At 39.3% G+C, this 288,358-nt stretch overlaps 1 protein-coding gene across 1 annotated transcript; it reads left to right on the forward strand.

The window, feature by feature from the left end:
• The first annotated feature begins 20,686 nt into the window (after positions 1-20,686).
• LOC134395376 (teneurin-2-like) lies at positions 20,687-207,126 on the forward strand. Its single transcript, XM_063121539.1, has 4 exons — positions 20,687-20,762; positions 121,536-121,840; positions 205,833-206,108; positions 207,038-207,126. The coding sequence occupies exons 2-4, from the start codon at positions 121,615-121,617 to the stop codon at positions 207,124-207,126; spliced, it is 591 nt and encodes a 196-aa protein (XP_062977609.1). The 5' UTR covers positions 20,687-20,762; positions 121,536-121,614.
• The last annotated feature ends 81,232 nt before the right edge of the window (positions 207,127-288,358 follow it).

The following is a 288,358-nucleotide window of genomic DNA, read 5'->3' on the forward strand; positions in this document are numbered from 1 at the left end:
AACAAATCCCTCTTCACATCTGTCACCTTACTCTAGCAAGTGCAAGCCCCTCCTGTCAAGGACAGCTATGCATTCACAGAGCTTGGCTTCCTGGATCATGCAACCAGCAGGTGCTCTGAAGAAAGATGGTTTCAGAGCCTAGGAGATCCAGACACGCTCAAATAAGTCAAGCCAAGCTAACTATGCTGGGACAGAACAATTCTGGGACAAGACAATACTTTGCAAATGACCAGACCTACCAGTCATAAACAAAACACACACACAACTATCTCATTGACATAGCAATAACTAGTGAGAAAAATGTTGCAGAAGAGGAAAAGAGAGAGAGAAATATACACCACTGGCTATGGAAATTAAAGAACTGTGGCAGCAAGAAAAAGTTACAATTATACTGTTAGTCACATCAGTCACCAGCATCACATCAATTTTTTTTAATCTTTTTTTTTTTTTTACAGAAAACCTTCAGAAATAAGACCTATTAAAATACATCCACACCAACATTGAGAAAGCAGTCATACTTAAAACATGTTCGTTAGTCAGGGAATTTCTGAATCAGTAAAAGACAACATGACTTGGCAAAGCCCATCATGTTCATCTAGAAAAAAACCACCATGAGCAAGAAAAGAGAGATAATGTCAACCCTGTTAATTTTTTAAAAGATTTTTTTTAAAAGAAGAATGAACAATTATCAGCAAGTATTTCAAACAAATTGGAGAGGAAGGTCTATGGGTCAAATAGATTATTTTAAAAAAACCACAAATTACTATCTTCTAGCACTAGCTAGAGACTCACTTTTTCCTTTGCACTACAAAGCAAGTAGGCACAACTAACTCAAGCAAGTGAGCCAAACCACATGCCAAAGAGGAAGGATAACAATAACTATTGCTGTTGAGAAATAATTTCCTCAGTAGAACTCTAATGGAAATACCTTAATGGGAGACTTGCCAGTTAGATACTGTTGCAAGGTAGTTGTACAGCCGAGGCCATGCATATTTACTCAGAATTAAGTCCCAAAGAGTTCAATAAGATTTAAGGCCCTTAAATACAAATCTTCAGTTTCAAAGCTTACATTCATTTCCAATTTCACTCAGTTTCAGGCTTCAGAAATGCTTTTTTCTAATGCTTTTAAAATTAGTTGTAAACAAATCTATCATGTTTTTCTTAAATCTTTAAACCCTCTGCAAAAAACAAAAACCCTGTGGATTCTAACAAGACTTATACATTCAAAAATACTTAAGAGTCTTTCAGGTGAACCTTGAATTTCCTGAAGGGGGATAAGAGGTAAACTGCCCGCTGACTGCTCCCACCCCAACACAGAGACACAGAGACACACAGAAGAACACACAATCAGAGCAGGCTAGGAAGTTGGACACTTAGCATTAAGTCTCCATGTGTCCTGGGGTAGAGAGACATGAAGAGCAAATCAAACATAAACACACACATACCACATGACTTAATGCACTAGCCTTCCCCAGCCCATCTTGGCTGGCAATGATGAGAGTTGTAGTCCAACTCATCTTGAAGGCACTGGGTTTGGGACTACATAATACACAGTTGGAGTAATTGAACCCCCTGCCCGGATTATTTTACCTTTTAGGAAGGCAGTGAACACATTTTTCTTTCTCCCTCACTCATCTCTCTCTGGTTCGTCCCCTAATTTTCTCCCCTTTCCTGTGTCTGTGTGTCCCCTAAATTGTACCTATTATAAAATCAGAAAATAGTGTTTTTTAAAAAAGTTGCCACTGATCCCACCAGTTGATTTAAAGCAGCATTCCCCAACCTGGGACCCTCCAGATGTTTTGGATTACAGCTCTCATCATCCCGGATTTCCATGCTTGCTCAGTCTGATGGAAGTTGTAATCCAACACATCTGGGCAGCATCAGGTTTGGTGGGGGCTAGATGGATGGAGAGAAAGAGAGAGAGAAGGGGGAAATGGGGTGTCAGAAAGAGAAAGAGAGTTCTGTCCCTGACTTGGCACCTTGGCAGGGAGGAAAAGAGAAGGAGAGAGAGAGAGAATGAAGGGGTGTCAGAAGGAGAGAGGGGGAGAAAGGATCAATGGGGGATGGAGGGATATATAGAGAGAAGATAAAATGGGTGGCAGAGAGAGGGGAGACAAAGGAAGTTAGAAAGAGAGAGGGGGAGACAGATTGGGAGAGGGAGAGAGTGAGGCAGCAGCAGCCCCAACCGACTTTTGCAGTGCCAAAAGGTTTTTCGCCCTTTCCACCAAGGCAAAAGACTCAAAGGAAAAGGGGATAGGGGAGGAATAGAGAGTGAGCGAGAACATCCTCTGCTACAGACGGACGTGGGGCCTCATTTACCTCCGTCAGGCTCCTCGTCTGCAGCCACAAGAGCAGCTGGAGCAAGAAAGGGCTGCTCTTGGTCTCCTAGCCGCCACCGCTGTTGAATTCCTGAGCCAGCTCCAGGAATCAACAAGCACTCGAGCGGGGGTTGGGCTGTCACTGCCCGCATCTTCCTCCTGGTTTGTTTGCGCCCCATCCCAGGCTGCGCTGTGGAGGGGATGAAGCCTGGGCCCGGCCGACTCCAGCCCTGCGCGCGGCTTCAGACCCGGGCAGCACGGCTGAAGATGGGTTGGAGGATGGATGGCTGCGCCCACGCCGCTAACCCCAACTTCCTCCCCCCACCCCGATGGGTCCTTCTACTTGGCCTGCATGATGGTGGAGGCCAAGTAGAAGGCCCCATTGAGGCAGGGAGGGGCAGGGATGCACTCCTGGAAGTCCAGGAGCGTGTCCCTTTAGCTCCCTCCCCACCCCGATGGGTTCTTCTACTCGGCCTGCACCATGGTGAAGGCCAAGTAGAAGGACCCATCAAGGCAGGGAGGGGCACCGGCCAAGCAAAGTCCCGGATATGCAACACGAGGCGACAGGCGGGGCTGGAGGCTTCCTCCAGCCCCTCCCATCGCCTTGCATCGCTAAGAGGCTTTGCTTGGCCCGAATGTGTGATGCGAGGCGATGGGCGAGGCTGGAGGCCAGGCCTTTCCCGGTAAATTGGGGGGCAGTCCTGGTTGCCCTGGAGATCCCCGTTTTTCTGGAGGTCTCCAGGGTTTTCCAGGTCATCTGGTCACCCTACACAGAACGCATTACAGTAGTCAAGTCTGGATGCATAACTGATGCCTGGTCCACTTTCCTAGATCGTATCATAATTATTATTTTTTTTACCAAAACAGTGCAATAACTTTTGAGAAATAACTATTGTATTTGGCTCACTATTACCATGAAAGTAAAGCTTTTTATATTGCCCACTTTCTGCAGAAATAGGTAACTGCAAATGCACCATATCAGGATTATGAACATTTGATATCTTTCCTCCCAGTTGGCTCTACAACAAACGAAAAATGTGATAAATTAATTTTAAACATTTGGTTTTCTTCCATGAAAAATCGTGTGATTTATTAGTTCATTTAAAACCCATTAAACATTTTCTCACTTTGATTAAATGGTTCCATTTTAAAGGTTAATCAATGTCAATTTTAAAATATATATTTAATCCTTAAAGGTGTACTGCTCCCCCCCCATTAATTTGAAACTCTTCTGAATCAAACAGAGAATTTGTATGCAACCCAACTGTTATTTGGGCAGCTAATGAGTGGATACCTAACTCACTAGGTTATTCAAAATAATGGTCAAACAAGTTCAAACTTATCAAAACAAATACAAATATCTTTTAAATGTTTTACTTACAGTGTTTAAATGAACATTCTTCATTTTACTGTAGTTGGGGTTCTATTTTATGGCCCGAGCTCTTTTATTTGCAAATTTCAGAGAGATAGTGGTGTTTCTGTTGTGGCAAAAACAAGTGGTGGCATTTTAAAGATTGCGGGTGAAATCCAGTGTTGCAGCTGCTTGTGCAATAGAGCTTTCCTTTTCTCTCTTCTCCTCTATAGCCCCCCAACCTTTCAGAGTCATTTCTGACAGCATATGAGCTTGCAGTGCAGAAGGGGAAATGACCCTCTCCCTGTTCAACTGACAGAAAGCCATTTCATTGATGGAAGGGACTAACTGGCTACAACCCTAACAAATTTAGGACACAACCTTATGCATGTTTAGACAGAAAAAAAGCCCTATAATTCTTAGCATTCTTCAGCCACCCAGGGTTAGGGGATTCTGTAAAGCAGATTTTGGGGGTTATGCATGGGGCTGCAGGGAGGAGAAGAGCAAAGAGGACATCAATTGGGAAAGCAGAAGTCTTGTTGCACAATATTGGAGTTAACTTCAGGAGTAATGTGAAAAGAGGGTTATTATTTATTAGTAATGGGAAAGAAAATTGTTTCAGTTCTTTTTTTGCCCAGAATTTATACAATTCACACCTAGAACCAAATGTGGACTCAAATGAAATATGCAGTTGGAGGATCATACATTTCAGGGATAGCAGTGTGATTTAGACAACAAAAATGCATTCAAAAATTAATACATCAGTTAAATGTGCACCTTTAAAAATGTGCAAACACACACCTTTTAGTCAGTGTGTGAAAAATGCATACAACTGAAAAATCTGCATTAAAAAGTCATACATTTTTTTCTAAAAATGTACATTGAAGCATACATAAATTTCTGTGCAGAAAAATAAAGCTCACAACCCAATGCAGAGTCAACTCTGAATGCAGTTTGCAATGGAAATTGGAGACCCTCAATGAATTTGGGTTTTGGTGATTCACTCATCCCCCATGTGTACCCTCCTGTTGTCCCAATTCACCTGGAACAATATTTAGAATTCTGACTACACACTCCACCACACACTCCATCACTCTGAGAAAGCTGCAAAACTCCACTGATAGTGCACAAGGTTTGCAAATCTACAAACCACAATCATTTTATGGGCCCTTAAGTAGATTGATGGAATACGGATGGCATACAGATTCATAAACACCTACTTTTCTGGAAAGCCTGATCAAAGCAGAAGAAACTTCTTCCAAAAGAAGCGGAAGAAACTTTTTAAATGGAAGAAACTTCTTCCAAAATATTCTGATTTTATTATAATTGCTTAAATTATTCAGAGCATCTCCTGGTTTTGCAGTTCCTAGAATTATCAGTAGAAGAAAGAAAGAACCATTTAACTTGTCTTAGTATTTTAGATGCTGAGTACTGTACAGCTCTACCCACAGGGAACAGGCAGGAAATTAAGAGTGGACATGTAGCTGTTCAAATGAGGAAAAACACCTGGGTTTATCATTCTGTCAGCCAATAGACTTTTCCGAGAACACAAAGTCCAGATAATATTTATAAAGCAGATTAGAAATAATCCTATTGTGACCTTCCTAGGATGACCTGCTGTTTTGTTGCCTTTTGGAAGGGCCATTTCATATGCCTAATGTGACATTTATAAACTAACATTGCTTCTTTGTAACTTCAACTCATGAGTAGGAAATACATACCATGAGTAAAACACATTTTGAAAATAATGCAGTTAAATGATATTTTGAAATCTAACCCTGTATAACAATATGCTCAGTCATTCTATAGCTAACAGAAGCAAAGCAAATAGCAATTTTATTTTAATTTCTTTCAGATTAATTTAATCAGACCTCATTTATAATTATTTGGCTACAATTCCCTTGTTTACCAAGTAATTATCATTCTAAAAATCTGTTTGGGTTAACATTAGGCCTTCTTTCCCATCTAAGGATATCATAACATCAATGGAATATATATCAGCCAGTTCTTACAAGTGAAATTAATTAAAAATAAGTCTTTATTATTCTCTGTAGATGGTAAACTACAATGAAATTGAAATGAGTTGTTTAAAAATAAAGTATCAAGCAAAGCAGGAAATATATCTTCAAATATGGAGGATAAAGTTAAAACCTGCTTAGTTCTGCTTGGTTTTACAAAGTTTTAACTGAAATCTGAAATGTTTTCTGAAATTACAGGAATTAGGACTGTGAAACATGAGTGATTTTAGCTACTATCCATGTCCTGACACTCACATTTTAAGCAATATGATGAAAACATAAAAGTGTCCTTCAACAGTGACTTGAGGACTATGGGTATGGCGCATGTCAAAGTTCTAATGGAATAAACATTTTTGCAAGCTACTGTGATATGAAGAGCCCATATCCTGCCTCAACTACACAGCACATATGCTCTTTTAGCCCCCTTCTCCACACTAGGAAGTACTGCAATCTCCCTACATGGTGATTAAGGGTGTAGGGTGTAGTAGTAAGGGGATATACTAAGAGAATTTGGTTACAACTTTTAAAAAATTCCTAACACATTTCAAACATCTTCTCAGGGAGAATTGTTCTGCAGTTTTACTTATAGAAAAATCTACATTTTTATAGTGTGGCTGGCAAGACAAAAAAATGATCGTAAGTACAATCTGCAATTACTGCTTTGCTGTACCACCTCCAAATCTATGAAAAAATGTTAACTCTCTCCCCACGCTCCAATAATAAACATATTGCATTTTGAGTACCAAAGAGATCCATTATTCCTGAAACAAAAGTATACATTGTCTATGATGATGCATAAAATGTACAGAATAAATGAATGACGTCTGAACATTCTTCAGCTGTATACAAACATCTGCTATTTGCATGATCATTATGAAAGGTGTCTGCAGTAAATTAGTATTTATAACTAGTGCAATCAAATAAAAAATACATATTTCAAAAAACACTGCTTCATTAAAAGATAATGAACCATATCTTTTAAAGAGTAGAATAATTCATTCTAATGTCTTAAAGTAGTGTACACAATTTCAGTGGCTTAAAGTGTCAATAGGTAAGTATGAAAACTGAAAAGTCTGCAGAATTACACTAAGAATAGATGTAGTGAAGGAGAATGTCTTGTTAGGCAGGGATAAACTGCTGTCTGCATTCTAGAAGATTTCAGTAGGTCTAGTTCTGAATATATTTTCAGGATAGCCACTAGACAAATGTCATGGATTTTTTTCTCCCCTGATTTCCCCCCAGGCATTTCATTATTTATGAAATCACAGCTTTTCAATGCTATTTAGGCTGCAATTCTATACACACTTAGCTGAGAGTACATTCCATTGAACCTAATAGGGTGTACTTCTGAGTAGACCTGCATAGGAGCACACTGTAAATATCTTTAGGGATGTACAGATTTTATTAAATCCATTCGATCTATGTTTCACAGATTGTCAGTCATCTTTTGTTTCATTGCTGTCTCATTGACAGAAACAGATTTTAATTTTTTTTCATTCCACTTGCTCTAATGCATATTAATGCTAATTCCCGTTATTCCGAGTGAACATTAGCACCAATGTACATTAGCACTTATCCCAATGTACACTTGCATTCATGCACTTTACTACAAGTGCAAAATTCGCAGAAATCCCCCTTAAAAGAAAAGAAAAATGTCTGCAAGGAATCCAAATGACTCAAAAAAGCTGGCCTACTATGCAATCCATAGATTGGATTCATATAAATCTGAACTCATTTGAATCCGTTGCAGATTTTTCCAGCATCCCTATCTTTAACACAGCTCTTTTTATAATGAAGTTTGTGTAATGTGCATTTTGACATGAAAGATCTCTTGGATAAGGTAATCCTCACAGAGAGATGTCTGCAGTCAAAATTGAATCTACCCACTTGTAAATGTTACTTGACCAATTTCTCTGAGCATAGTATTAGAATGTAGCCTGATAATAGTGGCCTCAACTATATTTAGTTAGAAGGTATATATATTTGCAAAGTAATATTTTCGAATGAATAGGGTTTGGGATATATGGGATACATATCCCATATATCCCAGAACTCCATGGAGCTCTCCACACAACACAGCGGTTGTGCAGGAACTCTCCTCTGCACAGCATACATATTCTGCGTGGAGTGTTTTCTAAAAAAAAAATCACCATGGGGTGGAGTTTTCCCTCCAGACAACACATTTCCCAACAGTTGTGTAAAAACTCCACTGTGGAGTTCTAAAATCACCATTCAGAAATGTGTTGTCTGAACTAATAAGTCTTTATTATTCTCTGCAAACAGTGAGATATAGTAAAATTGAAATGAGTTGTTTAAAAATAGATATCAACGCAGAAAATACGCCTTCAAATATGGAGGTTAAAGTCAAAAACTGCTCATTTCTGCTTAGTTTTAAAAGTCTGCCTAAAATCCACCACTGGGAAAATTATCTCAGTGTATTCATTTATATGTGAAAAGGACAGAAATTAAAACTCAGTTATTTCAAAACAGTAAATATGAGAGGGGATCCATATCAGGAAATCTTTAAGCATTTTTGGTTGCATCAGGTTTAAGCTGTATCAACTGTGCTGGCAGAAATGGACTTCCCTGCCCTATCCTTCCCAGGGCAGTCCCTCCAGCCCCCTGAAAATGCAACACAATGAACCTGTTCAGATGACACTTGAGGGTTCTGTGGTTAGCTTAACCATGCTTCTCTGTGGTTAGCACTAACCACAAGCCATATGCACCATTAACCCTGTCCGGTTCCCGGTTTCTTTAACCACACGCTAACCACAAAGCAGTTAGATGAGCGCCTGAGTCCTCCGAATGCTCTGCCCCATATCCCATCAGTCCTTGTGCTAAGAAAGCTGGCAGTCATGCAATTTAGGCCACTCTATACTGCTAGCTCTATAATTTTGGCCCCTTAACCACAGGTGTATGTCAGATGACATCTTAAGTATACTGGCCAAGCCAATCAAGCTTGTGAAGCACTTTTTACTGTATTTTTAAATGTGTAATGTATTGTATATTATAAGTACTCTATAGTCTTGATTGTTTATTTCATCTTATTTTACTATAAATTTTTGTTGAAATCCATCACCTTAACCTCTTTGGTGTTCTAGTATACTGTTTATGGTTAAGGCCAACACCTGTTTTTTGTGCAAGATGACATCTTAAGCTTAAGTTAATGATGCTAACCCTGCTGCAGAACAAGGTTAGTGAAGCCAACCACAACGTGGTTAGCAGGGGCACCAGGTTAAGGAAAATGCATGTCAGCATGGTTAATGGTGTCATCTGAATGGGGACAGAGTGTTACTAAACCCTGATGAATGGGGTGAGCTGTGGAAAGGATCACCCCAAATCCAGTGAGGAGACCTTCCATGAGTGGAGCCCTTCCTCTCTCAGAACGTTATTTATTTATTTATTTATTTAAGCATTTTTATCCCGCCCTTCAGCCAAAGGTCTCCTGGATCCAAGCTCTTGCCTGCATGACTATGGCAAGATTGATGCTTTTAACCCAAAGTGCATAATATGGTATAAAATAAATACTGGCTAAAATACAAAAAACAGACTTTTTTAAATTAATTTTTTTAAGTAAACATTGTACTTTCATTTATAGAAGCTTTGCTTCTCTTGCTTGTGACAATATTATTTTTTTAAATCAACTATGTGGGCACAATGAATAGAACTAAGAATAATTACATACTTGTATAACAGCCAAAAATATATTGTTTGGGGAGAATAAGAAATAATATATAATCTAAAATCAGTATAGAAAAGCACAAAGGAAGTAATAAGAAGTTGTGACTGCATATTTAATGAGAGGAACATTTCACATTATTACTATGTATTAAGCCTATCTAAAATAGAAGAATCTTCGCAGCAAAAGCAAAACATTCCAAACTCCCCCACCTACCCACCCCTGCAAGGCAAGAGCAATGGAAGCCAGTCACCGTTTTCCTTATTCTTGCCTTTTGTGGGAGTAGGGACGTTGTGTAAAACTGGGTTGAATAGACCTCCATTTCTTGCAGGGCCATTTCTCCCCCATGAAAATGGGAGACCATTAAGGGACTTTGAAGGGCCAGCAAAATATTCTAGGAATTTGCAGGGTGTGTGTCTTATTTTCTCTTATATAAAAAAAGTTATTGCCATTTCATGCAGTAGCTTTGTAGCATTTGGGGGTATTTCCTAAAACACGGGGTCCTCTATTCTGTGCTAATTGTGAAAGCCCTGTAATATGGTTTTCTGTGTGTGCCACACTCAGTAACAGCCAATTCTTACTGCCTATCACAGTGGTTCTCAACCTTCCTAATGCCGCGACCCTTTAATACAGTTCCTCATGTTGTGGTGACCCCCAACCATAAAATTATTTTCGTTCTTCTCTACATGATCCATTGTCATGGGATGGTTTGCTAATGAAAATAATACATAACAATAGCTTTAATAATACAAAAGATGATACATGACATAGTTCAGTCAATACAGTTTCCTAAGACCATCGGAAATATGTATTTTCCGATGGTCTTAGGCGACCCCTGTGAAAGGGTCATTCGACCCCAAAGGGGTCCCGACCCACAGGTTGAGAACCGCTGGCCTATCAGATGATGAGAAGAAAAAAATGTGACAGGTACCAGGAATAATAGAGATAGTGTGATCAAGTGTGGAGATTTTTTTTGAGACACATGCTTTTGTTTTTAATGTTGTTGTTTTATTTGCTTCCTTTGTAATAGTTTTGAGCATGCTAGAAAATATAGGCTGAATTAAGTTAGGACAAACATTGCATCAGAAAGCCAAGGATATGTCTCGAACCATCAGATGTTGGGGATAAATAAACATGTGTTAGTCGTAGATCAGAATCTCACCTTCATACACAACATTATTATTCTTGGTTAATGGTAAACTTGGCTTCATTACCTAATGACCATTACTGACTGATCAAAGTCCAAATATAATTATCCAAACTGGGTCATGGAATTATGTTCCAGTTTTGGCCCTTTTGTAACTTTTCTGCACCTCTGTAAAGTCTGAACTTTTAATCAACTCTGGAACCAAATGTATAAGAACCTGGTGTGCTGTTTAACATTACATACAATGAAGTGAGCATATATAGGGGAAGAAGAATGTTTACTTTTTATATAATTTCAACCCTAATGTTGAGTTTCTGTTGTGAACCAATTGTAGATTTATAGATGTATAGGCACATGTGCATATAAGTATTTGTATTTGAAATTTTATGGCAGATGTATGTTGTCCTAGGAGAATATGTTATAGTAAGAGAGACATCTTTAGATTTATAATTATGACTGAGTGATGGAACTAGCAGATGGCATTCAACTTGAAAATAAGAACTGTGCCAAAATAGGAACACTATATACATTTAAATAAATAATGCATCATTGCAGAAAATTAAATGTTAAAGGGAAAAAAATCACATTGACAGATAAACAGCCAAGAATCACTTATCCATACTTAATATGAGTCTTTTGGTTAACTTTTCCTCTATAATATGCACATCATGTTAGTAGAAGTGAGTCAAAACAGGGAATGTTTTACACAAAAGCTTTCACTCACTATTTAAAATACCACACTTTTTCACAGGGTTGGGTTATGAACAAGATACAATGAGTTCAGCCATTATATAAGAACAGGAAAAGGCCATTTTTATAGCCACCCTGCTGCTCCACCAGGGCCATTGTCTTCTAACACTGAATGGAACCTGCTAATAGGATAACATATACTGAGAAAGATGTCATCTATCTATTCTATTAGCAAAGAATATAGATGCAATGTAGATGCAATGCCTTATACTGAGTCAAATCATTGGTCCATCAAACCCAATATTGTTGACACTGTCTGGCAGCTGCTCTCCAGGGTTTCAGGCAGAAGTTTTCCAGCTCTACCTGTAGATGCTAGGGATTGAACCTGGGAGCTTCTGCATGCAAAGCATGTGCTCTACCACTGAGCCATGGCCCCTTACTGTACGCTATTCCTGAAGGCAGCCAAGTAATGCTTCCTCCTTGCCCCTGCTGGCTGGACTGCAATGGTTTATTTGCTCACTCTGGTATCACAGTGAATCAATACCAAGAACACTGACCAAAAAAAAACCAAAGGTGCATTTCAACTTTTTTTTCTCACCAAGGGCATTTTGCAACTTCATCAAACCCTTACTTTACGCCCAAAATTTATATAGTAAAAAAAATCATCCCAGTTTTAATCATTATAGGCCTCTAGGATTTGGGATGAAGGATAAAGACTCAAGGTCTGAGTTGGTGGAGCAGTATTTTTGTATTCATATTGTATTTGTTAAGCTGAACAAACCCATCTACAAAGATGTCAAGCAATTAATACATCCCCCTCCCTCAATAATACTTTAAAAATTATGACGTGTGAATTTATTATTTTAATTAAAAAGAAATTGAGCTTGGAGAACACTCCAACCTGTTAATTGATTTTTTTAAATGATTGTTTAAATTATGTACAGCCAAATAGCTTTCAGATTTCCATTTTAATCTGCAGTAATATTGTTATCTTGTAATACAGTACTAACATATGATTATATCTGCCATTAATGCAGTTAACAGTAGATGACAAATTTTATTTGTATATTTTAAGCTTAATTCTCCCCAGATATGCTGCTATGAATCTGGAGTAACTGAAACAAAGATGGTAGCACTGCACTGGTGTAAAGTGGCTATAATTAAAAAGCATCAACCCCTGCGTGTGTGTTGATGTAACAAATTATACTACAGGATATTTACATGCTACCTCCTGCAGGGAGCAGCTGGATTCCATTTTTATATTTCCTATTGAATGCAGAACTACCTTGCCATTTATAAATTAAGGATCTGAGCAGTGTAGTATTCACTGTATATGTGAGAACAGCAGCACAAACCACATTTCTTCCAGAACTCAATTATTTATTTTCATAATTCTCTGGGGGAACTCAGGGCAGAAAAACTTGGATTGGGGTGGGGGGAAACAAGTGCAATTTATCAAGAATTGTTAATGGTTCATCTAGGCCCAGGATTGTCCTGGCCCATGAGGAGATTATGGAGGCCAAACCAGTTTTATAGGCTATAAAAGTGAATGTGTTTCACTTTTAAAGTACTAACTTTACATTGTAGTTTACTGTGTAGATCCATTTCAATCTGGTTTCAGGCCTAGTTATGGAACAGAAACTGCTTTGGTGGATGATCTATGGTGGGAGCTGAACATGGGGAGTATGTCCCTTTTAGTTCTGCTGGACCTTTGGGCAACATTTTGATAACTTCAACCATGATATCTTTCTGAGGCATCTGTGATGTTGGCCAGGAAGCTCTGTTGTACAGTGGTTCCGGTTGTTTTTGAAGGGGTGATCTTTGAAGTGCCCCTCAGGGTTCCATCTTATCTCCCATGCTATTTAACATATACATGAAACTTCTGGGAGAGAATGTCCAGAGTTTTGGAGGTAGTGGCCACCAGTATGCTGATGACACCCAGGCAGGATCTACACTACTGCTTATAATGGTTTATAAGGGTTAGGACAACTGTTCAGGCCCAGGACACATTACATATACCATTTTCATACCGTTTTAAAAGTGTTTATTATTATTATTATTATTATTATTATTATTATTATTATTATTATTTATTTATATAGCACCATCAATGTACATGGTGCTGTACAGAGTAAAACAGTAAATAGCAAGGCCCTGCCGCATATCCTGCTTGGTGTAGATCGGTCCCTAATTCTCTCCTTCCCATTTAAATCCAAATTAACTGTTCTGTTTCTAGATCGGTGCCTGATGTTGGTAATGGACTAGATTATGGCAAACAAATTGAAGCTTAAACCAGGCAAGTGATTTTGATCAGTTGAAAGGTAGATCAGGGACATTTTGGATGTACTCGAACTCGGCCCTGAACCTGGATGCCCAGGTTTCGACAGTGGCAAGGAGTCCATTTGCACAGCTGAGGCTAGTACACCAACTGTGCCCATTCCTGGAGACATCCGATCTGACTATGGCCAAGCATGCTTCATTATCTCCCCTATGTACTCTATGTGGGGTTGCCTTCAAAAACCATTCAGAAACATCAGCTGGTCAAGAATGCTGAGCTGGACTGTTGAACTGACTTGGTTACAGGGAACTTATCCTGTAAGTGGGCCTGATGGGTTAATTCTATTTTTTCTGTAATTGTTATGCTTTTATTGTGTTTTAATGTATCATTTTAATCAATTTTAATTGGCTCTGTAAGCTGTCTTGAGTGCCATTTTTGGTAATAAAATAAAGCCAGTGAATGGTGCATTTTGAAAAACAAAACAGAACAAAACAAAAACCCACAACCCAGCTAAAGAAAAGGCTAGCAGATTTGTAGGAACCATAGTACAAAGGAAGCTATTCTTAAAATAGCCACTTAATTCAAGAAGGCCTTTGGCATGTAAGTGGGCTGGTTGAGTTGGATGCTGTTTTAAATTCTTTATCCCCCCTGCAATTGTTATGTTTTTATTGTATTTTAATGTATTGTTTTAATCCATTTTAATTGTATCAGCTGGCTTGAGTGCCATTCTTTGATAGAAAGGAAGGGTACAAATAAATAAATAAATAAATAAATAAATAAAATGTCTGTCTACATGCAAAGAGAAGAAAACACACTTATCTAGAAAGCACTAAGTACTAAAGGCCCATGTTAAAACACACGACATTGGAACTGTTCACACAACACTCCAGCCCACTGTGGGTTATTTAATCGACAGTGAGGCTGTAGTGTGTATGGGGTGCATATGGATGCCTTGTTGCATATGCAACTCCTGCTGTTGCCTTGTGCGAAGATGGCAAGCATGGATTATGCAAGTGTTAAACAGCCTTCGCATAACTCATTGTTAGGAATGTATGGATTGTGCAAAATCTGTTCTGTCTGTTATTTGTGGATTGGCTGTCATCCGCCCATAGACAGAATCTGTCTTTTTCAGTTTCTAAATTTGCCCAAATTTTTACATGCACAAATTCTTCCATAGCCCTTTGGTGAAATGGGGTTGAAATAGGGTGACTATATGAAAGGGAGGACAGGGCTCCTGTATCTTTAACAGTTGCATAGAAAAGGGAATTTCAGCAGGTGTCATTTGTATATATGGAGAACCTGGTGAAATTTCCTCTTCATCACAACAGTTAAAGGTGCAGGAGCTATACTAGAGTGCCCAGATTTAAAAGAGGGCAGGGCACCTGCAGCTTTAACTGTTGTGATGAAGAGGAAATTTCACCAGGTTCTTCATATATACAAATGACACCTGCTGAAATTCCCTTTTCAATACAACTGTTAAAGGTACAGGAGCCTGTCCTCCTTTTCATAGGGTCACTCTAGATGAAATGCATAGGGAACTATGCATATCAACTCGCCCCTAAATGTAACACACCTAACAACACACCTTCAGATCTCTTTCCCCAAGTCAAGATCCACTCTGCCAAATTTACCACAGCAATAGGTGTGGAAAAGAGACTTCCTTACTTCTGGCTTCCAGTATGTACCAATTTATGACTACATAGGAGGATGGTCCCACCTTTCCTTGTCATCAATTAAACAATCTCTTCCTGGCTCAGGTGCAGTATGAAATAAAACATAATATATGCAGAGAGAAATGGAAGTAGGTGTAGTAACTTGAATATGTAGTAGTTTGTAATTATTGGGTCAAAGAGTTCTAATCATGTAAGTACTTATATGTGCATTTATTAGCTTTTCCTATTATTACTGTTTCCTTCCAACCTCTAAGTATGGAAGATCCATTTCCTTAAACCTTTTTCAATTAAATTTGAAATTAAAACACAATTTATGGCACCTCTGGATATTCTTGAGTAAGGTTATATAAGAGCTCCATATTTTTTTGGCTTCATGTAGTTTTACCTTACAGCTACTGTGTGTTCTGTAAAGGTATTTGACCATTTTCTATTTTATGAAGAGTAAAAGATCTAAAATATAATTGTGCCTTTCTTTCCTGGGCAATAAATCTAATCGCTATTTGTTAAAATCGTTCTGTTGCAAATGGCAGCAAAAATAAAACTGAATGAACATAAAATTAACCTTTAACAGTGGAAAATCATGTATTTATTAATTTTATTTATTTAACCAACTTCTATACAACTTCACATCCCAGGATTTCCTCACAGTTTACATAAAAACACATGCAATACAATATCAAAACAGTATAAATTAATAAATACCTTTAAAACAATACAATAAAAGTAGTAAAACTGCAGGGTGTGAGCTTACCTGGGAGTAGGTCCTATACTTCTGAGTAGGTGTGCATATGGATTGTACTGTTTTTTATCTATAGGTGTTTCAAGTGACTTTTAAAAACATTAATAAGTTATTAGGGGCATACTTTGTGGTGGGTTGGGTTACTGTTTACCATGATACTGAGAACAGGTTTGTTTATTTGTTTTGCCCTTTGAGCATGGCAGGCAAAGTTTACCATGATTGATTTTTGGATAATCTGTTAATCCATGCTAACACCCAACACTTAACTGCCTTTATTTGAAAAATGAGTGTTGGTCTATTATATTCTAACAGGAGTAAAACAGCAGCTGGTTTCAGACAACACGATAATCAACAGTTTCTTAATTAGGCAACCATCCGTTACTTTGCTTATCGTGTCGCTCTGGTGGGCAACACACAATGGACACACAACTCACAATACACTACTTTGTTAATTTAACCAACCGAGGAAAAACAATGGGCTGCACCATTGCTTATCAGGAGACCCATTGCTTAACATGTCATGTGGTGGACTCCGTTGCCTAATTTCATGTGTTGAGTGCACTATTTCAGAATCCCATAGAGTCCTCCAGTAGAAGCAGCAGAAAGCACCCTGAATGCTCTGCTCTAGACACCGAGACTCCATTCCAAAGTCTGCCTAGCTACTGATGATGGCCACCTCCCCATCCTGCCCTTACCGAATTCTGAAAGGAGGCACTCCCTGAGGCTGTGGCTCTATGGACACCTGCCAGCGCTTGACCCCAGAAATACATGAACATTCCCCTCACAAATGCTTCAGAGCATCAGTGCCCGGCATGGATCCACACACCATAGGCTGCTTCAAGCCCCTGTTGTGGGGTTACAGCCACCCCAACTGCTTTTCGCCCCTTCCATCTCCCAAGACAAATCCTCTTGCCCTTGGAGAGAGAAGCAACTTTTGGCCCGTTCATGCCTCCTCCACCCACTTCAGCCCCTGCCCCCCCACACCTTCGATGCCCGTTGATAACTGCATAGCCACTCAACCAGTTGCCCTGGCGTTGACATGACAACCCACCTACCCACCCTTCCCCATCTCCTCCTGCCCCTGTGCCAGCCTCCACTTCCCCAAGCCTCGCACAAAGCCCAGCCAAAGGGCACACGCGGGCACCGCAGAGCCCACATAATCCTCTGGATGTGCCACCTGCAAATGTTGTGTGAAACTTTCCAAACAATGCATAACATTCTCATGGCCATGCATTTCTCCTGGTCTATCAGGGCAAGTTCCCACAACTATCTCCAGCTCCCAAACCTGTACTCCTCTACTAGCATGCAGGAGGGCTACACATAGGTGATCCCTGTAGCTCCTCACAAACGCCCAAGGCTGACGCTCTTGCCCCCATGGATCCCAGCACATCTCTGACAGCCAGACTGAGGGAAATGGGACTGGCATCACTTCCTGAGTGAGAGGGCCATCCCCTTCTAATGCTTCCCTTTCGGCAGCGAGGTGCAGTGCTCTGAGAAGTCCTAAGCTTATCGGGTGACTTAGTTGTGCCTTAGCGGTTGTCTTTGCCCACCATGAAAGCACCCTACCTTCCTGACTAATACTGCAACCCTTTCCAATGCCCAAATGGCCATGTATTATTATTATTATTATTATTATTATTATTATTATTATTATTATTATTATTTATTTATATAGCACCATCAATGTACATGGTGCTGTACAGAGTAAAACAGTAAATAGCAAGACCCTGCCGCATAGGCTTACATTCTAATAAAATCATAATAAAACAATAAGGAGGGGAAGAGAATGCACCAAACAGGCACAGGGTAGGGTAAAACTAACAGTATAAAGTCAGAGCAAATCAAGTTTTAAAAGCTTTAGGAAAAAGAAAGGTTTTTAGCTGAGCTTTAAAAGCTGCGATTGAACTTGTAGTTCTCAAATGTTCTGGAAGAGCGTTCCAGGCGTAAGGGGCAGCGGAAGAAAATGGACGAAGCCGAGCAAGGGAAGTAGACACCCTTGGGCAGGTGAGAAACATGGCATCAGAGGAGCGAAGAGCACGAGCAGGGCAATAGTGTGAGATGAGAGAGGAGAGATAGGAAGGAGCTAGACAGTGAAAAGATTTGTAGGTCAACAGGAGAAGTTTATATTGGATTCTGAAGTGAATTGGAAACCAATGAAGAGATTTCAAAAGTGGAGTAACATGGTCAGAGCGGCGAGCCAAGAAGATGATCTTAGCAGCAGAGTGGTGAACAGAAACCAATGGACTGATGTGAGAAGAAGGAAGGCCAGTGAGAAGAAGGTTGCAGTAGTCCAACCGAGAAATAACCAATGCATGAACAAGAGTCTTGGCAGAAGAGACAGACAAAAATGATCGAATCCTGGCAATATTATACAGGAAAAAACGACAGGATTTAGCTACTGTCTCAATATGAAGAATAAAGGCGAGCGAGGAACCAAATATAAAGCCAAGACTACGAGCTTCCTTGACTGGAATAAGCGTAACATTATTGACAGTAAGAGAGAATGGGAGGTGAGGAGAAGGTTTAGGAGGAAAAACAAGCAATTCATTCTTTGCCATATTAAGTTTCAAATGACGATGAAGCAACCAAGCTGAGATATCTGAAAAACATGCCGAGATACGATCGTGAACATCAGGAGAAAGATCCGGAGATGACAGATATAATTGTGTATCATTGGCATACAGATGATATTGGAGGCCATGAGATTGAATAAGCTTGCCCAAGGGCAACATGTATAAGGAAAACAACAATGGGCCAAGCACCGAGCCTTGCGGAACCCCTACTGAAAGGGGAAAGGAGGAAGACAAGCTGCCATTAGCCAACACGCTGAAAGAGCGACCCGCTAGATAGGAGGCAAACCAGTTATAGACAGAGCCACAAAATCCGAGGTCATGAAGGGAATCAAAAGAAGATCGTGATCAACCGTGTCAAAGGCTGCAGTTAGATCGAGGAGAATAAGAATGGAATAAAGGCCTTTAGACTTAGCAATAAGAAGATCATTGTTAATCTTAGTAAGGGCTGTTTCAGTGGAATGCAGAGGACGGAATCCAGATTGAAAAGGATCCAGAGCAGAGTTACTAGAAAGAAAATCAAGACAACGAGAGTAGACCACACGCTCCAGGATCTTTGAAATAAAAGGCAACAAAGAGACAGGTCGGTAGTTAGACAGAGATAGCCTATCAAGAGTAGGTTTCTTGAGAATAGGAGAGACTGTAGCATGTTTAAAAGCAGAAGGAAATGAACCAGAGGACAGAGAAAAATTAATAATATAAAGCAAGGAAGGGAGGATAGCAGGGATAAGATTAATAAAGACGTGAGAAGGAATCAGATCACGAGAACAAGTGGAAGGCTTCGAAAAGCGCAGTATTGTAGACTGTTCATCAGCTGAGGAAATGCAGAGAAATTTGCAAGAGGAACTGGCAGATGAGGAACAGGAACTGAAAGAGGAGCAGAGCTGGCCAGATCAGAGCGAATAGTTTGGCTACTGCTTCTAAAAGTGCCTGTGTGAAGGGAACGGGTGCCATGGGCTCATGCTGGAGAAGTGGTGACTCAGAGAGGACTAGCCGAGGCTCGGCAAGTGATGAAGGGGGCTGAGGGGGGGTCTGCAGTGCCCGTGTGTGGCCTTTAGCTGGGCTTTGCATGAGACTTGGGGAAATGGAGGCTGGTGGAGATGAGGAAGGGTGGCCAGGCAGATGGGTGGGCTGTCGTGGCATTACCAAGGTGACTTGGCTGAACGGCTATGCAACGATCAAGGGGCATTGAGGGTGTGGGGAGCCAGTGACCAGTGGGCAAAGTGGATGGGGGGGAGGCATGACTGGGGAAAGGGGCATATTTCGTATGTATGGGGACTTGGCTGAAGTTTGCTGCTGTGTTTGGAGATGGAGAGGATGGCCCAAAGCCACTGAGGAGTCAATGGGGTGTGAGAGGCGTGTTTTCCAGTTGTGACGATGTCAGTGGCCATGGATTTTGGCCTGTGGTGTGTGCTGGGATAGCATTAGGAGGCCGGAGGGAGGGAGGGAAAAGGGGTAGGCGGACTGTCAGTCACGTGTGCATTGACTATTAATGTACTCGATGAGAGCCTCAGCCGCGCAACACAATTTTTTATTTATTTATTTATTTATTTATTTATCACATTTAAAATAACGCACTCTCAGGTGGCTATTCTGCCCTCCATTGACTAAACTGTTGTCCGAATCTGACCAGCATTTCTGTGATCACTTTACTCCCTGCCATGTTATGTATCATGGCTGACTGATCACATGGCTGTTCTTCCAGGCACAAAAAGTTTCCATCCCAGCATTTCTCATTAATTAAGATCATAATGTTAATCTCTATCTGTTAAGTCTTGCATTATTTTTCACTTCCATGATAGACTCAGCAACCTACACAGAAAAGAATATCCTGCATATAACTTCATTCACATAAACATTTTCAAAGTAGCACCATATTCAAATTAAATGTGTGTTGCAGGTAAGTAGTTGCCATCACAATAAGTTCCCTCTTAAAATTTGGAGAAAAATTGGAGCACCTTCCCTCCTAAGGTTTGAACACATTTGCAGAGGCTGGAGGTTTTGTTTTTCTTTGTTTGTTTTGCGTTTGTGTGTGTGACTACAGACGACATAAAGAAACCCTATTTATTTATTTATTTATTTATTTATTTATTTAAAATGCATGTTATTTTTATTAAGATGAATAAGTAGGATAGATGGATAGATATTTGGCTGTTTGTACCTTACACACTACTCTCTTTTTTTGGCAGTTTCGTGTTGCTTTTCGTTGGCTAATAAGTCTGGACTCTTTGCCACTTTGTACTGAACAGACAACATTTGCAAGGCTTGCAAAGAAGTGTGCTGGATATATATCATTCTGGTAAGTGGCATCAGCTCTGTGTACAACTTTGCCTCAAAACTTCTTCATATTGCTTCTGCACGAACTTATAGAATTTGTCTTCCCAGTTAGCTGCAGAGCATTCCTTAAAAAAAAATCCAACTTTTTCCTGTACAAAAATATAACTTAATGACAGTCCATTTGAACTTGATGTTTTGCTGCAAAAAAAAATAGTTCTAATTTCTGCCTGCCAGGATTTAGATGCTTATATTTGTCAATCACGAAAGGATATTCTTGCATCGTAAAAATGGGTGTTTTCTGGAACATGATATTAGCTGCTGCTGGTACTGTTAAAGGGCAATTTCTCCTTAAAGCATTTATTTAGAATACTAGAGCAGTCAACTAACTATTGGTTTAACTGAATATTGCTAATGTTGTAAATTTCCATATAATAATGAAATGTCCTTTCCAAACAAAGATAAACAGGGGGAATGAGTTATTTGTCCTTTGCAACTGGCAACTAGAATGTTTTCAACATAATTTAATTATACTGTACATACTTCAGACAATCTATTACTTATAGTTCCACTCTTAATGTACTGTGCCCAGAAGAGAAATGCAGGGCTTAAAAACATCTCAAAAGGGGACAGTCATCACAGCTTTCCAGCTGACTGTATGAAAAAGGGACCACACACGCTAAAACCAAATTAAAATGAAGTAAATCATGTAGGTGCTGCTTCCTTCTGTGTTTATTATTGTTTCTGAATACTAATTTTGATCTCTGTTTGATAAAAAACTTATATAAGCCATGGCAAAGAGACAACATTTCTAAAGATGGTAAATTAAAGTTATGGCAGAATCAGAAGTAACTGCCATTGATTCAGTGGGACTTATTCCTAAATCAGTAACGTATAAGGTTATGGCCTTAGCTATGAATCCAACAAGAAGGAAGGCAGCTCTTTATTTAGTATTGAGCAATGACCTGGATCTGGCTCAATATGTAAGTGTCTGTATACTACTTGGGAACAATGACCTCAATGCACCAAATACATGATATATCTGAGATGAAAATTGCCTAGAAATCCCAACTAGGGCCGTAGCTAGACCTAAGATTTATCCCAGGATTGTCCTGGGGTCAAACCTGTTCATCTAAGGCCATAGCTAGACCTAAGGTTTATCCCTGGATCATCCAGGGGTCAAACCTGTTCATCTAGGTGACACACAGGGCATCCAGCACTCAGGCAGGGACGAACCCGGGATGATCCTGGGATAAACCTTAGGTCTAGCTATTGCCACAGTCACATTTAATTTCAGAAGAGGAAATTTCTTTTTTAAAAAAAAAAAGAGGATTAGATAAATGGAAAATTGATGGCAAGAGTCAGGATGACCCAATTCCTTCAGAAAGCATGGAGATAATTTAAAACCAATATAACAGAGGTTTCAAAGAATGTGCTGGATACTAAAAAGTCTTTAAATATGTCCAGTAGGGTGCCATCATGGTTAATGAGTTAAGGAAGTAACAAGAGACAGAATGTTCTTCTAAAAATTCAATCCTTGCCCAAATGAAGAAAATGAAAAGAGTTAGCATTTTCACTGAACACTGAAGTCTCTGGAAGGAAATTGTTCTTGTCTCTTGTTCCTCACTGTAAACTAAAGACATCATGAAAACATATACTATGGATATAGCTAGTTGAGCCTGTAATAAAAGCTGTTGTTTATGTTGTTGGCTGGTGGTTTTCTGTACTGGCTCTGTTGTGGCAAGGGCTTAGTGTCACTGGGCATTGCTGAAGCCTGGATTACAGAGTGTCCAGTATGGATTGTGTTTTCACCAATGGCTTGGGAAAGACATGTTTCCTAAGAAATAGGACAGCATCACAGAGAGCTCTGAGTGGGACTGGAAGCCATATAACTTTGTCCAAGTAGTTACTGAATATGTTCCCATCCAGACACATGTACAAAACTTGTGCACGTTCTAACAAGACACAAATTCTTATGAAGGGAACATTTAATATTTGATGAATAGAATCTCTATGACTAAGAAGGCAATTCCCAACCAAGAGATATTCAGACAATATTAAGGGGATAACACCCCTTCTCACATTCATTGCATTTTACAATGATGTTTAAATGCATGAGCTGATTTGGGGGAAATTAGCTGAGCAATACATTTGCAATGAAAATACAGAAACAAACATTACACCAATCATGAATGTTCCAGCCTTTAATGAGAATTGTGCTTTGAGGGGGAAATTAGTTGTGTTCTAAGGGAAGCCACTCTTTGGGCTTAAAAGCGAGGCTGTGGATATGAACGAACTGCTTAGTTTGCAAGGGGAAGAGTAGGTTGGGTTGATAGAGCAAGAAGAAGTCAACTATGGTCCTGATCCAAATCAGCTCCGCATGTGCTTACACTAAAGACAGTAAGCCAGTCAGACATAGCTCTGGTTAGTGGAACATTTACTTTGTCCCTAAAGACTCTCTTCTTCTGAGGATGAGGGGTCGGGGACCTGGACCATGATAGTTGGGTTAGGAGCCTTGGTCACAAAAAGGTTCAGGAATGCACAGCTGCTTTCCCCAGAGTATGGGAGCTTACTGAGCTTGCCACTAGGCCATGAAACATTACAATCATTTTGTTTAACATTTGCATAGGTCTCTGTATGACCACTTACTGGTTCCAGGACTTTGACTAAAATTAATGTTACAAGTATACTCTGCATATACAGATCCTTTTTTGTTTGTATTCTGAGCTGAAGAAGTATACTTTCAGAGCTGTCATTTTTGCTTTTTATTTGATACAGGCATTAAAGTGGATTTTCATATTTGCAAATGAGGAAATGTGAAACTCATTAACATTACTACATGTTTCAAAAATAATTTTTAGATCTTTTGCAGTGCTGCTGGCTTTTATCTTGGTTACTACTTTGGTTTTATTCTGTTTTAAACTTTTATATTATGTTTTACTATGTTATTGTGTTTTATGGTTTTAAGTATTGTCTGGTAAACCTCTCATTTAGTAATGGGCAGTGTAGAAATGTAATAAATAATTAAATGAATAATACTATATATGTATGCTATCCACAATAACTATTCCAAGGATCACACCAGGAGGTAATATATTACAACTGTGTTAAAACAAAAACAATTAAGAACTGATTTTTAAAAATATGTTTGCCATCATCAGATTTTGAACTTAAGGTTTAGGTATTAGTAATCCAAAAATATATAAATATATTATATAATTTTCTAACCAACAATCTGAATTTCTTGAATGTGGGTGAAGATCTTAGTGGAGATTTGTTGTGCTTACTACCATTAACAAAGATTTACTGTACTTTCTCACAAAGTTTATATGATACTTTAGCACAATTAGGTGATTATTATTTTGTTGTTGTTTGGTAATATCAATTTCTTCCTTATTGTTTGAATATATAACTTAATATTATTGGAATGCCAAATGATTGTGTTATATCTTAGAGACCACTGCATTATAACACCAAGTAAAAGCTATTCGAGCTATTTCTGTCTTCAAAGAAAACTATCGTGCAGACTTTTTCCTCTTGCCTCCTGCGACCCCAACTTTTAGCTCTTTAAGGTTAGAAGAGACTGCCATCATGTGTACTAATGCTTTAAGATAGGGCACTGTAAGTGCAGCTGCTATTGAACTATGCCAATACAATGCAGCATAATGGTGGCTGAATGTATAGCTGTCTACAGAGCAAGACAACCGTGTAGTTTATGCTAAAGAGTTCTTTAGGGTTGAGTACAATATATAACTCACGCACAGTCTTCATAGAGTTACACCTAAGGATTATCCCAGGATAATGGAGGGATCGTCCCCGCCTGCTCCCGGGATCATCCCCTGTGTGTCATTTGCATGCACAGGGATGATCCTGGGATGATCCCTGGAAAAAAGGCAGGTGTAGAAATGGCCTAAGTCTGTTGTGGGTTGACAAGTTGGCAGAAAAATTAGAGCAGGATCTCATCCTCTGGCACTATAACAGTTTTTGGTAGTGAGTTTTCCTTTTCCTCACTTGTAAAAAAAACCCCTTTAATAAATTTATGGCTGCTTTAAACCAACTTGAATAACGACTATCTGTTTTCAAAAAACCCTCCCATACATATGAATTGTTATGGTGCATGAATATTTTTGAACTGAAGAATGTTATGTTTCTCTATACCAGGAGTGATCAACACACGGCCCACAGGCTGCATGCAGCACCTGCTGCCCCCTTTTGTACCACCAAAAGAAGAGCTACATTTGTCTTGAAGCTAAATTTGACCCTTTTAGCACTGAGTAGCCCTTACAGAGCACTAAAAAGGTCAAACTTAACTTGAGACTAAGCTAAATTTAACTCTTTTAGTGCTGCAGAGTGCTACGTGGTGGTTTGCATTTTTAATTTTTTTTTTGGTGCACTCCATAGACTGTGTGGTGCCCCAAAAATTATTCAGCACCCCACAGACAGCAAAAAAAAATGCTCCTGGATCTTCCAAAGTTGTCCACCTCTGCTCTATACTCATCTCAACCATATTTTTCTATTTTCAGAGAATAAGCCTTTCTGGAACACAATTGGGGGAATTACCTGGTCCTGAAGAATACCTTTCCTCTTTGGCCCTGGCATGTGTTACCAAATACACAGAGGCCAGAGTGTTGCTTGGAAAATGAAGTTATTAACCTTTGACTCCTTTATAAGTTCATCATGTTTGGGGAATATTTTATGTTCATTCAGCTAACTGCTGAGGGGCTACTTGAAGGCCCCTGCTCTCCCTCCCTATGGTTCTTTAACTTTTAACCAGACTTGGAGTGGACACTTCTTCAAACAGAGGGCACCTTCGAATAGAGGACTGTCCTCTGCCAGCTCTCCAAAATAGAAGTGAGAGCTCTGTAAGTAAGGACATCTGGCCATCCTACTCCAAAGTGGTCTGCTTTGATTCATCAGGACAAGATGCAAAGCCCTAATCACAACTTCCACCTCTTAATGGTTTAAGTCGTTACCATGTGTGTTACATTGAATGCTGAAAATCTGGTGAATGTTGACATTCACATAGAAATGCTTACGGTCCCAGAGGTTTTCAGGAATGTTTAGAAATTATATATCCAATTTTCAGGCCTTTATCACTGCATGTTAACTACCTGTGAGCTTTTGAACAGTCACAAATTATGACATTTGCTAAATTTGAGACATTCGGTATTACATATATACAAATAACAGTCACTATATGCCCTAGAGAGTACTGATATATATATATATATATATATATATATATATTACTATTAGTAAAAAAGTGTTACTGTTGAGTGATAGTTCTGGTTCCTGACTTGGAGCTGAGCAGAAGCAGGGAAGAGCAGCTGGCCCAGCTCAAGTAGGAGCTATAAAAGTAAGCCAGATTCCCAGGGAGCGAGCGAACAGGAAGAGCAAACAGGAGTTTGACAGGGGGAGTTCGGCAGGGAAGGCCAAAGGGGAGGCCTCTTAAAAAATAAATAAATAAATAAATAAAAATAAAATAAAAAAAGAGGTGGGAAAAACAAAGAAAAGCATAAAGAGAAAAAAACCCCACAAAACCCCACAAAACCACCACCAAAAACAAAAAAAAACCCAAAAGATCTTACTTTCCCTTAAAACATACTCATATAGTTGTGTACCTTCAGAGAGGACACAACAAAGCAAAGGCAATTCTACTATAATCAAAAAGGAAAAAAACCAAAGCAGAAATCGACAATATGGATGGAAAGGAGTCCCTAGAGGTGGTGACCTGCAAAGGGTGTGCAATGTTCGTGTTTCTGCCTGAGCTCAACATGGCGTATACCTGCAACAAGTGCAAACTGGTGGCACTTTTGGAAGAAAAAGTGAGAGGACTTGAGCGGCAAGTGTCCACCCTCCAAGGAATAAGAGAAGTCGAGGAGTTCTTAGACCGAACGGTGGAACTGCAACAGCAACAAGAAGCACATGAGATTGAAGAGCAACAGCCAGCTGAAGCAGAAGTGGAGTATGCTGAGGGGAGGAAAGCCAATGAAGAGGAAACTCCCTGGAAAAGAGTGACAGTTAGGAGCGGAGGAATTAGAGGGTGTTCTGCACCGGTGGAGCCATTGGAGTTAAGCAACCGCTTTCAGCTTCTGGAGAATGAGACTGAAGGACAGTTTGCAGAGGAGGAAGTACAGGAGATACCATGCAACATTGACCAAGAGGCAGAAGGTAGGTCAACCAAGAAGAAGAGAAGAGTAGTTGTTGTGGGAGACTCCCTGCTGCGTGGGATTGAAACCCAAGTATGTCATGAAGACCCATGGACTCGCCAGGTGTGCTGTCTCCCTGGAGCACAGATTAGAGATGTGACTGAAGGGTTACCGAAGCTCATAAAGCCCACGAACACATACCCTTTCTTCTCATCCATGTGGGAACAAATGATGTCGCCAAGCAGAGCTACGAAGAAATAATTTCAGACTTTGAAGTTCTGGGAAGGAAATTGAAGAACTTTGGGGCCCAGGTAGTTTTCTCATCCATCCTCCCGGTTCTTGGAAGAGGATTAGAAAGGGAAAGAAAAATACTCCGGATGAACGACTGGCTTCGAAGGTGGTGCCGTCGTGAGAGTTTTGGATTCTGGGACCACGGGCTACGCTACTTGGAACATGGACTGCTGGCAAGGGATGGGTTGCACCTCACAAGGGCTGGAAAGAATGAGTTCAGCCACACCATGAAGAACTTGATCAGGAGGGCTTTAAACTGAATCTTACGGGGGTGGGAGACTTAAATTTTGAGGCAACAATGCACCACAGTACAGAGAACAGCTCCAACAGTGTCCCAAAATAGTGTCTGCAACAAGGTAGGAACAAAGCCAGACTATAAAACACATGGTCTTCGATGTCTATATACTAATGCCCAGAGCATGGGAAACAAACAGAATGAACTTGAACTCTTATTACATGAAGGCAAATACGACTTGATAGGTATAACTGAAACTTGGTGGGATGACTCCCATGACTGGAATATAGCAATTGAAGGATATAACTTGTTCAAAAAGAACAGAAGAAATAGAAAGGGAGGTGGAGTTGCACTATATGTTAAAAATACCTATCCCTGCACAGAAATACAGGTGGATGAGACTGGGAGCCCCGTCGAGAGCGTCTGGATTAAAATAAATGGGGCTAGGAATAAAAAGAATATGATAATCGGAGTCTACTACCGACCACCCAATCAAGGAGAAGACGAGGACGAAACTTTTGAGAAACAAATTGCCAGTGTTTCAAGGAAGTGTGATGTAGTAGTGATGGGGGACTTCAATTACCCTGATATCTGTTGGGAGACCATTACTGCCAAAAGCGGCCCTTCCAAGAAATTCCTGACATGTATGGGTGATAACTTTCTCCTACAGAAAGTGGTGGAAGGAACTAGAGGATCGGCAATCCTTGACTTGATATTGACCAATAGGGATGACTTAGTGGATAAAGTGGTAGTTACGGGACCTCTGGGGGAAAGTGACCACGTCATACTTGAATTCTTGATTATGAAGGAGACAAAAGTCGAGCGTAGCCATACACGTACTCTGGATTTTAGGAAAGCTGATTTTAATAAACTCAGAACTATAATAAGTAAGGTCCCGTGGCAAGGGAGCCTAATGAGAAAAGGAGTGCAGGATTGGTGGGAGTATTTAAAAAATGAAATTTTAAAGGCACAGTTACAAACAATTCCAACAAGGAGAAAAGATAGAAGACAACAGAGGAAACCAATGTGGTTCCACAAAAAGCTTAGAGATGACCTGAAAACAAAAAGGGATACATATAGGAAGTGGAAGGAAGGCCAGGCTACAAAAGAAGAGTACAGACAAGTGGCGCAGAAGTGCCGAAATGGCGTCAGGAAGGCTAAAGCTAGAATGAGCTGAGATTAGCGAGGGATGCTAAAAGCAATAAAAAGGCTTTCTTCAGATACATGAGTAGTAAAAGACAGAGGAAAGAAATGGTGGTTCAACTGATTAATGAGGATGGCAAATTGATAACAGATGACAAAGAAAAGGCTGAAGTGCTCAATTCCTACTTTGCCTCAGTCTTCTCCCAAAAGCGGGTCTATGATCCCCCTGGAAAAAGTGAAGCAGAAGTTGAGGGGGCAGGATTGCAGTTTGAGATTGATAAACAAATGGTCAAAGAACACCTAATTTCCTTGAATGAGTTTAAATCTCCAGGGCCAGATGAACTGCATCCAGGAGTAATGAAGGAGCTAGCAGAAGAACTCTCAGAACCTTTGTCTATTATCTTTGCAAAATCATGGAAGACGGGTGAGGTGCCGGACTACTGGAGGAGGGCTAACGTTGTCCCTATCTTCAAAAAGGGCAAAAAGGAGGAACCTGGGAACTACAGACCAGTCAGTCTGACATCCATCCCTGGGAAAATTCTGGAGCAGATTATAAAGAAGTCAATCTGTAAACACCTTGAAATCAATGCAGTGATTACTAGGAGCCAACATGGATTTGTCAGGAACAAATCCTGTCAGACTAATTTGATCTCATTTTTTGATAGGATAACCTCCCTTGTGGACTGTGGGAATGCTGTGGACGTCATATATCTTGACTTCAGCAAAGCTTTTGACAAAGTACCACATGACATTCTGATTAACAAACTAGCTAAAAGTGGGCTAGATGGAACAACTGTTAGGTGTATCCACAGTTGGCTACAGAATCGGACTCAAAGAGTACTTTTCAATGGAGCCTTCTCAAACCGGGGAGAGGCAACGAGTGGGGTGCCGCAGGGCTCAGTCCTGGGCCCAGTGCTCTTCAACATTTTTATTAATGATTTGGACGAGGAGGTGCCGGGAACGCTGATCAAATTTGCAGATGACACAAAATTGGGTGGGATAGCTAATACCCTGGAAGACAGAAACAAACTTCAAAGTGATCTTGATAGGCTGGAGTGCTGGGCTAGAAACAACAGAATGAAATTTAATAGGGATAAATGCCAAGTTCTACATTTAGGGAATAGAAACCAAATGCACAGTTACAAGATGGGGGACACTTGGCTCAGCAATACTACAAACGAGAAGGATCTTGGAATTGTTGTAGATCATAAGCTGAATATGAGCCAACAGTGCGATATGGCTGCAAGAAAGGCCAATGCTATTTTGGGCTACATTAATAGAAGTATAGCTTCCAAATCACATGAGTTACTGGTTCCTCTATATTCGGCCTTGGTTAGGCCTCATCTAGAGTATTGTGTCCAGTTCTGGGCTCCACAATTCAAGAAGGACGCAGACAAGCTGGAGCGTGTTCAGAAGAGGGCAACCAGGATGATCAGAGGTCTGAAAACAAAGCCCTATGAAGAGAGACTGAAAGAACTGGGCATGTTTAGCCTGGAGAAGAGAAGATTGAGGAAAGACATGATAGCACTCTTCAAATATTTAAAAGGTTGTCACACAAAGGAGGGCCAGGATCTCTTCTCGATCCTCCCAGAGTGCAGGACACGGAATAACGGGCTCAAGTTAAAGGAAGCCAGATTCCGGCTGGACATCAGGAAAAACTTCCTGACTGTTAGAGCAGTGCGACGGTGGAATCAGTTACCTAGGGAGGTTGTGGGCTCTCCCACACTAGAGTCATTCAAGAGGCAGCTGGACAACCATCTGTCAGGGATGCTTTAGGGTGGATTCCTGCATTGAGCAGGGGGTTGGACTCGATGGCCTTGTAGGCACTTTCCAACTCTGCTATTCTATTATTCTATGATATACCTTGTGCCTATAATTCTGTTCTGAGTAATACAGAGTTCTCTTAAGGTGCTGAATATGTCACCTCCAAATATATCAGTGGAGGAACTGAAGAGTGAAGAAATCGCTTTGTGTACAAATACTGAAATTACAGTAAATATATGAAACATAATGATTCATAAGATGGTTTTTGTCCCAGGCTTTTCTGCTTTTAGTGTTAAAGGAGGAAAGGTTGCACAAACTGTATCTCAAGATTCCCATCCTTAGAGTCATGTAGCTTTCATTTTAAATATGTGGTATGCCTCCCGAGTATAGGGGTGGGTAGGTGTGGATGGGTGGGTGGGTGGCAGAAGGAGTCATTATTGGCAATACTAACATTGTTTTCAGATGAATCAAGATCAGTATTACAGGCAATAGACAATTTAATTACGTTCAATTTATTGACTATATTTTATTTAGTGTTATTAATGTATGAAGAGTTAACAAGATCACTTTTATTAATTTCAGTGCCTTGTATTGTCTAGCATATATATTTGGCTTTAAGTAAACAAATGTGAGCTCTTTAGGATTGTGAATGAAAATAAATTGAAAACCTTAAAGAGCTATGCACAAAACTGAGAGTAAATAACTCTCAACTAAATTATTTCAGAATGAAAACAGTTAACAACAGTGGAGATTCACAACAAAATTATTGCACTGAGCAGGGGGTTGGACTCAATGGCCTTATAGGGCCCTTACAACTCTACTATTCTATGATTCTATGAAATAGTGTTTGTATATGTTTATAGGTAGCTGCCCATCTCTGCTCTTTGCCTGAGGTGGGAGAATCAAGATACAGGTCGTGTTGACTGTCATGAGCTATAAAAACAGCAACACTGAATATGCAGTCCCACCCATCCACACCTTAAAGTTAAGTCATTTGTAGGCACAACCAGTATAAACTCATCAGCATAATGTGAATTAGGATTTTGCCTCCCTGCGTGATTTTGGGGAGAGAGAAGTCTTTATGATTAGCACTTAGCTTATGAAACATGGTCAGCTTCTTCTCACTACAAGTATTTTCAGGTATTCTCAATATTAAAGCTGATAAGCAAATAAGTATTAGCTGTAGTGCTCTACAAATAAACATTGTAAACTACAGGGTTTATCATAAAAAGCCTGTAATATAAAGGATACTTCTGTCTTTGTGTCTAAAATAAATAGTTAATCCAAAATCAAATGTTTTTCTCCCTTTTGAATATAGGATTTGGTTTATTTCAATAGTGTGTTTTTTATTCTGTCTCCTTAGTAACAGAGGCATCTGTTTACATTCTCTTAGTCATTAAATCCAAAGTAAGTAGCTGCTTCAAAATAATTTTTATAAAATGGGTTTCTCTGAATTGGCTAATTCCTAATAGTTACTAGGAAATATTTCAGTGATAATGAGGCTAGAAGTCTTTGGTATAAGTACTGATGGTAATGTATATGCCCCTAGTTACTCTATGCTAGCTAGCAAACATATATCCAGCACCACAAATGAGTTATTGTGCATTTTACTATGTGACACAAATAGAACAGTAATCGTTACTGCTTCTGATTTATTTCAGACATTTGTTCGGTTTCCACAGATTGCTAATGATTCTTTATACAAAAACCACCCCATAGCTGTAAAATAATCAACTTCTAAGATGGATGCATATAAGAGGATTCAACCCTCTATGCTTCTGTTGTTAATGTGTCACTCTGCAAACTCGTGAATGACCCACATTCTGCAGTACACAAGTTAAAGAGATCTTTTATTTTGCAGTGTGGTGTGTCCCAACTGATTCTGTTGACGAAGGCATACCACACTTGCAAACACAGACAGTTCAGTAGAAATAGATTTATTTAAGAAAACAAATACAAATTTAACAATAAAGAGAGATCAGCAGGGCAAGCCCCACCATTAGGTAGAGTGAGGCAGCTGCCTTATGCTGCTGATTTTTAGTGTCATAAAAGAAAAGGGAAATGTTAGTTGATTAATTTATTATTTCAGTTTTACTGCCAGTTTTACTGACATTGCATGTGACAATATAATTTTGCTTGCTGTAGGTATTATGCACCTTGACTTGAGGGAAGCTGCAATTTGTTGTTCCAGCCCAGGCAGCAACATTTCTTAAGCCAGCCCTGGAAATCAGGGGAATGGCAGGCATGCAGGTACAAGTGTGAATCAGCTAAAACAAATGGAAAGGATGTTGCTTAAACACAAGTGCACAGAACAAAGCCCTATTATTTTTATTATTTTTATTTATTTATTTATATAGCACCATCATTGTACATGGTGCTGTACAGAGTAAAACAGTAAATAGCAAGACTCTGCCGCATAGGCTTACAATCTAATAAAATCATAGTAAAACAATAAGGAGGGGAAGAGACTGCAAACAGGCACAGGGTAGGGTAAGCAGGCACACGGTAGGGTAAAACTAACAGTATAAAGTCTGCACAACATTCTGATCAGGAAAACCAGGGACAGGACAGTAGGGATGGGTGAATGTGTTGGTTTCACTTTCTCCCATCTTCAAACTTTTTGAATCTCAAGTACTTTCTCTTAGATATGAACTTTGTGAATTAAGCACTTGATGTTGTGCAGACTTCTACTGTTACTTTCTACTGTTAGTTTTTCCCTACCCTGTGCCTGCTTACCCTTCCCTGTACCTGTTGGCATTCTCTTCCCCTCCTTATTGTTTTACTATGATTTTATTAGATTGTAAGCCTATGCGGCAGAGTCTTGCTATTTACTGTTTTACTCTGTACAGCACCATGTACATTGATGGTGCTATATAAATAAATAATAATAATAATAATAATAAGCAGTGAAGGGACTACTGATATGAGCAGTGACTGGAGCAGCAGACTCCTCCTCCTGGAAATGGAAAAAAATGGCCCTGGTTGCCAGTATTTTAGAAGTGGGTGAAAAATTGTTTATTCGTTTATGGCATTTAGATATTGTTGAATATAATAAAATCTCTCAGTGGTTCACAATATGAGAAAAGAGAAAGGGTAGAAAGCTTTTAGTGAGTATTGGCAATCATTCTGTCTCCTCACCAGGCCACACTGGCCTTTTAGTGGTCTGGGGCTGTGATGAGAAAGTTTCCCATTCTTCTACAGGGTTGACATGTGTAGACATTCTGGGCATATAGAAAAAATAGCCCGGGGATTCCTTAGAGCACAAGGTCTCATAAGATCTCATGAGTAGTTGTGGAGCTCTTGCAAGGTCTTTGACTGGTTACTCTTTCACTGTGAAAAATACTACGGAGGAAGAGCAGCTGGCGGGGTTCTCTAAAGCACCCCACTGGAGGCAGTGGTTGGCTCTCCTGGATGGGGGAGGGGGAGGAATGACACAAATGGCCATTTCTCTGACTCTCCCGCCTCACCTTGCTTTTCGGTTGGGCAGGCCCTGCATGGTTGTCAAGGTGGAAAAGAAGGCTTACTTTGCCGCCTCTATCATGTCATCAAATAACCATCCAGCTTAGCTCTTCTGAGTAGTACTAGAGACCTGAGAGGCTTAATGTGACTAGTTTTCCAAACATTTTGAGGACATACTCAAACATACTCACTGTTGTGCTGCCATGAATATTACAATGTTTTCAGTGTCTGTTGAGTATTTGTGCATTGTTTCATCCTGTTTGTATGATCAGTTTCAGTTTCTGAAGCCTAAGGTAGACAAGACAGTCCCTCCTTTTGTGTGCAGTTTACTGAGTTCATCTCTTGGTGTAACTATGAATCCCTACTTGCTTTTAAAGTCCTCATAACACTCATCCCCTTATTTATTACATTTCTATCCCAGATTTCTTCCATCATGGAACTCAAGTGGTACATGTGATCCCCAGGGGGGCTTCCTCCAAGCACTGACCAGACCCAGATCTGCTTAGTTTCAGCAAGGTGGTTGCCTCATGTCACTTCAGACAATGCCCTGGAACCTTGTATTATTTCAGTCCTAGAAAGGGTGTTCGTCTTTCTCTCTGGTGCCAGAAGTCCAGCTCATCACTGCACTTTACCTTAGTGGGGGAAGAGCCAACAGAGATGGCAAAACCAGTTGTCCTCTTACCAGTTATATTCCCTGGCTGCCTGTTGAGCTGGTTGCCATCCAATTATAAGTTGCTGACAGGCATCACTGCTGTAACAGTGCTGGAGAAGCTTGGGAGAGGATTTGGGGACTCCATGGAACTCCATATACCTGGTTAAGGAGTTGGTGTCTACAGATGTGTTGTCTGATTTGATTGTGATTTGGGAAAGGTCCTATGTAAAATGATAAAGATCCATGAGAACCCATGCCTTGGATCTATGTTTTTGCATCTTGGTGTGCTGGGAAGAGCAGGATCCATGATATTTATATTTCAGTCCAAGGAGTCATAAATTTTCTGCATTTTGGTGATGGTTTGTGGGGAGATCTCATATAAAACCCATGAAAATGCAAGAGAATCCATTTATTAAGTGGGGTTTTGAACTTGTGTTTTGGTTCTGTTGTTAATCTGGTGGTATTTTGTACTGTAATGCTTCAGTATTCTTGGTGACATTGCAAGGGAGGACAAGAGAAAACCAGAAATCATCTACAATTAGCAGCCCAGCCTTCCAGTTTTGACGAGCATCAACTGCTCATCAGGAAAGCGGTGGAAACTGAAGTAAGGCAAGGGGAGTTTACCTATCACTGAAAGAAATGAGAAATTCATAAGGTATTACAATACCTTTGTGTGTATTGAAGTGGTTCTGCATATCCGATTTTATTTTGTGCTTTGTTATATTATCAGTTTTATAATATCTAGTAGATTGCGTGTATTTAAACAATGTTTATGGAATATTAATTTCAATTTGAAAACCACATGAGATAACAATTTACATAAAGATACCCCTCAACAGCAACAGTTTGCACAACGTGTTTATAGCAAATATTTCTACCACTTCTCCATCCTTGAAAGTAGCTATTTTTTGGATAGCTATTTAAACAAGGATGGCATTATCACAAAAGGTGTGCAACCAATTGGAATAAAAGAATGCAAGACATTGAGCCATATATTAAAAGGAAATGCAAGCAGCATTTCAAAGAGCATCCCTTCTCCTTTTATTTAAGATGGCATTGTTCTCTGTATTTCGGTTTAGTAAAATAAGTGAACATCAGGGATCTGCAAATGATTGTTGACTTTTGCTTGCTTGCTGAAAGTGTGATGGCTTTAGAGATGATCACATATTCAGTTCCTCAGCTAGGTCCCTGTAGTCCCAACTGCATGGCATGTAAAATATTAGTATGCAGTAGGAAAGAAATGGCTTCTTTGAATCTATCCCAAGTTCAATTAGCTCATATAAAAATATCAAGGTAGCACTTGACATGAAGATAGGCATTAAAGGTTGTACCATATGTTAAAGGTTTTATTGTTGAACAGTGTAGAGCAATCAAGCAATATTTTTCTAGTTAGTCTTCTACTTAGTAAATGAAAAACAGTGATGAGAGAAATTTATGACTAGGTGAAAAAATCTGTAATCTTTCTCTAGTGAATAATTGTATAATTGTATAATATAGTTTTATAAAGCTCAATGTCTTTCTCTATCATTTTTACACACCACAGATTATGTAGTACTAGGATTATTGGAGCTTTTACCAACCTGGTACTCTCCAAATATTTTGGACTACAACTCCCAGCATCCCTTACCATTGGCCATGCTGCCAGGGAGTTGTAGTCCAAAACCTTTGGAAGATTCCAGATTGTGGATTACTGAATTATTGAACAAGAATACTGGTATCTACACTGAGCAGTCTTTTGCTTCCCTTGATTTCAGTGCAGACAGTTTCATAACTTTTTTGTGAACCGCCCAGAGAGCTTCGGCTATTGGGCGGTATAAAAATGTAATAAATAAATAAATAAATAAATAACTTCCCCCTTGATGGTTTTTCCTAGCCCTTGACTAGGAAATTCATTGGGGAAAAGCCCGGAACATATGTTCAACTCCATTGTGCTTTCATTTGAAAACAAAGTGGGAAGAAATAAGTCCCAATCACTATATTCAAATAGTATTATATCCATAAAGTACTTTAAAAGTTATTTTCCCATACATATCATATGTCTGTCTACTGTCTGCTGCCCTGTATCTATCTGGTATTTTAACAAAATTATAATAAAATATTTCTTACACATAACCTACTGTTTTATAGCATCCACTGTATTCAACAGCATAGAAAAGAATGTTAAAAACAAACCTTTTTCATAAACCAAAGGAAATAGGATGTTTGACAACATGCATTTGTCTGCAAAATGCAATACAATATCTGATGAAATATGCTTTGTCAATAAAATAAATTGCCAAAGAAAATGTAATCCTTACTGAAAATGCATTTTGTTCTTAGACTGAAATAAGCTCCCTTTGCAAAGTACATTTTGTTGTTAGAATTATTTTGAATTTGCAGTCTGTCAAAAATTATAGATAAAATATATCTGTATATTTTGTCACAGACTGCATATACACTTTATTTTATTGTAAAAAATATTTTCCATTATTTAATTAAAAGTGCAGTCAAAATATGAAGATACCTTGACTTTTGTAATCTAAAAAGGCATCACACATTTTAAAGCTGAAAAAACATCCAATATGTCTGTAATTTTGAGACAGTTGACCTCTTAGAGAGCAATTCTAGCCCCTTGATCTTGCCTAATGGAGTGGGTTAGAATTTAATGAAGGTACCCCTCTACTGGCCTCTTCCACTGGGGAGACTGCTAGTGTGCTCATGGAGAGTTCTGTCAGTGGAAATCTTCCACTGGTGGTAGCATGCATAGGCTTTCAACATGAACTGTTTAGGGGAAAGTTGGAGCTGGCTTTGACTCCACTGGATCCAAACCACTCCATTGTCTTGAGAAGGGCCCAAAAATAGCATAGCTAGTTTTTCTCACATTTTTTTCAATAAGAGAAAATTTAAAACTGAAGAGATCTACCAGGCAAACAAGCCCAGCAAAACTACCTTCCTCTGCTCTGGTCAATGTGAACTTTGGAGGTGGCAGAGCTTTGAAGGTGGTAGTAGAATTGCCATGTCATTCTCTTCCCCCCAACCAATTTCAGTTAGGATTGCTCTGTTATTATGAACTAAGAGCATTAATAATATTTGTTAATTAAATATAGTGTAATGATCTCAATTAACTTCCTACTTTTAACATTCTATGACCTGGTTCACATTATCAAAATAAGCCACTATGGCTTATTTAAGCAGGCATGCTATGTGCCCTGATGTAATGGCTTATTTAAATCATGGTGTGTGCTGGGTGCATGTGGGGTGAGATTTCCAAAATCACTGCTCAGGTCCAGCTTCTCATGCCATCTGAACCTGGGTGGCATGGTTTATTTATTTATTACATTTTTATACCGCCCAATAGCCGAAGCTCTCTGGGCAGTTCACAGCTCTCTGGTTTGTTGCAGGGGGAAATAATCCTTCTACTTACCCTACAATAGCTCATGGGTTATTAGAGCACTCATTCCCCCTCCAACAAGCCATGCCACCCAGGTTCAGATGACACGACAAGCTATGGAAATCACGCCCTGCGTGCAGCTGGCTTAAAATAGGGTGGCTACTATTCTTAGGCACTTCCCGGGAGCCTGTGTACTGCTATGTCTCTACAATTGATTTTGTATCAGCCTGCCTTTCCTGCAATCAGCCAGGCCAAAATTTATTTTTTTCTCAGATTCAGTACGTTTCTGAGAACAAATTAACCTAATTAGTCCATTGCCATGACCTAAGTGTAGAATTGTTACCTTGGAAGTTACCAGTCTAACTATGTCAAAATTGTTTTTTCCTTACTACTATGAAGAATAGAAGTACTGGTGAAGACCAGTTATCATATCCAGCCAAATCTGGAGGAATGGCTCCTAAGAGATTAATATTTTCACAGTATTTCACTTCTTGGCAACATTAATAAATCTCTCATTTAATAAAGCAGTTTCTTATTTGTATAAAGCACAACTGTAAAGATATGTTCTTTTGAAAAAAAAAGTAGTCCTTCAGTGAGTACAATAATGAACGGACAGTTTTGATTTTGTAATAAAATATCATAGAAATTAGGACTCTGGAGATAATATGGAAAGGCTTAATGTAACAGAATGATTATCATAATATAGGACTTCAGGTCCTCAGGTAATATCTATATTTGAGATCACTCTGACAGTGGAGTCACATGTGACCTTTTTCTCAAAAGAGATCATCTCCAAATAGAAAAAAATAGAGTAAACCAATTGGACATTGGACGCATATAGCAGGTACCACATCATTTTATTGTAGCCTCACATACACACCAAAAAACTCCTCATATCATCCTTCATACAGAATTGTATTTTTCACAGTATGTCACCACTTTTCTTGTAAAAGTAATGCATGGAGATTATCTTAGTGAAAAAATGTCATCAATGAAAGGGCCCTCAGGCTCTGAAGTAAGACTGCCAATGATTTTCATGCCTTAATGCGTAACATACTCTTTCAGTATTTGTCATTCATGCATGAAGATGCCCACAGCAAATCAACCCTCTCTAGAAAATAATGTATGCTTTTTCAGTCTTTATTAATTTCTTAACCTAATTAATGTAATATTTTCATTTCTGGTCTTCTGTTTCTCACCTAAAATCTGTGATCTCTATTATGTATTTTGTTCATTTTGATAGTTATGTTACTTCTTTGTATCATTTCCTTCACAAGCTCCCAGTTTCAACTTGTATTCCTTTTAAGAGTAGGTGGTTTCTCAATAGCTTGGCTCCTCCTTTTGTTTCTTCTATTTTTCCCCCATTATGGCCAATTTCGTTGATCATCTCTCTCCTAATAGTGTCCAGGAATAGTAGAATATTTCCTATATCAGTAATCTTTCAAAGATAGGTTTGTTGCAAATGAGGAATGCAGTATTATATAAAAATAAAACTTTTATTGCCTCAAACAAACATAGCTTCTAACTAACTTTTCTCCAGCCCTGACTGACTCCTGAGAGTGCTGAGTCACTGACTGCTGTGTCACCTCCTGATTGGGCGAGTATTCCTTCAATCAAAGTCTGTGTCCCTGACTTCCTCTTCCATCTAACTTCCTGTGTGTCTCACTTAGTTCTACCTATTGATACATCTTTCCTTTTTTTATTTTAACCAACAATACATTACAACTCCCATGTTGTATCCCTTAGGCATAGGGACCATACGGGTGAGCTTACCTGCTCAGCCTGCCACTTGCCCCTAGACTACCAGGCAATAACTTGTACACCACTCCGAAATTTTTTCAATGAGGAGCGGTATATAAATATTCTAAATAAATAAATAAATAAATAAATAAATAAATAAGTATCCCTTTTTTCATTTCTCTCTAGATAATGAAATTCTCTCATTTGGTGGGTGGGTTCAAGAAGTCTTCAGGCCAAACCTTTTCAGAGAGAGGGATGCTTACTATGGTAGCAGATTTCCACTCTGGGGTGGAACCATGGCAACAGCTGCTAGAACTCTGTTCCTGTTGCGTCTCATTAATCTGCCAGCAGAACCACCGGCTTTTAAACTGTCTAAGGAAAGAAAAGAACCAAGAAGAAGCCTCCAACTTAGTAAACACCACCTCCACCAGCATTTTATACCCCTGAATTATTCCTGAAACCATCTCTAAAGTCTCCCTCCCAAATTGGCCACCTGAGAAGAAAAAGTTGGAGAGGAAATTTGGGTGGGTGGTTTTTCTACAGCCATAGACCCATTGGTGGGGCCAATGCCATTAGTAACTGACATGACAAACAGGCAGAGGCACTTTCTCCAAGGTTTTGGCCAAATACAAAGAAAAAAAGATGATCATTTTGCAGGGCTTATCAGTCATAGACCATATCTTACCTTACAGTGGGCATCTGCCTGCTCTATATTAGTATCTTTCACTTTTTGTACAACTCATAAACTATTTAAATACTATCAAGAAATAACACAACACAATGGTAAGTTAATTTGGTTGAGCTATAGAAACACAAATCAAAGTAGCCTGAATAGAAAGAATACAACCGTTAGAACTGTTGCACAAATTCTTGCCAAGAGTTCATTTGCAGCTACAATACAGTACTTCTCAAGCTTCTGGCTCTTGTACGAAGTCTGGTGCACAAGGAAGAATAGTCTTGGATTTTGTTTCACTGCTCTTGAGCAACAGCTAGCATGAGGTGTAAAGCAGCCCTTCTCTTGGTGGAAGATATTTGCTTGCAGAAGGGCACTTTGGTGTGTGTTTTATGTTTTAAATTTGGCATATTGTTTTTAATCTTTGTAAACCTCCCAGAGAGCTTTGGCTATGGGGCTATATAGAAATCATCATCATCATCATCATCATCATCATCATCATCATCATCACTTGGTCTGTTTTGTGGGAATGCCCAAGGAAATACATAGGGGGGGAATCAACTTTGGAAGGAAAAGGCTCCATGGTATAGATCTTGCCCTTTTAAAAAATTGAGGGGTCAGATCTGAGCCATTACCTCTAAAATCTAATATCCTTCAGACAGCACGTAGCCATTACTTTTATACTAACTGAGGATGCAAATTTGTCTTTATTTTAGGGAAAGAGTTTGATTGCAGTTGAACCTCCAAAGTGATCATTGGAGGCTCTGATCAGCTTGGGATCATGAAAAGTGCATCCCTACTAGGGCTGTGCTCTGCCCCAATTCAGATTGCGAATCCAGGGCGGAGCGACCCGATCCACCTCCGCCAAAGGCGGATTCGAATCGGGTCGGGGAGCTACGGATCGAGGCGAACCGGTTTGCCTCCATCTGGAACTCTAAATGCAGGTAAATGGGGGGAGGGGGGCTCACTGGGCACCAGGGCTGCTGCCACAGTCCATGCAGTGATGGCGGCGGAGCCATGTAAGGGGGGAGGGGGGCTTACCTGTGTCCGTCGCAGTCTTCAACTGAGGGCAAGTCCTGCTTCCGCTTTGAGGCCTGGGCCTCAGTTGAAGCCTGTGCTGGACCGTGACAGAGGCAGGTAAGTGGGGGGGAGAGCGGGCATACCTGGATCCCCCGCCGCTGCAGTCCATAAGGGGGAGGGGGTAAGGGGAGCCAGGTAAGGGGGAGGGGGGCTTACCTGCCTCTGTCGCGGTCCAGCACAGGCTTCAACTGAGGGCCAGGCCTCAACCCGGAAGAGCAGGCTGCAGTCTGCTATTCCAGTTTGAGGCCTGGCCCTCAGTTAAAGTCTGTGCCGGACCACGATGGAGGCAGGTAAGAGGGGGGAGGGGCTCACTTGGTGGCACCGCAGTCCATGCGACGACGAAGCCAGGTAAGGGGGAGGGGGTAAAATCTCTTTCTGCCCATCCGGATCTCGCTCCGCAGGGTGGAGTGGGGGAAGGTCGGATCAATCCAAAGTGGATCGGCCCAATCAAAAAGTTGCAGATTGGGACACGAAGCGGTTTGGGGGGTCCATGCACAGCCCTAATCTTTTTATTTTTTTTTTGAATTTTTTTTTATTTTTTGATTACATAATACAATTACCACATAAGAGAATAAAATAAACAAACATACATCGCTTATAATTCCAAATTATACTTATCTAGTTTCCATAATCACATAACATAACATAAATGCTCCCCACCACCTTCCGGGATCTATTCTTGCTTCCAGAATCTCATAGTTTCTTCCGGTGGTGATTTTCCACCCCCCTTAGAGAATACATATTCTAGGAACTGTTTCCAAATTCCCTCAAATTCGTTTACATTTGTTATACCTTTTCTTAACCTTATATTACATGTCAATTTGTTGTTCATAGCTATGTCCCAAATTTCCTTATACCACTCTTCTATATGATAATTTCCCTGCACCTTCCAGTTCCTAGCTATAATTAACCTTGCTGCTGTCAACAAATTAGTTATTAGTTCTTTAATCTCTTTATTACACTTTAAAGTACCATATAGTGATAGCAATGCTACCATAGGTGTCTCTTCCAACTCTATTCCCACAATTTTTTTTATTTCAATATACACCATTTTCCACAATTTTTGCACACATTCGCATTCCCACCACATATGTAAATACGTTCCTTTCCCTCCACAACCTCTCCAACAATTTGCTGAATTCGTCTTATTTATTCTATTTAATCTCACCGGGGTCAGATACCACCTCCAAACAATTTTGTAATAATTTTCTTTTATTCTCACAGACATATTTCTCAACACTCTTTGTCGCCATATTCCCTCCCAACTCTGCTGCCCTATTTGCACTCTCAAATCAGTTTCCCATACCATCTTCCCCATTCCCCCTATCTCTCCCTTTTCAGCCAATATTCTATAAATTTCACTTGTTAAACCTTTTATCCTCTTATTTTCTCCTATCTCAATTTCTTTCCTAAAAATCAAATCTTCAAATTTTGTCATTTTGCTACACTCCCCATTATCTCTTACCCATTTTTTTGTCCATTGCTCTAACTGCCGACAATTTAACCAATTTAAATTCTCCCCCTTAAATACCTCTTCTATTTCCCTTCCTCTTTTCGTCTCTCATTATTTTTTTCTCTATTAAAATTTTGTTCAATCTCTCTTTTAAATTCCCTGGAAAATTCCTTAACATTATCACCGGTGTTAACGGAGATATTTTCGAAAATAACTCCTTCTTATATAGTCGCCAGATTTCCCAATGCTTTTTCAATAGCGGGTTTCCTATTTCTTCTCCGCTTTTTTTACTATCTTCTCTAAAAATATATTTTTCAATTGCCACTCTTTATCTTTTTTTGCTCCATCCTCCAACCAATCTAGTTCCCCTACTCCTATAATTCCTTCTACTATGTGTCTTAACCTATTGGCTGTATAATATGCCTTTATATTGGGGATTCCCAATCCTCCTTTCTTCTGTGCTAAGTACCACCATTTTTTGTTTATTCTCGCTTTCCTGCCTCCATTACAATAATTATTTACCATATTCTGCCAACTTTTTATCTCTTTTTCTGATATTCTAATTGGTAACATTCTAAATACAAAATTAAGCTTAGATAAAATTTTCATTTTAACTAAAGCTATTCTGCACAGCCCTAATCTTACCCCTTCGAGAGGCCAGTGTTTTAGCTCACATCGGGACTTCTGCCTGGAAGTACTATACTATATCGCATGCAGTAGGGGCTGCACATGGACTTAGGCTAGCAGGGCTGGCCACACGTACACAGACTCTATTTGACACTACATGCTGTCCCCAGTAGCAGTTACATGAACTTAACTAAGACAAAGTAAGGAATATTTAGGCAGGAATGAAAGCCCATTCCCACTTGTACAACAAAATCCCAGCTAGGATGAATCTATTTTGAATTCACGTTTAATTAAAAAAAGTTATCCATTCCCACTCATACACACACAGTATGTCCAAATATCATGAGACTCTCCATTTATTTTTTATTTGTTCATTGTACGTAAACTTATACAATGAAATCTCAAGGAAAGACATCCTGAAGACATATAAAGTAAATTAAATTCTTCTCCATATTTTCAAGAAGGAATTGGGTACCATGAGCTTAGAACAGAAACATCCCCTATGGAGTTCATTAAAAAAAATCTGATAGGGTTTTACAGCTGAAGGAAAATACGAAAGAAAAGCTAGAAGCCATAAATAAATATTAGTGTCTTAAATTAAGGACCAAGTGAGAATTAGGCTATTGATAATTTGAACAAAAGAGACTGCCTTGGATGGATTCTAAAAGCAATTTATATGCAGTTTATTAAACCCAAATAGATTTCATACAAACTCCATTGTTTCTACAAACATGGTTTTGAAGTAAGAATTATGAATGTACTTTGAAGTCACTAATTTGTGGACCCTTTTACTAGGAAATAACACATTATCACCTGGATGAGGAACCTGGTACAGTCCATTTGTTTTCATGCAATGGAAGTGCCATTTATAAAACCATTAAAACATAACCTTGAAATTAACATGATGAACCTACAAGGAATAATTAGACAGACAAAAAGAAATGGACTTATACAAGTGGAGAGCTTCTTCATATGCAAGCTTCAAAAATACCTGCTAATGAATAATTACTTTAATGAGACTGTGAGATTGCATTAACTCATATTAATGTGGTTTAATTGCTGGATGCCAGTGACAAAAGTTCATTCTAATATTAGATAGGTATGCTAAATAGGGATTTGGTAAGCCAGCTCCTGTTTTCCAGTATAGTTTTCCAGTATAGTTTTCCAGTATAGTTCTAACCCCTCAGCTCAAATTCTGGCACAATCATGATATATCATTGATGACAATGAAAGACTGACACAAGTGAAGGTGACTGTCCAGTGTATTCCTCATTGTTTATTGTATTTGTTTTGTTTTGAATTTTGTGCTGAAGCCTACTAACATTAATGAAAAGTAACATTTAGAACCTAACAAAAGGCAATTTGATTAAACAACTATCAAATGATAAACCAATAAATAATAAAATAAAACAATCAAAGAATAAACAAATGACTTAAAACACCTGCCACAATCAGCAGCGTGAAGACACTATCGCCCAAAGGCCTGACTAAACAAAAAAGTTTGTGCCTGCCAGTGGAAGGCCAACAGAGAAGGGGTTGTTCTAGAATTCCCTAAGGATGGGAATTCTAGAACCTGAGTGCAGCCACTGAGAAGTCCTTTTTTATAGGGCTTTGCACAGCCTTGGATTTGAACCCCAAATCCAAAGTGGGTCAGTGTGATTCGGACCCTTCCAAACTGGATCAGAGGTGGTTCAGGTGAAGGCCAAGGCCCGAAGGTGAAGCCAATTGGCTCCAAAGCTTCAGGCTGCCTCAGCACTTCAAAGCCGGCGCCCCACCAGTATCCTTACCTGCTGCCTCCATCACCACCACCATCTTGGTTCTGGCGGCTTCTACTGCTGCCGGACACATAAGACGGGAAGTAGGCTATGCAGCCTACTTTGGGTCTTATGTGTCGTGGCAGTGGAAGCCAACAGACACAAGGTCGGCAGCGGCAGACGGTGGAGGCAGCAGGTAAGGGGGGAGGGGGGCTTACCTGGTGTCTCCGCCACTGCCGCCGTCCTAGCGTCCAGCGACATCAAACAGCGGAGACACCAGGTAAATGGGGAAGGGGAGACTTTTCTGGGCTGCACAGCCGGCACCCAGAAAAGTCCGAGTCACCTCGGAGGGCCCAAATTTTGCCTCGGCTTCGGTGATGAGGTGGGTCTGGCAACCTCCAAAGCACCCCCGAGCTGAACCAGCGCTGCTTCGGGGGCTCCAAACTGGCTTCTGAGACAGATCGGGGGGTGACTGCACAGCCCTACTTTTTTACATCCCCACAAAATGCACTATCAGTGCTGGTAGAATGTAAAGCAGGACTCTTCCCAAAGGTTTTAATACACAGGCAGGAACATTTTGGAGAAGACAGCCTTTCAGATAACCCTGTCCCAAATAATCAGGTGAAGGGCTTTAAAGCCATTATGAATTCTAACTGGCAGTGAAGTGGCCACCAGTCAAGCTGTCCCAGTAACTTTCCTGAGTTAGTAGATTGTCCATTTCCTTCTTCATTCCCCTTCTTCCACTGCACAGAATCTAATTTCATGTTTTGACAGCCATCCCTGAATTTCTGAGTCTGACAGAAAAGTGGGTCAGATGTTCTGGAAGTGTACAAAATAGAGAGTAATTAATTGTAATGATATATTTTGGCTTTTGCTAACAGCTGGAGTATTTCCATCTTTCAGTACACACTGAACAGGAGAATACAGAATCCAAGTGGAATCAAATACTCTTTGATATTATTGATTACTTTCAAGCCATGGCTATTTAGCATTTGGCTTGCTTCAATAATTGCTTATCTGTTGTATGCATATAAACTAAATACATTAGTAGCTAATGGATCATCATTTAAGAAAATAAATCATTTTGGTGCTTCTTAAAGTACTAAATTTAGAAAAATCAAGTCATAAGCTTTTATCTCTAGAGCGTATTTTATCAATCACAGGTTGAATGACTATGAATATCATCTTCTGCATAGTTTCATTAAAGGTCTTAATTTAACTAAAACTAAACTCACCAGTTTGTAATCTCATAATAGAACTCAGTGGAGGCTGGTGGCCAATATGACTGGAGGAGCTGAGGGCAGATCAGCAGAGCCAGAGCTAAGGGGTCACTGGAGGTGGAGCCAAAGGGTTATCAGGATAAGCTTTTTTAAAAAAGTGGTTCACTGAGCTATAGTTCCTTGCTGCTCGGTGTGCCTATGTATAAAATGGGTTTCTTCCTTAAGGCTATCCCATAAATGGCTTTTTCTGCATTGTTTTTTCTACAGAAATTAGATAGGGGGCTTTGAATTGCATTAAAATGTTGACTTTTGTTTGGCCTCCATTTGAGTTTCCTTTACTAATGCATCTCATAGAATCATAGAATAGTAGAGTTGGAAGGGGCCTAAAGGCCATCGAGTCCAATGTGTCCACAATGGGACACATTGTGAAGATATGGTTTTAAAAATCTTTTGTTTACTTTCAGTTGAGCAACATAATGCCCTGGGAAGGACATGTACTTTTGGCTAAATTTCTCCTGTTTGCTGTTTAAATTCTAGTATAGTTAAAGTGACCAGATACAAAAGAGAGCAGGGCTCTTGCAGCTTTAACTGACACCTGCTGAAATTCCCTTTTCTATACAACTGTTAAAGATACAGGAGCCCTGTCCTCTTTTCCAAATGGTCACCCTAGTTTTAGGAAAATACAGATGGGGCTGTGAAATTGATTGTAGCAGCAGTGCAATTTATTCAGGGTTGGAATGGGTTGTTGTGATATATATGTAGTTTAAAATTTATATATTTGCTCTCTGATGCTGACAAATTTGTGACAGACAGAGTTGCGAGATTCGTTGCCCAAAAGTTGAAAAGAAGATTCATAGAGGTCAATATGGTGAACTGTAATGATGAAATTTAACATGAAGTTCTGATGTATCAGTAGTATTAACTTTTATAATTTATGGACCTTTTAATGCAAATTCTTAGTGTCTCTTATTTTAATTCTTTGTATTAAAACTAACTTTTACATATTCTTGGACACCTTTTAATGAAAACCTTTTTAGTATCTTTTTGTATTTTACTTCTTTGTATTGTAAAGTTTTTGTGTGCTTACCTGTATTGCTGGGGTATGCATTTGTAAAGTTGATATGACCATGATGGTTGAAACAACAAATAAACATTGTAGTTTAAAGAAAGCCTGCCATTTTTAGCTCTTGCAGGAGGACCAAGTGAAATTTCTCCCCAACTCTCTCTTAGTGTTGGCCTTGGAGCTTAGACAGTGCACCATGCAGCTCCACAGTGTTTTTTCATGTACTGAAAAAAGAAACCTCTTGTGAAAGTACATGACACTATTGTGCATTGTCTTTAGAGCAGAGCCTAGTATTTTATATTTTTAAATTTTGTATATTTGTTTTTAATGTTCACTGTTTTTAACTTTTGTAAACCGCCCAGAGAGCTTCGGCTATGGGGCCGTATATAAATGTTAATAATAATAATAACAGTAATAATAATAATAATAATAATAATAATAATAATTCTTGCTGCTTTCTGTTCTTTAACCACTTACTAATCCATAAGAGGACCTCTCCTCTTATTCCATGACTGCTAAATTTGCTCAGGACTCTTTGGTGAGGGACTGTATCAAAACCCTTTTGGAAGTTCCAAGTTCCTGTCTACATTTCTATTGACATTTTCAAAGAACTCTAAAAGTTTAGTGAGATAGGACTTCCCTTTGTGGAAACCATGTTGATTCTTTTTCAGGAGGACTTGTCTACTAATTTTGTCTTTAATAATGTTTTCAACCAATTTACCTGGAACTGAAATTAAACTAAACGGCCTGTAATTTCCTGGACCTAACCCCCCGGCCTCCTGGACTTCTTTTTATGCAAAAATCTTATTAGAATTTGGCTTTCAAAAGCTGCACAAAAACTTGCATGCTGTTATGAAATTCCTCAAAGTTCACAAGAAATTTGGGGATTTAGTGTTCTTAAAGGGAAATGGATATCCAATGGATAGTAGGGTGACCATATGAAAAGGAGGACAGGGCTTCTATATAGAAAAGGGAATTTCAGCAGGTGTCATTCCCTCTTCATCACAACAGTTAAAGCTGAAGGAATTATAATAGAATGACCAGATACAAAAGAGGGCAGGGCTCCTGCAGCTTTAACTGTTGTGTTGAAGAGGGTGCTGCATGCATACAAATGACACCTGCTGAAATTCCTTTTTCTATTCAGCTGTTAAAGATACAAGAGCCCTGTCCTCCTTTTCATATGGCCACCCTAATTAAAATAACTTGAAATAGGAAATTGTTCTGTCTTAAAGGCCAGATTCAGATGCAATTCAGATGGTTTTCCATTATGACAAGCCATATTGGTCCTCACTGTTTGTGCACTTCTTTCATGTGCCAAAGAATTCCAATTTTATACAAATCATATTTCCCTGTGACATTTGAAATTTGCAAAGTGGTGCAGAATGGGGAGGGAGGAGATTCCATGGAATTGAGTCCTGGGGCTGAATTCAGATGTCCTGCAGACTGCATCCAATCTACAGACCAGGGGATTCCCACCTCTGCTTTAAACTAACAACCATTCTGAAACTCAGACATAATTTAATAATCATGCTTAATTTAAAATCAGAAGTGGATGTTTTCAGCCCACTACTACATGAGGAGCATGGAGGGGGAGTGTGTGAGCCTGAGTCACATGCATGTAAAGGGAACCATCATTTCCTGTTACATCTGAACCCAGCCAAAGTAGCAATGGAATAGTAAGCATAAAACATAAACTGTAACTGATGTATTATGACTTTCCATGAACTTTTGACAGCACATGGTTATGAGAGAAAAAATAACCTTAACAGTAATTTTCCCATGTGAGAACAACTTGGGGAACATTTGGAAGGGGGAGGGGAAGCAACAGTTCTTGGTATTTCTGTTGATTACAAGCAACCGTATTTGTGGGATTTTTACTCTGAAACTTTTTATTTGCTCCGGTATCAGACAGAATACATATGTTTGGATAATATCAAGAGGATGCCTTTAACAAAGTTGATATATCCTCCTCTGGAGGTATATCAGAGCGATTGTGATGTTGTATAGCATCCATGCAAAGAGGTGTTTAAAAAAGTTTTTTTTAAAGATAAAAACACAGTTGAAAGTTATCAACAGAACTATCAGGAACTATTGCCCCACTGCCCCACCCCACGCCAAGTGTTCCAGTGCTCTTCTTAGATTCTGGGGAAACCACTGTAAATATTAATTTTTAAATCTTGTATACATTTTTGTTGTCAAAACTCCAGAGAAGGAGGAAAATGCAAAGTGCATACCAATGTCTATGGTTTGGACTCTTTATTCATTCATTTATTTTACATTTATATACTACCTTTCTTCCAAAGGATGATGTTCAAGATGGCTAATAATAAAATACAGATAAAAAACAAAATTTTAATTGAAATATAAAAATGAATTAAAACACATTAAATAAACAGCACCCAACCAATTAAAGCACCTTTCAGAAACAAACATCCTTATATGCCAAAGGCCTGCCCGAATAAAAGTGTTTTTGCCTGCTGGCAGAAGGAGATGTCCAACTTAACCTCCATCATCATGGAGTTTCATAGACTAGGAGTACATAAGTTTACTAATGAACTGTTCTCTATGCCACCAAATTCCCCACGAATCTATTTATGATAATAAAAAAAGAGGGAGAAAATCTATGATCACCTAGAAGTAGTTATTCAATATTATTGACTGTTCCCACAGTGGCCAACAAATGTGTGTGGAAAGCCTATGAGCAGGAGCAGGACATGAGCATACTAGTTTCTGTAGAACCCATATGGGGAAGTGCTATTATGCTCATGTCCTACATGTGCACTTCCTAGAAGCATCTGGTTGGCTACTGTGGGAAAAGAATGTAGATAGTCTTATAAGTTATGTTAATGTCTTATAATTTTGTTGTGTATTTTAAATGATTATGGTTTGTTTGCCCCCACATGTATATATTAAACTTCGTAAGGCCGCCTTGAGGCCCAGCATTGGGCAAAAGGCGGAATAATAATAATAATAATAATAATAATAATAATAATAATAATAAGTCTTTTGTCTGTTCCAGCAGGACTCTACTTTATATTACTATTACACACACACACACACACACACACACATGATTAAAACTACATATGATTAAAAGTGACTAAAACTACATAAAACATATGCACATAAACAAGTTTTATAGAAAATAAAAATAAAGCAAAATATAAATAATTGAATTTAATATATTCTCGATTTATTTTGATTCAAATCAGTAACATCATCCCTGGATCAAATAAATCTCTTTTATCAATAACATTTAATAGAAACCATCGTATCAAAATTGACAATATATCAAATGTAATAAATGATATAATGATAAAGTACTTGCTGAAAAATATAAAAGGTAATTTCTCAAAGCTCCCTGCTTAAAGCAAGATCCCTTTTCATATCAAGAGTGACCTTGATAGCCATATGTTCTCTCTTTATATATTCTAGATGAATAGCTCTGTGAGTCTATAACAATGAGAATATTTCAGAAGGAAATACAATACAATACCTTAGTAAAGACATAATACTAGGTAACTAAATTACTGGGAACATATGGTTCCTTATTTAATACTTGCAAGGCTGTGGTTAGGAAAATCAAACCTCTGATTTAATTGGGATCATATATATGAAGGATTTTACTGAATTCTGGGGAATGATGTGTGGAAATAAAATATCTTTTAGAATTAGATAATGAGGTTTGGATTGATAAGCATGCTACATGTTAGGATGTGGGGTATGATATTTATATACACATGCACACACAGACACAAACACAGAGAGGCAATTTTGTTTTAAGAGATATCTTATATCCTCATTTACACTTGTTCCGTTCAAATGTCCAATTCACTGCTTTGGTCATCAAAATAATTCTGATTTCAGAAATCTGAGCCCTACATAGCTTTAGCTAAGGGTGGTGATAGAAGTTAATGAGGTATAATAAAAAACAAAAAAAGTATAAAAACATTTTCAACATACATGTCTATATCACAGAATATAGGTAGTACAAAGTTTGCATAGACTACTGTTGGATAAGGCTTGATTTCTAGGGAAGTACAGATAGATTTTATTTATTTATTTATTTATTTACAGCATTTATATATGGCTCCACATCTACACAGATTCCAGAGTGGTGAACAAAACAAACAAAAAAGATAAAAGAACTAAAACACCATGTTAAATATTGTTATTTAAAAAAAAACAGCACACCAATAAAAACGTGACTGGTTAGTCAAGGAAGGCTTCCTGGAATAAAAATGTTTTCAGGAGGTACTGGAAACAACACAGTGTTGGTGCCTGTCTGACTTCCAGAGACAAGACATTCTATAGAAAGGGGGCCACCACACTGAAAGCTGTTCTCCGGGTGGACTCTAATCGGGCTATAGGTTCATGGGGAACCACCAGGAGCATGTCTTCTGATGACCTCAGTGGTGGTTGATATAGGAGAAGGTGCTCTCTCAGGTATCCTGGTCCCAAGTTGTTTAGGACTTTATATATTAGTACCAAATCAGGCATTACTATAAATTCATTGCCCTATTCAGAAGACACCTTAAACCACGGCTTTAACCACGGTGGTTAACCCAGAAAGCCAGGCCATGTTCAGAAGACACCTTAAACCATGGCATTAACCACAATGTATTTAAAAAATGAAATTTTAAAGGCATAGTTACAAACAATTCCAACAGGGAGAAAAGATAGAAGACAACAGAGGAAACCAATGTGGCTCCACAAAAAGCTTAGAGATGACCTGAAAACAAAAAGGGATACATATAGGAAGTGGAAGGAAGGCCAGGCTACAAAAGAAGAGTACAGACAAGTGGCGCAGAAGTGCCGAAATGGCGTCAGGAAGGCTAAAGCTGTGAATGAGCTGAGATTAGCGAGGGATGCTAAAAGCAATAAAAAGGCTTTCTTCAGATATGTGAGTAGTAAAAGACAGAGGAAAGAAATGGTGGTTCAACTGCTTAATGAGGATGGCAAATTGATAACAGACGACAAAGAAAAGGCTGAAGTGCTCAATTCCTACTTTGCCTCGGTCTTCTCCCAAAAGCGGGTCTATGATCCCCCTGGAAAAAGTGAAGCAGAAGTTGAGGGGGCAGGATTGCAGTTTGAGATTGATAAACAAATGGTCAAAGAACACCTAATTTCCTTGAATGAGTTTAAATCTCCAGGGCCTGATGAACTGCATCCTAGAGTAATGAAGGAGCTAGCAGAAGAACTCTCAGAACCTTTGTCTATTATCTTTGCAAAATCATGGAAGACAGGTGAGGTGCCGGACGACTGGAGGAGGGCTAACGTTGCCCTATCTTCAAAAAGGGCAAAAAGGAGGAACCTGGAAACTACAGAGCAGTCAGTCTGACATCCATCCCTGGGAAAATTCTGGAGCAGATTATAAAGAAGTCAATCTGTGAACACCTTGAAATCAATGCAGTGATTACTAGAAGCCAACATGGATTTGTCAGGAACAAATCCTGTCAGACTAATTTGATCTCATTTTTTGATAGGATAACCTCCCTCGTGGACTGTGGGAATGCTGTGGACGTCATATATCTTGACTTCAGCAAAGCTTTTGACAAAGTACCACATGACATTCTGATTAACAAACTAGCTAAAAGTGGGCTAGATGGAACAACTATTAGGTGGATTCACAGTTGGCTACAGAATCGGACTCAAAGAGTACTTATCAATGGAACCTTCTCAAACCGGGGAGAGGCAACAAGTGGGGTGCCGCAGGGCTCAGTCCTGGGCCCAGTGCTCTTCAACATTTTTATTAATGATTTGGACGAGGAGGTGCAGGGAACGCTGATCAAATTTGCAGATGACACAAAATTGGGTGGGATAGCTAATACTCTGGAAGACAGAAACAAACTTCAAAGTGATCTTGATAGGCTGGAGTGCTGGGCTGAAAACAACAGAATGAATTTAATAGGGATAAATGCCAAGTTCTACATTTAGGGAATAGAAACCAAATGCACAGTTACAAGATGGGGGACACTTGGCTCAGCAGTACTACAAACGAGAAAGATCTTGGAATTGTTGTAGATCGCAAGCTGAATATGAGCCAACAGTGCAATATGGCTGGAAGAAAGGCAAATGCTATTTTGGGCTGCATTAATAGAAGTATAGCTTCCAAATCACGTGAGGTACTGGTTCCTCTCTATTCGGCCCTGGTTAGGCCTCATCTAGAGTATTGTGTCCAGTTCTGGGCTCCACAATTCAAGAAAGAAGCAGACAAGCTGGAGCGTGTTCAGAAGAGGATGATCAGGGGTCTAGAAACAAAGCCCTATGAAGAGAGACTGAAAGAACTGGGCATGTTTATCCTGGAGAAGAGAAGATTGAGGGGAGACATGATAGCACTCTTCAAATACTTCAAAGGTTGTCACACAGAGGAGGGCCAGGATCTCTTCTCGATCCTCCCAGAGTGCAGGACACAGAATAACGGGCTCAAGTTAAAGGAAGCCAGATTCCAGCTGGACATCAGGAAAAACTTCCTGACTGTTAGAGCAGTGCGACGGTGGAATCAGTTACCTAGGGAGGTTGTGGGCTCTCCCACACTAGAGGCATTCAAGAGGCAGCTGGACAACCATCTGTCAGGGATGCTTTAGGGTGGATTCCTGCACTGAGCAGGGGGTTGGACTCGATGGCCTTGTAGGCCCCTTCCAACTCTGCTATTCTATGTTTCTATGATTCTATGAGTGACTAAGCCTTGTCACTGTGGTTAAAGCCATGATTTTAGATGTCTTCTGAACATCGCCTGGATTTCTGGCTTAACCACCATGGTTAAAGCCATGGTTCAAGGTATCTTCTGAGTGGGGCCAGTGTCTAGCAACAGGGGCCTTTTCTTCACCTAAAGGTTATCCCAGGAAAATGGAGCGATCATCCCTGCCTGTTTGCGGGATCCCTGTGACGTTACACCCCACAAGTCAGTTCCCTAATACATGTCTAGCATTAGTAAGTCTGGTGTGTTTAGAATGTTGACCTGAGTGGGTGGAGTTACAATGTCTTGGGAGGGGAAGGAGTGATATATAAGGGAATGACTAATGGGATTGAGAAGAGACTTCTAGGTACTCTTAGAGTCTTTAGCCTTTAGTGCTTGAGCTTTCTGTGTGTTAGCTCTTGGTGTGTAGATTACTAGGGTTCTAGAGAGTTTGAGGTTCAGTATAGAGAGTGGTGTCTTTTGAGTGGGGTGTGCAGATAAATAGTTTGTGTAAAAAACAATACTGATAATAAAATTCAAGAGTGAATGTGTGTGTGACAGGAAAGTGTGTATGTGAAAGGATTGGATGAGAGGTTTCAAAAAGGGTTTTAGTTGTTTTATTGTGAAACAAAGCTTGTGAACTTTTAAAATAAATTTTAATTATTTTGTTTTAACTACCACAAAAATCCCACGTGTCTGTTTGGCATTTATCATCTGAAGTTTATTCATTTAACACCCACTCTGACAATAATTCACCTCAGCACATGTAATTCACAGTGCATTATTTTATTATTGAAATCTTTCTCCATTTAACCCCTTTCTCCACATAGTTTGGAGAAAGGCGGTGTTTGTCCCTTGCCTCAGGCGTATCAAGCGGTGGTGCTTGTCTTAAGCAGGGAGTGTCTGCAGCCGGGCCTGTTGTTCAGAACCTGTGTTGTGGCAATCCCCTGTGTGGCATTTGGATGCACAGGGATAATCCCGGGATATAGGGCTTGTGTAGACATGACATATGTCTTTTTTCATTTTTACTTTAGAGTAGGCAGGATCCTAGTGGGGGGCAGGGGGGCTCTTAAAATCTGGATTAGGACCCCTGTGTCTACTCTAGAGTAAAAATGAAAATGATTTTGCTGCTAAATACACATTTAAGGTAATATCTGTTTGGTTCTACATAACAGGAAGAAGCGTTCCATCCTAGCCTTGTCCTGAATAACATTTTTTGTGCATGGATTTTATTAAATTCATAATTATTATTTTTTTAAAAACCCTCATTCCTATGTTGACCGAAATTAAAAATTGAAGTTGTTGCACATCCCTCTTCATAATATCAAGAGCATCACCCAATGCTGTTAACTGCCCATAGGGAAACTAAGAAATAAAATGAGGAAATGCTTCATCCCTGTAGCAATTTGAAGATTCTTTGGTTTAAGATATGAAGCAACTGTCTACAGAATGTGTGTGTGTGTGTGTGTGTTACTCAGAAACATCTGAGATAGCTGCAAGCATAGGTATAGGAATCTATTGGTAGACCTAAAGGACAGCTGTTCCATAGAGTTAAGTGTTGTCTTTTGTAATTAAAATGTCTGCTCAAGTTGCTCCTCCTGGTGAATAGCTTTCTGTATGCTAGTCTAGAATGTGAACTTCTTGAACTTTCCTCATATAACTGCAATCTGTTTTCCTATTTTTCTGGTGAGCTTTTGGTACAAAGGTTGTTTCCAGGGTTGCTTACTGTATGAACTTTATTTTCTGATATTGAAAGTAGAGTGTTGACTATTTCTGTTTAGCTGCCTTCACTGATTTCCACCTATTTTGTAGTGAATGGTATGACACACTTCAGATAGATTTTAAAGCACTTCAAACTCATACAATTGTAGAATAGGTAATAATCTTTTTCACTCTCATTGTCACTCTTTGACTCTGCAAAGATAAAGGGTGGTGAGGTACAATGCCGGGTTCATTAACAACATGGTGAATTCTGGCACAGATATAGACATTGCTTTAAATGTCTTTAGAATAAATGTGGTTATGGAGCCAGATATTTAGTTCTTTCAAGTTGCTGTATGCAGTGCTTGAAGTGTGTGCGTGTGCATGCATGTGTGTTGAAGGGAAGGGAGATACAGGAATTGTTTAAAATTACTCAAGTCTCAGTTTAGCTTGTGGTTCCTCCACCAGTTTTATAACCATATAAATATTTGCTAACAATTAGTACATTGACATAATTACTGTAACTTATCGATCATAACCATTAAAAGAGTAGAATTACTATAAAGTTAAAACCGTTAATGGATGTGTCCTATATTAGGCATGGCATGCCTTCAAAAGAAGTTTCCAGATAAAGCTAATTTCTTTTTTCTGACCTTGCTCAATCAGAGCTGTGTTTGAAAATGAGAGTGGCAGCAGGAAGCCAATACAGACTCAGGCAGGCACTAGACAACTTCCTTTTCCTCCAAGGCCTTTGGGCTTCTCACGTCTGTTATTGGAAGAAGAGGAAGCTGTCTTGGCAAATATTTGCCTCTGCAGTGCCTGTGTTTTCCATTTTCACAAAGAGCTCTCACATGGGTCAAGTGACTTTTGCAATTGATGTTACCCTACTTGTTTAGCATCTTGGGATGGTTTTACATGGATTGAAATGTTGTGAGATGGTTTGAGATTCTCCTGAAAAAGAGTGGAATGACATTCTACTCCATCCCACCCCACTTTGAGCATATATGTAGATTTATTGCACCGAACCTGACTTGCTATCTATTAGCTGGGGTAATTATACTGATTTCCTTTCCTTCAATTACTAAAGTTTTCCAGACATTTGAACTCACTGATATAGTTTTGCAGATGAGTCTTGAAGCTGATGTAAGGAAGTTGGACTTATGCTATCCAGTGATACACTTCTATGAATAAAAAGCCATAGTATGGAACCTGGTAAAATTAAAATATTTTCGTTGAAGCTGGGTGGGGAAGGAGTGTTCTAGCATTTGCATTCTCTTTTTTGCTGTACTAGCTGTAGAATACCAGCTTTGAAATAAAAGCAGAATATATAAAGCGGATATAATCAAGGGTAGAATTTCAGAATGAAAACTCAGATATTACATTTTTATTTTAAAGGCTGAAATCCAAATATGGGGAACTGAATTCTGTAACATGCTTGAAAATTGTGACTTTAATTGCAGTTGTGTTGCCCCCAAAATAATAATATGTATGGTAGAATCTTTATTGCAATGCATTCTATGTGGAGCTGCCCTTAAGGCTGCTCCAGAAGCTGGAGCTAGTGCAGAACGCAGCAGCTTGGCTGTTGTTAGGAGTTCCTCCCTTTTCAGCATGTAACTCCTTTGCTGAGAGAACTGCACTGACTGCTTGTTGGCTACCGGGCCAGGTTTAAGGTTCTTTTACTAGTGTACAAAGCCCTAAACAACTTGGGGCCAGGATACCTGAGAGAGTGCCTTCTCCCTTACTAACTTGCCTCGTCACTGAGGTCATTAGAGGGCATGTTCCTGGTAGTTCCACATGTACCTATGGACAGATTGGAGTCTACCAGGAGAAGAGCCTTTAGTGTGGTGGGACTACCTGCCCCTGGAGGTCAGACAGGGGCCAACACTATGCTACTTCCAGCGCTTCCTGAAAACAATTCTTTTTAAGAAAGCATTTCTCAGCTGACTAGCTACCATTTTTTATTGGTTCTTCCTTTTAAATTGATCAATTTTAATTTGCTGTTCTAATCCTAATCATCATCATCATCTTAATCTTTTTACTGTTTAATTCCTATGTTCACCACTCTGGAATCTATTTAAACATTGTATATAAATAAATATGTTAAGGACTGGACTAGTATTGTTTTAACTCTCTTATTTTCTGTCTCTTTACAATCTCAAGTCAGACCCTAAACATAATTTATTTATTAAATATAACTCTATGTCCACAAATGTTAGGGGGAAAACATAAGCTATGAGATTATTCTTGTTCAGCTACACATAAAATATTTTGTGAAAATGCAGTGGTTTTTTTTTATTCCCTTCTTATTAAAATTGCTTTTGAAAGAGACATCCTGCTTATGAGATTAAATCCATGGACTGAACATACGGTAACATTTTTTATTCAAATAACTTAATCTTCTAAAGGAAATGAAGTATCTGAGCTTATTCATTAGTAAATAAATGAATTCATCATCTTTATATTCATCATCAATCACCATTCAGTTGTGTCCACTTTTGCTAAGATTGTCTTAATAAAACTACCCCCTTCATTTATTAGAGAGACTTCGGCTACAACTCTATACCCATTTACCCTATCAATAAGGATGGATGAATCTGTCAGTTTCACTTCTCCCACAGTCATGTGCCTGTTTTATCCCTAACCCTTATATTTACAGGTTTTTTTTGGGGGGGGGGGTACTGATTAGTTGTGCTATTTAGCAGCACAGAAACTTTAAGGTATGAATAGTGGGCAGCCCAGAAGGTGCCCTGTATTTTAGAATGGAGGCTAAGAACAATGTTCCACGTACAGTGAGCAGCTAAATATTTTTTGCTAATTGCCATTGAAATCTGTGTAAAAAGTCCTGATCCTACTGGTAGAACTCTGTACTGTGAGCAATATTAATATGATTTTGGGGTTTGATTAAAAAAAAGCATTTCCTTGAAATGCTTCTCAGTCTTGCTCAAATTTGGCTGGAAATGGAATAACATGTCCTTTTCAGGTAGAACATGACTTTTCCCATTCTTTTAATTAGTTAAGCTAATAAGCATTTTGAATACTTTGTTGTTGTCATTTTATAAAGATTTCTATAAGGAAAAATAGCAATTTAGGAAAATGATTCACTAAGCCTGCCATTTGTTTTGAGTTTCCTATAACATGAAGATGATCGCAATCTGCTATATCATGCTGTTAAAATGATGCATAAGCCCTACTAGCATTCTCAAATGATGGAGTATTATTGCAGCCTCTTAAATGTTGGGCACTGAGATAATTTGGCTGGTGTTGAGGGAAGAATGTACCATAACCCCTGTGGCTCAGCTTTCATTGAATAAATATAGCATGCTGCTTCTTTTGTTCTCCATGTGTGTGAAAAAGCAATTAATGTGCCCAAAAAGAAATATCACAAAATGTTTACTATTTTTCTGTAAAAATCTACATTAAGTCTGTTTTTTAAAGTTATTTGCACCATGTTGCAGGCTGTTATCTCCAAAACACCAAATGTTCTTTCTACCATATCCCTTACTGAAAGGTAGAATAATTATTCTATTAGTGTCTTTTACTGCTAATAGTAGTATGGTATCCAGAGATGCTTATAGAAAACATGTTCTTTTATCCTTTCTAGTCAAGAAATAATTACTGCATACACCATGAGGAGCATCTGCACAGACCATTCTGCTTTAAGTAATATATCGAGTATTGGATTGTGCGCTCTGCATTCCAGGAGTGAATCTACAATCTAGCAAGGGGGAGGTTAAAAAAGAAAACAACCTCTTTCTCTTATTGAATCAAATACCTATGACAGGCTGAGTGGGAAGTTTAGCACAGTCTCCTGGGCTGTGTTAGACACCACACCACAACTGTATCCTGGAGCTACATTCTGATGTTTTTACCTAACCATTATTGGATCAAGAGACTTTGTATCATGGAATGCAGAACATTCTTCCTTGGGCTGATTTAAACCTCCCTGCACTTGTATCCTGAAGGTCTCTGATCCACTGTAGGATTCATTCTTTTCAGAGATCTCTGATCCACTGTAGGATTTTTTTCAGAGAACTTGGTGCAATTATCCATTATTCAAACTCGATGAGGAAAAATCTGTTCTGAAGAGGGGTAGGTTAAAAAAAATCTCTCCCAGAATTGATCTTCTGGATGTGATAGAGTTCTACTGTGCCATGCCATACTAGAGCTGGAAGCCTACCTGAGTTCTGCTGTTCTACTTTGCCATACTAGAGCTGGAAGCCTACCTGTGCTGTCTAAGATAATATGCTCATAAGGCAAAGCAGGCTGTAATGTAGCCTCACCAGCTGCTCTACAACTATGGGACTATCTCCCATTTAAGACTTAACAAATTTAAGCCTGAGGTTTTTGATAAAGGAATAGTAAAAACATTTGGTTTGGGTTGATTTTACTGACCAAGTTAGCTGCAAGTGTTTGGAGGTGTTTAGATTGATGTTTTAATAAATGTGGGCTTTTCTACTTCAGTCTCATTGGAACTTCTTGCGCATGTGCAGCAAGAAACATTCCTTCTATTTCTTCCTTTTTGTCCCTTGGCCCTGAAAAACACACACCTCAATACATGCATGCTGAGCCACATTCTTAGTGGTAAACATTCTGACTAGATTGAAGTCTTCCACTGTTGCCTCTTGTGCATTTATAAGCATCCCACCCCCACCCCCTGAAAAGCATTGAGGTTGCTTATTCAAATCTGGAAACTTGTACTTGGATCATCTTATTTTATTTATTTATTTTATTACATTTATATACCGCCCCATAGCCGAAGCTCTCTGGACAGTTTACAGAAGTTAAAAACAGTGAACGTTAACAACAAGTATACAACATTTAAAACCATCAAGAACATAAAAACAACAATATCCTTTTAAAAACAACGATTCTGGGGTCAATTAAAACAAAAAACAAACTCAGCATATGTTGTTAACTGCCCTGGAAAAGAGAAAAGACTTGACCTGGTGCCAAAAAGATAACAATGTTGGCGCCAGGTGAACCTCATCGGGAGATCATTCCATAATTGGGGGGCCACCACTGAAAAGGCTTGTTGCCATCCTCCGAGCTTCCCTTGGAGTAGGCACTCGGAGGAGGACCTTAGTTGTTGAGTGCAGTATACAGGTAGGTTCATGTCAGGAGAGGTGTTCCGTCAGGTATTGTGATCCCAAGCTTATAACCTTTTATTTATGGAGTATCTAAACTTTTATTTTAGTATCAATTAATCTGAATAAACAGGAGGACAATTTGATTTAACCTTACTGAAAGTAGGTTAGCATGTCATTTATAACTTCAGATGTGTGTGATCAAAGTTACAATTTGCTCCTAGTAGCCTAAAGTTGAAAGATATGGGATGTGAGAGAGAAATTAGGATAGAAATATATTATTGGCTGTGACAATGTGTTAGCAAAGTTCTGATAAGCGTCATTACAAATGTATTAAAAGACTGAACCAGTATTTTGGTCTTTGCACACTTCCTGTACTAGACACGTGAGTAGAGAAATGAATGCTGTGCTTGCTGCTCACAAGGGAGAAAGAGATTATCTCAGAAGAATCTGCACAGTAACCAAAGTTGCTACTGGAAATGACAGCTAGTGCAACAGGAAGCTAGCACTTTGTACAACAACTGGAAACTAGCCCAAACTAGTATTTCCAGAACAAAACATGTCAGTGGAATTCAGGGAAGCGAGCTCAGCTGACCTGTTCCATCTTGCAGACGCTAGCTTGAGCTCATTTGAAGGGTTGCTGCAGCAAGCACTAGTTTCCCATTATGCTAGTGGTCATTCTCACTAGTGCAACCTGATGAGCACTGGGTACTGCCTTAAGCCAATGCAAAAGGGTTGTGTTTCTGTTTTTACATGTAGTGATCTGTGTAACTTGTAACATTTGTGTAATACACTCAGACTAAGATCCTGATGGTTAAAGCCTTTTAAATATAAGGTACCATTTTATATTTTTGCTGTATGTATAATGTCATAATTTGTATTCAGGCAAGTATGATGATTCTTAATACTCCAGCATTCTGTGTTAATGGAACTGTTTTGCAGACTCTTGTACTATTGATGCTGCGATAATTTGCCAATCTGTTACAGTAGAAAAAATGTTAAATAGTAATGGCAGTGGCTCTATTTACTTCATGCAGCAAAAAATGAAATGTCCTTGATACTGCTATTATTCCTCCTACATTCTGGTTTGAAAGGGTCTAGTTCAGCAAACAAACAGAGAGAACGCATGGTTCACAGGTGGAATAAATAAAAATAAAATGATGCCTTTTTTATTATTGATGAGCACAGCAACCAATGTGCCTTTACTGTTTTACAGTCTAACAGCTTATGATTTTTACTCTTCGCTTGTAGCATACAAACTGTTCCATTTTCTGCTTTACAATATCTTGAAAATGTGAAAGAGGTATACACAAGATATTGAAGTTAAGATGAAACAAAACTGTATAAACACTTAGTTTAATCATTTGTAATTAAAAATAGAACTGAAATTATGACTCTAAACGTATATTGACTGTGATTATTATTATTTGAATTTTAAAAATCAGATATTCATCTAAGCATATAAGTATTAGAAATTTTATTATAAGTCTGAAAGACATTATATATCCAGCTCTAAATCCCATACTTTTAAGCAAGTATCACGTTATTTAATACGTTTCAACTTCAACTATTTATTTTAAAGGAAATGAATTTTTTGGTCTTAGTTCCATCGATGGATAATCAGTGCAATTTACAGCCTTGTTTCAATTGTCTGTTTTGAAGTAAGTCTTGAAACATTATAGATAATAGTATTTCACAGTAGAAGATCACAGAACCACTAATTTTACAGAGAAACAATACTCTTGTACATGCAGCTATAGATGCACTAGCCACTTTAGCATTACCTTTTTAAGTGTACACTCAAAGTATTTGTGTATACTTAAAACTATAAACTGAATGCAACAAGTGCATGTTTGCAGCTACAGATATCATACAGATTCAGTTGCAAGTGGAGAAGGAAGCATGGAATAAAGACACGGACACCAGAGTTTGGGATAAACTAGGGCCTCTTTATTTAACAATAAGGATATTCAATCCCTCCTGGATCTGCATGTGAAAAGTGTGGGAGTCAGTATGTCCTTACCTCTCATAAGCCAGGAGTTGGGTAAGCCAGCCCTTCTTATATGACACTTTGAGAATGTGGGGAGACCACCCCACGTCATCCCCTCTCAAAGCCGTAGAACTCTGAGTAGATGAGGCAGGAGGATCTCCAAAGGCATACCATATCCTGACACGAGAGCAGTAAAACTCGTGAGGAGCAGGAGCTCCAGACATGCGCCAGAGTGGTCACCATCCCTATTCTGCTATATGAAATTCCTGCACATTCCACCAACAAATCAACCTGTTTATCCATCCACCTAATGAAATCTCCAGTATGAAGTAGGCAAAAACCTGCCCACCAACAATGGGAAGCAAAAAATCCTACTCAGCCCTCCCCCCAAAGGGAGTGACTGGCTAAGTCCCATACTAGAAAAAGGGATGGAGGGTGGGAGCCAGAAAAAACAGAGAGGCTGAGAGTGGTGCAGGACCGGCCTTTATAGGATTGGCCCAGCCTCTGCCTCACGTGGCCCATGTGTGCCTGCACGTGAGGCCTTTGTTCCCCTCCTCCCCACCGCAACTGCCGATTCCCCCGCTCATGCTGTACTGGTTGAGTGGGGGTAATGGGGTTGCGAGTAGAGAAGGAAGCATGGAATAAAGACACAGACACCAGAGTTTGGGATAAACTAGGGCCTCTCTAACAATAAGGGATATTCAACCCCTCCTGGATCTGCATGTGAAAAGTACGGGAATCTATATGTCCTTACCTCAGCCAACTTGCCTGGCATTATGGGCGAGCCACTCTCGTAAGCCAGGAGTCGGGTAAACCCGGCCCCTCTGTTATATGACACTTACAGATTCAATTGTTATAGGTCCCTGGTTGGCTGCAGCTACCTGTCAAATGTACTTTTGATGGCAAACCCACATTTGCCATCTTGTAATATGTGAAACAGCCCTTAGAATTCCTTTATTAAATGGAGAGATAACTCTTTCTGTATTAACAAAGATATCACAAAAGCAAAATAATGCATTTGGAGTGTCAGGAATACAAATGTTTCTTTCGCTGTAGGAAAGTTTATGCCCTTTGCCTCTCTTACAGCTTGTTATATTTAATTCTTTAAATTATATCCCTTGTACTGCTATATGCACAGTTGCTCTATCTACACTGCTTGCTTTCTTGTCATATTAGAAGCTAAAGATATTTTAAGAAGAACAAACCATTCATAAACACAACTACAGCTGTGACCTGGGGCTTTACTAGACCTGCCGGTATAAGCCGGCAGGGAGGCGGGGTGACGGCGCGCTGACGTTAGCGCGTGTGCCCGGGGCTTCCAGACGCCGGACACGCAGGGACCTCGCAATCCCTGCAGCGTCCGCCATTTTTTTTTTCAGTTTAAAGGGGCCATGTGCGGCCCAAAGACTGCGTAGAAGGTAAGGGGTTTATTTTTAATTTATCCCCCCCACCCGCTGCTGATCCCTCCCCATAGGCCCCAGCCTGCTCGCTCGTCCTCCCCGCATCCGCCATCCCCGATCCAGTCCCCGATCTTCTCCCCCCTCCCTCGGCAGCCCCATCCCCGATCTTTGCCCCCCCCTCTCTCGGCAGCCCCATCCCCAATCTTTGCCCCCTCCCTTGCCATCGTCGATGTCCGGCTTCCCCCCCTTTCTCCTGGTGGGTCCGGCCTTCCCCCTGCCCCTCTCCCCCACCTTGGGATCTCCCCCGGCCGATGGGCACAGCGCTCAGCGCTGTGGCCAGTCCGCAGCTTTCTGCGGCTACTCGCGAGTAAATGAGTAGCCACAAAAAGCCACGGAAGTAGCTAGACGTTTCGCAGCTCCGGCCTGAGGCCGGGGCTGCGAAAAAGGAGCGCCATAAACGACTTTGCTTATGGCGCGTTAGGGGAGGCTTCATCTGGACGCACAGCAGGGAAACCGGCCCACAAAGCGCGCTAAGGCCTCATCTATCAAGGCCCCTGCTCTCCCACCACACATGCACCAATAATTGTGTCAGATGGAAACTTCAGGCATAACCCATCCCCCCCAAAAAAACACATGAAAAGAAATTAGTGGGATATTTGTGGTGAATGGGTAAACATGCACAAAAATGCAACTGAATTAGTATTCTTTTAGAAATCATTGACAACTTGGAATGAAAGGTAGAAGAAAAAGCTGAGGATGTTGCAAGACTCCTTTGAAAGTACATCTGGGATCACTGGAGAAAGTGTAGGGTTAGTGTAGTCCCTGTTAAATTTTTTATTTATTTATTTATTTATTTATTTATTTATTTATTACATTTTTATACCGCCCAATAGCCGAAGCTCTCTGAAATGAAGGAAGCTAAATTTATTACGTTGGGGCAGCTTATGAAATAAAGAAGGTGTCAGGGATTTCTTTCATTCTTGAGGGCTACATTCCTTGGAGGTCATCTAGAAACCTAGGAATCTGCCTTGTACTAAAGCAGACCACTGATCCATCTAGCCCAGTATTGTCAACACTGGCTGGCAGCAACTCCCAAAGATTTCAGGCAGGAGCTACCTGGAGATGCCGGGGATTGAACCTGGACATCCAGCATACAAAGCATGTGCTTTACCACTGAGACTTAGCCGTCATGCTGTCGGAGTCCACAAGTTGGTGGTGAATGAGGAAGCATGCTGGGGAAAGGTGGCAAGAAATGGATGGGGCCACCCTTTCTTCTATCTTTTTTCTGACACTTTCTATATCTACTGTATATCTCTAACTTACTCTCTCTAATCAGATATCTGGTTCTTGGATTGCCTACCCAACAGTTTTTGGGGGGCTTTACCTTTGGCTGGGCAAGTGGGACTCGTTCTGTTTTTCTGATTGGCTGAAGTCCCACATGTTGCTAAGCAGATTCTGGTCTGTCTCACTTTTGCTCACTGTCAGGGATAGAAGGCATGGCTGTGAGGTCTTGTAGTTTAGTTAAGATTTAATTAGAAGTAGTCTGGTGTTACAATCTGTGTGAATTGATCTCTGTCAGTGTTCTCACCGCAGTGTTGCAGGAGTGCCTACTCCCCACAAGCCACCAGCTTTCCTCGGCTTTGGCAGAGCAGCTGTCTGTGAGAAATTGATAGAGAAAGTGTGGGGGTTTGCAGAAGGGTCACCCTGATTGAAGTGTCATCTTGGTGGACTTAACAGTGTCACCCTGTTTGTACAGGGGCATTGCTGAAGACCAAAATCCCTTGTCTGTCAAGTGATCTGGAAGAGGCCTACGCCTCCCTTTTTTAGCTGGTTCAAAGGTGAGGAGCCTTTGCTAGGAACATCTGCTCTGCATTCCCGGAAAATCTTCCTGTATGGATCCATCATCGTCTGAGACTCTGGGGGCACTCTGCACCTGCTCCCCCTAAGTGGAACTTTGGATTTCTAAGAATTTGCCATGAAAAGTCCCATAAGGCTTTTTATAGACTTGGGGCTCTTCCACACGTCGTACTGAAAGCGCTTCCATCCGCCCCCAGTGCACCCTGAAAACGATCGTGTAGCTTGCCTGTAAAAGAGACGAGGAAGAGGCGTCGTTGCCGGCGCCACCGCCACCCACCTCCCTCCTCGCCCGCCAGGATGGAGAGCTCGGCAGAAGAAGGCGGGGCTTCCACCGAGCTCTCCGTCCCGGCGGGCGAGGAGGGAGGTGGGTGGCGGTGGCGCCGGCAACGACGCCTCTTCCTCGTCTCTTTTACAGGCAAGCTACACGATCGTTTTCAGGGTGCACTGGGGGCGGATGGAAGCGCTTTCAGTACGACGTGTGGAAGAGCCCCTGAACTCTTGTTTGCTGTGGGTTGTGTGTCTTTGCTTGCTGTCAGCTTAGTGTACCAGCAGACTGGGTTTGAGCATTAACTATTGGACTTTCTTTCCTCTGCCTGGACTCACATGGTGAGGAGTTGCCCGTATGAAAGCAGTGCCATGGAACTCCTTGTGTTTGAGGGGTTTCCTTTCCCCGTGATCTTGTTTAAGCCTTGACCATGTTGCCTTTGAGTTACCAGCGTATGATTCTAGCTCTCTTTAGGCAGTTTGTTATTCCTTTCAAGAATTTGCTCCTTTGATTGCCTGAGGCGTCATTTCAGGAATCATCCCCCTCCCTCGTCCAGGTTTAGAACCCATGTAAGGATAAAGAAGTCTAACTGATTTGGGTGTCCTGTGTCAGTTTGCCAGAATGTGTGCTTGCCATGAGGGACAGAAAACCCTGACATTCAATTTACAGAGAGAGGGAGAGAGAACAGAGAGAGAGAGAGAGAGAGAGAGAGAGAGCACGAGGAACTCTCCTGCTATAAAGGGTGGACTGTGCAAGTTTTTGTAGCATTGCTAGGTACTGCAAATCAAAACTTGCTAGTTTGGATATAATGAGTTCAAATAACTTGGATATATTGCATTATTTGCAAACTATTATAAATAAATGTTTTAAAAAACCTAAAGCAAAAAATACACACTTTTTAAAAGAAATGCTGTTAAATATGTTTTCTGCATGTACATGATTCAAGGGTAGATTGTGAAGCTTAATTTCAGATTTCTTAAGCTTTGGGCAGTTTGTGTTGTGAATATAAAAGGTGCACGATTATTCTTGATGTGTCCAGAATTTTGATCTTTTCCATTTTGTATACCTTTCCTCAAAGACTGTGCTATTCTTTATATGTGTTTTTCACCCCTGAGAACAAATGTTTCAGTGTTCTTTTTTCTATTATAAAAAAGATCAATGGCAGCAGCCTGACACTCATGAGCAATCTTATTATAGCAAACTACTGTTCACACCCGATACAGGAAAACAATTTGGTAAAGAAATAGATTTGAGTTTCAAGCTGCAGAGGATTACTACAAACCATGGAAAGAACACAATTTCATAAAATAATTGCAATTGTGTTGCCACTTACATTTTAGAGAAATTTAGATGTTTCTTGTTTGCTTTATGTGTGTGTGTATACATTTATATGAATATGGGGTGGGTGGGTTTGTATGTTTATGTGCACAGACAAGGGCTCCTCAGGTCTCTCTTCAAACTACACCTCCTTGTGCCCCTGAAAAGTTATCTCTCCCCAAATGCATGACACACTTGGAAACAGTATCGATTCCGTTCAGCACAAGTAGCTGCATTTGAAATGCACTTGTCTGGAATGAGCTGTAGATGTTGATCCAAAGGAACCAAGAAATCAAAGACAACATACAAGCTGGGAATCAGAACATAGGATGCAACTGGGCATTGAAGCAGAGGGCAAGGCTGGAAACAGAACATCAAGGAAACATCAAAGACTATCAGTTGGATATGAGGGCCAGTCCAGAAGTCAGGAAAGAAGGGTGAAGCCAGAAGGCACAACCAAAGAATAAGCCAGAAGGCAGGACTGAGCGGGAAGCCAGAATACACACAGTAATGCACCTGACCTCAGGAAGACCTTGTTGCTCAGGCAAGGCTTAGATCCCATAGGAGGCTTGTTTCTAGTCCTTCCTGTTCAGGGGGACCCAGTGGCCAGCTAGGGTAGATGGGGCCAGTGCAGGTACTAGGGTACACACATGTTTAGGCAGCTACTCCACACTTTTGTGACTCACTTATATACACCCAGGCGACATTTATGATCTTCAGAGGAGGCCCTGCTTGTCATCTCAACATGGAAAGAATGTCGCCATGAAGAAGCTTGATGGCAGGCCTTCTCTGTAGCAGCACCCACCCTCTGGAAAACCCTCCCTTCGCCTTTCTGGGAGGCGGAAAATGTAATAACTTTTAAACACCTACTAAAAACATATCTTTTTAAACAAGCCTTCCCTGGACTGTAATTTATTCTGGTTTTAGGTGATTTAAAAGTTTCAATCTGGATTTTATGGTTTTAGTTGTAAACTGCCCAGAGAGCTTAGGCTGTTGGGCAGTATAAATTTGTAATAAATAAATAAATAAATAAATAAATAATAAAGCAGAACTGCACACAGACCTGAAGGTTGAGCCATGGCAGCTCCTGATAGAAGAAAGGCTCCTCTATGCTAAAGATCTTGGGAGCATGCATGGAAATCTTTATATCCAGGATTTATATCTATCCATCTGTTGAGAGCGACAACCGCAATGACCCTCTATTGTAATTAGTTTGTGACTCTTAGTTCTTACTATGTACAGTATGTTGTTGGACCTTGTGACATTGAGGGCATGCCCATTAGTGCTTGCTTACTATTTGACTCAGCCCCACTATATCAAAATATGAGAACAAGAAAAAATAATCCCTTTTTGTCCTGTTGTGATTTTGACAAAGAGCCTGCAGAGCATGATGGGACAAAACAGTAAGGTAGGCCAGTAGTTGCAGCACCAATAAAGAGCCCAAGTGAACAACTTGCTCTGATAAAATAAAAGAGTGGGCTGAAGAGTAAAATCATTGTCCCAGGCTCCTCCCTTTTTTCAAGAAATGGAAGGCCTAGTGCTAGCACTCTCACTCCGTTCGGATACTTCTCTCTAGGCGCATTGTCTATGTTAATGTGTCGACATGAGGTTGCAGGTTCCTGGCGTGGATGGGGCCTGTTCCCCAGGGGGTGCAGGCTCCAAGGCAGTTGACTACAGAGGTCCCAACTCAGTGTGCCTGTCTCAGGAGTCCTTGATCCAATGAGCTCAAGCCGTGGCCTAGTCATTAGACTGTGGCCTGAGTTAGTTTCTATAGTATCTCTACCCCTGCCACTGATCTGACAGATTTGGCCATACCTCAGAATTGAAGGGCAAGACTGCTGCTCAAGCTAGGGGTTCTGTCAGTTCATGGCAATGACAGTTTTAAAATCATCACCATCGCATATTCAGAATGGGTTGGGACAGCCACAGAACCTTATCTTGTAAACATGCCCTACTTTTCAATTAAAAAAGAAATCTAATTCAGTGTGGAAGGATTATTGAAGAAGTGGTTTCCTGTCAGTTATTTTCATCTAAAGTGTTGTGCCTTGGGTGTTTTATCTGTATAGGACCAATACCACACTGTGCAGGACCAATACCCAGATGGTGACCTTGGTCCCTGTAACTGATTGTTAACAGGCAGCTGTTACGTTTTATCTACCAAAATGCAATGCCTGATATTGAATCCAGGCACTGCGTTTTTTTTGGAAAATAATATTGTAGCCATCCAGCACCTATCAGAGCTGAGCAATTACTTCTCTCCCATCACCAGAACTCTGGTACTGCTGGGCAGCCCATATGGGGGAGAATGTGAGTGACTGGTAGCTCCATGGCAACAGTGTCACCATTAAGAGCTACATGTGGTGGCAGGAGTTAGTGGCAAGCACTGGTTAAAGGCCCAATGGTGATAGGGACCAAGGAAGGCTAGGCATCTGGTGGTCCCTGGAAAGTGCCAGAATATGCAGTGTAGTAGATGCAGTGATAGATAGGTCAAGGGGTACCACACCTCATGGCAGGGGCAGTGGTGGTAACACCTGCCCCACTGCACCTCTCCTGTTGGCAAGTGTGACACACTCACTGTCACATTTGCCTGAGCAAAAAGACTGGGAAGCAATCCCAGGACAATGTTCCTCCATCCTGCACAAATGGATTGGGGTAAAGAATATAAAATCATGCTCCTGTGCAAGTGCAGGAAAGCCAGATCATCCATAATGTGTGCAGTATAAGAACAGTCATCCACATCAAGTACCTGGCTTGGGAAAACCAGCAGAAACATATGCAGGCACTTCCAGAAGGAAACGGGCAGGCAGGAGCAAGAGGACTAGAGGATCTCCTCAGTGGGCTTTAGGGAGCTTTTAATGCCTCATCCTAAGCAGTAGCACAAGTAGCCTTAGTTTTATGTTTCCTTTCTCCGTTTTGCTCTGTCTGCTTTTTTCTTTCTTTCTTTCCCTTTCTCTTCTTTCCTCCCCTCCCCGTCCCTTTCCATTGCTTTCTGATCCCCATTTTCTTCTATGATTTCTTTCAATTTTTTTCATCCTCCATTTTCTCTCCCCTCCTCTTTTCTCCTTCACCCCTCCCCTCTCCCTCCCCTCTTGCTGCTTTCTTTCTTGCTCCAGGAGTTTTTTCCCCTCTCCCATCCCGCCTCCCCAAAACAGTTCCTCAAATGTGTTAATGGGAACAGTAAGGTCAGGGACTGTCTACTTATTTATTATAATTTCAGAAATTTCCAAAACTGTATTTTTCTTTTTTGGCTGCCATTTTTAAACATCTAATGTAATAGCTTGGGACAAGGTTGTTGGGTTTGTTTCTTTTTAATAATTCATTTGTAGCTGATTGCTTTGGCTGGATTTTTTTTTCCTTTTGAAAATTAGTTTGTGTTTTCTTGGTGCCAGTTGTATTTTTGGGTTGATTTTTCTTTTCTTTTCTGGTATTACTCTACTTTTTCGAGAAGGGTCTTAAGGTTCATGTGCTTTAATACCCTGTTTCTGGGGTATGGTTTCCTAGTTGCTATTGATTTGTTTTTGTGTTACTCTGAGAATATTATTAATATTATTGTTATCATTATTGTTATTATCATGGTCGTGTCCTTGGTAGCCATGATCTAGAAGTTCCTGTTTCTGTTTCCTCTCTGTGTAGTATGGCTTGTTGGATGATATGGATTAAAAATTCTGGTTCTGTGTGTGTTACTCTATGGATTTATTCACACACACACACACACACACACACACACACTGCTGTTCAGACATGATTTTAGTTAAGTGCCTTTGGTTCCTCTTTCTTTGAAATCAGCTCCTGCTGTGGAACAAAAAGGCTGAAACATGGCTCTGTTGTGGGGATCAGATCCAAGCTCTCCTTTGCAATCACACTGTCTGCCTATTGGCCTCAATATGCCTCTATGTGAAATGGGTTTCTGCTTAGGTCTTCTTTTCCTTTGATTTTAACTTTGGAGAAGTAGCCTGGTGTTCTTTTCCCTTTCAGTCAGCCAGCCATCATAACATTCCTCGGGAACCAGGCATCCTCCGTTGTGACCTACTTAGCTCCATTTCTGCTGACCTACCCTCTGCTCCACCCAGCTACCATTGCTGGCTTCTCATGCTGAACCTGCATGCCTGGCTTTTTGCTGGGAGCCAAAGTCAGAATATTAGCACCAATAACTGTTAAGACCAACCACTAATGATACTGTAATATAGCATTTTCTGGATGAATTGTCTGCAGTAAATTCAGTTTAAAGTAAGTTGTGACAATTTATAGAAGAATTTTTAAATGGATTTATATTACAGTACACTCAGGAGAATTCTTCTTCACTCCCAGCTTAAGAAAAAGGATACCTTTTAAATAAGGCATTAATTAGCAGATAGTTAATTTAAGACAAAATACTGAGCTTAATGTTTTGTGAATGGAAATTAGAGTGTCCCATGCTGATTGAGCGTCTCTTTTTATGCTCATAAATTTTACCCATAGCTCAAGCTGTGTCATTTTTGATACCAACTAATTACATTCAATCTAACTAGATAGACAGCTAAAGTAAATCAGCAGGACAGAGTTAAATTAGCTCTGTCCACCCATAGTATGCTTGTTAGGAAGTCATGAATATCATACTATCACCTTTGTATTAGTTTGTACATGGCAGTAGTTTCTTTTAAAAGCATATGAACTAAGGGTTGTAAATTACTTCACAACGTTTTCAGGGCTCTTGTTTTGCCAAAGTGGTAAATTATTTTGCAGCTTAACGCTTAACTGAAAGTCATGTTAATGTTCTAATAAATATATTGGCTTAAAACTGTACAACAGTGTTCTTTTATCATGATTTCTTTGGGAATATTTGCTCAAGTGATGAAAGGCAAAGTTTAAACCAATAAGTATAAAAGAACAAATGTGTGCATCTCTTGAAAGGGTTTTCCCTGTCACAAAAACCCACTACCTGCTCAGCTGGAATTGCTTGGGTGGAAGGCGGCCGCTGCCAGTGATGAGGAGCAGAATTAAGGCACCTCACGTGCCTAGGCACGTGTGCCTTGGAGACAAGGGTGGGGCAGAGGCTTTAAAGAACAGCTCCAAAAAACGCACAGCCTCTTTTGTCTCAGCTCCCACCCTACCTCCCTTAATCTAGTATGAGATTAGCCAGTCGTTCCCTTTGGAGGGAAGGCTGAGTAGGAATTTTTCCTCCCATTAGAGATGGGTTGGTTTTTGCCTACTCCATACTGGAAGTACTAAGAGTTGAGGATGGATAAACAAGTTGATTGGTTACAGGGATGTGCGGAAATTGGCAATATATTAGAATAGGGATGGTGAGCACTCTGGCACCTTTTGGTGATTGGCATATCCGGAGGACCTGCTCCTAAGGAACTGTGAGGCTCCTGTGTCAGGATATGGTTTGCCTTTGGAGACGCCCCTGCCTCACCTACTCTAAACTGTGAGGCACAGGGAGGGGGTGATGTGGGGCATTCTCCCCACACTTGCAGAACATCATATAAGAAAGGGGACGGGTTTTACCTGACTCCTGGCTTTAGAGAGTGCTAACCCATGAAGCCAGGAAAGTGGCCTGAGGAAGGACCCATTGATTCCTGCACTTTCACATGCCTTTGACATTTAGGCTTATCTATAGCTGAAGGGTTTGGGTTGTTGTTGTTGTTGTTGTTGTTGTTGTTGTTGTTGTTTAAAAAAAGGTGCCCTTTATGTTTTTTTACTGTTGGACTACTGTTGTGTTTTCAGTTGTGTTTTTTAATCTATTTGTTTTCATGTTACATTTTAGTTAAGAGTCTATTTTTATTCTGAATTTTCTTATTTTTTCTTATTTACTTTATAAGTAAAGTAAATAAATAAATGAATTAATAAATTACTGCTGTGCAAGGTTGTGTACATTCCAAAAACTACAACAGGGCATACGATTGGACTATTCTCAAACATATCCAGATTATTCTTATATTCAGGGCACAATCCTATGCATGTTTAGACAGAAAAAGTTTCTACAGTTCCATGGCTAAAGGGATCCTGACAGTTGCAGGACTTCTTTCTGTCTAAACATGCTTAGGATTGTGTCCTAAGTGTGTTTGACTTCATTGAGCCTTTAATAAGGCTATTGTGGATTGCAGTCAAATACACTGATTCTAAACATTACTATTTGTATTTGTAGTATCTTCCTGTAATGTCCTGATTTGTCATCTATTTTAAGTATGGGCTACTTTGAATGGGACAGTACTTGTGGAGAGCCAAATCTCTTTCCTTTGAACTGGGTAGATGCGTGGCTGGATGAACATGGATTAGCATACAAAGTAGAAATGTGCCTATGGTAGCATTTATTTATTTATTTATTTATTACATTTTAATACTGCCCAATAGCCAAAGCGCTCTGGGTGGTTCACAAAAATTAAAACCATAATAAAACAACCAACAGTTTAAAAACACAAATACAAAATACAGTATAAAAAGCACAACCAGGATAAAACCATGCAGCAGAAATTGATATAAGAGTAAAACACAGAATTAGAACAGTAAAATTTAAATTTAAGTTAAAATTAAGTGTTAAAATACTGAGAGAATAAAAAGGTCTTCAGTTGGCGACGAAAGGAGTACAGTGTAGGCGCCAGGCAGACCTCTCTGGGGAGCTCATTCCACAGCGGAGAAAGCCCTCCTCCTAGTAGCCACCTGCCTCACTTTCTTTGGCAGGGGCTCACGGAGAAGGGCCCCCATGGATGATCTTACGGTCCGGGCAGGTACATATGGGAGGAGACGTTCCTTCAAATAACCTGACCCCAAACGGTTTAGGGCTTTGAATGTTAATACCAGCACTTTGAATTGGGCCCAGACCTGGACTGGCAGCCAATGAAGTTGTAAAAGGACTGGCATAATGTGGTCTTGCCGGCCAGCATTACAGACACAAATATCCTGTGATCGCATTAGGGATGGGAGAGAAATTCAATTTTAATGCAAGATTTCCTCATTTGCATTCAACTTTGGGTATTGGGCAGTATAGAAATAAATAAATAAATTGCACTTTCAAATAAATATGCAAACCTAAACTCAGTTATCTTTTCAGATGTGTAATGGATTTCTTCAATTAAAAATACATTAAAATATGTGTATTTGGGGAAAGTAAACACAAAAATGTTAGTGAGAATTACATTAAAAATTGCATATTAGGGAAATTACTTGAACCAAAAGTGCATGTATGGGGAGAAATGTGCCCAGCAGTTTTCATGCAAACTTTTTTAAAAAGATCCTTAAACATCAGGACAAACCAAATTTAAGATTGGAAAAGTAAAAAACTGAGACAAACCAAAAATTGGCCTATTTGTCCATCCCTAGTTAGCACTCCTACTTTGGACAAGGAGGGCTACTAGCTAGTTGGAAGCAGCACGTAAATGTGTTAGATTTTAGGTTATCCAGTATCAAATCCCTGTGCAAAGTAAGGATGCAAGTACTAGGGTATACACTCACTTCCTATGGAAAGTTATGATTGCCAGGTCAAAAGCACTGCATTAAAGATTTACATGATGCTTCTGACCTTGCTGACTGATCCTTACGCTCCCTGCAGTAGTGCAGAGATCTTGGGAACACAATCTAATTCACATGCTTCCTTGTAATTTTGCCCCCTGTGCTACTCATGAAGTGATAGGAGTGGTTGATAGTTGTGCCAGTCAGTCTCAAGAAAGAGCTTGCAGGGCCAGGAAGCCTCCCTCAAGGGGCTGAAATCTGCCATAATGCCAGTAAATCCCTATTATAATACTAGCACTCTTGAACAAGAATACAGAACAACAATACGTTTATTGCTCAGTCCACAGATCATTGCAACACATACAAACTTGACATGTTGCTATACTACATATGATAAAAATTACATATGGCTAAAAAATACAGAGCTATCAAATATGTAACATGTATTACTGAAAGGATAGTAAGATGGAGCAGAGCGGACATACAGAAACCTTTAATTGCTTCTCAATGACATTTCATTTATATCTCTGAATCTTTATAACAACAAGAATACACAGTAATTTTTGTTTTGTTTTTAACATAAGCTTTTCTTTTCTTTTTCGCAATTTATTACAAAACATTTTCATTTATCTGAATGGCTGTAATATTTGTATGTAAATAAGCAAACAAATGCATTCCTCTCACTGTACCAATATACACCAGAATTCATGCATAAACGTTTGGAGCCTATGATTTATGCCTGTTTCTCTAAGTAAGTATACATACTGTGTCAAGCAGAAATCTGCATCTTGCCAACAGAGTGGTTTAGTAGTCCACATTGTATTATTTTGACATTACTCCAAATATCTTCCTCTGCCAAACTCTGTACAATTTCTTCTGTGTGGATGCACCTTAAGTTTGTTCTTAAAGGTTTATAATGTTGAACACTGTGCACTGAAAATCTACAAATCCTGAAGCATTTTTATGAAATGAGGGAGGGACATAATGACTGAAATCAACAATTGTATTGCATTTCAGTACAGTTACTGAGATATATAACTTTTGTAAACCACCCAGAGAACTTCAGCTATGGGGTGGTATATTCTCAGACTAAAAGCTGCTTAGCTTCAGCAAGTTGGTTGCATCTTATGCCTTCATACCATGACCTAGGAAAACTCTGTTCTTTGTTATTTTCCTTCTAATTCAGTCTCTTGCTTACTTCGTGCCAAATTGCATCGTTGCAACCTACTGTTATTTCTCTCTGTATCACAGTATCATTCCTTCAATGCAAATATATCTTGAAATGTTTCCTGTTTTTTTAATTTTAAAAACTAATGAAAAACAAGAAAAAATATTTCTTAATGGCTCATCTCATATTGTTCTTCTGATTCTTTTTCTTTCTTTTTATAGTACCACATTCCCACTGGGACAGTATAGAGTGTTAACACAGAAAACCAAGTTAAACCAGAATGTCCTGTAGAGATTCACTATCACAAAGGCTAATGCTGCTTTATCGATCCCTTCCATACTGTCTCCCACAATTGTGTTAAGCCTGTGGCAAGTTCAATCTCTATACAACCAGATCAGGAGATATAAGTTAGCATCTAAGATGAATGCTGCCTTGAAAAACAGGATGAAAAGATTTCCCCGCTAGAAATAGGGTATGTTGGCATCTTTGTTGTATATGCTATAAACATAGGAGGGAACTACAAAGCAGAAAATCGTGTTGATTTTAATAGTTGTCTTTTAGTCTCAAAGATCTGGAAGTCGGTATTATGCCTGATTCAATTTCAGGGAAACTTCCATAGCTCTTTTGATTGTAGACAGGTCCCCGTTGCCTTTTAAGAAAACATAATGTTTTCTGAAAGTTTTGAGGGTTTACTTACTTGTTTAATGCTCTACCTTATTGGTGATGGGCACAAAGAAAATTGATATCTCATAAATTAAAGCAGAGGTAGACAGAAGTCAAGCATAAGAAGCATAGCGCTGCATCTGACCAAAGCTCTATCCAGTGTTCTGTTTACACAGCGGTCAACTGGATGCTTGTGGGAAGCCTACAAGCAGGACTTGAACACAACAGTGCCCTCCCACTCAAGTTATTTAGAGGCATACTGCCTCTGAAACTGAAGTTTAAAATACAATACAAAATTATAAGTCAGTAGGGGGAGAAAACAAAACGAACAAATAAGGGGACAGGCCCTCACTTTGGTGTCGCCCCCTTCAGAGGTGACCCCGCTGGTGGCGGACCCGCCCCCAAAGGAGCCTGCCTCTTAAGCTCCCAGTCCCAAAAAGATGTTGCAGCTGGGGATGAGATGGTTCTGTGCTGGAAGCCTGAGTCTGCTAGGAGGCAGTTGGAAGGTTCCACAGACTAGGCAAACCCCCAAGGCAGGACAACAGCCTTGACCTCATTGCCCAATTTTACCCCTTTTAAAACCATTTCCCAATGGAAAAGAGGCCAGGGCTTCTACACTTTAATCATTGTATAGAAGATGAAATTTCAGCAACTATACCTTGTCTGCTCAGTAATTAAATGTCCTTCTTTTCATCTGGCCACCTAGTTCCATGCCCCATATTTCTGTGCTTCCTCTCCTAGGGCCAAAACAGACATTACTTTAAATGTGTGTCTAGCAGCTATGTACGTCATCAGATGAGCATTGCATTGCACGCCTATTACTGGCTACTCAGTTTTTCACAGGTCCCTTTGATTCCACCATCCACCTCCCATGTGTCTCCCACTTCTTCTGGCCTTCTTTCTATCACAAAATAGGCCCTGGTAAATCTGACTTTTGGGGTGGGGGAGTGAATCTTACCACTATTTCCTGCTGTGAGCACAGAAAAAACTCACCCACTGAATGAGCTACGTAATCTTTGTTTACTCCCCTTTTCTTCAGCATCTGAAAAAAGAGAAAGCTGCTCATCACAGAAGCATGATTCAAAGTGACAGGAGGGAAACGCGCTTCCCCCCCCCCCGTCTGAAGAAGCTCTATGTCTTATTTTAGGTTTACTCTAGAGTAGGTGCAAAGCCCCCAATCCAGACTGGGTCTTGATTCCACCCCTACACCTACTCTAGAGTAAAAAAAATATATGAAAAGAAGACTTAGCTTCTAGACACACGTGTAAATTAATGTCTGTTTTGCCCTTATTCTCCAAGATTTTTGGGTAGTTCCTCATATTTTCCACTGGACTGCAGTACTTCTTCCACTTATGCCCAGTGGGAAATATCTCTCTCACCACAGCTGTCACCTGTATTCCAGGGCTTGTGTGGAAATACTGATAACCACAGAAAGCTAAAGATTGTCACCAAAGTGTATCTTCATATTGGTTATCTTTCTGCTAGAAAAACAAAAACAAGGACTGGAATAAAACAGACTCCATGGCCAGATCTACACCAAGCAAGATACAAGACTCTGAAAGCGGTTTGAAAATAGTATGTGGAATGTGTCATGGGCCCCAACAGGTGTCAATGCCCTGGTCTTGAAAAGTTGCACTATATTCCCCCCAAAAGGAAGCATCAAAATCTGTTTGATGTAAATCCCTTCCATCCCCCCTTCCTTCCTTAATTCACATTAAGTGATACTATTTATATCTGTTTAGCTGTACAATTAAAGGACCAGTGTGCAATGTCTATATAATTAAAGAAGTAAAAACACTGAAATGTTTCAGGAAAGGTTGCTGTCAGTCTCAAAAGAAGCAAGAAGGGCTGGAAACCTCATTAGCTGTCTGTCATATGAAATTTTAAACTGTCTTGGCCACTTGTGGTCATTAAAAAGTCCCATGGCACAGTTTATAGGAGAAAATATATTTCAGCCTAGTGTCATGGCCAAATTCCAATTTATGTAATTAAATTCTGACTAAATATCACCTGTAGTGCCTAATTTTTTTTATCTTCTTGCCTTTGAAACACCAAGTAGAAGTGTCTTTGCTACTAAAAGTTGCACTTTTTTACATCTACTCTTGTTATAGTCTTGTGTTTGAGATTGAGATTTCTAAAATGTAGGGATACTTAAGGTATCTTTAATCAACCACTTCTATTATGAGCTATTTTAAATAAGAAGTAGTGAATAGTGATGTTACTGAACAATATATATTCCAATGTACTTTATTGTGCATCATTCAAAATATCTTTATGAATTTATTTGCTGTATTTACTGCATCGTGTCAGTTTCAATTTTATGCAATAACATTAACTTTTACTTAAATTATCCATTTTAATTTTTCTTCTATTTCCTTCATTACTAAGTTTCATTAACTCAGTTCTATGGCCTAAACATGCTCTGCATGGCCATAGGATACTGAGGATTTTCACCCTGAGACATTAGACAGAGCTATGACCTCAGAGGTGAAAATCCCCACCCAGATCTTTACTCCACTGCCCACACAGCTGCTACAGAATGCTCCACAGTGACTACTCTTCAGAGGTCAGTGTCATGACCTCAGATGAGGGTGGGGAGAGAAAACAGACAGGCTGGTGGGTAAGGAGGAAAGGCCAGGTTACACTGTATCCTGTGGCCTCTTCAGCCTCAGGCTCATCAACCCAATTCCACTAGATGGGCTCAGTGGAAAAAAATTAAAAGGAGGATGGAGAAGCAAAACTCACCTCTATTGCTCCTCCCACCCTCCCAACAGCAGCCAGGCAGGGCATAGAAATTCCAGAAGCCTCCAAGGTTGGAAGCTTCCCCTTATCAGGTAGTAACCCAATAGGGTTGCACTCTAGGACCATGGCTAGACAAGGGGGTAAACGGGCGACGATCTCACAATTTTATGATCGTGAGATCATCACCCTTGTTTACACATGGCGCGTGACATCGCAGCCACCATTTTGTTTTTGTTTTTATCAGAGAGGCAGCGCATTGCAAAATGTTTTTTTTTTTTAAATAATAATTTCCCCACTCCCTGTGCCCAGCTCTCAGCGGTTACTCACGAGGAGCCGTGACAAACCATGACAGTGGGCCACACTTTTCACTGTCTCGGCATCATCCCGAGACCATGGAAAAACTGCGAAAAAGGGGTAGGGTGATATCCCGGGGAAAGGATCATCTCTCCCTGCTCCTAGGATCCTCTGTGCATCATGTGGATACACAGGGACGATCCCAGGATGATCCCCGGGATATTGCCCCATCTAGCTATGCCCTAGGTTGCTTTCAAAGTTTACATGCATTAAAGGGAGAATAATATAAGTTGTCAATGAAATTTTTGTGTTTGTTTCAAAATTTATCAAATGTTATGTTTGTAGCAATGCAGTTTTCTTGTCTGATTTTTAAAACCTTGTTAACACTTCCCTTTTCACACACACCCCTCTAGATGTCAATGCAAATTCGTTTTGGCAGAATTCATTCACTTTGTCTGGACCAAATGACAAGTTTTCCTTTTGTTTGCAATTATATGAGTCTCTTGAACTTAATTCAAGTTCTGTTTTACTGATAAAGATCTCCAAACACTATGCCACTTTTTTATTCCTAGTTAAGCAAAAACTTTAGGGAACTTATTATTTTTCTATAGCTATCAGATTTTGTTTCAGTTTCAAGTTGTATGAAAAGTGCTTTGAAGCATAAAAAAACACAACGGACAGTAACCAATGGGATGCGGCCACTAACATAAATTATGTTGTACTAATGGCTGCAGTGACAGAGGCCTTGTGGGTTGGTGGTTCCCAGGTACAAGAATTGGGGGGTTTGCCTGTTCTGGATGGGGTTGCACTCCCTCCGAAGGAGCAGGTCCATAGTTTGGGGGTGCTCCTGGACTCATCTCTGTCACTGGAGGCCCAGGTGAACTCATTGGCTCGGAGTGCCCATTATCAACTTTGGTTGGTACTCCAACTATGCCCGCTCCTAGATAGAGATAGCCTTGTCATGGTCATTCATGCACTGGTAACCTCACAATTAGACTACTGTGTAACATGCTCTATGTGGGGCTACTTATGTGTGTGGTTAGGAAGCTGCAGCTAGTGCAAAACACAGCAGCTAGGGTTCTCACAGGGGCACCTAGCTCTGCTCATATAAAACCTGTATTAAAAGAACTGCACTGATTGCCTGTTAGCTACCGAGCCACATACAAAGTTATGTTGTTATCCTACAAAGCCCTAAACAACTTGGGACCAGGAGACCTAGCAGACCACCTTCTCTTATATACACCCAGATGACAACTACAATCCTCAGAGGAGGACTTAGTGGCCATTCCAAAACAAACAGAATGCTGTCATGCAGAACCTCAGCAGTGGGCCTTCTCTGTGGCAGCACCCACCCTCTGGAGGACTCTCCCTCGTGCGTTTCGGGAGGAAGAAAACAATATCTTTTAAATGTCTCCTGAAGGCATAGCTTTTTAAACAGGCTTTCCCTGGTCTTTAATCAGTTACCTAGGGAGGTTGTGCCACACTAGAGGCATTCAAGAGGCAGCTGGACAAGCATCTGTCGGGGATGCTTTAGGGTGGATTCCTGCATTGAGCAGGGGGTTGGACTCGATGGCCTTATAGGCCCCTTCCAACTCTACTATTCTATGATTCTATGATTCTAATGTTGATGGTTTTATATTGCCTTTTAAACTTTAAATGTTTTAAATTTATACTTGTATTTTATGGTTTTTAATTGTACACTGCCCAGAGATCTTCAGCTGATGGGCAGTATAAGTAAGTGAGCTGGTTTACCGATGACCCCAGAAAACTGGCACATCAGTTTATTTTATTAGAATTGCACTAGATTAACTTAATCTATGTATGTTAGCAGTTGCACTCATTGAATACTGGTCAATATAAATTCTAAATGTTGTACTATAGTAATAAGGGATATATATATATATATATATATATATATATATATATACACACACACACACACACACACACACACACACACACACACACACAAAGTGGTCTCAAATACTTTTTCAGTGTAGTTTTGGTGTCATACTTGTTCGATTATCCAAAATCTTCATTTCCCAAGTGAAAATTATCCTAATCACAATATAATTACTTTTTTGTGGAAATGTATTGTACTTTATTGTATGTACAAATACATGTTCCTCTCTTTCTAAAGTCCTTCATTCAACAATACTGCATTGATTGCAGTAGGATTTGACTCAGCTGAGTTGAGAATTTGACCTTCAGCTTTTGTTCAGCTGTGGAACAACTGGATTACTTCAGGCCAGGCTATAACAGCTGTGTAGAGAATCACAATATCTCCATTGCTATTCAAGAATCAAACCAGAGCAGTTATTCCCTTGCTTTCATGGGCATTAAAACTGATCCTCAGTTAAATAAAAATAGATTTTCCCTATCCTCCTCTTTCATCAATGGCAAACAATGAAATCATGAGTGAAGACTTTTTAATACAGGATTTGGAAGCCTATTTGATATCAAAGTCAGTGCTGAAGCTTCATTGTAGTGCAGTGCCATTCAGGGATAGTTCAGGACACCTCAGTGCCAGTGCTCTTATTCTGTTGTCAAATTTTGGACAGTTTGATGAATGGCTTTAAGTGACTTTTGGAGGATTATTTTCAGGAAATGCTGTACAATATTAATATCCTATAAACTGGATATCCTATCTCTAACTAATACTTTATCTAAATTTCTTTCTTAACCAGAAGTGATCCATCACCACTTTCAGGCATGGGACAATTATGGTTCAAGTATTTAGTAGTTTAATAATTCAAAATGTTTAATGTAATAGTTTCTAATTGCACCAGCCTCATAACCCATTTCAGTCTAGTGTAATTTAATTGTCATATCTGAATTGATCCCCTGTAAAGTAACAGTTGCAGGATGTTATAGAATGCTAGCCACACCAAAGCTGATTGGCTAGAAGGTTCTGACTGGAGCAAACATAAGGAGCTGTTGAGAGGCATCTAGAGAGTTAGTCTGAGAGTGTCACCAGGGGAAAGTGCCAATGGAAGGGTAAGTTATTGGTATCTTCTGAAGAAGAGAGCAACTAGACTAGGAAGCCAAACTGGAAGCAGGCAAGGCAGCAGAGAAAAAGAGCCAACAAATATTCAAGGATGACTCCATATGCAGCCTTCAGGAAGAGCTGAGACCTGGGTAACAGCTCATGGAGGTCTGAAGTCAGAGCACCTAGCGGACTATATTGAATCATAGAATCATAGAATAGCAGAGTTGGACGGGGCCTACAAGGCCATCGAGTCCAACCCCCTGCTCAATGCAGGAATCCACCCTAAAGCATCCCTGACAGATTGTTGTCCAGCTGCCTCTTGAATGACTCTAGTGTGGGAGAGCCCACAACATCCCTAGGTAACTGATTCCATTGTCGTACTGCTCTAACAGTCAGGAAGTTTTTCCTGATGTCCAGCTGGAATCTGGCTTCCTTTAACTTGAGCCCATTATTCCGTGTCCTGCACTCTGGGAGACTGAGAAGAGATCCTGGCCCTCCTCTGTGTGACAACCTTTGAAGTATTTGAAGAGTGCTATCATGTCTCCCCTCAATCTTCTCTTCTCCAGGCTAAACATGCCCAGTTCTTTCAGTCTCTCTTCATAGGGCTTTGTTTCTAGACCCCTGATCATCCTGGTTGTCCTCCTCTAAACATGCTCCAGCTTGTCTGCGTCCTTCTTGTATTGTGGAGCCCTGAACTGGACGCAATACTCTAGATACAGGCCTAACCAGGGCCGAACAGAGAGGAACCAGTACGTCACGTGATTTGGAAGCTATACTTCTATTAATGCAGCCCAAAATAGCATTGGCCTTTCTTGCAGCCATATCACATCATTGGCTCATATTCAGCTTGCGATCTACAACAATTCCAAGATCCTTCTCGTTTTTAGTATTGCTGAGTTGAATATCCCCCATCTTGTAACTGTGCATTTGGTTTCTATTTCCTAAATGTGGAACTTGGCATTTATCCCTATTAAATTTCATTCTGTTGTTTTCAGCCCAGCACTCCAGCCTATCAAGATCACTTTGAAGTTTGTTTCTGTCTTCCAGGGTATTAGCTATCCCACCCAATTTTGTGTCATCTGCAAATTTGATCAGCGTTCCCTGCACCTCCTTGTCCAAATCATTAATAAAAATGTTGAAGAGCACTGGGCCCAGGACTGAGCCCTGCAGTACCCCACTCGTTGCCTCTCCCCAGTTTGAGAAGGTTCCATTTATAAGTACTCTTTGAGTCCGATTCTGTAGCCAACTGTGAATCCACCTAATAGTTGTTCCATCTAGCCCACTTTTAGCTAGTTTGTTAATCAGAATATCATGGGGCACTTTGTCAAAAGCTTTGCTGAAGTCAAGATATATGACGTCCACAGCATTCCCACAGTCCACAAGGGAGGTTATCCTATCAAAAAATGAGATCAAATTAGTCTGACAGGATTTGTTCCTGACAAATCCATGTTGGCTTCTAGTAATCACTGCATTGATTTCAAGGTGTTTACAGATTGACTTCTTTATGATCTGCTCCAGAATTTTCCCAGGGATGGATGTCAGTCTATAGTTCCCAGGTTCCTCCTTTTTGACCTTTTTGAAGACAGGGACAACGTTAGCCCTCCTCCAGTCATCTGGCACCTCACCCGTCTTCCATGAAGACCTCTAGGGAAGTCTGTTAAATTGCATTAAAGAATTCGGGTGGTAATCAACCTTACCAGAAGGAGGACTACATATCAAGCCCTCAGTAACAGGCCTGTGATTTAACTAGGGTGGAGCTTGACAAGGGAATTGGCATTATTTAGTGACCCAGAGGGATCACTAAATATTCACCCAGAGAGTGGCACATGATAAGGTGATTGTGGCATCAGAAGCAAACTCCAATTTATTTCTGTAGTCATAATGATTTAAGTAAGCTTATAATGTGGAACTGCACATTCTCAAAGTATTTTCTTCTTTGTCATTGTGTTGCTCCAACATATCAATGGATATTGTTGTTTTTATACTTCTGGTGGTTTTAATTTTGTATATCTGGTTTTAATGTTCATTGTTTTGAACTTTTGTAAACCGCCCAGGGAGCTTCGGCTATGGGGCAGTATATAAATGAAATATAAATATCAGGAATGTCAAAGTGGCTGGAGCTGAAAGGAAACTATAGTTGTCTGAAGTAATACACATGGCTATCTAAAGGATGAGCCTATAAGACCATTAAGTCTAGAGTCTAAAATTCCCTAGCTGCACCACTGGGTTAGGTTAGAAACTATAGCTTCCATAGCCTGTTACCAGTAACAACATAAAAGTCTTGTTTTAAAGTAACAGTCACCTTAAATTAATAAGCTTTCTTGTTTTATTTCTTTTAAATAAAGCATTTAATATCTTTCATATCTCATATCTTTGTTTACTATACTTACATCTCTTAATATTTTTGTCTCATGCCTAATAACTTTAGTTAATAGGGGTATATTAAATAAAGTGGTATAGATCTATGGTGACAGTGGAAGTGAATTGTGGGAAAACCATCACGGGGTTTCTCCACATATTGGTGTAACTGATAGTGGGATTGCCCTAGTGTATAGAGTCCTGTGTGGTGTCTTCCACGTGCCCATTCCCCACCCATCCAAGATGGCTTGGAGGGGGAGCTTTTGCGAGAGGGAAAGGAGCCAGATGAGAGACTCGTACACATGCACGGCGTAGAGCCTTGTGCGGGACAGAGCCAAGGTTATAAAAGGCTCATCCCACGCAGCTCTCAGCCTCTTCGTTTCTGGCCCCAACCCAACCCCTATCAACTAGTATGGGAACAGCCAGTCACCTACTTTGTAGGGAGTGCTGAGAAGGAATTTCCCCTGTCATTTAGTAATGCACAGGTTTTCACCTACTCCGTACTAGATTTAATTTTTAAAAGTGGAGGAACAATAGGTCAATTGGTGAGTGGCAGGGTTGTGCAGGAATTACATGAGGTCAGAATAGGGATGGTGAGTACTCTGGCACCTTTATGGTGATCAGCAATCCAGAGGTCCTGCTCTTCTGGGGTTCTGCAGCTTTTCTGTTAGGATATGGTTTACCTTTGGGGACCTTCTTGTCTCATCTACTCAGAGCTGTGCAGCCCTGAGTGGGGATGGTGCGGGTTAGTCTCAACAAACGCTCAAGTGTAGTTGGGAAAAGGGGCCAGGTCACCCGACCCCTGTGTTCAACTGAGTGGCTCGTCCTGATTGGCAGGCTAGTTGCCTGAAGACAAACAAGCTAGATTCCCACACGTTAACACACAGATCCATGGAGGGGTGAATTTCCTTGTTTAAATAAAGAGGCCCTAGTTTATCCCAAGCTCTGGTGTCTGTGTTTTATTTCTGAGGCTTCCTTCTCCACTTGCAATGTGGTAGCAGGAGCAATAAGTTGCCACAGTGAAAGGTGATCTTCTAAATTTGGTGACTATAGTGATAGCATTGCCCTACAATAGAGGACACCACCAGATGTTCCTCCACATAGTATAACAAAAGGTTCATTGAAAGAAATCAGTTGCTACAGATTCGTTTCTTTTAGAAAATGCCCTACTACTTGATTTACTTCTCTTGCCCTAGTCAACTAAAGCTACAAATGTAGTGTAACAAAGTATGTTATACCAACATTCTTTAGGGATGCTATGCTGTCCTTTGATGAAGATATGCTGGCACAAATATTTAGGAATCCAGTAAGTCAATTCTGGTGGTAATGATGTACTCCAGCTTTACTTTACACATATTGTTCTTGTGCCACATTTTGTGCTATGCAACAGATGAACTTAAGGGCTATACATGTTGTTCATGCTTGCTTCTGCAGAGTCATTTGAGGATAAAACTGTATAATACCAAGAAGATTAATCTGCTATCCTTCTTTAATTGCAGTTAAGACCTACAATTTTATGTGATTCTGAATTTATTATTTCAACAATCTTTTTCCCCCCTTCATGCTATCATTTCCTACCATTAATAATTGTCATTTGGCTTCTTGCAATAACGATATTTCTTAAAAGATGTGTGTATTTGATTATAAAGGTACATAATACTATGAGGGCAATTTAGTTACTGTGTTTCCTGAAGTGCACCCGTTGGCCATATTGTCGGCAGAATTGCCCGCTCAAAGTTTTATAAGATTAAACAAAAGTAAAATATAGCTTATGTACCAATGGGTTGTTACATAGCATATATGTGTTTTGTTAGCAACAAAAACTAACAAGTTTAGATCTGGAGGATTATGAAGAGTGATTATTGCTGTTGTTGTTACAGAATTATGGATAATTTCCAGTTGCTGTGAATTTGCCTGCTTTTATTTGGGTTATCTACTCAGTACATATTCAAATTGTTCTTTACTTGCGCATCCTTAAATTGTTTTCTAGTTGGGATTCTGTTTGCAAAGAAGGATCACTCTTGTTTTAAATTCTGTTTTATTTGCACAAATTTCCACCCAATAAAATGATTCTGTTCTAAAGGCTTGTTAAAAGAAAAAATGGAAAAGAGGGGTGCACCTTGAGGGAATTGTCATTACATTTTGTCTGTAGGAATGTAAGCAGATCATTTCTTTCAGTTGTGCTGCTGCATTTCCTTTTGATTTCTAGTAGCTCTAGAGATCTATTTTTAATGTTACTTGTAATAAATCAATGGTAAAATAGGAAGCAAAAAAATCTTCATGACAAGTGCTTGCTGGCTGGAACATGTCATGTCTGATATTCCTCTATTTTCCTATTGGTGCAGAAAGGAATTTCAGAAATAGATGGAAACCTTTTCAGATAGCTCTGTCTATAAGAGCCAATCCAGATAATACAAAGGAGGAGTGAATGGAACAGTATGAGTAACTTGCACATCTGTACTCCCAGCTGCCACTGTAATGTAAAAAGTAACATCTCACCATTAGACTATTATTTATTATTTATTTACAGTATTTATATACTGCTCCCCATCCAGTGATTTCAGAGCAGTGAACAAATAGAATAAAAGAATAAAAACACAATTAAAAAAATATTTAAAAATCATTTTTAAAAGAACAAAATTCAGATAAAACCATGCCTGGTCATTCAGGGAAATTTTCACGGAACAACTATGATCTATGAGTCCTTTCTTAGCATGTTACAACAGAATTAGAGATTGCAGAATTAATTGGTTTGTAGTATTTCTGAATTCTTCTCTCTTGTAGTGTCGGAATTAGCACTGAGAGATGCATTGCCCTTGTAGTTTTCTCACATTGTATCTCTACCTCACTCCTTAGAAAACAGATCAAAAAGAGGAAGGACTTGTGGTTAAAGCATACTTTGTAAAATATATACTCAGCAGTTCATAATTGTAAGCGTGGCCATAGGGCTAGTCATATTCAGACCAATACTGAAATATTTCACATATGGTTAAATTTGTCAGTGTCCTCAATGTACTGTTGCCTCTTTATTTCTAACAGATCTGAGCTGAAAGTTGCAGTTTTTGGTAAGCATATTTGGCACTGCCAAAAACGCTTCCCCTTGCATACATTTTGACACTCCCTGTGAAAAGTTTGTGATGCCACTTTCCCTCAGTGGCATAACATGTCCAAATCTGATCTGAATACATAGGATTGAGAAATTCACTATAGCCCTTTTCATATGTTATGGAAGAGTTAAAAGATCACATTGTGTGGTGGGGATAGTTGGGGGTATGATCCCTTATTATTTATTTATCCCTTATTATTTACTGTTGTTTTTATACTGTTTTTATGTTTTTTTAATTTTTGTATACTTTTAATGTTTACTATTTTTAATTGTTGTAAACTGCCCAGAGAGCTTCGTCTGTGGGGCGGTATATAAATGTAATAAAATAAATAAATAAATTATTTATTACTTAAAACATTTGTATCCCGCCCTATATCATTAGGATCTCAGGGCGGTGTACAGATAAAAGCATACAGTAGAAAACAATAAATAAATATACACAGCTAAAAACAAATTGAACCATGAACAAAGTTAAAACAATATATAATTTAAAAGCAGTAAAAACAATTAAATCAGTTAAAACAATGTGCCATCTTAGTGAATTTAACCATTAAAGGCTTTGTTAAAAAGCCATGGTAGAATCACTTGTATGACTAATCTAGGAAGCAGCAACAGCCAGGAGGAGCAATGTTGCCAGATAGGATGGCAAAATGTGAGCATTTGTACACTTTAGTCCACCAAAAACAATAATACTAGTTTCTACCCCGCCACCCCAAAATACTAAAGAATATTCAGTGTACAGACAGAGTACTTTGTTTCTAGTGTAGCTAAAATGATCAAACCATAATGTCATATATTAACACCATTAATCCTGTCCACCTCCACTAAAATCAGTGTTTTGTGTGGGACTGGTCTCTATCACAACTGCTTGATGTAGTCAGTCAAAGTTACTGATTGCAATGCAGAAATTCAATTTGCTGGCATATTGTTCCACTATTTTTTAAAAAAGCAGAGACTGTAAATAACTTTCTACATGCCAACTAAACTTATTTTCCTTAATATTTTCTTTATATCTGGCTGAAATGCTCCAATTGTTTCTGTTTGCCATGCTTCAATTCCAGTCAGAAATCTTACTATTTACATCAGGCAATATTACATAATACAAGTTTGTGACATCTCTATTTTTTTCAGACTGAGGCCAAATCCTATGGGCATGGGACCTTTTTGCTCATGGTGCAATCCACTCTGCCTGGGGACTGGGGGGAATGATGTCATTTGCCCTAGATAAATGTTTTCTACATGTAGAAATTATCAGAATAGTCTGGGATTACAACACAGGGAGGTGTCTCTTAAGCTACTGTAGTAATGTACACAGGCGTGTGTGTGTGTGTGTGTGTGTGTGTGTGTGTGTGTGTGTGTGACACATGTGTGAAGAAGCTCAGCTTACAATGGGCTTGTTTCCAATGAGACATATGTTGGATTGCACTGTTAAGATACTAATGATATAGGCTACTGATCAATCCACAATTGTTTTATTTAATGCCCCATTTAAATTAATGGACAGTAAATACAATATCATCTGCTGCCTTTCTTGCTCAGATTTCTCATTTCACTGTTAAGATGTTAGTAAAAGAGTTTTAACAATTTTACCACATATCTTGTATTCAGAAAGACTTCTAATCCTGAATTTGCTTCTTTGTTTGAAATCAGAGATATATTGATTAGCTGTGAGACTGCATGTAACTCACTGGTGGCTGAGGAGGGTATATACACTATGGAATTAGGACAGTTAAACACTGGAATCGATCAGCTCACTCTGCTGCCCTGCTGCAGTACCAAGCAGTTTCTCTAAGCTATTAATTTTATTATTAGCACACCTAGAGACACAGTTTCCCTCAGGGAAAAGCAATTCAGTGTTGTGTGCTACAAAGACTAGTGGCATATGATCAATGAGGTAGCTGGGGCTGCAAGCTTCTCTGGATTCCCCTTCATTTGAATTCAGGGTGGATAAAGGAATGTTGCTTTGATAATGCAAACTTGGAATTTCCGCTCTCACTTCTTCATTTCATCATTTTTCTTTACAATCAGTCCCATTTCAGAAGGAACTTTACTACTCTGAAGCTGCAATCCTAAACAAAGTTAGGGTGCAATGCTAGGCAAGTTTAGGCAGACAAAAAGGCCTACAACTCACAGCCATGCTGGGTGGAGCATGCTGGGAGTTGTAAGCTTTCTTCCATCTGAACTTGCATAGAATTGTGCTTTTATTGGAGTAAGTGCTATAAAATACACTTGAACTTATTTCATAGCATCTATTACTGTAATGTCGGTATGCTATGGCAGTGTTCATACATCATGGTAAACAATCAATTCTGGATTAATAAACCATGATGTGCATATGGCCTGATTGTTCTTGCTTTGCATGAACAGGCAAACAAACCAGGAATAATTAAGCATAGCTTTCTATTACATCAGAACCAAAAATGACTAATTGGTTCCAAACAAGCCAGGATTTGTAAGGCAACTTAAACCCGTAGTTTGTTTGTGTTATTACAAATTAGAGAAGAACAGAAGAGAAGAGCCAGATGAAAAGAGATCAGGGCTCTTGCCCATTTAATACTTCTTTAGACAATGAAATTTCATCAAATGTAACTATTGGTTGCATCTTCTAAAATTCCTTCAATGCAAGTGTTAGAGATGGAGCAGCCCTGTTCTCTTTTGCATTTGGCTCCCTTACCCTTTCCTGTTTCTTTCAGACCTGGGAAGCCACTGTCTCCAGGTACCTGTTTTCCTCTTGCTGCTGATTCTCATGAGGAAAGCATGAAAAAAGAAAATAAAAAAGTTGTTGTTATTGCGATTCTCATTGGATTAGGCAGAAAGAGCTCTTTGTTCATGCAAATCATCAGAGCAGCAGGGTAGGCAGGAGAGAGAGAAACCAAGTCATCTTCTTTCAGTTAGAGATAACATTTGTTGTTAGTTGTGCTAATGGTCAACCACCCCTGAGGCTGTTAAAATGCATTTAACTTTTCAAGGTGGTTAGCACAATCACTGAATAAAGTGGAGTGTGCAGTGATGGCTACACTTTGCTGCTAGTATTACAGAACTCTCTCTCTCTTTGTTTAGTTTGTGTTTGTTTTAATTTAGAACACAAGCACACAAAATTGGGTGGGAGGGAGAAATTTGCAGGTAACTGCATGTTTAATTAGTACACATGTATGCATTGAAAATACATGTATATAAACCTTTGTACCACATTATGGGATAAGAGCAGTAATGGCTGATGAGGCAAGAAATTGCTGGAGAGCTTGGTAGCTTTCTCCACTGTACAACCAGCTGAGCCGTAATAAGTGCTCCATTTTTTGTTCTCTCGTGTTTCATGCTAGCTACTCTCATTCACTTGCAACTGCATTCTAGTCACATTTATTCAAAAGTAAGTCCACTGGTGGTCTCTTGAGCCACTGCCAACCTTTTTATTTATTTCTGTTTTATTACCCACTCTACCAACACCCCCCTGCTCATGGCTAGAAGATTAAGTCATTTTGTTGTTGTTGTTGTTGTTATTATTTGTTTTGACTATTCTTTGAAGAAAGTGTTGTGTGTGCTTTTTTCATCAAAACCCCTTTTGGTTTTGTATATAGTACATATGATGGGTGTTGGAGTGAAGGGAGTGGAAACATGATGGGCATCTTTCAGAGAGGAATTAAACAACTATGTACCTTGAATTCTTCCCACTCCCTTTCTCCCCTGGAACCTGTTTGTTTGTTTTTAATTTCCTGATCAGTTGTTTCTAATGTTCTGTCATTTGTGTATGGGGAAAATTATCAGCTGTATGACCACTTTCCCTAACCATCTGTTGGGGCTAGGGGATTTGGTTTTAGCACTTTTGAAGGTAAAATTAATTTGTAATCATTCAACATAAGAATAATAGTGGACAAACTGTTTTATATGTTTATAAACCAATTTATCCAAAGTTTTTTAAGGTCTGTTTAAAAATATAAAAAGTATCACCCTGAAATGAGTATCGGTTTTATAGTGGGGTAGATTCTGATGGTAGAAAGCTGATTTCATAGGCTGTTTCTAATTCACTTTCTAAGAAACCTTGGAGAAATGCCCTTGTTTCAAAACTCAGTGGAGAGCGGGACAGCCAGAGTTCCCAGGATCTGAAACCTAGAATCTGATTTCAGTACTACAGTAGACTCCTAGCATGAGTGAAATAATATAGAAAGGGTGTCTGAGCATTTGTGTCTACGGCTCCATCACACCAGCAATTTATTGCACGTTTCCACTGCCTGGTATGCAGTTTTGCAGCCCGGTACCCACATGATGTTGTCCATGACCTGCACTCATTTTGGCTATTATCCTCCATGTTTTATTTCTTTTTCGAGCACAGAAAGTCTGGATTATGTTCCCTCCCTGCGAAATAAATGCTCTCCTCCCTCCCATGTATTTCTGTGGTTGCGCTCTATTGACCATCCCGTTCTTTGTTGGGTGTGTGTGTGTCTAAGGGTGGTCTAGCTTACAAAAGAGGAGGGTGGTGTGATTCTCCACTCAACTGTGAAGGGGGAGGGAGAGAAGTCCCATTTAACTCTATGTTCTTACTCCTGAGTAGGCATAAGCAGGAGTACATTTTCACATTAAAAGAAATGTGGATGCCCTCTCCTTGGCTGCATCTCCCTCATTTTTTAAAATAAAGAGATCAAAATTGGCACAGTGATAGCTCTTACGGAGGGCTTTCATCATGCCAAGTTTGAATCATATTGATTCATCCCTTGATTTTTTAATGAATTTTATAATTTCCACCCTTAAACCCATTTTCCTGGTAGTTCGCAAGTGTGAAGGATCAATCTTACATGCCTTTGAAGCTGTGCATCTTCAAGTTTGTAAACTTCAGATCTGCTGGTTCCCTTACTCAAGAGTAAATCCCACTGATTTCAACTGCATTTACATCCATTTCATACTAAAATCCCATGCATGCCTACCTTTGAGTAAACCCCACTTTAGTAAGTCTGTCTCTGTTCAGTGGGGTTTACTCAAAGGTAAGCATGCATGGGATTTTAGTATGAAATGGATGTAAATGCAGTTGAAATCAATGGGACTTACACAACTCTGCAACCCTCTTATTTATTTTTTTATTTTATTATTACATTTTTATACCGCCCAATAGCCGAAGCTCTCTGGGCGGTTCACAAAAATTAAAACCATAATAAAACAACCCACAGGTTAAAAGCACAAATACAAAATACAGCATAAAAAGCACAACCAGGATAAACCTAATCCTAACCCTCTCCAGTGTGAGGTGTCCAACTGCCACCAACCAATGAACTGTAGGGTGAGGTACAAAGGAGATCTGAGAGTACATCTCAATGGAACAACAGTGATATGCTCGTGCACAGGAGAGGAGAGGTGAAGTGTAAAGATGAATGAAACATAAAAACGCAAAGGTGTAAGTGATCAGGCTTTCACATGTTATGGAAACGAAGGCGGATAATTTGAGGGCAAACATGTAGGTGTGATGGAGCCCTACAAGTGAGACACAAGCAAAACAAAATTAAAAAACAATGTTAGTTCTGAGAAAATTTACAATGTTAGTTCTGAGCAAAATGGGGAGGGGGGAAACTAGCTGGACCTCTTAATCTGTGTGAAATATTGTGCTTATCCTTTCAGTAAACATAATAAAGACCTGGGTAGCATACTGAGAGTCAGTGGCCTGTGGTTAAGAAATGATCAGCCCAAGACCGCAGAAAAGCGGGCTCAATGGGTAGGGCCATATCCTGGGGAAAGGGAGGGATCATCCCTCCCTGCTCCTGGGATCCCCTGCGTGTCATGTGGATGCACAGGGAGATCCCAGGGATTGCCCTGGGATATGGCCCCGTCTAGCTACGGCCTTAGATTTTCCAAAGGATTCCTCTCTTGAAAGATTCCACTACTTTAGACTGACTGGAAGAGATCTAAGGCCTAGACGAGGGGAGTAAAAGGGTGACGATATCACGATTTTATGATTGTGAGATCGTTGCCCTCATTTACACACAGTGCATGACATCATGGCTGCCATTTTGTTTTTGTTTTTATCAGAAAGGGAGCGTTCATGCACAAAAGGTGAATTATTATTTTTAAATTAATTTCCCTGTTTACCCCACCCCATCCCTCCCTGCTCCCGGGATCCCCTGTGCATCATGTGGATGCACAGGGACGGTCCCGGGACGATCCCTGGGATATCACCCCATCTAGCTATGGCCTAAGTTTAGTTTCTATCCAAAGAGCAGTGACAGATATTCCTTTTTACAGAACATGTATGTGTGATTGCAATTAAGCCCATGTTGTTTAGTAAGCCAAGAGGTTTTGTTCCCTCAAGCAAAGGTGATCCTGCACCCACCCACCCAAGCACACACCAGCCCATATATAGAAGTTATCCAGTAGTGAAAGAGGTGCACCTGAACTATTTAAGACAGGGGTGGGCAGACTTCAAGCTTGCAGAAGCTACATTATTGCCTATAATACTGGCTACCTATTACCTACTGAGACACATATAAAAGGTTATGTTCCTATCATATAAAGTCCTAAACAACTTGGGACCAGGATACCTAGCAGACTACCTTCCTTATTCTCAGGCGACCTTTAAGATCAGCAGAAGAGGTCTTGCTGGTTACTCTGAAATGGACAGGGTTATTAAATACCCAGGTGGCGGGGCTTCTCTGTACCATTTGGAAAACCCTCCCTTGTGTGTTTCAGGATGTGGCATCTTTTAAATGTCTCCTGAAGACTCACTTATTCACCGAGGCTTTCCCTGGCCTGCAAGTTAATTAATTAGGCCACTCCATTTTACTGCTCCTTTATTATAGTTTAATGCTGTGTTTTAATACTGTGTTTTAATGTTGTGAACCACTGTGAGATTCTATTATATTAATTGGAATATAAATGTTATAAATAAATAAATAAATAAATAAATAAATAAATAGTTATTTCCTAGAACCCTGAGTCCAAGCACTACAACCAAGTGAAAATAGTACCTTAGAAAGAGGGTAGTATTAGAATAGGGCAACTCAGCCAAGGAATTCAGCTAACAACACTTTAAGCTCGCAGCACTTTAACACAACAATCCATTTGTAGTTTCCCTTCAAGCGTTTTTTCTTCTTCATTTCAGCAGCCTAATTTGGGAGGAAAAGCTGTTGCTTAGAGTCAGAATTTTGATTATCTACTACAAATTATCCAAAAGTCTGCTAGTTGGTGTGATCTAAACCCATCCCTGGCTTAGAAAATGAAGGACAGACTGCATTGCATTCAGAGGCCTGTCCTCTGACACCTTGCTACTGGTCCCCACTTTATTTTTATTTTATTTACAGTATTTCCCAGCATCTACTGTCTGAGGCATCCCCCTCACTCTGCCTAATGGTAGGGTTGGTACCCTTCAGGACAAATTGTAGTGATTAATAACCTTGTGTGCAAGTTGTTGTGACATAATATTGTGAAATAAAACTGAGCTGTAAATTTTACTTGTTGTAGTCTGGATTCTTTTCCTGATTACAAGGGCTCTTTAACTCTTACACTGACCTATATCAGAGCTTACATAATGGGAGTTTTCAGACAATCACTGGAGAAAAAGAAACTCTCATTGCTTTGCCCCAACGTGTGCTGTGCATGTGACTGCGAGTTGCATAATTACCCATGATGCAGTGCATGTTGCTGTGTCACCTGAACCTGGTGCAATGTGCGGCAGGGATGGCATCTTACCCATGGCATAGCCCCTACTACAAGCCATAGTTTGTGGTAAAAAGCCACCCCTGTCACACACCTCACCGGGTTTGGATGATACAGGAACCCACAATGCTTCTCGGGTAATTATGCAAATCACAAGGGCAAGGGGGAGAAGCTTCAACAGCTTCTTTTACCCCCATGATCACCCTGCTCAAGTAACTACTGATGGATAAATGTAGTAAACGATGCAGGTGGAGCAAAGGCTAGTCATGTGGATTATGTTTGCTCAGTCTACTAATCTGAAATAAAAAGTTCCTTTAAAACCAGCTCTGACATGTTTTCAGCTATTAGTAATCTGTGTTTTGATGCTAAAATTCAATGCAGGTGTGAGATACAAAATGTGTGTACTGAGAAACAAGGCAGCCTACATTTTCCTATTTAAGCAACTGGAATATACTGTGAGTAGTAACAATAAAAATATAAAAGAACAACAAAATTTAAAAAATAATTTAATCTGTTGAGCCTTGACAGCCAATATGGTATAGTGGCTAAGGTGTTGGACTGGGAGTCGGGAGATCCGAGTTCTAGTACCCACTCAGTCATGGAAATCTACTGGATGACTTTGGGCCCAACCCACCTCACAGGGTTGTTGTTGTGAAGATAAAATGGAGAGGAGGTTTATGTACGCTGCCTTGGGTTCCTTGAAGGAAAAAAGGCAGTCTATAAATTATATATATATATATATGGATGGCATGGCATGGCATGGCAAATTCCTCTAAATCAGGCTTGCAGATTCCTTTAAGACACCTGTATGATTTACATAAAGAAAGTGAAGAACACTGGCTATAAAGTACTTTACAGTGGTATTATGACTGTGAGCTGTTTTTTCAGACATAATAGCACCATAACAGAAGGCTACTGGCCAGAAAGATCATCATACTCTTACTTTAGCTCTATTCCCTTCTCTCCCACAACTGGCTTACTTGCCTCATGCCAATAGCTTGTCCTGGGAGAGTGCTTAATTGAAAGACTATTAATAGCATGAGCAGGATTATCCAAATATGTTATGGATAGTAGAACAAAGAATAATGGCCTAATTTAAAAAACAACACTATACTATACTTAAATAATAGGCAAGGGAAATAGACAAGATCAAATAGGTAGAATAATTTGATGAATTAGGTACTGAGGCCATATAAGTCAGATTGTTGAAGAGAAAAATATGAAGACATATGATGGATAATATCAAGGATAATCTCTAAGTAATGAAGAAATTGACTATGATATCTCTACAGTTTTATACTTCTGAGGCATACATATTGTTATATATCACTGTTATTGAGTTCAGTAGCTTTTATAGTTAATTCAAGAAATGAGTCTACATCATTAGTAAAATCTGGGGGAGAGAAGTGTGATGAACTCTCTGTGTAGATTACCACTGCTTCACAAGTCTCTTATATTGTGTCTGGTTTAAAGGAAAATAAATATGTTCTACATGAAGTCATTAACACTGCAGTTTTTCTTTTCTTAGCAAACTCCTTGTGTGTGGAAGTGGGGAGAATATGTTGTTCTGCTTCAAACTAAACTATTTGAAGTGGTACAATTAAATATAATATAAACTCTCTTAATCTGCTTAATAAATAGTGTGGCTAGTTGTGCAGGTGTACAGTATCACCCACTGGTAAATTTTTGCATTGTTGTGGCAAGAAGAAAAATTAATACTAGTCTCCCTTGGGACTATGTTAAACTTGTGGTAATAGATATGGAGAAGCAGAATGAGTGTAACATTTTCTCCCTTGTGAAAGAGAAGCAGTGGAAGATGTTGAACATTTTGTGACTTCTGCCTATACGACCTCGTTGCCCTCCTCCTCTGAACACGATCCTGCATCCTTCTTGAAGTGTGGTGCCCAGAACTGGACACAATACTCAAGATGAGGCCTAACCAGACTAGATGGACCCTCGGTCTGATCCAGCACGGCACTTCTTATGGTTCATTTGAGTTTCTGACACGTGATGTGCCCTGAAACTTCTCACGGCGTTGGTTATTTGCATTATCATCTACTTCTCCAATCATCTGCTCCTCCAGGACCTTCGAGGCCAGAGGATATGGATATACTGGAAGAGGGCCCCCAGTTCTCACCACACCCATATTGGAGGAACCATAAGAAGTACCATGCTGGATCAGACCGAGGGTCCATCTAGTCTGGTTAGACTTCTATGAAGAAGTCATTAAGAAGACTTAATGAGACCTTCTCAGGATTAATATGGCTTCCTGGAAGTAGGAGGGCTCATCAGGAGCAGGAAGTCTGGAGGACTGGGTTATTATTCCTGAGACCCACATCTGTCCCTTGGCTTTCTCCACTGTACTTGAACATGGCTTTGCACAACACCCCTGCTATCAGATCACACACACTTTTGGACTGCCTTTACAAGTTTTATCTCAGCCTCTGTTTGGAACTCTGTGTTTTGGTTGGCTCTGCAACCTTGCCTGTGACCTTCAGGACCTGACCAACCCACACTGTATTCTAATTAGCTTCCCTGCTGCATTTGGGTTAGGAGCCAGGCTTGGATCAAGCTGATGTGAGGCACAAAACACATATTTGCCTCTTTTGTCAGGCTCCTGGTTGAAGGTCAAGGTACACTTGTCTCTGCATCTGCCAGGCATTCTGAGGTCAGAGTATTTACTAGGCGCAGCATGCCTCTACTTTCTTTGTCCATGACCAAGCTGGAGGGGGAAATGGAGGTATGTGTGGGCTTGTCTCTGCATGTGCCAGACACCATGAACTTGGACTGCCTGGGAGGCACCAAGGCAAAGTCAGCTGCAACACCTCCACCTTCCATTTACAGCTCTGAGTTGAAGAAGGGGTCAAAAAATGTATATGCTTCTCTTAGTCCTTGCTGGTCATTCCAAGTGCAGAGCCGAACAAGTCTCCATGGCTCTTGAGTTCAGGGCAGAATCTCCCACATCCCTTCCCCTGCTCTAAACTTGGAGCTGGAAACATGAAATTGTCTTTGATCTATGCTGTGTTTGAGAGATGCAGCACAAGGTCAGGGAGAAGACTCTGGTATGGATGTGATTCTGGCAAGAACAAATATTTGGTTGGCCATGAAGGTCAGTCAAAATATGTAGACCCGTTACAGAAATTTCTGAGAAAAGTTGTTTTCTGAACAAGTGCTAGCTTTGAATTAAAAAATCAAGAAACATGTTCGTATTGCCAAGAAAGAGCTAATGCTTGTCATTTCCATGTTAGTTTTCCGGCAGATGTCAGGATCAGGTCTTAAGTGTTTAGCAAAATATGCATTTGATAATACTGTTATTTCTTCAGCATGATTTCATAAGCAGGAAATTTAATCTTGGAACATCTATTTATGTAATATAGTGCTTAAGAGTTTCAAATTACAGAAAATACAGGATCTTACTATATGTTGTTTAAATTATAATTTTCTGTACGTGCTGCTTGTTTTTGAAGAGTATTAGAGAGCATGCAGTTTTAATTGCACGCTACTGCCACCTAGCAATAGTTTATAGCCTTTTGCTTGTATCTGTGAAACCCCCAGAAAGATTGCGTATGAACTTGAATTTATTTATTTATTACCATAGTTATATTACAGTTTGGTTTTGTAAACAGCAAATAGATATAAATTGCATATTTACAAAGAACATGTTCTCTTGAAAAAAAAATTGCTTCTTGCAGATGAAAAAGGGCCCCAATTCAAATCTTTAGTCAGATATTATGAAAACATTTAAGTGTAAATTTATATTGATTTGATTGTTTATGTCTTTGAAGAACTATTATGGATTTCTGAGTACATCAATAAACTCAGAGGGCGCCCAAAATGTTATACAATCCCATTCTAGTATTTGAAGTTTTGTGAAATCAAGCACGGTAATGCTAAGCCATGGACTCCTTGCTTGCACAGCTATGGAAATACTTTATGCATATCTAACTGTGTAGTCTTTGTGTTCAGTAATTACCATATTTAGTGTAATTATGAAATTAGTCATCCCCTGCATGACTGTACATAAACCTCTGCTTTGTCTGTGCACTGGGAGGTTTGTTAAACTGCACATCAACTGTAGAGAAGCAATTGAGAGAGATTGCAAACGCAGATGAAGTTTCTCATGCAGGTTAGTTTGTGAGAGAAGCACGATTTGCAAACTTGAACAGTATAATTCTATTGAAAATCAATGCCATGGTGAACAATTATCCCTATATCTGTTGCCTCTTGATGTTCTGTGCTAATTTATAGTTTTCAAAACATGTTATGTTTAAGCAATTTTGCTAATAAGTGGAAAGTGTACACTTACACTATTACTTTATATAATAAATCCTTTATGAGCTGTAATACCAAATGTTAATCAATAGACATGCCAGAACAGCTTCCAATACAACCTTGTAGAGTTTCTTAAATTAATCCTTATTAAAAATATTGACTTGTTGTGACTTACTAGGCTTGCAACTGACAAGAGTTTTTCATCCTAATTAGGAGGTTAGGCTCCACTGCTTAGACTGCAGATAATAATCCAATGATTGTTTGTCTTGAAACATGAAAATCAAATTTTGCCAATTGTCACAATTATGGAAATTACTCAGGCTCTTAAAAACTCTTTGCTAACTATATTTTCTTTTAAACAGACTCAAGTAGTGCTCCTAAAGAGGATTTCCAGTAAGACAAATCAAATGCCATTCCATAGTGTAGACAACATTAAAAGCTATAACCCCAAATTACAAATATTTCAGAAGCAAAGCAGAGTAATGTTATTATTTATTAATAGTTTTATTATCTAAACAATTTTTTATGTACTGAATGATTACATTATATTACCAGCCACTGTGATCACAATGTTTGTTTGCTTTTACTGCTCTGAAAGCAAATGGAAATTGTCAATGAACATATAAAACACTGCTTAGATATTCATCCTATTTCACATTTTCCACAGAATAAAAAGATAATTTATTTGGCAGCTTTGTATTGACTTATTAGTGCTGGTATTTTGAAGGAAACGTACCTGTTGTTTCTGTGAACACACTAAAATGAAAAGAAAACTTATTAGTTGTTTGATTAAAAGATTATACTTCTTTCTTTTTCTACTTCAAAAATGTTGTGAAATTGGCTGTCATTAAAATACCGAAGTGCTAAATGGTAGGTTAGTAATAAATGTTGAATACAATTGGAACAAATTTAATAACAGCTCTTTTTTTTAAAAAAAAGTACACCTGAGGAACATCTATATTGATATAGATCTGTTATAGTTGGTAAAACATAGAAATGTGAATAGGTGTTGACACCTTTTCAAACATTTGTTGGTAGTATAGAACAAAACCAATGTTATGAGTAGTTCCTAATATACAATGCTAATGAAGTTTTGAAATGCACAAGAGTACACTTTCAAACATATTTCTGTAAAACCATAATTTAAATATGAGTATTTTGAGAAATAACAAAACATCTTATATTTATTTAAATTCTTTAAGATGCCTAGTTCTCATGTATCTTGTTATCCTTAAAACGTGTTGGGAAATTTGAAGGATGATGTCTTTTGTTGGAAATGAGTCAACACACCAAAATTGAACCTATTAATTACTAAGAGATTAAGGTTTCTGCTGCTTTCTCTGCTGACATAAAATCCATTATTATTATCTACTTGCATTTACTTTTCTGTACCCCTTGCTAAGTTATATAATGAAAATATTTTACTGTATGCATATAGCTAATTGTTATGCAGTACTGCATGTTAAATGAGCAATAAGGAATATGAAATTAATATGGTCATAGAGTACAATAGTGCAGAAAACTCTTTGAAAGATTAGGGTACCTCACTACCACTGCACTTTATAATTGATTAGTTGTTGTAAGTGAGTATACGTGTATGCAGTTTTCAAGTGTGTTACTTTAGTTGTTGGGTTTAACTAAAGAAAAGCATGAAGTATTAAGCATGAGGTATTATAGAATGGTGCCATGAAGCAGAACAAATTAGACATAGAAATGTGGGAAGAAAAGGGCCAGTCAGTGTTTTCCATGTATGGGATGAATACATTGGAGAGGATTTTATTCCAAATGGGACAGAAGAGTATCGGGGCTTTAATTTAGTAAAGGCATGTCTGTGAGGCATGCTATGACAGACATGGAAGTTTCAGTGCAGGTTTGAAGGTTATATAATAGTTCTCAGAATAAACTGCTGCTAGATCAAACCAGAAACCAGTTGATGCAAAGCATAGTACACAGTATTTTATCTTATTTATTTTGCACAAAGTTACTGAATTAACTGCAGCTTCCTCCAAAGAACACCCCTGCGGTCATAGATCCAGGCATTTATCAAGGCCAAGCATACTTAGTTTAACAATAAAACTGAGTTATTTCTATATCTTCAAATTATTCTCTTAACTTCAGTAAGAGATAAGCATCGTGTGCTTTCATAAGGACATAAGAAGTACCAAGGGTCACCATCAGACCAGGGGTCCATCTAGTCCAGCACTCTGTTCACACAGTGGCCAACCAGCCATCGGCCAGGGATGAACAAGCAGGACATGGTGCAACAGCACCCTCCCATCCATGTTCCCCAGCAACTCGTGCACACAGGCTTACTGCCTTGAATACTGGAGATAGCACCCAACCATCAGGGGTAGTAGCCATTGATAGCCTTTTCCTCCAGGAATTCATCCAACCCCCTTTTAAAGCCATCCAAATTGGTGGCTATCACTACATCTCGTTGCAGTGTGTTCCATAATTTAACTATCCACTGTGTGCAGAAGTACTTCCATTTATTTGTCCTGGATCTCCCACCAATCAGCTCAATGGGATGACCCCGGGTTCTAGTATTTTGAGATAGGGGAAAATGTCTCCCTATCGACATTCTCCATACCATGCATAATTTTGTACACCTCTATCATGTGTCCACTGAGCCTCCTTTTTTCCAAGCTAAACAATCCCAGTTGATGTAACCTTCCCTCATAGGGGAGATGCTCCAGCCCCTTCATCATTTTAGTTGCCCTTTTCTGCAGTTTGTCCTTTTTAAAGTGTGGTGACCAGAACTGTACACAGTATTCTAAGTGTGGTCGCACCATAGATTTGTATAAGGGCTTCTCAGACACTTCTTAGACACTTCTTCTAACAATATCACTTATGAGGGAAAGTTTTCCTGAGCAAGTGGAGTAGAGTACATTGTCGTTAGAATGCATGGGTATTGTAGGTTCTATCCAGTTCATTGATAGAGCTACAGTTCTGATGCATCTCACTGACAACAGATGTATCCATTGCTGAGAATGGAGAAAATACAACATTCATTATTGCTACCCATCTCTCACCATCACCAGTTATTCCTCCCATTTGCAAGGACATATTTGCTTAAGAAAGTGGCAGGGGGGAACTCAAAGACTAGCTGCTGGAATAAGCTTGACATGAACTTCAATGGATGAATCACTAATATTGATTGCTGCATCACAACATTCACAGTCATTATTTTGAAAAGCTAATACCTGAGTATTAAAGGGAGGCTTCTTTTGTTCATGTCTAGTTATCCGTAGGCTTTTGAACTTCCTCAATGTTCCAGTGCAGTTTTCAGCTCAAAGAAACTATGAAAATATGGCTAAAGTGGCATATTTGGAGAGAGAAAATATTTGAAATTATGCAGATTAATTAACCAAAAGAATAGAAGGGATCTATGGGTGACCTCAAGAGAAAGTAACACAGACAGAAGTAGATTTATTCATCATAAAATCTTCAGAATTTATATATTACATTCAGCACAAATAGATAACAGTAAAATATATCCATAATAAGAACAATAACATTATTAGTGGTGCTTTCTCTGAACTCCATTCAGTTCCATCTGGAAAAAAAAGACCAAAAGTAATTTCTGCTCCTTTAATAAAATATTTTCCCTAGATAGACTCTTCAGAAACAATTAGGCATTAGCTTTCATAAATACCAAAAGTATGTGTTAATTCAGTTCAAAATATGTGAACCATACACTCTTTGAAATTTGCCTGAAAAGTCTCATTATAAACGAATGCTATGAGAAAGCACTCCTTTTCAAAATAGGTGAAGCACCTGAATGCTTTTAATAAGTGGTTGTCATCATTTTTAAGAATTCTAGTTATGCTTACAAACTGTTCCTGGCAGCTTTCAGCTTGTAAATGTTATATTCAGTAAACCTGCAACATTTAACTCTTTTAATAATACTGTGTTTAAATTGGTTAGATATCCTTTCTTTATATATATGAGTTAATTGATTTAAAATGGGTAATCATGATCATGCATGTGATACATTTTGAATGTTATGTGTCATAACCATAAAAAGGTAAGCTATAAATAAATAATAAAATAATAATTCCTCCAATACCAATCCCTGTTTTCCTCCCATGCACAACAAGAAAGTATCAACAGTCTCAGGATAAACTCAATGTTGGCAGAGATACAAACTATCTTTTTAAATAAAACCCTAAGGGAGGACCCCAAAACTAGCCTAATAATAACTCAATGGCATTTGTTTATTTGTTTGATTTGTACCCCATCTTTCTACCAAACAAATAGCATTCAAAATGGAATGGAATGTTGACTGAAGTCATTCCCAATCCATGTAAAGTCCACACTTGAGGAAAGGGAACACTCTAGCCTGACCCTGACTCCTTCCTCACACCTTTTTAACACTCTATACTTTTTCCAGGGTTCTGGATTGCATGGAGAGTGAAGCACTTTTAAGGCCCATAGAATGGCAAAAGGACAGCTAAGAGCTAGACCATATGTAACACTAGTCGCATAGCGTGTAGTTGAACATGATCTTTTTATTTTCTCTAGTACAAGCATCTTTGGCCCTGATTCGAATAGAACCCACCATGCATTGGGACAGGTAGATTAAATTATCCCCCTTACCATTCCAACCCCCCCCCAAAAAAAACCCTGCAATGGGGAGTAAAAAGAGGGACTGCTTAATCCTCCCCTGAATTTTTGGAGGGATTGCTTAATCCTCCCCTGAATTGGGGCCTTGTGTGCTTTCATTAGAGCATGGGTTCTCAACAAGGGGGGACGAGGGGGATTTTAGGGTTCCAGGGGGGGAATTGGGACTGCTATTCAGCAAAGTATGATGTTCTGTAGATTATGTCTTCCTACACGTTATTAAAAACATCCCAGAAAAGTATCATGTTGTCTGCAAAAGCCAGGCTTTTGCTCTCTTTTCCCTCCCTCCCTCGCAATCCTAAAAGTTTCAAGCTTCCCATTTAAAGGGGCAACGCAAAGTATGGGAGCTGAGAATGTAAAAGGGGCCATGCGTTGCGTTGCCCCTTTAAATGGGACTAATATAGAAAAAATAAAAGATTTTCAATATTATATGCATATTATTTGGAATGCACCTTTTGAGTTAGACTATCTTGGGAAGGGGGGAATTATATTCTGAACAATAGTGAAAGGTGGGAATGGAGAAAAAAAGGTTGAGAACCACTGCATTAGAGTAAATGAAAAGCTAACCTTCAGGTACACACAACTATACTATACCTAATATAGTTCTAGGTATCTGCTGAAGTCTTGATTATTGAAATTAATGATAGTTAAAATGCTTAATTTTACTTCTAATCTTATTTGTGAGAATGTTTTTGAATGTACAGATTCTTTGTGTGATATTATAGTATTCTGATGAAAATGAGAAGTTAAAACATTTATTCCAGTAACTATATTTTGGCAGATCTGCCAACTTCCTTCTGCTTGATCAGGGGGTATCTGATTTTGAGGATTGAGCTAACTGATGCCTTCCTGTTTGCAATCTGATTATTCTGGTCAGCTCCTTTTTCACTAAGATTTTCTGAATTCCTATTTGTTTTAATGAAACATATGTATTACATAAATACAAAGTGTATACACATCTTATCCTGCAAACCCACTCGCCATCCTCACCATGTGCATTGTCAGAAAGAACAACTTCACACCCTTGGCATTTAAGCTGTCCAGAACCTCTCTGTGCTTGATGGAGAAAGAAAAAACAACAGCTCAGGCTCATTGCAAGCTAACGAACGTGCAATTTGTAAGATAACTGCTCCTTTGTAACCTAATTTAGGAATTTGAATCCACTGACTAAAAGAATGATATGGTTTAAAATATACCAAATGTTAAAATATGTCCCTTGGTTGGTTTTGTTTTGTTTTTTGTTCTGATTTACCATAATGTAAGTCAAATAATGGGGAAAGGAAATAAAGATTTTGGTGAGTATGAATTTGAAGCTTTCATAGACTACAACAAATTGAGCATTTGGTTATGTGAAACTTCAGTCTTCAAATATGATGGCCTGTCAGTTCAGGATTGCAGGGTTTGGGCCTTCTTTATTTCCCAATCAAAACTCCTGTCACATCAGTGTAAGGCTTGCCTAAATGAAGCATGGAAAAGGTGACCTGTCTTGCACTGGGATCACTGCCAGTCACTATGAACCTTGTATGATTTATTGAGAGATATTAAAGCTGGGAAATAATGACCTGATGTTATAGGACAAAATGTTTCCCATGAAAAGTCTTACTATGCTAGAGTGGCTAAAAGTCAACTCTTAAGGCAGTTATAAATGCTTTCTAAAAGTAATTTTAAAAACAAGTCCATATGAAGTTGTTTCTATGGTACAGTAGGATTTATTCCTTCAAGATCTTAGTATACTTGCTTATCAGAGGATGCACTTAATAATTTATGTTTCTCTATTTGTAAATGTTTCCTGTTAAAACCAATCTTTTAGTTTTACTTTTTACTTTTCCTGTTTCTTTTATTATCCTTAGTGTAATTCCAGCAAATGAATATTTTGGTATGTCTCATTTTGTTACTATGGTAGAAGTATGAGCTGGGGGTTGGACTCGATGGCCTTGTAGGTCCCTTCCAACTCTGCTGTTCTATAATTCTATAACTCCCATTTGTCATGATTATCTGAATTCATAGTTGTTGTTTTCCTGTGCAAATATGTCATCATTGCCCATGTGGTTATGCTTTGATTTATCTGATCCTTTAGTGAAATTAAAATTTGGGATAATCCTGATAGAGATGGAAGGAACTCAGTGGAAGTGAAAGGAACTCAGAGTAATTCATTCAACCCCTTTTATACCTAACACAGTATATCCTGTGCCTAAAGCATCCTTAACTAACGGTTGCCCAAACTGCTTTTTAAAACCTCTAAGGGAGAAGATTCCTATCCTTACCTTTGGCAGTTTGTTCCACGATTGAACTACTGTGTTAGAGTATTTTCCATATTGTAAGTGTTAGGTATATAATGTACTATATTTTGAACAGATATGAACATTCTCTTACTCATATGACACTAGAATATAAATATATGGTAGGTCGGGTTAGCACCAGATCCTGTAAGACAGTATGCTAGGTTAGCATGGATCAGAGTACTTATGACTAAACTGTATAGTCTAAAAAAAATAATCCCTGGACTTCCTTCCTATTTAGAGCTAAATTATTCCTGAATGTGAAACTCGATACCAAGAAAATAGAGAAAAATAAGGAACAATAGTCCCCCCCTAAAAAAACCACAACCCAAACCTGATAGCATGTTAAAGGAGTAAAATACTAAGCCTAAATGGAAAATCATTAGCCCTCCCTCTATCCTGTAAGTAATTAACCAAGAAGAAGAAGAGGCAGCAACAAAGAGGAGTTGTGCTGTGAAGTACTCAGCTCCATGCACTCTGTGCGTGGCACCTAAACTTTGCAGCCAGCCATCTCTCGTCTCTTCTAGAGGCCAGGTGCAAAAAAACACCATGGAACTGTCAGCATTATGACACAGATCAGCACCCTACAGCTGCCCTAGCTTGACAAGAACCTTTAAAAATAAAAAAAAATGGTTATGGTATACATTTGGAGGGTCTGCCTCAAGCGAGAGATTTGTGGCATGATGGAAAAGGATACCTTTTGGGATACCTTTTAACATATAACCATACATTTTTATTGATTGTGCATGTTCTGAAGTATGTGGGACTTTTATTCTGGTTGGTGTAAATGCTCTTATCTTTGGCTGCTCTGCTTTTCCCTAAGAGCCTGGAAGCTCTACCCCTATGATCGTACATGATCCTTTTCTCAGCAACACTGAAGAGAGAATTGCTATTTTCTTGGCTTCAAGGCTTCCTGTTCTCCCAATCCCAGCCATCTTCTTTCCACTTCATGGAATCTGACATTTAGCATTACTGTAGTTGGGGGAGCAGGATTTTTTGTTTAAAAAAAAAACACCTTACATTTTTGCCCATGAGCCCTCATGCACTCTTTAAAAAAAAAATGGCAGGTGCAACGTCCTTGGATTTTCGATGGGAGGCAAAAGATGAGGCTTGCCAAGTAATCCACAAAGCTTTTATTAAACAACAAATGTCTCTTCTACCTGAATAAAGGTTACCTTTTGGAAACGACCCCTGAGGCAACTCTATGCAAACTAAGCAAGACAATTGTCCGTTCAAGAAGAGAAAGAAGTTACTTCTCAAATGCCTGAACTCTGACTCTCTAGATGTTGGTAGATGTAATGTGTTAACGTATTTTGTATAGAGTGTTTGTTAAATGTACTGTTGGTATTGGTCAATGACCGTAATAAAATATATTCATTCATTCATTCTCAAATGCCCGTAACTTCAAAGCGCCTGGTGCAGTGGTCGGTTCTGGCGTAATCACTCCGACTTTCTCACGGCTTCTTTTTGCACTGTGCGTATCAGCTTCTGGAGGATTCTAGCATCAGTTAGTGTTTCGTAACGCTCACCACTGGAAACACCCTCACTCCCCCCTAAATCTGTAGGATTTGGTCTTGAGGAGATAAGCTCTGGAGAGGGCTGACTCCCAGCTGGTGAATCGCCCGTTAGAGCTTTCTCCCCCACTGGTACAGGCTGGCTAGTGTCTGGCGCTGCCTCCTTTATTTCTGAATCTGATTCTGATTAATTACCTGAAACACCTTCTTCCAAAACAGGAGCAGTAGGGTTAGACATGACAGCGAGATCTTCACCCCTCCATCGTGCTAGACCGGCAGGTCTAGCTGAGGCCACAGTATCTTATTTGTCTGATCGAGTGGGGGATAACAGTACCTTATTTTCAAAATGGCTTAAAGTGACATCTAAAATCTTGCTATTGTTAGCAATTGGGAAACAAACTACTGTAAAGCACTACTTGTTCATTCTGATATACTTACTGCCCACCCCTTCAGAATGCTCTAGTTCTGTGCTGAAAATTTCTCCCCCATATTTTTGACCATTGTTGTTCAATTTGATAGAAATTTTTCTCAGGAAAGCCCTGCGATTTTTCTTTTCTTACCTCCTCAGATGTAAAAGGTGGTATTTTTCAGTATTTTCTCTGAATTGTCTTCACTATTATATTTTTGTGGTGGTTGCATTCTCTCCCCCCTCCCCATGCCATGCCCTGGAATGATGCTAGTTACGGTGCATTGTGGAGAATGCAAAATGAGGGCCAGGCTGCCAACACAGTTGATACTATTGCCACTTGCAAAAAACAAAACAAAGCAAAACTCTTTAAAAGAGTGGGGATGAGTGGAGAAGACACTGTGCTACAAGCTTTGCCAACGGTATGAGAAAATCTTGGAGAACTTTTTGGTGTAATTATCTCTCTAATTTCTCTATCCACAAATAGAGTGGAGAATTTGAGACACCATTTGTGCACAGCTCTAGTGTACTTCTCTGCATTATGTAATTCTCTTCTATATGTACAATATGTCTGATACAACTGAATATGCACAGATATCTGGGTTGGGCTGTTAGGTTGAAAATAACATGATGACTTTCTGCATGCAGGAGGTCAGCTGGTGGGTTCAGTAATAGCCTAGTGTACACATATTTTACTATATAACAATTTCAATTCTACCATTTACTAGTTTGCAGAATGATTATAAGTCTAATAAACTGATGATTACTAAAATAATTTAGGTACCATGATGCAAAAGGAAATAAAGGTATAGAATTTGTCCCTATTGGCATTCACTTTCTCCTTCATTAGAGATTTCAGTTGTCCATTTCTTTGTGTATGTTTTTTGCCTTTTGCGTTCCAAAAGTTTTTACTGCCCGCTTTGAAATGTTTGGACAAAGGCTCACAGTAGGCAGGTGTTATTTCTGACAAAGTTCTGTGTGGATAAAGCATTGAGAATTCAGGGTAACTAAGTTAATGGTTTATGTACACTAAAGGAAACTTTTATGCTCAAAGGTAGGCGGAACAAAGATCCATTTACTTGTATAAGAAACAACTTCAGTCTTTCTTCTATTGAAATCTAGGGCTTTTAAACAGTCTTTGAAATTATTTTTGGATAAAGTTCTGGAAATGTGTAAATTATCTCTAACAATTCAGTTTCTCAAATTATATGCTTGTGATGTATTACAAAGAAAATAAATAGAAAAGGCAGTATGGTAGGTGGATCAATTAAAAGTACAAGGTATTTTCAGTTGAAGATTTGGCTGGTAAATTCCAATCAATATGTGAAATTCAGTCCTCTGAAGAAACCCAACTATTAGAGCTCCATGGCCCAGGGTTCCCTACAGAGCTCCTGCTGTGGGAAATACTTTTCTCTCAGCCCCACTTTTCCATTGGGCAATATCCCTCTTTCAAGCCTTGGATTGCCACTGCATAAGGAAGTTCCTTAATGTAAATCAGGTGAAAGGAAAATGAAAAGAAATGGCCAAATGATGCATTCTTGTTAAATATATGGTTTGCAATGCATTTTGAATACAGGAGCTACAAATGAGGCAATCCCCATCAAAAATAGATCAAACCATTACACACCCACACCCACACACACACACCAATCCTAAAAAATCCCCTCCCCCCAATCCCTAGCTGATATTTTTGTTAGGAGTACAAAATGGAGGACTCTCTGTCCACACTGTGGTCCTGCCTAGGTCATCCTTCCCTTTGGCTCTTTTTCTTTTAAAAAACAACAAGAAGAAGATGCAAGTGCAAACCAACATTTAACGCAATTTGTAGCTTGGCACAGAGACAACCTGTAACAAGAAGGACCAGAATTGTCTGTCTCTACTCCCTGGCCCCAGAAATTAAGGCTGCAATCTTTTGCACCTGAACTTCAGAGTAAATGTCATTGAAACAAGTATATAAAAAATAGTTGGGTCCAACTGCAAATTGTGTGTGTGACGGAGCATCTATCTGGGAGGGTCAAGTCTCCAAGTTCAGTCTTGCTGTCTCTGGAGCTGGGACTTTAAATGGCTTTCTGAGACTCAAATGATTAGCAGTAGGCACCTGTGCTTGCCTATCCATACACCACTGATAAGGGAAGGGTTGCATGCACCAAGCAGCTTCGCCTTCTACTTACTTTGTACAGCTGGTAGTGAGACATAACCACAGTTTAAACACTGTTTAAACTGTGGTTACGTAGCCACCATGGTTAGGAACGGTTTACATGACACACTAAGTAATGATTCACATGGCATGTTAAGCCATTACATTTAGCTCCAAATGCTTAACCACCATGGCTTAGCGTGTTGTCTGAAGAGGGTCATTATAGTATCATAAGATTATCCACTTCTACCAGCAGAAGTCAATATAGTGTTTGTGGAAAAACTCACAATGTGAAAAGCTGAAAAGCATTTATTTTCCCAGTAATCACTGGAAATTTCTATTTCATAACTAAGAAATTGATTTCTTGTTACATTCCCAATTTTCCCCTTTGTCAGTGTACCATGTATCTGGATGAGTGATAGGTAAACTTAGACTCTAACAGAAATTGTAATTTTCTCATTGAGATGTGTAAAAAATTCATTCCAATTTAGTTTTGATAAGAATTTACCATAAATGTGCAAATTTCTCCATATTTGGGACAAAAATAAGATGATTTTTTTTAAAAAAAAAAACATAGGAGAATCCAAAATTGACAGATTCATTCATCCAGGCCCAGGGCTTTGAGTGGTTTGCTCTTCAGTGTCTGGCTTTAAAGGGTTGTGTATTCAACCTTGTTATGCTTAATTAGGGTCATCATCTTGTTTTTCTGACAGGCTCCTCATCTTTAAAAGTTATATGGCTCTCACCCTGCTGAGAATAGCTGTGCCTATTGAATTTTGCTGGTGCAAATGGGAGAGAATTTTGTTTTAGCTCATTTTTAATAAGAATTTACAAAAAAATTGCAAAGTTCATATTCAGGAGAGAAAGAACTTGAGATTTAAAATTTTCAAATGCAGGGGAAAGCAAAATTGGCGGACTCATCCATCCCTATTTGCTCATCCAATTATTCTCCATTATTCTCAGATGTTATGTATATATGAATTGTTATGTATTTGCATCAACAAAATGCATCTTGGGAACTGTAGTATGGCGTCATGCTCTGTTTAGGGATGTGATAGTCCTGAACTCACCGAAGTTCTTTGAATTCCATCTTGAAGCTCATTCCAACTCAAGTCCAATTATGAGTTTTGTTTTGCTCTTTTCGCATAAAAATCCATGATATTTTGATACCTATTTTTCCAAAGGTATGCATCAATTGTGTGTATCTTTGAAATGTACACATTCTTCTCCCACTGATTAAAGTGTATTTGTGCACATTTTTTAAAAGTACACATGCTGTTGAACAATTATTATTTTTGATCCGTGAATTACTCTGCAAGCTCAGAAATATACATCTGAGTATGTATTCAGTCCAGATGGTGAGAAATGGGTAAATCCCGATAAAATATGAACTGAAAAAAAATTCTCATACATTCCTATGTGTCTTGACTTCATGCCTTTTTCCTTCTGATTGTCTGCTTTCGCAAGCCGTACTTTTGACCTTACAGTTAGTATGTGGCTAGTGCGAGCAATTGTGATGTGAACAGCTGCAGCACAAGCTGTGGAAGGACTTCCATTTGCCAGAGCTGAGATCTCCTCTCACCCCAGCCACCCCAGCCTGCACTGCTTTTCTTCCAATGTCCTCCTCTGTAGTTTTCCTTTATAGTAGCCCTGACAATGCCACCCACTGGCATCCAGCTTTATAGTAAAGTTTTATTTATCAAGCCTGGCAGGTGTGGGGTAAGGGGCAAAAAAAGTCCAATACTAGAAGAAATATTGGGCATGTCTATACCTACCAGCTTTCTGAGACTCGGAGAAGAGGATCCTGGGCTTTCTGGCTTCCGGGATCCTCCCCCAGGGTCCAAATGGCAGCATGACATCCGGGAAGTAAGGACAGATGTTGCAGGCACCATTTTTTCCCCATGGAATGGAGACAAGAGCGCAATTGCACTCCACCACAAAGTAAGTTTTTTTAAAAAAAAAAAAACTTTTGCAACTGCTCCCATGCAGCTCCGTGCCCGTTTCCAGCAAAGAAGGGACAACCCAGCCACATTGTCCACACTCCTCGGGATGGTCCCAGGACTGCAGAAGTATCAGGAAATATCCCAGGGAAAGTCCCTGGTCATCCCGGGTTGCCCCCCAGGATCCCCTGTGCATCATATGTACACACAGGGATGACCTAGAGATGACCCTGGGATATGTGGTAGATGTAGACATGCCAGTAGCTGGATATAGAAAGGAAATGAATGCTCAAGTGGAAAAGAAACATTGTATTAATCTAACTGGCTGTTTCTTTGATTTTCTTTATATTAATTGGTTTGGGAAAAAGTAACTAAAGGGTTAAGTTATATCATTCCATTATCATGAGCAGTGCAAAAGGGACATTTACATTTACCTCAGAAAGTAAGGGGTATGCAACGTACCTGTCTTGGCAACCTCCAAGATCCCCTACCTTCCCAGTTTTTTGTTTTTGTTTTTAATGAAATCCATTTTCTTACCAGTAGCTGGGATTGCTGTGAAACAGGTTCATGAGTTCTATACATGGCTTAGAAGCAACAGATACGATGATACATGCACACAATTATGATTCACACTTTATGTCGACTCCTACACAAATGCTTTATTTCCAACAAGACTAGTGTGTTCCACAATATAACCTTTCTGCTATTGTGCTATAAACTTCAGTGTACCTACCTCTGTACCCATTTTCTTAAGGAATGTACAGAACTGCCTTGGTCTCACAGCCAGGTCACACTCACTTGGAGGCAGCATTCATGTGAACTGGCACATACTGAATACATAACCACCATGGTTTCATTAGTGGCTGTGGCACTTTTGTAGCATCTCCCATTGTGGCAATTGCAGAAGCTTTGAGTACAGTAGCCATATGGAGTTTGCAAGTGGAGAAGGAAGCATGGAATAAAGACACAGACACTTTAGATTGGGATAAACTAGGGGTTCTTTATTTAAATCAGAGAACTTCACCACTCCCTGGATCTGCATATGAAAGTGTGGGAATCTATTAGATCCTTTCTTCAGGGACCTAGCCTGCCATTATGGGCAAGCCCCTCTCCCAAGCCAGGAGTTGGGTAAACCCAGCTCTTATGTGACACTTTGAAAGTGTGAGGAGGCCTGCCTTTGTCACCCCCACCCGGTTCTGCATGGCTCCGAAGGTCAGGCAGGAAGGTCCCCAAAGGCAAACCATATCCTGACATGAGAGTTGTGCAACCACAGAGGAGCAGGTCCTCTAGATATGCTAATCACCAAAAGGTGCCAGAGTGCTCACTGGCCCTATTGCAATATCATGCAAATTCCCACACACTCCTGTCAAGCCAATCTGATCCAACTATTTAATCACCCTCTGCTAATTGTAATTCCAGTATGAGGTAGGCAAAAAACCTGTACACAACTGCAGATTCGTGGCAGGTAAAATTTCTACTCAGCCCCGCCTTCAAAGGGGGCAACTAGCTAATCCCATATTAGTTAAAGGGAGGGAGGGGTGAGAGATGGAAATTGAAAGAGGCCGAGCTACAGTGGGGCTAGCCATTGTAGGCTCTGCCCCGGCCACATGTCACATACACCTTACACATGGGGTGTCTCTCCTCCACTCCTTCCCACCCGCAAAAGCCGCCCCCCTGCCCAAGCCGTTCTGGCTGGGCAGGAAGCGGGCTTCTGTTCACATAAATAATGCTCCGCACGATTGATGATTTGCCATGATCTTGATAGTGGCCTACACTTTGTCAAGGTGAACTACCAATGCCACCATGATGTATGCAGCAATAGATAGATAACTGCATATGGTGGAAGTCAGTCTTATGATATTCAGCACAACAGCACACTGCAGATGCTATTCCGTGGAATTACAGTGTATTGGGCACCACAGGAAAGGATTAAAAAAACTGAATAAACACATATAGGTAAAACCTATGTGCCTACACCTGAAATAATTGTGTTTTTAATTAGTTACAGAATCATTTATACGTATCTGATTTCTAAAAATGCAATCAGTTTAGACAGTCATGGTCAAAAATTACTTCCAGAATTGTTGCTCAATATTATCTAGTGATATGAATCCATTATACAAAATTGTTAAAGCATGCTTAACAATATTGTGTTAATTATGCAATGATAAATTATTTTATCTACCTTAACAACACTGTAGCAATAGATAATTATTCTTTTTATGGAAGAGGAAAGTAGTCCTAGTTTAGCAAAAATGGAAAACTTTGATGAATGTCCAATTTTCCTTTAATTTTATTGCTTTTTCCATACATTTAGCCAGAAAAACACTGTAACACATAAGCTTCAAATGCTCAGGAAGTGTTTTGTATATAGCATAATAAATACCAAAAAGTCAGATCAAGCCTGTACTTTAAAAATGTAGGTTTTAGATACCTTGTGAAAACGTACTTGTTTACATCAGCTTTCCCTGGTTGTAATTAATTATAATGCTACTTTATTTTCTTGTTTCTTTCTTGTTGTAAGTTGTAACTGCTTATAGTTATATTGTAATATATGTTTCTAAGAAAGCAAGACAAATACTTGGCCTCTTTTTAAAATGGTTTTACCATTCATTCAGTCAACAGAAAATATCTCTTCAGCTTGCATAATAGGTTAACAGCAGGGAAAGTAACTGTATTTACTTTCTTAGTGGCAAAAGTAGGACTGAGTTCAGACACACATACACCTTTTTTATTAGATTCATTAGGGAATTAGAGAGTGTGAAACCACTCCTAAAGTTGCAGGGAGAAGTTGCAAAATGTTTGGATGGGATGTGTACTTAGCCTACTTACAGTTAGATAAGGTGGACAAAGGGTACCCCTGCCCAGATTTTAAAAATGCCAAGCTGCCACTGCAAACAGTAGCTTCACTGCAGTTAGTGGTCCAGCTGCAATGTGCTTTGAAAGAGAGAGGTGTATGCCTCTGAGGATGATGCTATGTGATGGCATTCCTGGGGGGTTGGGGAAGGTGAAAGATGCAAAACACCCTATACTTTTGTTGTTTATTTGTTCAGTCGCTTCCGACTCTTCGTGACTTCATGGACCAGCCCACACCAGAGCTTTCTGTCGGCCGTTGCCACCCCTAGCTCCCCCAAGGTCAAGTCTGTCACCTCCAGAATATCATCCATCCATCTTGCCCTTGGTCAGACCCTCTTCCTTTTGCCTTCCACTTTCCCTAGCATCAGCCTCTTCTCCAGGGTATCCTGTCTTCTCATTATGTGTCCAAAGTACTTCAGTTTTGCCTTTAATACCATTCCCCCAAGTGAGCAGTCTGGCTTTATTTCCTGGAGTATGGACTGGTTTGATCTTCTTGTAGTCCAAGGCACTCTCAGAATTTTCCTCCAACACCACAGTTCAAAAGCATCTATCTTCCTTTGCTCAGCTTTCCTTATGGTCCAGCTCTCACAGCTATAGGTTACTATGGGGAATACCATTGCTTTAACTATGCGGACCTTTGTTGTCAGTGTGGTGTCTCTGCTCTTAACTATTTTATCAAGATTTGTCATTGCTCTCCTCCCAAGAAGTAAACGCCTTCTGATTTCCTGGCTGCAGTCAGCGTCTGCAGTAATCTTTGCGCCCAGAAATACAAAGTCTGTCACTGCCTCCACGTTTTCTCCCTGTATTTGCCAGTTACCAATCAAGCTGGTTGCCATAATCTTGGTTTTTTTGAGGTTTAACTGCAACCCAGCTTTTGCACTTTCTTCTTTCACCTTCGTCATAAGGCTCCTCAGCTCTTCCTCGCTTTCAGCCATCAAAGTGGTGTCGTCTGCATATCTGAGATTGTTAATGTTTCTTCCTGCAATTTTAACTCCAGCCTTGGATTCGTCAAGCCTAGCATGTTTTACAATGTTAAAAAAGAAAAGAAATTTTTTCAACACCTTGGCATGATCTATACTACTGCTTGAAAGTGCTTGAAAGCACTTTATAACAGTTTTGACAACTGTTGGGGCCCAGGACACACTCCATATACAGTTGTCAAAACTGTTATAAAGTGCTTTAAAGCAGTAGTGTAGATCCGGCCCTTATCTACTACTAAGTACCCAGCCCATCTGAAAGTTGTATAATGTTTGCACCCCACAAAAGTTCCCGCCACCATCATAGGAAACAAATGAATGTGGTAGGGGGGATTGCACACTGCTTTAGGCATAACTGCAACAACCATATATGGAAACCCATGTAGTAGATTACATTTTAATATGATAAAAACTGTACTGATCACCACTGACCACACATAGTGTGAAACAAAAAGGAAGTTTTAAAAAAGTGATAGGTATTTAAAATGAAAATGAGCATACTTGGTTATTTCTTGCTCATTTGATGTAGGGCAGTTGTACTTAGTATACTGAATTGTGGGTGTGGCAAAATTATAATTCATCTCGGCAAGAAATATCCTTGGGCTAGCTTAATTGATACATATGAATATTTTAATGTACATTTTTAGTTTATCAATTTCAGCTTTCCAATTTCAGATGGTCTTATGGAGATGGCACAGGTACTCCCTATGACTCAGCTAATAAATAAATAAATCCCAATATCTTATACATACATAGCAGCAGCATTGTATTTAAGCTTCAAAGACTGAAGCAAAATATCTAGTATTGTCAACACATCTTGAATATTAAAAGTGCCCTGCCCATGTGCGCAATGTTCTACTCATGCATATGAATTTGCCTAATTTTTGCAGGTTGGTAGTTTTCACAACTATAATGTGGCAGAATATAAACCTTTATTTAATGGAAGAAGGTTTCATATATCTTGTTCTTGGGGTGGGGGAGGTTAGAAAATTATGGTTATTTGGTTTTCTACTGTTCTCTGTTCTTTTCTCCTGAATGTATCACTATTTCTCATATTTTATAAAAATAAACTTGCTATGATTTTAAGAATTCACAGATTGTACTATACATGTAGGCGTCTTCAAACAGCTGGTTCTCCTGTTTACCTAAAAAAAAATTCCAGAATGATACATTGAAGATTAAAAAGAACAAAAATGCCTCATGGTTCCTATAATCCTGGTAGCCAGAAGGATACTGTCTTGTGTGTGATGGGTACACATTTTGACATTGTGTCTGCCATCCAACTGTGGGCTTATCATTTATATATTAATTGAATTGATATATAAAGCCAACTATGTCTAATAGGGGCATGTCTAGACAAAGTGATATCCCGGGGATTGCCCCGGGATCATCCCTGTGCATCTACGTGACACACAGTGGATCTCGGGGCAGGGAGGAATGATCCCTCCCTTTCGCCAGGATAGCCGGGACAGGTTTTATCATGGTTTTTCCTGCGGTCTAGGTATTATCTCGAGACCACAGGATGTGTGGGCAGCTGTCCTGGTTTCTTCCCGGCTCCTTGTGAGTAACCATGAGGAGCCAGGAAGCAGGCACAGGGCATGGAGCTCTTCAAGCGGTCCATGCCCATCGGGCTATTTTTTTTTTTTAACTCACTTTTTTTGCTAGAGTGCTTGTATGCTGTATGTGTTGTTGTTGTTGTTGTTGTTGTTTAAAAATGGCGGCACAACATCCTCCATCTTCCCGGGATGTTGCACGCCGTGTGTAGACTGAGGGGAAGGATCTCACAATCATCATATTTCGAGATCATCCCCCTCCACCCCCCTGGTATAGCCATGCCCTAGGTCTCATAATGATGATGTTGCAGAGCTTAGGTGGCACAAATGGGTGGAATACAATTAAGTTATTCTACTAATGAATTGTTTTCAAGAGCAGAACAAGAAAGGGGTGATTCCTCTTCCTCTCTGCAGCCCACCATATACCCTCTAAAATTTGATCTGGAGAGTTAGGAGACCCTCCAAACAAGAGGTTTAGGGCACTCATGGGGTACTGGTAAAGTACCTCATAGGTGATTATTACCATTGGATATTTAGGCAGATGATTATTGTCTGAGGTTGAATTTATTGTTATTATAACTCACACTGATTTATTAAAGGACTATTTTCCTTTTGGTCTGCTCCACATTGTCTAGCATATTCCACACTAGAAAATATCCAATACAGTCCTGTTAGCACAGATTGGATAGTACAGACCTAGTGTTTTCCTACAGATCCATTCCTTGTCTGTTACTGGGGGAGAAGACATTACCAATATGTAAGTCAAGTTCACACCATATGCATCTAGCTTTCTCTGAAGCTAGATGCTGTAGTAAAAGAATTCCAATGTGTTTAAGATTGGGTTATCTAGATCACTTCTTCAGTCTTAGTCAGAAAGAATTCCTGAGTAGGTGAAATAGAAAGGGGCAGCACATTATGGTGGCTGTACAATTGCAGGAGGACACTGGTATATCAAACCATTTTAGTCTGGGTTCAAGCCTGGTTTAGGGACAGAATTTACTTTGGTCACTGTGGTGGATGATTTCTTGCAGGAGAGAAACTGAGGGAGTGCATCTCTGTTGATTCAGCAACTTTTGATATCGTTGACCACAGTAATCTTTTAGATTGTCCCCACAAGTTTTTGCAGGGACAGTTCCAGAAGGTAGCATTGGGGGACTGCGCCTTGGCTCCCTGGCAATTATGCTGCAGGGTACCGAACAATATCATCTTGGCCCCCATGCTATTTAAGAGCTATAAGAAGCCACTGGGGGTGGTCATTATGAGATTTGAGGAGAAGTATAATTAGTATGCTGATGATTCCCAGCTCTGTTTCTCTGTAACATCTGAATAAGCAGAGGATGTGCATGTTCTAAACCAGTGCTTGGATCCAGTGATGAGTTGGATGAAGGACAACAACTGAGATCGAATCCTCACAAGACAGAGATGCTATGGGTGGGTAGCTCCCAGGTACAGGAATTGGGGAGTCTGCCTTTTATAGACAGCACTTCCTCAGAAAGAATAGGGTAAGTAGTTTGGAGATGTTGCTGGACTCATCATTATCCTTCGGTGGCAAGAAGTGGCTATTACCAACCCTGTTGTATTGGGTTTAATGTTTCTGTCAATGGTTAATATAAATATTTAAACATATATATTTATTTTAGTGTATATTACAATGCATTTTAATGTATTTAAATAAATAAACAAATTGTCATCAACAACAACCTCTTGAGTACCTGATATCCTGGTTTTCCTGAGCCATGTCCGAATACTCCAAATACAATTTCTGGCTGGACCTGAAGTATTGTGGAAGTAACTTTCTCTGACTTGGTAGTGGTGCCTGTTTCCTAGAACATTTTAGTCTGATCATGACACAGCTATAAAAAATATCCTGTGAAGTAATTTTCCACCCTAGATTACCATGTGTCACCCCCGGTTTAAGCTTCTGTACAGGACTGATATGCCTTTTCCAAAGTAACCGATTACTATATTTATCACAAACATCCATTATACTGCTGTAACTGAAGCAGCAACATAGTATGAAACTATAACTTAGAAATTTAATCAGCTCAATATTGTTACTAGCTCTATGAGAGTAAAACATCAGAAAAGTCTTACCAGGGTTTAACCATCATCATGCATATCTGTTGTGTCTGTTTTACAGTGTACTGACAGCTATTTAAGTTAGTTAACAGACTTAGTGCTTATTCAAGCTGTTTGGACAGTTAAATTGGTGGAGGTGCAGTAAGGTAATTGAGCAAGACAAAAAATTATAGAAGGGAAATTAAGGAGAAGTTGGCATACTATAGAAGCTTTGGTGATTTACTAAAATATTGTGTGTTTCAATCTCATCTGTCCATTTTATGTAATGCTCTGTATTTCAGACTCTCCTGCAACCAAAATGAATCAATTAAAGCTGTTTTCAATCTGTTTTTTCTTCATGCTGTTGCAGAACATGAGCTAATATCACAGTGTCAAAGGATTGTCATGTTGTTATCACTGGGCATGTATACATGGAAAGATTACAGTAGTTTGTTTTATCATCAATTTTTAAATTCTTTAATGAAAACATTGTTTTAATAAAATATAATCAAGCAGTTAAATTAATTCCCTTTCATTTGTTTCCATTATGGTCAATTACCCATGTACTTTTTAAAGGAACTTATGAATTGAAATCCTTAGTTGTGCTTTTCTCAGTTTGTTTTTCTAGGGCCACAGCTAGAACTAAGGTTTATCCTGGGATCATCCAGGGTTCTCCCCTGCCTGAGCACTGGATCCCCTGTGTGTCACCTAGATGAACAGGTTTGACCCCTGGATGATCTAGGGATAAACCTTAGGGCTAGCTGTGGCCTAAGTGAAAAAAGTGAAATCTAAAAAACAAAAAAATCTCACCTTTACCCATATTTTTATGTTTTGTAGGTGGTAAAGTGACAAGTCTCAGCCTTAAAGCTTCACATCTGTTGGGGGGGAAAGTTAATTTTCTCCCTGACTCAGAATTATGGATATAAAAGACCGCAGGCACCGCTCTTTGACAAGAGGCAGGTGTGGGAAGGAATGTCGCTATACAAGTTCTTCACTGGACAGTGAGGACTGCAGAGTGCCTACTCAGAAGTCCTATAGTTCAAGTGAGACACTGAAGGCTTATGATCATGACACTAGAATGCACTACGGAAATCGAGTTACTGACCTAGTTCACAGAGAATCTGATGAGTTTCCAAGACAAGGTATGTTCTAAGACTCCAATATTTTTGCCTCAAAAATATCTGTTACAGCCATACTTTTAAGCGTTCCTGTAACTATTCTGTGTTTTTTGAAGGGGGAGGTGTATTTAGTTGTGATTTGGTGTACAAGTACAAAATAAGTCTCTACTGTGATGCCAAGTTGTGAATATATCAGCTTTAGGTATATTTATTCAGAAATGCTTTTTGGGGTCCCTTTTTGAACACAATGGTATTAATAATTTTTAGTGTTAACCAGCTGTCATACTGTCATATTTCCGACTATGCCCAAATATTATAACCCTATATTATGTCACCAAGCTTCATTATAGGTATGATAGAGATTTTTACTGCTTATATCTTTGTGCGACTAGCTGTACTGCTAAGATGAGTAAAACATTGTGATTAGCTTATGATAATAATCACCTATGAGGTACTTTGCAATTTCTCCTCTATTTCTTACTGAAGTGAATTGAAGTGTGGAGACTGTACACTTTTCTCTGACATCATTTTGTTGCCTTACTTTTAATTTCATAGAAGACAGAGGGAGGAGACTCATCTAATTACTTTCATGTTTGATGGTAATTTGTTAGTGCCTTACAGAGATGCAAAACCCCATATTAAATTTGTGATTAACATAAATTCCCTTCACATGAATGTATAAACTTCCATTCGATGGAAAAAATGCTACATTTTAACAGAATGCAGCATTTGAAAACTCTTGAGAAAAGTAACTTCACAGTTTTATCTACTTTACTTACGTTTCCCTCTACATTCCATTAAGTGAGAATTCATTCCGTGTCTTAACCTTTCAGTTTTTGAATTATTCAAATTAAACACAGCTCTGATTTGTGACATGAATAGTTTCAAATGATCTGGCTATCACAGGATAGTTGCAGTAATAATGCAGGAGATGTGGTTGTGTGCATCATAGCACTGAGCTTCTCAAATATTCACTAGTAATATGGAATTCTATTAAATCGTCTAATCCCCTTGTAAGACTGATCCCAAGGAAGTTATATCTAGTGTTTTTCTAGCTCAGAATGAATCTCAGATAATGGATTTCTTGAAAGGTTGCCTTCCCAACAAAATGGATCCCACAGGCGTATGAGATTCCATCTCCTGAATGAATATTTATTCAATATAGCTTTTAATGTTAGCCTTTTATAGCTTTGTAAATGTACTTGATGCCTAACTGAATTTGTGTGTTTGCTTCATATTAGATAATAAAAGATCTTATTAATGGGATTCCTTATGAGATCTATGTTGTTTCTTTCCAAGTTATTAGAAGTTCTTTGGAACTATGAACTATTTTTATTCAGTAGATTTAAGAACTGCTATTCCTCTAAGGAACTCAAATGGATTTAGCCTCATAATATTGCTGTGAGATTGTTTAAATTGAAAGACAGTGACTTGGCTTTATAGCTGAATAGGTATTTGAACCTGGATTTCCCATTCAGGTACAACACTCTATCCACTTAATCTCAATGGTTCTTATAATGTATCATTTGTAGCTGTGCTTCAAATAAAAAAATGTTGCTATTGAGGTGTATACATTCTCCCATGTTTGCATAGCTTCATAACTTAACTAGAAATTTGCTTCTGGATCACTTTGATTTTTGAAACATTTCTCAAACTTTCTTTCCTTTCATAAAAAGACTGCTTGAGATTGCTCACTATTTGAAATATTTCCAATTTTTCCTTATTGTTATGTACTTTAATTTTCCCTATTACTGTTATTTTGGCCTACTTACTGCAGGAAATGTGGTTGTGTGCCTGCACATTTATATTTTCTTTACAAATATCTTGACTGCTTGTTCCCAAAGCAAATGATGTTGTATATACTGTCATAAATATGATATTCTATACATCCAAATTTGGGTAGATGTTCTTCTATATGTTGATAGAGAAACTGTAGGCATTCCTGAAGACACTTCCATCCTAAACCATTTTAAGTCTGTTTTCTGGTTATTGTTGGATACAGCTTTAGTAGTCGTAGTGATGTTCTTTGTCTTTGATCAAGAGATGACTCCCTGGTAAGCTTATTGGACCTCCCAGTGCCTTCAGTACTGTGAATCAGACCATTCCCCTACAATACTTAGAATGTCTTACTCGAGTGGCTGGAATGGTACTCCAGTGCTTCCATGCTTTTTGTTTGTTTTGTTTTTTGTCCAATTGGGTGCATTGCATGGTCATTAGGGAGGTCACTTCATTCCCAAAGAACTGGTGTGTAGGTTCTAAAAGGAGTTACTATCAATGTTATTTAACATCTAAACAAAATATAAAGTGTTTAGGAGTTGTGGGGTTCTCAAGGAGATCCCAACTCCTCAGAGTATTCTCAGCCTTTTGTTACTTCAGAGGACATGGCTTGGAATTACGGATGGGTGAAGTCCCCCACATCCTGTTTGTGCTCTGCTCACCAGACTCCTGGTAGTTGCTTGACCCTGGCATGCATGTGGAGCAAGCCACCTGGTGACAGCCCATGTGTTGTTGGGTTTTTTTGTACACAAGCCATGATTTGTGTAAACTCACAACTGAGAATATTTACAGAAATCAGGATTTGTGCAAAATTGCAGCCATAAATAGTGCAATTTACATAAATTTAGGCATAAAGGACCATGTACGCCTGCAATTTTGTACAAATTGCACTATTTATGGGATTTGCACAAAGAAACAAAAAGCGAGAAACCAGAAGCTTGCCCAACTCATTGCATGCTGAGTCAAGTCAGCTAAGGGATCTGCAAGCTGGCCTCTGGAGGGCCGAGCTGGCTAAAACATGCTGAGCTCCATCACCAAATCAGTTTCTTCTGACATCCCTACTTGGAACCACATCAGGTCTCTGTTCTTGGATCTAGGAGCCCAGCTCATCATAGGGAGGACTATTCCTCTTTCTAACACACCATCTAATCGTTACCAGAGTCTGTCTGTCTTCTCAGATGCTTTCTGTGCTACATCTCCTCTCTTGCAACCTTTTTCTGTCTTATAAGTCCTCCTTTTTTCTTTTCTCTTGTACTTTATCTGGTGTTTTGAAAGCTGAAGTTGCTTCTCCTGCTTGGCACATGCCTCTGCTTTTCCACACCAGTTCTTATCCAGTCCACTTGTGTTTAATTCCAAGTAGCTAATGGGGATGGGAGCTGAATTGTATCTCTCTGTCTCTTTGGATCATCACACCAGCATTCCAAAACATCATAGGAATGTGAGATTTCACAGAGAGGGGCACCACTATTTCAGACCTTATTCTCAACTAACTATGAAGGGCAGGAGCATTTTAAGCATGGCCTTCTGATAATATTAAAGCTTCCGGAAGCAGGTAGTCCTTAACCCTGGTCTCAGAACATTTAGTGTAACAAAGATTTAAACAACACTTTGAATTGTGTCAAGAAACTAAATGCAATCCTTTTAATAATTATTATTATTATGTACATTCTGCAATCAGATTCACTTAACAGTCTGCAGCTATTCTACAATATGGCAATCAATTTCTGAACCCTCTTCAAAGACAGCCCCATGTAGAGCATGTTGTAGTAATATAATATAAAAGCTACAAAGGCATGTTTTAGAGTATCCAAGTCCCTGCTCCTAAGAGGCAATATGAGTCAAAGGCATATCTATTCATATGTTACTGGATAAGACATAGAGTTCAGAAGAGAAGGTTTAGAGAGATCAGTACATGAGATTCCCCCAAAGTGAAATCAATAGTGAATATAATGCAGTCAGTCAAATTTTCATTATAAAGATACCAATGTCAGTTTCAAAAGATTTACTCTTTACACATGCATACACACACACATGTGCATAACCGGAGCTGGATCCGGAGTTTCTGTGAACGGAACTCTGCTCATGGGATACTCCCACTGGAGAAAAGAAAGAGGTGATTTTTCACCCTTACCTCCTTCCACCTGTAGCCCCTTGAACAATGTGTAGTCAACAATGAAGCAAGTACTTACATTTTTCAGCTGCAGACATAGAAGAATTTACATATGCAAATTAATTCCAAACTTGATTGGGTGTTTTGATGGGATTTTATTCTTTCAGACATAAACATGTGTTTAAAATGGATAGCCCTGGTGTAATTTTGAAAGGTTCTGCTAATGATTGCTGTTATACAATCTGAGATATTTTAATAATCATTATTGAATTCTGCTTTAAAAATCCTCATGCCCCAGCATCTATTTACACTTGAATAGTGAGCCTGCAATTGTAAAAACTGCATCACTTTATAGAACATCTTTTCTTAAAAGGAAGGAAATTTAAGATATTAAAGAAATTAGGAAAAATAAGGTATTAAAAAATCTGAAAAATAAAACCTGAAATAGTTCTTAAAATTACTCTCACTTTATAGGCTGCAAACAAGTAGTACTTTCTGTTGTTTTCAGCTGCAAATTTCACTATCATATACTACCAGTTATTTATTAATACTTTTAAGTATGAATTTAGGCAATAATACTTGATAAAGAAGAAAATAGGAATGAAAAAGAGGACCTTTTAATCTTTGACATCTGATGGTGTAAAATTTATAATAAAGAAAAAGAATAGCAACTGAAAAAGAACAGCCTTGTGTGGGAAATCAGTAAATCCTGAGGAGAAAGATATTTTAAATTTTATGTAGTTTAAAATGAAGAATGCTTTATATAATATAAAGGGTTTATGGACTGTGGATGGTTAACTGTGTAAGATTAAATGTTTGGTATTTGACTTCTAACTAAGATAAAAGAAACATTGCATATGCGGCGTACAATTGGCAATCTGCCAAGAAATAGTAGAGATTTACTGTTACTAAGTAGTGACCATGTGGCTTAGGAGGAGACTTGCATTCAGGGTCATTTGTTTTTGTATTCAACTATGGAATTTAAAATGATGGGCAAATAGGCAGCAGTAGGCCAATGAAGAAACATTCTATCTGCACTCATTGGCTATTTAGGTATAGGCCAAAGCTGTGGCAGTTTGACAGATGTTCAAATGCAACTGTTTAAAAAGTTCTGACCAGAGATAACAAAAGGCCAAGGACCGCATTGTGAGAGTCAGTGGGCAGTTGGAGTCAGGCAGCTAGGAGGCAGCTAGAACCTGAAAGAGAAAAAGGCATTGACAGAGCTTAAGAGAAAAGGCTGTAGAAGAGGGTGACCTCAAATCACAGAAAGCAGAAGTTGAGAAGATCTGCTTTGAGGGAAGATGCTAGTAGCAGTTCTACAGGCCATGCTAAAGTTGGGTTGTCAGTTGGAGCCAGTTGCTCTCAAGAAGCTGTGAAGATTTAGGAAGATATAACTTAGAGATGACATTGGTGTTTTATCCTTACTGTATGGACCTAGGGAAAGTAGCAGTTCCTGGAAACTGAACTTTAAATGCCACCCCACCCCACATAATTCTTCAATCAATCCAAAGCCTGCCTTTTCAGTTTTCTCTTAGATATATAAGGATGGGGCCACCTGAGCAGAAAGTAGCAGTCTAAGTTTCCACATTCATCAATCAACCTTGACCCCATCTTTCTAATTTCTCTTAGGGGGGTGTTTCCTTACCAATGTAGGAATGGCCAAGTCAATTTCAGTTTCTTCTCATTTTTCAATATTAGGTTTGATCCATCCCAAACTTTGAAGGGTTTATTTTAAGTTCACATAAAAACTCATATGCATATTTGTGCACATTTCTCTCAATATATGCATTTTTGTTTAATACACAATTTGTAAGCAATTTTCCTAATATAATGCATTTCAAATTTTATTTTCACTAATATACAGTTTCCTTTAATATATGCATTTTGTACAACTTTTTTTATTTGATAACTCCATTTCAAAATTCAGAACACTGCAAATTTTGAAGGATATATCTTGACTTCAGCAAAGTGTCCCATAATGTTCTGATTAGCAAGCTAGTTAAGTGTGCAATCCTACGACAACTAGAAACTGTCTGGACAGCCATAGAATTGTTTGGTTTGTAGGAACCACACTTCCCCCAACACACACACTCACAGCCAGTGCTGTTCTCACCATGCCGGCTACATCTCTGCACTTGGCAAGAGTGAAAAAGGGGTCCTGGGGCGGGAGGGAGAGGAAACCATGGAAGCCACTTGATTCAGCTTCCTATGCACTGTGTGGCCTCCTCTTCTCCTACCCTGGAGTTACCTGGCTAAACTAGCAAAATTGCTCATCTAACCAAAATTCAGGGTAGGTGGAACACAGAGGTGAGGATTGGAGGCTGACAACTATCTCCAGAGCTTTGTGCCCTAAGTATGGGTTTGATGGTACCATCTTTCAGTTGTAGTGTGATGTGGTTGCAAAAGAAAAAAGAAAATGAATTTTTAGTATTGTTTCTAAATCACAGGAAGAAGTAGTTCTACTCTACTGTACACTCACATTGAATAGATCTCACAACAAATGGTGTGTCTAGTTCTGGACAAAACACTTTAAAAAGGATACAGATAAATTGGAATGAGTTGAGAAAAGGGCAACAAAGATGATCTGGGGACTGTAAACTAAGGGACTCATCTACACCTAAAGGTGTAGCAGGAGGGAGGGTGGAAGATTGCGGACTTACCTACCTCCGCGATCCTCCCTCAGCTTCTATATGCCCGCATGACGTCCTGGAAGGGAAGAGGGACGTCATGGGTGCCATTTTTTTAGAAGAGAAGTGGAGCCATTTGCATGGCCCTGATCCAGTGAAAAAGCAATTAACACACACACACACCCTGGCCAAACTCCATGCTCAACACCTCCCCACCATCCCAGGGATGGCGAAAATATTGTCCCCACCCCCAAAGGGCACAAAGCCCCCCCCAAAAACAGTTCCATGGTCATTTTGAAGCTGTGTTTACTCACGAGGAGGCAGGAAGAAGCCGGGACAGGCACCCACACCCCTTTGGAGCTTAGGATCTTCCTGAGACTGCGGGAAAAATCAGGATAATGAGGTCTTGGTTATCCCAGGGAAAGTCTCTGCCTGTTCCTGGTTACTCTCAGCTTCCCCTGTGCACAGGGATACTCCTGAGCTGATCCCAGGATAAATGGCTGGTGTAGACATGCCATAAGATTTATGAAGAAAAACTGAAGGAACTATTATTTTTAGCCATGGGAAGAAAATGCTGTGGTGGGATATATAGCACATTACAAAAACCTAAAGAATTGTCACACAGAAGAGGGCCACAACCTGTTCTCTATAATGCAAGACTGCAGAACATGAAATAAGGAATTGTTACAGAAAGGCAATTTTTTGTTGCACATCAGGTAAAACTTCCTAACAGTCAGAGCAGTCAGATAACGACACCATCTGCCTAGGGAGGTGCTGGGAGATATTCAAGCAGAGAATAGACAGCCAAAGATGCTTTAAACTGGCTTCCGGCACTGACTAGAATGTTGAACATAATGGTCTCTTCTAACTCAATGATTTTATGAAAATGTGAACCAAATCAATTTCTCCCTCATCCCTAACAATGAGATTTAGATTTAGACCTCTTTGGTATTCTTTGTGGGCCAACTGGGGAAGAGGTGGGAAAGAAAAAAAAGGGGGGGCAATATTAGATCAAAATAGCAAGAAATAAGGGATAGTTTCAAACCTAAGTTACTAATTAATTAAATAACTTATAGTGTAAATAAATTGGGTTGTTGTTGTTTTTTAAAGAAAAAAGTATTTGCTTTCCATCTTCAAAGTCTCTTTGTCCTACACTTATGGCCTAAACATAGCAGTTTGTGAGAGAGGGAAAAAGAACGAGAGAGTGGGATGGAAATTAAGGGATAGAGCAAGCAGGTATATTTATCACATAGTGTTATTGGTGGGATCATAAGGAAAATATTTCATACGCATCTGTATGAAAGAGAGGGATTACAAATGGTAAATATTGTGCGGTATAGTCTGTCGCTTGCATAATTTGATAGAAAGTAACAACCACAGTTTTCAGGAAAGTAAAGTCAATACATCAACTGAGCTATGCTTTCTCTTTTACTCTTTTAAAAGGCACATTTTATAGCTATTAAAGTACGCTTTATTCTACATATACTGGAGTACTACAGATTCACATATCTCAAGCTGGCAACTGCTGATTTTTGCCAACTATAGCAATTTGCCTCAGGATGCAAAATAAGATGCCGGCAGAGTAACATTGAGTTTAAATGAAGTCACAATATTTATTTATTGAGAATGCTAAAATGAATTTATCAGCCTGGGTATTTGATGTCAGCATTCAGCTCATTTACTAGTCATGGCACTCATTACATCCAGTAGGGATTTCTGCCTGATATGTTGGCCCATCGCAAAGATTGGTCGATCATGCTATCTCCCGTTACTCACACAAGCCCATAGCTTGCAGTGAAGCTGCCTATAGCAAAAAAAGGATATAGTCTACATTTCTCAGGGAAATAAATATAAGTAAATTTAAGTTATCTCTTCAATATCTCTCTTTCACAACTCATAGTAGCATAATATCCTCTAACCCCCATACTTGGGGCATCTCATTAGCACTTGGTGCTTTTTTGTGAGTCAGAAAATCCACAGGTATTAGTAGCAATGACCAAATCTTCAAAAGTCATGAAAAATTACATCTTTTTGAAAAATACTGCCAGTAGCAGCCTCCTCAACCACTGCTGTTCCACTGAAGGAGCTATGAAGAACAAAAACAGAACATGCCTATCAGTAGTCATTGGGAAATGACTGGAGGAAATCTAGGAACTATTATAAATATTTCAAGTATTAGAAATACATCTTTGCTGAGTGTTACTGGATGTCTCTCTTTAATTCTTCATCACAGGACAGCCATACATTGTCACTGTACTATTTATTTTTTCACTGTTATTATATACCAACTCCACCAGTTGCACTGAATACTATTGAAGATGAGCACTTACTGCAATTTCTGAGTAGAATGTCTAGTCTTCTTTGCCCTTTTTTCTTCTACTTCTTCACATTGTTATCTGCTTTGAGCATGTTCCAAGGTGGCAAGAGATAATCTTTCTACTGTTTTTAAAAAATCATTATGGCTCTTGCAGATTTTGAAATGATATTCAAAGGAGCTATTGTTCCCACCACACAAATTGCTTTTAAGAGGAACTGCCTCAGAAATATGTGGTGACATAACACATCATGTCTGGGGCAACTGCTGATTTTGTATTTACAGGATCCAAAGTAGCCTGATGATCGAGATAGAATGCCTATTAAAGGTACCATATGTTTCAAATTAAGTCCAACAGAAAATAAGAATATCATTCTCTACTCATGAGATTCTAATTTTAAAAGTTACATGTTTTATTTTACTACCTCATCGAAAATCTTGACTATTGCCTTTTCACCATCTCTGATGGATCACATTTGCAGCTTGCAAAGTGTTGTAGTTTCTAGTTTTCTGTGTATCTGTACCTGTCATTTGGCAGAAGAGATGTCTGGAACACCAAATGGTACCAGCAACAGATTTGAACTGCAGGAGATTTAAACAGTTTATTCATTTGCATTGATAGCCTATAGCTATAGTAACAGTATTCAAAAGCTGAAAACAGGATTTTAAAAAATTAGCTACTATACCTCCCCCCAAAAAGCCATTTTGGGAAAGCTTCTGCCCTGAAAGGCGGCTAAGAAAGATTTTAAATAAATAAATAAAATAAATAAACAAAAAAGCTTAATCAAAAGTAACTCTAGAAGATGAATTTTCGTATTGCTAGAATTTCCTATTTGTGGGCCAGCTGTTGAGGACGTCTCTCTATATGCCCTTACCACTATTGTTAGAATATACATGCTATCACTATGAATAGGCAAATTACAATGGTCTACATGAACTGAAGCACATTATGCTAGTCTAGCCAAAGATAATTGGGCTGGTTTGCATGAGCTCCGGCACCCATCATGGTTTAAATAAGCTATGGTGGCTTGAAGCACGTGGCAGCTATAACTGTAAATATTCAAGCCAAGCAGGCAGCTAACACAGCTTATCACAAAGTGTGTACTAGAGAGCTCCGGCTATTGGGTGGTATTGAAATGTAATAAATAAATAAATAATAAATAAATAAATACTAGGGCAGGGTGGCTTGTTGCCATGGGTAACAAGCCACCTAGAACACACGGGCTGCAGAAGGGTTTTGAGTGGCTTATTACCCACAGCAACATGCCAGTCTGCCTAGGCTCACATGTTGCAATAAGCTACAGCGACTGACCACAGTGGCTTGAATATTCACAGTGGCAGCCGGCACATGGGAACCCTCAGCTTTTGGATGATTTGAGGTAATGTATTTTATCTGCTGCTGCTATTTTAATGCTTTTACTTGCTTATCTGAGTATTTCATCTGACAGTAATTAGTGTACTACTGTTGTTTTGATGTTAATTTTGTGTGACCTTATTATGTAGTTTATTCACTATTGTAAACTGCTTTGGGAGGAAAATTTATCCTGAAAGGCGGTTTTAAAATCCATTAAATTAAAAATAATGTTAAGAGCCTTTTTTTAAACGTACTATTAAATGAAAACATTGTTTTGCTTATCTGCTTACCATCTCTTACACGCATATTGGAGTACCTTACTTTCTCTGCTTATACAACATGCAGAAGCCTGGACAAAAATAAGGATATTAGAGGACTTGAAAAAAACTATATTTTTAGAATAGTACTTTGAAAAGAAGCTTTTATTTACACTAAGCTATAGTTAATAGAATACGTGAATGTGCATGAATTTTAATCAGTAAGCAACAATCTTTACTTTTTTGAGATGGTTGAATGTAGAAACAATGAATACTGCAATACATTTTCTACTTACAAGGTAAGAGAAGAATGTATATGCAGCACTGTGCATGTCTTTAAATAGCTCTAAAAAGTAATTTTTAGTGTTGCATTGTTGTCGTAATTTTACCTCTAGGCTGGGATGATGAAGCAGTGGTTCTCCAGTTGTTGTTTGCTAGCTCCCAGCAGCCCAGTCAAAATGGCTAATTGTCAGGAATGATGGGAGCTATAGTTAAACAGCAGCTGGAAGCCACAGGATCTCTATATTTCTTCTAGATGATGTGGAGCACCTTGGAAAAGGTGTGAAAACTGATGTCCAATTGTTGTAATCCACAATAAGGATGTTTATGTAATCTACAATCAGTCTTCACATTTTATATAAGTATTTCTGCTTGAGCCAAAGCCTCAGCTCTTAGCTGTTATACAAGTTATTACTGAGTATTCTGTGTTGCATTGACTGACTTCTCTTTTATTTAACTTGAAATCAGACTCAGTCTAGTAAACAATCTCCTCCAGGAATTATGAGAACAAACAGGATATGCTTCAGGATTTTAATAAGTGCAACAAACAGGGAATTATTTAATGATTTTCAAAAGTCTTTTCTAATTCATAGAAGTCTTGATAAGTGGACAGTACACAATGTTTATTCTACTTCCTCTCATAAGGAGATTTAATTTCATTGAAGCATAACATAATGTTTGTATAGTATTCCAGTCTAGGTCTACTTCAGGTGGGTTTTTTCCATTATCTTACAGTTTAAATAAAAATATAACTTCCCATTTATTCTCTAATTCAGTTTGACCTATCTTGTAGACATGATAAGATTAGAGAAGCAATTGGCAATGATCCTGACTATGCACTTCAGTATGTCATAAAATACATAATATTTTTGCAGTATATAAAATGTGATACCCAAGATAAATAATCCATAGTCCATATGGATATAGTCCATAGCCGAAATTTCAAAAGTAAACTTTCCCCTTACATTTCTTTGCAACTTTCACCATATTTCCAATGTGAATAAAGTTCTCTGAAATTTATATAAATTGAAAAGTAATGTAATTTTACATTTGTAATATGCACCACCCTGAGCTCCTTCTAGGAAGTAGTATTTGAATGTAATACACACATTAAGACTACTTTGGTCGCCTTAGTGGATGATTTATGCTGAGAACTGGCATGTCCCTGTTGGTTCTGCTGTCGGTAATAGACTGGATGAAGGCAAACAAATTAAGGTTTAATCCAGACAAGTCAGAGGTATTCCTAGTTAGTTGAAAAGCAGATAAGTGAATAGGCTGTCATCCTGTGCTGGATGAGGTTACACTCCCCCAAAGTCTAAGGCTCCCAGTCTGCAGGTACTCCTGGACTCAGCATTGAACCCGCATCACTAGGTTACAGTAGTCGCCAGGAGTGCATTTGCACAGCTGAGGGTAGTGCATCAACTGTGCTATTTTCTAGAACTGTCTGATCTAGCCATGGTACACAAGCCTTAGATACAGCACATTAGAAGTGCTGTAACATGCTTTATGTAGGGCTGCCTTTGAAAACTGTTGGAAATTTCAACTGGCCTAGAATGCTGCTGCCAGACTGTTGCTTGGGGCCAGTTACAGGGAATACATTTTATTTCTTATGATTTTGATATTATTTTTATAAATGTTTTATTGTATATTATGGTTGTAAATTTTTATAAAACGATTGCAGGGAGTCAACCTACCCTCCCTTGGCAGGGAGTTCCATAGCCTTGGAACAGCCACCAAGAAGACTCTCTCACATTGCCACTATGCATCGTCACCCTTCTTGCGACAGCTTCACTGGCTATTTCTGGGCCCAATCCAGAGCACTGGTTACAACCTTTAAAGCCCTATACATTTTGGGATTGGCTTATCTGAAAGACTGCCTTCTCTGATAAGAGCCTGGCCAGGCATTAAGCCTTTCTCTCAGTGCTGCTGCTTTCAGAGGCATGTATGGTGGCAATGTGAGAGAAGGCTTTCTTGGTGGCTTCTCCCAGGTTATGGAACTCCCTGCCAAGGGAGGGTAGGTTAACTCCCTCTCTGTTTTCCTTTCATACACATTTAAAACCATAATACACAATAAAACATTTATAAAAAATATAATATCAAAACCTTAAGAATTATAACCATCTACACAATGGCCACCAGTAAACTAGCTCAATTATAGGCCAAGACAAAAAGGTTAAGTCTTTAGAGCCTGCTTCAAAGCCTGTAATGATTGGACCTGGGAGATGACAATTGGAACAGAGTTTCAAAAGTGGCAAACTGCTACCAAGATGGCTTAATCCATATGGCGCCCACCAGCCTAATTGCTCTTGCAGTTAGACAGACAGACAGACGCACAAGCACACAGTCTTACAGTGCTGGCAAATTGGTATGGATGGAGGCAATCATTCAAAAAACTCGGACTCCAACCATTTAGGGCAGCAACTTTAAAAACTGGAAGAACATTGTTTAAATGTAAAGGGGAAACCAGGCCAATTTCAATCATGGTCCTTCCTGGGCTGCAGCAGCTTACTGAGGATACCACATGCTTACAATTGGGCATATAAGTGACAAAGGGGAAATGACTGTTTGTTCCTTCTGAGGCGTTCATATGAATGCTACTGCCTGTTAGTCAGAAGTAATTATACAAGTTCAAAGCACAGGTAATCCAAAATATACTCCCTTGCTTTAGGCAACTCTGTGTTATAAGTTATGGGGTGCCATATACAGGAATTACATTTTCATGTGAAATATTATAGGCCTTAAGAGACTATTTGTAAAAATGTCTGGAATTAGGGATGCTGTCCTTTCTGACTTGTTTTCCTCTAACCTCAGATTTTTGGTATTTTGATGAACATAGGGCTGCTCTCCATACATTTTAAACACACCATTGTAAGAAAACAACAACCATAAAACAACATAGATCCAAAAGAGCTGCAAACAGCATTCAGTATGGCCTTCAGAATAGCATGTGATGCATTGAATGCTGTTGGAGGCAATTGGTAACTCCACCCATGTGCCTCCAGGGACGTATTCCTCTTGTACAATCCTGCTTCATCCTCTCAGACTCCCTGCCCAAAGTCACTCCATAGGAGATCCTCACAAACGGTGATTGATGCAGTGCATCATCTCACCCATCATGTATTGAAGTACTTTCCACATATGCAAGGGCCTCTTTAGATCCAGCCCAGAGGTAAACACACACACACACACACACACACACACACACACACACACACCCCAATATTACTGCATTGTAGTTATTAATAAGCCACTTTGCTGCAGATTTAAAAATATGCAGTTGCAGAAAATAATATATACCTGCAGCGTCTGAGTGTGTACTTGTACTGACTTTGTACACAGATATTCCTGCACCAATATTAGTATTTCTTCCATAGCTTCTCAAAATTGCACTTCAGCATAGTTGTGTGATATTCAAATAAGAAACACAAGTAAAGCACAGTAATTGTTTTGTAGTAAGTGGTTGAATATGCCTTATTATTGATGCAGGGCTGCCTGTAGACCCATTTGGCTCATCTCTAGAGCAAACTTAGATTAGTGAAGTTGACAAAGCAAATGGCATTCAGACATTTAAATATATAGCTTCCCATTCTTTACAAATACTTAGCTGTAAGTGTTTTAGAATTAATGCTAAAATACATATCTGTGAATGCAGACCATATTGGAAACTAAGATTTACTGTCCCAAAGAGTAATGCTTACTCAGCCATCTGATGAGATTTGAACACTAAACAGTTTGAGAGGAATGCATAAAGCTGTTTTATTACAAGATGTTGTTATGAATTATTGCAGCTTTCCTTATGGTATAATGCTGTTGCCAAACAGCATGCATGAATATTAGCCGGGGGTGGTGGTGCTTGCATATACATTTTTTTGAGGAAAACATTTGTATTATGGTTTCTGACAATTCCCACTCATCCTCAAGTAATGGTTCCTGTACAGCACTGTAATCAAATACAAAGGTACTTTGTAAAATTTGGGCAGAAGCTTGTTTGGAACTTTTACTGCAGATGAACAGAATATTGCACTGGTATTAAATGGTGCCATCTCAAAGGGTTGACTGCTGAAAGCAAGGATTTTGCTATCCTTGTCATTAAAAGGACAGCAATGATCAGATGTTGTTAATTTAGACCTTTTATATCGTTTTTACTAAACAGATTACAATTTTTGTTTAATAAAGGCAATACTAAAAAGGGCTTGTGGATCAAAACTCTAATTGTGAACCAGGATTGGATTATGTTTTTACTGATCCATTCAGATGGGACATTATTAAAAATTAAAATTTTATGAGTGGTGGCATGGGAAACAACAGGATTTTTTTGTCTCTGTTGCTCCATCCTGGTCTTGCTCCATCATTTTATAAATACATTTTTAGTTTATTTAGGGAATTTGTACCCTTTTTTAAGGAATTTTCTACCTATTCAACTATTTCTTCCAGGGATATATAAATTTATTGTTTCTTGTTCTCATCAACACTAATTAAGAACATAAGAACTATGCTGGATCAGACCTAGGGTCCATCTAGTCCAGCACTCTGTTCTAAGCCAAGCAGCTGTTGATCAGGAATCCACAAGCAGGACACTGTACAACAGCACCCTTCTACCCATGTTCCCAGCAACTGATGTATACAGGCTTACTGCCTCTGATACTGATACTGGTAGTATCAGAGGAAATAAGGTGGGTGAATTGGGTATTGGTTCTTTCCATAATTCCCAATTCATTCATTTTGTATTTCCACAGCCCTTTTGGCTTTTCTTAAGTAACTCTTATTTTAAAATTTAGGAGATTTCTTGCTCTAATTTGGTATCAGAGAGTATGGGATCACATTCCTAGAGAAATGGAGGGTTATGGAGGAAATTCACTGGGGTCTTAGCTAGACCTAAGGTTTATCCCGAGGTCGTCCCTGCCTGCTCCCGGGATATCCTTTGTGTCATTTACATGAACAAGGATGACCCAGGGATGATCCCGGGATAAACCTTAAATCTAGCTAAGACCTGAATTTGTAAATACAGCAGAACATGGGAGATTGCCTCTGTCAGCATATATTGGGCTACGGAGAGCACAGAACTATGGAAACAAGACTCCCATTCCAACATGTCTGAAAGAAAACTTGGTCATAAATGGATGCTCTAGGGATTAAGAATTGTGAGTAAGGAAATAAGGTGTATTAAGCAAGTAAAGGTTTAATTAATTTTAAAACCAGGCAGGAATTAGAAATGAATGTAAATGAATGGTGATGTTATGTGACATATGTAACCAAAACTAAAAAGAAATAAAATTATTAAAAGAAAAAAGGGGGAGAAAGTATGTTTTGTTGAATGTACTCAAATGTTCATAAATCCAGTAAGTTAGCTGGTTACCTGTTAAAATGTCATTATTGCATCTTTCATTAGCAAGAGCTGAAGAGCTACTTGACCCCTAGCCCAGCATCAATAAGCAGGAAATTTTGCTGCACAGAAGAACTTCTAATAAGCAATAACCACAACTAGCAATGATGTAGTGAGGACTCCATGTTGCTTACAGGAATCAAAGACTATCTTGCCCACGTAATTGGCTGTCTATTCTGTAATGCACATGTGAGTGATGGGACACAGGCTTATAAAACAATAACTAGCTATTGAAAGAACTAAACATATTGATTGAAGGAAAACACATGAAACACTGCAGTGAGTGAGAGCTGGTGCCAGTTTGGACAGAAGTGGCTGGAAATTTAGAATGGATGGTGATGTGAGGTATAGGTTTCAGCAAGGCCAAGGAGGCCTTGTAAGTTGTAAGTAGATTTATTAAGAACTAGGTTGGAATGTCAATGCCTGTGCAAACTTACCTCCGTCAAGAGTTCTCATGGGAGTAGTTCACTCACTCCCTCTCGGCCTTGAAGCTGTAAGGTTTCCCTAGGAACTTGAGAATATTAGAAAGGTGGGGTGGGAGCTTGTTGAAGGAGTCATTCAGACTGTAGCGTCATCTTGGTGGGCTGAGCAGTGCTGCCCTGTTTGGACACAGACATGATTTATGGGCTGAGCCCCTTTCTGTCAAGTGGTTTTGAACAGCCTACACCTCCCTTTATAATCTGGAGCACCCTTTGCTAGGATCATCTTTTGACCCATGGCCTGGAACCCCTCCCTGATTGGATCCATATCTGTTTGGGACTTTGAAAGCACTCTGCACATGGACTCTCTTCTATTTGGACTTTGCATTTCTAAGGACTGTGCCATGAAGAGTACTGTGAGGCCTTTCATAGACTTGAATTTGCATTTGCTGTGGATTGTGTGTTTCCAGTCAGCTCATCATAGCAGCAGGCTGGGATTGACCATTGGACTTTTCCTCTGCCAACTCAGGTAGCGGGGAGTTCCCTGGGCTGAAGTACAAACAAAGGACTCCTTGTGCCTGGGGTTTTACCTTCTCTGGATTGTGTGTGTTATCAACCACTCAGTGTAAGGCTAGACTGGGGTTGGTTTTTTTCTCTGCAGAGACAGGTGGCAGGGAGTTCCCTAGGCTAAAGTAAATGCACAGGAGTTCTTGTGCCTGAGATTTTTACCTTCCCCGTGGGTTTGTTTAGAATGTGGCCATGTTCCTTGAGTTACTAATGAATGATCCACGTTTGGACTAGCTTCCTTAAGCCTGTCAAGGATGTCCCTTTGTGATTGCCTGAAGGATCATATCAAGAATCTTTCCCTTCCTTGGTCGGGTTTGGAACCCGTTTTTGGAACCATTGAGATGGCAACTGAGAAACCAATTTGTTATTGTAGTGAGTAACATTTTGACTGTACATTATCTTGGAGCCTAAAGCTTTCTGACCATCAATCAGCTTTACGTATTTCTGAAGTATGAAATCATTACACTTTTTACCATGGGATTTCCTCAAAACAAAGAAGTCTCACTTATTGGGTGTCCCGTGTCAGTTTGCCAGCATGTGTGAATGTTGGCGGGAATGGGAACCACGACAGGTGGAGGTGACAATGCACCTCCTGCCTCCTCCATTCTCTTTAATATGATTCGTAAATTAATATTTTTAAACTGCAGTGGCACAGCAGCATGCTGCACTTTCTTCCTGCACTTCATCTTCTGTGTTGCATCCTCCATTGTTGGCTGGGGGAATGGCATGCATGGCAAGTGAGCATCCATGGTTGCTCACTTTGTTCTCCCAATGCAGCAGAACTAGCTTCTGCAACAAGCTGTAACTATACGGGGAAGAAAGCAGGTAGAGAGCAGCGGCCACGTGGCCTGTACAGTCTCAATGCGGCTTAATGGGTAGCATCATCTAGTGGGCATTTTATAGTGCAATTTCTCCTGCACACAGCAGGAAATATAATTAATACCAACGTTTTTGTTTTTCTAATCGCTAAAACTGGGAAATGGAGCAGGAGATGTGCTGGAGGATCACTGGATCATCAATATGACCCACGAACATCCATGAGTGGCCAGTCATGAGCATGCTTTTATAAAACACTTGTTTAAAAAAGCTTTTCATAAACTCCTTTTAGGATCTTTTCCCTTTAAACAAACAACATGGGGGGGAGAACCTTCTCGTGTGTTTGTGTGTGTTTGTAAATGTGCCCCAGAAAACTTTTACTATTCCACCATACACTCAGCTTTACAGGTATGCTCTCTCATGCCTGTTCCTGAGTAATCTAGGCCTTCTTACTTCTGAGTAGACAGTACTGGTTCTCACTGTTACAACTGAGTAGATATGCAGGGGGTTAGCTTTGGAAATGCTTTGTGATGAGCATGCAAAGGAGTAGATTGCCACTGCTCTTTACTACTTGAGTGGCTCTGAAGATAGGAGACACCGACGATGATGATGATGCTTTGCATTCATGAACATGTGTGTCAGTTTCCCCTTTCACTATTGGCTATGGAAGGTTCAAAAATGGGTCTGCTTCTAGTGATCCTTTTCTCTTCCTCACAAGTGCCTGTAGGCACCAATTGCACCTTATTTTGGATTATACTCACCCCCACCCCCTGGATCTGGCTTTTATATGGAGGTTGCAGTGTTTCATACACAGAGAGAACACCAACCCCACCTATGCCAAAATCATGAAATTGCTTTCCTGAATAAAAATCAGTAGTCAATTCATTATTTTATCCCACACAAGTTGAAATTTATATACATAGAGTTGGATCCATTAGTGTTATTCTGCTGACAAAACTCCTTCTGTCAATGGAATTCAGAGGAGCTAATTCCAACCCTAATTCTCACTATGTTCCATACTGTATGCTACCAAATTAAGAAAGAGGTTAGGATCACTGAAATTAAGAAAGAGGTTATAGTCATTGAACTGTTGCCTGTATGAGAATAACCTTTGTAATTTGTCAACCATATAATTCCATATTATGAATAAATTCTGATATTTCTGAGGTAAAGTGACAGTGATTTTCCGGTGTAGTTTATTAAAGCACTTTTTTTTCTGCCTTGTTTTCCATATTTATTTAATCAAATTTCTCCAAAACTTTGTTTGATTCTATATCTGAGTCTGCGTACATGTACTCTCATGCATGCAATTAAATGTGTGCTTTCATATTAGCTTTCTTGCCAAATTCTTGTTAAAAAAAACATTGTAAATGCATACATTATCACCACGATCTGCTTCAAGCACTGAATTCATTAAGTAGATTGTTAATAAAATGGGGAATGATATATCACAATTTTAATGCTCTGTCTCCCAAAGTTAATGAAGAGTTATAATTTTCTAGACGACAAATTAAAAGGAGGTTAAAGTGGTTGGTAAGACTGCCTAGAGATTTAGCAACATTCTAATTAAAAGAAAGGGCATTAAAGCGAATTAAAATCTTGATTTTTGAGGGATTAAGAAGTATGAGTAATATGTGGTTTACTATTGCTAGAAGCCAAAATTTCTATGCAAGTGGGAAAGATACAGTAAACCTTATTGAAAGTCAAAAGATTTCTTACAAATATGGTTTAGAAAAATCTAATGTTTTCTCACAAGTGCCATTGAAATCTTCATTGGCACAGTGGGGTATATTTTCAAAGTCACAGAGAACATTAACAGCATGCCTCCAATTGAAGACAACGGGGTTCTTTCTACCAAAACCCCAAAGAATGGAAAAGATACCTCTATTGCTAAGATTACTTATAAATATATCACTGTTGCTAAAATTACTTATATAGCACTGATATGTTGTGTTTGATGATGCAAACTGAGAAATAAATTCCCCATGATGTATCACCAGCATTTCTGATAATACTTCAAAACAGGCTTAAATAATGGATTATGTCCAATGGTTTCTGCTGGCAGAATGCCCCCCCTCCCTCAGCAGTTGTCCAACCACCCTAGAGCACATTTGGGGGCACGCAGGGGTTTAGGGATAGAAGAAGGAAAGGAAGTTCTTCTGCATGAGTAGACAATGTTGGAGGTCTTGCTATTTACTGTGTTATCTGTACAGCACCATGTACATTGATGGTGCTATATAAATAAATAAATAAATAATAATAATAATAATAATAATAATAATAATAATAATAGAGCTCTAGATAATTTCCCATCAGATCACATGATTTCTATCACCTTGATCATATTCAATGGTGAATGACCTTGTTATACTGGCAAGTAGAACATGGCACTCAAACATGCGGCATGTTGGGAAAGAAAAAGCAGGAAGGGGCCAATGTGAGGAGAAAGAAAGAAAGGAAACTTTGAGGTGCACAAGAAAAATATATTGATCCCAAGGTGTTTCAAACTGAGTTCTTCCTCAGGGTCATGATGAATATAAACTACGTTAAACTATATTAAAAGTAATTTGTGCAAATTTTAATAATGAAATATAAAAACAAATCTTAAAATGTGACTCTCAATTTTTATGTACGGAAAGCAAAACTATGGGAAAGGCAGATTCATTATTCAGCATATATATTTAAGTAATTAAAATATTAAAATGTAAGTTTAAAAAAACCTCAACAATATGCTTAAATAACCAGTATGAATGACAATAAACTGAACTGTGAAGGGAGAAAGAAACCCCAAACGCAAAAAAAGAAGAAGTTGATTATATGGCTCCAAAAAACAAAAGAAAAAACCTGCTTGCAAGAAAAACGGATCCATAACTTTTGGAGCCCATCTTAATATGTAGATGCTATACATGAGGATATTGTTTCAAAGATGGGTTTGTTGCAAATGAGGAATGCAGTATTATATAAAAAATAAAACTTTTATTGCCTCAAACAAACATAGCTTCTAACTAACTTCTCTCCAGCCCTGACTGACTCCTGAGAGTGCTGAGTCACTGACTGCTGTGTCACCTCCTGATTGGGCGAGTATTCCTTCAATCAAAATCTCAGTGTCCCTGACTTCCTCTTTTATCTGACTTCCTGTGTGTCTCACTTAGTTCTACCTATTGATACATCTTTCCTTTTTTGATTTTAACCAACAATACATTACAACTCCCATTTACCCCCCAAAAAAGTTAAACATAGTCTTGTAGATGGTGCGATTTCTGTACCAGGCGACCTGCTCGAGTTCTTACTTGTTTTGCTATAGGAGATGTAGTTTCTCTGGGGTGATAAGTGGTATCATGGGTATCTCTAGGATGTGAGGACATTTCAACTATCTCCCAGTCTCTCTGGCAGGGGATTCCGAATGACCTCTTGCCTGGAGGCCAGACTGTGAAGTGGGTGCTCTCTCCTCCTGGAATTGCTGTTCTTGGTCATGGTTCTGCACACCTGCATTTGATACTAGTTGGCTGCTCCTCTGCAGATGTCTACGGTTTCTTCTGAAGACTTGACCCTCTGGTGTCACCACCTCAAATGACCGTGTGTTCACTTGCCTTTGTACTTCTGCCTTTCGCCATTCCTTGTTCTCTTGCCCTGCTGGCTGAATCCAGACTTGCTCACCACTGTGTAGATCAGGTAGATCTTTGGCCGACTTATTATAATAATGGGCCTGTCTAGATTTTTGTTCTGCTATAGAGTCAGCTCGTCTGTTATGGATTTCTGGCTGCAGCAAATTTCCTCGCATTGGAAGTAAGGTCTTAGTTCTTCGACCCATGAGACTCTGAGCTGGACTCCCATCCAAGCCTTGTGATGGGGTGTTCCTGTGGTCTAAGACAGCTAGATATGGATCTGTCCCAGCTTTCTTGGCTTTGACCAAAATACGCTTTGCTGTCTTGACAGCTGACTCAGCTTTTCCATTGCTCTGGGGATAGGCCGGTGACGATGTCTGATGATCAAATTCCCACTGTGCTCTGAAGGCCCTAAATTCTTCAGACACAAACTGAGGGCCATTGTCTGAAAATAAAACATCAGGTATTCCATAACGGGCAAAGTGTCCTTTAAGCTTTCTGATAATTGTTCGAGATTGGGTATCTAGCAAGGAGTCTATCTCCCAGAAATTGGAATAGTAGTCCACCGTTATGAGGTAGTCTTTGTCTTGCAACTTGAATAAGTCTACTCCTACCTTTTCCCAAGGCCTCCTTGGAATCTCATGTGGGTGGAGTGTTTCTTTTTGCTGTCTGTCACCTAGAGAATTGCAGATCTCACATTGTGCCATGTAAGTTTTCAGCTGATCATTCATGCCAGGCCAATATACACATTCTCTCGCTCTCCTCAGACAGCTCTCGATTCCCATATGTGAGGAGTGTATCCTTTTCATTATGTCCAAGCGCATTGCCTCTGGGATGATAGCTCTGTTTGCCCTAAAAAGAATTCCATCTTGCACACTGAGCTCCTCTCTCATTGAGAAATAGGGTGTAGCTTCTACTGGTAGCTGATGTTTGGTCTCTGGCCAACCATCCAGGACAATGCGTTTAACTATCTGTAAGTTGGTATCCTGCTCTGTGCCTTCCTGTATTGCTTGTAGGCGTGGTCGTGAAATGGGTAGATATTGCAGCATATTGATTGACTCTATGTCCTTTTCAACTGAACCATCTTCACTGGGCTCTGAGAGATATGCTCTGCTTAATGTGTCTGCCATTACCAGGTGCTTGCCTGGATGATATTGGATCTGTACATCATACTTTTGCAATCTCATCAACATCCTTTGAAGCCTCTTTGGGGCACTCAATAATGGTTTCCGCACAATGGTTTCCAGTGGCTTGTGGTCAGATTGGACATGTACTGTCTGTCCAAAAGTGAGCTGGTGGAAGCGTTCCATCCCAAAAAGGACAGTTAACAGTTCTTTTTCAATTTGTGCATAACTTCTCTCTGTTTCTGACAGTGGTCTACTGGCAAAAGCAATTGGTTGTTGTTTTTGTAAAATGGCCGCTCCTAGCCCCTTTTGTGAGGCATCACATTGTAGGACTAGCTGTTTCCCTGGGCTGTAGTACTTCAGTACAGGGGTCTTAGATATAGTATCCTTAATTTTATGAAATGCTTGCTGATGACTCTCTGACCATTCCCATTCTACTTCTTTGTGTGTCAACTGTCTGAGTGCCTCACAATGAGCTGCTAACCCTTTACAAAACTTTGCCAGGTAGTTTACCATGCCTAAGAATCGTTGCACACCTTTCACATCCTCAGGTCATGGCATCTCTTGGATTGCCTTAACTTTTCCAGGGTCCACCTTCAACCCATCTGCAGTCAGCAGGTGGCCAATGTAAGGTACTTCTTTCAGTCTTAATCTGGCCTTATCCTGATTCAATTTGATGTTCCTCTCTCTGCACCTCTCCAGAAAATGGCACAACTTTTTGTCATGATCCCTTGTTGCTTCTATTATCGTATCTCCTTCTCCCTCAAGTTTCTACCTCAAGTTTCAATTTCCCTGCCAAATGTCCTTCCCCTTCAAAAACATCCCCAAAATCTTTCAGTATGTTCTCCATAGTCCAAATCCTGGACTGGTTCTGCTCACTGGCTTGTACAGCATTCAGGATGTTCTTATGTTGCACGTGAATCAATTGCATAGCTTGGACTGCTTTGCTTCCTAGCAGTTGTCTGTGGGCATTCCCTTCCACGATGATGAACTCTAAGCGATAGAGTCTATTATTCTTTGGATTGCAAATCTTTAGCCTGCACTTCCCCACAGGTTTCAGGGTACTGCTATTGTACATAATGAGCAATTGGCCACATGGTTCCAGATCTGTTTTCCTGTCTATTAGAGCTAATGGCAGCACATTGCAGGTGGCTCCACAATCCAGTTGGAAACGAACTGGGTGTTTGTTCAACAACATAGTGGCAAACAATGCAGTGGGGTAGGTTACCTTCTTCCCTGTATTCCCCACTATGTGGACATCATGATTCACTGGACCCAAAGTGAGGCTTAAAACATCCTAACAGTTTTCAGACTCATTGCTTTCATTCTGTATTGTTCTCACAGCCAGCCTATTAGGTTTCTTCTCACTCTTGCACTGACTTTGGAAATGGTTGGGTTTGCCACAACCTTTACACTTCTGTCCATATGCTGGGCACCTTTCTTTTCTCTTTTCGTGTTGTTTCCCACAGAACATACACTGTATTTTAGGCAGTCGTCTCTGAGGCTGCCGGCCCTGCTCATTATAAGGACTTGACTGGTGTTGGACTGCATGCACCTGCACTTCATGGGTGCCTTCTAATGTCCTAAGCCTCTCTTTAGTAGCTTCAGCTGCCCTAGCAATCTCCAAACAATGAGTCAGTGTTAAATCTGGCTCCCGCAACAGCGTCTCACGGAGATGTTGGTCTGTGGTCCCACAGACAATTGTGTCTCTGATGAGGGAGTCTGTGATAGCCCCAAAATTACAGGTTGTTGCCAAAGTCCTTAGTGCAGTAACATAAGCATCCAGCCTCTCTTCAGACCCCTGCTGCCTCATAAAGAATTGATATCGTTCCATTGTTTCATTTTGTTTAGGTATGCAGTAATCATCCAGCCCTTTTACTAGCTGTTGCAGAGTAGAAGTAGTACTAAACCCAAGAGTTTTGCATATCTCTCGCCCCTTTTCTCCAATCAGATAATATAATAACTTTACCTTTTGCTTTTCTTCCTCTTTTGTGAAGGCAAGATCCAGGTACAATTCACACTCCTCTTTCCAGTTCTGCCAAGCTTGAGCCAGATTAGGCACAGTGAAATCCAGGGATGGGGGGACTTTCAAACCTCGCTCCATAATACAAAATCGCAAGCTGTTTTTTGTTGTTATAAGTGGGTCCTGTTAGACTTCTGACACCATGTTTCAATGATGGGTTTGTTGCAAATGAGGAATGCAGTATTATATAAAAATAAAACTTTTATTGCCTCAAACAAACATAGCTTCTAACTAACTTCTCTCCAGCCCTGACTGACTCCTGAGAGTGCTGAGTCACTGACTGCTGTGTCACCTCCTGATTGGGCGAGTATTCCTTCAATCAAAGTCTCAGTGTCCCTGACTTCCTCTTTCATCTGACTTCCTGTGTGTCTCACGTAGTTCTACCTATTGATGCAGATATCTTGGTGACTATGGATGTGCAATCACTTTATAAGTATCCCACAACAGGAGGCCTTATCAATTCTTGGGTGGGGGGAGTTTCCACAGAAGAGAGAACAAATCTCTCCCACACATTTTATTTCTATTTTGGCTGAGGTTGCATTAAATAAGAATTATTTTTCCTTCAATTAAAGACTGTGGGCAGTATCCAATATTGCCACTGCTCATACGCTAATCTGTGGTGGTAGAAGGTCCCAGACAACTCCAGGTAGGGCTGAAAAATCTCCTGCCTGAAACCCTGGAGAGCTGCTGCCCGTCAGTGTTGACAAGACTAGGCTAGATGGATCAGTGGCCTGACTCAGCATCCTATACTGCAATAGTGCTTCCTAAAGCTCTTCTGTGAGCTCTGCTGAGTTGCAGCATTTCAGAAATGACAGTTTTCACTTGTTTATTTTTGCTTCAGGGATCACTAGTTTCTTGTTGCGCTACCATGTGGGAAGCATTGGATACTGCCCTGAATTGGCAATCAAGGGATCCAACATGGCACCGGAAATTGCCAGTCATTATGTGGAGGAATTTGAGATAAAAAATAATTACATATATTTTCACACAATCCATTTTTCTATCTGAATGATCGCAATATATTGATGATATTTTTTATCATATGACTAAAGGATAACGATGCGTTATCAGCACAGTCCTAGAGTTAAAGGGATGTGAGTATGCATTTTGAGATATAGCAAGACAATGTCAGTATTTTTTTAATATTTTGGTTATTTAAAAGAGAAGAACATTCTAGCAGCACTATAAACCTGCAGATAGGAACATCTGCATAAGATATAACGGTACATATGAATTCCATATTAGCCATAATTTATGTTGGACAATTTTATAGCTAAGCTGTAATTGATATAAATTGAAGTATTCCACCACCTGTAGCAGCATCCATGTGATGTATGCCATAAAATGTCCATGTGAGGAAAATATATTTCAGACTACAAGAGCCTTGAAAAGACAAATAGTAACAATATTTGCAATTCCAGATCAGGTGCTCTTCTGGGATTTTTTTTTCTTTTTAGTACAATCACACTGTTCAAAAACTTTCTTTTTGGACCACAGAAAACTGAAACAACCATGATGCAAAGGGGGAATTACATTGCATATTCACCTCTGGAAGTTTAACTCCCACCGGTTTAAAGGTGGAATTGGGTAGTCTCTCCTTATTCTAATATTTATATATTCATCGTTTCCACTTCCTTTTTGTCCCCTGCTCTTCCAGTGGTACTTTTTGTGTAGTTTAAACATGACAGTCAGCACACTGCCTTCCCTGCCGTCCCACATATCTGGTCCTTGTAGATTTCATATTGCTCTTAATAATCATTCTTTCCCATCCCTTCTCCTTCACGATTTTTAGAGTTTGGATTATTTGCATGTTTTATATATTTTCTTTTTAGGTGTATTTCATGTTTATTGCATTCATAAGGTTCAACATGTTAGAATGTTTATGAACTTTCATTGCAAGGGTTAAGATGTCTTTTTCTGCATTGCTAAGTTTGGTTGGCGGCTCACACGTGTTCTTTATTCCTGTTTTTTTCCACTTGATCAGCAGCACAGGGCTAAAGAGTTTTCATGTTTTTACCCAATAATATATCAAGACTTACATGGATGCTCTCTTAAGAATTATTTTGCAGGACTGTGAAGAGGCAAGGATTGAAATTGGTTGTTCAAGAGGTTAGTTTATTCATTATACAATAATGTTTTTAAGTGTAGTGTGAGGGTTTCAAATGTTGCCATGTAATGATACAGTTTTGTATAGTTTTTCTTGCAACTAGTAGGTATTTCTTTGTGCCCATATATAATCCGGTTTGGAAGTCTTTTTGAGTTTTTCCTTTTTTCACAGTTTGTTTCACAGTTCAGTTTATTGCCATTGATATTAATTATGTAAATGCATTTTAGATTGTTATTGTTACTCTAGTTTTAATATTGTCATTATTTAAATATTTTATATTAAAATGCTAAATAATTTGGCTGTCCTTTTTCATGGTTTAGTTTTGCAGTTCATAAAAAATATGTGACATTTTTGTTTTTACCTTTAATCATTTAAATGAAAGATATGGTTTGTATTATATTTTTATTTTGTTTATATTCATAGTACCTCTGAGAAGTAACTCATATGGAAACATGTTGGATTCCTTCTTTCTCTCTTACCTTTTTAGCAGACACTCCCATCCAATCATTCTGGAATTCGTCAGTTCCAGCCAAATTATCTCACCCTGCCACTACATGAGCTTGATCACCACTCCGGAATTTGTTTTAGATATTGAGCAGTATATAAATATTGTAAATAAATAAAAAACTCATTTCATCTGTGATATCATTTTCTCCCCACCACACTCTTTCTCCTACCACAATTCTATACTTTTTATTTGTTTTCTTCTGGACAAGTGAACATCTGTAGATGAGTGGCAGATGTGGTTCAATGTAAGCAAGTGTAAGGTGATACACGTTGGGGCAAAAAAAAAAAAAACTAACTTCAAGTATAACCTGATGGGATCTGAGCTGGGGGTGACCGAACAAGAAAGACATCTTGGGGTTGTGGTGGACAGCTCGATGAAAATGTCAACCCAGTGTGTGGCAGCTGTAAAGAAAGCAAACTCCATGTTATGCATTATACAAGAAGGAATTGAGAATAAAACAGCGAGTATCATACTGCTTTCATACAAATCTATGATGCGACCACAGAATAATGTGTGCAGTTCTGGTCACCATGCCTAAAAAAAATATTATAGAGCTGAAAAACTGCAGAAAAGGGCAACTAAAACGATTAAGGGGCTGAAGCATGTCCCCTATGAGGGAAGGTTGCAACAGCTGGGATTGTTTATCTTGGGAAAAAGGAGGCTAAGGGGAGACATGATAGAGGTATACAGAATTATGCATGGTGTGGAGAATGCGGATAGGGAGACATTTTTCTCCCTCTCTCAAAATACTAAAACCTGGGGTCATTCCTTGAAGTTGATTGGTGGGAGATTCAGTACAAATAAAAGGAAGTACTTCTTCACAAAGCGCATAGTTAAATTATGGAATTCAGTACCACAAGATGTAGAGATGGCCACCAATTTGGATGGCTTTAAAAGGGGGTTGAATAAATTCCTGGAGGAGAAGGCTATCAATGGCTACTAGTCCTGATGGTTATGTGCTCCCTCCAGTATCCGAGGCAGTAAGCCTGCATGCACTAGTTGCTCGGGAACATGAGTGGGAGGGTACTGATGCACCATGTCCTGCTTTGATGGTCCCTGGTCGACAGCTGGTTGGCCACTGTGTGAGCAGAGTGATGGATTAGATGGACCCTCAGTCTGATCCAGCATGGCACTTCTTATGTTCTTATATGCTTTGTGTTTAGAAAGTACAGCATGTAATTCCTGGCATCTCCATGTATAGCTGGGAAAGAACCTTGTCTGAAATCTTGGGGAGTTGCTGTCAATTGTTGGGGTAGATGGACCAATGGTCTGACTTGATACAAGGCAACTGCTTCTTGTTCCTACTAATAAGATCCTGATCCCCACCTGTTGGATCTGCAACTAGTAAAGATAGTGCAAAAGTGTGTGAACTCCACAGTTCCCACTGATCTGATAGAGATTTGAGATTCCAGAGCAGATGGCTGAACAGTGCGATATATGTCATTGGCTCACATGGTGCCCAAGTGGAAGTGATGATAGAAGCAGTGGTGGGTAATGAGCAGTATACATTTTCCCAGCTGATGAAAGCTAGTCCATTGCTTAAAAACATGTATGGCTACAAAACATGGAGCTCAGAATTTTCAGGACTCAGTTGATGTTTTGAAACAACATATCTATCCCAAAGGAGTTATTCAAAATACACAGGTCACAATCAGACTTAACAGAGTCCTTTATTCCATACGGCATATGCATTTAAGGAAGCCATTGGGCCAGATGTTGGGGATATACAGTGTGGGAGATCTGTTAACTTCATGTCCTGCTTGTAGCCTTTCTGGAGGCCACAAGCATCAGTCTGGTAACCATTGACAACAAAATGCTGGAGTTGATAAACTTTTGTTCTAATTCCAGCTCTTCCCTGGAAGCATATCTACCAAAATCACAATTTGCCTTTATTTTTTTGACTGAGATTGTTTTGACCCAGACTGTGAGATCTACTACTTAATCAGGCAGTATCCATTGGGGCATAAGTGCAATATCCCGTGTCTGGCTTGCCTAGCCACGGGGGGGGGGGGGCATTGTGATGGTGGGGGAGAAGAGCGGGACACTGTACTTGCCCCCATAGGTGGTGGTAAAGTGCTGCTACAGGCTGGGGGAGGAGTCTTTGGGGGTGTATTTGCCCTCAGTCTCTTCAGATCGTGGCTCCCTCCCTCCCTCCCTGGATGCAGTGTGGGCCTTGCTAGTCATCCTTTTGAGGGCCGAGTAGGAATTTTTGACTCTTAGTTGAATTGGCTGACTGGGGGGTCTTTTTGCCTACTTCACACTGTAAGTAGGGCAGGCGTGTCTTAGGTTAATGTGTTGGTTGATTTAATGGTTAGGTCAATTTGGTCACAAGTTAACTAAGCAGAGGGGGCACGATGAGGGAATTCAGGGATGGTGTGCATTCTGTGGCACTGATGGTGACAGGTAATTTCTGAGGGCCTCCTGCTAAGGGTTTTACGACCCCAGTGGGAGGATAAGGGTTACCTGTGAGGCCAACTCACCTCACCCACCTGGTGTTTTACAGCCCGGGAGGGGATGAGATAGGAAGGCCTCCCTTCCCCAAAAGGGGCAGTCATGTTGGTGGAGATCAGCAGACACCATTCAATAGGTTTGGAATGTTTTCGCCCAATAACAGCCTAGCTAGTTGCTGGCTGAGTTTAGCTCCCCGCCCAGTTAGTCCTTTGCAGATCTAATTTGAATAAATGTGGCACAATTTTGCACCATACTTACATGTCTTATCTCTTTATTTCCTCTCATCCACTTGCAACCACTAACATAAATTATATTGCACTAGCATAAACTACTCTAGCACAATACCAATAGCTGTTGCACCAATTTCCCAGGGATATCAGTGCACCAGCCAGCACTATTTCTGTTGCGCTAGAATTATTTATGCTAGCTCAACATAATTAATGTTAGCAGTTGTGCCTCATTGTACACTGTCCATAGACTTGTCCTGCAACTCATATACACCCCATGTGTTCAAATTAAAAACACTATCTTAGGTTTTCAATCTCGTTTCTTCTGTTAAACAAGAATTTTACAGATTTACAACCAGCCATGGTAGTCTGATGTATTATATACAACTCTTTTCTTGGATATCATTGATTCCTATGTAATGCTTATCCTTTTGCATTTGTGGTGGGAATGTGATATCTCTAGAATAACTAAAATAATTAGTTTAAAGCCCTTCAGAAATTAAAGCACTAGTAATAGACACCATAACATGGAATTTTTGAGCACTTAAGTAATTTCATGGTGATGGAATTACAAATCATAAAATTCATTGCATACCTGTTTATTCTAGGAAAAAAATAACTATAGAGATGGCATTTTGTCATGAATCTGAGTAATAAGACACTGCCTGACTGGAAGTGAACAACAAAAAGTGCACTGGGTTTGCCAGGGATCCAATCCTATAGTTGAATGAAGCAATATAGAGTGCGTTCATATTCATCAAATCACCAGACAATCAAATGCACAGGTCTGGGGGACTGCAGATATCAGGAGAGGATGAGGTTGAAAATTCAATTTCAAAGTAAATTACAACAAAATATGGAGAGCCTATGGGATTGGCATAATTACAGTCCTTCTCTCTCTCTCCCCAAATGTACTCTCCTATAAATGCCTTTGAAATAGCCACATTTTTATTCCTGTCTTAACTATAGCAACAGAGGTGTGCCTTAAGGCTCAGAAGGTACATTAGTGAAGTGGTTAATAAAGCCAAAGTTAAGCACTTCTAAGTATTATTTTTTTAAATTGTTCTTACTTTAATAAAAATGGGGCTTTAAGATAGTTATATGGAGGTATAGTGCAGTTTAAAATCGTATAGAAGATTCCCCGCCCCCTGTGCATCCTACCTCCACATCTACTCTGGATGTTCCAACTCACATAACATTGAATTTGATCCTTAATTCTAACTAGCTTGCAGGAAAGAATTGAACCCCATGTAAATCTATCATTAGGTGCATAGTATACTAAAGGAGTTCAGCATTTTAATGATATGAAGCATTTGGCTACAATGGTGGTTTTGAGCACCACAACACGGGTATTTGGTCACTACAAGTGCAGCCCACTGAATCCCCATTAACTATGGTATTTTAAAAGTGTAAAAAGTATACATTGTGGTATAGGCTGTTGATGAGTTAGAACAAGATCATCACGTTAAGTTTGGAAAATGCATATGTATATCTATTGTTTAAGCTACTACACCGGCTATAATTTTTTGCAACCAGCTGATATTTCTAAATGTGCAGTTTGAACTTTGCTACTCCCAATAGTAGAAATTCTCTGATACTGCAATCCTAACCACTCCTTTCTGGGAGTAAGTCCTATTCAACTTTGTTGGACTTACTTCCAAGTATACATGAATGAGACTGTGTTATAAGTGACTGGCATATTTTTACGGCTTTTCTTATGTTTAATGCATTCTGTATTTATCTTTTCACAGAACTTGGGTATGTACAATGAATGTAAGGAAGTGGCTCAGGATCATGCCCACTGGTCCTAACTTTTTTGCATGGTACAGATACGACACAAAATTCAGTTAGTTCACAGAATCCCCTTTTCATATTGATTTTAAAACATTTCTTAAAAGATGCCTGAGTCAGCCTTTCAGTTGATTCTTGCTCTCATTTAGTCAGCTCAGAGAAGGCCCATGTGAGTTGATTATGGCTGCCTATGCACTATGCCTGGAAATATCTTGAGTTGTGAAAGGGGTATTTTGGGTACTGTGTGTGTGTGTGTGTGTCTTCCATTACTTTATTCTCTTTTCTTTCCATTATAGTGTGATGGTACTATTTTACTATATAATGGAAAGAAAAGAGCACTTTTAGCATTAACACATGTGTGAAACAAAAGCCAGCTAAATAAGAATCCATTCATCATCAAGCCCACTGCAGTACTGAGCAGGAAAACAATAAACAGAAAACTTTAAAGTAATATTAAAAAGTTCCTTGGCTGAAATGGACTTGTTTTGTAAGCACACCTTGTAGAAGGATTTTGACCACTGCAAGATAATGTTGTGCAATATTATCTGCTTTTGTAGAGCTTAAGGATGGATGGACTTACCCCAGTCCTCCTTGCATATCGGTCACCTGACCCCTGCCAGTTGCCCCTCCCATGCTTGTCGCACAGTATATGGGCACTCAGCGAGCAATGCTTGGCCTCCTAATCCCTCACTGAGCCATCATTTTGCATAAAAATGGCAGCTCATTATTTTATGTAAAGGCCCATTTGTACAAATGGCGGTCATAAAGTAGCCATTTACACAAGATTACAGGCGTAAATGGTCCATTATGCAAAATGACAGCTCAGTGGACTAGTGAGGACTGCCGTGCTTGCCCGAGTCAGTGGTCCACGGGCAGGAGTACTGGAAGCTGAGCAGGGGGCAGTCTGCCAGACTCTCCCCCTGCCCTTGGACTCCTGAGACATCCCTATAGACTTTCATTTAATTCTGCTTCCAATTGATTGTGGAAAATCAATGCTTCAGCAGTGCTAAAGGGCTCGAGTGTGGAAACAACCTATTAGGCAAGAGCAGCAGTCTTTCTTTTTTTCTTTTTGACAAATTCATTAAATAAAAACGGTTGAAGGGCATTCTGGTATTCAGGATTCGTTATCTGATAGGCCTCACTAAGTCTGAGCATTTTAAGAAAGGTATTTAATTTAAATGATGTGATAATGTCAAAAATGTGGGGAAAGTGGGAGGGAATGCCAAGAGAAATAAATTTGCCTGTTGAGGGGGATGTCACGGAATTCTCAATCCTTCTTATTGAAAATGTGCTTCATTGGTGGTTATTGCTTATATTAATGGATTCAGGCTAGGTAAGGGTGAAACGAAACATTACAGATAATGCATAGCAAGCAGCAATAACTTTAATTTTTACTTTTAAAAAATGATTGCAATTACATATTATGAAAAATGAATTCAACTTGGTAAATTTATTAACATTTTACAAAATTGGAAAATATTCCAATAAATACAAAAAGTAAAGTGACTAGTGCTTCTACATAACAAGTGACTAACGCTTCCACTTATCAAAGAATAAATCAATGTTTTTTAAAAGTATTAGTAATACTATATAATTACTATCAACATATACATTTAATCATATTTCCCCATATAGTTAATCTTTAAATCTCACTATTCATCTTATATTTAGCAGTATTCATTTTATATTATATTGTATTTCTAAAAGGATTTCCAATTATTGGAGGGAAATACTTTCTTCTTCTTCCCATCTTTTATTTGTGCATAGTCCGTAATTTTGCCATTCCCCAGATTTTGAATACTCTTTCCTTATTCCAGAGTATTCACAGGAGACTTGATCCTGATCAGGACCCTAGTGTGAGGGACCGGGGGGGGGGGGGGCTTTACCTCTATGCCACTCATTGTCATCCCAATCCAGACTGTATTTTTAAAAAGCCTCCATTGATGTTACGTTTTAACAGTTTATTTTTTGCCCCCTACAACTTGTATATACCCCTTTATCTGCTAAAAACCCATCAATTTAAAACAGTAAAACCTTGCAACAATATAAACAAGAACATTAAAACCAGTAGTACAGTAAAACTACACCTTTTAAAAGGTTAAATGGCAAAATATGCATCCTTGCACCCTCTCTGAAAGGCAAGAGATTGGCCCTGTTCAGAAGACACGTTAAACCATGGCATTAACCATGGTGAATAATTTTATTTATTTATTTATTTATTTATTTATTACATTTTTATACCGGCCAATAACCGAAGCTCTCTGGGCGGTTCACAAAAATTAAAACCATAATAAAACAACCGACAGGTTAAAAGCACAAATACAAAATACAGTATAAAAAGCACAACCAGGATAAAAACCACGCAGCAAAATTGATATAAAATTAAAATACAGAGTTAAAACAGTAAAATTTAAATTTAAGTTAAAATTTAGTGTTAAAATACTGAGAGAATAAAAAGATCTTCAGCTGGCGACAAAAGGAGTACAGTGTAGGCGCCAGGCGGACCTCTCTGGGGAGTTCATTCCACAACCGGGGTGCCACAGCGGAATAAGGCAAAAGGCAAAAGGCCTTATTCAATGTAGTTAAAGTCATGATTTAAGGTTTCTTCTGAACAGGACCGTTATGTATTAAGGCCGACTGTCTGTCCTAGTCCTAGATATTATTTTGCAGTTGGAGAGAAAAATATTGTGGTTTTGCTGTTTGTTTTTTTCTTAGTTGTGCTTGTTATATTGTATTTTGTATTTGTGTATTTAGACTGTTGGTTGTTTTATTATGCTTTTCATGGTTTTCATTTTTGTGAACCACCCAGAGAGCTTCAGCTGTTGGGCAGTATAAAAATGTAATAAATAAATAAATAAATACTCTACACATATTCAGAAGGAGTCTGCTACAAGCTTGGCTAGGTATGGACTATGAAGTGAGGGACTCTTGAAATCTTGAGATGCTGGTGTAATATAGTGGATAACTGTATATTTATATTTATTTCTAGACCACAGGTGTGTGTTTCATGAATATTAACAGAGGTTTAAAAGATTAAAGGTATTGTGTAAAATTATACATATTGGTTTATAGGGTTATTGCGAGTGGATGAGGGGAAATAAAGAGTTGAGACACATAAGTATGGGGCCACATTTATTCAAATGAAATCTGCAAAGGACTAACTGGGCAAGCAGCTAACTCAGCCAGCAACTAGCTAGGCTGTTATCAGGCGAAAACATTCCATTCGTATTGAGTGGCATCAGCAATCACCACTGACAGGACTGCATCTTGGGGAGGGGAGACCTTCCCGTGTCACCTCCTCCCGGGCTGTAAAACACCAGGTGGGTGAAGTGAGCTGGTCTCACAGGTAACCCTTATTCCTCCACTGGTGCTATAAAACCCTAATCAGGAGGCCTTCAGGGATCACCTGTCACCGTCATGGTGCCTCAGAATGCACACCATACCTGAATTCCTTCATTGTGCCCACCCCCACCAGCCTAAATGAAAACTGTGACCAATTGACCTAACAATTCAAATCAACACTCTCGTCCCACTTAAGTAGGCAAAAAGACTCCTGGTCAGGCCAATTCAACTAAGAGTCAAAAATTTCTACCCGGCCCCCCAAAAGATGACCAGCAGAATCCCACACTGTATCCAGGGAGGGAGGGAGGGAGCCACGATCTGAAGAGGGTGAGAGTGAGAGCTGACAGGTAGAGAAGCCCTGAAGACTCTTCCCTCAGCCTGTGGTGCCACATTGCCTCTACCAATGGAGACGAACCATGTGTCTTGCTCTTCCCCTCCAACGCAATATCCCCCATGGCTAGACAAGCCAGATGCAGGATGTGGCCCAACCACTAATAAACACCACAAAATCATACTATAAAAACAAACTCAAAAATAGCAGTCAATTGTCACAGAACAACTGAAATATAAATACTTATACTTGATTTTGAAAGGCTTGCAGGGAGCAGGCTGTGTGAACTCCTCTCATAGGACAGTTGGTTCCTGTTCCTTGTGGAAGAAGTTAATCGAGTCTCCCAATAAGAGGGAATCCAGGGCTGTAATTTATTTATTCATTATTACACTGGACACAGCAGTGTGTTAAAGATGAAGCGTACATTTAGCATTCCCCCATGTTAAAGGCTGTTATTAGGGGGGTGGGTCATTCTAGCATCCTAAAATGGAAAATGTTTCACCAATCTTTTTGAAAATGAGATCTGCCAGAAAGAAATGCTTGTTTTACATACCCTGCGTGTTTCAAAAAGACTGGTGAAATATTGAGGGCAGGATGGCACTTTAAAGGACAAAAGGGGGCAAGCCTCTCTAACTCAAAATGACTCTTATTACTTCCAGGTGGCGACCGGGTTTTTTGTGCACTAAAAGCTCCAAATTGGGAGCCTTACTGCGCAATCCAGTGGTGGGATCTTGGCTCTCTGTCCTTCTAGTTGGTGGAATGGCTTTTCTTTTTTCAAAATTTGCTTCTGTTGATTTTTAATGAATATATTTCTTTGCCCTATTAAAGTCAATGGAGGCCTGATAGAGCAGAGTTATGCTCAGTAGCATCGCTCTCCCCCTCCCTCCTGTCTCAGATAGATTGGAATGTTGGAACTAAGATGGCCGCCTGGCTCATCTAGCAGCCATTTCCTTCTGCAGTTGAGCCAAGGCCCTGTCTGGGCTGTGGAGGCAAGGGAGGGAGAGAGAAACTATCTGCCTTGCTTGGAGGGAGGCCCTTCCCTGGCCTCCAAGGAAAAAGAAAACCTGGCTGGCTCAGGTAGGGGTTTGATAAAGGGACTGACTTTGTTGTGTGTTTGTAAGTGTGAAGAGGGAGGTGTGTGTGTGTTTGAAGTGCTGGTGCATCCTTCTTAATTCAAAGTAAAGAATACATGGCAAACTTTCCTTTGGGGTGGCAGATCCTCAACCAAGCCTCTTAAAGTTTAAACTTTATGGAAAGAAATAATTTCTAGCCTCTCTCAATATTTCTTTCCATAAAGTTTAAACTTCTTCAGGTAGTGTGCGCTTCTTTAAAAGGTGCTGAACTACATTTAAGCTTTCTTTTATAGATATAGATTTGTGTGTGTGTGTGTGTGTGTGTATTTTGAATTTGAACACAGATATAGGTCTCTTAAAAAAATCTCTGGTATGAAGGAAGGTGAATGGTTTTGGTGCTATAAGATACATGACTGTACATTTTAGAAAAGATTTTCATTTCTCTGTGTACCTGCTTCTTATAAGCTAAATCTGCTGCTTTATGTTTGTATGAAAGGAAAACATTTTCTAAAATGTACACCCATGAATCTTATATCCAAAAGCATTACTTCACACCAGAGAAATGGTTAAGGGACCTAGTTTTTGCTACAACCTGGCACCCTCCAATTGCTGTAGACTTAGATTCACAGAATCATAGAATTCAATGCCCCTCAGTAGTTGCAATAGTCCAGGGCATGTAGTCCTCTTCATCCTCCTCTTCATTTTATCCTCACAACAACCTTGTGAGGTAGTGTAGGCTGAGGGAAAGTAGGGGCAGGATGTGGTTGGGGTGTGTGTGAGGGCTGGGGGGGAAAGGAATTTTCCTGGGTTGGGTAGTTGTTGTTGTTTTGGTGGGGGTGACATGCAATGGCTAATGCTTAAATCCTTCCTGCAGTAGCTTGCTTATTTATTTATTTATTTATTTATTACATTTATATACCGCCCCATAGCCAAAGCTCTCTGGGCAGTTCACAAAAGTTAAAAACAGTAAACAGTAAAAAAAATATACATACAAAGTTTAAAACCATCAAAAACATAAAAACAACAGTATCCATTTGCTTGTTTTCAAATCTTGCAAGTGATATCAAGGTTTGAAAACAAACAACTTCATGAAGTATTTAAACATTAGCCATTGCATGTTTTAAAAGTGCAACTGTGTTCAAAAAATATATCACATCACCAAGAACCATTATTTGTTAGTCAGGGTTGCCAAACAATTCTACAGTTTGGATTGTTGGGGCAGGAGTGGGAACTTGTTCCTGTATTCCAAAGCCTGCTTTTTGGTGTGGCTTTCAGAATATCACATCTTATTTTAAGATGTGGCTTCACTCGAGCCTGTGGCTCAACCCAGAAGCAAGACTGCAGGTGCAGAAGCAAGCACCTGTGGCCTTACTTCCGGGTTGAGCCGCGGGCTCAGTTCAAGCCCGCACACGGCCAAGATGACAAGGTAAGTGGGGGGGGGGGCTTGCCTGGAGCCGCTGCCGCTGCAGTCCGTGCGGTGGCAGCAGAGCCAGGTAAGGGGACAGGTGGGAGGGGGGTCCTACCTTGTCATCTTGGCCAGGTGCAGGCTTGAATTGAGCCCGCGGCTCAAACCAAAAGCAAGGCTGCACCTGCGGCCTTGCTTCCGGGTTGAGCCATGGGCTCAGTTCATGCCCATGCCCGGCCAAGACGGACAAGGTAAGTGGTGGGGGGGGGCTTGCCTGGCACCACAGTATATGTGGTGGCGGTGGAGCCAGGTAAGGGGACAGGCGGGGGGGTCTTACCTTGTCGTCTTGGCCAGGCGCGGGCTTGAATCGAGCTCGTGGCTCAACCTGGAAGCAAGGCCACAGATGCTTGCTTCTGCACCTGCAGCCTTGCTTCCTGGTTGAGCCACGGGCTCAAGTGAAGCCACTGACCGGCCGCGGTTGACAAGGTAAGTGGGGTAAGATATGTGCTTTGGGATAGCCAGGTGGAAAGAAGATAACCTTTTGGATGGATTTCTCAATGTGAGCTAACAGTGTAAGGTTGCAGCATAAAAGGCAAATGCAGATTTTGGAAGTAGTATTTTAAAATTCATTTAAATCTCTGATGTGCATATTTCATGTGACTTCCAAGTCATATGTAATAGGCATGTCTGAGTTTTAAAAGATATCTGGTCATCCGTTACACAAATTTTAAAATACTGCTTCCAAAAAATGCATTTGCCTTTTATGCTGAAACCTTACACTGTTAGCTCACATTGAGGAATTTATTCAAAAGGTTAGCTTCTTTCCACCTGCTTATCCCAAAGTACACCCAAGTCATATGGGATATGTGCTTTGGGATAGCCAGGTAGAGAGAAGGTAACCTTTTGGATGGATTTCTCAATGTGAGCTAACAGTTTAAGGTTGCAGCATAAAAGGCAAATGCAGTTTTTGGAAGCAGTATTTTAAAATTCATTTAAATCTCTGATGTGCATATTACATGTGACTTCCAAGTCATATGTAATAGGCATGTCTGAGATTATCTGGTCATCCATTACACAAAGCCATGAAATTCAATAAACAAAAAACCTACGGTTTACAAAACAATGTTAAGGCTGTACGGTTTTCAACCAAGCACCAAAAAGCAGGGGAATCAGGAGTTGTAGTCCAACACCTTTGGAGGGCACCAGGTTGGGGAAGGGCTGCTCTAAACAAAAAAAGAGAAGTAGGTGGCTCTAACTTGTTCGTCATCAGTTTTCCACAACCCCACAGTCACCTCTGCGTATCCTATTCTCCATCCTCTCCTCATGGTTTATCTGCTTTGGGAGAATGAAAATTTCAATGGTACTTTCTGCCTCCTTAGGGAGGATGTGGCATTAAGGCTTGTGAGCCTTAACTCCCAATTTCCCTGCCTTTTGGTGCTTGGTTGAAAACTGTGCAGCCTTAATGTTGTTTTGTAAACAGTAGGTTTTTTGTTTATTGAATTTATTTATTTCCAACATTTTTACCCTGCTCTTCAGCCAAAAAAGCTTTGAGAGTGGCTGACAAAAATTAATAATTAGACAGTCCATTCCCTCAGGGTTATGATCCTGTGCATCTTAACAAACAAGAGTTTTCTGTGGGCTCCTCCCCAATCAATGGGCTTTGCTAATAAGAGTGCTTTGTCAGGGTGTATTCACTTGTATGAACATACAAATTGATTGCATGTAGACTCTATTCAGACATTTCTGTGGACATGAAGGGTCAGAGACAAGGACAGCAAGTGCATTCTAAAGGCCACCCCCATACATTCATTTTAGATGCTGGGTCTCATGAATAGACTTTAAGCAACTGGTATTTGCCTTTTTAGCCCTATACTACTTGGGACTAAAGTATGCAAAGGAACACCTGCTCCCATGTCAGCCTGCTCATACATTGCAATCATCTTTGAAGTCCCCTTGCCATTTGATATAAGGTGTGGGGTAACCAGAGAGATGGCCTTCTTGGTGGTGGCAACCCACCTGAGGAATTCCCTTCCCAGGAGTCTTGACTGGCACTCTCATTGTTATCTTTCTAATGCCAAGTAAAGGTATGTTTATTTGTCCAGACTTTTAAAAGTTTTTTATCTTGCTTGATTTGATGCTGTGTTTCTTATTATGATTCTGGTTTTGTATTCTGTTGTGGTTTTTGTTTGTTCTTGTATATCACCCTGAAAGCATGAATGAAGAGAAGTTTGTATATTTATAAAATACATAAATAATATTACCTTTGTAATAAAATCACTGAGAAGCAAATTAAATTGTGTAGGAGAGTTTAAATAAAGAATAATCAACCACTAGTAGAAGGAAAGGAAAAGACGAAGTAAGGGATTTCATTGAAAGTGAAATCAATAGAGGAAGAATCAGAATTAATAAAACACTGTGTGGAGAAAATAAGTAACCCCAGAGCTGTTGAAGTTTTCCCAGGAACAAAACACTCCTTCATAGTATATGAGATAAACTATGAGAGAATAAAAGGTAGAGAATAAAAACACCCTAGTATGGTGCTCAAAAGGATTTGCTTAGCTCATAGATAATTTTATGAAATGATATCCCAAGTAAAATTCTCCAGATTAAGGAGTTTCATTAGTTTGGAGAACAGAATGAGAGAACTAAACCAGCAGCAATGTAATTTAAAAGTTTTATGTGTTAAATGTCATTAAAAACGGTTCCTTTTACAATATTTCCATTAAAGAGACAAGGAAGGCCAGCCCTCCGTGGAGGTAATGAGAATCCCTTGCTCAGGTGGTGGATCAGGAGGGGCAGCAGATTTTGTGCCCCTGTGGTTACTGCCACCACCACCACCATTGGTCCTGCTCCCTCATTCTGCCAGATGTCATAGTGGGAGAGTGGCAAACATGCTTTCAGTGCAAGTATAGTGTGGAGCATCTTGGCTGGTTCTAGGCACTCCATCCTCCCCATCTGGATTTGGGTGCATTTAGGGTAAGATGCAAGCAAGTTCAATTTTTAATATTGCACAACATTATCACTGATTAAGGGGCATGTCAGTTAAAGCATCACCTTAGCTTCCAATTTCCTGGCTTTGTGTAGCTTGAACCAACATGAGATAGACTCTGCTCTTAAAGCATTAGATTGTTGTTATTGTTTGGTTGTTGTTTTTGAAAAGGAAATTTCTCCCCATGGTAATCATGATTTCATTTCAAGGTGCACCCTTTTTTTAGTACACCTCAAACAAATAATAAATGCAATACTTAGCAAAGAATAATTCTGTAAGTCCCATTAAACAAAATCCAATTTACATCTGAATAAGAAAATATGGGATGAGAGGTGGCTTCAGCAACTTGTCCACACCTATCAGGTTTATTTCTGAGTAACTTACATAGGATTATAGTTTATAGTAGGGTGACCATATGAAAAGGAGAACGGAGCTCCTGTATCTTTAACAGTTGCATAGAAAAGGGATTTTCAGCTGGTGTCATTTGTATATATGGAGAACCTGGTGAAATTCCCTCTTCAACACCACAGTTAAAGCTGCAGGAACTATACTACAGTGACCAGATTTAAAAGAGGGCAGAGCACCTGCAGCTTTAACTGTGGTGATGAAGAGGACATTTCACCAGGTTCTTCATATATACAAATGACACCTGCTGAAATTGACTTTTAAATACAACTGTTAAAGATACAGGAGCCCTGTCCTCCTTTTCATATGGTCACCCTATTTATAGCAGCGTTAGTTCCGAGTTGCCATTCAATTTTCCAGAACATTAGGATTTACTTTTAAGTATGTCTTACATCGGGACTTCAGTTACCTTTCCACTCTCCTCCCTCCACCAGTCATCTTAAGAGTGTGGGAAGTTCTTCTTTCCACCCTGTCTTTAAGAGGCTGATGGCCCATCCTACGAATATTCAATCTTCATTCACCAGACTCAGTTTCCTGCAGTTTACTAAAGCTCCTTACATGTATTAGCACTGGCACAATATTGATACAATAGCCCTGCAGTATTCCCATGTTACGGAATGATACTAAAAGACATACACACCATTATCTGAAGACATGTGTGTATATGACTACTTATATCCCTCTATGTTCAGAAAGAATTGCTGTACGTATGGCTATTTTTATCAGTTCAATTTGAAATTTTGCACAACTTTAGACCTCATCAGGTAGATCATGGATGGCAAGTTTCACAGTATTAGCTAAACAGGTATCATTTGTATAAGAGGTAGAATGTTGAGGCTTATAATGGCAGGGGTGTGTGTGTGTGAATCATCTTAATAATAAATTTACAAGATTAAAGGCATTATATTCAACGAGCAAACAAAGAACAAATAATTGTGAGTTGGGCCATGCATAGTTTTGATTGGGAACACCATTTTCACATTTTCCCCAAAGGGGAACAAGTCATTTTGGAGGGCATAGCTAAGCTCCCCCCTTATCTGATCTGCTCAAATTTTGTGCATAGCCACATAAGCTGCTAGTGAATTAGCTAGGTTTGATGGATAACAAAGCTTATTATGGGGTGTTATAGGGGGAAATGATTAATCCCCTCATGTAGGGCTATAGATGGATGGAATTTAACATTGCCCTTTCAGTTATTGGTCTGTGGGGAGATTTTGTAGTGCAAAAGCTATGATAGAATATTTTTTGAGTGTGAAAATTCGATTTTAAAAAGTGTGTGAAAAGGCATGACTAAGCTTTGACTTGGCTTGAATAATATCTCACAGGTCCAAACACTCAGGCTGTTGACTGAATTAGGATTGGTAGCAACTAGGGATGTATTTTAATTCCTTAAGAATTTGTGTAACATGGCTCCATCTAGGTAAACTGGTCAGAATTTTAGCAGCCAAATTTTGCACTTTTCAAGGGCAGCCCCACATACTATACATTAATATTGTATAGCATTATTTAAAAGTGGGATGTACTGTATGTCTTCAATGCTATTTTAGTGTGAATCAGTTAAAAGTGAGAAATTTTGAAAATAAAAAGAACCATGATTTAGTCTTACAAACGCAAGTCTCAGATTTGAATTCTCCCTAATTCCTTCACACTCTCCCTGACTTCTTTTTTCTAGGGAAACTATAACTTGCTGATAACATATACATCAGTTGCTATCAAAAATGGAGTTTTTGAATAAAGTAGAAGCTAGAAGAAGGGAGCATACAAGCCCAAGGAACTGTGATGCAGCGCTAAATGATAAATAGGTATTGACTGTGTTAACATGTCACTTTAAGCATGGAATCCTGGCTTAATAATCTACAATATGAACGAACAATATGATGGTGTGTGCAGCCTGTTCACTTCAGTTTCACTCCTCCCTTAACATGAGTGTATAAAAAAAAGAAAAGAAAGATCAATATGCTTATGTCCAAACCCAGGATTATAGTTAAGGGTCTGCAGTTGGCTTTCAAATTGTGGCTTGTTTGGACATGCTTAACCATAATGTCAGATTTGGACATCATAAACAGCTTTCCATTCCAGGTTTGTTTACTTTCTTATACAAAGGAGAAGCAAAGGTGGAACAGGCTATGCAGTCTAGGATTCTACATGTTCATATTTTTATTCCTGGGTTAACACGATGTGCAAACATGGAAATGTCTGAATCAGCTCATTGTCTCCAAGACTCAGGAACATATAGTACCACACTGTCTATTTTCAAACATGTATATCTCACCCTTCCACTGCCAAAATTGTGGGCCAGTAGGATCAACCACAAGCACAATGGGAAGCTAGCAATTGTTAACGCTACACAAAATGAGCGGAAATTCTCATTTCCAGAATGGGGCAGGTCAGTGATCTGCCCTGATCTGGAAACAAGCGAAAATGCTAGTTTTGGGGATTCCATTTCAAGTTGTGCAAGTTTTAGGTCTTGCTGGCACAACTCAGTCAGTGAGAACATAGCAGCCCTGTTGGATACTGCCCAATGCTTAAAAATATCATAGAAGAAGTTAAAGAGCAACTGTGAGAGATAAAAACAAACAATTGGGCTGTTCATACCCTAACCAAGAAAATAAAAAGCTTGTTTTGATAAAAACAAAGGCCCTTTCTACACCTAAGGATTATCCCAGGAAAATGGAGGGATTGTCCCTGCCTGCTCCCGGGATCCCCTGTCAGGTCTTGCTATTTACTGTGTAATCTGTACAGCACCATGTACATTGATGGTGCTATATAAATAAATAAATAAATAAATAAATAATAATAATAATAATAATAATAATAAAAATAGGTTTGGGTACAAGGCTTGTACCTAGTGATTAGATTTATTAGGAAATTATTTGAGAATGTCAGATGTTCTTTGCAAGCTTTTCTCTGTAAGAAGTTCTCATGGGAGTAGCTGGTTCACTCCTTTGCCTCCGCCTTGAAGCAGCTGGTTCTCTGGGAACTTCAGAGTGTTTTGGAAAAGGTGGGGGCTGCTCTTTGAAGTCGGTTGTAACATCCCACCCTCTTGGCACATGGGCATGGTTTACAGGTCAGAGGACTTTGAATAGGCCTTAAATGCTGGTGCAAAGCTGACAAAGCTTTGCTAGGTTTCATCTTTCGATGCAACGCCTGACCTCTCTCCTGCGCTGGATTCCATCTCCGCTTGGGACTTTGAAAGCACTCTGCACATGGACGCTTTGCTATTTGGACTTTGGATATCTAAGAACTGTGCCATGAAAAGTAGTGAGGCTTTTCATAGACTTGGGGCCTTCCTAGACCTGCTGGCTTACGCCGGCAGGGAGGCGGGGCCGAGGCGCGCTAATGTTAGCGCGCCTCCCACACACTTCCAGACGGCGGAGCCGCAGGGAGGACCGAAGCCCTGCGGCGTCCGCCATTTTTGTTGTTGTTGTTGTTTAAAGGGGCCGCGGGTGGCCCGAAGACACCGGGAAGGTAAGGTTTTTTTTAAAAAAAAAAACGGGGGGGGGAGGATGGCAGGGTGGGTGTTAAGGGGGGCGGGTGACAGAGGGAGCGCCTGCTTGCGAGTGGCGGTGGCAGCACGCGGCACTCCCTCTGTCACCGCCCCCCCTTGCCACCCACCCTGCCATCCTCCCCTCTCTTCCCCCCGCCGGGCCGATGGGCACAGCGCTCATATGAGCGCTGTGCCAGGCCGGTCCGCGGCTTTTCGCGGCTCCTTGTGAGTAAGCGAGGAGCTGCGAAAAGCTGCGGAAGTCTCCACACTTCCCCCAGCCCCGGCCTGAGGCCAGAGCTGGGGAAAAAGCGCGCCATAAGCGACTTTGCTTATGGCGCGCTAGACCAGGCCTCACTGCGGCCTGCCGCCGGATTCCCCTGTGCGTCATCTGGACGCACAGCAGGGAAACCGGGTTGGAAGGCGCGCTAAGGCCTGGTCTAGCAAGGCCCCTAGACTTGCATATGCTGTGGATTCTGAGTTTGTGCCCAGACTTAGGTGGCAGGGAGTTCCCAGTCTTTAGCAGAAGGATGGGACTTCTGGACCTGAGGCTTAACCTTTCCTGAAGTCATGGTAACACGCTCAGCTCAGTAGTGGTAGGCTGACATTGACAAGTGTGTGACAGATCTCTCTGCCCGGCTCTAGTGGCATAGAGCAACCTTTCCTGGGACGTTGTTTTAGGAGATTGGCCATGTGCCTTTGAGGTGCCAGCGTATGCAGCATCTGGAGAAGCTCAAAGCTATTATTGGCATACCCTATTCACACACCCCTCTGAGTGTTTGCCTTAAGGATTGTTTCAGGAAAAAAAAAGCCTAAAGCTTTCTAACCATCATTCAGCTTTAAGTGTGTTTTGGACACTCTGTAACCACTAAGCCTGTCTACCATGTGATTTCCTCAATAAAAGAAGTCTCACTGATGTGAGTGTTTCATGTCAGCTTGCCAGCACGTGTGAATACCAGAGGGAATAGGCATGCACACGACATTCCCTGTGTGTCATTTGCATGCACAGGGATGATCCTGGGACGATCCCTGGAAAAAAGGCAGGTGTAGAAAAGGCCCAAAAATCTTACATAGAATATATTAATCATTATTAAGACGAGTGAATACTTTTTTTCTACTTTGGTGTCACAGTTCCAGCAGGTTGATGGTAAATTTGAAACAGTTTTGGAAAATCCTACAGTGGGCAGCTGTACACTGCATGAGCTTAGACAAGTTTAAGCCTATCAAAATCAATGAACATGAGCTTGACCGACTGTGTTGGATTACATCCACAGATTTTAGAAATCCAATTCTTTCTTGGTTGACACAATCACACTTGGGACGTCTGTACCCAAAACGGGCAAGACAAATCTTCCTTGTTGGCCTTTGGCTATTATTATTATTATTATTATTATTATTATTATTATTATTATGGTGGCTTGTCTACTACCAAAAGTATATGGAGTCCCTCTGTTTTTTAATTCTGGATTTTTATTACATGTTTTGCTACTACTTACTCCTCTTGCTTTTAAACTAATGTTTTATTGTTGGCTTTTCTTGTTGTTTTTGTAAGCCACCTTGAACTATATAAGAAAAGGCTGGGTATGCATATTTTAAATTAATCTGTCTATTACTAGTCTGTGTTGCTTTCACAATTTTTTTCTATAAATCTGTTGTTTCTTTTACTAATGTGTGAATTAAAAAAAAACTTTCAAAATACATATCTTAATACATATATTGGTACATCTAAACTGCCAAGAATTACATCACATTTGGAAATGTTAATATCAAATGATTAGCATTGTTCCAAACCACACATTAGTCTGAGAGGTGCAGTTTAGGACATTTCATATAGGAATTCACAAAGCCCTAACATGCACTTGTTTCTAATTTGATATGTATAGATTTTTGTCAAGGTTGAAGTTCCTTTACAAGGATATAACTTTTAATAGGGTCTCATTTACCTGGAAAAAAATGCAGTCATTATTAATTGAACATGAGGTAGGAACCCAGTACAGTTTAATTTTTCTTTTATCCAGGCCAAAGAGAAGAATGTTTTGATAAATGTGAAGAGAGAGAGGAGGAGGAGGAGTTGGCAGATGGGGGAAGAAAAAAAGAGATTGTTTTCTGTGAAATAGGTTTCTGTGTGTCTGTGTTTCCAAAGACTTGTTTAGTGCATTGGGGCTTAGATGCCACCTTCTACTCAAGCCCTTGGGTAGGGTTGTGACTAGCCATGCCTCCCATGGCAGTAATTTTGCCATGGTGTCCAGGACGGTTTCTCAAATTGCCAAATGTGCCCAAGTGCCTAATTCTGCTATAGGGAGTTAGGTTCATGTTAAACATAAGGAAAGAACCTCCTAATGTAATAACACTTCACTGATTAAGCAAGTTCTTTGGATGGCATTTAGTGTTTTTGCTCCATGGACAGAAGGTGTTTCCATTCATGGAAGGACCCCTACTTATGGAACAAAGTAGTTGATTGGCATTCTACACATATTGCAGATTCATGTTGAAAGAAGTTTTCAAGGAAATACTGGATACACACAACTATCAGGGATGTCATACTTCAAGGTGGAGGGTTGAAGTAGATGGTCTCTTTGGCCCCTACCAACCCTATGAAATGCTCCTGAGGTACTTTTTAGTTAACAAAGATTAAAATCCATGGGGATAGTAAGATTGCAAATAATACTGTAACTGTTTGGGAATTCAGGTATTGGAAGGCTCAGCAAGTGAAAACCTTAAATGACCTCAGACTGTGAAGTTCAGATTTCTAAAGCTTGACACATTAAAGAGGAGGGAAAGGAAAAATTCTGCAGTTGCATCATAGGGTAAAATCCAGAGGGGGGGAGGGAACCTTATACTTTGTTTCCCAGCAAGGAAGCAGCTCTAGGAGATCTGGGTCACTATTCAGAGACAACTTTTCTTCTGCTACAGCTCTTTCCCTGCTGGGCTCATCTTAGCTTCTCTTTCTCCCCATGATGCAGAATCCACAACACGGAGAATAAAGACATCTATTCAGGTTATTTCATTCTAAGTTCAGTTCCTAGAATTTGTACCATCAAACTAATTCAGAGGCAAACAATAGATTTCTTTGACTTCAGAAGTTGGAATTTGGCCTATAATGAATAACATTAAGAACAGATAGGGGAGTAGCATAAATTGCTTTGTTTCAGAGATGCTTGGGGGGGAATGCTTGAAACAATATTAGTATGTATGCAAAAACTCTGGGTTTGTTTTGCAATGCCTGGGAATACTTGCCTCTTAATCAAACTGAAGCTGTGACAGTTGTCAGCTGCACAACCGTATGTATTCAGAAATAATTACGTAGAAACACCTTCCCTTCATAGGCTATGACTCTTTGGCCTTCATATTTATTCTAGAGCAAGCAGTAGTAGTCCAGAACTATTTAAGTATCTGATACATGTTTGCAAAGGAAAATCTGCTTTCAAACATTATGAAGACAGTCCAGAGCCTGTCTTTGGACATTTTAACATATCCAAAACAAGTCTTGGACAAATAAGAGGGAAATGGAGGGTCATTTGTTTCTTGTGTTTTGCTGAAATATGTGGCAGTTGAATTTAAGAATTTGTCCCAGGCCTGATGGTGGGCTTGATCTGCAGTAATATTTGGTTGTTTTAAACTACGAAAAGAACATCTCTGCCGCTCACTGTGTGATATACCCTATTATGGGAGGATGAAAGAGAAGAAGAAATCAGGTCTGTTTTTCCCCTGCTGTGAAAAATAGGATACAGAGCTGTTTAAGAATATAGTTTCTGCCCTTATACTGAATTCCCATAATCTTATGTTTAAATATTACTTTTCATATTATCTAAAGATAGATATGTTGCAGGTAATTATTTTGTTACCTGGTGTGCTCGCTTAATAGTCTGAGATCATTAGACAATCTGTTTTCCCCTATCATTTCTCATTCCAGAACTGAAGTTAATCATGCTCTTCTGGGCTTTCAGAAGGGCAAGGATTTTTATTATACTAATAGCATATATAGATTTTTATGAAATATTGTTTTTTGCACAACATACTTATTCTCAAAAGTTTGTGCTTTTGAGATGCATGCATAGACTCATCAGCAGATCTTCTGCTGTGAAGTTTGCACAGCAAGCATTCTGAGTAATTCTTTAATCATTTCAAAGTATTGGCTAATAATTTCAAATGCATGTAACTGCAGAACGTATATAGTGCAGGGTGTGTCATATTCTCTGATTTCCCACATATAAGCTACTTTATTTTATCTTGTTACAATATCTTTCTATATTAAAATAGCAATTACAATTCAGCATCATTATAATTTGTTAAATAATTTCATTGTTTTTCCTTCCCCATCCATTCCTGTGCATAATTTTGGAATTCGTTTTACACTTTTACCAGATTCAATAAAGGAAGTAGTAAGGAATGAGGGTGGAACAGAGCATAATAGTTAGCTCCCAAGGGATGGTGGTCTCAACTTTCTGTTAAACGCTCCAAGAATGTGGTCCATACATCACTGATACTCATGTTCTTTTCACTATTAATTTCCCCAATTTTTATTTATTTAAAAGATGTTTTGCCTGCTTTTCAGTACACACTGCTCCCACAATATTGTTTACACAACTCTAAAGCACAAAAATATAATAAATAGAACACATAAAAATAAATTATTTATAATTTCAACATTTAAAAAGATGAACACCTGTTAAATTTTTTTTCACAATTTTGCACAGTTCAACAAAACACACACCAGAATAAAAAAAAGTCTTCAGAGTTGTTAAAAAAAAACCCAGCAGTGATGATAATCCTCCTCGTCCAAAACCCTAGAGCTGAGACTCTACCACACATTCCTGCACCTTGCCCAAGAATGGAATGTTGGAGACTAGCCAGGAACTACCCAGTACAAAATGCAATCAGGTTTCGTTCATTTAAAAATGCAGACTGAACATAATCTTCAAGCATCCCTATTATTTACAGAAATTTTCTGGTTCTTAAGTACTGACTGCACAATTTCATTACAAACTGTTTTTGAGTATGTTGAAAACAAAATGTTATAAGAGTTATTTTTCTTAAGATACATATTTAGAGTTGGGTGATTATAACTTTCCCTGGACACTCTAAATTCCTTCCTAGGGTATACAGAGTAAGTCCCATTCTGGACACTTCAACAATTGCTTGACTTTATTAATTTGGATTATTCAATGGAACAATTTTTAGGGAAGCCAAGTATTCTGCTTCATGCCATGGTTAGACTCTTGAAAGCATTTTAAGTGGCATCAACATACTGTGATATTTTCCTTTTCTTGTCCACACACTTGGAAGACTGAATCTGTGTGAAGTAGAAGAGTGTAGACTTATGAAAGAAAAATACATTTTATGTTAGAAATTTTAGCAAGGGAAAACTCACTGACTGCTGAAGGCTATGACAGGAGAATTGGAAGAGTCCTCTTTAAAGTACTGACTTTTCCCACAGCCCATCAACTTATTCATATTATGAATCCCTGAAGTCCAATCCTGACGTTCTCTCTCATCCCATTCTGAATGAAATTTCATGACCAGGCCCAATGTATCAGGATGAATTATGTATATCACAGATAAAATAGCCATTTAGACAGACTGCTATTTTATTTTTGTCCAAAACAAAACCCCAGAACAATTGTAAAGTATTTAAAAGCAACTCTGTAACACAGTAAGGTGAAGATTGGATTGAGGAGTACGTTTATATGTGCATTATGTGCATGTATATGTACATTAGTCCATGCTTCATGAGTGTTACTTTGCCTCTCACCATATAGTATAAAACACCAATTCAGTCCATCTTCTGCGACTAGCTACTACATGCCCCTTTAATTCCAGATCAGTCTATCAGATACCCACCCTACCTGAGACCCAGCCTATGTGACAAATGGTAGAAGGAGAGATTCAGATACAAGGACTTTTCAGATACCACAAATTAAGCATTGACTGCACTTTTCTCTGACTTTCACATAATAAAGATGGTCATCATGCTAAAAATTTATACGTGGGAAGGTGTAAGAATGTGTACATAATGAGTAACAAGAAGGTCTGCCACACTGTTTGTGTGCTACTGAATGATGATGTAAACTCTTTGTATAGCTTCAATAGATCTCAGCAAGGCATAAAGGCAGCTCATTGTAATCTCCAATTAACTACTTTTCTAAGGTTTTTTTTTAATTTCTTCATGATAATATCTGTTATTTTGAATACTAAAATGACTTGGCTATTTTCCCCCACTCTCTGTTCATAATAATAATAATAATAATAATAATAATAATAATAATAATTTCCCCATGAGGAGAGATTTAGGCCTTAGCTAGACCTAAGGTTTATCCTGGGATCGTCCTGGGGTCATCCCTGTTCATGTAAATGACACACAGGATATCCCAGGAGCAGGCAGGGATGACCCCAGGATAATCCCGGGATAAACTTTAGGTCTAGCTAAGGCCTGAGTTAGAGCATGGAGTTCAAGTAGATTTCTGCATAATTGCATAAAGAATTATGCTAGTTCTAATCACATCCAGCAATACAGAGTTTTCATTGAATGCATTCTTTGGTTAAACAGTTTGACAAGGCATCATCAAAAGCTATATCAAAGAATTGCCTTGAATAAAAATGGTTATCAAGGTCTGTATTCAGAGAAGGACATCTGCATCCAGAAAGACATCTGCATGTACTACTGTTTCCACTACCAACTGTATTTATCCTCATCAGGGGATGCCAGGATACATTACATCTTCTGAATGCAGCTGTTAAATATGGTCTTTCAAACTAAGAAGCATTTTAAATTAATTTTAGGAAATTTTAATGAAGTGAAAATTGGTCTGAGATTTGAGACTAGCAAATTCTTCTTCTGGCATCAGAAGCATGTTCCAGGAGCCCTAGTGAGGTAATAATCCTTATGGAAATGTCAGGGCTTACATAACAATAGCTGCTGTGTTTGCAGTGTTATTTGATCTTCCTGTAACATTTTTAATGCAGCCATTTCTGATAAATATTAAACTGAACATTGTATACTATCATGTACCGATTGTTCTTTGAGATCTCTCATTCTTGGCTTTCTAGATATATAAACAGTTAGTAGAATTCTAATTTTATGACTTGACTGGGCCAGAACATAGCAGTGTTGTGCACCATTTCAGTGACTGTAAACCCCATAGTTTAGTGTAACTGTTCATATACCATAATAAGAGACACTTTCCAGTAGCTGTATTATACAATACAGCAGTGACATTTTATAAAGAAATCATATTGGACAGATGGGTCATGTGGAAAATAAATAGCCATGTCAGTGCCATCAGCCCCAAGGAGAATCAAAGTTGATGTCAATGGGTGATATCCAACTGTGTCATTCTACTAATGCCAATTACATTGTGCTAGCAGAAACTAGGTTCTAAACTATGTGCAAGGGAAGAATAAAAATACAGTTACATTTCTGCAAGCAGGATTGAACAAGCAGTTGCACAACATGTATTCACATTGGATAGGCACCAGCATATTTGAGTTTGTGGAATGACATCATTCTATACTGACCATTGCTTCCCATATGATCATCTCATGATTTCTACATCCAGACTTTTCCAAGTAGTGTGGAATCTACACTGTTTCTAAGGTCTATGAATAGGAACTTACGATTCCTGGTTACACAGTAAGCTTTTAGTTTTGTCGTACTCTACCCTGTGCCTGTTTGGTGCATTCTCTTCCCCTTCTTATTGTTTTATTATGATTTTATTAGAATGTAAGCCTATGCGGCAGGGTTTTGCTATTTTATTGTTTTACTCTGTACAGCACCATGTACACTGATGGTGCTATATAAATAAATAAATAATAATAATAATAATAATTCATATTAATATTACTTATCGCTACCTATAAAGGGAAAAGTATGTGTGTAGAATGTATGCTCGGAAATGTTTATCCACTTCCAGATGAGTTGGAAACTTGAAATTTGGCACGCTGATAGGTCTGATGGACCACAAAGAAAAGAGAGGAACCCTACTGTGAAAACGCTGTGGAAAGGATCCAAACATCAAAGAACTGTCTGAATGTAATGAATAAGTCAATAAAAGGTTCTACTATGATGTAAATGAATGTGTATTCAAATGCAATGACACCATTAGATTTAGCAACTCCTCTTTTACAAATACATGATCAGAGTATCATTAACACTTCAAAAAGGTGCAGATAAGTGTAACACCACAATTAACATAGAGATACACATACATATATCTTACTGTATACAGTTGATGAAGATACAACAATATGAAACAATGATCACATACTATCAATACTGCATAGAAAAAATAAATCACATAAATCCTACACTCTACAATATATACCACACACCCACAATATATGCAATATAAGTCAGCATTCAAGTAAATCATCCAGGTTAAACAATCAGGTTCACCACCTGTATAGCACAACTATTGATTGGTAGGCTGCTGGTAGTAAAAGTCTATAGTTTCACAGTTTGTAAAACCTCGTTGACTGCAACTCTTATGGATAAACGAAGATTCCGGAAATTTAACTACGTTTCAGATTCCTTCTTCAGTACCCATGTATGTTTTAGATAAGGCAGTTCATTCATAAATCACTCTTTCCTTTTTCCTTTTTATTTTATTTTTATTGATTTTCTATAACTACATAATAACCATACAGACTAAACATTACAAACAATACAATATATAAAACAAAAAAGAAAAATAACCCCCCATAAACATAATACATAATAGTACATACCTAAACAAACTAACAAACATACATTTCTCTTCCCTTAATTCTACATTTAATCTTAATTATTAACATTAAAAGTGCACCCCTAACCCAGGGATCTTATTCTAATTTCCAAAATCTCATTGAATCTTCCGGAGGTGTTTTCCCTTTCCCCCTTAATAATACTCTTTCCTTTTTCAGCAGACAGAAAAAAAGTTTTTTAAGGGCTGGTAATAAGCAATGTTCAACAACTATTTCCAACTTTTCAACAGTATGTGGGTTTAAACATAATAACATTCTGTAAAATATTTATTTATTTATTTATTTATTTATTACATTTTTATACCGCCCAATAGCCGAAGCTCTCTGGGCGGTTCACAAAAATTAAAACCACAGTAAAACACCCAACAGGTTAAAACACAATTATGAAATACAATATAAAAAGCGCAACCAGGATAAAACCACACAGCAAAGTTGATATAAGATTAAAATACAGAGTTAAAACAGTAAAATTTAAATTTAAGTTAAAATTAAGTGTTAAAATACTGAGTGAATAAAAAGGTCTTCAGCTGGCGACGAAAGCAGTACAGTGTAGGCGCCAGGCGGACCTCTCTGGGGAGCTCGTTCCACAACCGGGGTGCCACAGCGGAGAAATACAAAAATATGTGTGTCATTACTTGTTCATTACAATTCATACTACAATCAACATTGAATTTTTTTGACAACATACCCAAATACTGTAATCCGTCTCTAATTTGAAGGAAGCAGTGTGGAGGGGAGAAAGGAAAACAGCCTTAAGTACTCCTCTATGGGAGCTCCTCCCCTCTGAGGACAAACCTCGTTAAGTGCATGAAGGAACCATAGGGGTTATTTAAGTATACCATTGTATTTGAATACACATTCATTTACATCATAGTAGAACCTTTTATTGACTTATTCATTACACTCAGACAATACAGAGAATAAATAGGATAACCATGTAAAAGTTAATGTAATAGTTGCTTCAGGTGTTAGGTTAATGTGTCTGTACTGAAACTAGGGATCTACGGATGTTGTGAAATCCACCCTGCATGTGTTTCATGGATTGTGCAGTGTCATTCATTTCGGTGTCCATTTACAGACAAATTTGGATTTTCTTTTCCATTATGCGAAAAACATGCAAATAATTCTGTAAGAAAGTTCACAACAATTTCAATGATTTACGTTAGTACATAACATGAATGGATGCCCATAGCGATATAGAAAATTTAGATTAAATCCAGCAATAAAATAGATACAGAAGCCAGAGTATTCACCACAATGAAATTAGAAAACAACACTAAAAACTGTCAAAAGCCCAATGGAACAATATACTCTTCACTGTCCATTGAGCGCATAATAAAATTTGACCTCCTAAAGAAGGGACTTCCATAATAAGAGTGCTGTTACAGAAAAGGCCTTTTCTCGAGTTCCCATGAACCTAGTCTTTCTAGGCAGTGGGCCACATAATAGGGCTTCCAGTGAGTATCACAAATTATTGGCAGTTTATATGGGGGGAAGACGTACTTTCTTGTAAACTGCCCCAAACCAGTTATTGGAATTTTAATGTAATTGATGAGCCAGATTATTCCAAATAAAGTTTTATATGCGTGGTTTTGAAAAGCTTATGTTTTTCTAAATTATGTCCAAAGGTTTGATAGATATGGTTTGTATGTGTCTCCAATACTCAGAGTGGCGAGAATTTCCAGGAGTGCAGCCGTTACCTGAGGTTTGGTTTACTTTTAGAATGAGATCACTGGAGGCCTACTGGTATTTTGTAGTTTTTGTCTTTATTTACAAATACAGAGACTGAGTACAGTTGCAGGTATAGCATTAAACACTCCAGCAGATGCCCCAAAGTCTGCTGCTCCCATAACAGACCATGAGAGAAACTAGCACCATAACAACTCTGCTCTCTGTCTCTCTTTCTGTCTTTCCATCTGAAATAAAACTAACAATGTATTGTTCTTTACATGGATTTATTGCTTGTATCATTTCCAACTGGGAATCCATCTTTCCAGAAACATTTTGCCCATTCTGCAATTATTGTGGACCATTTACTTGCTGTTATTCATGTCACCACCCTGTGATTTAGGAGACTCTCTAAACTGAATAAATAACTAATTATACCCAGTGTCTGCTCAGGCAGTATCTCTGCCACCACTACCTGTTTGGCATATTTCCTTATCTGGGCTGGAAGCACCCTTAGCATTTATAAATACATAAGCAGTAAGATAGGTTCAGAATAAAGCCTCATGCAGGGATGTGTGACACTGGGAATTCCATTTATGCCTGACGGGTTTCCTCAGTATTTCTGTTTTGGTAAGTGGTAGTAGACCATAACAGATTTTCCCCCCCCCCCCCAATTTTGGAAATCTTTTGTACATTTGGGAGGCAGGTCCTGCAATTTGCCACAAGATGCAATTTGTATAAATTGGATTTTGAGAGGAGATCTTAAAATTGGCACAAATGGGGTCATATTTTTTTTTTATTGGTGATGTTACATATTCTGTAGTTGTCAAAGAACGTGTCAATTTCATTCTCTACTTAGGCACTTCCTGAGCAAACAGCAAAGGGGGAATTGACAAGTTCTTTGACAGGTATGGAATATGGTTCTGCTGGGCTAAATGAAGTAGTATGTAGAGAGGATGGAACTGACAAGGATATTTACAAGAGGGGAGTATCCTCCTGCAAGGCTACATAGCACAGGCAGACTTGCAATCATGCTCACTTGTGCAACATCGGCAACTAATTTTTTTTTCTAAAAAAAATTATGACCCCCATTTGCACAAATTTCAAGATCATTCCCCCCAAAAAAGATACAATTTGGTCAAACTGCCACCATTAAAAAAACAACACCAGAATCCCCATATTGGATTGACTTGCTACAGATTGAATCAATGCCAATGGGGGGAAACAGAATGAAATCCACCAGAACCAAACTGGAAAAGTACATTTTGGTTTCACCCCTGTCGTGCCCCACTGGATGTCATGCCCATTGGTGTAGTCTTCTAAAGAAGAGCTAGAGGCCCCAGAAACCCAGGGCACCGCAGACCAGGGACTGCACCAGACCCACAGGAGGCTGAGCCCTCAGGGGAGATGGTTGCAGGGCCGTCCCTGTCATGGAAAAGGGACTCTGCCTCTGAGGCAGAGGACAATACCCTGACTCCTGGGAACATCGTTGCCTCAAGTGACAGGCTTGCAGAGCTTCTCTGCAAATGAATGCTTGCCTCCAGAAAAGGTCTCCTTGGGAGAAAGTGATTCCTCAGGAGTAAGGCCCTGGAAAGGGAGGCTTGATTACTGCAGCTGAGCTCAGGGTGGTGCCCAGCAGGCTTTGGGTTTAAAATCCTTCATCAGAAACCCAGCCAGTGTTAAAACAACTTGGTCCATCCTGCCTGTGCTGTATATCTTGTTTCCTGAAATGTACCTGTGATTGATGCTCTACTTGCTTACCTTTTGGACTGCCTAATGTCCCTGCTTCTGGACTGGGTAACATATCTGAACACTTTACTGTGTTTGACCTCTTGTTGATTATTGTGACCGTGACTGCTGTTGCCTGATCCTCTTTGTCTGACTGACTGCCCATGTTCTGAATTCTGCCTGGATTTAGACCATCTCTGATATAGCCTGAACCCCATTTTATAACCAACAGTAGCCTTGAACGTTTGCTGACTTCACTGCAGTTAGAATCTGCTACAGCCAAAGCAGGACTAACCCCATAGGGGAGGCCTGTGAAGAAGGAATCTCTAAAATCTTGACACAGGATTCACTGAATATTCTAATATTCTTTTGTCATTGATAAAAAGGCAGGTTTTACAGATGGAAAACAAGGGTCATCATACAGAGCATATACTCAAGAGAAACAAAAGGCACAAACTTCCTAAAATTCCAAGCTATGGTAACTCTGATGCTGGGTTTATTTAAAGCATAGTAAAATTAGTTACGTGTGTGATGAGGGCAGTCTTCCATCTGTAATCTCTGTAACAAAGAAGATGCTTCCCAGAGCCATTAAGGTAATCTACACAGTCCTACTAGTTTGACTAGATCCCATGCTTACAATCACAGGGTTGGAGGGAACCCCAGTATTGGTTAGAAATAATAACATATCACAGACCTTATCAGCATGTCATTATTAACAGGTTGAATGTACAGTATAGCACATACATTAGTCTATTCCAGGTTATACATTTTGTGCATGTAATCAACTTCTGATTTGAATTATCTATTAATTTTAAGGAGCAGACTATACTAACACCTGGCACAACTTTGAAATCTAAAGAATATTTTCTTTAAAAAAAATGACAAGAATCAGAATAATAATTAATAATTAATTTAAAAGACTGAAAGTGATCCAGAGTAATGCCATGGCTAAACAGTAATGCAAGTCAGGTTTTCAAAAGTAAAAATATATGCCCAAAAAAGGGCATTTCTTTAATGTCATGATTGCTTAGCCTTGGAAAAGACCTCTGTCAGGAGCTTTTAGAAAGTCGAACTACATGGCATCAAAGCAACCGCTTTTATCCTCATGTTTATTGATGGGCGTATGTCATGGTTTTCCTTTCACAAAACCCTTGACTTGTCAAGTTTATCCATGTATTTAACCCATTTATTTTTAATAGTATTTTTGCCAACTACTGCAACACTAAAATCACTTACATTTAGGATTATTTATATAATGCAAAAGCAAATTGTTTTAACACACAGGTTTTTCATTAGCTGCAATTAAGATCTCTGGTACAGATATTTATGGTAGGGAGGCATTAACTAGAATTGTTTAGAAGATTCAGTCCTTGGGTAAATATTATCTGATTCTGATGTATTACTTTTAATCAATCAATTTGTATGAAACTGTCTTTTACAGACGTTCTCAGTGTACCTCATATTTTTCACTTGAAGTTACATGAAAGTAGCTTTCTGAGATCATTCTGAGCATTTAAAATTGTTTGCAATTGTATCATAGCCAAGAAATCTTGCTAGCGCAATGGCTATACTAACTCTCTGTTCATCAAGTTCATGTTTCTAATACATTTGTGTGAAAGTCCCATTTTTCATAATGAATAAATTAAACAATAGAATTTGGTGAACTGAAGATCTTCATTTGGATTTCTTGTTAACAGTGACATGTTAGCATTTTGCAGATGCTATATTTTGGTTTAGAATCACTTTGTTCCAAGGACTTGGTATGAGTTGCTATATTTTTAATATTACTCTTTAATATTAATAAGGGCAGTATCCAGTGCTGCCCATCCATGAGCACAGCACCACTTCTGTTCCACAAGTTATCAGCTCCACCAACCTGCCCCATTCCAAAAATGAAGCCTAAGGCCCTTTCTACACCTAAGGATTATCCTAGAAAAATGGAGGGATTGTCCCTGCCTGCTCCCGGGATCCTCATGTGTCATTTGCATGCACAGGGTTGATCCCGGGATGATCTCTGGAAAAAAGGCAGTTGTAGAAACAGCCTAAGTCTCCATTACACAAGTGGTGGGCGCTGCTTATGCAATGGAATTGGCAGGGCTGGCTACTTGTGGGCAGTCACCATTGGAACTTGTTGACAAAAAATGAAAATTTGGAATTATCACCTAAAGATAAAAGCAAACACTGTTGAGGAGAGTGGGAAGAAATATAAAATCATTAATAAAATGTCACAATGCATTCGCCTTGACTATTGTGTTCAGTGCAAAAAGAATTTAAAAATGGTAGGGTCAGCCCTGTCATTATGGCCAACCCTGCCTTTAGCAGAATGGCACAGATGCTATGGGACAGATAGCAGCATTGGAGTGTTGCAGGACAGACCTGTGCGTGCCATATAGCTTGCCTACACCTCCTAGCCTGCTGTCCTTAGATTTGATTGCTGTCCCATTTCCAGTATTGAAGTAAGATTGAATTCTGTACATGGAATGGGAGGTCTTCTCCTCTCCTTTATCTTGGCTGCAAAATGTCTTGTGCCAGCCCTATCATCATATAACATGGGCAAATTCTCTTCTCACTAGGTTTTTTGGGTCACTGTAGCTACTAATAGAGGTTAATAGAAGCATTTTCTTTTCCTGTCCTGGCCAATAGTTTGCTGGAACAACGAATTGATAAACATCACACTGGACTGCTCCTGCTACAGCTTCCTGCATTGATTGTTCGTTCCTAACAATATCTTTGCTATTTGTGCATTATAAATAAATTGTGTATATCCAGCCTCTCAAGACCTGCATACAGAGAAGAAATAGCTGAAAAGTGAGTCTGAGACTGTAGTCCAATCTTCACTTACCTGGTAACTCTGTAGGACTTCCTTCTGAATAGATATGTATAGGATTGCACTGTAAAATTACTAAACTTCATCATCCACATTTGTCATCTGCTTTAGAAATAAGTCATCCCACAAAGCAGTTTGGAGGCAACTACCGAGGTTAATGTAATTTGTACCTGAGATGGAGGGCAATGATTATTTAGACTCTGATTACAAGCACATGTCATGATTTAAGCCATTGTTATGGAAAAGGGTCATTCAAGAAGATATTGATCTACAGAGAAGATGTGGGTGTATAAATGTTTAAGAAAGATCCAATAAACTAGTAAGTAGGTCTTGAAATGAGTGAAGGAAAAGGTTAAATAGAAGACAATGACTTTTGCCAGGCCTGTCTTTCAGAGACAGTTTTAATAATTGATAATTAATTACATTAATGTTTTGGAACCTCCTTGGATATTTTTACTTGAGGTTCCAAGTATTTAATTGAATTTCTGTAGGGAGAGTGTTAATCATTCACTTAAGCCATATATTTATATTAGCCAGTGAAAGAATGGAGTCAAAGGGCTAATCTATTGAGTGAGCAAAGCATTGCTTTTCTGCTGGAGGCCATACAGAGACTGCTAGTCTCCAAGGAGCCCTTATCCTGGAGACAGCTTGCTTTCAGTGCACTCCAGAGACCTTGGGAGCCAAGGATGTGAATGACAGCTGTTCTTTTTGGATCAGCACAGAAGAGATGATGCTACTGCAATCCTTTTTGGTTTTTGGTTTTTTTTTTTTTAATCAAAGTGTTTTATCTAGTGCATTAAATATCACAGTAAGCAGGATGGATTTTTGACATAATGTAGTTGAATTAAAATAGCTTCAGTGAGAAACAGTTTAATTATCTGAATCTTGGTTTCTTTCTCTGCATTCTGGTAATGGTATAGAACTGGTAAGCCATCCAATTTTCCAAAATTTGAGGTAGATTTTTTTCCCCCTGCATCAAATTGTTTTGCTTTCTGTGTGGATCCAGCTGGCATTTTATAAAGAGATTTCAAAACTTCTGTTTGAATGTCTTTAGCTAGTCAGAACATTGAATTCATCAGTATTTTTTGACATTTAAAATTGCTGCTAATTTACAATTCAAAAGAAAAATATACCTCTTTCCAAATAATTTTAAAATGGCTCTGGTTTTATACCTGTAAAGAACTTATGAAGATCAATCCAGATCCCCTATGGCACCTTTTGAGAGCAAGGTCTCAATTTCCCCTAAAGATGCCTTTACCATCCCCTGGTCAGGGACAATCTCCTACATCTTCCCCCCATTTCCACTACTCATGAGGGTGGTATCAAAAATAGAAGAGGATCATACATACACCTTGCATAGTAATCTCTCCATGGTGGTTGAGGCAACCAAGGTTCGCATGTCTACTACTGCAATCCAGACAGACATTTCTCAAACTGCCTTCAATAACAGACCTCATTTCCAGGGATGTAGACCTGGTGCATCACCCGGACCACAACACTTTTCGATTGACTGTGTGCTGATTTACCAGTAGCTGATGACACCTTACCTCAACCTGTCCAGGACATCCTTGAGGAATCTTGATGGCCGACAACCAGAAAATCTTACTCTCAGAAATGGAATTCCTTTGGCACTTTCCAACATCACAAGGTTCTGACCCTAATTCTACTTCAATAGATACTGCAGTTCTTATACTCACTCCATTTAAAAGGTCTCAAGCTTTCCTCCATCAGAGTATACCTTGGGACCATATCGGCTAGACATCAACCTATCAGGACTTTCACAATTTTCACACAACCACTAAATTCTCAGGAATTTAGTGGAATCGACTAGGTCACTCTTGCTGACATGGAGCCTTTCTGTTGTGCTCCATGCACTCACTAAATCGCCCTTCAAGCCTCTAGCAATAGTCAACCTCAGGCTATTGTCCTTTAAACTAGTATTCTTGGTTGTGATCACATCTGCATGACGAGCTGACAAATTACCTACACTAAGAGTTGACCAGCCCTATCTCAACTTCCATGTGGACAAAGTTTTCTCTACCCTGACATTGCCTTTCTGCCTAAGGTTGTCTCTACTTTTCACTTAGACCAGGACATCATGCTTCCAGCCTTTTTTGCATCTCCCTCAACACCTATTGAGTCTGCCATGCATACTCTGGACCTTTGGAGCACTTAAGCCTTTTATAATGCACCGATGGAGTCCTTTCGGCTTTCCCCTCACTTATTTGTATGCTATGGGGAAAAGAATAGGGGAATGTCTGTATTTTCCCAAAGACTTGCCACCTGGGTTGTTCAGACTATCAAACTTGCCTATGATCTTTTGGGCTTATAACTGCCAGATCATGTAAAGGTTCACTCTACAGAGCGATAGCCGCATCAGTAGCATTTGGAAAAGGAGTATCGCTCCCAGAACTCTGCAAAGCAGCAATGCAGGCTATCCTTTCCACGTTCATCAAACACTATCACCTGGAAGTTCAGGCTCAGGCTGACTGCTGCTTTGGATGGGCATGCTGTTAGAAGTTCTATGTTGAGACACTTTCCCATCTCCTGGGTAAGTCAGCTTGCTAATCGCCGATGTGTGTGATGCACAGAGACCACGAAGAAGAAAGTCAGGTTGCTTATCTGTAGCTGTAGTTCTTCAAGTGGTCATCTGTGCATTCACACAAGCCACCTACCATCCCTACTCAGTGTCACTCGTATTTACAGTCGATAACAATTCTCTCAGTACCGGGACACCACAATAGCGGTCTCCTTGGAACTGAAGGACTGGGTGGGAACCCACTGGAGCATGCACAGTGGAATGGTGGGGGAAGGGTTCCCGCCAAATCCCCTCAGCTATCGAAGTTTCCCAAAGTCAAGCTTCGTGCAGGCGCAGAGCCTGTGTGTGTGTGTGTGTGTGTGTGTGTGTGTGTGTGTGAGAGAGAGAGAGAGAGAGAGAGAGAGAGAGAGAGAGAGTGTGAATGTGAATGTACAGATGACTGCTCGAAGAACTACAGTTACAGCTAAGCAACCTGACTTTCTTGTCTATTATTAGTTTCTTTGACACTTCTGCGATACAAATACTCTACAGTAAAACAAACCTAAATTGTCTTCCTGATAACTATAATATATTAGGGTCCTTTGATTTAAAAGGACAGGTATGGCTGAGGTAGCAACTTCAAAGAAATATCATAGTGAGATTCAGAAACTAGCCAAATAAAAGCCTGCTTTACATATGACTCTTGTGAAGGGAGCTTCACATATGTACGGTGTGTATGGGTGGGTGGGTGTTGCCCGTGCCCTCACAGCATCGGACATACCGTTGGCCTTGAGCCTTTGAAGATAGGATTTTGTCCTGCAGATTTTGCGCCAATGCATTGATTTAAAGGGGGCAGGAGCAGTGGCACGCCTGACACCAGGACCAGTGGTGCACTCTACTCCCCAGTCATTGGGTGAAAATCTCTTCATGCAGTTAACACATGAAGAGGGCTTTTATTTGATTAGCTTCTAAATCTTCCTATAATATTCCCTTGAACCTACAATTTCAAGCACACATATCCTTTGATAACAATGTATTAAGGACTAGGGCAGTAAACGTGGCCATTGATTATTGCTCTGGCATGGATCTGCTATCATTTGTTGGCATATGTCAGAGTCATCCAAAGCTAAGTATTAATACAACGTAATAAGCAATTTGTGTAGAGTTCAACTTTTTTATAGCTGTCTGTCATAAAGTTCTGAAGTATGTTTCTTTAAAGTCTCCCTGTCTCCTGAGGAAAGGGGGATAAGGCAGTGAGTCCCTGGACAGGATCTATGACTCATTATGTCAATCAAACCCCACTTCAGAGGGGAATAAAGAGATTTGTATCTCAAAGCTGTGCATAACGACTTCTCGGCTTTTCATTTCATATTTATGAGCGGTTTACTTTGAAGTGTTTATCAGGCAATACGCAGAAACATGAGAGAGCATTGCCTGAAACCATGTTCAAGTGTCTAATCTGTTAAATGCTTGCTGAGCAGGCTAGTTCATCAGTGCATGCAATGCAAAAAGAGAAAAAATATATAAACTTCCTGTTTTTGAGGTTTTGAAGCAGAATATTTCTATTAGCAATATAAAAAAAGGATTATTAATGCCAGGCATTTTGAAATAATTGTACCATAGAAAACTTACAAAAGCAGTTAAATCCACATTCAAACAGAAACTAGACGAAACTTAACAACATAGATAAAAATTACCACAGTGTGTTCTTGAACACTGAATATTTAAGTTTGCAGAGGCCACTGGCTCTTACTAATTCTGTGAGAATTAGGACATCAAAAAGGAAGAAAGCTCAGGCTCCTTTGAGGGAGCGCCATTCCTGGCATCCTATGAAAAGAGAAACACTTCTGCCCTTGATCTTTCAAGCAGATGACTGTTCCAAAATACTTGCTACTAAGCATGCCGTAGCTGCATATCAAGGCTATTAAACAGAAAGTGGTCTTAATTAAGACACTAGGTAAGATTGGCAGTTAATATCATATGAAAGTTTACTCTGAAGCAAGTCCCATTGTGATCAATAGGGTTTACTTCCAGGTACATATGCATAGAATTACAACCTAAAATTATCAAGGTTCCATTTATTAACTATAAATCTTTACTTTGACATTCTAAAGAGAAGGGGGGAGAATTGTACGGATGTATTTATAATCTTTTTTTGTTTGTTTTTTTCAACAATTTTATTGTTTTCTACACTGAAAGACAAAACTTAACAAATAAAACAATACTACTTATAAAAACGCATATACAGAACATACAAGGCTTTAATACATTTAAGGCATTCTTCATGCCAGACTTATAGGCTATCTGTTCTTACTAGTTAGTTCCCTAAATACAGTAACATTATATCATTCTTACTTCTCTCTAGCCAGCACAGTATTGTTTACTGAATCCACCAACATTATATGCTGAATTCACAGACGTTTAAATAAATAAATAAATCATTTCTTTCCAACTCTTGCAAATATTCTATCAAAGGTTTCCAGTCCATTACAAACGAAGCTGTCGATTTTTCTCTTACCAGCGCCATAAGTTTGGCCATCTCTGCCAACTTCAGAACCTTCAGCAGCCATTCCTCCATTGATGGTACTTGTGTGTTTTTCAAGTTTTGCACATAGAGGAGTCTAGCAGCTGTTGTCATATACAAAAACAGCGTTCCTCCTTTTTTTTTTAAGTTGATCATCCGTAAGTCTCAACAGGAACGATTCTGGTTTCATTTGTAAATTGGTCTTTAATATTTTTTGCATTAACAAATGGGTTTGAATCCAAAAGGATTTTGCTTTTTCACAAGACCACCACATATGGTAAAAGGTTCCCTCTTGTTCTTCACACTTCCAACAGTCTCCCAAGGCACCCTTATACATTTTGGCTAATTTTGAAGGAGACATATACCATCTATACATCATCTTATAAAAGTTCTCTTCAAGCCTGGTACTTAACGTATATTTTAGACCTTTTACCCACATATTTTTCCATAGATCCATTGGTACATTATGCCCAATATTTTGGACCCATTTTATCATACAATCCTTTGTTTGTTCACTCTCTGTCTCAAGCTTTAACAATAGTTTATAAACCCTAGAGATAACATGTTCATCATTGGTACATAGTGCTACTTCAAACATCAATTTTGTTTGTTCAAAACCACAATCTTTTGTATCCCTTTTAAACCTTTCAACAATTTGTAGGTAAGAAAACCACTGACATATATGGCCCTCCTTTAACAACCCTTCTCTTGTTTTTAGTTCGTACTCCCCTTGAGACAATTCCAGTAAATCGCCGTACTTCAACCATATGTGCCCACTGGACAGTTCTCTTCTATGGTAGGCTTCCTGGGCCGATACCCACTTTGGTGTTTTCTGACAGAATCTAGGTTTATATTTGTTCCATACTCTTAAAATTGAATGTCTAACAGTGATTATTAAATTCCACATTGACCTTAGCTTTCTCATACCATAGGTAACCATGCCACCCAAACCTCAATTCATGCCCTTCAAGCTACAATAATCATATGTTTTCCAACAGTACCCATTCTTTCATCCGAACCAAGCAACAGGCATAGAAATACAATTTCAGATTCGGTAACCCTGTAATATTTTAAGGTTAACTCTTGGTTTTTTCCCTTGCCATATAAATCTTGATATATATCTCTATGCCATTGCTTGAACGGTAAGTCCCGTTACTATTTATAATCTATATAAATATATAGACTATATAAATATATTTAATGGCATTAGGATTCAGAATAGGTCACTATTCCAGTTTTGGGGAAAGGCAATGTATTGCATAGAATTACCTGAATCCATGGTTAAGAAGGAATTTGAAAGGAATTTGAAATCCCAGACCACGGGTTCTCAAGATCCCTCCTAGAATTCTTCAGCCAATGTAATAATCAAAGATTTCTTCTAAGGCTATTCCCTGATAAGCATCAAAAGAGGTAAAAAATAATTGTGTCTCCTAGTCAATTCCATTTTTTTCATGTCTTCTCCAAATTGCATCCCCCCACTTCATTGTGCAATGGGCAGTGGGTGAAGTAGCAGATTGTAAACTACAGCTGCCAGAATGACAGCATGTAAAGGGATTGATCACCTGTATAAGGACAAGAGTTTGAGATGTGAAGGCTGATTTATTCCCAGCTATTCTTCATCCTTTGAGATTGTGTAGAATTACAAACATATAACATGACATGTTGGTAGCAAATGTGCTTTCCCCACCCCCACCCTGCTCCATCAATAACAAATAGTGACTTTTAGTTCTAGTAGAAGGAAAGATGTCCAGACTATCCTGCACTGGAACTGGAAGGAAGAAAATGTATGGTTCATCTGTAACAATTTAGATAGAGATGCATATGCAAGGTTGCCACAGGCCCACAGCCAAGCAGGGTCTCACTGACAAGAAAGAGTCCCCTAGACTTGCTCTTCCTCTTCACCATCGCAACCTGCTTGTTTACTTGCCTCTCGCTTTGGCCCAGACAGTGGTGGTGGTGGTGAGAAGCAGGAGCAGCAGATTCCACTGCCTTCTTGTTCACAAGCAAGCAGGTGGTAGCAAAACTGAGGACTTGGGTGAGGTATAATAGCATCTGGACAATGCTTTGGTTATTGGGTGAAATAAAAAAAAATGAAATGAGATGAAATAAAAAATAGTGGGGACAAGGTAGACATACTAAGGAAAGGGGGGGTCCATTGAGGGTGTTTTGGCAGTGGGCCCTCCAAGATCTGTCACTGTGCATATACCATGGGGACAGAGATAATTGTCTGGGAGTGGGGGGAAAGATAGGTTCCATTGATTTCAGTGAAAATCAATGACTTCTAAATAATTGCCTTATTTCAGAGATTCTATGGACAGTGGCTATTGTGCTCAGGAATTCTTTAAAATGTGATGTAAGCAACAAATAAATCTTTTAGCATGACCAGATGCTACATCTACAACTATATAGATTAGAAATAGTATGGGAGGTCATATAGCTGCCTCTTTAGGCAAGATGGAATCAAACATTACTGTAAAGAGGTGTTCCTGGAGCCCAGGATTCTGAGGTGAACATGAATGCATTAGCACAGCCGAGGCTAGTAAGACAATTGCACCTTTTCCTAGAGATGTCTGAACTGGTCATAGTTACACACACGTAAGTTACATCTGTTTGGACCATCATAATGCAGTACTGCTCAGAAACTTTAGCTGGTCCAGAATATTGCAGACTGTTAGCTGGGATCAGTTACATGGAGTACATGATTCCCTTGTTATAACAGCTTCACTGGCTACCAGTCTCTTTTCAGATAAAATTCAAAGTGATGGTTATGACCTATAAAGCTTTATATGGCTTAGGACCAGGTTATTTGAAAGACTGCCTTGTCCTATACGAGCCTGCTTGGGTCTGAGAAAGCATGGGATCCAACTACAGAGAGTGGTTTTATGTTGGCAAGGCAGCTATACTAACATATTATGCACAAGGGGAAAACATACAAAACCGACCACTGTTCATGAGTATGGAAGATAAGATGGAACCCTGCGGACAGCACAGGTCAACAACCACAGTTTTGAATAGCACCACCATCTGAGATCACCCCTCCAAGAAGGACCAAAGTTGTCATATAGTTGTGCCTTCCAGGCCCATCTCAGACAGATGCCTCAGAGGGATATTGTGGTTGATGATACTGATAGCTGCTGAGAAGTCCAGCAGAACCAACAGGGGCACACTACCCCTTTCCAGTTCCTGGCATAGATCATCTACAAATACAACCGAAGCAGAATATATTCCATAATCACACCAGAAGCCAGATTGAAATTAATCTAGATAATCTGAATCAGACATAAATCCCTGGAGCTGAGAAGTCTCCACATGTTCTAGTACTTTGCCTTAGAATGGAATATTAGAGAATGGCTGGAAAGTATCCAATACAGTGGGATACAGGAAGGGTTTTCATTTGTTTGTTTGATTTTTAGGAAAGGTCATATAGCTGCCTTTTTTAGGCAAGATGGAATCAAACATTACTGTAAAGAGGTGTTCACAATTACCCTTACTTTTACCCACTCAGTCAGTCCCACCCTGGCTGCTTTGATAAGCCAGAAAGGGCAAGGGTTTGTACTGATACTTGCTGAAATATTTGCAACACTTTTTGTTCTATTTACAGTAAATAATTTGGTGTCATCTGTAAATTTGGACACTTTACTGCAAGAGGAATCTTGCTTTGGTATGATCCAGTAAGTCAGTTTTATGAATTTTTGAAGGGAGTCTGTGTGACGTCCTGCTGCGTTAGGCTGTGTTGTTAAGTTTGATATAAAGGTTTATTAATTAACTAGCTGATATGCCTGGACTTGCTCAGTTCCGTGAATAACGTTTATAACATTTATTTGATATATAATAAATTTCTATGCAACTTATTCATCTTTAGGTTGTTCGTTTGTTTTTTTAGATTGGTTGAGTTTGTAAATTGTTTTGTTAGAATAAATGGAAAATTGTGTTAATAATAACTGTATTTAAATTAGAGCTTCATGATGAAACCACATTTTTTGTTTTACCTGAAAAGCCTACATCTCCCATCATTCACTAGGCACATTGTTTTAACGGTTTTAATAGTTTTACTGCTTTTAAATTATATATTGTTTTAACTTGGTTTATGGTTTAATTTGTTTTTAGCTGTGTATATTTACTGTTTTTATACTGTATGCTTTTATCTGTACGCCGTCCTGAGATCTTATTGATATAAGGTGGGATATAAATGTTTTAAATAAATAAATAAATCATGCCTTGGCCAGAGCAGCTGCCTAAACTTGAAAAACAATCAGAATACACAACACCCTTTCTACCAGCTAAAAAAGATGCAACCCTAAAAATATGTTTTCAAAATATACTTGGCATTGCCCAGATATCTGAATAACATATAACGTATTTCTTCAATTGTAAGATGCACACTAATTTCAGTACCACCAACAGAAAAAAAACACCACAAGACACACCCACGATTCTAAGATGCACCCCATTTTTAGAGACGTTTATATTGGGAAAAAAGTGTGTCTTAGAATCGAAGAAATAGGGTAGTAGGAAAACGGATCTACCATCTTCACGTAGCAGACCAGTGCTAGGCCTGTGAGTTAACCTTTAAACAAATTAAATTCATTTCCCCTCTTCTCTTACCCTCATGACAACCCTGCAAGGTAGGCCTGTCCTAGGCCTGTGAGGTGACTTTAAAACAAAATAAATTTGTTTCTTTTTTCTCTCTCTCTCTCTTTCTCTCTCATCTTCAATGCCTGGCCAGGCCATCTTGAAGCTGTTGTCATGATTTTCCTTGTCCCCTCAGAAAACAAAAACTGCAATTCCCAGCCTGCCTTTTGCCCAGAGCTGCAACCTCCTTCCCTTCTGCTCCCAATGGGGCCTAGTAACTGAGGCAACCAACCCAGGCACTCTCCCTTCAGGCCCAGGATGGTGAGCCACTTCCAGATGATGGCTGCTACAGCCTGATAAATCTTCCCTCCCACCCAAGGCTATTGAAAGAGAAGAGTGAATGGAGGAATGACTGACAGCCAAGGCTAGAATGGAATGATGGGCAGAGTTAGTGGCAGTTGGGGAAGTCAGTTAGTGGGGGCTGAGTTAGGATTGAGAGATAGTGATAGCAGTACTACACCTCCCAGAATGCCTTTGGCAGCCCTCAGGTGCCCATGTCCTCTGAGAGGCACTTTCCTCCTCTCGTGGCTGATGCAGCATTGAGGAGTAGCATCACCAAGGAGGGAAGGTAAGCGGCTGTCAGTGAACATGTACAACTCCAGCCAAGTCCTGCTGGGACTGTCTCAGCCCCCACGTCTCACCCACGAAGTGCTCCATCAGGAGCCTGTACTGAAGGGCCGGGAATGGGCCACGCACTTGCCCCCCTTTGTCAAGCCTGTTTCTGGGCATGCACAGAGTGCTTCCCTTTCCTTCTTCCCTCCCTCTTAAGAGTGAAGGCTGCGCATGTGCTCCCCTCAGTTTCTGAGAAAACCGATATTGGGATGGGGTGTCTTTGAGCATGACCAGAGTTTAGCCTCTCAAAGACATGCTGTTGTATCTAGTTATGATTTTAAAACCACACATGGCAGGTGGGAGGAGGCACCGCAAATGGATGCAGCCCATTTATGTGGGTTGTTTCCTTTTATGTGGTATTGGGTTGACTGACTTTAGGAATCACAATGGCCACCAAAGGCCAGTAAGTCTGGCTTCCTACCCAAGGCATGCTGGGAATTGTAGGTGTGAACCTATGGTTTTTAATAAATTCTTTAAAAATACTTAAAAACCCCAAATTCATGTTTTTAGATTTTTTCTGATCCATGTACATGAAGACGCTGTCTGGGTGAACAGCATTAAGGCAGTACCATATGTGGAAGTGGGTAAACATTTCAAGACATACATGACACACACATACTTTCTGCTTTATAGGTAGAGATAAGAATGATGGGAAAATTTAAAGAAGGTACTCACTGAGTATTTGTAGCAAATTGGTAAGTATAAAGCCATAGAGGGGGAGTGAGTGCTGGATGGAAGGAGAGTGATGATTGGATGTTTATGTGGAGCATCTGGATTGGACATGAAAGAATGGGAGGAGCTGGAGGACTGTGTGAGTATGTATACTTCTGCTGACAGGACAGAAGGTATGAGTTATGAGTTTTGGATTGGAGTTAGGAAGAGAGATTGATAGAGATTGAGATAGAGATAGGAAGGGTCTGCGTGCTTTGTTGTTTGAGTGGATTAGTGTGTGGGGAAGAGAATAGTGTAGCCTAGTAGGGGTAGAGTAAGCAGGAGAACCTGAAGTTTTATTGTGAAACATTTAAAGAAAGAACTGACTGAAACCATTACACATTGTGCTTTATAACCATGACGCTTGTGAACTGAGGAAATCGTTAAGCTTTTGTACCTGCACTATCTACTTGTTAATAAATTACATTTAATCATAACTGGTGGCAGCGGAAGGGAGAATTTGGGGCTAGGGTGCTGAACTGTATAGCTGTGGGGCATAACAGGTGAAACGTGTGTCACAGGGATAGCTGCAGCATTCCAAACCGCTTGACATCTGCACCTGTGCTGGGTCCTTTGGTTCAGGAAAGTATAAAGGAGCAGGACAAGGTGGGGGTCATCACAGTGTGCATATTGACTAGTGGACTTGAGTAGGGAGATGGATAATCTTAGTATCGAATGCAGACAAATGTATTCAAGGCTTCATGCCGGGCCTGTTCAGATGACACTCTAAGCCATAGTTAGGCCACTAACCCTTTTGCAGAAAGTGGTTAGTGAGTGTGTTTAAACCACAGTTATGTAGTCACCATGGTTAGGAATGGTTCACACAACACACTAAGTGGTGGTTTACATAACATGGTAAACCATAATGTTTAGCTCAAAATGCTTAATCACCATGGCTTAGCATGTCATCGGAACAGGGTCAGTGTTTACAAGCAGTGTGGAAAGAATGGTAATTCCCTAGTCTTGCTTATCTACACTGATATATTTATCTATCTTCTATATAAATAAAAGGAAGTATTTGTATGTCCTGAATGGACTCGAAAATTGTACATCTGGTTATTTTGAAACTTTTACGAGTTGTTCGTCTGTCTGGCTTTAGGCATAACGAAAATTTTGACCACCACCTTGAGCCAAAGATGTGGCAAATCAAAGTTTTTAAAGATATACTACTTCAATACCATTTCATCACTTTCAACCAAACTTTGTGTCATGATTCAGTACTTCAGCAAGCAGATTTTTACCATACAATATTCATTTTTTTCATGTTTTTTAGACTTTTTTTAAAAAATAAACCCCCTTATGTTGAAAAAACTGTAAAATATGAACAAACAACAAGAAGAAGAACAAGCAGAGTTTGAAGCCAGGGAAGATTAGAAGGCAAAGTTATATGCCTACCCCCTCTCAGCTTTGGGGCAGCTCCATGTAAGGGGAATGGAGTGGACAAACCCCTCCCTCAGGGGGCTATAGGTGTCATCTGCAAATTTGGACACCTTACTACAAGAGAAATCTTGCTTTGGTATGATCCAGTAAGTCAGTTTTATGATTGATATATGGGGGTGCATATTGACTAGTGGTCTAGAGTAGGAAGATGGATAATCTCAGTATAGAATGCTAAGCCTTGGGGCAGCTACATGTAAGGGAGATGGAATGGACAAACCTCTCCCTCAGGAGACTATAGGAATGGGCCATCACGGGGTCTAAACCTAGGGATGTCAGCAGCATGTCTTCACTCAGGTGGAATGGGGGCAATGTGTCCAATTCTGACAGATGTGTAACTTTGGTCGAAGGCTTCTCTGTATCAATTTAAAGGCAATTCCAACTGGTGTGAAGCCAGGTCAGTTCTCTAATTTTACAATAATAATTACTGCTCTTTGCCAATTTTGTCCCTGCTCTTGGCTGTATATTCAGTTTACAGATAAGGCAGTAAATTAAACACAACTTGTAAGTTAAGAACAGATACACCATTTGTGATCGAGGGCAGGCCAAGCTCAATTAGCTGAGTTAGTGCCAACAAGTGCTCCATTTTATTTTGTAAACGGCCCAGAGAGCTTCGGCTATGGGGCGGTATATAAATGTAATAAATAAATAAATAACACAATAGAAATTGACCATGTAAGCAAATCATTGTTTTACAAGGTCTAAATAATGAGGGGGGAAATAGAAAATAGAATACAGCAAATTGCATTTCAAATGTTCCTGATTTAAAATCTTAAAAAAGGGTGAAAACATTGCAGCAGGGTGAAGTGTTCTTCCTTCTGTTATTTTGACATAATAGCATATGATTGGGACCCTGATATCTATGCTTATTTTATTCAAAGTCATAGTGATAAAATCACTTTAATACTCAATTGCTACTTGTTTTGCAATATGCCTAGTGAAACATTAGCCTGGCATTTTCAGTTGCATAGCCTGACATTTTCAGTCAAGTACTAAGCCATCAGTCAAGATTTTGCTAGTTAAAAAAAATAGAGAAGATCCTTTTATTGGATATTTTTAATTCATTATTTGTTATTTTTGATATTTTAGTCTTCTCTCTTTAAATTGTGTTTGTGGCTGCTCTTCATTTGTAATGTATTTAACTGGGTTTCCCTCCCATCCCAAGCCTCTTTGGAGAATTGGGAACCCTGCTGCATCAGGAAAGATCTTTCATATCAGGTTTGGATTCTAAAATAAGCTAACTTAAGCAGTGGTGTAGTGATAAACTTTGAAATTCAAGCACTCATCATGACGGTCCTCTTAACCACAACTGCAAAGAGAAATCAAGAATGCAGGCAGCTGTGTTGATCCGTGTCAACAAACTTTTTCTGGCAGTTTTCATCTGCATCAAGAGTAGATCTTTTGTAAAGTGAATTAGTCTTAGATCTCCATCAGATGAGTGTTTTATTGCACACTTGTTACTGGGAACTGACGGATTTTCGCATGTCCCTCTCACAACATCGTCTGCTTCTCGCACGCTTCCCACTCCTTTTAGTCTTCTTTGTGCCACAAAACAACACCCCAGTAAGTCTGACTGATTTTTAAAGATGGAAGTTGACACTATCTCCTGCTATGTACCGGAGAAGCAGCACGATCAAAACAGCCCACTGAATGGGCAACATGCAAGTTGTTTACTTCCTCTTTCAAAAAAGGAAATAATGAGGGACAAATGTGCAGTCAGAGAAGCGACGGTAAGCAAGTGCGATTTTCTCCTGTGTTATGATGCTCTTTGTTGCACATTTTCAGGACCAAGTCACCCAAAATACTTCACATTGCAACAAAGAACAATATATTGTTGCTAGGAAAATTCATTCCCCCCCCCCAGGTATTCTGAGGATTGAAGCTAAACTTAGAACAGTGAATTCTAAGAGGGGTGATGGATCAGTGTCCCTGCTAGAAAAATGTCAGCACTGGTTTACTGTGAGCCCTAGCTTCACTACACCATTGATTATAAGGAAGTTCATGGAAAAAAAATGTTCCATCCCCATTCAGGTGGGGTGTTAAGTGCCCTTACTGGAAAACACTTGGAGCATTTTCCAACAGTGTTGGCCAAACTGGCACACTTTCCACTGGTCTTTCCTTTGGGGAAATGTCAGGGAGAACCTTTGACACTGCTCTGCAAAGGCCCTTGGGTGCACCTTCAAGTTGTAGCACCCAAAATTGCCAATCATTATCGACCCTGCCAATTGTAATTTCAGTACTTATGAAAAACAATTTACAGTACAATTTATTTTTTAAAAAACACCTAATTACAAGTAATGCATGTGATTATGCAAAGATTATATACACAGAGAACTCAAATTAGTTGGAGTTTAGAATAACAATGGACATTTCATGCTTCTTGATATATGCCAACTTGATCTCTGTGGACACATGTTACTCAACATTACACTGAACACTGGAATAAGAGAGCTACTGGCTTGGGTCAAATGCCAGTGTTTCCATTCTGATACATATTTTAGTTTGTTTGAATAGTTAGCTTCTTATCTCTGGGAACCATGTGCATTTTGCCAAGCATTTAATTTTCAAAAAGCAGAAATGTCTGAAAAAGCAAGCTCTTTATCTCTTCGCCCCTTTCATTATAGTTTCAGTGATCACATAGAAAATGTTCATTAAGTTCATTTCTGGCATCAAGTGTTACACTTTTTTCATCAATACAAAATGCTAATTAGAGTCTAAACATCTGGACATTTAAAGGATATTAAATTCTACAGCTTATCATTAAAATATTTTATTGCATTTGTAAAACAGCTTATTTAAGTTAATATATTCCAAATTTGATTGTATTCATGTTCGCTTTTGTTACCAACAAACAAGAATACATTTTAAATAACACTGTATTCTGTTCTTGTTGGAAATTGTGATTTTGGGATGACTTAAGAACAGAATATTTTTCATTATAGCTTCATTATGACCATCAATTTCTAAATAAAAAGGCACCTTTACAGACATCCTTTTTACATGCCAGTCTATAGTTAGTATGGCACATGCTTGACCCTTATGTATATTTTCAATTAGTTTAAACCTCATATTATAAATTAAAAACAAAACATTGAACAGGTTTTTACCAAATTCCATGAAACTGAAATGAAAATACATTACTCTTAGAGTTGTTAGAGTAGTTTACTGGCTCTACCATCATTTGGGTCCATTTGAAAGTTGGTAAAAGAACCTGATTCTGACAGAGCTGTCCTTTATCGGTTTCCTTCCATAGAGTATTGCACAAGATCAGGGAAACAGAGCTGAAGGATATAAAGCAGTCTGAGGGCCTAACTACATGAATAGCATGCCATGCATCCAAGTCAGGGTTCTTTTTTATTTTAATTATGGCAAGGGAGGGATTTTGATTTGAAACACAGAAATGGGTGGTTTAACCCTTCCATCCCCAGCTGTAAACGCAATAGAAATCACCTATCCTGCTTCTAGAATTAAAAAGAAGCCTGACTTAGCAGTAAACCACGTGATTAATATAATATGTACTTAGATCCTGAGAAAGAAGCTGTATGACATAAAAGAACAGAAACACACACACACACACACACACACACACACACACACACATATACAGAGAGAGAGAGAGAGAGAGAGAGAGAGAGAGAGAGAGAGAGAGAGAGAGAGAGAGAGAAATCAAAGCCTACCAGTTTTGCATTTGCAGTCTTTGAAATTATAAATGTAAGGGGAGTAAAGATGTGAACAGAGACTGGGGATGTATGTATATAGTGTCATACTTTATACTGAAATGTTAAATCTGATGATGGGATGCTAGTAGAGGGACTTATCTGAGAGAGATAACATCTGAGAAAACTACATTTATGATTGCTTACTGGTGAAGGAATGGCATACTGCTTTATACATATATCCTTTTTTGCCTCCCAAAATATATTCTGGAGCCATGCCCTGGTTCAAATAAAACCCTAATTAGTTATTATATGTTGTTGGGGCAATCATACAGTATTGCATAGTTGCATATTATTTGCTCCTTCATGCATATCAAGGGGAGAACCTTTTTGCTTTTCCATTTATCTTTTGGTACGGTCCCAATTTGACTTAGGTAAGCCACTCTATAACAGCCTCATTCCCCCAACTGCAAAATAGAAATAATAACACTGAGCTATCTTATAGCACTGTTTCCCAAACATTTTTTTAATACTATTTTTATTGATTTTCAAGTAAGGACAAATACAATAAACACACAGAGTAAAAGAAAACACTCAACAACAATACAAATGTTCCCACAGCACCACTATAAAAAAGCATGGGTATTCATACCTTCAATAAGCACTTAGTAAATTTAGAAATCTTAAACAAAACTATACTTCCTGGTACAGAAAAAGATGCAGGTTAAGTTAGAACCTCTGACCAAAAGTATTCCTGAGTCATTGGAGGTCTAGGTTCGCCAGGATTCATATTAATAAATGAGAAAAAGTCTAACCAGTTTTCCACAAATGTGTCTGATGTTATTTCTCCTCTTGCTAACCTGCTATGTTGAGTCAACTTATCATTTAAAGCTAGTTTCCAAATCTTATCAAACCAGCGTTGATGGTCAAAAGGTCTGTCACTTTTCCAGAATTGGGCAATTTCCCACCTGGCTGCAACCAGCAAGTGGGTGACCAAGGCTTTGGGAATAATGTTTCTATTAGCATTCCTAAAAATAGAAAGTAGAGCCAGTGCTGGATCAGTTACTACTTCAACATGAATAATGTTTGTAATGGTTTGGAAAACTCCTGACCAAAAAGTTTTGACCTGTTGACATTCCCACCAAAGATGAATATAAGAGCCAGGAACTGAGCAACTGCGCCAACAGAGTGGGGATATATTACTACTAATATGGTGCAGTCTAACAGGGGTGATATAACACCTGTGAGTGATTTTTAGAGTGAGCTCTTTTTTAAAAATATTTTTTTATTTTCTACAATACTTAAACATACACCATTACAATTAAAAAACAACAACATACTACATAAATGTTGAATAACATCAATATTATATCTATATAACATAATCAAACTTAACATATAAGTGCACCCCCCACCTCGGGATCTCATTCCTGATTCCAGAATCTCATACTTTCTTCTGCTGGTGGTTTCCCACTTCCCTTAGAAAACACAAATATTAGGAACTGTTTTCAAATTCCTTCAAAATCATTTGTTTTAGCTATACCTCTTCTCCATTTAATATTACATGTCAATTTATCATTAATAGCTATATCCCATACTTCTTTATACCATTCTTCAATAGAATATTCCCCTTGAATCTTCCAGTTCCTAGCTACAATCAATCTTGCTGCAGTCAGCAAATTCGTTATCAGTTCCTTAATTTCTTTTTTACATTTTAAATCTTCAAATAGTGACAGTAATGCAACTTTTGGTGTTCGTTCTATCTTCATTCCCACAATTTCTTCAATCTCCGAAAACACCATCTTCCACAATTTTTGTACATATTTGCATTCCCACCACATATGTAAATACGTTCCTTTCCCCCCACATCCTCTCCAACAATTTGCTGAGTGCTGATTATTTATCTTATTTAATCTAACTGGGGTTAGGTACCACCTCCATATAATTTTAAAGTAATTCTCTTTTATTCTTACTGACATATTTCTCAACGCTCTTTGTTTCCATAGTCCCTCCCAGCTCTGTTTTCCTATTTGTACATTCAAATCTGTCTCCCAAACCATTTTACCTGAACTATCCATCGACCCTTTCTCCAACAATATTCTATATATTTCACTCATTAACCCTTTTGACGCTGTTCTTTTTCCCTTATCATTTTCTTTTTTAACTATTAATTCCTCAAACTTCGTCAATTCTCTACAATCTCCATTTTCTCTTACCCACTTTTTGGTCCACTGTTCTAATTGCCAATAATTTAACCAAGTTAATTTTTTATCTTTTAAAACCTCTTCCAAATCCTCTCTTGTATTCATTTCTCAACCATTCCCTTAATTTCATTTTATTTTTTTTCTATTAAAACTTTATTTAATCTACTCTTTAATTCCTCAGGGAAATTCTTTAGCATTATTACCGGTGATAAAGGTGAGTTGCTCGGGAGCAACTCCCCTTTATATTTACTCCAAATTTCCCAGTGAAACCTCAAGAGCAGATTACCTATACTTTCAACCCATTTTTTTTCCTTCCCTAAAAAATACATTTTCCAACTTCATCTCTATGTTACTTGTAGTTTTATCCTCCATCCAGTCTAAATCTCCTACTCTTATAATTTCTTCCACAATATGTCTTAACCTATTAGCTTCGTAATATAAGTTAATATTTGGGAGACCCAATCCTCCCTTTTTTTGATTTAAATACCATTTATTCTTATTTACCCTCGCTTTCTTATCCCCATTACAATAATTGTTTATGATATTTTGCCAACTTTTTATCTCTGATTCTGAAATTTTTATTGGTAACATCCTGAACACAAAATTAATCTTTGCTAAAATCTTCATTTTTATTAATGCTATTCTTCCAAACCAGGATAAATTTAATCTTTTATATTTTTCCAATTTTACTAAAATCTCTTTTTTTTAAACTATTTAAATTCTCCTTCTCTAAACTCTCTAAATTTTGTGTAATTTTAATTCCCAAATATCTAATCTGTTCCTTAACTCTCATTTCTCTTCCCTTTCCTTCCCACTCCTTCTCTTCCTTTTTAGTATAATTAAATAACAACATCTCTGATTTGGACCAATTTATTCTTAACCCAGTAATTTCCTCAAATTCTATCAGTTGCTGTTTAATTCTTTTCATCTTTCTTATTGGAATTTTAATAGTTAGCAAAGTATCTTCCGCAAACATATTCAATTTTATTTTTTTAATACCACCTATTCCTTCTATCTCCCCATCATCTCTTATTGCATTTGCCAATAATTCCATAACCATTACAAACAGGACCAGCGAGAGTGGACATCCTTGTCTTGTCCCTCTGGCTAGTCGTATCTTATCCGTAACTCCGTCGCTCACTACCACTACGGCTGTATTTTGAGAGTACAACTGTTGTATTATAGCTTTAAATTTATTTCCAAATCCCATTTTATTTAAAATCATCTTTAAAGCCTGCCAGCTCACACAATCGAAAGCCTTAAAAATATCCAATGCCAAAATTCCCGCTTTAATCTTAGACTTTTTTATCACCTGTATCACATTTAAAACTCTTCCCACTAAATTGTGCATTTGTCTACCTGCTACAAATCCACATTGGTCTTCCCCTATATATTCAGCTATAAATTTATTTAACCGTTTTGCTAAAATAGTTGAAAATTTTTTAGCATCTTGATTTATTAATGAAATAGGTCTATATGAGTCAGGGACAGTCAGGTTTGTATCTGGTTTTGGAATTAAAATTATCAATGAATGTTCCCATGATTCTGGTGTCCTCTCGCCTTCCAATATGGCATTGTACAACTTCAATAATTTCAGTACTAAAAACGTTTTAAAAACTTTATAATATTCCGGTCCTAAACCGTCTACCCCAGGTGATTTACCCACTTTCAAATTCTCAATTACCTCTTTGACTTCTCTTTGAGTTATTACCTTCTCCATTAACTCTTTATGTTCTATTTTTATTCCATTCTTTATGTACTTTTCTGTATAAGCTTCCAACTTCTTTTTTTGGATATCCTTTCCCTTATATAATTCTTGATAAAATTCTTGAAAGATTTTTATTTTACCCTTCATTATATGACAATAATTCCCTTGTTTATCTTTCAATATTCCTATCCCATTCCTAGCTTTTTCCTTTTGTGTGGGTCTGGCTAGCAATCTAGAGTTTTTATTACTATTTTCAAAATACTCCCTTTTCATATAAATTAGATTTTTCTGAACTTGCTCTAAATTTATATTCTCTAATTCTTTTTTCTTTGCTTGTATTTCTATTAATTTTTGTTTATTTTTACACTGCCAATAATCTTTCTCCAAATTCCTAATCTCTACCTCCAACTTTTCCTGCGCTGCAAGCTGTTGCCTCCTTAAATTACACATTTCTCTAATACAAATCCCTCTTGCTACCGCCTTCATGGTATCCCAAACCACTGCCCTTACTGTTCCACCCTTTTCATTAATTTCCCAAGTCTCTGACAGTTCCCTCTGCATTTTTTCTACCACTTTATTATACTTCAATATTTTTGTATTCATTTTCCACCTATACGCTTCTTTATAGTTCTTCCTAACTGTAAACTCTAAACTTAGCAATGCGTGATCTGTTACCTTTATTACCCCCGTTTCCATTTTACAATTTAGTTGCAAACTCTTTTGAAACAAATATATAATCTATCCCAGAGTGAGCTCTTTAACTTTTGCCGGTATTGTTTTATAGGGTGCTGATTGCCATAAGCTTTTCCATTCACCTTCAGTGAAACTGATGTTCAGATCATGTTCCCAAATCATTCTTAACCCTCCCTTATCTGGGAATTGACAATCTGTTTCCCAAACATTTTAAACTTCTATACATTCTGAAATCCCAAACACACTGGCAGCAATCCCTTTGACAGTTGAAATGCACAGAATTCTTGCAGAAATAAATGTTTATTTATTTATTTGGTAGAAATAAACAAATGGTACACACACCATTTGTATGTAGACCATCTTTAACTAGGGTGTGATTCCCAACACTTGCATTAGAAGAGCATTTGGGATTCTTCCGTTAAACAAGCCAGCTTGGAAAGGAGTCAGGAGGGGAAGAAACTGATACATCTGGGAGCTTATGTTTGTCCTCTACCGCTTTGCAGCTTCCCTGGCTAGCATAGCAATATTGGTGACTACAACACAAAACCTCCAATGTTTGTAGGTTATCATTCAGTTCTGCCTACTGCAGGATTCTCTTCCTTATTGGCACCTTGTGTTTCCCCATTCCAGGTGTTTTGTCTTAGAACTCCCTGGCAGGAATCTATTGACTGGTTTTGGAAAGCTATTTATTTCTCAGCCTCAATGTTCCTCTGTTTTGAAATGAGACTTAATAAAGATTTATTTATTTATTTATTTATTTATTTATTTATTACATTTTTATACCGCCCAATAGACGAAGCTCTCTGGGCCAAGGATGACCAAGTTAAGGTCACACACAGAATTCCATGATGTGTGGATTAATTGGCTATTTTTCAAAAATGCTTATGTCTCATTCTCGGTGCTTTCATGCTGTAAAATAGAATAAATATCTTCTAAATGGTACCTTTTGGTTAAAAAAAATGTATGCATTAGTTCTGTCACCTCTGCCAGATTGCACAAGGGCTGTGATTGCTGGAGCCTCACAACTGACTTCCACCTCTTCCATGGGGCTATGTTCAAGGATCCAGGGGAAATTAAGTCAGCAACCAATTTAATTCCTGTTATGAATCTTAAGAATGGAAAATAACATTATAATACATTTTGAATTAAACCTGGGTTTTAATTCTCACAGAACATTTTAAAATGACTTTGCCCAGACCAAAATGGTAACAACTGTACTTTTATATGATTTATGGATTTGATGCCAAGACTACACCCAATATGAATCTCCACTTGTTCAAAAGAATGTACCCTTGCTCGCCCCAACAAGCCCCCAAATTTGCTCTGAAAGGTCCTCCAGCTTTCCAGAGCAGATCTGAGGAGTGCATGATTGCGGGGGGGGGGGGGTGCTTGCTTACCTGAGAGTAAATCCCAGAAAATACACTAGGACACAGTTCTGAACAAACATGTATGTGATGCTCTGCAGATTTCTTAGGGAACAATCCTATGTCCCTGTCAGCATCTGGGTGGACATAGGATTGTTTGGTTTCCTATACAGGGCTCCAAGCTTGGAGACAGGAAACTGTGTTCCTTTCCCCATCCCCTTCCCACTGGCACAGAGTGCAGGCTGTCTCTCCACACTTGCAATACAGAGCTCGGAGACGGAGGAAAAGAAGTGTTCCTGGGGTTGGGGAGGAGAGGAGACTGGGGACGTGGCAACACAAGGTAACCCCAGCTGTCTCCAGCCTCCTCCCCCCTTCCCAAAGCCTTGGCTAGATGGTCAAAATTTAGCTCTCTGGCTAAAATGCAGAGCAGGAGGCATGAGGTGCCTCCCGCTCTGCAAAGGATACTCATAAGTCTCAGAATTTGGAGGCTTGCAAGTAGACAGAGTGGATCCCATAGGATTGCACCCTTAGATTCTTTCTTCTTTACATGCATACTTTGCATGAGACATGGAGATAATTAAGATGTATTTAACTTAAAACTTAATAAGTTAAATTCCCTACTATCTGATTTTGGAAAAGCACAGAATGACTTTTTAAATTTCATTTAAATTTTATTTCAGATTTCAAGTGTTAACTTTTAAGCAAACAAAACTAAATATAGCATAGGTCCCCATTTTTTATTTTTTATTTTGGAACAGTGGGCACATTTGTAATTTAGAGAGTGTTGTGGGTGCTCTCATAAAATGGCTTCTGAGGGGCTTGTAATATGGCTGCTGTAGTCAGCTTAGCCAATCATTCATTTTCTGGAAGTCTGAAAGAAAAGCGACTTGTCTAAGTAGCTAAAATACGGTGACCATATGAAAAGAATGAGAGGGCTACTGCATCTTTAACAGTTGTATAGAAAAGGGAATTTCATCAGGTGTCATTTGTATGAATGCAGCACCTGGTGAAATTCTCTCTTCATCACAACAGCGGCTTCTGCAGATACAGGAGTCCTGTCCTCCTTTTCATATGGTCATCCTAGCTAAAAGAAACGTGGCTTGTACAAGAACGTAAGTATAAGGTGGAGTTGAGATCTGAGTTCCAAAAACCAGAGCCACTATTTTGAACCCAAATAAAGATGGAGCTGTTCTGCTGACCTGACTTGTTTTTGGAAACGAGTCTTTCGCTTATTTCCAATTGCTGCAGTATCTATTAGCTTTCTGTTGTCCCTCTATTGCATGGGCAGCACTGGATACTGCCCAAAAGATGAACAATCCAATTTTCATGTGTCATGTGTAAATGAGGGGAAAATACCTAAATACAGAAAAGTCTGAAAACTAACAAATACTGTGAAAAGCTTGACCCTTGTGTCTGATTAGTTTTAAGGTGCAGGTTGAAACAGAAAAGTTTGTTAGAGTCATGTCAAAACAGATCCATGTGTCTGCATTAACAATTCAGTCAATGTCTTTGAATTATACACGGTACAGAACTATATGTACACAAATATAGTGTGTTGAAAAATATAGAAATGTAATAGGGAATCAATATTTTAAGAGAATCCAGTTTCTTACCAAGGTGTGCTTGTTATGCATTCTTCACATTAAATTTGTAAACCAGGTGGAACCTTTGATCTTCAGTACTTGTCACATTTTTACACTATATAACCCGGACCAGATTAACCTCAGGTTAGGTGTCAGTTCTTTTGTTACATATCACTCTTACATGGACAGATATTTGCTTATTTCTAATAATTTCTGTCTATTCACTGTTGATATTAAGGTTGCAGCTGCTAATTTCTTGCAATCAAGGGATGTAATATATGCAGATGCACTTTATCAACTATCATTGGCTGTGTTCTTACATAATTCACTAGAGTCATTTTTAAAAAAAACTCTACAAAAGAGAACAGTGTTGCACATAACCATGAAAGTGACACCAGTTAGGTATCCACCTGCTTTTACGGAGATATTTGTGCAATTCCTAGGAGCCCTTTTTTCATAGATGTTTGCTATAGTGTTCTGTCTGAACAGACTTGCCAGTATCTGCACAACCTAGTTCTAGACATATTATGTTCTGCATGAATGAGAAGGTAAAAAGGTCTGTTACTTTCTTTTCAAATAAATTTTCATTTAAATTCAAAAGCACTCTCAGGTTTTAATTCTCCTTTGTCCTTCCTATTTTCCTAGGAACTAACTTCACCCTTGCTGAACTAGGAATTTGTGAGCCCTCTCCCCACCGAAGTGGCTACTGCTCAGACATAGGAATACTTCATCAAGGCTATTCCCTCAGCACTGGGTCTGATGCTGACTCAGATACAGAGGGAGGAATGTCTCCAGAGCATGCCATACGACTGTGGGGGAGAGGGATTAAATCCAGGCGCAGTTCCGGTCTGTCAAGCCGTGAGAATTCTGCCCTTACCCTGACTGACTCTGACAATGACAATAAATCAGATGAGGAAAACGGTAGGCATATTTCTCCAGTAAATTTCATAATGTACATCTGTAGGTGCATATATGGTATCAAATATTTGCCATGATATAGGGAAAAAAATTGTTTTTCCAAGTTTCCTTGAGAAATAAAAATGCTATCAAAGTAACATAATCTGAATCACAAGTGAGCAATCTGCACATTTCTAGTGGGATGTTGTGGGCAAGGAGGGAGTGATAATGCCATGGGATCTTCATAGAACATACACTGGTAACTGTGGAAAGTTGGTGGACCATTTTCACACACACCCAGTTCCTCCCCTCCACAACTCCAGCTTTTTAAATAGTCAAATTTCTAGCCCTCATGAGATGAATCACCTCCTGATACTAAATGGATAAACTGCAGTTTGATAGCAGCATTGTCTGGTGTTCTCTATTAAGCAGAAAATCAAAATTGAATAATGATAAATGTTTCTTTTAACTTTGCTAGTGTAGTTTTTATGTTGATTTTAATTTGGGAACTGGTTATTTTTTATCTTTTTGCTTTATACAGAGTCAAATTTCGTATCTGGATCAAGGAATGCTATGATCTATTGTTTTTACTAAAAACCAATTTAAAAGCTTATTGAAAAAGACATTTACTTGTTTTTAAAATGTATTGTGCAATATGTTTAATAGATTGAATATACAGAAAATGCCTACAGTCCTGGCCACTGATTTCTCTAGTGTAGTTAATTTTAATAATGCGCTGTTGAAAACTGGATTATAAACACACACCTGTCTTGGGCCACTAGTTGCACATGAGTATCACTGGATTGAAGTCAAATTCTGGTTAAAGTATCATAATTTTTTTAAATAAATAAATAAATATTACGTTATTTAGAAAACTACAAAAGAAGAGGGATAGCCCTCCTTTTTATTTTAAAAAGACATTCAGAAAATAATGGTTTCTTTTCGCTTTTTAGGTGGATTTAAACTATATATAGATGTATTAAATTACAACTCTACAAGCAGAGGTATTAATGTTGGTAAACATCTTGCTTTTCCTCTTTGAAAATTCATGTTTAGTTCAGGAAAATCAATGTGTTTTCACATCACTGATTTTATAAAGTTTGGAGCTATATTATCATACAGATTGACAGGTGCCCCACTGTTTTAGTACCACAGCATGGACACTTACAAAGCTATCATTAATTCCGCATGCTTGGTCCCTGCAATGCTTTCCTACGTAATAAACGCTATGTCCTTCATATCCAAATCAATAGTCTGTTAGGTATGCACCTCTTGAAAAGATTTAATAAGAATCTATAGTTTTAAGGTGTGGGGGGCAATATACTCCCCAATTCAATTTCAGATTTGCAGAACATATAGGTTCTCTTTGTTGTTGCTGCTGCTTGAAAGCAATTGTATGCTCTTGCACCACCTGTCCATATGAACTGCAGTTGTGATGAATAGATTTCATTGAATCTATTTCAAATTCTTGGGGTTGGGGGGTTGATGTCATGGTTCAGCTGCTGTATTAAACACACTTAACAGCTCTAAAAAATAAATAAATCCCTGCTGTTTTGATACTGAATGCTAATCACAGATAATATCATTCTACTTCAAAATAATAAACTGTCAATTTTCTTTTGGTATTAAATCAATTTTGGCACTTTCCTGTACGTTTCCAAGTAGCGTGGTGGATACTTAATTGCAATAAATCATTCTAACATGAATATTTTTAGCACTGGTGTTAGTTCTAATTCACATGCCCAGCTGAGGAGGAATACCTCTTCACTTTTAGTGTAGTTAACATTGAATTCAGTTTTAAAGTAGAACGGTATGAGCTTTGAATTATTCATTTGAAGCATGTGTTTATTAACTAAAGTGTGCTTTGTAATTATCATGCAAAACTCTTTTTATATGTACAGTATATGGAGGCACTGGATGCCAAGTATACAAAGCCACATTAAACTTAGGCATCTTGTAGTATTTATATCAAGAACAAATTCAAATTGTATATATATAATTATGATATATTGCATTTATTTAGTTATTTTAAAGAAGTACACCAATGATAAAACCTGTCATTTAACTGCTACTTCTGTTCCAAAATTATACACATTGTCTTATAATGTTGGTATATATTTAGTGATTTGGAAAGCTGCACCTGTTGAACATTTCTATGTCTACTCAAAAGTAAGCCCTATTGAATTCAATAGGTTGTGCTCCTAGGAAAGTGTATATAGGATTGGAACCTTACTAAGTTATCCCATCTCTATCCATTGCAGCATGGCATTTGCAGACTGCAGCTTATAATTTGAAAGTCTAGGAAGTGATTAGTAAGCTTTACCTGTTGGTTTTCTGTTCAGACATGTACTACACTAGATAGAGTGTTGAATTATGGCTTCTCTGGATGTGTCAGGCAGAAATTCATTATGCATGGATAAAAACTGTTTAAGGAAACTGTATCTGTAAAATTTCTCTCTTGATGCATTACAATAGCGAGCTGAAAGACCAAGGCAAAGTGTATCTTACTATTTAGATGGCAGAAAAATCAGGACTTTGCATATTATGCTCACTGCAAAATTAAGCTCCATGCATTCACGTTTAACTTAGATATATAACTTACAATTCCGTACTTTCTGAAGCAGAAGTGAAACTGTAAATGCATTTAACTCTTCTCTTAAACCAGAATTACTTTATTATAGAATAAAGTTAGAGTTGCAACAAAAGGGAATCGCAAAGACATTTGGGAAGTCCTCTGCATAAAATGTAGAAAGGTAAAATAATTTCAGAAAATTAGCAAAATTTATTAAGGAACAGGGTGTTTAAAACTTGTGACATTAAAACAAATTTTGTAATTTGCTTGTTCAAAGGACAACAAGCCACAGGAATCCATAATGTTCAGATTCAATCCCAGGCAAACATTACAGCCCTGTGAGTTCTGTTCCAGTTTAGTTTATAATCCAAGCCAAATAATTTTTCCATTTCACTCCATGTTTTGCCATTTAATTTCTAGTAGTGACAGGGAGAATGTCAGCTTCGAATGCCAGCTACTACAGTAGCATTTCAAGTGCTAGGCATCATGCTGTAGCAGAGTTCCAGTGGGCACCTCTGAGTGGGGGAGGCCTCCAGTGACTGCTGCTGATGCAACCATTGCCAGCAGGGAAGCTACAAGTGTACGAATCCTCTCAGCAATACTTGTGGGGTTTGGGGCAGGGCAGGGCCAAGTCCAATTCTGAACTGAGCTGAAGAATAGAGAATGGTCAGATCTAATTAAATCAAAAACCAAAAAACACTTTACACCTAACATTAGTTTCACTGATCTCGTGGATTTAAACCTAATTTGGTTATATGTGCCAAATTAGCCCAGGTAAGTGAAAACCAACACTACCTTTGCTTTGATTCAAGGTTGTGATGAGTTTACCAAGTTAACTTTGACCAAAGCCAGTTCAAAATTTGGGAAATTGTGCTATGAACATCTAGGAATGTTATTACAAATTGAAAAGAGGAATTCATAACACTGAGCACCTCTGCTTGATTTACTCATGAGTAGGGCTGGCACCTCAACCAACTACCATTTCTCTGCCACCTTCCCCTGCCCTCTCAGAGAATTCCAAACTCCCTGGAACAGGAGTGGTGATGAAAGCCATGTTGTGGGGCTAACACCTCTTTGGTGAAGGATCACATTCCTGCTGAGGAGGACACAAGGACTGCATGTCACAGCATGCTTGGCAGCAGTGCTAGCTACAAGTCTTAGAGGGTTCTTGGGCAAGATACCCTCAATGTCCCCTTCTTCAGAGAGTCTACATTTTCAGTGCCTCAGTGAGTCTACATTTTCACTACCATCTTCACCAGCTGCTATTGCTCCTAATCCTTTCTCTCATCTTTGCTTCCAGTTGTTTTCTTGGTAGACGGAGAACATCTACTGCTCCTCCTCCCCACCCCTGCAGTTGTCTGGGCCAGAGCAAGAGGCAGTTGAACAAGCAGGTTGCAATGGTGAGGAGGAGGAGGAGGAGGAGCAACTCCAGGAGGTTTTTCTCCAAGGGCACCTTCAGCAGGTGTCCAACTATGCCTACCCTTGATGCTGTCCCTACTTGGCAGGAATACAATTAATTGTGTATATTTACACCAAGGCCATGATTAATATCCCATTGTATCCACTAGCATTTATCCCTTCTCCTCTCCTATGTAAGTATGAGGACCCTTAAGGTTAGGAAGAAGGTGAGGAAGGTGAGTGCTGTGCTTCAGGCTCCCGTTAGTATCTTCTTGCATGCACACACTTGGAGAATCCAGTCCTCTTGGGATGAATAAATTGATGTTCATGCTCCTCTATAGCAGTACAAAGGAGTTTCTCAATGCCTCCCCCAAGAACCTGCAACCCCTGGCATGATTACTTCTGCTCAGATCCCTCACTACTTTGCATATTTGATAGAAAGAAATTTGCTTTTACATGTGCCTTCCTTAGTGTACCATGCTGGCCTTATAAGCTACATTCCTAGGAGTTTTTGGAGTGTATGTCTAGTCTGTATTACCAGTGAAGAATCTTTATTTATTTTCTGATGGAATGTGAAACATATATGGAATTATGATCCAAATATATATTTACCATTATTGTCAAAAATTTGAAGGGAATCAAATCATGTGAAATTAGTGTATATACTGTCTGATCAGTGTAGACATGTTACATTTAGAACAGCAAAATTGATTGTTGCCACATTGCATTCAAAAATTATTGGTCCTTCATAAGGCTATAGTTGTGGTATTTTCTTGTTAGAATTATTCTTCCTCAACTTGTATGTAATAATTATAAAATGTAACAAGCTAATTAGCTTGATTATGTCTATGGTACACTACCTTTCTTCATTTTATATTTTTGATACAGTTTATACACTTTAGTATGTATTTATATATCTTATTTTGAATTAAGGTGTAGCATAGAATGTATATTGAAAGGGCATGATGTCTGACTGCCAGAAATACAATAAAATGATATGGCCCCTATACCTCTAACTCCCTTGTCAAGTAGGAATCATGGTCACCCTGACTATGAGGTACCCAGATCTCTCCTTCCCAATAAATGGTAAATTCTCCCAAGGGAGAGATGTAAACAGTGGGATCCCACAGGGATCTGTATTGGGACCAATGCTTTTCAGCTTGTTCATAAATGATCAGGAATAATGACTAAGCAATTAGGTGGCCAAATAATTTGCTGATGACACCAAATTATTTAGGGTGGTTAAAAGAAAAAGCACTCCAAAAATATCTCTGCAAATTGGGGGATGGGACTTAACTCCCAGTTTCCCTGCTTTTTGGTGCTTGGTTGAAAGTTGTAGAGCCTTAACGTTGTTTTGTAAACCTTAGATTTTTGTATTTTAAAATGGAAAACTCAATCACAATTTGGAGAACTGCAAAATTTGAAGAATAACTGAGGCCTTATCTACACCCAAGGTTTATCCCGGGATCGTCCTGGGGTCGCCCCTGCCTGTTCATGGGATACCCTGTGTGTCATTTACATGAACAGGGATGACCCCGGGACAATCCCGGGATAAACCTTAGGTCTAGCTAAGGCCTGAGATTCAATTTCCAGAGTGATTTGAAAGTTCGAAACTAGGTAAAGTCACAATGAAATGCAAACCAAATTAATTTCTTCCCTATCACTACTTAGGAGCAGGTACACAGCCAGCTAATCTCTCAGGATCCACTGGCCATCAATTAGCCGGTTCTTCTTCTCTCCCTCTATGTCTCACTCAGTAAAGTGTAGCCGAATGGGCTAGGCAACTTTGAGAGCAGAGTGAAGAAAAATTATCTTGAAGGTGTAAAAAGGAATGCAGTGCAGCCCAGAGGTCCAATTAAGTAAAGTTTGCTAAGGTAAAAGTAAAAACAGGGTTGTGTAGCAAAGCAGTGAGTATGTATAATAAAATTAAAGAAACATAGCTAAAAACAGAATTCTAGTCTACATTCAATCTCTAGTGCCTAATCTATGAAAGCAACTTGACTTACATTAGTCCTTGTAGCAATCAATGAAGCATCTTATACTGGTCACAAACGGGAGATTGACAATTCAAAATGGACATTATGCCGTGTTTAATGCTGCTTGATCAAGATGATCTTGATTGACGCCTGAAATCCCACTGACCAAAGGGCAGGAGGTACTTAAGGAGAAGAACAATCAGCACCAGAGTTTAACTTAGGAAGGGGGAAAGTGGCAAGTATGTGGCTAATCCTGTCTTGTGCCTGGATGCTGGATGGATCATGGCTGGATGGGTTGTACAAAATGCATGCTGCTATTCCTACCACTATATGGACGATTTGTATAGAAAATGTTGGCCTTGTTAGATTCTGGCTTCTTAGTAAGGAATAAAATTAGCATGTAAAAAAAAACACCTCATCTTTTAAAACACTGAACATGCAAAAGAGTTGTGTAACAGTGTTTTCAAAATTATATTCCCCAACTGCGCCAGAATATTGGCAAAATGATGCTTTTTTGAAATGTCAAGTCTGACTAATTTTAAAGACATTTTTAAAATGTTGTGCCATTAGACATAGGGCTATATATGTTGCTACATTGTTTGAAATATTCTTCTGTGATTTTCAGTTAAGCTTTCTTCCACCAGAAATGAAACATCATAATTTCTTAGGGTCACTTGTCTTTCTTTATGCCCTATTCATGTACTCATTTGGGGTTTTTCCCCGCCCTGAACTTCCATCTCAGCCACCATATCTGCATTGTCATATGCACAATATCATATTGGCTGGTGCCTATAAGAGTGCTAGCTTTGGCTGATTACTGTAAAACAGGTAAACATACACTAAAACTCTATTTAAAGCAGTGAAGTATGATTTGGTTTGGTTTTGATATTATGCCATTATCATATTAAAGGAATGCATTTTAAAAAGGTGTATTGTGGACTTTAAGTGTTAAGGTTAAATAAACATGCTGTTTTAAACAATGGATTTGAAGAAGTGTCAAGAAAACATTGACTATAGATAGGAAGACTTAGGCCTTAGCTAGACCTAAGGTTTATCCTGGGATTGTCCTGGGGTTGTCCCTGCCCGCTCCCGGGATATCCTGTGTGTCATTTACATGAACAGGAATGACCTCGGGATGCTCCCAGGATAACCGTAGGTCTAGCTAAGGCCTAAGATTATCAGTGATAAGAGAGCACTGAGAAGTTCATGCAGGAGGTGCAGGAGTGAGCCATCATCTAAACTTACTTTTGTTTGGCATATGTTCCCAACTTGTGTGTAGACATAATGCCATTTAGTATAGCAGCATGACTATAGGAAATATACCATATATGAACATCTTTTTTGCTACATAAAACACTTTCAGAAACGCTGAAATTATAGCACTTGAGTTTCCCCCATTAATGGTGAAGGGATTTGCGAGTGGAGAGTGAGAAATAACAAGACAAGACGTATAGCTGGGTTTAAACAACAGCCACATTTGCAAAAGGGAGTGAAGGCCTAAATGGGCATCCATGTTTGGCCTATCCACAGGCCATTCCTGGACCAGGCGATCAATTCACAATCAGAGAAGTGGTGCCTAGCGCTTCGCCACCCCTCTGACTCGCCTCTCATGGGGTAGGGAGGCCTTCCGGTGTCACAACAGCCCTGCCGCAGGGTTCTGAGTGTGTGAGGAAGGTTGTCCTCAAAGGTAACCCTTATCCCCCCAGCTGGCACCGCAATGTTCCCAGTTGAGGTAAGGGAACAGCCATCACCTGAACGGTGCCTGTGAATGTTCACCAATATCAAGCCCCACTCAAGATGGGGTATCAATATCAAGCCCCACTTACCAGCCCAGAACAAATGTGACCGAATTAGAAGAGCCAACATAACCTAATTAATTCTACCCCACTGTCTTACAGTATGAAGTAGGCGAAAAAACTCATAACCAAGTTAGGGTATGAGCAAAAAATTCCTACTTGGCCCCCAAAAAGGGCAACCAGCAAGCCCATGCTGTCTACAGGGAGGGGAGGGAGCCGCAAAAGCGCAAGAGGAACCGGGAGGAGTGAGTAGGGAATAAACCCCCCTTTAGTCTCCTCCCTCCTCAGTGGCCCATATGGAGGCCGCCAATGGCGAGCCTCCGCGTCCCATCTCTCTCCCCCTGCCCACAGCTGGCCACCCTGTGCAGGCAAGCTGAGCATGGGAGGGGGCATTTTTCTCAACACTGGATTAACTTTCATGGTTGAAAAGCTACCTTGTCCTCAGGAGGCCGTTTTAGAGATATATCAGGTCTGAATTAATGGTCTCTAGGGGATTATGGATGCAAACCCTTTACAAATCTCTACAAGTTTTGACAAACAAAATTCTCAACAATTATTTCTAAATATAATATTTGAAATTTAATATTTAATGTAATAAAGGGACAGGTTGAGCTTCTTTCTCACAATTATTTCCAGTTGCACATACAAAAATCTGATTGAAATCCTTTATTCTCCTTTATTCTCCCAAATACTGCACTAATACACAATTGACTCAATAAAAGTACAACTAGAAATTAAGTTTATTTCAGACCATTAATGGTACTTTTAAAACTTTTTTTTAAAGTGCTTTATACTTGTCCCCTTTTAATATTTTTTTTTAATTTCTCTGCATGAAAAGATTGTCACTTTGCAAACAGCAACTTTTCAAACAATTTTGTATATGTGATGAGACATTTCTTTGTCAAGCTCCATGTTGCTGATGCCTCAGAGAATAAAACATGCGTGGCAAATCCTCAAGAAAGTCTTTCTCAAAAGAATGTATTAAAGATGAAATATAAGGATTTTAAGATCAAAAGATAATGATTTTTTAAAAATCTGTAGTGTATGATAAATTATTCTGAAGGTATTATAAAGATGTACAAAATTGCACTAGGGAATAGCCGAGAAAGTTGCTAGTGACTTTGAAATTAGTATAGACACAGATCTGAAGACAAACAGTACCTTCCTTATACATTTGTTGTAAACCAATGGAACACCATGGTATAAATATTCACATTAAATTATTTTGGGGGGATTCCTTCTGTGGTTTAAAAGTATTTTGTATCCAATCAGAAAATGATATAAATTGAACAACGATATGACTGACATGAAAGTAATCAGAAGAAAGTTAAGCGCTAAGATCAGAAGATAATAATGCTGTAATGACTTTGTTCGGAGGACAAATGTTGTCCTTTCATGTCACTCAAATCTTGATGCACAGTGTGTGATTCCAAGCAAGGTAGCGAGAATTATATAACTATGTTTTGTGATCTTCAGACATGCAATTTAATTCAAGTTTACTGGTGAAGCCAGTAAACTTGAAGACATCAGCATGAGGACAAATGAATATCTTAGCATAGGAATGTCCACTTCATTGCAGTTTCTTACAATAAACAAATGATGACTGCATTAGTGTATGTGTCAAAGTGATAAATATATCACTTCCTCTTAATATGAATATTTTGAGAAGCCAGTATTAAAATCATCTTCCTAACATGTGCAACCATGCTGGCTGATTTCAATACTGGCTTCTCAACACATGTATGAGGAAGAAAATAATAGACTAGTGAAGCAGTTATTTAAGATTTAACATGAGAACCTGCTCTCTGATTACAGTTAATTGAGAAACAGATGTCATAAGTTGAACACTTACAACATTTAATTTTAGCTGAAACCCATTAATTATTAGCTTAATTCAGTTCACTTTTCCCTATCCGGCAAGAGACCCGGGAGGGGGGATACTCTTGTCGAGGAGACTCTTAATGTATCTCTAATCCACCAAAGCATATACCTTAATAAATGTGTTAGTCACTAAGATGCTACAAGACTGTGATTATTTTGGGGATAGTAGTAGTGGTGTTCGAAAGTTCTTCTCCCTCATCCTGCTTCTGAAGTTGATTTTATCTTTTTTTTTTCCCCTTGCCTTTTTTTCTTGTAGACTTTGCTATTTATTTATTTTTACATATAACTAAGCATACTGGAGTTTATTTGGAGTGCATATTTATATGGATTGTTTTCCATAATGCCTACCAGTTATTCTGTGACACTATTCATTTATAATAGCATAATAACATTGTCTATAAAAGAAAACCTAATTAATGGGTTCTTACACTATTGAAACATTTTTGTTCATATTCCAGAAACAATTTGCGGTGGGGGAAAACTGATTGTAAATATTCCAATTTTAAAATAGTAAATATTCTCAGCTATTTATAATGAACATGTCATTTCTTGAGCTTATGTTCCACATAATATTTGATTGCCTTCTATATATTTTATAGTGACAATCTATGTGGAAACTCCATTATTCCCCACATATAACAAGATGCATGAATACATGTATTTCTTGACAACAACTACAGAAAAGTGCATATTCCAATTACATTATTTGCTTAATTTCATTCTGCATGTAGGACATAAGTTAACTGTACTTAGAAGAAGAAAAAGAAAGAAAGAAAGAAAGAAAGATGAGGGGGGGAGAGATGAAGAAGTGTCATTTCCTAGTTGATCTGAGTCAGAATATTGAATATGATGGACTAGTTATCTGATGTACCACTTCAAATCTAATGTTTTGCAAAATAAGATGTCTGGGTACTCATTTTGTTGTGCATTTCTTGCTATGCCACACCAGACATGGTAACCCTCACTCCTGGGGTGATATGGGCCTTTCACACTTTATATTATGTTTTATTTCATTTCATTTCTATACTTGGTGACAGACTTTGTCACTGCTCGGTCACCAGATCTATCAGAAATGGTAGACTTGTTCTTTGATGCTATCAGGGAGTATTTTTAAATGTGCAACCATACACAAAATGTGCAATTCCAGGAAAATACCCAATTACAAAAGATCATTGCTGCAGTTCGAAATTCAAGCCATGCAGACGTTGTACTGTTAGCTGGTGTAATAAATAGTCTAGACCCTTCTAGAAGCCTAAATCCTGATCATACATACCCATTTCTTTTTCCATTGCTAAAGACACTCCTTATAGACTAGACTGATACTCTCTAGAGTCCACTTCCTCAACCACATGCCTTCCAGATGTTTTGGACTTCAACTTCCATCAGCCTTATCCAGCATGACCAAAGGTCAGGAATGCTGGGACTTGTAGACCAAAACAACTGGAGGGCACCAGGTTGGGGAATGCAACAAGAGACAACTAGTCTCAAGTAGGGGTGTGCTCCGCTCCGTTACAGATCCATGGATCCGAAGTGGAGTGGGCCGATCTGGACCTCCGAAGCCAGGTTCCGGATCAGATTGGAGGAGGTCTGGATCGACCCGAAGCGGTTTAGAACAGTCCGAAGCTTCGGAGCCAGGTAAGTGGGGAGGGGAGCTTACCTGGCTCTGCCGCTGCTGCTGTCCGTGCAGTGACAGCAGAGGAGCCAGGGGAGGGGGAGGGGGGCTTACCTGGTTCTGCCGCTGCAGTCCATGCGGCGACGGAGCCAGGTAAGTGGGGAAGGGGGCTTACCTGGCTCTCTAAAAGCTTTTTGAGAATTCCCCTGTGGGATGCTCCAAATAATATATTGGACTTTCCTCTTTGCCCAGGCATATGGCAGCACATCCTAATTACCCACATGTTTAGTTTTTAATCAGTTTTTAATGATTTATGTGTATATGTTCTGTGTTTTAGAGTTTTAAATTTTGTATACTTGTTTTTACCTCAATTTTAGAATTTCTGTAAACCGCCCAGAGAGCCCTGGCTATGGGAGCGGTATATAAGTGTAATAAATAAATAAATAAATAAATAAATAAATAAATAAATAAAAGCATTGGGTGACTTAAAGAATAAACTACTTTTTCCAGCATCTTGAGACTAGGGCGAGAATCGGAGATCAGGTTCAATATTCGGCACCCATTTTGGGGGCCCTTCCCCACTTACTTGCCTCCGCGGCAGGCGGCGGAGACAGGTAAGTGGGGAAAGGGGGACAAAATAGGCACCGAATAAGCCCCCTTCCCCCTTACCTGGCTCCTCCACCTGCCGCTGCTGCTACTGGAAAAAGTAGTTTATTCTTTAAGTCGCCCAATGCTTTTCAGTCCAAAATATTATTTGGAGCATCCCACAGGGGAATTCTCAAAAAGCCTTCAGAGAACTCTGTCAAGATCTCATACATTTCAGGATTGCCTGCCTTCAGGTGTATGGGGCCTCTGTAGGAAGGAGTGCTTCAGAAGCTCAACTAAAGGCACAAAAGCTTCCCACATTGTTCTTTTGATCGCATATATTATCAGTTAACAACCTGCCTCTGTGTATTTTGTGATCTTGCAGAGTGCTTCCTGAATTTGAACCTAATTAAGAACATTGTTTGTGCAACATAATCATTTGTTAAACAAAGGCTACAATCCATGTCCCATTTATTCCAGATTAATCCCAACAATATCAAAGAAACTGCTTCAGAGAAAATAATTTTAGTGCAGCCAAAATTGTTTTTTATTCAGTTGTTAGCAACAAAACCAGGTTAGTGTATGTTTAACAAGAATTAACTTTCTTGCCTAACATTCTGCGCAAAGTTACTACACATAGAGGTGCATGCCAGCAGTCAATTTCAAAGAACATACAATAAAAAATCTGGCAAAGTCTGCCAGGAACAACAGAAAAGACAAAAACTTGATTTGCATGCAGAATGCCAGATTTTGGCTAAGTAAAACACATTCTTTGCTTAAATTACATGAAATTGTAACTTTCAATGTTGTTGTTTTGCTTAAATTGTGAGGAAAACTGTTTAGTGTCATTTTATTGGGAAAATACTGAAAGAAACTCCTCTGTATCATGTTGTGGCATACTGAACTTGAGTATAGACATTAAAGGGCATTGTTACAGCAACTAAACCTTAGGTCACCTAATGTGATACTTTCAGCCAAACGTTATACATGTTTACTAAAAAGTAAATCCCACTAAGTTTAATGATGCTTACTCCGAGGTACATGTATAGGATTGCAGCCTTAGTTTGTAATATGTCACTTCTGAATGATGCTAAAGATATAAAAAGCAAGGTAGAGGGGAGACCTTTTTTTAACTGATTATAAGTTTGATCCCTATGGCGCAGACAAATATAAAATGCATTAGAAATGGTGAAGGTGGGGAGCCCTCAAAGAATAAGTTCCTCTTGTGAAAACAGCCCCAGTAGTTCTTCTTCAATTTTGCATGAACAATCATGCAAACCAGTTGTGTAATGCAGTATAAAAAATTAAGACAGGTTTTCACTAGTGAGCATTTGATTTCCAAATTTCCTTGGCAAATTTTCCGGCATGGGTGAAAAGCACTATAGAGGCTTCAATTATTATAAAATAATACAAAATGTATTTCTATTCAGGTAATCACTGGGTTCATCTACACCTACCAACCTTCCAGGAGGGAGGGGGAGGATCCTGGGCTTTCCAGCTTCTTGGATCTTCCCCCCAGGGTGCACATGCCAGTGCAACATCCTGGAAGTAAAGTGGGACGTTCTGGTGTGGTGTGGGTTTTTTGGGGGGACGGGGCTTGAAGCAGGAGCCAGGTGTGCAATTGCGGCACCAGGTTAAAATGTAGCTTTGCCAAAAAGCCGCACATAATTTTAATTGTTTTTATTACTTTAAAAATTTCTACTGGTTTTAACTTATTAATAGTTTAATATGTTTTAGCTCTGTACATTATTTATTGTTTTTTACTGTTTGAATTGATTATATCTATATGCTACCCTGAGATCCCAACGATATAGGGCAGGATACAAATGTTTTAATAAAAATAATAATTTTGCCATTCTTTGTTTTTCAGAATTTCACATAGTGAATGCATGCTGCATTCTTTCCTCTAATTCTTTTTTCTTTCCTTTATATTTCACTACCAATTAATGCACTGAGATGCATGTGTATTTGTAAAGTGATGAAGAAAAATGTATATAAAACAACAGAATACAGTTAAATAATGTCAACAAAACTAGGGCTAGAGCAAAAGCGACTGGCAGTTGCTCCACTCTTCCAAAATCATGTGACATATCAAAAAATTGTTTTTCCTCATTGTTGAATGTGCTACAAGACACATGCACTTGTGAAGAAATGCAAAACGATTGCATAAATAAATGGATTATAGTTAAACAGTGTCTGAAAAAGTATGGCATGAATAAAAATGCCTTTTTTGTGCTGTCCACCAATTCCAAAATTGTTAGAGAAACTTTCCACAAAGATTGAAAGGAAATGGGAAGGAATCCAGACATAGCAGAACTACAGAACAATAACAGAGCAGAAATGTAGAAATTCAATAATCACTACTAGTTTTTGTTTTAAGTAACCTGATGCCCATTTTTTGAATTCAATATATTCCATAATGAACAAAGTCAAATTAATTAACCAAAAAACCTACAGTTTACAAAACAACGTTAAGGTTCTACAGTTTTCAACCAAGCACCAAAAAACAGGGAAATTGGGAGTTAAGGCTCACAAGCCTTAACACCACATCCTCCCTAAGGAGGGAGAAAGTGCCAGTGAAATTCTCTTTCTCCCAAAGCAAATAAACCATGAGGGCAGGATGGAGAATAGGATATGCAGAAGTGACTGTGAGGTTGTGGAAAACTGTTGACAAACAACTTAGGGCCACCTACTTCTCTCTCTTTTTTTTTTTTTTTTTTTGCTTAGAGAAGCCCTTCCCCAACCTGGTGCCCTCCAAAGATGTTGGACTTTCACCAATCTTCTTGAAATTTTCAGGGTACGTAAAACCAACATTTCATTCTGGCACATGCAAATTTCAGCAAAATTGGTGAAACGGTTTCAATTTTATGGATATTAGAATGACACCACCACCCCCATTACTGCTTTATAATGATAGAATGCATAATCTACTGCCAGCTCTTAACTACAGGGACATGGCAGTGTCCCTGTAAATATGAACAAGGGAATGTTGACAATCATGCACATATTGGGGAATGTTTGGAATTGTGGAGTTACAGTAGAGAATGTTTACAAAGAGGGACAAACTGCATGACATGACAGTATATCACAGTTTATTTCTAATTTATTAGTAAATGCTATTCCTCTCCCACCCGCAGCCTAATTTTCATTGGGTTGCTAATAGGAGTCTTCCCCCACAAGGCTAATAGTTGCAAGGAGGGATTCTCATTGAGATCATGGCTGAAGAAGGAATCGTTAAACTTCATCTCGGTGCACAATGAAAATCAGGGGGCACACCTAATAATAATAATTTTAACTCTAATGGGCTTCTGAGTGACATATTTAGAGACACATGCAGTTTTGCCCTGGCTATCCATATTCACATCTATCTCTGGAATTTCCATGTCTGCTTGTGATTGTGAACAGTTCACACACTTTGGCCATGCAGTGAGGTACATATAAATTGCATTTATTTTATATTGGCCTTTTAAAAAAAGCTTAAATAATATTTAAAATCCTGTCACCGAGATTACTTGGAAGGACCACAGAATATATGCCTTCTTTCTAGTGTTTCTATTTTTGTAGAGAGAAGGATATGAAATTTAAGGGTGTATGTTGCTTTTTATTTGAAAAAAGTACTTGAATATACAGTGTCAGATCTGGTTTATCAACATATTAGAAATATATTAGACTTGATCTTGATTAAGAAAAAGGTAAAGAGAAATCCTCAGCTTCCTTTCATTTGTGGAGACAGATGGTTTAATGGTGAAGATAAAAAAAAGTTTGTATTTTTCAAGATGTGGCAGTCAGAATAATTTTGGAAAGGGAGTATTAAACTTAATCAGCCATATGTTCAGCAACTTTACTTGTTTTGTTCAGTGGTATGGACATAAAATCCAGTCTTCCAGCATGAATTTGACATTTTCCTTGTTTCCTCCTACACAATTTAAATCTTTTATAAGGTGCTAAGTATGTGATATATTATTACCAAAATGAAGCAACAAACCTGTACACAGCCACTCTTAAATGAATTTAGATTAACAGTTTATAGTTAGCTATAGTTCCTCTCAGTGGAATTCAATGTGCTTGAAGATCTAATTGACTGGCAGCTTCCTTAGTTCTGCATAAAACAGATCTAAAATTATTTCCAGAAAAGTTCTCTGAGGAATGTATGCTAATCATCTTTCAGTTGTGGATATGATAACAGGAATATAAGTGCATCAGTGAAACACTAATTTGTTCTCCAACAAGTACACCTACTGCAAAAAGCTTCCTGTACTCATCAAGCATCTATGTCGGTAGTTAATTCATATAATTGACATACAGTTCTGCTTTCCTTCCTTTGAAATGTGAAAATAATTGGTACTCGAGTAATGGTTGCTGGGATATCTCTGTCCAGTAGACAACTTAGTTGGCTTCATCTCTAAGAATGGCCATAACAATTCCCGTATTGGTTCAGATCATGACCTCTTTATTTACATTTTTTTTCTGACAACAGCTAATCAGATTATCTGGAAGCTCATAAGGAACAGGTTCTCTAGAACAAGCTTTCCCATCCTGGAACGCTCCAGATATTTTGGACCACAGCTCCTAGCATTCCTGACCATTGACTATCCTGGTTGGGGCAGATGGAAGTTCAAGTACAAAACATATGGAGTGGACTAGGTTGGGGAAGTCTGCTTTAGAAGTAATGGTCATCCCCTCCTGGTTTCCATAGACATCCAAATTTCAAAGGTACACTACATGTGAACATGGAAGTTTCACTTAACTATCCTCTATTTATTATTCAAATGTATATTCTACTGGTAGCAAGAGTATTGCTCTCCTACGATTCAATTTAGCCACACTTTTCCACTACTGTAGGAATAGAGAGATTATTGAAAAGTATTGGTATTACATGTTTAAAATAATGGTTTGAACCACACTTGAAGGAGCCTGCCCAAGAATTGCAATCAGCATCAGAGGCCCTACACCAACAAGAGCCTTTAGGGCAGGTACTAAGGATAGTGCTTTCACAGAGGTGTCCCCACACCTTTGGGAATCCCCCTGCAGGGTGATACAGATGGCCTCATCACTGCTGTCTTTTTAAAAAAAAAACCTATTCCAATCTGAACTTGGTGCTTAGAAATCATTAGTTGTTGTTGCTGCTGCTGTGGCTGTTACTGCACTGTGTGTGTGTGTTTAATTATGATCTGTATGTTCATGTTTTTATAATATTAGAAACCATATTGTGAAGGCATTGCATCTTGAAAGGCAGGTTTAAAATATCTGAAATAAATAAAATCATAAATCTTAAAGAGTAAAACCCAAACCAGAATTTTAAGACTGTTTTGGGGGAGGTAAGTTAACATGATGTGTCCCGTGGGATATGTGTAATGCTTTACTGAGAATTGTATGTCTTGATCCACATGTGCCATTCTGTTCCACCCTCCCTCCCTTTAACTAGTTTGGGATTAGCCAGTCGCTCCCTTTGGAGTGGTGGTGGGGTGAGTAGGAGTTTTACCTGCCACAAATTTGTAGTTGTGTGCAAGTTTTTTGCCTACTACATATTGGAATTACAATTAGCGGAGGGTGAGTAAATAGGTGGATTAGATTGGATTGACAGGGGTGTGGGGGAATTTGCACAATATTACAATAGGGACAGTGAGCACTCTGGCACCTTTTGGTGATTGGCATATCAAGAGCACCTGTTCCTCAGGGGCTGTGCAGCTCTTGTGCCAGTATATGGTTTGCCTTTGGGGACCTTCCTGCCTCACCTGTGCAGAACCAGGCAGGGGTAACAAAGAACGGTCTCCCCACGCTTTCAAAGTGTCACATAAGAGGGGAGGCGGTTGTGGGTGAGGGAGGACGCATGAAAGAAGACACAGACACCAGAGCATTGGGTATAACTAGGGCCTCTTTTATTGAATAATTCTGTTAATCCAACCCTCCCCGGATCTGAGTGTGACAGTGCGGGAATCTCACATCTACTCAGGCCTACTGCCTGCCAAAGGGTGAGCCACTCTCCAGGCAAGAAGCCGTTTCACCGGCTCCCTGCCTGTACGACACTCTGAGAGTGTGGAGAGACCATCCCACTGCACCCCCGCCCACTGCCATAAGGGACAGTGGGTAGATGCAGTCAGTATGGTCTCCAACTGCACGCCATAGCCTGACTCGCAAGCCGCACAACCCCGAGGAGCAGGTCCTCTGGCTATGCAGGTCACCGCCAAGGGTGCCAGTGGGCTCACCGTCCCTGTCTTAGGTTTAGATTCCCGCACCTTCCTGCCACAAAAGGGGACCAAGCCTCAGCTTAGGTCCTCTTTCCCCCACCAACCAGGGAAAAATCCCGCAGTCCCACACTCAGATCCTGCAGGAAATTATCATTTCCTGCATCGGAAAGGTGGACTCCATCTGCCCTATAAAGCTCTGTTCTGTCCGGTGCAATATCGGGGTTCGGGATGACCCATCCCCACTTTCCCCACAAAACGCTCTAATTTCTCTGTTCACCTTGTGAACCGCCCTATTTAAACCTTTAATATTAAGTCCCTCACACCAATGGCGCCGAGGCAACATGCAAGACCGAAAAACCAAAAGAGGCCGAGCCTCGGGCGGTGCAGCTTTTATAGCCGCAGCGCCGCCCTAAGCACACGAGGCTCGCACCCGGAGCCACGTGAGTTCTTGCTCCTTTCCAGCCCCTCCCAACCCACAACCGTTGCTTTCCCGCCCAAACTTTCAGGTTGGGTGGGAAGCATATTTTACCCAACTCCTGGCTTGGAAGAGTGGCTCACTCATAATGGCAGGCTAGGTGCATGAAGAAACAATCTAATAGATTCCCACACATTCACATGAAGATCCAGGGAGGGGTGAAGCTCCATTATTGTTTAAATAAAAAGGCCCTAGTTTATCCCAAGCTCTGATGCCTGTGTCTTTATTGCTTCCTTCTCCATTCACAAACAAAAGGCATCATGGGTTTCAGTCTTGGAAAACAGTTTATTACATGCTAAAACTATTCTAGGACTCTACTACTTCACACTGCAGATGGATTATATTGGATTATAAAATAATTTCCTGCATGTAGCAAAGTAGGTATCAAGAAAAATTGTCCTAGCCCAGCATCCCCCCATGTTTGCCAGTTTTCTATGTAATTTTTTTAAATATAGAAGCAAATCATACAATCCAACCTAAAGTTTAAACTGGTCCAGTCCACCAACAGCAGTTTTACCATAATATTTGTTGATAAAGTAACTACGACTTAGAAGAGAATACTGTGGTGTGGTAAGGATTTATGAGTAGTATTTATGCCAAACACAGAGAAATCATAAGCCCCTTTGACTATTATGGAGACTGAACTGGGAATGTGAGATCCAAATTCCAACCCAAAGCAGGCTGATTCGGACCAAATCGAATCAATCTGGGATTCAGAGTGAGTCATAGTGGGTCTGAAGCACTTCAGCCCGATTTGGGCTTCCCCAACTCACCCCCAGATGCACCCGCCAAGCCATGTGAGCCCCCTACTCCTTACCTGGGCTCATTGTGAGCACCAGCAGCCGCCCACGATTCTTTAAGGGTTGCCATTTTAAAACTGGCAACTTGTGTATTTCCATAAAATTCATATTGTTGCATACATGGCTGCTTTATGGATACCATTTCCAGAGGATTTTATGAAATATGCAAATTTTCATTTTTAAAATAATGACCCTTGAAGAAATTCAAATGGCTACTAGCAGTCACAATGGGGCCAAGTAAGGAGCAGGGGGCTCGTGAGGTTTGACATGCAGGAGCAGGGGACATGAGCAGTGTGACAGCAGGCACCGGCCCAGTTGTATGCCTGGTCAGCCTACCGAACTTCCAAATAATTTGGACATCAGAATCCAGCTTCAGTTCCAAATTCAGAGTGGGTTGGATCTAGGTCAAGGTGGATTGGGAGGTCTGTGGACAGCCCTAATGTGAACTGTATTCTTTCATTTCATTTTTGGGCTGAGTGGAGAAGCAGAGACTAGCTTAGAAGCAAAGTAGGCTAACTTACTGAAATATTTCATGCTGTGTGTGTGTATGGACAGATAGACAACTGTTTTGAAATCAACGAGAGGTTAAGGAAGTGTTCCGCAGCAATGCTTTTATTCTGCCACAGATCAACAGAACCACACTGCATCCCTGTGCTAAGTATATCATCCCTAAGCAAATAGCTATTCTGTCCATATATGGTGATATGCTCAATACCAATATAAATTTCACATCAAAAACAAACTGGATTTTACTAACTGGAGGCGAACCATTAATTTCATTAGAACAATTACAGCCTGGTCTGTGCTGTTATGCATGTTTGGAAACAAATGTTTCCATATTTTGTGTACTGCTGAGTTATTCCAGTACAGTCATAAAATGTATAATGATGAACAATGCCAGCATACATCTTGTGATAGAATAGATTCTGTAGAACACACATTTCTTAAATATAAGATTGATAAAAGTAAGACTCAGGTACAGTGCATAATAAGGACTGAATTCTTCGGCATGCCTACCCATTTGAATTTTAAGATGTCTGGCTGTTATTTTAATAATGTACTAGTTTTTATATTTTAATCAGTTTCATGTATTCCATAATATTTTGTATTTTATGTTGTTCCCCACCTCGATCCAGAGGGAGAGGCAGGTAATAAACAAAATTATTATTATTATTATTATTATTATTATTATTATTATTATTAGCTATTTCTTCTGGTAGATATCACCCCAACCCCTGCTTGCTACGAATCCATTTCCTGGATTTGGTTTTCTGAAACTTTCAACTTTTTCTGAGTTTCCTGTAGAATTTGGCTCTTGAAACTCGAAACTATTTATTTTCCTTCCATCCATCCAAGATGGAGAATAAAAATAAGAGCTAGAACCAGGTATGCCTTTCATAGGAAATATAGATTATTCAGTTGGATTGAACATAAATTCATCACATTTGCAGAATGTGGTTAATATATAACCATCAAAATATCAATTTATTTCTCATTTTATGAGCTGAATTTAACACTTGAATATCAAATGAGAATCACATTGATTTCTGTAACAGATGGCTTAAAAACACGTTAGGTGGCATAGTTGCATGAAAGTGCATTGATTTAAGCATAAAATGCATAGCACTCAATACTTTACCAGCTAACATGTCTCAATAACAGACAAAAATGTTGTGCATGGGTGAATAAAAAAGACAAGTTAGATTACAGACCTCAAACTGGTGCATTGGTTTAAAAGTGGTCAGCTATTATTGGACTTATTTTAGTAACAAGTTTTTTCATATTATACTGGACTAAAGGTGTCTATGGCTTGGGTCAAACACGTTTCCATGCAGCGTTGTGGAATGTGCATCAGGTTTGAACAAAACCCAAGACTGGGCCACTTCATTCCACTTCTGTTGGTTCTCAAAGTGAAGCAGACTTCCCTACAAAGCCAACAAAACCAATGCTGCCTCAGAATGAAGCTCCATCAGCAGCTCATTGTTTGGAAGCATGCAAGACTCTGTCCCCAAATAGTGTCCTTTTGCTTTTGTTTCTCTAAACCCTGCAAGGGAAGAGGGAGGGAGGAAGTGTGGTTGAATGAAGTACAGATCATCCTTCTAATCCTAAGGCATATTTTACCAGGGGCTTCAGTCACTGTGCTTAGGGGGAGGGCAAGGATGGGACCATGAGATGGTCATGCTACCAGGCTTCATTTTGGGGGTGGGGAATCTTAAACTGGTTTTCAGTAATCATATCTCCCTAACCCCTATACCTATCCTTCTGAAACTTGCCTAAAGAAACATCTAGGATGTGTTAAACCCAAAGGATGTGTCAAATTTGAGAGTTTTCCATCTATGTGAACCACTGCACCTATCCTTCTGAAACTTTCTTAATTTCTTAATTAAGAACAGCTCTCGGTTGTCTGTCATTGGTCCACAAGGAACATAGGGAAATAAGCATATTCCACTTAAACATGTCAATGCCGTTCTGCACAAAATTCCTGCAGTTAGCATTCTGAAATTTGGCAGGCTTGATCCCCTCCAAAGGGGCAACTATCCCAGAAGTTTTCATACAATTTTGCCCAGATATATTTTTTTAAAAAAACTATTATCAGGTGTTCCAATTTTTAAAACAATATAGCACAAAAACCCTGCACCTGTGGTTCGTTGGTTTGCTGTGGTGGTGGTGGTGGTTTGGAGGAGGAGTTGAGGGGCCACTATGCCCATAAATATAATGCAATTCTCACCAAGAGAAAAAGAATTATAGTTCTTTTTTAGAAAAAAGAAAACAGGAAACACGAAGCATTGGATTTCTGAATTTTTAGTTCTGTTCCTGACTCGAAGTGGACCTACTCTGAATTGATATGAGCAGAAGTGGGCTATTTTCTGAAGTGCTGAAATAGAATCCCAGCTGAAGCACAGGGTCCATGCACATCCCTACTTTGTATGGTGAAGGAACAACGCTTTTTCCTCCCTCATCTTACAGATATCATTTAATTACTTTGCAGACACCTAATCTCCTCCTCCTCCTCAATAATTGGAGAAAGCATGTGAATTTGGTATCTGCATGGAGTGCCTATTTCAGCCTTCTCTTGCCTGGAGTATTAGACAACAGCTCCCATCATTCTCATCCAGTAGTGGCCATGCTTTTTCTGGAAGCAGTAAAGCCACTGTATATCCTAGTGCCAAACCTTCTTAAGCTATCCTGTATTAATTAGCATTTGGCAGTGAATCCCTATGTGGTGTCAAAGTACTAGTTTGGACTTTTAAAGCCTTAAACAGTTTGGGTCCAGGTTATTTGAAGGACCACCTACATCCATATGAACTTGGCCATGCTTTAAAGTCATCTTCTGAGGCCCTACTCGCTGGCCCATTACTAAGATCAGTAAGCTTGGTGAGAACTAGAGGGAGAGACTTCTCAGTACCCTATGGAATTCCCTCCCAAGGGATATATAGCTACAGTTGTGTGAAAAAGAAAGTACACCCTCTTGGAATTGTATGATTTTACATATCAGGACATAATAACAACCATCTGTTCCTTAGCAGGTCTAAAAATTAGGTAAATACAACCTCAGATGAACAACAACACATGACATATTACACAGTGTCATGATTTATTTAACAGAAATAAAACCAAAATGGAGAAGCCATGTGTGAAAAAGTAAGTACACCCTTACTGCTTCCATTGGAATTAAGATGCTAAGTAGTAGACATGTGCTGCTAACCAAATGCCCATAATTAATTGATCATCAGCAAGTATGACCACCTCTATAAAAGCCGAAGTTTTTTCAGTTTGCTGGTCTGGAGCATTCAGGTGTGTGTTAAAACAATGCCAAGGAGGAAAAACATCAGCAATGATCTTAGAGAAGCAATTGCTGCTGCCCATCAGTCTGGGAAGGGTTATAAGGCCATTTCCAAACAATTTAAAGTCCATCATTCTACAGTGAGAAAGATGATTCAAAAGTGGAAAACATTCAAGACTGTTGCCAATCTTCCCAGGAGAGGACGTCCCAGCAAAATCACCCCAAGGTCAGACCATGCAATGCTCAGAGAAATTGCAAAAAACCCAAGAGTTACATCTCAGACTCTATAGGTGTCAGTGAGCATGTTAAATGTTAAAGTTCATGACAGTACAATTAGAAAAAGACTGAACAAGTATGGTTTGTTTGGAAGGGTTGCCAGGAGAAAGCCTCTTCTCTCTAAAAAGAATGTGGCAGCACGGCTTAGGTTTGCAAAGTTGCACCTGAACAAACCACAAGACTTCTGGAACAATGTCCTTTGGAGAGACGAGACCAAAGTGGAGATGTTTGGCCATAATGCACAGCGCCACGTTTGGCGAAAACCAAACACAGCACATCAGCACAAACACCTCATACCAACTGTCAAGCACGGTGGTGGAGGGGTGATGATTTGGGCTTGTTTTGCAGCCACAGGACCTGGGAACCTTGCAGTCATTGAGTCAATCATGAACTCCTCTGCATACCAAAGTATTCTAGAGTCAAATGTGAGGCCATCTGTCTGACAGCTAAAGCTTGGACAAAATTGGGTCATGCAACAGGATAATGATCCCAAGCACACCAACAAATCTATAACAGAATGGCGGAAAAAGAAAAGAATCAAGGTGTTGCAATGGCCCAGTCAAAGTCCAGACCTCAACCCGATTGAAATGCTGTGGTGGGACCTTAAGAGAGCTGTGCATAAACAAATGCCCTCAAGCCTCAACGAACTGAAGCAACATTGTAAAGAAAAGTGGGCCAAAATTCCTCCACAACGATATGAGAGACTGATAAAGTCATACAGAAAACGATTACTTCAAGTTATTGCTGCTAAAGGTGGTTCTACAAGCTATTGAATCATAAGGTGTTCTTACTTTTTCACACATGGCTTCTCCATTTTGGCTTTATTTCTGTTAAATAACTCATGACACGGTGTAATATGTCATGTGTTGTTGTTAATCTGAGGTTGTATTTACCTAATTTTTAGACCTGCTAAGGAACAGATGATTGTTATTATGTCCTGATATGTAAAATCATACAATTCCAAGAGGGTGTACTTTCTTTTTCACATGACTGTATATCTGTGGCTGCTCTTAAGAGGACTTTTAATAACAGACTTGTTCCCTTTGTTTTTTTAATTGTAAATATTTGATAGTATTTGCTCCTGTTAGATATTTGAAATTGTATTTTATTTATATTTTATTGTAACTGGCTCATTTATTTATTTATTTATTACACTTATATACCACCCCCATAGCCAGGGCTCTCTGGGCGGTTTATGTTATAACATTGTTTAAACGTAAAGGTATTTTTATAATTTGTTTGATACTGAATGTTACTGTTTTCATATTGTAAGCTACTTTAGGAAGATCATGGTCTGAAAGGCAGCTACAAAATTTATAAAATAAATAAATAACACTTTAAAGATATTCACTGATATATTTGAAATGGTTTATTTGAATACTTCCACATAATAAAAGCTGTTCGATGGCTTGTGGTAAAAATGTGTTAAAGTTCCACAGTTATTGCAATAATATTTCATTACAGTTTTAAAAATTGACTATATTAATATATATTTTTTCATGGCGTACAAAATAGACTCATATGCTAAAGAATAATCTTATCTAAGTAACACCAAAATTTGGAGAAAATGTTAAAATTTAACAAAATAATTGTCCATATTTTGTCCACTTTGCAGTTCATCATCCTCTATTTGGTACTTCTGAGCAAACATGTTTAGGGTAGCACTGTTACAATGCAATCTTAGCCATGTCTACTCAAAAGTAAGTCCCACTGATTACAATAGAACTTAGTCCCAGGTAAGTAGGTAGGGGATTCCAGCCTTAATGTATATTTAAAGGAGGAAAAATGCTTGTTAAGAAAAGTTTCTGCTCTTACTTTAATATTGCTAGAGGACAAAGCTGCCTCTAATTACGGTATAATTGTGTTTTAAAGTTGTTGTTTTTAAGAGTTAAAATCCCATCTCTCTTGGAATGTATAACTTTTGGAGGTTACATTTAATGGTAAGAAGTGAATATGTTGCTTTCACTGTTGTGCATCCCTAGTAATATAATTTGAAGTGCTAGGGCCCTTGCATCCATTTCTGAATCTATTATTAGTTGATTAAATTAACTGCCTGGATCAGTACAGTGAGAAGAGATGCAGTAATGATATTACAGAATTAGTATGCTATGATGAATTGTCAAGAAAAGTAACTGTGACAGCCCTGTGGCCATATGCACTTAGCCATGCAATTTATAGTCATTTGGAAAGCCAAGGACTTTTCAGTTTTGGTTAGGAAATTTGTTCTTTCTTTTGACAGAACTGGAGGGACATTGGTAGAAGGGGCTTACAGTGGGGTTTACAGTATAACGAAAAAATCAAAAGGCTCTCTTTAGGAGCTAGCATTTGGGTGATTTGCTGTGAACAAGGCACAAGGAAGGATGGATCTTATTGCAACTGTGGCAATTCCTCTAAATATATTTATATGATAGCATTTTTTCTGTTACAGTTGCAGTAGATAATGTTACTCTGGGATAAAAGTAAATGCAATCTCTCTTCACCATTTCTTGCTTATGGAATAATATAAATCAAGGCACACCATTATGCAGCATTTTGTTTAAAATACAATTTGTTTTCTTGTTACTTCTGGTGCATTTGAGTATTAGAAAATTCTCAAATTGTTCTCAGCTCTTGCTCCTGCAAGTATTTGAAAGTGAAATAAATAAATTGTTGAAGAGCTTCCAAGTATTCATCAATATGAAAGCTACCTTTAATATTATTTTTTCTGAACTACCAAAGCAGCAGTTGCCTTAAAAAAATCAACTTGACCTGTTAAATAGCTACACATGATGCTTATACTGTAAATGAATATCAACCTTTAGTGTCTCATTGCCCTCACAAGAGCTCAAGTTTACATGGAGCTCTGCTTGAGTAAGGTCTTTCATGTTGCCTTCACTGTCAGGGATAGTCGACACATGCCCATAATCATACTTCGAACATAAGAACATAAGAAGTGTCATGCTGGATCAGACCAAGGGTCCATCTAGTCCAGCACTCTTTTTACACAGTGGCCAACCAGCCATCGGCCAGGGATGAACAAGCAGGACATGGTACAACAGCACCTGCCTGCCCATGTTCCCCAGGAACTGGTGCACACAGGCTTATTGCCTCAAATACTGGAGGTAGCACACAACTATCAGGGCTAGTAGCCATTCATAGCCTTTGCCTCCAGGAATTTATCCAACCCCTTTTTAAAGCCACCCAGATTGGTAGCCATCACTACATCCTGTGGTAGCGAGTTCCATACTTGCTACTTCCATAACCAAATGTGTAACTAAATAATAATAATAATAATAATAATAATAATAATAATAATAACAACAACAACAACCACCACCACCACCTCAGAAGCACATCAACAATAATTGCAACTATTTTTTAAAAAAATAAAGTGGCATTTTTAGATTATAGCATTGCATCATTAGTCTCTTAAGTATAGCACTACAAAGTAGTGAATTTGATACAAAACCTATAGGGAAAAGTAGTATCTTTCCTGCTGTTCCAGAAGGAATTGTTTTGCTTTTACTTTGAATAAAATTTGCACAAGTTGTTAAATAAATGACTCGGAAAGAAACTATTACATTTCTGGTCCTTTTCTTTTGATCCATGTGCCTTATTTCTACAAAAAGCATTAGATTAATTTGAGAGATTAAACTTTTATCAATAAGATATTATGCAACACGTTAAAATGAAACCAGTTCAAAAAAACCATAGACATTCAAAGATATATTTTTTTCATTTTAATAAGTTACATTTGGGTTTTTGAAGCTTTTTGTTAGTGAATTCCTTGAAAATGGGTAAGGGATTTTAACCAAGATATTAAGTTATTCTCCCCTCCTCCAAGGCACAAGATACTTAGGGCAAAATACTTGCAGCAGTGGAATTGTATGTGTTTTCCATATTTAGTGAAGTATATCTTTTTAACTTGGGGACACATGCAACTGCAATCTCTGTTCTGATAAATCCTTTATTAGCATCATACCTGCATTTCCTTCAATAATAGTAATATATCAAAATGACTTGTAAAATGATGGACCAAAAATTCCACACCTTACTTTCTATGTAGAGTGTAAAGTTCCATATTCTAAATGGAGAAAAAAAAAGATTAAGGCCAGTTGGCTAAGAAAAGTCCAGCAAAGTTGCCAGTGGAAGTGGCTGCCTTTGATGTCAGTTCACTACAGAAAAACACAGCAAGCAGCTAAATGCTTTAATGTTTTCCACACATGAAAAATCTAAACGCTTCCGTATACATCATGAAGCTTCTACAGTTAAGGTTTTCACTGTCAGCAAAGGAAAATGAATGACTTTCAGCTTTAAAGTTTAAATGCCCTGCTCAGCGGGGAGTCCAGAGAGATTTGTTCAACTGAAATGAGCTTATAATAAAGCTTTCTTCCAAAGATAAGTAAAGACAACATTCGGTAGCTCTATTTCCCCTTACCAGAAAACACAAATAGGTTTTCTATGTGTTATGATGCTGTTACTGCCTGTTATGTGGGATGTTAGAATGCGTACTAATATACTTTGCATACTGATTGTAGGGGTTCCAGGAAGTCTACTGTGTTATGTCTTTTCATGTCAGGAGATTGGACTAAATTTTAACACAGATCCTTATAGGGGACATCAGGAACAATATTATATGTAACTACATTTCACAGAAATGTTTTAGTTACCCTATGTTCTCAGGATTTTTATCTCTGTCCTATACATTCTGTTAATACTTTACCTGCTCAGGTTCTATATTTTAACCTGCAGTGTTTGAATCAGTTACTTAGGATATAAGCTAATACTAGAAACATGTCCATTCAGCTGTTTTGTGTTTGTTGTTTATCATGGGGTTTTCAGGGCTCCTAATGAGCTGTTAACAAGCTGTCAGTTACAGTGTTCATGCAAATTAGCAGAGAAGACATTGAGGGATTGATGTACCTAGTGTTAAAGTATGCTATCTCAAAATGCTATGGGATAAATCGTTTTGATTTTAATCACTGTCCTTCTCAATGCATTCCCCTTTGTGCTGGTAAAGCATTCAGCTTGGCAGTTTTGTTTAAATTATGTTTACAAATTGAATACGTAGTTAAAATATCAATTAGCCAAAGTCATGAAGAGTGGTAAATACAAGCAATCTAAAAAACAAATCAATGGCTATTGAGTATGTGCAGGCTCTAAATTAGTCCGTAGCTTTGTTTTTAGTATTTGATCATGTTTCTAGCTTACATGCCTACTATCCTTTCTCCCCCAACATTTTTCTTTTGCTCTAATTTTTCACATTTCATTTTGTTGTACATATAACAAAGTGATATAGAGTGACAATGTATTTGTAATTTCTAAAGATTATATATTTTGATTATTTATACCCAACCATTTAAATTAATGATTCACAAAGTGGCTTGCAACAGGTTGTCACAATATTCTTTTTCCTCTCTTATAATATACTTTCCACAGTATAGAGGAGCTAAAAAGAGATAGATGCAACAAACAGGAAAGTGATCACAAGATATATTTTTAAGAAGCATCCAGTTTGGTGAGAAGGGCAGGAACATGAGCCTAGTAGCATCTAAGCCATCTTCTGAGTAGAAAATTGGGACGGGATTGGCATAAGACCATTGCCTTTAACCCTTTTAGGTCTCATCAGAATCATCATGAGGTTTATTTATTTCTTGCATTTCTATACCACCTGAAGCTCACTGGGCGGTTCACAAAAATTAAAACCACAAGTACAATTCAAGGTGTAAAACAAACAGCAACATAAAAATATAATATAAAAGTACCATATAAAAGCACAACCAGGATAAAACCGAGCAGCAATTGTAAACTGTCTCCCCTCTTGCTTCATTGCCCTCAGCTCAGGTGTATACCAAGGAGCTAGCCAGGCTCTGCTCAGAGGGAGAAGGCCCTTAGGTCCAATCCTGTCAACTGCCCATCTCTGCATTCCACAGAGCAACCTGGGCTTCAACAGGAACACCAGCCATACCAGCAGGAAAATTCCCCAGAGCCTTCTGGAATCCATTAGAGCCCTTTAGACCATTTTAATAGGCCCCCCACCCTTGCAGAGGGGAAAGGCTGGTGAGAGTCTAAATGTCAATAGAAAGTGATCTGACCATGGCAAAGAGATAGATTTTAATTCTCCCACTTTTAGGCCAACATCTTCCTGCCCACTTGAGAAAACCAGATCAAGAGAGTGTTCTTTTACATGTGTTGGGCTGGTAACATGTTGAGACAGTCCCATGCTTGTCATAGTGGCCATGAAGTCCTGAGCCACCCCAGATACAGCAGCCTCAGCATAGGGTTCATGGGTGTCCCCTGTCCCATTTACCTCTCTGTGCTTGTAACAGCAGTTGTCACAGCGTGGAAGGAATGAGAGAGGACTGGGAAATAATTTTAATCTCAAGTGCTACATACCATCAGTGGGTGGGCCAAAATCAAAATGGGTAGGTGCAGAGCTGGCAGTGGGTGAGGCTACCCCGCATTTTCTTGTACTCACATATCCACATATATGCAATGCACCCTGGATGCATGTGTGTATGTGTGCACACACACACTGATCAGCTGGATTATGGATGGGATAGGAAGAGATCATTGGCAGAAGTTTAAAGTTCCTCTCTCTGCAACTCCCCAATAACCTTTGCAATCTCTCACCGCAGTTTTGCCACCCACCTTGATGTTCAGCTTTTTCCTAATCAGGAAACATACCAACCTGGTGATCCAGGAAGAGAGCAATGACTGCCTCTCACCTGCATTTGACTCCATGCACTTTCTCAGAGCTCACAGAGGAATCCTTTGGGAACCAATTGAAACTTCTCAGTCATTTCCCAAAAAAGTTGAGCTACAAAGGGGTGGGGAGATTGTGCAGGGAGATAAGGCTTTTAAACCTGTTCTGTGAGTAATCTATCCTCCCTCCTCCACTCTGCTGCTACTCAGCTGTCTCAGGAAACATCTGCACAGCAGGGAACAGGGAGCTGCTTTATCATGATGTTTCCAACAGAGCAGGTTCCCCTTTTCTTTCCCTTCAGGAAAAAACAACAGAGAAGCTTTCAGGAACTGCAACTTCAAGGCACCTAGAGGCAATGCTTCCCAACAGAGCCTGATTCCTTCTCTTGCTTTTCCTGAAGGGCTGGGCATCAGTGAGAGGAGGGCCTCAATAGCCCAGAAAACCAGACCTGTTCAGCCAGATTCCTTTACTGTGTGATGGATATATCCTATTGGCCAAAGGTTCCCCATTACTGCCATTTAACAAACTCTTTCAGTATTGTTATCAAAAAAGTGAGAAACCGGTAAAGAGTTCCAGTAAACAAACCTGGCAGGCAATCCTAGCTGTATCAATTCCTGCACAGCCTAACCACCAGAATCCGGGGAAAGTATGTGGCAACGGATTTGTTACCTGTGGGAAAAGCCCTGGCTCATCTTTTTTATATAATTGGAGTGAACCTGGGATGAACCTTATTTATTTATTTACATTATTTTTACCCTTCTCTTCAGCTAAAAGAGACTTCCAGACTGTCTTATAAAGATTAATAATGATACAGTCAAGCTTACAATTTAAAAGACAACACAAAAGGAAAGGGGGTTGGGAGGGAGGATGAAAAAAAGGAAAACGCAGGCATCAGTTATTGGTTTCCAAATGTGTTCTTACTTATTTCATCCTTGTCTTCTTTTAGGTTAACTGTAATGTTAACTAGGAAGTGGGAGGTACATGAAGGCAGCAAAATTTGGGTGGAAAGCTGAGCACCACAAGGAGGTGTCCGCATTGATGATGGCATTATCCCACATTACAATTCTCTCCTCCTCAAGCAAAACAAAGTACATATGCAAAGGCAAGAGTGGCCCTTCTTGCCTCTTTAGTCATTACTTTTAATAATGAACGTCAAGGTAGATGTTCTCTTTATATAAGCAGTAAATCAAAGCAGAAGGCCGCAGTTGACAAAATCAAAATATCATTTATTAGCACCATTGTGAAAGCTATTGGCATGGATAAATGGAGGGATTTATTCCTCAACTCCAAATAGAAATTCACTTGAAGTCCCAGCCAGAGTTGTAAAGCCTCAGACCAGACGTGGTGAGCTCTTCATCAGGCTTTACAACTCTGGCTGGAACTTCAAGTACATTTCTATGTGGAGTTGAGGAATGTTTTCTCAAGAAGCTACTTGCAAAACAGGTTGAAAATAAACCGGATGCCTGTATTTCTTTGTTTATTCTCTTTATAAAAGTCATAGTAAAAATGTTTATTCCCTTTGTATAAAATATCTCCACTTAGCGTTTGCTTATCATCAACTGTTCGATTGTTTGTCTAAACACTCTTTATTCAGCCAGTGTCACCTTGTTAATATAAACTGTATCAATGTTATTTCATGTTTCAGCAATGATATTATATGTATAGAATTTAAAAATTGATAAATGTGATAAAAAGTATCACATTTTACGCCAGCTTTGAAATTTATTATTGTATTTATTAGTAGTTGTGTGCCTTGTGCATTATATCTCTTTATATAAGCAGGCATTAGAACTCACATGGATTTCTTTGTAGTTGAATGTCTGTGTCTCTTGCTGCAAATTAACTGGTTGCACTTAAGCTGAACTACTTTCTGTTTGTGATTCCCAGAGCAAAATATGATAGTCATAGCTCATTTTAATTTCTAAATGAATGGCATCTATACATCACTCACTATGTATTTGCATGTGGGTGTTTTCCTTCCTCTTTCCCTGCAGTTCTTTAACACTTATAATACTCTTTTCAATGTCATTGCAACATTCCTACTATTAGTCCTCACTGTGTATGCTATGGCCATTTTGACCCCAGTGGTTTGAACACTTCCGTTTGTGCTTAGCACTGCATTTTTTCCTTTTCCTCTCTTTTGCTAACTGGAACAAAGTGACATTTGTTTGACTTTGCTGCTGAAAGTGACATTAGTAATAGTGTATGAGTGCTTCTCAGCTGACTGTGATATTCAACAAGTTTCTATCACAGAAAACTACCTGGATGAGAAATAGCAAAGACTGGGGGAAGGTGTGGTTATTACTGAGAAAGATAAACAACAAGCATTTCTCATATTTTCTAGCTTCATAAGCTTATGATAAAACAAAATTGACAAAAGTTGGTATTCTCTTTCTGAGAGGTGTGTGTTCCATAGAATGGCTGAACCTAATCTATCCAATTATGTGCAAGTATTAATGAGTAAACATTAATGTGTTGGGGGTTTGACTTAATAAATGGGGGGAAGGGTTCACTACCTTTTTGACCATCTTTATTCTAATACCAATATAAATTAAGATCATTTAGTAGTATATAGTTTAAAGATATTAAAGGGGAAACATTTTTCTCTTTAAATCCATCAATCAGAAAAACAATGTATAACAATGGATGCTACACCACACCATGCAAATTATGTATAAAGACCAAAAGGATAAGAAAATGTTGTGGGAATAAGGATGTTACAGGTATTTGTAGTAGTTGTTCTAATATATCATCTAGAACTGGAGAAAATCATTGGACAATATAAAGCAAATAACCAGTGACATAGAGCCTCTTTGATGAGCAACTAATTTTGTTAAATGGAGTTTGGAATGAGGACTGTCACAAAAGGATTGCATATATGTGTGTTAATAGCAGCTAAATGATGTAGTGTGCAAAACTGGAGCAGTGGGGCAAGAGCCATATTTTACAGTGAGTAACTAAACACTGGAATATCACATAAGGAAAAAAGCAAATTAAGTGAATGCATTAAGAAAGAGAACAACATCCTAGAGATATGTGCAAAATTCCAGGGATGGGCAGGATCCTGATGTAGTAGGAAGTGTAATACACAGTGGTGCCATTTCCCCTTCCTTTCTTCATACACCTGAAAAAGAACACACTCCTCACAAGTCAACTCATCACTTCCTATTGCCATAGCTTTCTCTCTCATCCATATGCAATACAGAAAAGTTCATCTGCAACTAGGGGTGTATAAACACATTTCTTTTGTAGGTTGAGTAGCATTGTGGACTCTCGAGTAGCTCCTCAAACATGGAACGCAGGCAGTGGGAGACTTGTTCATTGGGCCACTCAGAAGCCCAATTCTGTTTATGCCTGCTGGCCAATCAGCACAAATGAGAGCAATTGGGTATGCAGGCTGAGAAGGAATGGAGCCCTCCATCTCTCTCCATCAGCTATGTGCTGGCCATATGGGAGATCAATCCCTTACATGGCCCAAATGGCTGCAAATAAGTGCTCCATGCTGGCAGAGAAAAGACACCTCCCTCCTCTGCCAGCACACTGGATTTCTATTTGCAGGGCCGGTGCCAGACTATTTTGCACCCTAGGCAAGGTGAGCTACTTTCACACACACACACCCCAAAAAATGCATATGTTTCCTGGAAAAAATAAGAAGCACAAAACTTGAAACTGCTAAATTTATTTTAAAGTGCAAGAAATACGTCATGCCAATTATAGCAAACAAATTGCAAAGGAACGTCTATGGGTCTAAAATGCATTATTTAATAGGAATATCACCTCCAAATCATCCCCCCCAACTCACACGCACGCACGCGCACACACACACTCAGCATCACTCACTCCAAACAAACACACGCATGAACATATGCATTCGCTCAAAGACCCCATGCACCCCATTCACCCATACATTCTCTCTCTCTCTCTCTTCCGGGTGCGTTCCGGAAGTCCAAACGTGGAGCCGCCCCACCCCCACCCCAGTGTCCCTGGCTTCGCTTTGGCTGGGCAGGCGCAGGGTGCCATCTTGCCCTCCCAGGCCCAGCTGAATCCTCGGGCCGGGACAGCTCACAGCCAATGCACATGAGTGCTGCGCTGTGCCCGGCGCCCCTCTTAGCTTGGCGCTCTAGGCGGCCGCCTGAGTGGCCTCTATGGTAGCACCGGCCCTGCCTGTTTGTTAAGTTCCTAGGAAGATTCTTCCCTGACTCCTGGAGAGTCTTGGAGAATTTCCTCCCCTGCTTCCTGTCTCAGCTGGTCTTCTTCAGCTTCTGAGTCCCATTTGGAATCCAAACCAGGGAGACTGTGCCTCATCCTGACACTAGCTGGGGAGAATGGAGCTTTCCCTCTACAACACCAAACATAGCAATGGACATACTGGTTGAGGAGAGCTAGATCACACAAACCCTCTTCATCCAGCATGCCCAGTTTTCAAGGCTTCTACAGCCACGCCTTCTCAGGTGGGAAAGCTATCCTGAGAGTAACATCCCTCTCATCTGATGAGACTTAGCTGCAGGAGCCTCGCACAGCACAGTTCCATCCAGCTGTCACTCATCCAGATCCATGTCTCGCAATGCTCTCCTCAGCCGGGGAGAGGGCAGCAGGAGGCTAGAATTAGAAATATTAGCTTGCCATTAGCTGTTTAAGTAGATAGATGATTGATTCGCTAAAATATTATCTTCATGAGCAAAATTCCCCACCAGAGACATAAATAGCTTGTCCTTTCAGAAATCCTAGAATAAAAGATGAAAGGACAGATGTCTTTCGGTTGTAATTTCACAGCTGGATCCTTGCAAGAAATGTGATTGTTATGAAAGCACATCATACAGATAGGGTGTGCTAAAAATTTACATATTTTTAAAGAAATATAGTCAACAACAACTGGTAGCAGCATCTGGCATTACTGTACATTTTTAGAGCTGTTAACTCTTCAAAGGATGTACCTTTCAAATTTGAATATTGTTTTTAAATTTGTTTAAAATGTCTTGTTTTCCCCCCTTCTATTTTGATTCTTAGAAAATAATAATTCTAAGAAACTACATGCATTACAATCTACTTTAGACTGCCTAGAAATTACTAAATCTATATTTTTTTTTGCACTGGCTACCACCACAACGTATGGAACAGCAGTTGCAAAGAGAGAGAAAAAACACTTCAGCTTGTTTCCAAAGATCTCAGAATCTAATTACAGCACAGTTTTCACAATAAGTAGCTGTAGCAATTTCAACTCTGCCTTGACTCTAATGGCATTGAAATACTATATTCTGCTATTAAGAATTCTGCTATTAACATATGCCAATCATATGTTCTGTTTTCATGCTTCCCACATTTCTCTTTTGAAAATGAACTAGTGAAAGACAAATTGATTACTTCTGTTATTTATTAGATCAGTGGTGGCACTGTTTAAGAGAGGCACCGAACCGCCCAGAGAGCTCCGGCTATTGGGCGGTATAGAAATGTAATAAATAAAAAAATAAATAACAATAAGGCTTCCCTTCCCCTTTTGTTTTGGCGTTTTGGAAACCACAACATTGTATCAGTCAGCATTACAGTCAGAGCTCTTCCCAGAAGTTGTAAACTACAAGAAGGTAAATTTTGAAACATCCCTAAAAGAAGGCAGTTACCAGAATTATCTCTGAAATATTAGGGTGGGAGGGAGAGAGAGAGAGAGAGATCGCTTTCATGGTTGAGGTAGATCAGTAACTTATGTGTTTGAACAACACATTATATGAAATCTCAGAGAATTTTCATACTTCGCTGTAAATGACAACCTTAGATTAATAGTATTTCTTTCTTTCTTTATTAATTACATTTATATACTGCCCCACAGCCGACGCTCTCTGGGCAGTTCACAAAGAAGAAATTTCATAAAGTATTCTTCAATTTTGCTTTTTCGGGAGGAGTTCAAAATAGCATGTAGCTCCTTAACCAGCTTCGTTTATAAACCGTGCCAAGTTAACTTGCCTGTCTTGTGACTTTTGCATGTTGTACGCTTCATAGTTCCTGAGTAAATCATCTGCACTAAATCCACTCATTAGCACTCAATTTATGTTTTCATTTCTTTGAAGGAACCATCCAAACACTTAGGGCACTTATTTTGTTTTGATTCCTTGGTGGAAAAATGTATTCACATAAGTAAGCATGCACTGAGTAGCTATAAATCATTATTTCTCAGATGACCAGTGTCAGCAGGAGTCTCATATATTTCACTGCTGGAATTAATTTCCAAATTCATTGAATAATTATTTGTGCTCCTTTTAGCATGTAAGAGCATTTGCTTCGTTCTGATTCAGTTAATTTTTAAATGGTGCTTACCCATCAACAAGTCTAATTTTCTCATGAATGTCTGCAGAAAAATTAAATTATATCTCTGTTGTGTACTGAAGAATAAACACACTGGTAATGATGACCTGTAGTATTGTCCTAATTCCCCTTCCTCCTGGTCTCCTGTTTCATATTATCCCCTGTATAGGCACTTAAGTCTCTATAATTTAATAGGCCATCTTTCAGGTCAAACTTAAATATTCCCAAAGAAGAACAACAGTTATCCTTAAGCTCTTTTAAAAAGTGACAAAAGACTGCTAATGCCATCTTTAATGGCTAATGTAGCACTACCCTCATGTGGACTAAAATCATAGTAAGTATCCCCTGTCCATAGATAAGGGAGCACATAGTCTTGATGCAGAACAGATGTGTTTTTGTTGGATTTCCTGCTCACTCTACTGTAGAGGAGGAGTCAGTTTAGAAGATGAAAAGGTAAATTTAATGCTTCTGGCCTTGCTTCAATAATTATCTTAGCAGCAACATAGTATGTTGGCCTTAAAATACAACAGGAGGCATTTCCATATCTCCCTCACACACCTGTTCAACTTTCAGGACTAAGGGAGTAGCCCAGAACTGCTTCTCGTTTTATCAAATGGCAGATGTTCCTTGCTTTTTAATATAGATTTTAGTGCTGTCATTGGCATCACTAAACTGTCATTGGCATCACTTCCCCCACCCAAACAAAAATTTTAAAAAAATATTTTTTAAGAACTTGAAAAGGCTTTTTGAAATGCTGCTGTGAAAGTAGATGAAATGTGGCTAATGTCACATAAATGCCCATGGCACTCACATAACCACATTGTAGAAAGTACACAAATGAGGACTGGTCCATTATTAGGAGTGGGGGGGGGTTGTATTTACTCAGCAATAGTAACTTGCAGCTTGATTCTAGGAACCAGCAATTTTCTATAACCAAAGCGCTACCTGAGCAAAAGCTGTTTCGATTCTCCCACAATTACCCATCACAACTACTGTGTTACAACAGAAGGAAACAACTCTCATTTGTAAAGTCCTTATCTCTTCCTCAGCCCTATCATTAACTCAGGCAGGTCTTCCTTCCTACAGGACCATTCTTGATGTTTATAGCATTTTGAGATTTACAGTCTTGATGGAGTCCACCCTGTCAACAGACATGTGAGGTGAGTCAGTGGTATACTATTTTATTTGAGGAGCTAAACCATCCATTGAAAACATAGCTGAGCTGGTTTTGGTTCAGTACAGCAGTTCATAGGATTGCATCATACCAGCTGAACAAGGCCCTAAGGAACTGATCAACAGATCTCTATGAGAAATAGAATCAGAAAATGATGATGATGATGATGATGATGATGATGATGATGATGATAATAATATATTTATTTATTTGTTACCTGCCTCTCCCTCTGGTACAACACAAATAAAAACACCATAAAATACATACAACTAATTCAAACGTTTAAAACCAGTGCATCATTAAAAGCAGCACACCATTAAAAATAGGGTGACCATATTTTGGAAACCAAAAAGGAGGACAACATGGTCACCCCCAAGGGGGTGTGTCCAGTACCAAGGGGGCGTGCCCACCCGAACATAGCCTTCATCACATATCTGATTTTACAGGACACATTTAAGACAAATCTGTTCTACATAACATCTTAATGTTAAAATCACTGAAATAAAGAACAAGTGAGACATTCAATGTATCTGAAATTAACTTCACTCACTCCTACTTTTGTAAGTTTTGCTGTACTTTGAAGCTTTTGCTATACTCTGTGTGTTACATTCTCCCCTTCCCTCAAATATCTTTTCTGACTGTATCTTCACCCATTGCAAGCTGCTGTTGTTGTTAACAGGGTTTACTACTGGCCCCAGATCTGTTTCAAATTTGGTATGGCTAAAGCTCCACCTAAAAGCTATCATGGTGCCAACTTTCATCTCTTTATATTTAAAAATGATGATTTTAAAAATAATAATTTTAAAACCTCAATTTTTAAAAAATTCCTAAAAAATCAATGGATGAATGGATCTGTTTCAAATTTGGTGTGGCTAAAGCTCTACCTAAATCCTATCATGGTACAAAATTTCATCTCTTTAACTTTTAAAATGACGATTTAAAAAATAATAATTTCATATGGTCACCCTAATTAAAAAGGCATCTTAAAATTCAACTGGGTAGGCCTGCTGTTATATACCAGTTTTTAGAATATTGCTTTTTCTTTGTTTCTTATCAAGATCATACTGTTTTGTTAGAAACCTTAAATCATTTCCCAAATGCATTTGTTTGCAAGGACTATGCTGTTCACTAAACAAATTTGAAATGGTTGAGACCACAGACTAATACATTAATACTACTTTTCACCAAGTGGATTGATAAGGGAGTACACATTTCCTAGTAGTGCTAGGCCAAAATATTCAGGCCAGTGAATTTCATAGGTTTTGGGGGTGGGTGGGATAAAATTGGCCTCCAAAGATTTTTAAGATCTTTAGAAGTTGGCAAAATTTTGTAATTGTGGGTTGGTTGGTTATATGACAAAGGGATAATTTAATTGCTTAAATTTATTTATTTATATTTATTTACAATATTTATATACTGCTCTCCACTCAAAATTTCAGAGTGGTATACAAGATAAAATGCAATTAAAACAATAAAACACCTTAAAATAGGTTTTTAAAAGAAGCAAAATGAAAGGTGAAGCGTGAACCATGGCTGGTCATTAAGGAAAGGCTTCCTGTAGAAAGGAAGAGAAAGCACTCAAGTATTTTATACGGTTGGCTGTGACCAACAGCCACTGACCATTCTGTGCTTAATTTACAGAGTGAGACTTACATCTAAAGTAGACAGTTTATAGTATCTGCAAGTAGAAGCTGCATCTGAATAATTATTACTGGATATAGAATGGAGAAATATGAATCACAGAGGGGGAAAATGTCAATTCTAGTCTCTGCCTATCAGCTGGTAACATCTGTTTCAGAGACACCGGCTCCCATTAGCAGCCAAAGTAATTGAAATGAATTGCTGCTTATATGGAGCACAATGACCCTGTGTCTTGCTGGGATATGTTGTGATAATGCATCACTGCGTGCACATAGACTGTAAATAAGATTAGTGTACTCAGCTGAGCATCAGGTATAGACATTTGCATCTGTATCACTATTTTTTAAAATTTTGTTAAGCCACAGAGGGAATTGGAAAATGTAGAAACTACTGCTTGATTCCACTGAGTCTTTGTATACGATATGATTTCATTGTGAACCATACCATAATTTCATTAAATAGAAATCAAATTGATACTTTTAAAGCATCCATCTCAGCTTCATGAAATATTTTTGTCATAAGATATGTAGGTACTAGGAGCTATATATAGTAAAGCCAATATGCTTAGTTCTTCTTTTTTATCAAGAGAAAATTGATTAGGAATGTATAACAGCTTTACTACCAGCCTTCTCAAGCAGCACAGGAAACAATGCCCGGCAATGTAAAAATGACAATTACTTAAGTTATATTAGCAAATAAAGTGGTTTCACAGCTTTGTGCAGTCAAAGTTCAAGTCCTCATATAAACACAAACGGAAAAGGCTTGTGTTAATTTCATTTCATAAACTGAGGTACTTAACATTTTCCCCTATGAATTCCCAGTGCAACTAGGGGTGATTAGAAACTGAATTACAAATCCAAGCATGTGTGTTTCACAGTGCTCCTATACTTCAAAGCAAAAAATGGGTGGAAGCCTGACCTAGAAAGATGATCAAAATCACTACTTGTTATAGTTTACTCTCTCTTTCTCTCTCGCTCTCTTTGTATGGGGGTGTGTGCGCACACATGTGCAAAATGTGTTGTGATGATTTTTCAAATTAACTAGAGTTTGTTCATTTCTGTATTATGTTTCTTGTCCCAGTTACCCTTGAGATAGTTGTTGTTATAACATTGCCAGTCAGCTGTGCTGTTACATTTTAATATCAAATACGTTCCAAAAATGAAAAATACCCAAGATGATTCCTTGTTTTGATTTTTGTGATAAACACAATTGCTTTGCTTGTGCCCTAGACCTCTGTTTAGAGAAAAATTACAAAAATGATACTGCACTACTGATATCCAACTCTTCTCAGCTTACTGTGTAATCAACATTAACACAATCATTCTGATTTTAAGGATATCAACAACCTGTAATTTGGTTCAAAGAATTTTATTTGCATTAATGAGCTTGCCACACTGACATCAGATGGTCTATGCCATATACTAAGCATAACATAATTAACATTAGAAATGTCTGCTGGGATCAATTCAATGGTTCATCTAGACCATCCTGTTTCCCAATGCGTAACCCCACAAACAGGGAATATGTTTGCAATTTATTTTTAAAAAACCCTGAACCCACTCCCCAACCCGAATGGGCATGGACTGCCCCCGTGTAGCTCTGTCACCATTTTATGGTCCCCACTACACACAGGGATGATGGGAGGACCCGGGAACAGCGGCCACATGGTCCGCGCTCCGCAGGATGGTCCTGGGACTGCAGAAAATTTGGGGTTTCCGCAGTTTCCTATATCCTGGAGAAAGTCTTTGGTCACCCTGGGTTGCCCTCAGGATCCCCTGTGCATCATTTGGATGCACAGAGACGATCCAAGGACTACCTCGGGATATAGGGCTGGTATAGACATGCCCAGAGACTCCTTTGGAATATCTTAAAACCCAGGCCAGCTTATATGGGAGAATGTGGTCTTTCAAAGCTTCCCTCGCCTTATCCCCATTTTGAAGCCTACTGCCAGGGGGTAGATTTATGCCTGGAGTGCTATCTGTGGCCATAAGGAGCCTCTAGGGCAGACACATACACATGCACCCAGCAAAGCTCCTTACATACAGCAGAGGGGCTTCTCCACTACATCCTTACCTCCTTGGAGGGTTGTCCAAAGGAGCTGGGATTGTTCTGCCCTCTGTAACCTTTATGACAGTTTGGAAAGGAATCTGTAGAGTTATACCATTTGAGAAATGTTTGTTTGGTATGCTTGCTATGAGGAACAAGGCAGCCATGTTCTCACTTAACTTAACTGATTTAGAAAAGGTAGCAAAGCAACTTCCAGAGATATAGCAGTGTGAGTCGGTTTTGCAGGAAAAGCAAGTCTTGTAGCACCTTTAAAGACTAACAAATTTATTATGGCAGAATTAATTTGTTACACTTGAAGGTGCTATAAGCCTGTTGTTTGTGAAAGAGAACCAACTGTGTCATAGGAAATATTGTTTAGGATGTAATACGTTATGACCAGTTATATGTCTTCTTTTGTAAGATGCCCCTCCATGTTTATCTGTGCTCTTCATATTATGTTTTATTATTATTATTATTATTATTGACAAAAGAACACACTTTTTGTTTACTTGATGTTCATCCCTGCTCAGAGAAACATTTGTAGGTGATTTTGATTTTTTAAATGTTCTTGATTATCAGTCTGTCCCTACAGATATTTTAAAATTAGAAAGACTTGTCTCCAAGTATGCTATAGGATCAGATCATGGTTAGTACGTGGCTTAGAGCTACTCGTACATGACGCCTGGTTTCAATTACAGCTTTTCTATGAGTAGACAGTCTGCTGCCGGAGATGAATGATTGAAGCAACCGAAGTGATTTTCTTCTTCTTGGTTTAGTTATCCAAGCCTCTGCTTCTCTACAAATATACATATAAAGCCATAGAAAGTATAGGTTTGTGTGTATCTTTGTAATGTGTAAATCATCATGTTCCATTGTAAAAATATTTTCCCATGAACAATAACCTTGTAATAGTTGTTTGGAATACTTCTTTGGAATTCTTGCTCAGTGAGTTAAAATATTTAGACACCATTACCCTTCTCAAGGTTCTTTAAGGAGTTTTAGGAATTACATTCAAACCAACAAATTAAAAATGCCCTAAAGCCTCTGGGTATTTACAATCAGTTTAAGCAGTCAAATAAGTACTTTCTAGAATAGAGGAATTTAATATGTGTACTCAAGTGTTTAATGAACAATAAAACATATGTTGTACACATGTGCTTGGTTAAAGAAGTAGATGGCCTTAATGAAAGAATATGTTTAGATACCCACATAGAAATAAGAATGCATAGATTTTAGTATCATTATCCTGGTTCTCAACCAACTTTCCTTTTGTTGTGTAGGCATTCATGGGGTTGTTCTTTTTTCTTTCTTTCTTTCTTTCTTTCTTTCTTTCTTTCTTTCTTTTTTACTTCATTTCATTTCTTTTATTTATATACTCCCCAAAAGAAAGAGCTCTTTGGGCACTTCACAAAAATTATTAAACAATATATATATATATATAAAAGAAACCTTTAACATACCAAATTAAACTATTTCGAGAGCAGTCATATGTCCCCTAGCCAGCATCTGGGGAGACATAGTCTTTTTTGGTTTCCTGGCTCTGAGCTTGCAGTCAGGACCCTGAGCTGGGAGCCAGGAAACCACACTTTCTGCCCCCTGCCCCCCCCCTATAGCTGGTGCAGAGAGAATGGAGTGTGGAGGTGGGAAAAAGAAGGCTTCCCGGGAGCAGAGATGGGACCCTTAGCCTCTTCCTTCCATCTCCCTGAAGCCTCTCTTAGACAGGCGAAATCACCCATCTCCCTCTGCATTGGATAATAGTAAGCTTCTGAGTTCAGAGGCTTACGAGTAGCAAAGGCATGAATCCCATAGGATTTGTGCCCTTAAAAACAATTACAATGAGATACCAGGACCTGATAAAACAGTTGACATTAAAATCCCTATATATTTTGTCAAATGTCTTGGAACAGAGGACAGTGTTTAACATGGCCAAAAGATGGCTATTCAGGCCAAGGACACATTCTATATACCATTTTCAAACCTTTTCAAGGTGTTATATCCTGCTTGGTGTAGATCTGGCCCAAGTTTGTTAGAAAATTCTCTTGTTCTTTGCTTAGGAAATAGTCATTTCCACATTATTCTCTTCTAGTGGAAATGAGATTTAACTCTTACATGTATTTTGGAGTCGGATATGTATTTTGGAGTCAAACCTAATGTTTGCCATTTCATACTTCAAGAATTTTCCTACAGGCGGCCAGTTGTTCTGTGTCCTTTCTATAATTCTATGTGGTAAGAATTAACACATATACACCACAAGAATGAAATCAACCATGCACGCACGCACACACACACACACACAGAGGAATATTAAAAATGGAATGACCAAATATGATACATACTATTTTAAAATGCTAAAGTCCACTTAGAGAGAAAATCTATGACCCCTATACAGTGTCCTGGGAACCATAGTATTGTTCTGATAAACCCCTCTGACGGAGCTCCAACCTCAGACAGGTTTTCCGACATTTAGCACTATCTTCCTCCCAGCCACCACTGAGATTTCCACAGTTCTTTCCTCTACAAGGTTGGAACTCCAACCTTGTGGGGGGTGGGTAAAGAGCATGCCAGTGGACAAGTGGACAAGTCTAGTAGAGGATCCAAGGAATTTGAAACCTTCCCAACTGCCAACCACATCCCCAGCACACAGAGAATGTTAGACAGAGATGGTCATCAGATGGAGGGGGGGAATTGCATTTCTCTATAGTCGCTTTGTCTCCTGCTGCTATCCCACAATAGGGAAAAACTGCTTCCTCTTTCTTCACACAGGGAAGAAAGGAAGCAAGCAACGACCACTTGGCCCATTCATTAGGCACTTTCTGCACAGCTTCTTCTCTTGCACAAAGCAGGAAATGGTGGCAAGTTTCACTATAACCCCACCCCCCAATCAGATTTTCTCTGTCTTATTTTATGATGGAAAAAAGACCCGAAGTAGTGGAAGATGCAAGGGAGATGGATGATGTCATCAAAAGGACTTGCAAAAAACCATGACTGGCCAGTAATGAGCATGCTATAAAATGCTCATCTGATGAGCCCCAGACTTTAATATACCCTTTTTAAAAGAAGAAGAAGCAAAAAATGCCTTCCCCGTTTCATCTCCCTTGCCGTCAAAAGTCTGGCAGTGCTTTAAATGAAACAGAGCCTTGAAATCGAAGTCCCCCATCAGTTGGGCGTTTTACCCGTAGTATTGCTCTCTTAATAATATAGTAGCTTCTTTATACTGATACAACAGATAATTTATTTTCAATTCCAGGAAGTTTTAGTGCTTGTTGTTTGGTGAAATCTCTACTTCTGAAATATAAATTCAATTAATCTTCAAAAACTGTTTACGTACAGTATTTTTTTAAAGAAAAAAACTGAGATTATTACATGTTTCCAAATGTAGCCCCACTTTCCCACTACTGACTGTGTTGCAGGATGGGGGGGGAACTATAGGACCTGGGTTCAAACTGTTCTGGGATGAATGAGAGCTGAAAATGCCAGGGCCTAAAAATATTATGTGGTGCCTCCACCCCATGTAGCCTGAGATTATGTCATAGCACTATAAAGATTTATTTTTACTTTGAAAAGGCCATTTTTCAGTCATTGTCATTTTAGCATGTGGTTAATGGCAGTGACTGGAAGGTGTGTGTGTGTGTTTAAATTTTTGTTATAGTGTTTTGACACTCTTTCATTTAAGTGGCATTTCACTAATATTTTAAAGCCAGAAAAGCATTTTAGTGTTTATTGAAAGTTTTATTAAAAAGAAATCAACTGATAAAATGGAACCCATCACAAAGCTTATAGTGAATATGTGCTGAACCATGGTAGGTTCACCGGCCCAATACATCACTGCCCACATCAAATCTATACCCTTTAAAAAGACTGGCAAGTACTCCTAAGAGCACCTCTACCTGATGGGATTGCACAATTCTTCCATTCTTCTGAGAAACTCAGACTTTCTTCAGCCTGGTAAAAGAAATTCAGGATGATAATGATTAGATAAGAGCACTGTATGGAGTGAGTGACTGAGCATGGCAATTCCATAGTAAATGCCCAGTGTCTACAGTTCTATCTCATAGGACAATTATCTGTGCAATGAGATCGTACAGAGAAATAATGTTCATTGTGAAGCAGTACAGAAAGTATAAATGTAACACACAACAAATTATTCATAATCTGTCCAGCCACCGACTGTAGATCTATCTGGTTTGCAAAGACATCAAGTATAATAAAATCATAAAAACATCTAACGAGGAAGTCACATTTTAAAAAACATAAATAAAAATACCAGCAACCAAATAAAGGGAATACATTCCTACCAGCGAAGCTAACAAAATAAACATTAAACAGAAACGCAAAGGTTTTTTGGGAAATGCACTCTCATTGGAAAGCCAGTTCCACAGCATTCGCTCCTCTAAAGAAAGAGTTCTATCCTATGTGGCAGGTTGACAGCTGGTTGGCCACTGGGTGAACAGAGTGCTGGACTAGATGGACCCTTGGTCTGATCCAGCATGACTCTTCTTATGTTCTTATGTGACTACCCTAAAGAGCACACAACTATATGAAACACATTATAGTACAAGTCAGGTTGTTTACAAATCAGATTACAGGCATCTGGTTTTTGTCCTGTTTCATCATATGTTTTGATTTCATCAGAAAAACAGTTCTGCTATCGCCATTAACGAGCAGTACCGTGGGAGTATAGGAGTTTGCAAACTTTAAATAGTCCTTCCGTACTTTTTTTTGGTTAAAGCCCTCAAAAGGAGGTTTTTTGTTTTTTATTTATTTATTTATTACATTTTTATACCGCCCAATAGCCAAAGCTCTCTAGGCGGTTCACAAAAATTAAAACCATAATAAAACAACCAACAGGTTAAAAACACAAATACAAAATACAGTATAAAAAGCACAACCAGGATAAAACCTGGTTTATTCAAAGTATAAAACACCGCTCAAGACATTAGTCTCTAGACATTTGCACCTCCCTTGGATGCTTATCCTAGCCCACTGCATTTCAACATGAACTTTAATATTCAATTTGCAAACTGTGTTTTGATTAACAGCACAAAGTCATGGTACATTCTTATAGCACAAACTCAAGGACGTATAGACTTGAGATGTAGAAAATCTCAGCTGTGATCACAATTTCAGCTACTCAAAGGAGATGGCTTAAAAACAACATTAAAGAGCTGATACCAGAGCTCAGAGGAACGAATGTTTCTTTTGTTAGATTATTTTACTTTATATTTCCTGGTGCCATAGGTTCAAGTTCAGTTATGAAAAGAAGTTCATCTAATGGTTTTTAAACTTTCCAAATCTTGGTTAATTCAGCATGGGAATTGCTGCACCATGATGTAAATTCGTCTTTGGTGCACAGATTATAGTAAATTATAATTTTTGGACCTAATCTTGCTCCTGACTCAGATATCATTAACCACCAAATGCTTGGGACACAAACACTTTGTGAGAAGTGAGTTGCAGTATAGATATCAATTTTTAAAGACAAATTTGTGCAGGGACAAACCCTACAAATTTTTTGGGGGAAGAAACTCTTCCCAATCTCTATGGTTTTAGACACAAGGGACCTATTTACCTAAAGGTATCACAGACCTTTCAATAAATCACCCCCCCACACACACACACACACTTTTCACCTTGTTTAAATGAAGGAAATAAATGCTACATTTACTAAAATTTGAGTATTTTTTGAGTATTTTTTCATATAATACATTCCTTCTTGTTTTAGACACAAGGGACCTATTTACCTAAAGGTATCACAGACCTTTCAATAAATCACCCCACACACACACACACACACACTTTTCACCTTGTTTAAACGAAGGAAATAAATGCTACATTTACTAAAATTTGAGTATTTTTGTTGATATTTTTAGTAAGATCCCTTGATGATTAATGGTTTAATCCTACCTATTTTAATAGTATATTATACACCTGCATTTTCAAATACTGTGCAGCTGAAGGCATAAATTTAACACCTCTTCATTACAGGAAAATGGGTGGGGAACTGGATATCATTCACCTTGGTCATTCACCAAGGAAATTACTAATGAAATTGAAGAACAAGTTCTGCCTGTTTACAACAGGGTTATGAAGGTTTTAGCTAGTATATGGGGCAATTTATACCCGGCACCTGGTTGTTTCGCAGACTGATTCACTATTACAGTTTTAATGCAACCATAGGAACAATGACCCAACTCCCTTCCCTGCTCTGTTTGAATATGGAAGGATTCAAACTTCTTTCCACAGCTACCCCTACCCTTAGTAAATGCTGGACAGCTCAAACCTTTCCACATGATCCTTGCTAGAAGAGAGCCCCTGCCATTGAGTTACATCAATGTCTACTCTGGTATGGACTCCAATGCCTTTAGGTCAATGGAAGAAGCTCCATACTGTGTTGCTTCCTTTGCTGAAGTGTCTGCTATTAGGGTGTGGGTTGTTATTTCCTTGGTAGTGGCAGCCTGGTAGTGATGAAAGATTCTGTCCCATTCCCTTCTTTTTCTGTGGGTTTTCAGTGGGTTTGCTCTGCCTTTCTTCCAGTTTAGCATGGGAAAATTGCTAAAAATCCTGAAATTAGTGAATGCACAGTTCACTGCAGGTTTCATTTCCTTCTATTTATTTATATTTCATACCCTTTTTCTTTTATTTTTGGTCCACTTACCAATATGCACATCAATAAAACACAGTGGAAAGACAAATCTTGATGCAATGGTATGCATATTCACATCAAGATTCTTTTTCAACTGCATTTCATCAATGTATACAGACACTTGTGCACATCAATAACCTGGATTTGGGGGGGACAGGACACACCAATAAGCAGAAGGAGCTGAACCTAAAGCCGCTGCAAAGTGTTCACGTGCAACAATTTATGTGAAATCAAAAATGGAAGAATAGCAGATTACTATCATGTTGGTGTCACTCTGCAAACAGGATAGTTTGGAACCTCCAAATTTAGAAAGACATTCAGATGGGGAGAATTTTATAAGCATCCTTACATTCACATTATGCATGGCGCGATGTACTCTTTCACTGTTTTAAGTGTTGTATGAATGCAGAAAATGTGGCATAAAATATTTAAATAAGGTTTATACTATATCAAAAAGTTGAGCTAGAGTTTATAACACAAATATCACACACACAGAGAGACACACAAAACTTCATAGTTAAGCATTCTGTCACACAATGAAATTAGTCAAATAATTTCTCTTTTCCCATGGAATGCAGCATGAAGTTTCTGTTTTCTGTGAAACCATTACTCTAGTTCTCTTAAACAAAATAAGGCCCACCAGGCCTTATTTCCCTTAACATTGAACAGGGGAAACAAAACATATACAAACTAGAGTATTTTCCATTCTCAGGAAACTCTTGATTTTTAATAATACCTTTTATACTTGAAAATTTCTATAATAATGTTTCACATTTCCGAAAATAAATCCGTTAAAGTCTGTCCGTCAGCCTTCTTCAGTATTCACTTCACAACGTTCATGGAGGGGAGTCCCATCAGAAAACTGAGATGAGGGAAAAGATAGGATGTGTTTGAGGAACCTGCAACCTTTAATCTGGGAGACAAACTTCCAAGTGCTTAGAAACTGCAATGGCAGGGAGACTCAAAGGGCTGTCCCAATTGTCAGGCTTGAGAGGAACCATGGTGACATCAGCAGTCATAACAACAATGCTTTCCCACTACCCAAAGCTATTTCTCACAACCCACAGCTGAATTCCCACTGAGGGGAACTAAAGGGCTGAGAGACTGGGAAACTCCACTCAGAAGCAAACAGAGTACAGTGAGAGAAGGAGAGATAGAGGAAGCAGGCGGCCAAGTAATAAGGTTGGAGGAAGAAAGGGCCAAAGGAAAGAAAATGAGTTCAGGAACCAGCTTTCTCTTCCATAAGAGGAAAACTCATTCAGTTCACTTTTTGGGGGGGGGGGGTGGACCTCTCCAATTTACGCTACCCAATCCCATACACAAATCAACATTCTTTTAAGCGTCATTTTCTGAAGTAAGAAAATGCCTATGGTACTGAAAAATACACACACAAATGTACATATTAAAGAGAAGTACTTTAGTATCTTAGGGGAAATTACCTGCAAAAATGCATATAATTTTAAAAATCAAATAATTTTAGAAGTGTGCACAAAAATACATATAGTTTGTTGTGTGGACTTAAAAAGAATGCAAACTAATGCAGAAACGAAATAGAGAAAATGACCAAAATTGTATTTGATAGATTTATTCGTCCCTACTGGAAAGAGGGAAGGTTGGGTTTTGGGTTACACTTATCCACCTACTCAGTCATTGTCTATTTTATGCCCATGTTTTCATACACATTCCTGACCATTGGCTTTGTATCAATAAGGATATCTTATTATTAAGGATGCTTAATAATAACACTTGTATGCTTTTAATGTTATAACATATTAAAATACGTTGAGTGGTTTCTTTTTGCAATGGAACACCTTTTAACAATGGGAAATATTTGAAGGTAGAAACATACTGAGTTAAAATTCTAAACTAATGGAAACATCAAAGGCATATCATCTGGGTCAGAGAAAGACCTTAGCAGAACTGCTGATTGAACTCTTTTATTGTTGACCTACAATACTGTAATAAACTTTTAAATCAGTTTCAAGGGCACTTCTGATGTCCTGTCAATTAAACTGCTGTGCAAGCCCTTTTTTGTTGGCCTATAGCGATTATCTACCACCATTATTAAACTTTAGTTTTAGGGCATATTGGCATGTGCACTTTCAGCTGCGTACAGATTTCTGAAATGGACTTCCCTTTCTCTCAATGAAGAAATAGTGTGCAGTAACAGATGTTCAGTACTCCTGCAAGACTACATTAATGTGAAAAATGAATATATCTGGATACCACAAGTTTGCATTCTCTTCCCCCACACCCAAGATAAATCAAAGTGATATTCATATCTATAAGAGCTGGCCTAAACTGGCTTATGCCAAATAACTCTGACATAAATACTTAGTAGAAATCCCAAGGTTCGGTATTAAAGCAAACAAATTAGAATAAAAAAATATGAATGGTCCATTTAATGATTATTTACATCTTTTTTGTGTACCAGAACTGAAACTCTTACTCATTTTTTGTACCTGACAAATCAGGAGTGATAACTAGTTTATTAGCCCTTTCAATCTCTTTGCTAGCAACTTCTTTTACATGGACATCATCACTACCTTCACTGTCTATTATCTTAGGATCTAAAACTAAATAAAGCTCTTAAGGGAATACTTTAATTTTAATATTCATGGCATATATATATATATGTGTGTGTGTGCGTGTGTGTGCGTGTGCGTGTGCGTGTGTGTGCGTGTGTGTGCGCGTGCGTGCATCAGATTCATTCCTTCTGTTTCGAAAATGAAACCCCAAAATGGTCAAATTGAAGACTGAGGGCTTTGCTAGACCTACCTGAAAATCCAGGGAAGAGGAGGGGAGACCTCGCATTGTGAATAACGTGAGATCTCGCCCTCGTTTACGTGCAAGGTGCGACGATCTCAAGAAGAGAGGCTTCGCATCCGCCATTTTATTTTATTTTCTTAAAGGGCCGTTTGTGCATGAGTGCAGGAGCGGAAAGGTAAGGTGTTTTGTTTTTTTAATTGATTTCCCTACGCCCCCCACCCTAGCCCCGATGGGCACAGCTCCCGGCTCGCGTGGAGCCGGGAAAAGCCGCAGAAACGGGCCACACGCTCGCGGTCTCTGGCTCAGCCGCCATTGCAAAGCCATCTGGGAGCAAACCCCAGAAACTTCGCTAAAAAAAAGTCGGGCACTTACCCTGACTTTTTTGGCAGATAAGAAGGCTTGTCACAGGACATGGCGCCCCCTGCTTGGTCGCTATGGACTGGACAGAGAGGGGGGCGGACCTCAGGAGCTCAGGGGAGCCCTGTGGAAAATAATAATTTTTAAAAAATGGTCCCTGCACCTCTTTAAAAATAAAAAATGGGGGGAGAAGAGGAATGGGCCCCATTCCTCCCCCCTTTTTAATTGTTATTACCTGTATCTGTGCAGATGCAGATAAACAGGCAGCCAGAGTAAGGCCAGAGGGAGGAGAGGGGGTTCTGTCACCCAGGGTCCCTCTCCTCATCCTCCCGGCTGCCTTGTTCCTGCCCCCTCATTTCTTTCCCCCTCAGCGCTGCGAGGAAAGTTTGCACTTGCATTCCTTCCCATGCAAATGCTGGGAAGGAATGCAAGTGCGGGAGCAAGGCACTTCGTGGCGCCAAAGCACCACCATCAAGATGGGGGCCAGTTGAAAGTTGGATGGAGGACTTAGCTGATGGAGGACTTAGTTGGATGGAGGACTTAGTCCTCAACTATTAACTAATTTATTATTAAACTTTAGCTTTAACTGCAAAACCTATGTTACAACACAACATTAAACAGCTTATTTTATATAACTGTGGCATTACTGTTGGAATAGAAATAGAATGCAGGATGAGAAGGATCTCACTCTGAGATCATGTTTATCACTCATATATTTTACGGTGTTTTTGGACAAGACTTTATATGCCGAAAATATGTATTGGGCAAATGTAAATACCAGGAATGGGGAATAGGCAAATTGTTTTCAAAATAGCTGTATGTTTCTAAACTTCTTAAGATTTCATTAACTTATAATAATTAGTTGTTATTTAGAAGGGTGCATGTATAACACCTGTGCACAGATCTAAAGATTCCTTCTCAACATCTGTACCTATATATATATATGTGTGTGTGTGTGTGTGTGTGTGTGTGTGTATGTATGTTTGTTTGTTTGTTTTAAAAGCCATGAAATTGTTTCTTTTATGTCAAGGAACACTTAGCTGGCAAACTTGGCTGCTGTTTAGATAATTTCCTGTAGCCGTTTGCCTCAAACATAGGTCCTCCTTCTCCTATTACTTAATATTCTTTTTACATTGCATTGTGGTAGCTCTTCTTCTTTCTTTTTACCTCAAATTGACCGACTGCCAGTGAGTGCATTTTGAAAACTACTTCACAACCATAACTTACAAGAGTCTTGTTGTGTCAGGTTTTATTTACTAGCTTGCCCTCACTTTTATAAACACTTATCTTTCACTCTGTATGACAGTTATTTTCTGTCCCTCACATTTATCCTTAGTGAAAATTATTTTACATGTCTAGAACCAGTATGTGGACAGATTGGGTTGTCCCTGGGAATTTGGAGGGCCTAGTTAGGTGGCTACTTTTTGTCCATAGTGTTAACAGCTTGTGGCATTATCTCATCCACTGGGGGTTGGGGGCATGCATAGAAGAGTGGAATATCAGAGAGAACACTAGGCTCAAAGTCCATACCCCCTGCTCAGCCGGTATGGCTTGAACAGGAGAATCAGCAGTTGCTGTGGGGAGGAGGGGAATAAAGGCCTCATGTGCAAGCACACATGGGCCACGTGAAGCAGGAGCGGGGCCAAGCCTATAAAGGCCAGTCCCGCCCAGTCCTTTTCCTCTCTGTTGGCACACAGTTGGGGATCGGTCTGTATGCCTCTGTCCAGTGGGCTGGTCAGAGAAGAATGCACTGGGGCGGCCACCCCCAGGCACTGTTTCATGCTGATACTCTTCTTGGCCTGCCACAGGTTTTAGTTCTTCACCTGGGGGACAATGATCTTGGGCTTCTGAAAGGGAAGGCCCTAATTTTACATGCTAGGGCAGACTTTGAGACCATATGGGGGCATTGGCCAGACACAGGGATCGTATGGTCAAACATATTGCCTCGGCGCTGGTGGCGTGAAGGAAGGGATTCCCGTAGTTTAAATAGGGCTGTCAAGAATGTGAATAGACAGATTCGGCAGGCCCTACAGGGCAAACAAGGTTGGGTCATTCCACACCCATCCATTCCACCCCCCTCCTTCCAGAGGGGATTTTTATAGGGCAGATGGAGTTCACCTCTCTGATGCAGGGAATGATATTTTCCTGCAGGATCTGCATGTGGGTATATAGATTCCCGCACTTTTCACATGCAGATCTAGGAGGGGTTATTGTTTAAATAAAGAGGGTCTAGTTTATCCCAAATGCTGGTGTCCATGTCTTCATTCCATGCTTCCTTCTCCACTTGCAACTCTCTGTTTACTAGGCCAATTTTTTATGGGTAAGACTGTTTTAATGTGGGATCATTCCAATGCAGAAACTCTGTATCAGGTGTTGCTTATCAGAATAACGCCAAATAGCTCCCCTCATATCTACAGTTAGGGTATTAGTGGGAAACATATGGACCATTGGCCTGTTTCATCCAGCCCATAGGCTTCACACCGTTTTTCTAAAAATATTTAGGGAGTACAGCCAGAAGGGCCGAGAAGGAGTTAAAAACACTGAAGGAGCTGAGACACAAGTGCAGTGGTGGCAGGGCTGGCCTTACCTTTAGGCAAAGTGAGGAGGCAGTTGCCTCAGGCAGCAAATGCTGGGAGGCAGCAGCAACGTGTTGGAAGAGAGAATTGTGTGCCATGTGGCTTTCCCTACACACTGCAATCTATCCTTCAGATGTGGCAGAGGATGCTGTTCCACTGTGGCTATTGAAAAAAGGTGTTCAGGCTTGAAGGAAGGGTTATTATGTACATGGAATTGGAGTGAATTTTGTACATGGAATTGTAATTGCCCTGAGTGGTGGGCAGCCCTAGTCCAATTGTATCAGCTCATCTGGGTGGTTGGGAAATAAACCACAGTCCCACAGAGTCTTCACTTCTCACTGACTTGGATGGAGCAGTAGGAAGTGTGGGTCTGGGCTATGATCTGAGTTTTCTTAATCAGGAAGTGTGGCTCTGCCACCTTCACTCAGTGCTTTCTGCAGCCTGGGTGCAACTACAGCAGTTGGGGGCTCTTTGGCCACCATTCCCCCAATCTTTCAGGAAAGCAAAAGAGGAGGGAGAGGAGAGACTCTTCTTGCTCCCTTGCCTGTCTTTGCCTTGGCACCTTTCAGCCCAACTCATCTCTCTTTGGCTGCAAGAAAAGGTCCCCTCTCTGAGCATCCTGTGGGATTAACTGGTACTCATCAGATGGGAATGAGGTTTCTGTTTCGTCTAGTTTGGGTGTTTGTCTGTTTGTTTGTGGCCGGAAGGATTAATGTGGGGTGGTCTGGTGGATAAAATAATAGGAAAAACATCCTCAGCCAGTGCAGTCTAAAAGCAGGCATGTTGGATATTTTATATTTCTCTTTTCAAGGAAAACCAAACAAATTAAGGTACTTTTTACTTGTGTTCAGTCTCCAGTCTCCCCCTTATTTGTCAGTGGGCTCTAGTAAATAATAATAAAAAAAGCAATTCAGTGCCACAAATTAGGAGAAGAATACTCATATCAGAAGATTTCCAGGCAGTGCATGATGATAGAGACAAAGCACTGTTAATTAGTGTCAGTTTTATTTTGTTCCATTCTAGTGAACTCAGTATGTGCTTGCAGGTTAGTGACCAGTTGCAAGGTGCATGCATGCCCCCATTGTCTCCAAAATCAACCTGTAAAAATATGTCAGAGAAACATAAGTTCAAAGTAGCATTTCAAGGGACTTTCAGAAGATATTCCTGAACAAAAATGGAAACCAATGAAGTCCTCATTTAACACAAAAAAGAATTTATAATAAAATTACTGGAACCGCCCAGAGAGCTCTGGCTATTGGGCGGTATAGAAATGTAATAAATAAATAAATAAATAAATTTGTAGGTAAGATAGTAAGAAAATTACTGACATACAGCATTCTCGTTAATTTTACTGTCATGTTTTCTGTTTTTAAGTATGGAATCATCTAAAATTCTTTAGTAATTTTTCAACTTAATGTTATTATTCTGAACAATTTACAATTTTTCAAGGAGAAAAGCTGCAACCTGTTTCTATTGTTGGTGATTTTAGAATTAATCTGTCATACCTGTGAACCAAGTGGTCTTTATAGAATCTTCCAAAAAACATCAGTTTTCTGACCTGACAAAACAAAAAGGGAAATAATTCTTGTCAGGGTAGACTTTTTGAAATCATTGACTCTCTGGATACAATTCTAATATTAATAAATTTCATGTGAATAGAAATATGTTTATCATTTGGAAAGTCTAGAAGAACATTTATCCAGCACAATGTCTAGCGATAATGGGAGATTTTTTTACAAGGTCGTTCATCTCTTCCTTCTGTAAATTTTTCAGTTTGTAAATTACATGTTTTTAACTTTCCTGTTGTATTCCTATTTTCCATTGCATATTTTCATTTATACAGGGAATTGTAGATGATTCTCTATCTTAAGTATATTCTTCCTCTGAAGTAAATTTTCTTGTTCCTCTTATTTCTAGTGGACATAAGACATACACCTCAAAGCACAAATGTAAAAATGTTTACTCTCAGAATAGACTGAAAGTTTTGTTTAGAAAGCTACTTAAATTGGAATGTTTCAGTTTGACATATTCATCTCTCTGAAATACTAACATATTGGTGTTAATATCAGCAGAATAATCAGTTATAAATGTAATAAATAAATAAATAAATAAATTAACACAGAATAATATGTTATCAGGTTATTGTTCTCTCCACCATCATTCAAAATTCTTGGACATGACAAGTAAATATTTATTTATTTATTTATTTATTTTATTACATTTATATACCGCCCCACAGCCGAAGCTCTCTGGGCGGTTTACAACATTCTGCTGTAATATACAAATATTCTGCTTCATTCATCTGTGGTGTACTATCAGGGCCGGTGCCAGACTATTTTACGCCCTAGGCAGGTGAGCTGCTTTCACCCACCCACCCCCACCCACCCCCAGCATCCCCACCCCACCCCAGCATTCCCCACCCCAGCATACCTGGGCATGGGGCGCCATCTCGCCCACCCAGCCGAAGCGAAGCCAGGACGCTGGAGTGGGGTGGGGGCCGGCCGGCCAGCTTCAGAAAGGCACGCTTCCCAGAGCGGATTCCAGCCGGGCGCGCCATTCCGAAGCCACCTGCCCACTCCCCCACCCCAGCGTCCTGGCTTCAAAGTCAGCTCCCAGCTGGAAGCCGCACCTGGCTTTGAAGCCAGGACACTGGGGTGGTGGGGCAGGTGGGCGGCTTCTGAACAGCGTGCCCGGAAGCCGCCCTCTCAGACCGGGCGCGCCATTCGGTGCCACCCTTACCTGGGCGCTCTAGGCTGCCGTGTATGTATGAGATTAATTTAGGGGACAGGCAGCAGCAAAACTGCAACAGGAGGCATTTACAGAATGGCCTTGTTTCAATACCACTGAGATATGAACAAATCTTTGTTGGTGCACTCATTCTCTTCACTCTTGCCTTTGCGGTATGAGCAAACAAACCAGGAAGCCCCTAATTAATCATAGATTTTCCTTTTGTATTAACATGGAAACTATGGTTATGAGAAATTATGGTTTAATTAGCTTCCTAATTTGATTGCTAACACTATGAGGGGAGACACAAAGAGCTGAGTGCATGGGCAAAAGCCTCATTTGTATCACAATTTATTGAGATGTGACTGTCCAATATGGATGAGGAAAATTTTCATTCAGTACACAACTTAACAAATTCCAACTTAGTATTTGAACTGGAATGTAATTATGCCTCAGTATTTGCACTTCTCAGAATTTTGCAATACAATACATTGATCAAAAATGTATATTTTTTGTTTGCACAAAAATGCATATATTAAGTGAAGAAAGAATACAAAACAACATTATCTGAAGGGAAACTTCTTGCAAAAATGCATATCAGACAAAATCTGTATAATATAAAAATGTGCATGGAAATGCATGAAAGAATTTGTGTAGATTTTTCACAAAAATGTCGCAAACTGATATGGAAACAGGATCAAGCAAATTTAAGATGGGAAAGATTAGAAATTGACAGAAACCAAAACGAATAGATTCACCCATCCCTACTATTCAAACTAGCTCAATGTCTTCCGTGAAACTTAGTCAGTGAAACTTGCCATGCATACTAAGGGGACCCCAGAGGTGTGTGCCTCAAGGTTTTTACAAAACATTAATTAAGTTTAATTAATTTAAACTTGTCAGTATGTTTGATGCCTGCAGTGCCAACATTAGTCACTAGGTAGCAGACTTCCCTAATCATCATGTAGCTTTGTAATCAATACAGGCTCAGGCTGGGGAGCAATGGTAGTATTAGGGACAAATATGGAAATGCCTCTGGTGTGGGACATCTCTATCAAGGGATATGAAATGGACAGACCCCTCATTCCTGGTCATGGCACAAGCCATGCCTAGGGGTGCTAGTGGCTGTGTCTCATGCCCCCACTGCTCAAAAGAGGAGCCAGTGCTCCCAAAGACAAAGAGCACCCCAGTACAGTCAATGTCGGAAGACCAGAAGATGGTTGCGGGTCCATCCACACAAGTGAGAGGGGGAGGACTCCACCCCGAGGCAGAGGCTTAGCAAGTCCCTCCAGAGCATCATCACCCCAAGAGGCAGGCAAACAAGGCTTCTTTGAGAAAGACTGCTTAATTAGAAATGAGGAGATGAGCAAGGCCCTTTTGCCAGAGGGTTGTAACAAACTGCAGCTGAATCCTGTGTTGGGCTGAGGAACCTCTAGCTATATAAGCCTTCAATTTCAGCCTAGCCAGTGCTGGAATGTTCTTCTACCAGCCTTGTATCCCTGACCTTCCTTGTGATTTAATCACCATACTGCTGACCATTGGATTCCTACTTGCCTCTGCTTCTCAGACTGCATTGTATCTGACTGCTGATCTGTGTTTTGCCCTCAGTTGAGCCTAAGACTCTCTTCTGGAAACCATCTTCTTGCATGGTAATACTCCTTAACTGACTTGCATTTTGGATTTTTCTTTGGATTTGCCTAGCACAGAGACTTACCTAGCCATAGAAGGACATTGTGGCTTAAACCAGATGAGGGATGCACAGTGTGTCTTTTCCCCTTTGAGAGCTAGGGAATATGCCTAGTGGTGCCAGATACAGTGGCTTTCCTCAGAGGGGAAGAGGAAATGTAAGTTTGCTTGAAGGTTTTGTATCAAAGTGAGGACCAGAGAGATTCTCTGGGGGCAGGAAAATAACCTTTTTATGTTGAGTGCAGCAAACTCTGCTATAGGAAGCCACACCTCCCAGGGAAATGCAGGAGGACTGGAACTTCACTCAGAAGGCTTTGGCGTAGCAAAGTAAAGGCTAGAGGAAGGATTCTTTGAAAAGCCTTTGGTGTCACAAAGTACTACAGAAAACGCCTTGAGCAACCTTCCTTCAAGGGGAGGAGGTATGCCTAGAGGATACCAGAGGCCGTGGCATCACTCAGGTATGGGGACAATGTAATTTTTCTTTGATGGCCCATCCCTTCTTCTATGGGGGTGGTATAGGGGTCACCATGGCAGGGGCATGCCTGGGGTATCAGCAGGCTTCACTGAATCAAAGTAAGGGATATTTCAACCCATGCAAGGCTGGGTTACTATACTAATAAAAGATGTGTGTCTGTCTGTCAGCAGCATAGCACCAAGATAATGAACCATAGTCACCTGAGTTGTAGCATGCATAATAAGTTGATCTTTGGAGCATGCACCCCTCAGAGGTAATTGTCATTAAAATGTACTAATTAATTTTAATTAATTGAAGTGTTTGAAACCTGCAGTCCTATCTTTGGTCACAAGGTGACAGGCTTTCCTAACTAGAGCATAGTTTTGGACAGTTTGAAGCCAGGAGGGACAGAATTTTATGGAGCAGAATTATATGGCTTCCTCCTTGCTGTGGGGATAGACCCTTCCCTCAGATGAATGTAGGGATGTACCATGGCAAGGGCCAGGCCTAGGGGTACCAGCAGGTATGGCTTCACTCAGATGGGAAGAGCACAATGTATCCAACTCTGGCAGTAGTATAACTTTGATGCAGGTTTTGCTGTACCAAAGGAAGGGTATTCCATCCCGGTGTGAAGCTGTTCACTAGTAAGAAACAAAGGAGAAGAGCCCTTCTTTCTTTGCATGAAACACTTAGGGCATAGCTAGATGGGGCGACATCCCAGGATCATCCCTGTGTGCTCACATGGTGCTCAGGGGATCCTGAGAGCAGAGAGGGATGATCCCTCCCTTGGCCCGGGATATCGCCCTACACTTCTGTTGCGGTTTTTCCGCAGTCTCGGGATGTTCCCAAGAACGTGGACTATGTTGCCAGGCTTCACGGTTTGTCCCGGCTCCTTGAGTAACCATGAGGAGTTGGCACCCAGGTCCATCCATCGGTTGGGGTGGGGGAAGCAGGGAATTATTAAAAAACAAACAAAAAAAACCACCCACCACTTACGAGTTGCACACGAGCGCTCATCTGCTCCTTCTTCTTTAAAAACAAAAACAAAATGGTGGGTTTGACGTCCTCTTCCTCCTGGGATAAGACTGAGGGGAAGATCTCGCTATCATAAAATCGTGAGATCATACCCCTCCACCCCCCTCATCTAGCCATGGCCTTAGCTTCCATCAATAAATCTAACTCCCCCTGCAGGTGTGTACACTCATATGGACTTTTATGTGTTCATCACCTGCTGGTTTGGAAGCCAAATGCGCAAAAAAAGAAAAAAAAAGTGCTACACACATGATTCCCCATGCATATGTAATTACTGACCCTGGAATGGGTGCCACTGAACAGGTAATTATTGTTGATATCTTTGTGGGAATATCCCTGTTCAGGCATTCAGAACGTGTGTTGTTTAAACATACGAGGAGATGGAGCACTCCTGAATCTGGAATACTGGATAATCAGTGTTATTGCATGGGAAACGCACACGAGTAGAGGAAGCTCTTCACTTCGTCCTCCACGCATTCATGAGAGCAATGAAGGAGAGGGGCAGGGTTGGAGTACTCTCTCTCTCCTTACATGTTTAAACAACACATCTTCTGAACAACTGAACAAAGTTAAAGTTAGGGTAAGAAGGGGGCTGGTTTGATTGCCCCATTGGTTTTGAACAGGTGCTTGGTGTCTTCAAAACTGATAGTGCTAATGCGCTGTTGGACATTCAGGCAGTGGCAGATGCTGTTTTTTGTACATAATAATATCTCTTGATTGGGACAAAGGAGTGTAACATGAAGATGAATATGCAGCTATTAATCAACTGCTTTTGCTTCCCATGCCGATTTATCCGACTTTCAGTTGTGAAATGTTCATCCCTCCTTCCATATTCAGATCAAGTATAAAAAATCCATTGGGCCATTTCCTATAGTAAAAATTAAATGAAAATGCATTTGAGATCTGCATTTGAGCATCAAACACTCATCTAATTAAATTGTTCTTTTAGATCTTTTAGATATCCTACGGAGTGTGTTAAACCCTCTACAACAGATTAAATAAAAATGTTTTTTTTAAAAAAAAAAATAGCCTGATGGGAAAAAGAGACCCAATCAACTGGGGATTATTTCAAGTGTTACATGAGAAATGCACACTTATCATCTACGTAATTAGATTTTAATAAACACTTCATAGTTACCTTTATAGATATATTTTTATGGCACAGTGGTGTCAAGACTAACAGTGTAGGGATAGTTCCTTTTTTAAGTTGGGTTTTAATTACATTTGAATTATGATAAGCATTTTTCTAACATGAAGTATTTTCCCAAATGATTAAATTAATGTTATAAATCAATTTTACAAAAGTGACACTTTAATACAATATATCAACAGTATGATAAAAATTGGAACTACTTAGATTTTTTGTATGAAGTATACATAATAATTTAATTTGCAAGTTTTGGCACACTTGGGCCAGAGTTGAAGTGTTTCTAAAGTCTTGTAGTAGTATATAACATTTACAATGAAATCATATGCGTGTCTACTCAAAAGTAAGCCCCACTGAGTTCAGTGTGCATAGGATTGTAGCATCAATAAATTAGTTATTAACAAATTCCTTTTCATCATATTCCTAATATCTCATTAGATATTCTTTTTGCTTTTAATCTTTTCCAGGATGTTAAGTCTGTTGCATTTTCAGATGTGTGGTGTACAGGTGTTACTATTGTATAATGTTTCTTGGAAGTCACTGGGTCTATTGCTGGTTAGCAGATAGTTTTACTGGAATACCGCTATTTAAAAAAAAGGCCTGATCTCCCTCTTTTAAAGAACTGCCTACTAACACATTCTATTGCACCAGATGCATCTTATCTACATCAATGTTTTTCTGATGGGATTTGGATATGGACACCAATTGCTTAGTCATAAAGGGTATTTTACCGACTCCTTTAATATGCATGTCCACAATATAAATATACTCTGGGGAAGGAAGAAAGGAATTATTTCCCTGAACCCCTCTTAAAATCCTTTTGTTTGTTATGTGTTACATCCACCACTATCTCAGGACAATACTAGATGTGATGTGAATTAATTAGGATTGGATCTCTCAAAGTCTTTTTCTTTTGTGAAAAGCAGCCACCAGGCCCTTGGATTTGGATTTGGAAGGTTAACCTTACCCCACCCCATCCCCAATTTAAATAGACTCCTCCTCCCAAAGCTTATTTATTTATTATTGCATTTCTTTACCGCCCAATAGCTGAAGCTCTCTGGGCAGTTCACAAAAATTTAAACCATGAAGACTATTCAAAGTGAAACAAGGGGAAAGAGTTATGCTCCCCCTCCTCCCCTGAGGCTAAATCCTACTCATCCTCCAATAGGTTATTTTATATAAAGGCAATTATTATAGTAGTCCAGTTATGGATCCTCCATGATGTGCCTAATTTGGGCCTTATTGGCTGCCTAGGTCCTTGTTCTGGCAAGATAAAATCTCCACTCTATAAGAAAGTGTAAAATGCCATTTTACATTGCATTGCCCCTCAAATATGTCATTTCCCCCCGATGGTTTAATATAATTCTCATTTCTGGAAGAACTGAATTAGTGGACAACATACTGTTATAGCCATGTGCAAATATTTCCTTTCATCCTGGCAAGTTTGTATTAATAAATGTTTCTTTTTGGAATAGTGACAATGTGCCAGGATGTCTATAGTAAATTTTCTATTGATTAGCAAAACCCAAATTTACTCCAATTCAATATTATTTATGTTGATAATTACTAAATAGAGTAGGCAGAGCCTGGACTGGAACCAAGATTGACATTCAGGCATAATACTATAATGAGGCTTTAATAAACCAGTAATAGGCAGCTTCACAAAATGAAATGAGCAGTGATCATAAACATATAAATCAGTTCTGCAGATCTTAAATACATAAATGGTATTGATTTTTTAAAATGCTGCTTTTTTGTGGTCCAAATATAATTATACTTCAAAATAGCTTTGCTTAATATGGCAACAAACATTTCAAATTTCAAATGTTATTTTTTCTTTCTCTCCCAGATATTGAGAGATGTTCAGAAGGCTTATGAACATTGTAAGAAAAACTGGAAGTTGCAGGAGGGAGACAGAAAGGGTTATTATCTATATTGTATTGTATTTCAGTCCAGGCTTAGGAGGTTTCAGGCCCCCCATGACATCGGGTTTCAGTGTGATCCATGTCAAAAAAGTGGAGTGGGGCAGGTCAAAGACGTCAGCGGAAACAGTGTCATCCAAGGCAGGCAGGGGCTTAGGTTCCAAAGGGCAGGAGTGTAGGGTAAAGGAATCAGGACTTAATCAGACAAGGTATTTTCTAGTAAAACTAGTTTCTTTTCAGACTAAGAAGCAAGTTCTGAGTCTAAGGCCTAATAGGGCCTGGTGGACAGGGAATGGCCCTTGGGACCTATTGAATTATCTGGATATTCCTTTGATATACATAAGATTGTGCATACCCCTAACAGTTGCAAAAAAAACCAAGTTGCCTGCAGTTAGAGCAAGATTGGGGGAGCATTTTGTATTTATTCACGTGTGTATAACTAGGGTTGGATACAATATTGTAATGCTAAAATAATTATAATAATGTTATTTCATACTTGTGTTCTATTTAACAAGATATGAAGCTTTAAAATGCTACTACAACTGTAGCAATATATCAATAATCTTTTTTTTCTGGGACTGGGGGGAATTGGATGCCTACAATCAGTTGGGGGAGGGTTTCCAGTTCAGAAAAAATATATATAAAGGAACTGTGTTGCTGGCATCTTTGCTGATGAGGCACAGGCAAAGCAAGAGCACAAGAGGACGCTTAGAAATGTGTGGACCTATTGAACTTCATTGCCATTACACTAGTGTAATGAGCAGTGAGTTGTGTCCAAGTGGACTGCTATGATCTTAGGCAACTTTTTATATTATTAAGAGATAAAAGCAAGTGTTGGCCTAACTTGCAAACTACACTTTTCCAAGCCTCACCCTGGGGGCTGGTAGTATACTGACTACCTAATGGCAGTATCTACATATTTTAATGAGAAACTGGAATACAGAAAAGTGTATATATGCTGGCTCTTCATAAATGTACCTCATACTTCCCCTTGAAAACTGTGCATTGTTTCTTTTCATTAACATATGATAGCTGGAATAGGCTTCCTATCACTACCATTCGCCATTTGGCTTGACATTTGTAGAGTTCAGATGGAGCACTAATAACCTTCCTCTGCTGCTCACTCTAATGATGTCCATCCAGAAAATGAGATTATTATTATTAATAATAATATTTATTTATATAGCACCATCAATTTTCATGGTGCTGTACAGAACAAAATAAAACAAAATACAAAATGTGAGCAATGCCACCATAATGAAAAAATGTAGGAAAAGACCTGTTTAATTACTAAAAGCTGTTACGGGAATAAGTAGATAGCATTTTTTTTAAAAAAAAAATATCATAATGATCATGAACAGAGTTGTTCTGATTGATTACTGAGCTGTTAGGGCCCTTATTTATGTATTTGTTTCTCTTCCATCTGTCTCGCTCTATTTTGTTTGTATTGCTGATTTGCTGAAGTCACTGGTGTAATATTGTACACTCCAGCTGAACCAATCCTTTTCTTCACAGTAGACAAAGGAGGGCAACACTAAAGTTATTTCAGAGTCTTATCTCACACAAATCCTGAACATGTTGCAGATGTCTAAACTCACAAATAATTGCGGCAGGCAAAAGATTGTTCCACAGCATTATATCATCCAACTGTCTAGATCTCACTTGATATTATTCAGTAATTCAACACATGATAGAGCAAGCAAAATAAGATAAGCAAAAAGTTTGTTTGTTTGTTTTCTAGATAGGAATAGATATATATATTGTCCTCATCTATCCCCAGAAGTTATTTAATAATAAATGGTTTCAGAGGGGCTTGCAGGCGGAGAAAGAGGAACGAATACCTTCACAGCCCAGGTTTAAGGGGAGAAAGTAAATAATTAAGAAGTGTGATGGTTGGAAATGCTCAAAAACCCTTCCCCCATTTAATATTTGTCTGGTAGACAGAAAAACATAATTGCCCTCACTAACCTAAAGGAATACTGATCAATTGCACAATCCCAGATGAGAGAATGAAAAAAAAAAAGAGGCAGTTTTCTTCTCAGTATTGTGCCAAAAGCTAGACTATTTTCACAGGTGATGTTTAAATCAGCTTTTGTGTTTTGCACTCTCTGTTTTGAATATATACTGGAAAGAATGTATATTCAATTCAAAATGGCTCTCTTGTACTTTGTATTTTGCTTTTAACAACATTTGCAAATTAAACATCCCTTCTTATTCAAACACCATGGGCATGTCTACACGGGGCGGTATCCCAGGGATCATCCTGGGATTGTCCCTGTGCATCTACATGATGCAAAGGGCATCCTGGGAGCAGGGAGGGACGATCCCTCCCTTGCCCAGGGATATCTCTCTACCCTTCCATTGTGATTTTTCCCACAGTCTACCAAGGAGCCAGGAACCAGGCACAGAGCTCTTCAGGAGCTTTATTATAAAACTTGCTTCTTGTATGGGCGCTCAAGCACTCCTTTTCAGACAAAATGTTTTAAAAAATGGGAGCCGCGACATCTTCCGTCCTCCCGGGATGTCGTGCGCAACGTGTAGACTGAGGGGGAGGATCTTGTGATCACCATATTGTGAGATCCTCCCCTCTCCCTTCCTCTACACCCATAGGTGTAGACATGCCCCATATAGAAGCTTCCTGAAACAGTCTGTGGGTGGAAGAGGCTTTTTGCATATTCTGGCTTGCTTATTAAATTGACACTGGCCACTTCATTTGTCGGCCCTGTAAATCCACCGTAAGGGATATATGACAGTGGTGAAGGGAAACCACTGGGTGAAGGCTAGGCATAGAGAGTTGTTACCAGTTACAACATGAAAATAGTTTCTTGGAGCCTCCATATGGCTGTATGAATTTACCTTTGGAGCTTTTCTGCATGAGGTTGTTCACTTGTATTTCGTTTTGAGACCCGAGCACTACACCAAGAGCATTTCCTTTCCTGCTTTTTTCACTACATAAGCTCTAGGTGGCATTGTGGTATAGTGGAATGGCACAATTACACTAGTAGAAAAAGCATTTTCTTTTGCATTCACAAACAGTACTGCATTTTCTCCACTCTGGAAAAAAAAAAACTGGCCAAAAGTGCTGTTTAAAAACAGAAGAGAAAGTGGAGGGTCATGACATCATCTAAAGAACCCATAAACAACTCTGAGTGGAGAATGATGAATGCTTTGTGTAAAAAAGCTCAATGTACAAATCATGAGAGTGCCTTTCTTTAGACCTAAGACAGACCAGTTCTATTAACATCCTTTAGCTGCAAGTACACAGACCAGCATTCTATGTCTACTAATCAGGTATAGCTGTCATGCTGTTATGTGCCCTGTCTTAAAAATATCCTTTTTGCCCTATACTGTCAGGAAACACATACACAATGTGTGTGCCAACCGACTGACTTCATAGCAAGCTTCCTTTTTTTCTTTTTCTTTTTTGAATTACACAGTAACAGAGCTCATCATTGGCTTGCTAGCTCCCTGCCTACTAATACTATGCAGGTTGGAATGTGAGCAGCAGTACAGCTTAGCTGATGGCTACTGTTCCACAGTATTTGATAATGGGTTCCAGTCTCAATACTACGGGGAAGACAAGTATTTATGGTGCCTTTATTGCCCATAAGCCTAGTATTAAGTATGCATGTGAAATGCATCACCTTTAGATGCGTTTTTCCTCATATCAATCTTTTTTTTTTTATGGCCCATTTTTGAAATATCAATCTAGTCTGGTTGTTTCATGTTAACTGCAGAGGAATCAAGATTAGGAAACAGTATTATGCCATGCAAACAGGGGCACCAGACCCTATAATTTTCTTCTCACTCCAGGAAGTTCACAGAGCCTACAAAGAATAATTAAGCTCCAGAATGTATCACTAAGCACATTTGGATGCCCATCAGCTATGTGTTTGTATCGGTACTATCACATTCTGTCTGGAACATCACCTTGACTTTCATCTATTTATGATGCTTCAAGAAGATACATATGAGAAGTTGCAAGAACTGTTTTCTTCTTAACCTTTTATGTACTTTACTAAGCCATCAGATTAGGAATCGGGTGTCACTCAGTTTGTCAAGGTTTTTTTAAGAGCTTAAAACACACATTATTGTGAGAGAAATGTCCAATATCACCACTTGTCTGATTAATTCTTATTTTTATTTACGTAAAGTATTTTAGCCACTTCTTAGCCCTCACAATGCAGTGTACAAACAAGGGCACAGTCATATACAAGACATAACAATCATAGTAGTAAGTACAGAATATTTTGCGAAACTGCTTTGGCCACACAAGCCATTTACAAATTCAATTCCAGGCATATTTAGAAAGAAAGGTATTTACTGGTCACCTAAATGCCTGCACAGAAAGGGCTAGGCACATGGCTGAAAGAAGGGATTTCCACAGTGTTGGGGCCATCACCAAGAAGGCTAGATCTCTTTTGCATGCTAACCTTAAAGTTCAAAATAGTGGGCATTCAGGAAGGATCACTGACACACATTTAAGTGTATGGGCAGATCTATTTGGGTGAAGACAAACCTTCAGATAGTCTGATTCCAAACTATTAAGGGCTTTAAACGTTATGACTACCACTTTGAATAGGTACCAGCAGCTTATTGGCAGCCACTGCAGTTGTAAAATATATTTATGATTTTGTACCAACATCCTGTTCCCTGTCAGCATCTGGCTGCATTTTGCACCAAATGGTGCTTCTGAACCATGTTAAGAGGCGGTCCCATGTAAAGCACATTGCAGTAATCCAATTTGGAGGTAACAGAAGTGCATAGGTAACTGAAGCCAGGTCCACCTATTCCAGATAACTAGAAGCATTCTGTCCATGTCAAGCAATTTCGTCCATTGTGTTCAATCTTTTCATACAGTGATTATTTGATTTTATACCAAGCAAATGACAGCTTCTCACCATCCCAGTTGGGCGATCTAGCATTCAACTTCAAGCACATGAATCATTCTTGGAAAAGACAGGTACCTTTGCAACAGAACATGGCTATGCCAATCAAACTAAGAAGACTGATATTCCATGTTATACAGGAGACAAAATTCAAAATAAACAGCAGAAAGACAGAAATAATGGTGATAACATAGATGTACTAGAAGGATTGTGTTTTATAGATTTGGTAGTTTCTTATAGCTTTGAATCACACTTAGATACCAGGACTCTGTTTAGAACTTTGCTCAAGAGGCTTCAAAGAGGATCATAAAGATCAGGGAACTGAATTGCATAGTAGAAGTGGGATTTTCAAGAAATGTTGTTGTGCAGAATACTCCTGCTCAGTGTTCAGTTAGGCTTGGGCTCCATAATACCCTACTCTGTTCTATTCCTCCTCCCATCTGGTTTTCTGACACACACACGTCCCAAGTTAGTGTTCTATAGCCACTGAACATGCTCTTTGGCCTGTGTTTACAGTCCTCCTCTTTAATGTTCTTTTCCAGCAAATATTTTGGTATTTCTGCAAACCGCAGGGCCCTGTCACACCTTCTGATAGCTCCCTCTTCTGTGTTAGTGTGCCTATTTTGGCTACGCAAACTCATGCCTGAACATCAGAAATAGATTCAGTGCTTCTCCTTAGTACAGTAGGAGTAATTCTACAAATGCTTCTAAAAGAAAATAACATTTCAGAAGACAGTCCAGTAAAGAAAAGAAAAGACATAATGAGTTTGGCCAGTGTAGCCCTATATGTGATGGAGCCAGCATTCAAGTTTATGCCACAATCACTTATAAAGTGTTTGGGTGGGGTGGGGGGATATTACATTAGCAGTAAAAGTAACATTCAGTAGCCCAGAGTGGGGCCCAGAGGCATTCTGGGTAATAACGATGACAGAATGCTGTAGGCCAGCTCTTCATTTTAAAGTGTTCCAAGGCCAAAACCCAACAGGTATCGGCAGGGCACTTTGCAGGTCTAGGGGAAGGCATCCATGAGACTAGCTTAAGATCTTCTAATTGTGGATTTCAGCAATAGTTTGTATGTATTTAAAATTCCAAACAAATCCACACAATGAATATCAGGGTTCCTGAGCTAATGATCTCGTAACGATCTTATCAGACTAAAGGTCACGTTTTAGTAACATTTTATATAACCACGAGGGTAATAAACTTTTATCTCTTTTTAAGTTGGTCATACAATATCATTATTTTCATTGGAGAAATGTCATATTTGCTTAAAATGTGTATTGTGAGATTTTCAAGGCACTTAATTACCCTTGTTGCCTATATTCCAGGCTTTATCGTATTCGAAATTCACACCAGGTGATAGTGGCTATACTGTTGGAAGTGAATTGTCAATTATCTTCTTACATTATATATGGAATCTTATGAATTACACATACTGTAATTCATTACTGTGAAATTGTTGTGGTTCAACTCAGTCCTTCATCCAGCAGTATTCCTACAACAACCCAGCCAAGAGTGTTCCTTGAGATTACCATGATGCTATAAAACCACTTCACACATTTTCAGTTTTACTTCACTATATGGATTATATTACTATGTTATGACTACTGCACTGGCTAATCATAACCAATCCAGGATTCTAAAATGAATTCCCATTATCTTTCCTTCCTTTGCCTCTGTCTATTTTTTTTTATGAGAATTTTGTGTTTTCATGTTTCCCTGTCACAATGTTTCAGCTGCCATACTGTATGTCAGCCTTCAATGTGCCACTGTGCCATTTCCTTAAGACCTCTCAGCAAAGTTATGGCATCTGTTCACCTGCATATTTACCCACCCACTCACTCATTTACCCACCCGCCTACTTGTTAGCATGACAAAATGTCAAAAAAAAATATTCACAGGAATCTTTTTAAAAATATAAAATAATGGACTCCTTGGATCTGGCTGTGACAAACACAAGCTTAATCAGTGGTTCCTGCAAATAATTACCCTGTTAATGGGTTCAAGAAAAAAAAGTACAAATGGAAATATGTCCTCAATGGGGTGGGAGGAGGGAGTAATAATATTTAACTCCTTAAAAGTTAGAGAAATTGTAAGAATCCAGCATTTAAAAATGAAATAGAAAAACTTTTGCAGGATTTCTTTCTCATCCAGTGGTTTTTACTAGTCCTTTAAGGTAGGAAGAGAAATAAGTGTATTCTTTTTGTAAGATGCAACAATTATGTAGCCATATTGACAGTAGAATATGATTAGATTGCCCACACGGTTGTTCTAGCTCCATATTGTCCCTATTTGAAATTAACAGGGACAGTGTGGAGCTACAACAATTGCGTGGCCAGTGCAGTAGACAGCTTAGCCCATAGAGGGAACCTCAGTGTCTCATATCTCCCCCCTCCCTCTTTCTAATTATTTGGTGGCAACAAAAAAGAATTGCCCCCCACCCCAATTGGCATTTTAGTGCTATGGAGCACTGAAAAAATCAGGGATCTATCCCTGATTTTTTCCCCCTTGGTGCGCTGCAGACTTTGTCCTGCCCTGCAGAGTGTGACCTGTGATAAAAACGGACCCCAGACTCCCAGAAGTTGTCCACCCCTTCCCTTATACTACCATGAGGGTTATCCGGGGATAGCAACAATTCTAAGAGAGAAAGAGCCAGTTAGACCACTGTCTCCTCCATCAAATGGAGCCTGATAGAATTGTCATCACATTAATAATGATGATGCTAGCCCATGCTTCTGCTTCAGAAGCTATATAAATAAATAATAATAATAATTATTATAATAATAATAATATTGTCTTGTGTTCTTATTTCACAATTGCATACCAATGCAGCCATTTCCTCAGGCATAAACCTGTGCAGATTATTAAGAATGCTTTTGCCTTTACACCTGGACAGTACTGCAATTGTAAGGATTGGCCAAAGACAACCTACCTCGTCCTAATCAGCCCTGTAACCAAGGACAAAATGAAGTTGGGGAAAATGCTTAGTTTGAGTTGCACAAGCAAATCTATACCAAGCAGTTAAAGTGTTAAGATAATTACATCAAGTGAGCTATGCCACTTAGCTTTTCTATACAATTATTTTATTGCTGTTTGCCTGGGTGACCATGTACATACTGTATTGTATTTCAAACCTGTGGCTTTAACACTTTATTTTAGAAATGTACATTTGTATTCTACGATGATAACATCATAACGAATCGTTTTCCAGTGCTAATTAAAATATTTTAGATTGAGAAATCTCAAACCGGGCCTCTATTTCACTCATGCTACCCTACTTAGTGTGTAGGTATAACAATAGTATGAGGGGATTTAAATTCAGAGAGTCTATCTGAGCTCATAAAACTCTTCCAGGGAGTAGGGTTGGGGAGTTCTGCTGAATTAGATCATATTGCACTGCACTAATTAAAGGAAAGTTTCTAGCACAGAGTGACAAGATTCTAATAAGCAGTAGTTGGTCTATATTATAACATGGATTTTTGTGTGTGTGCTAACCGTATCTAACTTATTAAATGGTTGTACACAGTTCATAGAACCATAGAATAGTTGAGTTGGAAGGGACCTAAAAGGCCATCGAGTCCAACCCCTGCTCCACAGAGCCACATAGTATGTTAAAAAGTATAAAACTAGAATTAAATTTCATTCACCTCCTTTACTAATGCGTTTCTAAATGTAAGCAGTTGGCTGAAACACAGGTCAAGTTAATAAGTGATGAGTGCAGTCTTTAAGATGGAATGTCCTTGCTTTTTATAACAATTTGAAAATTATGTAAAGAATTCTCTAAGTTTGCTTTCCTCCTCAACACAAGGAAGCTATGTAATGTAGTGTATAAATAGTCCCAACTTCCTTACATATTATAATTCTTAGAGTTAGCATCAGCTCAAATTAACTTCCTAAAAGCAAATATTAGCAAATAGCGTTTTCCTTTTATATAGCTTTAGTAGCTCAATGTTGAATGTTTTGTTGTGAGCAAACCCAACATAAAATATAAATTAAAATCTAAAACCAGCAATACAGTGTCAAAAATAAGTAATAATTATACTCATCAAAAAACAATAAATCAGCAAACAATGCATAGATGGCTTTCAAAATTAAATTCTTGAGAAGTATTAATTACCTAGTCCATATAGGGGGTTCTTTTTCTAAAATCCTTTACATTCAATATTCCCCTAAGGAGCCATTCTTCTAAGTCCAGAGAACCGGCTGCAGGGTACTAAACTGAACTGATACTGCACAGTGGAGGTTACAGTTTGACACTGTAAATGTTCCTACATGCCACTTTTCATTAATGTTCTAAACGTGGGTATGTTTGCCAGTGCAAGATTGTAAGATATGTTTAGTGGATAACGGCTGTTCTCTGTGAGGTATTACTCCTTTCAGCTGCTTATGATTTGATTAGAGTCAAAAAGGCTTTCACAGTATCCTTAATTATAAATGGAGCATAGTAATCTGAAACCTGACATCACACAAACTGTAATCTTCCTCTGTCAGCATCAATTTAAAGGCATCCTCTGTCCTTCCTATGGGTTTCCCCCCCCCCCCCAATCTGCAGTTATTTTAAATTCTGGTTTAGTTTCTTCTGCTTATTATTCTTTTCTTTGGTGTTGTCTTACAACAACTTTCATGTTTATTAGAAAACAGAGCAACACAAAAAGCTTACCTTTAATCTTTAGGTGGACATTAATCCTCTGATTTTTTTCTAGCATTTATTACTTGTGTGAACTGTTCTGCCAAGGTTTACGATGTTAGTGCCAGCTTTTGATTGAGTTGCAGACTTGTTTTCAATTAGGGACCATGTAATATTGTAAATATTAGTAGAATAAAACCACAAAGGTTTGCCATCTGTGGTCCCAGTCCTGTTCCATGTCTACCCAAATAAAAAAATTTCAGGATGATCTTACAACAAAACTAAAAGGAAAGGAAGAAATCAATGCGACGCTCTCCTCCCTATTTATATCACCCTTTCATGTTCAGCTTTGTGGTTAGAGCAGCTTTAAGAATGAGTTGAGTATTTAATGAAATAGTAACAATAGATGTCAATTGGAAATAAAAAGGACTAGCATGGAATTGAATATATATTATGAACCACCCAGAGAGCTTCGACTATTGGGCGGTATAGAAATGTAATAAATAAATAAATAAATAAATAAAATATTATCCAAGGAATTGTTGGATAATTTCCAACCTAGCCTTTCGAAGGATAGACCTGTAATGTTGTAATGCATAGTCCAGATACAATGGATAGGACAGGATATATTTAAAATATAATATAAAAAATAAGACAGCACTTGTAATGCCTGTTGCTACTGATTGCATAAGGACTTTTTAGTAGGTGCTCAGATAGTGATAATAAAATCAAGTAAATAAAAATGTTTTAGCCTGGCACTGAAAATATTGTAATGTCAGCATCAACCTAACCTTCCTAGAAGGTTATTCCAAAGTCTGGGTGCCACCATAAAAAAAGTATCACACCTTTGTAAAATCACAGCATACTTCACCAAGTGATGGAATTTGGAGTAGTAGTGATGACCATCAATTTAGATTTCTTTAAAAGGGGACTGGAAAAATTCATGGAAAATAAGGCTATTGATGCCTATAAGTCCTGATGGCTGTATGCTACCTCCAGTGTCAAAGGCAGTATGTCTATGTCCACCAGTTGCATGGATGGGAGGGTGCTGTTACACTCATGTCCTGCTTGTGAGTTTCCAGTGGGCAGCTGGTTGGCCAATGTGTGAACAGAATGCAGGACTAGACAGACTCTTGTTCTGATCCAGCATATCTTCTTACATTCTTATGGAGAGGCCTCATCTGAAGATGGTAATGAACAATTTGGATTAATGGATGGATAGGACTCCATACTTTAAGAATTTCAAGAAGAAAAGGTAGATTCAAAATTTTCCGGATTTCAACCAAATCATATCGTGATGGAAAAAGAACAAATGACAGCTTTGTTAGATTTCGGTTGAGAAAGAACCAGCCCATTTTTCTGCAAAGCCTTCCATACTTCCCAACCATTCACACAATGCATTTTCCCCTGCAGTCAGCCCTTTCTACCATGTTATGATCACTACCTTCTTCTGTATCTCCTGCAGAAATGTAGAACATGGTCCTTCCCAAGATAGATTTTTAAAATTCCCCAGCAGGCAAGGTTTACGCACTGTAAATCTTCCAGCCATGCCTCTCTCATTAAATATCATTGCTTTCAGCATTTTATCCCATTATAGAAGTTGCCCTCTGAGAACTGGCAATAATGAGGATGGGGAAAGATCAGTGAACATGTGCCCTAGATATCTTGTCAGCATTTTCTGCTATCATTCACGTTTCATCACAAGTTCCACAGCAACAAGCTTAAGGGCCACCATTAAAAATGCTTATTAATATAGTTGTTTTTGAAATTTGATGTGCTACAAATTATATGAATGAAGAGCTTGCTGTTGTTTCCATTGCCTTTCTAAACTGGGGGACAAAGAATGCCGCACATGTTCTTGGGTTAAAAGCTCAATAAGCATATGCTGGGGTTATTTATATTCCTTCTTATTAATGGGAAGGCTAGAGGGGGAACGGGTAGTAGACAGAATCACAGCTGACATTTGTGAGCTTATCTTAATTAATAAATCTCCTGTCCAGTACTTGAAATTGCTTCCTCCTTCGTATGTGCCTGCATTAAAAACCATGTGGTGTGCTCTGAGAATGAAACACATCTATAGTTTTAGTTAATAGTGGCAATGGGTCCTTGTGAACAGAGAATGAATCCATGAAATAAGATGCAGACACCAGAGCCTGGGATAAAGTAGGGCCTCTTTATTTAATTAGGGAAATTCTTCCCTCCCCGGATCTGCATGTGAAAGTGCAGGAATCTTAACCAGGCCACTAGCCTGTTAAATACAGGGCGAACCACTCAGTTGAACACAGGGGTCAGGTAAACCTGGTCCCTTTTCCAAACTACGCTTCAGCGTATGGAGGGACCAACTTGCATCATCCCCACCTGGGTCTGCACATCTCCAAGTAGATGAGACAGGAAGTTCCCCAAAGGCAAAACATATCCTGACACGAGAGCTGCAGAGCCACCGAGGAGCAGGACCTCTGGCTTGCCAATCACCATAAAGGTGCCAGAGTGCTCACCATCCCTATTCTGACCTCATGTAATTCACACACAACCCTGAAACCCATGAATTAACTTATTTATCCTCCAATGCTAACCATTAAGGCCAGTATGAAGTAGGCAAAAACCTGTGCATCTTTAAGTGCCATGGAAAATTCCTACTCAGCCACCCTGCAAAAGGAGCGACTGACTAGTCCCATACTGGCTGCTAGGGAGAGAGGAAGGGTGGGGCCAGAAATCCAAAGAGGCCAAGGATCACATGGGGCCAGCCTTTATAGGCTCAGCCCCACCCAGGCCAAAGGCTGCTTGCATGCAACACACGTGTACCTCATCTATTTAGCTCCTTCCTGCCCGCAAAGACGACCGCCACCAAAGCCGTACTGCCTGGGCAGGAATCAAACTTGTTAGATGAAATTATTTTATCCAGTGCTTCAAAGCTGAAAATAATGCATAGATACAGGTGGGGCGGGGGGGTATACAAGTGGAAAGGAGACTCAGGGCCTTGCTAGACGAGGCCTTAGCGCGCTGTGAGGCCCGGTTTCCCTGCTGTGCGTCCAGATGACACACAGGGGAATCCAGGGTCAGGCCGCGCTGAAGCCTCCCCTAACGCGCCATAAGCGAAGTCGTCTAGCAAGGTCCGTGGCTGTTTGCGGCTACTCGCTTACTTGCGAGTAGCCGGGAAAAGACACGGACTGGGCACAGCGCTCATACGAGCGCTGTGCCCATCGGGTGGGGGGGAAGGCTGGACCCGGCAGGAGAGGGGTGGTAGAAGGCCGGGCACCAGGATGGCATCGGGGAGAGGGAGAGCGGGCATGGGCATGGCATCGGGGGAGAGCGGCACGGGCATGGCATCGGGGAGAGTGGCACGGGCATGGTATCGGGGAGAGGGAGGGGAGGCACGGGCATGGCATCGGGTAGAGCGGCACGGGCATGGTATCGGGGAGAGGGAGGGTGGGCAGCACGGGCATCGGGGAGAGGGAGGGCGGGGGGGGAAGAGTGGCCAGGGAGGCATCGGGGATGGCAGGGGGGGATCAGGAGCGGAGGGGGCTTAATATTTTAAAAAAGGCACTTACCTTGTCCTGCGGCTTCGGGGCGCACATGGCCCCTTTAACAAAAATAAATAAATGGCTGACGCTGCAGGGCTTCCGTAGTCCCTGCGCGTCGTGCGTCTAGGAGGTGGGGCGGCGCGCACCAAAGTTAGCGTGCCATCGCTCCGCCTCCCTGCCAGCTTATCCGGCATGGTCTTGCAAGGCCCTATATTAAAAACAAAAACAAAACAAAAATGCAAATGACAGGAATAAAGGAAGGTTGCCAAAAGGAGAAGAGGCAAAGAAATAAAGACAGTAAGGGAAAACTGTTAACTTACAAGTGGGATTCAGGTACTGGAAACATTTCTTAGTGTTGGTCATATGGATTCATTCAAATAAAGCTAATGGGGCTTTAGAAACTGATGTCCTTGGAAGATGAGGTAACCCAGTAGAAGAAAACAGATCCTTCTTATTCATTCCAAATGATAGAATTGTAGAGAGAGGGTGGGTGTTTCTTTGTCAGATCTACAATACCAGTCCTGCATGTATAACATCTACCCAGTTAGATTAATATATGTATTAACATCAGCAATTAATTATTTGAAGGCATTACATTGCCTGCAACATTTGATACAACTGACAGAATTTAGCATACTGAATTAGCATATTGCAGTGTACTGCTACGGGTGACCTATTTCTCTGTTTCCTTTGAGAATTATGATCGAGGAAGTTCTTGCAAGAGAATCCTTGACCTCAGCAGTTACGCTGTAAGTCGATGGGTAGATGAAATACTGTAATCTCTCTCTCTTTCTCTCTCATGGCAATGCAAGAGAACAAGGAAGTTTGTCAGCAGGAAGCGACCTTAACTTTCTGTTTATTTGACATTAATTCAGAGTTCACTGATTTTCACTGGTATAAATCATCATAATCATTATATATATATATTCATTCATACAAGCTACCAAGGTTCCACAAATTTGCTCACCATAGTTGCACTGGCAAGCATTTCATCTCCCTCTGTTGAATATGAGTGCAACACTGATAAACATCTACCCTCCTTCCCAAACTTGGAGTTAGGGAGGAGGACAGGGAACAATCAGAATCATGCTGGCTGCAGTTGCTTTCTGTCTGATAACAGAGACAAGCAGGATGAGTGGAAAAGAGATTTTTTGTTGGCTACTAAAGTCAGACAAAATTTCTGCTCTATTGTCTTCATTTATTTGCCTTCATTTATTCATAACTTTCAGAATGCTGTTACATTTTTAGAGACATTTAAAAAGAGAGGATGACAGCTTTTACAGGAAGAAATAGATCTGATACTAAATACAAATGTGATTTTAAAAATCCAAAAAAACATTGGGAGATGATCCAGTATGTCTCCTACATGTGCTTTAGTTACTCTCCCTGTGTAGGAAGGCTGCTGATGGGGAGGGAAAGACAACGTGATTGTTTTCCTTGAAAAAGTATGGGAAAACTCATTCCAATTATTGCATAAAGTTAAAGAACAGTTTTACCCAGATCACATCAAGCCAATTGATTTGCCTGATGATGATAACCCAATAGCCCTGAAATTCATAATTGGGCAGTTTGTAATGGCAAACTGAAAAGTTTAATTTCTTACATTTTTATATAACCCAATAGCCAAAGCTCTCTGGGTGGTTCACAGCAATTAAAACCATAAATTATAACATGATAAAATATAATTTAAAAATTTAAAACTACAGCACAGAAGATTCAATGGAAAATAACTTCCTTTGCCCTTTGAGTCCATCATGAGTCAAGCCCAAAGTTCACTGATGTTTGAACTCAGTGCTGTTCTACCAAAATTTATCTTCGCAAATGAGGATGTTCCAGTGCTGATGATGGCTTACAAAGTAGTAGAATGCTCCTCTTTAAAGCCAAGATGCTCACATGGATTATTCATTACTGCTGTGAAACCTTGTAAATGGAGTCTCCAGTGCCTTTCAGTTCAGCTGATTGAGTCAGAACACATTGGGAACTCCATTTTCTAATCTCCCCAGTGGTAACAGATGGTTCTGAGCAAATAGGCATCCTTCACAAACTTCTCAGCATTAATTAAAAGTCATCTTCACAGCTTTAAGTCCCACCCTACTTGTTTAACCCAACCCTCCTTCCCAAGGGTAAGGTTTGGAAAAGAGTAGCTGGCAGGTGCCTCAACGTTATGAACATATGGAGAACTCTATGAAAATACATACATTTTTCTAAGAATTCTCCAAGAAAACAGAGCTAATTACTAAGCAGGAAGAGGTCAGGAAGCACACCCATTACTACTTCAAAGTATGCTCTGGAGTTCATGAGTAGATACTTCTAATTAAGTTGAACTGAAATTAAGGAAAGATTATTTTATAGAATTGACAGGAAAGCATTCTTAGAATGGAGTTGGCATTGAAACACTTTTTTGTATCACCATTGGTGTCAGTAACTGTATTACAGTGAATGGGTTCATTTTGTGTATGCTATTGCCAAGAGTAGGATTGTACTCCTGGTGGTGTCTCAGGATGGCATCTACACTATAATGCTGTGATACTTCTTTGCCTTTGTTCTACATGTAGTAGATGGGCACACCTAGTACAAGAAGATGTATATTGGTATTTATTTGTATATGCAGATAATATTTGTATATATGGACAAATGTTCCTCCCAGTATCTAGTGTACAGTGTAATTGGAGGGCTTTATTTCACCCTAATATAAATTCTAGAAAAGCAATACATTGCCCAAAGATAGATTCTCCCATTTCAGTTTTGTTTTGTTTTTAGTAATTCATCAGAGCTGTTTAGCTGTGGAAAAAACCTCTATAATACTTCAAAATGTGTGTGTGTGTATGTGTGTGTGTGTGTGTGTGTGTGTGTGTGTGTGTTCTTTGCTTTTTTACTTCCTAAGTCTTGATTTAAATTTTGTGCAAAACATTAAATATTGATTGGTTTGATTTGATTGATTTATTGTATTGTATTGTATTTCTATACCACAATGTTTCTAGAACCAACAAAGGCAGTTTACAAATTTTCATAAAACAAAATTAATAAACAGAGACATAGTAAAATATTAGAACAATTTTTAAAGCCATAACAACTTCACTCCCTTCCTTAATGCAGAGAGAGTGGGGACCATTTGAAGTTCTACAGAGTGCATTCTGGAGTTTGGGAGCAACACAGGAAAAAGCCCTTTCCCATGTGTATGACAAGCAGGCTTCTGTAATACCTGTTCCCAGAGACAGACCTAGGGAGGGTCTATGCATGGTGTGCAATTGTCCCACTGCTGTTCACAACCAGGAATTTTAACTGTATCACAAGGGTGTCTTCCAAAGAGTTTCTCCTACTGATCTTAGTAACTGAGCAAGTTCATATTAGATGGAGGGAAAGATTTCCTCTACCAAGCTGATTTAAATGGAAAGTGACAGCCAAACTCGGATAACCGAGGGTGATAGGCATATATAAAATTTGACAATTTTGCTAAAATCCTTATTTTCTCTTCACTTCGTTGCCTTTTCCCTTGTCTGTCTATAGACAGTAGGACACATATTTTACCTTGCTCTGTAGAGCACAGTGATAAGTTTTTTACCATATTCTTTTATTAGCTTTGGTATGAAATTGGATTTTATTGAACAGTGTGTTTTAGCTGCTTTTTATTATTAACAGCTGTCTCATCCATAGAGTCAGAGGAAGAGGCCAAGCGATCATCCTAGAGTGTTTTGGAACCAGGATGTACATGCACAGGCAACCCTTGTTGCTTGCTGTCTTGTGTATAAAGTTCTGTGTGTCATGTCGATGATCTGATTTCTGGTTTCTATCAATCTTTGATGTCTGCAATTTGTTTTAAAAAAGGTGTTACCAAAGAGCATGACCTCACCTCCATTTTGTTTCTCCACTTTGCGCCACTGTCACCTTGGATCATAATCACCATTTTGCTGAAATGTTACCTAATAAGGGCTGGGTGTGTTGACAAGACCAGTCACCATCCTTACTCTGGCCCTGTTTGCCTCACCTAAGGAGCTCTTGGGTGAGCAAATGAGCAAAAGACAACATTGTGAGTGTGATGTCTGTTTACATGTTTGTATGTAAAGCATTTTCTATTATCTACGATGTTGTATTTTGAGGTTTTTAAGCTTGGTAAACTGCCCAGAGAACTTTGGCTTTTGGGTGATATAGAAATACAATAAATGAAATGAAATGGAACAGTTTACCACTTATTACATATCTATTGAGCATCCTTGGTTCTCGTGTTACCTTCTGATTAGTACCGAAACAAACCTACATAGAGTCAAGCAGCCCTGTATTTTTAAAATAGATAATTGTTCTCTCTCTCTTTCTCTCTCTCTCTCACACACAAATACACATACCTACCTACCTACCTATCTATCTTCATCTTTCTTTCACTTAGAAATCCCCCTTTCAGCTCCTGGCTTCCCAGACTGTGGAACTCCCTGCTGAGGGAGGCTAGCTTAGCTCTATCTCTGCTTTCCTTCCACCCACAGGCAAATATTATTTTATTTAAGCGGACCTTTGCCATGTAAGCAGGTATGTTCAGCTGAGTCCTATTTTTATCCATTATATTTTTAATTGTGCTTTTAATGTATAATGTATTTGTTTTATTGCTGTTTTAAGTGTTTTTATTTGTCTATAGTTGTAAACGACTTTCCGTGCCTTTGGGTGGGGGTTAAAGAGGCAGGATACAAGTCAAATCAAATTGATAAATAAATTTCATTGGTCACCTTGTTTGTTTGTTTGTTTTGTTTTTCTGAGACTAAAACTTGTCACGGACCCATGGGTTGGAGGTGTTCTTCCCATTCATCCTGTTTTGGAGAGTCACTGCTAGCTTCCACATTGCCAACAGCTGTTCCTTTTTCCATGAAGATCCTAGCCAGAGTGCCAACTGTACCTCCATTTAATAGACTTTTGACCAATTCCCAAGAGTAGTCCAGCCAGCAGCAAGTCTGCCTGAGTCAAACCAGGAGCTTTGCTTCAAGTTCCTGCTGATACCTTCACCTCCTGCAATCTGGCCTTGTCATGGTCCAGATTTCATTCCTGTTTTGGATTTACCCTGCTGATGAAGGTGCTTGTTCTCCCTTTCTTTGCCATGTTCCATTCTTCTGATTTCTTTTCTCACTTTTTCTCCAGGTTTCTAGCTTCCATTGCTCTTCTTCCCCTATTTTTCTTTACATTGAAGCATTGTCACACTTCTGCTCCTGGCTTGTCACCTTGGTAGGATCTACACTACAGCTTTAAAATGGTTTATAACAGTAGTGACAACTGTTGGGACCCAGGACATACTCCATATACAGTTTCCAAACCATTTTCAAAGTGTCATATCCTGCTTGGTGTAGATCTGACACACACACCCTCTCTCTTTCTCCATTTCTCTTTCTCCATCCTCATGTCTTCTGTGACAAGCCTTCAATTATTTACTTTTTTTAAAAAAAAAATTACTTTATCAATAAAACCTCCTTTTCCTGCTAAAAACTTGTCCTCGTCTCAGTCACCAGGTACCTTAAAAGGACACTCTACTACTTAGGCTTATGTTAGTAAAGTTAGTTAGGAACTGTGCATTTGGTCAAGCATGTTAGTTACTGGGCCAGTTCTACTAGACTAACAACAGACTGCCATCCAGCAGAATAGAGCCAAGGCTGCAGACAGGACAGATCCCCCTAATGCTAAACTAAACTCCATAGTCATTTGTGTACTGGAAGGGCTTATTCCCTGAACACATAAAAGTGGCTTCAAACATGTATAGAGATGTGTGTGCCATGTAACAAAGGGCCTTAAAATACATTTTAAGGGGTTTGCAGACACAAAAGTTTTGTGGCATATTAAATACTAACACATATATTGTAGCATAGGCTTCCATAGGCAATGTCCTTTTAAATGTGCTCCCACCTTTTCTAAAAAGAAATTGTCAAAATACATCTGTGGAGGAAAGCACTATGGTTAAAGTACATCTAAAGCCCTGTTGGGTGTGCTGAGATAGTTACCTGGTTCTCTAGCTTGTGATCATTATTTTTTACTGCTATGTACCATTTTGTTTCAAATGTTAGTTAACTCACTTCAGCAGGAGTAGGCAACATGGTCCCCACAGGCAATAATGTGCTCCCAGACACCTTTCTTGGTCCCATCCAGGTGCTCTAACCCTCCAACCATGTTTTTTAATTAGCCATTTTTCTTACTGGTAGCTCGGATTCCTTCAAAGAGAAATGAGGGCCTCCAGCCACTGCCACCTTCACTTCCCATGAATGCCTCTGGGCCAGATGTGGGATGCAGAGAAGATGGTGGGTGACTGCAGGCAGATGCAGAAAAAAGAAGGGAAGAAAGAAAAAGGGACTCCTGTGTGAAAGAAAAGAAGAAAGAATGATTGGCAGAAAGGCGGAGGGAAAAAAGAGTCTGCCTTCAGGTTTCTGTTGTCACTGAAAAGTGTGGATTCAAAGGCATTGTTTTGTATGTTGGGGCTCATCTCTCCCCCCCCCCCCCAACTGCCTTCTACCCAGCCTTTTGGGCTGGTTACTTGTCCTTTGTGATTAGCCATGCTTTCCATGGCAGCCATTTTAGTTTCTAAAATTGGCAAATGTACTCATGAGCCCCAAAAGAGGTTCCCTACCACCGCTCTACAACTTTGATTTAAAGAACAAAACCAGTATTTTGATCTAGAAGCTGCTCTTTTATAAAACACAATAAAAATATTATGTCTGCAGGAAAATAGCGCCAGCATCTCGGTAATCTTGAAATGTTGGCAGTAATAGCAAGAGAGTT

The sequence above is a fragment of the Elgaria multicarinata genome, chromosome 3 (genome assembly GCF_023053635.1).
Source record: "Elgaria multicarinata webbii isolate HBS135686 ecotype San Diego chromosome 3, rElgMul1.1.pri, whole genome shotgun sequence".
Lineage (NCBI taxonomy): Eukaryota > Metazoa > Chordata > Lepidosauria > Squamata > Anguidae > Elgaria > Elgaria multicarinata.

Bases quoted from the DNA above. Each gene is read 5' to 3' on its own strand.
- LOC134395376 (XM_063121539.1), top strand. From the start codon at position 121,615: ATGGATATAAAAGACCGCAGGCACCGCTCTTTGACAAGAGGCAGGTGT. The intron at 121,841-205,832 runs GTATGTTCTAAG...CTATTTTCCTAG, and splicing joins TGATGAGTTTCCAAGACAAG to GAACTAACTTCACCCTTGCT. The intron at 206,109-207,037 runs GTAGGCATATTT...TTCGCTTTTTAG, and splicing joins TAAATCAGATGAGGAAAACG to GTGGATTTAAACTATATATA.